General features: G+C 39.4%; 2 protein-coding genes and 2 non-coding genes across 7 annotated transcripts; 2 read left to right on the top strand and 2 right to left on the bottom strand.

Annotated features, from left to right (window-relative positions):
• The first annotated feature begins 27642 nt into the window (after nt 1-27642).
• LOC131681288 (potassium voltage-gated channel protein Shaw-like) lies at nt 27643-260418 on the top strand. 4 transcript variants are annotated; one of them, XM_058962016.1, is made up of 13 exons: nt 27643-28215; nt 159246-159888; nt 160378-160728; nt 179619-179768; nt 179984-180116; nt 190677-190856; nt 190954-191505; nt 213608-213904; nt 224496-224705; nt 244807-244978; nt 258572-258667; nt 258804-258911; nt 259022-260418. In XM_058962016.1, exons 3-13 carry the CDS (start codon nt 160685-160687, stop codon nt 259198-259200), a joined length of 2121 nt encoding a protein of 706 aa, XP_058817999.1. In that variant the 5' UTR covers nt 27643-28215; nt 159246-159888; nt 160378-160684; the 3' UTR covers nt 259201-260418. The 4 variants fall into 4 exon arrangements, with proteins under 4 accessions (XP_058817999.1, XP_058818000.1, XP_058818001.1 ...); XM_058962017.1 differs by having other exon boundaries at nt 159246-159911; XM_058962018.1 differs by having other exon boundaries at nt 159246-160130; nt 160453-160728.
• Trnar-ccu (transfer RNA arginine (anticodon CCU)) lies at nt 50313-50387 on the bottom strand. Its single transcript has one exon. It is a non-coding gene; the product is annotated as a tRNA-Arg (tRNA).
• LOC131679331 (uncharacterized) lies at nt 90489-95870 on the bottom strand. The gene has a single exon (XM_058960040.1). The coding sequence runs from the start codon at nt 95868-95870 to the stop codon at nt 90489-90491; it is 5382 nt and encodes a 1793-aa protein (XP_058816023.1).
• LOC131686442 (U4 spliceosomal RNA) lies at nt 168500-168636 on the top strand. Its single transcript, XR_009305110.1, has one exon. It is a non-coding gene; the product is annotated as a U4 spliceosomal RNA (small nuclear RNA).
• Nucleotides 260419-261650: the final 1232 nt, after the last annotated feature.

Here is a 261650-nt window from a genome sequence, read left to right as displayed (position 1 = left end):
TAAAACTGCTAAAATTGTTTTGTTTCAGTGTTTTATCAATGTACAAAAAGTTTCATCCATTTTAATACGTTGAAATAATTGCCAACTAGGTTCACAAAAAAATGTATTAAAAATAAACAAACTCTTAAAACTAAATTTAGCATATCCCAATCTAAAGGAAAATAAAAACCCGCTTGTAATTTTTTACTCTTGCTCAAATCTGAGATTTATTTGTTTTATAAAAAATAGACACTTTACAAAGCTTCGTAAAAATCAGCTAAAGTCAAATTTCGGTTTTTTGTAGTTTTTGTCCTCAAAAACCGAACAATTTACTCAAAAAGTATAACAAATCAGTATTTTATAAGTTTAGAGTAAAAATCAATTCAAACTAAAATGATTGGGTAGACTACTCTGGTTTAATAAGCAATCTATGAAAAAAGTTTCGAGTGATCAAAGTCACCCCGATGATCAAAGTCACCCCGGTTTACGGTATTGAATTCTCTACGGAGAACACAGAGACAGTCTTTTTTCACGGAAACTTCAGATGGTTGGTAGAACGAAAACCCAGGTTATGAGTGGCAAGTACTTCGGGCTTAAGTTTGTTTTTTATGATACGTGGAGAATTCACATAAGATATCAAATAACAAATTATCGACAAAGGATGAATTGTCGTTGAACAACAACTGGATCTTGGTCAGTTTATTTTCTGCTTCTGGCCCAGTTCTACCTACAATCGAGCCAAGTAAACGACACCTTGCAGTCTCTCGATCTAGTGTGCATTGTCCAGAGAAAAAAGAAAACATTGTATTTATACTTGCCATCATGAGTAAAGTTGACGAAACAGCTCTACTTCACCTCAACGCCGCGTTTACTTTAAAGTTTGTTCAATACAACCGAGCTTTGGTGAAGTACCTTCTGAAGATGAAAATGGAACTTTGGCATGCGGAGGCCATCTAACTTCAGTATTAGCATCTCCGCGATGCAGCATTGATACATGCAACATTGGATTTAAGATTCCCGTTTATATTGAAAATGACTGTATAGAGGCAAGGCTACATGACATATCACTGCTTATTCATCCTGAGTTAATTGCAAAATGCATGTCGCAATCTGGAGAAATACTTGTAGAAACTTCTTGCCGGGAATTCTTAACTGTGCTCTTATGATGAGGATGCGGGTTGAAAAACCGATTCCCTCCTACTTGACTATAAAACTCAACACTCACGGATTTAGTGTTAAATGAGCTTTGATATGCACCCATAAAGGAAAAACTCCTACGTACACCTATTATAATCAGACAGTACCTTACGCGAAAGTTGCAGAGGAGAATGTATCTCTGATTGCCGATTACCAAATTTGTACCACCTATTCAGACCATGATAATAACCGCAAAAGCAGCATCCAGCACCCCACAATGAACTAATTAAAGTTAATAACAATGACGACATATTTACACTGGTCACCCATAAGTGCAAGAAAGCAGGCAAGAACATCTGATCGCAGGCACCAAAACAGCTTCGACGATGATGACCTTGACGCGAAAGGTACACAGTAGGCGACAAACGTTTGTCCGCTGTGAAAGAAGGTCTCCGCGCGCAAGAGAATGTTTCGTACATGAGATCCACCAGATAATAAATAATATGGTGGTTTTTTTTTATTCAGTTCGTTTATTTAATAGGCACAAATGCGTTAGCTTGACGATGCCAAATTATTTTTTTTACATTTTGGATATCTTAAAACTAGAGGTTGGTAAAGTATGTTTTTCATGCAAAGAGGAAAATTTTTACAGCTATCTTATAAATAGAAATACAATTCAATATACAAGAGTGGGAACAATAGTCTTTTGTAGGCAAATTTTCAACAATCTTAACACTAGGAATTCAGTTTGATATGTGAGAGTGAGAATATAAGTTTTTTTTATGAAAAATTTTGCAGCTATCTTAGAACTAAGAATACAATTTGATATGAGTAAAACCATGTCAAGTGATCCTCGAATTTTTCGCAAAATCACTGATCTTCGTGAGGAATATTTTATTGTATAGGGATTATGGTGAATAGCTTTTGGTATAAATATTTCGTTAAAATTCCTTTTTTTCTTTAAGATATTAACCCTTAAACTTTATTGCATCATAGAATTGTAAATTTTATATCTCAAAAACTACTGAAGATATCTCAATGAATTTTTGCACACTTATGGAATGATACTTGCACTATCTTATAAAAATGTTTTTACTTTATAATTGTGTGAATAACGGTACTTTGCATCTATTTAAAATTTTCAATTGTATTTTTTCTTGTGTTCTTCACGCTAAAAATTTTCAAAACGTCTGTCAAACCTTTAATAATCTGTATTTATAATTTTTCATTTTTGTTTCTATCGAGAGTTATGGATGATTTTGTAACAGGGCACTCTTTCAACGCACGGTCCACCTTGATACAGCCCGCGAGAACGTTCATATTGGCAACGTCGCACGTCGCTACGTCAGAATGCGCATCGCGTGGGAAGTGCGCATCGCATGTCTAAAAGAAATCACATCTCTCTATTAGCGCAAAAGGGCAAATTTTTCTATACGGATTATCGAAGGTGATTTTTTCCGGATATTTTGAGATGCGTTAATTTTTTTTGACCGAAGTGCACAACAAAAATTATAGTTTTGTAATATATTTTTTATTATTATAATTTAACGTTACTAACAATTAATATCTTTAAAAAACACTTTTGTTAGTCAAAACACATCTACGTTATATCCAAATTCATTTTCAGTCTGCAACATTTATATATGAAAATGGAAAATCTTATGTCAATAGCATTTTATTTCACTTTTTTTTCACCGAGTGATATTACCTTTAAACAACGATGTGTCTTTTGAAAAAAGTTTACATAAAATCTGTTGTTCAATCGCATCGATGTTGGGGTTTTTTTATCACTATTGCTTCTGTTAATTCTGTTAATTGGTGGTTCTCTAAGTTCTGGTAAGATATTATTTACTTTATCGAATTTCAATTAATCATCTACGATCTTTATTTCAAAATCACCGTTACAGTTTTCCGCATGTACCTGTTGATTCATCGAATATTCCAGTTCCATTACTTTGGCAAACACTATAAGAAGGAAAATTAAACGTGTAAATTTTACTATATTTTAAACGCGTTATAGAGGCACCCATTACTATAGACATGGGATGTAAAATTGAAAATTTAACGAACATTGTGTTTTTTTCATGTACATATTTATTTTCGTTGTATTTTTTGCGCCCATTGCGACATATGCTACACATGTGTTGACCAATATAATTTTAAATTTATCACTCCACATGGATGCCACAAAAACAAGATACGACAAACATACTGATGAATTTTTGTAACGGAATTCATCATTCGTCTGATCGACCCATATTTATAACATAAAACAATCGAATGTTTTTTTGAGCAAATATTGTCTATCTTGAGATAATATAGCATTTTGTCGAGTTGTCTCTATATGGGAAACACTCAAGTGCGATCGAAACAAAACCAAACGTCAAAACGTTTTCTCACTCGCACTGATATAAATCAAATGAGCGCGTAATTTAACGCACGACCCGAAGGCGCATGGTTGAAAAGTCGCAATGTGGATTTAAGAAAAGATTCGCAATATACCGTGCTACCTCTCAGACGAACCAACTGAAAATAAAACGTGGTGAAGTATGTCAATTTGCGAAAAATATGTCAACGCAGGTTAAAACATGCCCGCTGCTCAGCTTTGCTCATCGGCTGGCAACATCCGAGCGCGCTTGTCCGAGGTATTGAGTGACAGAAAATTAAATAACTCCTGAACAATATAATAACGCTAAAGAGCATGCAAATTACTCAGAAAACATTCACTTTCAATTATCCATAGAGAAAAGCTTGTCTTTTTGCTTTAATCTCAGAGATGCCAATTTTGAACATGAGATACGCTCCTTTAAAGCGATGCGCATTAGGACGTTGCGACGTGCGGCGTTGCCAATATGAACGTTCTCGCGGGTTGCATCAAAGTGGGCCATGCGTTGAAAGATCGCACTGTTACAAAATCCTCTATAACTCTGGATAGGAACAAAAATGAAAAATTATAAATACAGATTATTAAAGGTGAAAGATTGCCGCATAATTTGACATACGTTTTGCAAATTTTTGGCGTGAAGAACATAAGAAAAAATACAATTGAAAATTTTAAATAGATGCAAAGTACCGTTTTTCACACAATTATAAAGTAAAAACATTTTTATAAGATAGTGCAAGTATCATTCCATAAGTGTGCAAAAATTCATTGAATTATCTTCAGTAGTTTTTGAGATATAAAATTTTCAATTTAGTCATACAACAAAGTTTAAGGGTTAATATCTTAAAGAAAAAAAAGGAATTGTAACGAAATATTTATACCAAAATCTAATCACCATAATCCCTATGCAATAAAACATACCTCATGCAGATCGGTGATTTTGCGAAAAATTCAAGGATCACTTGATATGGCTTTACTCATATACAAGGGGAACAAGTGTGTATGAGAAATTTTACAACTATGTTAAAACTAGGAATACAGAATACAAGTTTATGTGACTGCGGTCACATAATGGCACTCTGGTGCTGGTCGGCTTCACAAGGCAGGACAGGGAACTTCTAAAAATGAGAAATAAAAGAGAGGGGCTCAATAACCTTGGTGGGTTGCTCTTCTAGGTGGCCAGTTATGTAATACGAGTGCTTCTGTTGTCGTTGCAGTCGCATTAATAAATTGGAACAAATACAGTATCGTCGCTAAATTCCTTAGATTGTATATCTTTGACTCATACTAGTCTTGAAATTCTAGCGGGGATGGTTACCTTAAAACATTTATTCTGAGCTTTTCTCGTTTACTTATTCAAAGTAAAGTTATGAATCCATTAGTAATTAAGAATTTTGAAGGACTTGTCAAGCTTCAATCCCGAACCAGGTTCATAGCCTAGCCGCCAAAAATACGCCTGTTCGTTTCGCGTAACGCCATCTGAAAATGCAAATGCAGTTGATGCAACGATTGCACTGATTGATTATGGATGAGAGAATAATTCAGAGCAAAACGCTGATGAGATCGTTTTTTGTTATTTTTCTTATTTTAAATACATGCCAGAATCAAAAAAATATTTTTCCGGTAGTAATAATTGTCCGATTTGCTTCAAATTTGGTGCAAGTACTCCTGGTGAAATTAGGAATCGACTCAGGGGTGGGCCGATTGAGCTTTCAAAAATTGATTTTTTAACTGGGCAGTCTAATACACAATCTTTCTTGAATTGAGAAACTCAGTCTATCTTCTCATCTCGCCTTGAGTAGAAGCTTGAAATAGTTGCGCCAGTAAATCAATAAATTCTATCTACCGATCTGTTAGAGCCCCTACAGTGTGAAATAGTGGTGATTGTTAAAACACAGCCAAAAGAAGCCCCACGGAGGGCCAATTGTTTTGCTATTGACTTTTACCAACAATTCGGAAAGTGGAACAGAACTAACAGCTGGAAGAGGTTGAACCCACATATGGAGTAATAGAGTAAGGGTCAAAGGATTGAAGAGTGATCGCAGGGGGAAAGAGGAGTTTCAGTGGAAAATGGAAAATCAGGAAAGTCACCTCTTACACATAAATAGAGATTAAATGTACTTTTTTACAAAGCAAGACTCGCAGTCCTTTGGAAGTTTACATAAGAAAACTTTAAAGTAACAGGTAAGTGAGGTCCCACCTGTGGCCAAGCGGTACTAGTAACCTTAGCCAAGACCGGATATCCACCCCTGTGGGATCTTCGGCCGTATGATGACAGAGAAGGTGGGATGGCTTACCACCACAACCCAAGAATGAAGCTATGAAGATAAAGAATTGTGCGATAGCCCAAAGTATTGCTGGGCTTAGTGTGTCGTAGATTAAGTCACAAAGTGCGAGATCGACATGAACGGACAACCTCAGATGCTGAAGATGTTTAATTCTACGTTACCAGAGATTGTGGGACATGTGAATTAGAACTCGATGCATGCAAGGCATACAACGTTCCTTCGCAACAATTAGCTCACTAGAGTGGGACATGGTTATATGAAAAAAATGAAATTTGGCTTCGAGTAACTTTTTGGGTCCCATTTAGCTCCCAGAACAACTTTGCAAATTTTTCGCTCGATTGGTGAAACTATATTTTTGCGTCCGCATTTTAAAGTTTACATGGAATTTCCTATGGGAATATTGTCTTTTGCAAATTAATTCTTTCAAGAGTCGCCCGTTACCTCCTAAAAATAAATAGATGTCTGATTTTTATAGGAAATTTGTCAAGGAAACAAAGTCTTGAAGACTGCAAAACGATCTGATGCTTGTGGAAAAAGTTATTAAGCAAAAACCGATTTATGCCCTGAAGATTGATGAAAATTTCACTTTTCATAGCATCACTGCTTCTAACGGTCTTATTATATACAAATTTTTTAACTTTCTCTTATTATGTACAAAAGAAGCCTCAATTTATCCTTCAAAACCTTGCGAAGTGGCCAAATAGTGTAGATAAACGATTTGGACACATTAAGAGAGGATTTAAATGAAATTGCGTATAATTGGACAACTAACAGCAGTGGTGCTAGAAAAAATAAATATTTTGTCAATCGTCAGAGCATCAATCGGTTTCTGCCTAATAACTTTTTCTCAAGCGTCAGATCGTTTTGTGGTTTTCGAGACTTTGTTTCTTTGTTAAATTTCCTATGAAAGTCACATAACGATTTATTTTTGGGAAGTAATGGGCGACTCCTGGAGGAATTATTTTGTAAAAGTTAATTTTTCCATGCAAAATCCCATGTAAACTTTAAACAGTGGGCGCAAAAATATAGTTTCACCAATCGAGTTAAGAATTTGCACAGTTATTCTAGGACCCAAATGGTACCTAAAAAGTTGCTCGGAGCTGGAATCTAATTTTTGTCCCGCCCTAATGCTTACACAAGCAGTAATCAGGCATACTAGGTAACGCAGCCTACACAGAGTGTTAAACCGCAATGTTGCTAACTTTTTGCGCTGCAATGTGGTCTTAAAAGGAGATTGTTGTGAGCTATAGTTACCTGCCTCATCCGAGAAAATATCTTTTTCAAGCTGTATAAAGATCGCGCAGCTCTATCGGACCAATTTCTGAACCACAGTGGTCAAAATATACTGGACGTCGCTGCTCTACTGGACCACAATTTAATAGATACGTATGGTGGCAAATAAGTCGGCTGTAGAGTTCATGGACATGGTGAGGTTGAAGTAGGCTCCAAAATTTATTGCCTGTGGTGCTTTATACTTATTCCGAGGAAGCTGTAGGCGTTGCAGAAGCTGGAATCGAAGACAGAGTCGGAAATTATAAGGACTGCGATCGTCCAAAAGGTTTTGGAACAGGATGTTATGCCGGTTCCAGAAGGGTAGTTGAAGTGAATGTTGATATGTAAACCTTCGCTGACTCTGATAATTACCTATTAATATTCAGACAACGACACTATAGAGGTAGGTTTACAAGATTTATGTCCGCTCATCCCTGATATACAGATTAACAAAAGCTTGTCAACTTCTTTCTGGATGTTTCTAACGGTTCCTTGTGGTGGAAATGCGTCCGATCAATCCAATCTCTTCGTATGTAACCATTGCTTGTGGACCAACAGAAAATGGCACGTGTGGTCAGACACACGGCAAATTCATATGCACCAATTCCACAATGACACTACACAGTAAACCTTGCACCGGAGCGGCTAGGAAAAGTCGGTTTACTACAACATAAAACAGCACACAATCACCTTAAGCTAAATCACAAACGGATGACAAAAACAAATATTTCACAATAATTGCGCCCAGCGCAAGCCAACAGCCAGTATCACCAACAAAGAAGTCAACGCCGAAAAGGACGGATACACAATAGCGACTAATTAAAACAAGAAACAAACAAGCACATTCGACCGTGAATAGCAGAAAAGCCAAAGTACCAAAGACGAAATGATGTGAGTTATTATGCGAGAGAAGGCAGATTGATTGATCCTCTAGTGCAGTGTGAAATTCAGGTTTCAAAATTCATAGAATGATGACTGTGTATGGCAGAGTCCTACGCACAGTGGGACGAGCCCTGACTTAAGTCCATATATGTATGTTATGCGATAATCTCGCTAGTATTTTTCTTCTATCCGCTGAGCCTTCAGAGACATTTTCGCGAGATTTTAAGGGGATTTGAACGTAAAATGAATTTTTGGCAGCTTTTTTAAGGGCATAATTCTAGTGTTTTTTTTTCATAATTTGACCATAGGAACTACATCCGGTTATTTTCGTTTTTCAAAGAAACGGTTGATTTTATGCATTGCATTGCTTCACCAAAATTATCCGTGTGATAAAATTACATCGTAAAATCGCCAAAAATAAGTCACTAGTTGGTTTAGTTAGTGTTTAGATAACTGTTTGTCATGAATTTTTATGGAATTAGAATTTCTAATGCGATTACAACAACGACGCCCGTGAATGCCCGCGATCACACTATACTCATTCGAAAGCTTTTAATTTTCTCTTTAAAATGAGTATATGCTATTTTTGCGAATACTTGCGATAAGCCGTCAAAATTTTAAAAAACTGTGAATGGAGACGCATGGTTATTACTGATATTAAAATTAAATAATCACTTTATAACTAGAATAATGACACGAATACATGCACAGCTTTCAAATAGCATAGAGAGCATGATCTACAAGGGATTTACTAGTGATCAAGAGCAACGAGCCGAGTGGGAAGTATGTTTTTTAGATGGTAGAGGTATTGATAATGTTTGGAAATCAGTAAATATTTTCAACCATCTAAAATAGATTATAAAATATTTCTGGTACTATATCTTGTTAACTTGCGCAATAACTGTCATTTGGTGAAACTATTTTGATCCGAATTTGCATAGCACTGATACGCAATATTATCCAAATAACATAACACCATTTTTAAAAGAACCATATACAAGAAAAAAAGGTTTTGGATTTATTTGCATTTAAGATATGATATAAGCAATCTACATACCTTAAAACACACCTACGAAAAAAAATCGTTAACCATCTTGTTGATTAGTGAATATAATTAAACATTCCACTAAGACGCTCAAAATGTTTGTTTTGAAAATGATAGAAAATGTAACCCACTAATGAATTAAATGTTCCAAAATTAGTCGAACACATCTTATTTGATCCGTAAAAACAAAATTTCTGAAGCCCCATAATGAGATGTCAACATTATAAAAGACAAAATACTTACTTTTGAGTCAATCTTATAAGTAGATAATTAATTAATTCTATTTTTATAATCAAAATGGAAATTCAGCGCATAAAAACTTCTTTAAAAAAATGTTTGAACCTTCACAAACCTTTTTTTTTGGGCGACCCTAACGTATAATGAAAAAAATGTTTACATGTGTTAATATCAAAAACGATTTAGCACACGAAAATTAATATAGACAAATTTTAAGAGCAATTTCGAAAAAAAAAATATTTTTGAGACTAATGGATAGTAAACGCTTATTTTTGAATTGTTTTAATATCAAAAACGAATTCAGCGTACCAAAATTACATAAAATCGTCCTTTTTGAACGGACACGGCAAAGTTTGGACTTTAGTCCACCTTTTGTTCTAAGTCGTGCCACTGTGCTACATGACGCCGCCTTTTCCTACAGGAAATCGCTCCACCGTTTATGGTCTGCACCCAGATATATGCTTTGATACTCCACTTACGCGTCGCTGGTGCGAGATATTGCGGCGTACGAATTAGCTCGACGCTGAATTCGTAGAGGAGCTTTTTATATTTATGACTTTGAAACTGGGTCCCGCTATTTGATACTATACGTCAAGGTGTACTGGAGACTAGAAAGGTTTTCAACCTATCAAACATATCGGTTTCCCGGCATTTGTCTTTTAAATTTTCGATCGATCTTAATGTCTCAAATGTGACAAATCGAAAGTTCTTATTATTCGTCTTATTAGATGAAGCAATACCGTCCTTACGCATAAACACACTGGGCCTCGGAATTTTAGTGCATTGTTAAAAATGGCAGAGTTTTGAATTGAAAGTCGTTTGAAGTTCAAAGTTTATATAGGAATGTTTCATCAATATCCCAATGTTTTATATCAATGAATCGGTAGTAGAGCAGTTCGGAATTGTTTAACATTTAACCAATTCAATCGTCGCTAAAACATTTGAATTCAAGCTCCAATTTAATTGGAGGTAAAACAAAGATAGATTTTGGATAGCAAGTATAAAAGATTGGAAAGGATCGAGCCGTAACGATAAATAGAACACGATGGTCAACAAATCTGTGTCTGGCAAGCGTTCTGCGGATGTGGGCAAATGAACTTTAGGTCTACAAACAAAACTCCTCCCTAACCCTGCTTTGTGAGGGCTCGCGATCAACATTTAATCGATTTATTGGCAAGATTCAACGAAGTGGAATATTCATTGGAAGACAATACGTGGCTTTTACCGAAGTTGGACTGCGGCTCTGTTCAGTTTCATAGCAGCAGAAATGTAGCACTGCTTATTATATACAAATCTAAACGATTTATGTATCTAAACAATGTAACGGCCTACTATTGTAACTCCCGTTGTCTAAAAACTGGTGAACTATGATTGCTGTTAAAATTTGTTTGAACGGCAAACCCATCCTACTTTATCCACCTCCTTGGCAAAGGTACTCTTCATACTCAAAGAAAGTCGTGCAACTACGAAGGTCCGATTGCTACATGGTTATTATAGCAGAGTAATGCTACGTTATACGAATGCTATTAAGAAAACTCCACGCAAAATATTGTACTTATAAACTTCAAATGGCTTTTCATCTAACTTATAATATGTATCTTTTTTGAAAAATTGGATTGAAACACGATATGATACTATGTTTTATCACTCGGATATTGTATCAGCAGCATCCAAGCTTAAAGCATCGTCATCTCCTGGGCCAGATGGTGTCTCTGCTGTGTTTTTGAAAAAGTGTATATCTGGTTTGGTGGAACCACTCTGTCAACTATTCAAAATGTCACTGACAACCGCGATTTTTCCTCAAATGCGGAAAGCAGCTTTCATCTTTCCTGTCCACAAAAAAGGTGATAAGAAAAACATTGACAATTATCGAGGAATTTCTGCGCTCTGTGCCATTTCCAAGCTCTTTGAGTTAGTCGTGGTGGAGTCAGTGTTTTTTCACTGTAAGGAATATATTTCTAAAGACCAACACGGATTCATGCCGAATCGATCTATGTCGACGAATCTACTATCTTTAACCTCCTTTGTGTCCGAAGGGTTCGATGCGAATCAACAAACTGATGTTATATATACTGACTTATCTGCAGCTTTCGACAAAATCAATCACGATATCGTAGTCGCTAAATTGGAAAAACTTGGCTTCAGTGGATCACTCCTGCGATGGTTTCAATCCTATCTCGTTGGCCGTCAACTCAGTGTGAACATAGGTGATGCATACTCCAAACTGTTCTCCGCAACGTCTGGTATTCCGCAAGGAAGTCATCTCGGACCATTTATATTCACTCTCTATTTCAACGATGTAAACTATCAACTGAAAGGACCACGGTTGTCGTATGCAGATGATCTAAAAATTTTCAACAGAATTAGGAGCCGAACGGACGCACAATATTTGCAGCAGCAATTCGACACTTTCAGCAGATGGTGTGAAAACAACCGAATGATTCTGAATCCGGCGAAATGTTCTGTGATATCGTTCTCCAGAAAAAAAGATCCCATTGAGTTTGAATATAACTTGTCTGGACTCTTGTTTCCCGGATGAGCTGCGTTAAGGATCTTGGAGTGCTGTTAGATTCGAAACTTACATTTAAGAATCACATTTCGCATGTTGTTGGTAAAGCATCGCGAATCCTGGGCTTCATTTTCCGTGCTGCTAAATCCTTTACAGACATTTACTGTCTCAAAAGCCTATACTGCTCTTTAGTGCGCTCCACGCTGGAGCATTGTTCGGCGGTCTGGAACCCGAATTACATGAACAGCAGCGATCGAATAGAAGGCGTTCAACGAAAATTTATACTGTATGCTCTTCGACGCCTGCCTTGGCGCGATCCTGTTCGTCTACCAAGCTACGAGAGTCGGTGTCAACTCATCCAGCTCGGTACTCTCCAGCGTCGTAGAGAAATTGCAAGAGCCTTATTCATCTCTGATCTTCTGTCAGGACGCATCGATTCTTCAGATTTACTAGAGCGAGTTAACATCCAAGCAAGGCCCAGAACGTTACGCGGAAACGTTCTTCTGAGAATGCCGTTTCGACGAACTATTCAAACAGCTAATGCCGCTATCACGGGACTACAGCGCCTCTTCAATCGTGTGTCGCACCTGTTCGACTTTCATTTGTCTCGGATATCATTAAGAAATCGATTCTTGCAGTTTTTTAGATGTAATTAGTTTAAGTTTCCATCATTGGGGCCGAGTACGGCCTGTTGATGTGCGTGATAAATAAATAAATAAATAAATATCAAGAGTAAGTGGCTTGACGAACCATCCTACTATTCATCTGTTTAACTTTGGGTAAGACGGTGATTACGTAATCTAAGGTTAGTTTCGACAGTTCTGTCAAAGTTCATGATTTGGCTAGCAACTTGCTCGTGTGGAACGGTCAATGGGCAGGAGTACTTGAAAGAATGCCTCCAAAAGTGTCTGCTTGAAAGAATGCCTCCAAGAATGCCTCCAAAAGTGTCTGCTGAGATCTTACGATGGTCCTACGCTTTTATGGTCGGATTTAGTCTAGTACCATTACTGGAAAGATGTTCTGGAGTAGTACAAGGCGAAGGAGATCAATACCGCGCCAAAACATCTTAAAGCACGGAACGCGCCGAAATTGCGATCACTGTGAAACAGGTACTCCGGAAGTATCTCAAGGAAGTGAAATTGGAAGCATAAATCAGGAAAAAATGGATTTCCACACAAAAATTTTTGGCCCATACGTTGTACAAGGCCTTATTAGCAGTCTTATATTCTATTCACTGAAAACTTGAAAACGATCGATTGAATGGGTTAATTTTAACGAACCTTTTCTTTGTTGTTTGTTTTATTTACGTGACTTTAAATGGATATTTATTCGTCACTTTCTTGTGATTCAATTTAATTCCGTACACCCTTTAACATCCTCCTCGGAGTAGCAATGAATTTTTGTTAATTGAATTTGAAATTGTAATAAAATGTAGATGTACATTTCTATTCTAATGACTGAACCATGTTGTTTAGACAAACATGTAACTGTGCTGTTAATTATCACAAATAAATGAAGAGTGTCATCAGATATACGTTTCAACTCGTATCTGGCGTACACGTTCAAAGCAATTATAAGATAAAACCGGGTTAGACACTCGTAGTACGAACTGCTTTCTAACTAACAGAAGCAATCTCATACCGTCCATGATTATCCCGATCCCTACCGGGCGCATAACGCGTGAGACCATCACCGCCGGATGTAGCAATAAGTACCAAGCCACGTTTCCGTCGGAAAGGTGTCACTTAGCTTAGGATGCAATTATTTTACCCTTTGTGCTCTATTAAAGATTGCGAAAAGGTTCAACAGCCGGATGATATTAGCGGGAAGTTAGCAACTACCATTCGCTGTCAGTCCTCATGTCGGCACAGAAAATGGTCCAACGAGTTTGAGTCGTTCGTATTCTAAAACCTGTTGACCGTGGTTGGGATGTCGCCGGCAAGCTTGAAAAGCTTCTTATCGTCAGAGGAGCACATTTTTACGTCTGTTCTTTTTTCCATCTTTTATTTCGATAGAAAGAATCAGTAGAAAGCATATTCCTGGTACTCAATGAACGATGCTATTTTTAAAAGACGAATTGAGAGCTCGGTGAACAGAGTCCCTTTCATCCGGAATTCCTTTTCCGAATGCAGTTTCTCTTTCACTTCAATTCATCACAGGTTGTATTCAGTTCTTTTCACTTCATGTCTCACTTTTTTAAATGCACCTGGTACCAAATCTTCACAGGTGGCGATTTAATTAATGGTTCATGAAAAGCACGATGCTTTTTCAGCAGAACTATTTCATTTTGGTCAAAACAGAAAATTTCCATCAAAGTTTCTTACAATGTTTACCAGACTTGCTTTCTCCTTTTTCAAATGCTGTTGGTAGTCATTCCACTTCGCTAGCGACGGATAAATGTCTGGATGTCAACCACGTTCGTTCTACTTCTTCCGGCGTTCTTCATAGCTCGGCCGACCTATTTTTATTCTACCGTATCAAGCGGGAAGCCGTGAATGGGAAACACGTTTCATCCCGGATTACAGCAATTGAAGCATTTGCAAACAACAGACGACCGGCTTCACGTGCTTGTCCCATCTCTCGTCCGGCCAGGCTGATCTTGCGGAGCTATAAAAAGAAATGAAAGGAAATTTTGCTTTGAAATGTGAGCAAGTGTGGTATGTGCAGTAAAGGAATTTTTCCTTTCTTTTTTTTTTGTTCGTTCACAATCACCCTCGCGCGGTGGCGCTATTCTGTGAATTGGGATTTTCCTTATGATTTATTTCTTTTGCGATTCGTGTCACAGTGTTTGCATGAATAGCTTTATCATTCGTGTCGTTATGAAGGCGACCCGCGAAGCGAGCACACTAGAGACTTTCGCCATAGCACTTAGCGATTACTGTTGCTTCAATTTTTCCTTTGATTATTATTGGTTCATTTCTTTTCTCTTATGCGATTATCATTTCCCAATTAGCCTGAATTATTTCTATGCTTGAAAGTATCTATAAATTGGAAGATGAATTTCAGGTTTTAGTGGATTTTTTCCGTCGGCCTCTGTACGCATGGAGTGCCTATCACCGACGCCAGAGAGGTGACTCTACTGTATGGACCCTAGATATCGACCCATCAACACATGGACATGGTCCAGCGGCTTCACTTTCCTTCCGAGGAAAGACATGACCACAGATTTTTCACGTCAAAATCTCATCTACTCCGGCTGGGATTGAAACCACATTCGGCTCTCATGTTTCATTCATTGCTCAAACTATATTGATTAATGGACCAATTCACTGTTTATTATAATTTTGATGGAACTCTAAAACAAAAGAAACAGATAAACTATGTTGGTTTTACTAATTTTATTTTGTAGAATTTCTTATACATTGGATATCGGGGATGTTTATTGAACCGGCAAGAGTACCTAAATTAACCGAAACAGTTCTCCAATTGTCGAAACTTTTCTAAGATTTTTATTAATTACCATATTTAATATTTCAATAATTACCAATAATGTTCCACAGAGAGCAATCATGTAAAAAATGGAATCTGCAACACTTGTGGCCTAATGCGCTCACTTCTATGCTGTCCCTAGGTTATGCCGTCCCTGGAAGAACACGTATCTCACGCACGAGTTTTATTATCATGTGGTGTGTCGTTGTTTAGTTCAGTACCTATCGGATTCCGGTGAAACGAAGCATTACTCAAAGTTTCGATGTCATCCGAGAAGACCAGAATCCCGTAAGATATATTCATAATTCCGTTTCTTTGCTCAATATATTTTCGAATAGCACCTCCGAGCGCAATGTTGAATAGCGAGTTTGAAAGTACATCACTCTGCTTCAATCCATCTAACTTCAAAACGAGTTAGATGTCTCTCCAGCTATTTTAAAGTTAGATTTTAAGAAACACGGCGTCATACAAATAAACTTAATCAGTCTTATCGGAAAGCTGAACATTATTATCTGTCACATTTCGTTTCTCTTCACTGAACCGAAGCATTAAAAAATCGATAAAAATTCAGACGGAATTTTTACTCACTAAATCATATTGCATCATGATGGACGACGCCACTTACGTGAAGACCGACTTACGGTAACTCTCGTAAACGCAATATTTAGCTATTATAGTAGATGAAATGTGTCTTTTCAGGATCAGCTATATACGAAAGAGTGCCATCAGGAGCGACTCTTAACGTATTTTTTCGACTGAAATAGTATCATGCCACTACATTCGACGCGTGTTGGAATATCATAAGGCCAACAACTTGAACTTTGTAATAAAAGAAAGCAATCATGGAGAGTGACTAAAATGTTGCTACTAGTTGCAACTTTATTTTTCGCGTGAGAGCACAGCCTGCGCATGAGAAATGGGCTTAAAAATTACTCACGTAATGCTTTGGCTAATATGGAATATAGCAGCAATCGTCATCTGACCGAAAGAACCTATTAGGGTGGCAGTCCGGAAGACCACGTGAGTTTTCAACCTACTGATCAAGTCGGTCATACAACGGCTTCTTAACTACCTTAGCTCGAGCTGGAGACTCTTGGTTCAAGGTAGGCTTTGCTCAATGGAAATTATGTTAATCAGGGACTCAAGTCTGTGAAGAGTGTTTAGAAGCAAAACAAGCTGATTAGAATATCCTAGTTTATTATATAATTTAATTATACCTGTGTGGTAATGTGCTAGGGCGTCTACTAGACTGGTTCAATTTTTGACTTTTAGCTCTACCAGGCTCTACTGATTCATTTTATGGCCCTTAATAATTGTGCAAATTTTGATACCGATCGGTTGTGTCTACGGACCCTCCAAAAATTTCAAAGTTTATATGGAAATTAGTATGGAAAATCGGTTAAAATTGAAAATAAATTATTGAAAAATCACCTCATCAATCAATTCATGAGAACTCTATATATTTCTAAAAGTATTCTTCTACTGAACACATTCGTGGAACATTGTAAGTTTGTGAAAATTCTCTGAAAAAAGTTATTAACTAAAGAAGCAGCATGACTTCAAAACAAGTGGATTTTATTATTAATCATAGCAACCCTGTTTGAATAACTCCATCATTATACAACTGTAAACTAGGCTTACCACCCACCGCTCGCGTATGGTAGATGCAGCTATTCAAACACGGTTGCTATGATTAATAATAAAATCCACTTGTTTTGAAGTCATGCTGCTTCTTTAGTTAATAACTTTTTTCAGAGAATTTTCACAAACTTACAATGTTCCACGAATGTGTTCAGTAGAAGAATACTTTTAGAAATATATAGAGTTCTCATGAATTGATTGATGAGGTGATTTTTCAATAATTTATTTTCAATTTTAACCGATTTTCCATACTAATTTCCATATAAACTTTGAAATTTTTGGAGGGTCCGTAGACACAACCGATCGGTACCAAAATTTGCACAATTATTAAGGGCCATAAAAAGAATCAGTAGAGCCTGGTAGAGCTAAAAGTCAAAAATTGAACCAGTCTAGCGTCTACGCTCTGTTCGTCATGACTGTTCTAGAATCTCACAGGGGATTTGGGAACCGCTTGGCGGGAAAATGTTCAACTGCTACCACTGTTGCTGATGGTTGTACTGGTCGGCGGTTTTCTGTTCCCGCTGGATGAATGGTGGTCGTTTGCTGTTTAATCATCCTGTCCGCTATGGCTCTGGGGCGTCGGAGACCTTTTTTGTTGGTTTAAGACCCAATGGTGTTCACCACATGTATCAGAGGTGGTGCTTGTCTAAGCCCGTTTCTGGGCAAGTGGTACGAGCCGGATTGGACAGATTAGTGGTCTATTTAGTATACAAACTAAGGGTCCTGATGGAAAGGACGAATGGGAGGAACGAGGTTTTTAGATTAGCGATCGTACCTAACCACATGGATTTAGATATAAGTACTGTATTTATGTCATACCTAATTCACTGATTTCAGTTATCACAGATTGATAACTATTTTTATTTTTTGCGTTTGTAAGTAGGTACCTTAAATATTTTATTATAAACAACTTTGTGCTTTCCAACTTCAATCGAATGTACTCCTCGAGTTTAAACTGGTAGTACTAGGCTACCTTTACTCATTTTCGTTTGTCCATATTGTTTGACTTTTCATCCACTGAACTTTCTCAGGTGGTACTTTTTATCTGGACTAGTTTTTTATTGTAGTATAGTGTGTACTATACCTTACTTAGTACCTAAGCTGTGTAGCGTGTTCGTATTGGCCGTATTCCTTTTAATTCGTCGGAGATTTTTAACGACAGCTTCTTCATAATTTTAAATATTTATCTACCATTTAGTTTTTATTTTCGAGAACTTTAATTTAACAAAAGCATTTAAATTGAATCTTACGAACGGTTACGAACCTGGACAGTTTTTATAGGTTTTTATGGGAATGTGTCATTAGACCGAATGATGTATTAGACCGAAACGGGCTTTAGGCCGTATCAGTCATTTGGCGAAATAGGTATTAGGTCGAATGTCATGAGATTTAAAACATTATTACCTGGAAACCATTTCGTATCACTATTCGCTCTCCTGTATTATGATGCTTTTTACTTGCTTCATGTGTTTAATGAGAGACCTCAAAAATAAATTGGGATTTTTTCCTTCTTTAAGCCATGAGCTGTTCTCTTCAATTTTTACAAAACTGTAATTGTTGCATTTGCCAGCTAGAATCCAGAAGCGGTAGCGACGTCAGAAAAGTGCGCAAAGGTGTGTGAATTTGACACAACAACTCGGCGAATTTTGCTTTTCTGTCCAATAGTGACAGTAGCATTGACGGCGTCGGTGGTTGAGTAGTAAGCGTGACCGTAACTCATTCCAGTTGGTCTGTGTTCAATACCAACCGAGGTCGTTGAGATTTTTCTCAGGTGAAAAATCTGTGGTCACGTCTTCCTTCGGAAGGTAAGTAAAGCCGTTAGTCCCCGGTCCATGAGTTGATGAATCAATATCTAGTCCAGATAGTGTAGTCACCTCTCTGGCATCAGTAAAGAAGATGTAAAATCCAACTTCTATATTTATTAACAAATATCTTCTCCTCCCGTGATACTTGTGGAGTGCGCAGTAGTATATACGGCCTCTAATAAAAGCAAGTACCGGACTAAGATTCCTTCTCTTTCTTTCCATGATCTACGTTCGGGCCTGGCCGGCGCCGGTATTGATCAAATAGAACAGCTTGGGATTACCAGGAGTTGCACATTGAAAGATGTTTCACGATTCTCAAGTATAATTATCTACTGATTCCCTGTGCAACTTCAGCTAGTCCAGATCGATAACGGAGTAGCAGCCAGGGGTGGTCGCACAAGCTCAAGCTCCTGTCCAATAGTAACAGTGGCATTGTACCACACAAAGTATATTTTTTATTCTGCTTCTTTGGGCTACTTCACACAGCAACTGTATTATTATGAGGTTCAAGTTTCACCAAAGTCCGGGCAGAGAGTACTGTCAAAATATACTTGAAGTGCCCATATCCCCTTTCAAGTAGAACTGGAATGATTTCATCTGTTCCCGGAGACTTAGACGGAGCAAAATTTTTAATCATCCACTCGATCGATGTTGTTTTATCAATTCTACGAGCAACTCTAAGAATCAGAACTACCTGAAAAGAACTCATTGACAGTCTGGAGAAGACAACCCGTGTATTACTCGTGTATTATCAAAAAGCTGAGCGACGGCAACCAGGCGAATATGAGTATGTATAAACGCTGAATGAAGGTAACGCTGTTAAAGAATATGCGCCTTGTAGCAGTTGAGTATTATATCTGCGTCACCATCAGCAGTTCTAATTGATCTGATATGAAAGCCTTTCGATTTCGAAAGTAACGAAACTAGTAGCCTCCTTAAGACTTGAGATATTTGGGCAGAGGCTTTTCCAACCACTTCGCTCAGAGGAACGAAGGGCATTTCTGTATTCGTTGCGATCCAGATTAAATGCCTCCGATCTGTCACTGCGACTGCGATTCCAAGCTCTTCTACATAACTTTACGAGTCAAACAAGTATGATATTTCGCCAAGGTTTTTCCCTAGAACCACGCATAACTCGAAGTGGGCAAGCCTCTTGGTATGCTGCTTCTATGAGTAAGTTTGTTTTATCCACGACGTCACCCAAGTCACTTGAGGATATTTGGATGATATACATGAAACCAAGTTGCCAACCCCTCTTTATAAAGGTTCTATTTCGTAGATTTGGGATAACGACATGTGACGATATCTGGCGAGACGTTCAAATGATCAAAGGCGATGTACATATGATCAGATAACGACGATTCGAGCTCGTTTGGTACGAGCCAGTTTGCCAACTAGTGCGTATTTAGTACTGTCAAAGCAGAGAGTTACATCTAACACATCTTCTCTAGCAGCTCATGCAAATGTTGGGTTATTTCCTACATTACGTATGTGCAGATTTGTACTACTAAAGTGTTCCATCAATTCGGTGCCTTTCAAAATAATATCTGAGCTTCCCCAAAATATGTGATGGGATTTTGCATCACTGCCGAGTATGAGGGGAAACCGATTTTTGCCACAGTATGATACAACTCTTTTGAATTCATCAGAAGGTGATGGTTTATTATGAAGCTAATATGCCGTACAATAGACGTACAAAAGTTTTCTTTATTGAAATACTGTTCTTGGGAAATGTCCACGCGGACTTTACATTATATTTTTGATTTTAAAAGAAAATGAAAACCTTTAAATTTTTTTAAGATCTTGAAATAGCCTTATCACAGCATAGTGTGTGAGAAATTGAAAACATCGATGGCGACTATCATCAAAAAATGTCACAGGAAATCGCACGAAGCAAAATCCGAGAAAAAAAAATTCTGTCTGAATCATTTGATTCAATCTACTGTAACTTGGACAAATAACATAAATTTTAGATTTGTACTCTTGTCATTGAAATTATGAGACAATTCAAGAGTTCATAGGTCAATTTTATGTTATTCTGATGAATCTTTAAAAGGTTAATAGAAAAGATCATAATATCGTTCAGAGATATTTCGATGGAAATTGCACGAAAGCTGAAAAAATGTATGGAATTCTGTAGTTGAAGTTAGAACGATTTTCTTTAGACCCTCATAGTTGGAAATTTTTTAGAAAACTAATATTAATGAATTTATGCAAAATTTGTTTTTAAAGTCCCTATTGAATATTTACGTTTGTCAGATATTGGTCAATTTTTGTTCAAATGAGAGTCATGAGCTGCATTATACTAGCAGTTGACAAGGGTACCGTTTCAATAATAACTAATTGGTTCACGTTCTCTACGTTACTCGGAGATAAGTTACTGCGGTGTTTTAGAATAAGCATATTGGAAAATAGGCGGTGCTTTCCGCGATGCCTAGCCATGCCTGACACCCCGAGCAGATTTTGGTCGTTTTAATGGTTAAGGGATCAAAATGGAGAGAAGCCCTTTACGAAAGAGTACAGAGTATATGTACCAATACATCGGATTGAAATCTGTGGGGTTGTCTCCGATTCGAATTTGAATTGCGAGGACCTGCTGACTCATTGGGACCTCGTGCCAGTAAAGATACTGGAGTGCAAACGATTGCATTTGGCATCAGTCGCAGCTGACGGAAAGAAGATATAAGTCAACTCAGACTCTTGTCAGGTAACCTTCGGCGGGTCTGGTCTACCCAACTACCTCCTCTTTAAAAAGGTCCGGTTACCTATATTAATTTAAAACTACTGGGACACATAGCGTCCTATTGCAGAAACTTACAGCACGAGGAGAAATTTGGGCGCTCGCTTCAGGGACGTTCTAAGTGATCTTTTGCAGAAATGCTGAATATAGCTACGCCATCGAACCCCACGGACATCTATATTAACCTATCTACTGACGAAGGCGACTGTGATGAACCCCTGGAAGCAATAGAAAAAGGAGGAACATTTCCTTCGTTGTAAAAGCCAGAAGGTGTCTCTTCAAGATCCCCCAAAAGTAACTACTCGAGGAAGTACTGGTGCAAAACCTATCCTGTCGGTCTCTGAAACCTGAGCTCAGAAAAGGAGTTTCCAGCACTTCCAGGAACATCAAAAACCCTAATTGTTCCCATGTCTCCGCCAGAGAAAGAAACCAGTACTGGCTTAATAAGTTTCTTTGATATTGTGGACAGCATTAAATATTTCTGACACACCTAAAAGCATCTTGATAAGCTTTCTCACCGCAGAAAAAAAAACATTGTTGATGCAGTTCACTGCAAAATGGCCTCTCCTTTCAGCGATTGTATCATTCGATGGCTAATTCATCGGACTAGGTCACGGATCTGATCAGTGTTCATCAGTGGAATTGCAGAAGCATTATGCCGAAAATCGATTCTTTAAAAATGTTAATAAATGATTTGAAATGCGATGCATTTGCGTAATGCGAAACATGGGTTACTACAGAAAAAGATCTCAACTTCCATGACTCTAATATTATTCGCTTGGATCGAGAAGACTTTTACGGAGGAGTACTTTTGGGGATCAAAAAGTGCTATTCTTTCAAACAAATCGACCTCCTCTCGACACCAGGCGTTGAAGTTGTCGCTTGCCAAAGCAGAATTAAAGGCAAAGACCTTTGCATTGCTTCCGCCTCCCTAGAGCCTCAGTAGGCCACCGACGGCTTTGCGAACTGCTCCCTACACCGAGGCTAATTTTAAATGATTTTAACTGCTACGGTTGCCTTCATGACAATAATTGATTAATCTCGCTCGACGAGTTTTATGAAAACTTCAATATGACCATTTTAAACATAAGTGGAATTACACAGACTTCGGAGTTTTATGAAAACCAAGAAACGTAGTTACTGGCGCCGGTTCTTTGATGGGCTAGCAAGAAATACATCGATGAGCAGTCTTCGTGTCACGGCCCTCGTATGCAAATCCGAAACAGTACTAGCGAGATCGTGGAATATTCATTCCGTTAGATATTCGATTTCGCCAAAAAGATTTATCCGGATTCCGCCCGGCGCAGAAGATCTACCGTGTCGCGTTCCCTCACGATAACACAAACGAATCACCGTTTACAATGGAGTAGTTCTCACTTACTCTCTTATCATGCAACAATAAAGCCCCAGGGTCAGACAGAATCAAATTTAACTTGTTGAAGACTCTGCCAGACTCTGCCAAGAGACGCTTGTTGAATTTATTTAATAAGTTTCTTGAGAGTAACATAGTCACTCATCACTGGAGGCAAGTGAAGGCCACCGTCATCCAAAATCCAGAAAACCAGCCTCCGACCACAGCTCGCATCGACCGATTGCAATGCTGTCCTGCATCCGGAAGTTGTTCGAGAAAAAGATCCGATTCCGTCTCGACAATTGGGTCGAAGCAAATGGCTTACTGTCAAATTCCAGCGAAGATGGCGTAAATCGTACGAACTTGCGCTAAACGGACTCGATTCGGCTGATGCTGATTTGATAAAATGGTGCCCAGATCACTGATTGCTTATATTGAGCGTACTGGAGAAACTTTAAACAGTGTACAGTCTACGAAAGATAAAGTCGAGTGGTCTGGAAGCTTTTGATGAAATGTATGAAACATGGTTTCTAAATGTTAACTTTGAGTCAAGAACTACGCCTAGATCCTTAACAGGAGTGTCTCTTCGAAGATTCTTGCCATTAAGTTCATAATTGAAAATAATTTATGAATGCTTACGAGTAAAGAATATTCCCAGCACTGCATTCAAAAACATCTAATTGTTGCTAAACCAATTGGCATTTTAGATCGCATTTGTTTTATTTGTTTTATTTGTTTTATTTGGGAGCAGGGAAAAGCCCGCTGGAGCTGAAATCCTTTCAATCTCGCTCTCCAGCAGGCATAAAACCTCCTCATCTTTTGTACCAACAGATTACAAACATCCAAATGATACATATAAACGATTCACTATAACTAATACTACGAGTACAATATTTACGCTTACAAACTAACACTGAGATTATTATCGATATGACAGTGTATTATGGAACAATCGCTTTACAACATCTCGGGACAAGGGAAAATCAAAGACATTAGAACAACGATTGAATAGACGACACATACTAGCAAATGGCTCATTATACCCGTAATTGGTCCTGGCATAAGGTATTCTTAAAAAGGGATGAAATCGAAGACTACAAGGTTGAATATTGAAATCCACATATTGTAGGAGATTAGAGCAATCAATTCGTGATTGTAGCAGATCAGCAATGAAAACAGCTTTAGAGACATCTCGTCGAACGGACAGCAGGTCGAGATTAATAAGTTGACAGCGGTCCTGGTAACTCAGGAGGTTTAGTGGATCTCTTCATGGAAGTCGACGAAGAGCGAAACGAATAAATTTGCGTTGAATAGCTTCTATGCGCTGGATATCGATTTGGTAATATGGTGCCCAAATAACAGCACCATATTCAAGCGTTGAACGAACCTGAGCACAGTAAAGTGCCTTTAAGCAGTATATATCGTCGAAGTTCTTCGAAACACGAAAAATAAACCCCAGTAACTTAGAGCCCTTGGAAATTGTATATTCTATGTGATCCTTAAAATTCATTTTAGAATCTAGTAGAATCCCCAAGCCTTTTACGGATGACTCTCGCTTGAGAATGGTTTGCGAAATCTTGTAGTCATATTTAATTATCGTGCGTTTGCGGGAGAAAGAGATAACGGAACATTTTGAAGGATTCAATACCTATTTACGTTGCATCAATTTGAAAAAAATATACAACTGTGTCTGCAAAAAACCGGTATCTTCAGAATCCTTATTTAGATGAAATAGTTTGAAGTCGTCGGCGAATGACAACTTAAAGCATTCCAATGAAAAGTTTAAATCATTTAGATAGAGTAAAAATATGAAGGGTCCAAGATGACTTCCCTGTGGGACTCCAGAGGTCACTTCGAATGGCATGGTTGTGCAGTCTCCAATTTTCACAGTCATGTCACGACCAGTCAGATATGACTGGATCCAAGCCAGAAGGGAACCATTGAACCCAAGCCTATCGAACTTGACAATGGCTATCTGGTGATTTATCTTATCGAAAGCAGCAGAGAAATCGGTATATATGCTGTCAACCTGAAGTTGTGCTTGTAAGGACTTGATGATGAAAGATGTATAGCAAACAAGGTTTGTTGAAGTTGACCGTTTGGGCATAAAACCATGCTGGGTATCAGATATGTATCTAGAGCAGTTGTGAGTGATGAATTGGAGCACACTAATTTCAAATAGCTTAGATACTGAACATGCCTTATGTCTATCCCGCGATAGTTTGATATAAGGCATTTGATCCCTTTTTTAAACACGGGAAAAATGTAAGAATGTTTCCATGAATCAGGGAAAATTTCCGAACGCAAAGAGGTATTGAATAGTATTGATAATGGTACGAGGAGACTGCTTAGACTGCTCAGCACTATAGATGAAATTCCATCGGGTCCGGCGCTCGACGATGACTTCAATTCAGAACATACCGTGTTGACAATGGCAGTTGTGATTAGGGGGTGGGGCCCAATGGGAGAATGGGGAGGAACATTTCTGGTTGCAGCCAAAATTTGATGGCTAGTTAAAGTTTCTTTGGTAAACACACTACTGAAATGTTCATGGAATAAGCTGCATATTCCAGACAAGGTTGATGCATATGAACCGTCAAGTGACATCTGAGCGGGTAATCCGGATTCTTTCCTCTGCTCGTTAACGTGGTTCCAAAACAATTTTGGATTTTATTTTAAGTTAACGTGGTTCCAAAACAATTTTGGATTTTTTTGTAACGATTGTTGAGCTGTATATAATATGATCTCAGATGAAGGGTGGGATGCTTCGACAATTTTCTGAGTGCTGTCCGTTTGGTGCATTTATATCGTTTTAAAGTTGGGTTGGACCAAGGTGGATGCATGGGTTCACGGCGTGTCTTTTTAGGAATTAACTGATCAATTGCATAAGATACAATATGCGTCCATAGCGTGGCAGCATAATTACAATTGCCATTGGATAGAAGAGAGTGCCAGTCCAACTCTAACAGAAACCTGTTCATTGCTTCGAAATTTCCATTTTTATAATCGTAGTAAGTAGATTCACAGACTTCATTGCAGATAACAGGCGAGCAATTCTGAATAGTGATATAGAGAGGGGGTGATGGCGACAAGTTTTAACAAGCGGTGAAGGTGCAGCGGTGATTGCACAAGTACCGGCGAACTCCTGACTGACAAAGCAGAGATCAAGCAGGCGATTGTTTCTGTTGTAACAATTATTCAATTGAATCACACCAGCGGTATTGTAGTCGTCCAAAAGCCTCCGAGAAGAAACAGTTTAAAGATGTCTTGCGTCATCAAAACATTTTACGATGATGAAAAGCATTAAGTCATCGGCATAAGAAAGCTTGAGACATTTGAGTAAAGAGTGAACATCGTTCATTTATAACAGGAAGATTATGGTTCATAGGTGGCTACTCTGTGGAACTCCGGAAGTAGCAGCAATTGGTTGAGTAATAGTATCTCCAATTTTAGTGCTCATTTGACGGCCAAATAGGTGAAAACGTAATCAACTAAGCAAAGGTCGATTAAAGCCTAACTGGTCGAGTTTGGCAAAGGTGTCTATGTGGTGGTTGATCTTGTGAAAAGTTGCAGTAAGGTCTAGCTAAATCACTTCTTTAAAGATTATATGTGACCGAAATGCTCGATCCATATCTTCGGAACCGGAATTCCAATGCAATCAATGGTCACAAACCGATTTTCCAAAATCAAAAGCACAGAATCAACTATCATTAAGGAACTGTTTTAATTCAAAGCGCATAATATAAACGTTGGTCTTTTTCCCAGAACTTTGCTGTCACCCAATAATTTAATTTTTAATTTAAAAGCGGAAACAAAAGAATTCCATCCAGATAGTGAAAATAGCAGCTTTCAACAACTGCCCCTTTTCATCTCATTTTACAGCGAGCCGATTTAATTTACGATTACGCCTAACAAAGCCCACGTACCGAGTGGGCGAGTATGCCTGAGCTGGAGCCCAAAAAGAAAAACAAACTTGATTCCCTCTTCCTATAAATGAAGCACATTTTCTCGACGTTCCCATCTGAACGATTCGTCTAAATGGCTCAATCCCTTTAGTCGAGCGATTACAGGTTAATTTAATAATTTTGAATAAGACAACTGCTATAGGTAAGTACCATTTGACCAAAGCTCGTTAAAATTGATCTACCCTCGAGAGCAGTACGCGAGTATAGCCTTTCCTGGTTTCGAGGTTAAAAGTATCCCAATGTAAATTTTTTTAGCGCACCGACCACCACCAATCCCGGAGCACCGGAGCGAGATTATGATTAGGAATCATCCACTCCGCAGCTTGTTTCTTCTTCTACTACCTTCCGGCGGTGTCTGATGGAAAGATAAACAGCACCCGAAGCACCGAGTGAATCGCAAATACGTATCGGTACGGTAGCTCGCTAGCAGCAGTGGCAGTGCAAGTGGTTTGTAATCCCTCTTCCGTTCATCCCGCCTCGGCTCATCGTTTTTAGTTTTCATATTTTTTTTCTCATTTCCCATTCTATCATGCATCCCCGAAAGCAAGCGCCAAGTGCACGTTTGATCTTGGGCTTTTTCCGGTGCGGTGCGATTTCCTACCACGGGATCCAACCTCGCGCTGATTTTGATGTGGTGGGATGGTTTTGTTTACACTGGAGTGTTTTGGGAGCTCTCCTCCGATTGAAGCAGTTGTAACAAAGGAGGGGGGGCGGAAGATAAACACAAACACGCGAGCTGTGGGACGATATCAACAGTTTTCCCGGAAACATAGCCAGAACTCGGTGGCAGTGTGGGAAAACACGTGTAGGATTTTTGTTCAGTGCGCAGCTGCCACAGAGCGAGGGGTAACGTTTCGCGAAATCTGAATGAACTGGAGCCGATTCATCGGTTCATTATCGTGCGAATCTTATTTCGAAGTTGGTTGGATGGATGCTGTGTGGATCGAGATGGAAGGATCAGTTCTATTATTTACTCACGTGGAGTCGGTCGTGGAATACGGAACAGTTCGGTGGGAAAGTGGAAATTAATTAAAAACTGGTCAGTTAGAATGAATGCAGTGAATTGATTTAATTGTCAAGTGTGAACAGAGTTGTGTCATTAAATATTGACCGCAGATCATTAATCTCGAATAACAAGTGTTAAACTGCCATTAGTGAGGGTGATGAATGAGGCCGCCAGCCAGTGCTTGAGATTGAATGGTAATACTCCGGCGAGGTTATCTGAGTGGAAACCGCCAAGTTCAAACATTGTTCAGTGAGGAAAATTTGTAGCACCTGATTGCGCTGTTTCCGTGGCAAGTGAAACAACGCAGAAAATTGTGGAAACTCCTGTTAATGGATTACTGCCGACAGACGGGAAACAAAGGAAACAAATGTGTATTAAAATACGAGGATATTCGCGGCTTTAGTTGAAGAGTTTGCTGACTCCCTGGTAAACGACCATCCAACGAAGTAAGCGGATAATCCTGGACTCTGATGAAGTGGGAGCCTTGCATTACGTGTGACAGATTATGTTGTAATGTAGTCCTGTTAAGTGTGTTTAATGGAATAGGTGAGTGAAACAAAACATAATTTATCTGGTGGAAATACAAAACCTTCTGAGATTATTCCCCTTTTCCAAACTTCCCATGATTGTATCCAGTAGCGTGGCCAAAAATTTTGCTTAGACGTGGATTTTGATAAAAAATGCCAATTTTTCATAAAACGGTTTATTTTTATGTCTGATTTTTGCATAGCATAGTTGTTTGCTATCGAATTCAAACAGTCATTACTTAAATCTACTACCCCTGAGTCGATTACTAGTGCCACCAGGAGTACTTGCACCAAATTTGAAGCAAATCGGACAAGTCTAGCTACCGGACCAACGCTCCTGAAGTTTGTATGGGATTTTTCGACAATTTACATGGAGAAAACCCACTAATTCGCGTTTTTGTCGCTAGATGGCATTGTATGCATCGTACTATCACTGTAAGTGAAAATAAGAAAGATAATTTAATTGTCTACAACTTTGTCGAAGACTGCTTGTCAATCCGGCTTTGTTAAAAAAAGTTATTAAACTTTTAACGAAGCGATTTCTGAGTCAGTTTTCTATGGGGCCTAGTTGTGCTTGGTTTTGTATCAGTACTCGATTCCCACGAAATATACATTTTTGTGAAATAACCGTTAGATTTAGCTCATTAGTATGTTCACAAGAATTGTAGTCAATAATACGAGTCATGTCTTGGTTGAAAAATTTTAGTTCCAACTGTGACCGCATAGAGGGCGCCACATTGTCTATGGATGGGATGCCTGGATACTAGTAGTAGGGAATGATGCCGATAATAAGATTAGCTCATAAGGCGGTAATGGCATCAAAACTTGGATGGAAGCCAAAGAACGAAAATATTATTTGTGAGCAGCAAGAATAATCATTCTAATAGACGCAAATACTAATGCACGAATATTTTGAAAAACAGCAAATAAAAAAATAAAAAAATAAACTCATGCCAGTTTCCTGCCTATTAGCAAACAATTCCGCCTAAAATCCAAAGATAACAGACCCGAAATAATTTTAATAAATTAGCCCTCTGTGGGCAGACCGTTGTGTACGTAGGTAAGTGCCACGTTTCAATCTTCCTTCCAGGAAAACCTCACGGTTGCTGGGTTAGTCGAAAAGTCAAAAATAATAGGCCTACCTAAAAATCCCTAATCATTGCAAAAGTGTTTTCCGCTCGTCTGTACGGTGGAATCCTTTTTATTTTTTTCACTCTTAATTTGGGGGAGTTTGTTTTATTATTCTTCTAAACGGGTAGATGCATGTGGGAATGTTAAGTAAACAAAAATGAAACCCAACATAAAATTTGCTTAATAAATAGGTTTGTTTGATTAGGCACTTGTTAGTGAAGTGAAACTCAACTGAGAACTCCATCATTGATAAAAATTAGCTAAAAGTGTTGCTTCCTGCCAAACCATTACGTCTTCTTGATACAAACCTTTTAAATTTGTCGGCCAAACCCAGAGTTAATAAGGTAATTCATTTGTAAACACAATCAAAACTAATCAGAAATATTTGAATAGAAAAACTTCTTCATATTCCGAATTACAAAGAACCTAAATATTCGGCAACTACACACTGCTATTAATTGAATTGTGGTATTAGATTACGATTAAACTAATATCTCAGTCTGCTTAGAACCACCGAGGCCAACGGTCAGGAAAGCTCGAAAGTAAACAAAATATTCAACTGGGCCCGGTGAGTTCATGCCATAGACATCAAACACAAAGCACTGATATGCTCATTCCGACCATGAGTATTGTGTCGATCAAGCTGATCTGGGCTGATAATTAAAAGATTATGGCGGCATTACTTCCAAGGTCGTCCTAAGATCACTATTGAACTAAGGGCCCCTATCACTGAACAGGCGCAAACAGATGTGTAGTAGTATGGTTCTCCATTCCACTCTAAAAAACATGGAGAAAAAAATCGATTTTCAGAGTGATTGCATATCCTTACAATACGAGAATGGCAAAACCATGGTTAATAATTCCGTTACTAGGTGGAATTATACACGCAAGATGATCTGAGTTGATCCAAAAACTGTATGGCAAGTGACTCTGTCATGCGCAGGCCTCTAAGGTACAGTTACCAGCGATTAAAATGGCCATCACAAAGAAAATTCTTATTTTAATCCAGGGATGTTCAAATGAAGACATGTAATAATGGCAATTGGAATGATAACAGGACATTTGAAGGCTAGGAATAAAATATATTGTGTGGCATTTCCTTTAATAACATTTGCAAAATGCAGCAGTAACCTGACAGAATTAACATGTGGTAATCTGACATTCATAGTTCAATGGCGTTGTTTGAGGTTCAATAGTGTCACGGACATGAATGATTGATGAAGTAGAGCTGGTTTAACTTTCTCCATTTGAACGTTGTGTAGGCCAGCAAAAAAAATTTCGAATTCAGTGATGTGGGTGGTTTTCGTAAACTAAGCGTGAAGTTCTTACATACATTGATGGCCAGAGAATTAGCACTTTTATACATATTTTCATTTAAACATGTGTGGAGCGGATTATAGTTACTTCACAGTTTCAAATATCTTGTATGCGTGCAATCTATCTATCCTATATTCTGGTTGTAGCTGTCATTCTGAGGAAACACGTGTTTTGTAGTTGGAATAGTGTGGACACAGAATTAGCACACTTGAAGTTTTCTGTGTCTATTTCCCGAATAAACGAAAAATGCAAAACAAACCTTGTGTATTCACAAAAAGTAATCTTTAAAATACTATATTTTCGAACATTATCCGAATAATATCTTTTATCGGTGGGTTAAAGCACGTCATGCACCGACAAGCCCAGAAAATTAATTTTCCAAGTGAAAAATAATTAAAATAGCATGAAATAAATATCGGTATATGAAAGATGTTACAGGAAGCGGTTATATAATGCAATAAAACATTTTGAGCCACAGATTACAAGCAATTCTCTGAAATATATTCCCTCTCCACGATAAACTACATTTTCTGAAGGTCATCTTATCACCATGGAACCAAAAAATACATCAGTTTCGTCGACTAAAATCAAAAATATCGTTGAACGAGATCATGATGTCAGTGAGTAACAAATACATACGAATATGACGTCTGAAGAGCGTTTGATCTACCTTATTGCATAACATAAACCACTTATTTCTAAAAACAATTTGACAGCTAGAATAAACCTTACTTACTATATCGATTTTGTTGGTTATTTTCGGCAATTTTGGGACTAAGAGAAACGAAAGCAATGAAATTGAAAGACGGATAGGTATTCTAGAGCGAATCAGTTATAAACTTAGAACGGAAGGCTAGGCTCATATGGACATGATCGAAAGGAAATGTGAATGTGAAGAATTCTTTGTCTTCTGATAAGTAGGAGTTGGGCGTTGCACCCAAGTCTACCGCATGGTCTATGGTAGAACATAACTCATCATCATGTTTTTCGGCCGACGCATTTATGTATTGGCTTATTTCTCCGCGGACGATTGAATCTTATGCTATGATAATACACGCGCGTGGATATGCAATCTAAGGCACCTTTTAAGCGGTTTAAAATAAGCCCTACCGAAATACCTGAAACTAATCTTGTATGTTGGATATACAACCGATGACACATGCGCGTTCTTTACACTAATAACTAGGACAAATTTGTCACCTTTTATGTCAATATTCAAGCTGCAATATTTTAATACTCATAAAGAAATAGGGTTAACGTGACAGAAACAGGGCCGCCGAGAGGGAAGGCTGGACGGGGTGTTTCCCCCCGGGCCCGGAGCTATGGAGGGGGCCCGGACTTTGAGCAGATGGAATGATTCTGTTAAATATTATTTCAATAACAATTAATTTTAAAATTCAATTAGAGTTTTAATATTGGTATTAGTTTCCTCCAATTTATATCATAAAGGTAATCGTAAATTATATCATAAAGTTTTTATTGCACGAAACACTAATCAAAAGAAAACTTTGAACATTGGAACTCAAAAACGATTTTAACGCGCAGAAGGCAAATGGACAAGACCTTTTTTGTAACTTATTTATTAAAAGACTAACATTTATTTTCAATTTCATACTGCAATATTTTAACCGACTACGAGTTCTCGAAATCGATTTTGATTCGTGTTTTACTAAATAATTCGAAACTTTGAAATCTACGGATAGGTTTAAAAAATCATCGTTTTTTATTAGGCTATACGGTTAAAATAAAATAATTAGTCCAATTTCCAGATTTCCTATGTTTTCGGGACTATATATGACTTCTATTTCTATTTACTGCAATCCGTCGTAACTGTTAAATGAATCACAAAATAATCGATTAATTAGAAGTAAGATGGAAACTCAGAATTTCTCTTTAAAAGCGCTCAATTGGTCAAATAGGACTTGAGAAACGAATCCTAAGTAACACCATAAAACAAGAAAAAAACATGAAAATTCACGATTAAAACAATTCATAGTAATTTTTCGTGTTCACTTGGAAAATATTATTTAAATACGAGAACCCGAAAGTTTCTTTTCATCTTTAACTTTCTAAATTCAAATGAATTTTTCCATTCTTTTTGGCATTTCGTCAGAGAAATTCTTTATTCTTCATATAATCTAGAATTTCTAATGTTTCGAGCGCTTTCTCTTTCCTTTGTTTCATATTTGCTTTTGCTTCTTTAATTCGTCCAGGTTTTTCATTCTTTCTATTTTCTACATTTAATTATTTTTACCATTTTTGCTTCTTTTTAAAATTTATGTTTGATCCATTTTCTCAATTATTTTCATCTTTTCATGTTTTTTATATCTTTCATTTTATGTTGAGTTTTATTTGCTTCTTTTTCATGCGTTTGTTTAATTGATTCCTTTAAATTTATTTAGTTTATTTAATTAATATTTTGTTTCCTATTATTTCACCTTTTCTATATATTTTTTTAGTATTTCTCTTTACGCCCTTTTTCCATATTTTTATTTTAAGTCTCTCTCATTAACTTAAAATAACCATTTTGCTATTTTTCGCTATACTTTTTTCACGTTGTGAATTTTTCTGTTCTCCATTTATCAGTTTTGAAATTTATGCTTTTCTTGTTTATGGATTTTTTCAATATTTTCCTATTTTTCAATTACATTTAACATTTTGCTCATTTAAACAACATTGGATTCCTTATTTTCTATTTTGGTAATATTTTCATTTTAACATTTTTTCCATTATTTTATTTTGATCTTTTTGCGTTTTTTAAATGTCTTCTGTTTTCCATTTCATCAAATTTTATATTTTTTCTACTTTTACTTTATATAGATTTATTTATTAATTGACCCATTTATTTTTTAATTTTTCTCTCATTTTTCTGTGCGGTAATATTCTTATTTTTTCATTTCTTCTAGCATTTTCTTTTTTACCCATTTTAACTATTTTGATTTTACATGTTTTCTAAGACTTCACTTTTGTATGTTATTGGATTATTTCCACTTGTTTCTGTTTTCTAAGTTTTCTTTACGCTATTCCATCCAATTGCACAGTGGTCCAGATCGCTAATTTAGGAGGAATTTTTACTTTCTGACAAACCTGTATAATTTAGCCGTATCATGTCTTAGGATGAATTTGTGTACATCAGAAGATGCTTCTTTTTATTGGAATAGTTATTAGGGTGGTGCTAATTTATCTAAACTACGAAAATAATCTTTTTACTGATGAAAGATAGAGCTCCATAGTCTTGTAAACTTGAAAAGTAACTTATTTTGAATAAATTTGTTGAATATATTAAAGCTCTATTTCTTTTAGTTTTTGTTATACAAGAAATTAAAAAAAAAGATTAGGGTGTTCCTGAAAAAAACGTTTTACATTTCTTACAAAAGAAATGTATAGGATTCGCTCAAACTTTGACAACTTTTTCCGAGGCCCGGAGGGCCGAGTCTCATATACCAATCGACTCAGCTCGACAAATTGAGACAATGTCTGTATGTGTGTGTGTATGTGTGTATGTATGTATGTACAAAATGTCATGTAATTATCTCAGCAATGGCTGAACCGATCTTAATGAAATTAGTTTCAAATGAAAGGTCTAATGTTGCCATTTGACACTATTATTTTTGATTTTCGATATGTTGTTTACTTTCTGAGATATGGACGATTTTGTCAAAACACAGCAGGTTTTTCGCAAATAACTTTCGAACTATACAGTATCCCACAAACTGCACATAAATAGAAAGCTTGTAAAAATACCTTTCTAACAAGCTATAGATTGTCTAAATCCGTGCACGAGCGGCGGAGATATTAGACATTTTGTATTTTTAGTCCTCGCTTACCAATTTCCACTAATTAAAAATGAGATTGTTTCATACAGAGTATTGCTTTACTGGTGTTTTAGGGGTAAAACTAAACCGATTTTGAATATCGGGGTATGAAAACACATCTACGTGATTCAAGGAATTCGATGTTGAGAACATTTTGTGAATTACCTTTATAATAAATTAACTATTTCTCAAAAATCAATATATAAGATCACTTCAAAGACAAAATAATGCGTTGATAAAGAAACAGTGAGTTCAAGTATTTATTCCTTGGATTAGACATTGCGTTCAATCATGAGGTAAATGTTGGATGGTATATCAATACACAGATCAACAAGTAATTCACCTAGTAGTGAGATAAAAGAGTTCTAATATAATTATACTTGTGGCGTCACCGAAAGCAACTGTATGTTTGAAGCCCAAAAATCTAGCGAAAATTTAGCTCTTTTGCAAGATTTAGGCTATACGGGTTATTGAGCAAAAATTACTACTTACATTATTTATGATAAGAATGTAAGAATCAATATATCATAATAATATACCTATAAAAATAATGTCACTGCATTAACCATCATTTGCCATTCCTCACACGCCCCCCCCCCCCCATCTCTCTCTCTCTCTTTCTCTCTCTGTCTCTCTTCTATCGCATCTATCTAGCTATTTCTGTATGCATTTCTAAGTTGTGTGATAAGATCTTCTGCCAATCTGAAATATTTATTAATTGTAATTGCGAAGGTTTGAGAAAACAAAACTATTTTTTGTCTGCTGCTACATCAACTCAACTTTAATTCAATTGTATTCAAAGCCTGTATCTACACTATAATTAAGGAAATTCATGGCTATATCAGAAAAATATTTGGCTTAACTGGGTAATATGAAAGTTTGACGATGGAAATTTTCTAAAGAGACATTCCACGTGCGATATTTAAACTATTCGTATCTCTATTGAATTTTGAATGAAATATATGCTCAAAGACTGAAAGCTGAAGCCAGGATTTCGAAGACAAAATACATGAGAGGAAGAGGTTCTAGAGACGACAATGTGAACCTCCCACCCGAGTTCGGATTGACGGTGACGAAATCGAGATGGTCGACGAATTCATGTATTTGGGTTCACTGGTAACCGACGACAATGATAACAGCAGATAAATTCAGAGACGGATCATAGCGGGAAATCGTGCCTACTTTGGACTCCAGAGGATGCTCCGGTCGAACAAAATTCGCCGTCGCACGAAGTTGATTATCTTCAAGACGCTGATTAGATCGGTGGTCCTCTACGGCCACGAGACCTGGACTATGCTCGTGGAGGACCAACGCGCCCTTGGAGTTTTCGAACGAAAAGTGTTGCGTACCATCTATGGTGGCGTGCAGATGGAAGACGGAACATGGCGCAGGCGAATAAACCATGAGTTGTATCAGCTGCACATTCGTTGTATTGGTACGAACTTTCATGAAAAATAACGGATCAAAGACCAAAAATATCCACAAATTAGATCCAGGAAAAGAAGTCCCAAAAGTACACACTCTCGATGGGGGATGCAACTACAATGTGTCTTCTAACTTATCGTCGTCCATATTTGGATATACTGAGTAGTTTGAACCATTTCTTTTTCACAATATTGGTCTGTATAGGACTTAGGGGAGAGAGGGTAACGGTGGATCAGCAGGAACTATGAAACAATCGCAATAAAATCATAATGCATGAACATAATCGTCTCATTCCCTCATATTTCATGGTTTCTAATTCTTTACACGTGTTACTATATTTTGGAAGACTTCTGATAACTCTACCTCTTTTAATGGATATTTGTTTGTTTTATAACAGTCAGAGTAAATTTGCAATAAAAACTATTATTGCATTTTTATGAGTTACCATTCACCAGATAAATGTTTATTCTACTGTTATTTGTAGCATATTTTATGCTCAACATTTGCCGCGAACAAAGCTTTTTGGTAACTTGTCATGGTTCTGTGTAATTTGACAATCTTCATATATAGACCCATTGGGTAACTGTGAAGCGATGATATATGGGGAACAGTGAAAATTTCTTGTTTTTGTGATCCATATTAAAATGTGAATGGGTTCCGATTTTCCACAATAAATACAACTCATTAAATGGAAAGTTTGTCAATTTGGGCAAGTTTTGCAGAAATTATCGCTTTTTTCAGGATTGCATCTTATATGCATATATGGTGGTCCGATATTACGCGATGATATAGTGATATCTCGCGTAAACAAACGATTCGTGTCTCAACATAACTTTAATAGGAAGCTTTAGGATCTTTATTCGTCAAAACAAAAGAATGAAATTTGCAAGTAGAATATTTCACTGTAGACGATGTCGTGTTTCATAGTTCCTACCCATGGGGCTCACTGGTACATTTTACCACCGACTGTTTATTACCCAAAAAAAGTTATTTCCCGTGAATTTTACCAGCTGGAAAAAATATATGTATTAGTTAACAACAAAGTGAAACTATGTATCACTTTTGGCTACACAAATAACATGTATTATCATCAAAATAAAATCGCATAAAAAATGTGTTTCATTGTTACCCCCTCTCCCCTATTTATCCATATTTCCTGCACGAGAATTCCGAACGAAACAATACAAACACGGCTTTTATGCAATCGACATAGCCTAGACATTTCACACTATTTACTTCAATGCAAATAAAAACTTTGAAATATCTACCTGTCTCATTCACGAATCGCATTCTCCCTCTGTCGTTCTCTGTTCAAGGGGCTTGAAAGCACATGTGACCTTGTCTCACTTTACTATATTCAATTGCGCGTTAAAATACTGGACCAGTAAATTCTGTTCTGCACATAAATCTTTTTTCGGGAATATGTGACCAAAAAGTAAACGTTGAATTCGTCAAGTAAAGAAGCATGAAAACAAAAAGAATAAAACCAAAAAAAGATGGAAGCCCTAGAAAGTCCATTGCATATTTATTAGCCTTTTCTCAGAAGATGGGATTTTCAAAAACATTTCAAAACTTTCTGATGCAATGGCTTTCAAATTCGTACAATCCGGTTTATTCATTTTCTATATTCAAAAATGTGCTTGGCGTCAAATATATGACCATTTCATTTTAATTAATTATTTCATTCCGCATCTTTTTATTCGTTTTGTTCATCTGCGTTCATTTTACTTATTTTATTCGTTTCATTCTTTGGATTCACTCTGATCAGTTTATTCTTTTTGTGCATTATACTCATATCATTCATTGTTTTCATTGTATGTATTTTATTAATTTTTTCCAGTTTATTCATTTTGTTCAGTTTCTTCATTTTAATATTCTGACTACTTTTTCAGTTTTAATCATTTCATCCAAATAATTTATTTGATTCAATTTATTTCTTTATATTAATTTATAAACTTTTACTGTTGTTCAATTTTTCATTTTAATCAATGCATTTAATTCTGCTCATTTTCTTCTTTTTATTTATTTTATCACTTCAGCTCATTTTGTTTATTTGATTCGTTTGTTTTATTTATGCATTTCATTTATTTTTTACTTTATTCATTTTGTTCATCCATTCTTTTTATTCATTTGATCCATTTCATTAATTTGATTCATTGTATTCACTGGATGAATTTAATCAATTTGATTCATTTAATTCATTTGATTCATGTGATTCATTTGATTCATTTGATTTATTTGATTTATTTGATTCATTTAATTCATTTGATTCATTTGAATCATTTGATTCATTTGATTCATTTGATTCATTTGATTCATTTGATTCATTTGATTCATTTGATTTATTTGATTGATTTAATTCATTTGATTCATTTGATTCATTTGATTCATTTGATTCATTTGATTCATTTGATTCATTTGATTCATTTGATTCATTTGATTTATCTAATTTATCTGATTCATTTTATTCATACCTAATTTTCATTAATTTTTCTACTCATTTTGTGAATTTAAAAACCTATTGTTTCATTTTTTGCCTTACATTTTTATTTCGGTCGTTTTGTTGATTTCTATAATTCATTCAGTTTATTCGAGATTTTATTCGTGCAAGACTAGAAACTGTTTTCATCCCACCTCTAATTGGGTGCCTACTTCTCGTGAGTTCTGCAAACTAATCCAATAGTGAAATGTGTAAGAAATGTCTCATCTCACTGCTAGGTGGATTAAATCGGTTTTTTAGTATAACTTTCGTATCTTTTACTTTTTGCTAACACAACCTTTGAACAGCTTATTGAAAACTTCAAGCCGAGTATTTTTCTCCAAGACACCGAAGGTCTAACTTTTTTCGTTAAAAAGTTATGGACACTTTTCGTTAAAAAATAGCCTATTTCAAGGCTCATTATCGCTGATGCGGGCACCTAAAATTGAATACTGTGTTAACCACATGAAAGACCAAACTTTTAGTATATGTGAGAAAAAATTGGCGAATTCGATATTTTTTTAAAATTTGCAATTTAGATTTAAAGTTTGTAGTTTTGCAGGTTCAACGCATTAACGCATTTACACACATATCGTTGTATTATGAAAAAAGCCACTTTCAAATGTCATTCTCTCATCGCAGCAAGCTTTTTATAAGTGGAACGACTGTCAAAAAATGTTTTCTGATTTTATTCGTTTTAAATAAAACTAGTAAATATGAATATTAGTCGAAGAGAGTTGGCGAATTGGCTTATCACTGGTAAAAAGACAGATGAACAGCTTAAGTTCATTACAAGTAGTAATCCAAATGCAAAATTGAGACTTGTTAATGTTCGAAAGAAATTTTAAATTTTGTTAAAACAACCTTTGAACAGCTTTTAGAAAACTTCAATCCACGTTTTTTTCATAACTCTGAAAGTCTAACTTTATTCTTTCGAAAGTTATGGAAACTTTTCGCTCATAAATAGCCCTTTTTCAAATGTCATTATCTCTGATTGGGGCAAATAAAAGTAAGTTCGGATTGAACCATAGAAAATACTATTAAGTATATTTGAGCAAAAATTGGAAAATATTATTTTTTAAACATGTAATTTTAAATTTATTAACCAAAGTTTTAAATTTTGTCGCATAGCGACATAAAAGATTCTGGACCACTGTGAATTGTTCTCATTTATTTCTATTTCTATTATTCTCTTACACTTATTCAATTCTAAATAGGTTCATTTAAAAATTATAACTTGGACACTTTTTGATTTTTCATAGCTATTTTATTTTTATATATTTATTCCATCTTTGTAATTTATCATTTCGCCTATTTTGTTTTTCCTGCGTTCATGCTTTTTATTTCGTTACTAATTTTCATAATTTAAACATGTTCGACATTATTGTTATTTTTACGTCTTGCTCATCCATTTCGTTCATTTCTATATTCGTTTACTTTTTTGCAGTCTCGTTTTCATAAATTTAGTTTTTCATTTTTCTTCTTTTTGCCGTTTTTCCTGTTGTCAATGCTCATGATATTTATTTATCTTTTCATTTTGTTGTTCACCCGTTTTTCGCTATTTTAACCATTTTGCAATATTTTTCTATTTATTCAATTTTTATCTAATTTCCTTTTTCATTTCCTTCGCTTGATTTGATTGTTTCAATTGTTCAATCTGTTTTATTTTGTCATTTTTTTCAAATTGTTTACATACTTTCAAATTTTGACTTTTCCATTGATTTATTTTTGTCCATTTTCTGTTCTTTCTCATGTTTGAATTTTTTTCATTTTGGATATTGATTTGGGACTATTTACATATTATTAATCTTTTTCCATTATTTTGCATGTCATTTTTTAGCCTTTTCATTTTGTATAATTTTATCTATTTATTTGTTTTTCCTGGTTTGTTCCTTTGTTTGTTTTTCTCTCTTCAAATTCTACCTCCATTGAATGCTTCTTTTGTTTCTTTAGATTTATAACACTTCAATTTGGCTACTATTTTCAGAATCTGTTTAAGGTTTTAATTAGTAGTTTTACAATAATATTGTACTAAATATATAAATGAACGACTCGCAAAAGTCACTTGAATCAGATTTTCCATAAACCAAAAAAAAGTCAGCTACACTATCGAACAAATGAGATGTTGTATTTTTATAAGTTGGTGATGTTGTAGCGCACCGACTTGGCAGAATGTGTTGGTTTTTTAACGGAACGTAGGTTAAATCTGGCAAAGATCCGACCAATACCGACATATGTATAAATAGGAAAATATTGATAAATCGGCTAGTTTCAATGCCACTCAAAATTTCGATATTTAGGAGGTTTTACGATCAAAATTTGGTCGACTAAAACATGACGCATTTCTTTGCAGGATACTCAACAAATTTGAAAAGCCCTCATTTGCAGAAAGATGTCAATTTTTATTTTATCATTTGCTCTTCATTGATAAAAGTGTTTTCCAAGAGAGAGCAGCAACACAGAGAAATTTTGCTCGCATATAGCCTGAATCCGAACTACTTGCACGCCAAGTTAAGAACATCATTAAAAATGACCAAATCAACTGTCACCAGCGTAATGGTAAACGGAAGTAATAGTGGCGGATATTTTCAAGCATTTGAAGCTATCGAAGTTCACAATTATCTGGTTTAGCAGGCTTTCTGCACCTGTGGTTTTAAAAACGACATTTTCGTTGCGATCGAGCCCGTCAGCAAGCAAAATTACTTGAAAGAGTGTATGAAGAAACGTCTGCTACCTTTCTTGAAGCAACACGACCGTTCCACGCTATTTTGGGCGGATTTTGAATTCTGCCATTACTGAAAAAGAAGATGTAGTGATATGACGCCTACAAGGTTCAGGTGGCGCCCAAGGACAAGAACACACAGTAAATCTCGTGGAATATTGGTCCATTTTCAAGTGGAACCTGAAAACGACCCGAAACTGTATAAGTAAACTGGCGCTGGCGAACAAAGTGGACGAGGTTACTGTACATAATTTGATGGCAAAAGACAACTTGAGTGGTAAGCATGACCGCCCCTTAGCCCAGTGGGTCTGGGTTCAATACCAGCCGAAGTCGTTTTGAATTTCTGAGGTGAAAACTCAGTATCACGTCTTCCTTCGCAAGGGAAGTTGAGTCGTTGATTCCGGTCCATGTGTTGATGAACCGATATCTGGTTGTGGAGTCACCTCTCTGGCGTCGATGATAGACACTGAGTGCGGACAGAGACTGATGGAACTTAAACGAAAAAAAATGACCGCAACACCCTTTGAAATAAAAAAAATTTAAATTAACGGCACTAGGAGTATTCTCACAGAGTTCTCCACAAAAGTTTCTATCCACTATACATAACTAGGTCTTCCAATAAATTTCGAGCTTAACAGGCTCTGAGTTAAAAAAAAACTATAATGATGAAGGGGGCCCTTATGCTGAGTCCCCCGGGCTTCTTTCTACAGCCCTGGACAGGAATATAGTGCATGCACTACTCCAAAGCATATGCAAGTACTCAATACAATAAGAACAATTGATATAATTTATTGATGATTTAATCGACTAAAAGTAAACCAATAAATATGACAACAAAGCATTTGTTCTTCGTGCTGATATGACTGCCGAAGATAGGTAACTGGTTCTGAGTTCTTCTTGCGAATTGTAAATTCTCAACCCTCGTACATAAGTCAAAAGTTATCATTCACTCAGACAAGACCATGCGTATTCCCTACGCGCATAAATTCCCAGTGAATTAGTTTCCTAGTTGGTCAAATAGACACTAAACAAACTAAGAAATTCTTTTGTTCAGTCCAAAGAAATGTCAGCTCGATTTGCATCAACCGGCGGATACTTAAGTTCTCTTACAATGCCATCAAACCAAAGAACTTTTAAAATGACATACAACTAAATATGTGCAATTCAGAATATAACGAAATGAAGACAGTTCAATTATTTGCGTTTAGACATCCCTTCAGTAAAAGTTTAGTAACTTCTCCTAAGAAAGTTGGATTGATTTGCAGTCTTCGAAAAGTTGCATACAAGTGGCAAACTGATGCACACAATGCCACCTATCGATGAAAATACAAGTTCGTAGCCTTTATGCAAATCCTATACAAACTTCGAACACTTTGGTCTAGTAGCTTCACTTGTCCAGCAAATGCTCAAATTTGGAGCAGACACTCTTGGTGGGACTAGGAATCGACTCAGGTGTGGTCTGATGGGGCTCGTTTTTTTCCTGTCACTTTTCTGAACACTGACATCGATACCCCGTCGAAGCCCCAATGTTGTCAATTCGAAATATTGCGAAAAATTCGAAGATTACTGTTACCGTGGGTGATGATCAACAGTAATTTCTAAAGAATTTTTTTTAAATGTTTTCCTTTACCGAAATCTGTATTGATGCATTATATTTATAGAAATATCTAAATACAACTCATTTCAATGCAATCCTCAAGAAATTAATAAAAATCACTGCATTTCGGTTAACAGCCCAAAGTACATTCTATTTCACTCCGATTATATCACTGACATTACGCAATACATCTTTTGATTATCATTACCAAATATAAACTTGTTTATTAGTCAACAAAAATCAAGTATTTCAACAAATAGTCAAATTATATATACATTTCTACGGCTGATTTTATGAGAAGATATAAATAGCTGAACGTTTCTTGTAATTAATGCATAGCATGCCCTAAAATGCCAAACCCATTTCAACACGTTGTTTGCTATAGTTTTTCAAACTTGTTTACGTTTCTCTCTATATTAATCTAGCGATACTACCCAAGCAACACGTTACGTTGCTAAGCTGTTTTTACAACAACAATGTCGAACATTTATTTGTGTAAATATCCGTGCTGCAAGCGTTATTAAACTGTTATGCGATTAAAAAAGGCAAGCGGCGGAGCTTATACGCAACATGTTCATTTGTTGCGAATGATGTACCAGGAATCATACTAACAACAGAGATTGTTGTAATCATGCTAGCGATTGCTTTGAAAACAACTTTGTCTAAATGAAATGAAACTAGATGTGTCTCATGAAGCTGTTATAATATTATGTCCACATTCGAATATGATAATATAAATAAAGTGGTTGAAAATGTATAACCAATAAACTTGAATCGAGTGATTTTAGAATATACTCTGATATTTTCAAAGGGCCTTTTCGGGGTCATAAAATCTAAACATATTAACAGTTTGTCAGCAACTTTTATCGAGAAATAATTTATTCTATTAATAAATATGGCGGTTGTTTTTATTTCTTCAATGTTACAAACTCAAGTTGAGTAAAAGTTTTATGAGTATGAGGAATAAAGTTTGTTGACAAGTTGAATAATAATGCCATCTTCAATTTTCGCGATAAAGCTTGCAACAAAATTGTTTTAGCTTTGCAGTAGGGTCACAACGAAGTTGCAAAAAACACCCATACTATGTGTCAAATTTGATTGTTTCAGGAAACATTAGCAATACAAATAAATAACTAAGATGTAACGTGCAGCAGCTGTGTTTCACACATGCAACTAGAGGTGTGCGCCGCGCCGCGCCGACGATTACAGGTGAACATAGTAAGCACGTCGGCGTGGCGCCGGTGCGCCGTCGATTTTTACCTGAAATCGGTGGCGCGGAGCACACCTCTACATGCAAGAGTGTTTTTTGCTATTCTGTTGTCATAGTAATGCAATAAATACCTTTTATTGTTTGTATAGAACATGTTGCAAGTGCTACTTAGGTAGCTATAGACTGTCATCTCATAAGTTGACGAAATGCTACTACGCATAGACGCTTGTGCAGTATAGTGAGAGTGCGACATAAGCTGCAACAGCCACGTTGATCCATGCGGGTTCACGACAGCGAAAGCTGTTTACTCGTTCAATTCACTGCGTGACGAATGAAAAAAATACTTTTAAAGTCACGTAAATAAAAATAAAGTAAAAAAGTTCAATTCACTGTTCGAAATCCGTGCATGGCGACGTTCAGCGTGTAATAACATAGTTATAAATCGCGGGCCGTTCTCTTCTAAGCGGCATGTTGTTAAGTACTAACAGTAGTTTGGGAAATTTTGACTCAATAAGTATTGGGATTGATATGAATCACGAAATAAAATCAGTACTAAAATAAATCCGACCGGAAAGCAGCAATGAAAAGATTTTTTCCTAAACGTTTCCCCTTAATTTTACCAGAACGGAGAGATGTTAATCCGCCAGAAGCGACCCAGTGACATTCCTACACCATACAATCAACGGGTTAAATGTAGAAAAGCCAAACAAAAAAACAACGAGATCTGGTGCACATTTGCGAAGGGAAAAACTTTTTCCCGTCCATTAGACGGTTGATAACGGAAATTCCCAGAAGTTTGGATCGCACGGAGTCCCACTGAAGGAACAGTTACCGCAGCAAAAAAAATATGTCAGCATAATCGAACCCAACTAAAGGGAGTGAAGCGGACACGAAATCAGCGAGGAAACTTGCCCGAAAGAGCAGCACGATATGTTCTACAGGACAAGTTGATCGCCGGTGGCTATTTCTGGGATAAAGTTTCGCATTGTGGCTGCCATCGTCGACATAGGGTATGGTGAAACTCGGAAACGGTCACCATTGCTGCCCGCATTGGCAAGGTTTGCTTTATATTACGAATTAATTAGAAAATGATGATGACATTGTTTGCTGAGCATAAAGGAAAGTAATTTGGCCATCGGCTAGGTTGACCAACAAAGGATAACTGAATACAATTTATTCATGCGGGTAAAGTTCGGTTAGGGAAATCTTGCAAACTAGCCTGTCCGGTGCAACCGAGTAAATATTAATTCGCAAAGAGCAGTATAATATTGGAATCACATTACAGCAGTTTATGTGTTGACATCTGAACTGACGCGTAGTCGGAAATCTGAAATTCTGGAAATTGTTCTAGCCGGAAAACAAAGGAAAGCTTTATGATGATTACCAATTGGATAACAAGAAAGTGCAAAATTATGGTTTCTCTGCGAGACATAAAAACACACTGAACAAAAAAGGACCGGGTGCCATGCGGCCTACCAAAGAATGAAACGCACTTAGGTGGTAACATTTTCCCAGCAGGCAACAAATTTCCCAACGAATGTATATATTTCTCAAACCGTAGGGGGTTCGAATTCTTTTATACCGGGATAAATTGTGTAACAACGTAACGACGCATTGGCCACTCACCAACGACCCTGATGAAGGTAACGACGGAAAAGGGGCAATCTTTTATGGAAGTTAAATAATTGAATTTGGGAAATCAATTTGGTGAGGTGTAATATTGGAGCGTGATTTTACGGACATTCGGTGGGCCATTGATAGGAGCCTAAAAGAGAAATTGGTAACGGGTAAGAGTGATTGGGTCTTTCGAGTGGAACGCGGAGGTTTGCGAATCGGCACAAAGAAAAGCACCAATTATGTTAATGGAAAATGCTACCCAATTAGGTAGTAAAGTGCAATATCAAATATGCAGACCTGTGTCAACAGAATGGGAAGGAATAAAGCTGGTAGAGAAGCGCCGTGTCCTACTGCAGCACAAAGACGTAATTCAGATTCAAAATAACTGCTTTAACTGAAGAGAGAAACATTTCCTTTTCAATTATAATCAATTGGACAATTACTTTGTTCACGATTGCTGAATATGGTGTATTTAATCACTCTTATTTCCGTATTAAAAAGTTCATGGAAATAAGAAGTTCGATGACTCACACTAGGCTATATCGTTGACGGCGTCTGATAGAATGCTAAAAAATTGTTTGCTGTTGTCTTTGAGAAGGTAAAGGCTAGCAGACAACCTTATTGGCAAAGTGACATAGGATCTAATTAGGATCTGTTTTTTTTTATTTCGACTATAACAGCGTGCCTCCTTTTCGGGTTAGAAAAATCGCTTTAGAAACATTTCTTGCGCAATGATTAGGATTGAGAATTGAACCCAGGTTAGGTGCGCACAAGGAAATGGATTTACCAACTAAACTGTGGTCTCCATCAGATTCAAATATATGAACTCTGTGGAAAAAGTGTTGGGTTCTGAAATGCCTAAATGTCCTAAAAGTAACGAAATAGATTATAGTATTATCACATGTCAATACATACGATTCAAACTTGCTGTTTTCGTAACGTTTAGCGCACTATTGTGTGGTGCGATACGGTACAAAATGGGGGGGGGGGGTAATATCATGGGTAATCAACCTATTTTCACCCTATTAGATTCACAAGAGATAGGTATAAATTAAGGAAGCATAAATCAAATTAAGTTGTTTAAATGCTGTTGAGGAAAGGTGCAGAAATTTTAATTGACCATGCTCATGCTCTGATATCAATTTATCACAAATAAATTTGTTGCTACTTATCAGTCCACAAAAAAGGTTAAGTTGACTGAAAAGATTATCTTCCATTTTAGAAAACACTGAAGTTTTTTTTATGCGAGGGATACGTACCGCATAAAAACGCCTAACTTTGAAAATCCGCATAAAAAATCGCATAATTTTGAAAATCCGTATAAAAAACATATGAGGTGGGAAATATTTTTCAATATTAAGAGCCATAGTACACAAGGAACAGCAAGGATTTGAAGTAAGAAAGTTTAAAAAGCGTGGAGTAGGGTCATATGAGCAAGCTTAGACTTTCCCGGCTACTTAACTCTTTGTCTTCTGCAACGCAGAAGTCAGGATCTTTTGGCATTAAATGCGAATCACCTAAAGTCACACTCGTGACTCCCCGGAATCGCAGGACTGACCTCGGCACCTAACCGACCAGCATCGAAATAACGATTTCGAGAGAAATTTCCACGTCTGGAAATATCTCCGTCGGAGTAGACTAGGCCCACCGCCGGGAACTAGTTCGAGTAGATCGGGAAGTAGCTCCGACAAATGGTTGTCGGGGCGCCTGTCAACTGGAAGTCACTTTCCACCCAGAATCGCAGGACCGACCTTGGCATCTGCTCGGGTAGTATCGGTTTCGGAAGATCTTTCACTGCCGGGGAACTCTTCGTCGTAGTAGGAAAGATCCACCGTCGGGGACTATTCCGAGTAGTCCGTAGCGAATCGCCGGCTTGAATCGTCGGGGCACCAGGGAACCAAACTCTATCCTCTACCCGGAATCGCTGGACTGACCTCGGCATTCTGCCGGATTGCATCGAAGGAAGAATATCGCGTCCGTTACCGATTGCGGGAGACATTTTTTCGTCGGGGAACTCTCCGCCGAGGTAGGCTAGCTCCACCGTCGGGGACTACGCCGAGTAGCACCGAACGCGACAAACCACCAGTATAGGGTCGTCGCGGTACCAGTCAACCGGAATCCACCCTCCAATCGGAATCGCTGGATCGACCACGGCATCCAACTGGTCAACGTAGAGAGGAGGACATGTAGAATATCATGCCGTGCAGGACTGAAGTAATGCAGGAATGCAGGAATCAAGTGAAGTGCATTAGCACTCCCCCCGAAGTAGTCATTTCAAATGGAATCCGGGGGATCAGGTAAATGTTGGATTTCTTGGTGGAGTTTAGAGGAGTAGGGTTCAGAGTTATCTTCTCTGTTCAGAGTCCCTCACTCTGGCACGAAATCGGTAGTATGGTCTAACTACTGAACGTGTGCTGGGTCGGCGTTCTACCACCAAGTAATAAAATACACACACATAGAGACTTTTATCCGATCTCGCAGAACTGAGTCGAATGGTAAAAAATATAGGGCCCTGCGGGCCTAGGGCTAAAAAGTCAAAATTCCTACCGATTACATAACCTTTATTATGAGAAAGGTGAAAAGGTTTCTGTTTTTATTTTCACTGACATCATGAATGCTCCCCATATCCTTAACCCAAAGACTAGTAATTAATAATCTAAAATAAAAAAATATGACCATTTTATGTCTTTTGTTGGCGCATGTGCATTCACGAAGATCTATCTTTCGATAAAGTTCGCCTCAGGTGATGCCCTAAAAACTAAAAGGGGGCTGCATTACAAAAATCGAATAACTTTTAAAAATCCATATAAAAAAAACCGCACAACTTTGAAAATCCGCACAAAAAACCGCATAACTTTGAAAATCCGCATAAAAAAGTCACATAAAAAACCGCATAAATAAAAACCGCATAAAAAAGACTTCAGTGAACTGACTCTGATTCCAAATACAATGTGTTCAGTGTATATGTGTTTGGAAACGGTTAGTTCAAAGTTCCTTAATACCAAAGTGGATAGGAGCTGTGTAGTAGTAAAATAACTCCCATGTTACTTTTCCATATCATTCCATATCGAGCACATGGTTAACATATACTAAGTCAAATCTAAAGTAGTTTATTTCTTCATTTCAGTATTTTCTATTTGCCGCACTGTCTCAGATTTTATGACACGATTTATGACTCAAGCTGCGATCTCACAGCCTGTAGTTGATCTTTTCCGGTGTCCAGATTATGAAACCTTCGTAATTATTTCCACATGAAAGTCAACATAAAAAATCTGTTTTACAAACATACAGTGATCATTTTTGCCGACATACGTTCGGCACAACAAGGACGAGTTCTCTATCCTCCAAAATAGCCGATCAAACAAAAACTAGCATTTCTGGTTTGGATTATTAGAATGGACGATGATACCATTAAAGAAGATTGGTATACTGATATAAAACAAAACTGGTGTAGGGCAACCATATATTGTGTACGCAAATTACCTAAAAATGAAACCGCAAGCTATACAACATACTATACACTGAAGTATTTTTATGCGATTTTTTATGCAGCTTTTTAGGAGGATTTTCCAAGTTATGCGTTTTTATGTAGATTTCGCATTTTAACCCACTTCTTTTCAATTTTTAGGGCATCACCTGAAGCGAACTTTATCGAAAGATAAATCCTCGTGAAACATTAGAGTGAAAAAAATGACGCCTATGCTGAGTCGATTCCTATTTCCACCAGAAGTATGTGCTCCAAATTTTAAGAAAATTGGACAAGTCTATGCCGCATATTCGCGGCTAGATGGCACTGTATACATCGTATTTTCACTGTAAGTGAAAATAAGAAAGATATTTTAATTGTGTACAACTTTGTTGAAGACTGATATTCAATCCGGCTTTGTTATAAGAATAGCTCAATAGCCTGTTCAGAAGAATTATAGTAAATAGTACGAGTTATGTTTTGGTTAGAATCTTTTTGCTCCTCGCGAGGAATGGCTCACTAACTGGATGGAGCGATAATTTGAAGAATACGTAGTTGTTTATACTGAGGGTTCTTTGTTGGAGGGCCGAGCCGGTGCTAGTGTTTATTGTCGTGAAATGAGAATACACCATCGTATCTTTTGTTCTTCAGACAATGGCGCTTTGCATTGGCTCAGATAGAAGCAGGAGCACACTAAGTATCGTGAGCGATGTCTTTGAAAATTGAAAATAGACTGATGCGACTAGCTTCAATGGTCCAGAGCCAGTTCTACCACTGTCGATAAGTTGGATAAAGCACAAGATTCGCTCTTGGGATACATCCGAACATGCCAAACATTGGTGAAGCTTGCAAACTTGCATTCATACAAAAATATTTCTGCCGGGTCCGAAAATGTCAAAGAATTAGTTAAAACTGCAACTGCAAGCACAATTACAGTATTCTATTCATGGCACTGTCTGGATATTGCAAACTCAATTGTCACATGGCTACTCTTCAGTGTGGCAAGTATTATTCATGTGATCTTTGTGAATCCGATTACGGAACTTCAAATCATTTGATATGTAACTCTTCCTAAAGCGTCTTGATATATCCGCTCATCGAGAAGATTCTTTAATTCAATTGGGAGTGAAGAATTGTAGCGGGCCAAATGGCCGTTTACGATTTCCGTCTTCCAAAACGTTCCTCAGGACGTTATAAACGAGTAGCTTGAGCGCCACCCCCGAAGAGGACCACTCATCAGTTTAGAATTGCCCAGCATGAAACCTAACCTCAGGGCAGGTTATAGAATTTGATCCCGAAATGGCACAAAGGAACGGTAGGTTTTGGCTACATTTTGGCGCCCAACGTGGGACTAGAACCCACGAATCCACGAGATTAGGAGTCTCATGCTCTACCGACTGAGCTAGCCGGGCAAATTCCATATTATCTATGTTCCCTGTGTTGTTATTTTCCTTCCCTAACCTTTGGTTAGGCCATTAGAAGCCGGACGGAAAGGAAAGACTCATGCACGGGACGAGAACGAGCGAGAAAGCGATAGTAGTGCATATTAGCGCGATTATATAAATATCTGTCGGTCGGTTTTTCTCATCATTCGTATTCGTTCAAGCACTAGCAAGCAGCCAGTCCACCGAAGGAAAGCAGTTGGCGATGACGACGGTCGGAAAAAGTGCCCCAGCTACTGGTGACTCATCGCAACCCGATCAGGAACTGTTGCCCTGCAAGAATTTCGCCCCAACTAAAGGGCAATAGAGCAACTAATCTGTAGGCTATCGTTCCAGCGTCTGGGTCGTGAAATTGTGCAGGACTGCAAAGTCGAGCTACGCTTACAAAGCTCAGTCGTAATGATGCCCCGAGAAGACAACGATGCCTACTTGGTCGGTTTGTTCGAGGATGCAAAATAGTGTGCCAAGCGCATAATTTTCACGCCAAATATATTAAACTGGCTCACCGTGTCCGCGGGGAGTGCGTCTGAATTATGCTCCCGCAATAAAACAATAAACGGTTCCTTACAGGACCAATTAATTGTGTTCTAATAAGAGTTAAACTGAAATTTACATTTTATGGTATATAACAAATAATTTTCAGAAAGCTATATAAGAAATACGATATGTGGAAAGAAAGAAAGAGAATTTAAATTATCCTCTCTCGCTCGTTTTCGTGCACTGCTTTTCCATTCTTTTCTGCTGCTGATACCATCATAACTAAAACGAATGCACGTGTTCCCCCACCATCCCATGGCCAGCATCAGCGCTAACAAATAAGACAAAAGAATTTAAATTTGTGAAAATCTTTTCCATCCTTCTTTTCAAATCTGCAACATTCTTTGAAAATATTGTTGGAATTTTGTTATTGAAAAACTGAACATGCAAGTTTGATTGCATTGGCCACTAGATTAAAGGCGACGGAAAGACAGACTATTCGTTTTGGTTATGCTAGTATTGGTAGCCGAACGGAAAGGAAAGGCACAGGAATGGCACGAAAACGAGCGAGAGAGCGATAGTAGTGCTTTCTCGTGTGTTCATATATGAATATTGGTCGGTCGGCAATGATGACGGCCCGAAAAAGTGCCCCAGCTACTGGTGGCCGCATCGCAACCAACTACCGATCAGGAACTGTCGCCATGCCAGTATTTCGCCCCAACTAAAGGGCAACGGAGCAACTATCCGCTGGCTAACATTCCAGCGTCTGGTTCGTAAGGTTGTGTATTACTTCAAAATCGAGCTACGCTTACAAAACTCAGCCGTAATGAAGCCAGTGATGCCTACTTGGTCGGTTTGTTTGAGGATAAAAAATAGTGCGCCAAGTACGTAACTTTCTCGCAAAAGAAATCAAACTGGCTCACAGTGTCCGCTGGGAGTGGGCGTAAATTACAATAAAAGCAACGGTTCTTTTCAGGACCAATCAATTGTGTTCTAGTGAGAGTTAAACTGAAACTTCAATTTTAAGATGTGTAACAAATTTTCAACAAGCAACATAATACGTTGTGTGGAAAGAAGTAGCTTGCACACGGAACAAAAATTTAAATTATCCTCTCGCTCGTTTCGTGCACTGCTTTTCCATTCCTTTCCTGCATTAAATGAATGATTGCTATTATCAGTATAACCAAAACGAATGTGCGTGTTCCCTCACCATCTTTCTAGTGATCAGTGTTTAAGAGAAACGTTGAAGTCGCATGCTTCTATTCGAGCTTTTTGGCAGCCTCCGTGAACTAACTGCATTAAATGATTTTTTTGTGCAGCTCCGTGCTAGTAGCAAACAAAATGGCCCTACCAGCGTCTGATTCGTGAGATTGTGCAGGATTTCAAAGTCGAGCTAAGCTTATAAACTTCAGCCGTAATTAAACGTCTCGAATTGAAGTCACGACGCTCCGGTTATGTCACAGACATTACCCACCCATCTTTTTTATTGTGACCACGACTAACGGTTTAATATAGACACCCCATTTCAATATTTCGGAAGGAACAGAAGGTCGAGTTTGGAAAATTTGTAACTTTCATTGTACTTAACCAAATTACACAATGTTCGCACCAATGATTCAGAAATATGACCAGGAATCTTCTATTAGATTTGTAAGTATGTATAATTTACATGAATAAAGAAAAATTGATTTTCAGGAATCAATTATTATCTGTTCTGCCATTGGCCAGTACTATGCGACTTCCTCATGCTAACAATTCATTTCATCGTTAGCCATCTCCCTCACCAAGGCCAACAACGCCAACAAAAACGGTCCTTTTTAGGACCACCATCATTTTTGTAAAGAATAATTTGAAATATTCCTCGCCCAAATCACCTTTTGTCCGAAAATTCGAATGAGTATCAACATCTATTCTACATCTCTTCGGTTATGTCGCAGACATTACCCACCCATCTTTTTACATTTTAACAACTTTCAATTAGCTAGGGATTACTGGGTAGGGAAAGTTATGAAAATTATAGTCATAGTACTCAAGTGAGAGCAAGGATATGAAGTATACAGATCGGAAAACTAAGAGGGGCAGGCTCATTAGAACAGGCTTAATATCTTACGGGCTCAACTTTTGTCTTTTGCTGATGAGGGTCGACCTTAGGCAGTATAACTACGAATCACCCGAGTTCACCAGCATGTATCTTGGCATAAACAGACTTGTGCATCTTTACCGTGACAACCGACAATGTGACACAACACACATCTCAGTCTTCGGCACGAAGAGCTACCTCAACTCAGGAACGCATCCTGTTGTTAGTCGCCTCTTACGACATGGTAGCAGGTACTCAGTGGGTCTATTCTTTGCTCAAATACTTCGAGAGATTCCAACTCGTCAGATATCACACGGCTTTTTGCGATACTCACGATTGTATAAACCATTTAGTATATTTAAAACCGGATCTCGTGGGTTTCTTTATTATAACTAAGCTAGCGTCCCATCCCCTTATCCTGGCATTTTCTCATGCCTTTCGCGCTCGCTTCTGTTTTTGATGAGCAGCTAATTACGCTTGTTTACCGGATAGATTATAATGACTGGCACCAGTAGGAAGGCAAAACAAATCTCTGCTCCAGCGAAATTATTAGTGACCTTAAATTTAATGGTTAAATGGGTGTGAATTTGCTAATATTTGGATAAAGTTTATTGATAGGATTCAGTGGCGTTTCTCGGAAGTACTAAACGGTGTTACCCTGGGATTTCAATTAGTTCTAGTGCAATTGAAACGAGGTGGGGTTAAATCGCTCTAAAATAATTCATTAAAATTAATTATTTCAAAACAAAGCGCTTTCATTTTGTAAGTAGGGGTTTGCCCACTACTCGGGTTCTTGTTTGCCCGGCGAACCCTTCTTTTCAGGGCGGCCTAGGTGCCTCTACAGAATTTCGGATTTTCGTAACAACAAAAAACAAAAGTAAACAAACAAGTAATTTACTAAATTTACCGACTTTTATTTCTCCGCTTCTCTACTTCACTGCTGCTGCTGCTGCTTTTGATGACTGCGGAAGGCGGGGGTTTATCCGACCGGCCGGGACTCCGACGGCCGAGTTCTCCTGCTGGTATCGTTGGCTGCTATCGCAGCGGTCCTTTACAATTAGCTAGGGAGGTGAGCTTTGCTCTTTTGTTGGAACCTCCCTAGCGACGTTGGTGACTAATCACCGGATTCACTTGCTCCCCGCAAGGAATCCCAGAAGACACCGCAGTGTTCTTCCCAGGTGGAGCCGTTGTCCTACCTGCTTCCCTCTCCTTGACTGTTAGCTGCAGAGGAGAGCAAGGCTCGTTCGACTTATCCTCTGCAGCGAGAGGGGCGGGTGCGTCGGATCCTTAACTGTTAGCCGGGGAAGCGAAAACTCCTTTACAATTAGCTTCCCCCGACGGCGATCCTGCACCACTAAATTCACTTGTGCCCGAACCACGGGCCGGCACTTTTGACGGATTTAATTTGCCGTCAAACACGCGCACTGGAACGTTTTCTAGTGGCGGAAAACTCCCGAGAAAAAAAACTTCTAAACGGACGTCTGTCTATCGCCGTGGTTCGTCACTTTCTGGTTTTTTCACGATGGCCGCCTTTTCCACTCCGCCAAAACAAACACCATCACCACAAAACCGCACCGCCGCATAACTGTCATCTCCTTTGCAGCATAAACAGCAACCAATATAACAGCAAGAGGAGCGCGGTAACCTACCTAAGCCCTATGTTAGTTATTGACAAATGTTTAACAAAATTTTCTACACCTATCTGTACGCACAAAACCGTTCACAAACGCGAAACTATACAAAAATTTACAAGAAAAAGTGAACGGTATCGAAACAGCGGTGAGCATAAATTTTCGTAAACAATACACTCTACGGAGAGAGTACGCACGAAAGGGTATATTTCCACCCAGTGCTAAATTGTTACCTTGACGGGTTACAATCTCGCCCACACCGGGTGGAAAAAAAATTGACAACAATTTTTTTTCTAAACTAACACCTAACACCGATACAATAATTATGAACGAAATTAATAAATAAACAAAGAAAAACTAACTACACCTAATTATTTCTTCCGCAATTTATCAATAATTCATGTCAAAAAAAACTAATCGACCGGCGGTCCTCATTGGTGAAAAGTTTGCCTGTGTTTGGCCTGATAATACTGACAGCATACGCGAAGCGAGAGGCTATCAGCCATCGTCATTACTCGGCTATGGGTTGAACCCTAAATCCAACCTGAAAACAAGACTGGTAACAACTCGAAATTCCCAAAATTCTGCAAGTGGCATTGACAATTTTCAATGTTCCAACTTGCAGGGGAACGGTTGTCGGCATTACATTGTTCGTTTTATCATCGACTGTCCAGAAATGCCTCGTGTTCTTACGGTACCAGTACTACACGCTTGTGTTGGGGTTTCTATCCAAATACATTCATACAATTATCCCATTCATTCATCCTCAATCACTGGCCTACTCGATCATTCACATTCCGATGAGCACTTCGAATTAACCCCAAAACAATTTTATCTTATCATTCACACATGCATTCATTCCTTCAATATGATTCTGCACTCAAACATTCACACATACCATACCGCTTAACACGTCATCGTTTCTCCCACTCACAGACATTCCGGACAAAATGTTTGTATATTCGTCCCTTTTCGCCTCAAAACGCTTCGTACATGGCAAAAGAAACGTTTGAGAGGGACCAAAGAATGTCTTTCGCATAATTTAAACAGATCAAAATGATTCCCGCTGGAATCAAACGAACCACCCCAGGTTTAACCACAAACCCAAAATTATGCGAAATAAAATTTTATTATTTGATTCGAAATCGAAGACGCAAGGCGCTTTTTAACCCACATCTCCCCCTAACACCCATACCATCCTGATCCGAATCGGGCTACACCTGTATGATGCAGAGCATTGGTGCGAACATCAAGGAAAGTGTCAAAAATGATGATATCATCCACCTGAATGGATGAATGAATCATCATCAAAACAATACGCACATAACTCTCCGAGCTCTCGATCGAAGCAGTTCGTTTTCTGGTGCTGTGCATAAAGTGAACAAAAATATATATTGTCAGTGAAGGTCAACTATTGTTTGAGGCAGTCTTTGTTCGCCGGTGCCCAGGCTGGTGAAGTGAATACGAGAATTGCCGGACACGCCGCTATATAAGCTAAGTATTATTTTTCTTTCTTTCGTTTCCCTTTCCCCGATCGGTCTACTTTTCCCTTTCCCCTGAATACAAGTTTCATCTCTCGTTTACACCACGTGCTATCCTCGTGCCTAAATGGCCGAGGGCGAAGGAACATTGGATGGGAATGATATTCCCATGGATTTACCGGATAAACCCGATATTACTCCCTCCCCTGATTCCCCCAGTCCTCCCCGTATTAAAACATACCCAGCCAATTCAAATGGACCCTGGGTGGTGTATTTCCGGCCCAACACGAAATCGCCCAATATTCTAGAAATATCACGGGAGCTGACTGCTAACTACCCGGCCGTAGCTCAGATAACACGTGTTCGAGCTAATAAGATACGCGTTATAGTAAATGACCTCGATCAGGCGAACCAGATTGCTCGCAGCGAGCGTTTTACGAAGCAATTCAAAGTGTATGTGCCTTGTAGGGCAGTGGAGATCGATGGAATAGTCGCCGAACCGGGTCTAAAATGCGAAGACCTGTTGAAGTACGGGGTTGGCTGCTTTAAGGACCCTTCACTTCAAAAGGTGAAGATTCTGGAATGCAAGCAATTGTATTCCGCAAAAACAGAAAATGATAAGACAACTTATTCTCCGTCAGACTCGATTCGGGTGACTTTCTCCGGGTCTGCTCTTCCCAACTATGTCCTCCTGGATAGGGTTCGCTTACCCGTTCGCCTGTTTGTACCGCGGGTAATGAACTGCAGCAATTGCAAGCAACTGGGCCACACAGCCACTTATTGTGGCAATAAAAAACGGTGCGGCAAATGCGAGGGAGAGCATGAGGATGACGCTTGCGGTGGAGAAACTGAGAAGTGTATTTACTGCGGGGGCCCTCCGCATGCTCTTAAGTCATGCCCGGTGTACAAGCAGCGCGGGGATAAAATTAAGCGCTCCCTTAAGGATCGCTCGAGGCACTCTTATGCAGAAATGCTAAAGAATGCTTCGCCATCTGTCCCTTCCGAAAATTCCTTTGCTCTTTTGGCTGGCGTTGAGCAAGAATCTGACGACCCACAAGAGGGAACATCATTGGTTAACCCAGGGGAATCCAGGAAGAGGAGAAATCTAGCCTCCCCTACATTGCCTCGTAAGGGTGCCAAGGTGTCGTCCACTCAGAGTGCGCCATCTACAACCAATAAATCCAACGGAAGTGATGCACAAAAGCCGAAGCAATTTGCTCCAGGACTTGGAAATATTAATTCTAACAAGGAGTACCCACCACTTCCAGGGACACCAAAAACCCCAAGTGTCCCCGTTTTTCAAACAGATACTCAGTCCAGTAACGGACTAATGAAATTTTCTGACATAGTGGACTTAATTTTCACAGCTTTCAATGTTACTGATCCTCTTAAAAGTCTTCTGATACGTTTTCTCCCTATAGTGCAAACATTTTTGAAGCAGTTGACTACTAAATGGCCCCTCCTTGCAGCGATCGTATCCTTCGATGGCTAAGTCATCGAACGAGGTCACCGATTCGATCACTGTTCTACAGTGGAATTGCAGAAGTATCCTCCCGAAAATCGATTCCTTCAAATTCTTACTAAACAGTTTAAAATGTGATGCTTTCGCATTATGTGAAACCTGGTTAACTTCTGATATAAATCTCAACTTCCACGACTTTAATATAATCCGTCTGGATCGAGAAAACCCTTATGGAGGAGTACTTTTGGGGATCAAAAAGTGCTATTCTTTCAACCGAATTAACCTCCCTTCGACACCAGGCATTGAAATTGTCGCTTGTCAAGTTTTAATCAAAGGTAAAGACCTTTGCATTGCTTCCATCTACATTCCTCCTAGAGCCTCGGTAGGGCACCGAACGCTTTGTAATATCACGGAATCCTTACCGGCACCGCGGCTAGTTCTGGGAGACTTTAACTCGCACGGTACGGTATGGGGTTGTCTTCATGATGATAATAGATCAACATTAATCCAAGATCTTTGCGACAATTTCAACATGACCATCTTAAACACGGGAGAAATGACGCGGATTCCTACACCACCAGCACGCGCAAGCGCGTTGGATTTATCGCTTTGCTCGACATCGCTACAGTTAGATTGCATGTGGAAGGTGATCCCTGATCCCCACGGTAGCGATCATTTGCCTATCGTGATTTCAATTGCTAACGGTTCAAGACCATCGAAAACAATTAATGCCTCGTATGACCTCACACGGAACATTGATTGGAAGAGTTACGCGACCGCGATATCCGTTAAAATCGAATCCACTCAAGAACTTCCTCCGGAGGAAGAGTACAGGTTTTTGGCTGGCTTGATTCTCGACAGTGCGAATCAAGCTCAGACTAAACCAGTACCCAGCGCGAATACCCATGGACGGTCTCCCACCCTGTGGTGGGATAAAGAGTGCTCAGAGCTGTACGCGGAGAAGTCCACTGCATATAAGGCCTTCCGGGAAGACGGGTTACCCGCTAGCTATCAACAGTACGCGTCGTTAGAAAAGCGAATGAAGAGTCTAATGAAAGCCAAAAAACGCAGTTATTGGCGCCGGTTCGTCGACGGGTTAACGAGAGAAACAGCGATGAGCACTCTTTGGGGTACGGCTCGACGTATGCGTAACCGTAATAGTACCAACGAGAGCGTGGAATATTCAAACCGTTGGATATTCGCTTTCGCCAAGAAGATCTGTCCGGACTCTGTCCCGGTACAGAAAACGTGCCGCGCCGCGTCTCCTCCCGATACCGCGAACGAAACACCGTTTTCGATGGTGGAGTTTTCACTTGCTCTCTTATCATGCAACAATAACGCCCCAGGGTTAGACAGAATCAAATTCAACTTGCTCAAGAATCTGCCTGACACTGCAAAAAGGCGCTTGCTGAACTTATTTAACAAGTTTCTTGAGGGTAACATTGTCCCTCATGACTGGAGGCAAGTGAAGGTCATCGCCATTCAAAAACCAGGAAAACCAGCCTCCGACCACAACTCGTATCGGCCGATTGCAATGCTGTCCTGTATTCGGAAGTTGTTCGAAAAAATGATCTTGTTTCGCCTCGACAATTGGGTTGAAGCAAATGGCTTACTGTCAGATACACAATTTGGCTTCCGCAAAGGCAAAGGGACGAACGATTGCCTTGCGTTGCTTTCTACAGAAATCCAAATGGCCTATGCTAACAAAGAGCAGATGGCATCAGTCTTCTTGGATATTAAGGGGGCTTTTGACTCAGTTTCTATCAACATTCTGTCAGAGAAGCTGCACCAGCATGGTCTTTCACCAATTTTAAATAACTTTTTGCTAAACCTGTTGTGTGAAAAGCACATGCACTTTTCGCATGGCAATTTGACAACATCGCGATTTAGCTACATGGGTCTTCCCCAGGGCTCATGTCTAAGTCCCCTGCTCTACAATTTTTACGTGAATGACATTGACGATTGTCTTGCCAATTCATGCACGCTAAGGCAACTTGCAGACGACGGGGTGGTCTCTGTTACAGGGCCCAAAGCTGCCGACTTGCAAGGACCATTACAAAATACCTTGGACAATTTGTCTGCTTGGGCTCTTCAGCTGGGTATTGAGTTCTCCACGGAGAAAACTGAGTTGGTTGTTTTTTCTAGGAAGCGTGAGCCGGCGCAACTCCAGCTTCTATTAATGGGTGTAACGATCAACCAGGTTTTCACATTTAAATATCTCGGGGTCTGGTTCGACTCTAAAGGTACCTGGGGATGTCACATTAGGTATCTGAAACAGAAATGCCAACAAAGGATCAATTTTCTCCGAACAATAACTGGAACATGGTGGGGTGCTCACCCAGGAGACCTGATCAGGTTGTACAAAACAACGATATTGTCGGTGATGGAGTACGGGTGTTTCTGTTTCCGCTCCGCTGCGAACATACACTTCATCAAACTGGAGAGAATCCAGTATCGTTGCTTGCGCATTGCCTTGGGTTGCATGCATTCGACCCATACGATGAGTCTCGAAGTGCTGGCGGGCGTTCTTCCGCTAAAAAATCGATTTTGGGAACTCTCATATCGATTGCTCATCCGATGCGATATTCTGAACCCGTTGGTGATTGATAACTTCGAGAGGCTCGTCGAGCTTAATTCTCAAACCCGATTTATGTCCTTGTACTTCGACTACATGGCACAGAGCATTAATCCTTCTACGTATACTCCCAACCGTGTTCGTTTCCTAGATACTTCTGATTCTACTGTATTCTTCGACACATCCATGAAGGAAGAGATTCGTGGAATCCCGGACCATATACGCCCTCAAGTGATCCCCAATATATTTTATAATAAATTCCGAGAAGTCGACTGTGACAAAATGTTCTACACTGACGGATCAAATCTCGATGGGTCCACTGGCTTCGGTATCTTCAACAATACTATCACCGCTTCATTCAAGCTCAATGATCCCGCTTCAGTTTACGTCGCAGAGTTAGCTGCAATTCAGTACACCCTTGGGATCATCGACACTCTGCCCACAGATCACTACTTCATCATTTCGGACAGCCTCAGCTCTATCGAGGCTCTTCGTGCGGTGAAGCCTAAAAAGCAATTCCCGTATTTTCTGGGGAAGATACAGGAGTCCTTGTGTACGTTATCTGAAAAATCTTATCAGATTACCTTTGTTTGGGTCCCCTCTCATTGTTCTATCCCGGGCAATGAAAAGGCCGACTCATTAGCAAAGGTGGGCGCATTAAATGGTGACATATACGAAAGACCAATCTGCTTCAACGAATTTTTTAGTATTTGTCGTCAGAGGACACTCAACAGTTGGCAAACCTCGTGGAGCAATGGTGAACTTGGACGATGGCTACATTCCATTATCCCAAAGGTATCAACGAAGCCTTGGTTCAGGGGGATGGATGTGGGTCGGGATTTTATTCGTGTAATGTCCCGACTTATGTCCAACCACTACACCTTAGATGCACATTTGCGGCGTATTGGGCTTGCGGAGAGTAGTCTGTGCGCTTGTGACGAGGGCTATCATGACATCGAGCACGTTGTCTGGGTATGCGCCGGGTATTTGGACGCCAGGTCTCAGTTAAAGGATTCCCTTCGGGCCCGAGGTAGACCACCCAATGTCCCAGTCCGAGATATGCTGGCAAAGCGTGATTTCCCCTATATGTCCCTTATTTATACTTTCATAAAAACGATAAATATCCCAATTTAGCCCCTCTCTTTTTATTTCTCGTTTTTAGAAGTTTCCTCTTGCCGTGTGGAACCGATAAGCTTCAGACTGCCACTATGTAACCGCCGTCGCCCTTATCACTACGGAATCTGAAGCGAGAGCGACTCGAGGTCCGAAGGATTCCCTTTGAAGGATTCCCCGCGGGTCCGAAGAATACCATCCGCCAATCCGACCTACTAGACTGAGGCGCAAATTTGTTTCGCTGATCTCCCGTTTGCCCAAAAGTTGCAAGTTTTGCTCTTCTCTACCGGTCACCATCTACGCCTTCTCTCCCCTGTCCTTGATACAACTACTTCTACACCGATTTTGGAAATGACCAAGCATAAGTATCCGATAAAAAATCAAATTTGTATTCCGTATTCCTAGTTTTAAGATAGTTGTAATTTCTATTCTTTGTTAAAACTATTGTCCCCCATCTTGTAAATAGAATTGTATCCCTAGTTTTAAAACATCTGTGAAATTTTTCATAAATATTTGTTCCCCCTTTTGTGTACCAAACTATATTGTTAGTTTTAAGATAACTGTAAATATTTCCTAAAAAACTATTACTATTGAATTCCTTGTTTTATAATTTTTCATAAAAAAAAATCTTTTGCCCCCTCTCTTATATATAGAATTTTTTTTTTTTTCTAGTCTTAAGATAGCTGTAAATTTTTTCTCTTTTATAAAAAAAATATTTCAACATTGTAACCTCCTAGTTTTAAGATATTCAAAATGTAAAAACAAAAGAATTCGGCACCGCCAAGCTAACGCATTTGTGCCTATCAAATAAACGAAATGAATAAAAAAAAAAAACAATACGCGAAATTGGCGTCGCAAATTGTTTTTATTCGCGATTTTTTTTTGTTTCCGCGCGATTTCGAGTATTATTTCGGTCGGGAATTAGCCGTGCTAATGTTTGTGTCCCTATTGGAAAAGGGAATAGTGATTTTGTGCTCCCAACAAGGAGATTTTTTTTACATTTTCTGCACCCGTAGGTGCTGGTGTCCCCCTAGTGAAAGGGGTTTTGAATAAATTTGTTTTGCCGGACACGGCGGAAAGTGATGTATTTGATGCGGCCGGATGCCACGGTGTGTTTATTGAAGTGGATAATTCTATCCTTCCGTGGCCAAGACGGGTCCCCGACCATACATTAAGTGAGATAATTTGATTACCTCACTGCGTGAGTGGGGCGCAAAAGAATTTTGCTTCTCTTTGCCGAACACGGCAGGTAGTGTATTTAGATGCGTCCGGTGCCCGGGAGAACGGCACGGTATAAGATCAGTGGTTTTAGTAGAGTATTCCACCATACCGTAGTCGTCACCGGGGCCGGAGCATATATTTCGTGCGATAATTTGATTACGCCGCTGCTCGAGCGGCGCGCCGAAAAAGGTATAGAAAGTGTGTTTTAAAAACCTTTCATACGGCAGTTTCGGTCTTCTAGAATGAAGATAGAGAAGACGGAGAAACTTATTTTGGTTTTATTCGGACCAAAGTCCGTGGTGTTGCCGTCGGGAACTGACGGCAGCTTTTGAAAAACTCCCAAGTGAGTAATCCATATAAAAGCATACCGTCAATCCACAGACGGCACGGAAAAGATTGTTTTTATTCTGGTTTAAGGAGATTTGCTGGCCAAACTCCGAGATTTTTACCTGCTAAATCTTCCAGCTCGTAGGAGGATACACCTTTTTTTGAGACAATTTTTGCCGGTAAGTATTGTGGTCCAATTTTTGCATTGTAAGACTCGAGTGCATTCGATAACTTCATGTTTCGACGGTATACCATTTGTCCCGTTTCAAAAGGTTTGGAGAACTTTCGATGACGCAAGTTGTACTGATGTCGAATGCCCTCGCTTGCCTTTGCCAAATTTTTGACCACAATCTCCCGGATTTTGTCTATCTGTTGGTGTCTTGTTTCTAGGTCACCCTCACCGGAAATCCTGCTGAAGTCATCGGCAGATGCCATTTCACACCCGTGTATAATGAAATGAGGACTAAACCCAGTGGAGGAATGAACGGTAGTATTTAGGATGCGCTCCACATCGGTGATGTGGACATCCCAGTTGCGCTGCTCGGTTCGAGCATATGCCCGGATTGCGGTGTTTATCGAGCGATTTGTTCGCTCCACTGGGTTAGCCTGCGAATGATAGCGGGAATTTAGCCAATGTTTGACGTTGGTTTCTTTTATGAATTGACTGAACTCCTTCGAGGTGAAAGTGGAGGCATTGTCGCTTAGCAGAATTTCCGGGCTACCATGGCGATTGAACCACTGTTCGCGTAGTATCGTACAGAGTGATGTACTAGCGATTTTTCGAACGGGGTTTAACATGACGTACTTGCTGAAGACGTCGAGGACGACAAGCAAGTGTTGATTGCCACGTTTGCTTTTTGGAAGAGGACCAATATAGTCCACAGAAACCATTCGCCATGGTGCATTAGTCGCACGCGACTGACCCATTTCGGGCTGGACTGGGACGAAAGGAGCTTTGATTTCCTTGCACGTCCCGCATTCTCGAATAAACTTTCGTACTTCCGATCCCATACGAGGCCAGTAATATCGCAACTGCACTTCGTGGATCGTTTTATCGTATCCCACGTGAAGCAAATTTTCGTGGGTACGTTGGATCAAATCTTGACGGAACTCGGGTGCTGGGACGAGTTTCCAACTGAACCGCGAGTCGCACGGAACAACTTTTGAGTTGACATACTTGAAAAGTTGATCATTTTCTACTTTGAAGTCGGCATAGTCGTCAGGATTTTGGATAACTTTTGACTTCATGGAACAGTACCAGTCTGAGGTGGACAAAGCTGAAACGGCTGCTACGGCCCGGGATAACGCATCAGGAACGACATTGTCCTTGCCTTTCCGGTGCTCAATAGACATGTCGTAGAGTTGTAATTCTAAACTCCAACGACTCAAACGTGAACTGGTTTTCCATTTAGTCTTCAGTATCCATGTAATCGCTGACGAATCAGTGACCAGTCGAAAATGATAACCTTCCAAGTAACCTCGAAAGTGTTCAACCGCCATTATCACCGCCAGACCTTCCTTCTCAGTTGCATGGTAGTTCCTTTGGGGAGTGGTCAGTTTGTGCGAAAAGTAAGCAACTACTTTCTCGCCCTCGGGATACTCCTGCACCAGAACAGCAGCGACTGCTACGTCACTAGCGTCTGTCTGAAGGATGAACTCTTTGGAGAAGTCTGGTGGGACTAAAACTGGAGGAGTGACTAGAAGTTCCTTAATTTTAAGGAACGCGAGTTCTGCCTCGGAGTTCCAAACTAAGCTCTTGGTTTTTGTTTTGAGCAGATCGCTCAAGGGAGCAGTGACCTCACTGAACCGATCAATGAAGCGGCGGTAATAACCGCACATACCGAGGAAACGACGAAGTTTCGTCACGGTAACCGGTCTCTCGTAGTCGAGAATCGGCTGAATTTTGTCGGGATTGACCTTGAGTCCGTCCCGATTCAACAAATAACCAAGAAACTTTAGTTCGGGTACTCCAAAACGGGATTTTTCCAAATTGATGGTTAGGTTGGCTCTTGCTAGACAATCGGCCACTGCTTTGAGCAACTGTATGTGATGCTCAAACGTTTCGCTTACGACGATGATGTCATCTAGGTAGACGAAAACGTAAGGTTCTCATTTACCGCGTCCTAGAACCTGGTCCATCAGTCGCGCCAGAGTAGCGGGGCTGTTGACGAGACCAAATGGTAGACGAGTAAATTGGAACATACCCCTGCCGGGAACACTGAAAGCGGTATATTTGCGACTATCCTTAGCCAGGGGTACCTGGAGAAAGGCCTCCTTCAAGTCTATGGTAGACAGGTACTTCGCCTTGGGTAAGCCGCCCAATATTCGCCCAGGGTGGGGCAGAGGGTATGCATCCCGTACAGTACGCTCATTGAGAGGCCTAGCGTCTAGACAAAGGCGGATTGAGTCGTCTGGTTTCGTGACCGCCACAATATTAAGCGACCAATCCGAATCAGACTCCTCGATAATTCCCATAGACCGCCATCGGTCAACCTCTTCCCAGACCTTTGACAGTTTCTTTGGGCTCATGTGATAAGGATATCGGCAAACGGGTGCCGCACCTTGGAATTCATCTTTGATGACAATCCTGTGCTCTGTGAATGAGGTTGGGCTTAGCTTTCCGGGCTTTACTGCCTGGAAACACTTCTTTACTTCTTCTACGCGCGCTAACTGTTCCGAAGTGAGTATCGACTCACGCGGTACTTCATCTTCTTCATCGTCTTCTGATTCCTGACCTGAGTTCAACAGAGCACAGTTTTGTATCTCAGGAGAAATCCCAAAGGCGCGCCAAAAGTCCATACCTAGAATGGAGTTGACGGTCAGATGCTCTACTACAAGAGTGCATAGGACCTTTGTCAAATTTTGAAAAGTATACGGGAGATACGCTTGTCCAATGATTGGTAAGGATTGACCATTTGCAGAACGTAGTTCGAATGGTCGTTCCAACCTTTTCAAGGGACTTTTCGAAAACTTTCGGTATAGCTTTTTAGTTATAATTGTGGCGTTACTACCACTGTCGAGCAAGGCTTTGAAGGATTTGCCGTACACAGCGACTATTGCAAATGGACGGTTATCGAACGGGTCGTCAAGGACGATGGTTTCGACAGACAACGAATTATCATAGTCCTCATCACGAGCCGGTCGAAAACTGTCGTAAATCTGGGGATGGATTGTTAGTTGTTCTTTGGAGCGCTGCTTTACTGCCAACTGCGACTTCAGTTGGTTCTGATCCCGTTTTTTAGGCAGTAAGGGCAACGAGAAACATCAAATCCTTTAAAACCACACACGATGCAGAAGACCCGATTTGGTTTCCGGCATTCCTCAAATTCATGTCCTTTGTCTCCACAATTGTAGCAGACGCCGAGCACGGGAGGACGATGCTTTTCCACCAAATACTCCAGACACATTATAGGTTTCTGCGGTGGTTCGATCGGTTTTTGATTGTTTCCTTCGAGATTCTTGCCGTCCTGATTCCCTTGCTGTTTCTTTTTCTGGTTGTCAGGAGGCTTGCTTGAATCAAGACCTGCCGGTTTGGCATTCTTGTTCCAAAACGTTTTGGATTTTGCGTTGCCGTTATTCTGTCCACCTCCCTTTTGGTTTTGATTATTTTGTTTTTGTTTGTTTTGTGGTGGATTATCAGAATAAGCAGCAACTTCCCGAGAAGAACCGAAAACTTTCTGATAAATCGGCGTCTTGGAGGCGTCGATCGATTTACCAAGACTCATCAATTCTGAAAGCGTGTTCACTGGCCTGAGAATCAGCATTTGTTTATAATCGGCTTTCAGGTTCCGCTTGAGCACGTCGAGTTTTTCGCTCGGTGCCATTGGAACCGTCATAGCACGAAATATTTTTTCCATTTCCAGGAAGTATTCCTGGAAAGATTCGTTACGCATCTGCCGGCGCTGGAGAGCCTTCATCTTGAGCGTAGCATCAAGTTCAGGATGTACAAAATTTACCTTGAGCTCGCATACAAGATGGTTCCAGTTAAACAACCGGTTTTGCGCACGCATAGCCTGATACCAGGTCAAAGCATTGCCAGTGAACAAATGCATCGCAGAATTGAAAAGTTCGTCTTCGCACATTTGCTCACACGCAGCGTAACTCGCTACGGTGTCCAAGAATTCATTTAGTCCCGTTCCTTCATCAGTTCCAGCATACTTCCGAATTTTCCAATCAGCGACGCGCTGCGGGTTACGCGAGTAATTCCTGGGGGCCACCATCGATCCGTTTCCCGCATTGGTGGATATCGAAAAGTTCGGATATGATGGTCCCGCCAGCTGTTCGGTCAATTCAGGAACGTAAGGCTGGTTCTGAGTTTGGTACGGGGCTGTGAATCCAGTATTCTGTTTCGGTTTCTCGATAGGAAGTGATGGACATAGATTTTGTTGACCCGAGAATCCTCGCTTCAACACAAATTGATCGGGACTGGGCGCCAGTGTTGGGCGAGGAATCTCTGGTGTATCAATTGAATCGGGTACGTCCATCAAACGCAAATCTTCCAGATCGGTCTGCAGATCCTTCTCGGAAGCACTTTCCTTCTGATGTACTAGTGCCCGAAGTTCATTGACGGATTCACGAAGTGAGACAACTTCTTGAACCGTCTTTCTCAAAACTGACGAAATTGTTGTCAGTGAAGCAATCCCGCCCATTAGCGTTTCGGTAGCTTTTGAAAAAGCGTCAGACCCCTGAGACGCTAGGGCTCTATTATCGTCGGATTGCTGTCGCAATTGTCGAATCTCGTCCCTCATCTCGCACAAGACACGCAACAGATCGTCTCCTACGAGCTGTTTGGAAAGAGATCCTTCGTTATCGGAAGGATTGGATCCCTGTGGAATTGCAGGTACGTCTGTACTCAGCAAATCTCCCAAAATTTCTCCATCCTCCCCTTCTTGGTTGTCGGGAGGAAGTGCTGCCTGTTCGTCGCTGAAATGACTGGCATAAACTGCTAGAACTTCCTCCAGCAACCCCGAAATTTCCTGGTTGACCTCCCCTGCCGCATAATTTCGGATAACCTGGAGCCTAGACCCCAAATGAAGCAACCGTGTTCGGTAAATCTCCTTGTTTGGGCACCGGTACTGGAGATCTTCCTTGATTGTTAGTAATTTACCAAGGCAGATCTCCTTTTCTTCACCCACGTCACCCCGGAAATTGCGTACTAATTCCCTCCGAGACGACCGCTCATGCGACAAAATTCCCCGAAGACGCCGCTGCCGCTGGACACCCGAAAGATCCGAATCAGGAGAGATAAAAATGCTTCGAGATAGCAACTCAAAATCCAGCTCATCGAAATGTAAATGATCGACGCGCATGAACACACACGCTTGGTTGAATTTCTCCAACGCCATCATAACTTGCGCTATATTGGAAGAAATCACCAAGACACAAAGCATGTAAGTACTGACACGGTATTATTTCTGATTTTTCGCCCACTAACGATTCCCTTAAAATTTCAGGAAATCAAGCTGCTCCAAAAATGTCTCAAACCGGATTGAGAATACAAGGCGATTGGCCACCGCAACCGAATAAATGACAACAACCTTCAAACTACTCGTCCGGCAGACCAAACACAAACAACGCAATCCACAAATTCGGACAAAAAAAGAAAATGCAAAAATCAAAAAACAATACCAAAAATGTAAATAAATAAATAATACGACCGCGGAACAATATTGCGGAAGAAACCTCACCACTGTTCTACGAAAATCCTCTATTTAGTAGAAGCACCCCACACTCCGGAAGAAAAAAATATTTTCCAAAATTGGAAAATATTTTTTTCAGTGTGTTTTGCGCTGTGCGCCAAATGTAAGTAGGGGTTTGCCCACTACTCGGGTTCTTGTTTGCCCGGCGAACCCTTCTTTTCAGGGCGGCCTAGGTGCCTCTACAGAATTTCGGATTTTCGTAACAACAAAAAACAAAAGTAAACAAACAAGTAATTTACTAAATTTACCGACTTTTATTTCTCCGCTTCTCTACTTCACTGCTGCTGCTGCTGCTTTTGATGACTGCGGAAGGCGGGGGTTTATCCGACCGGCCGGGACTCCGACGGCCGAGTTCTCCTGCTGGTATCGTTGGCTGCTATCGCAGCGGTCCTTTACAATTAGCTAGGGAGGTGAGCTTTGCTCTTTTGTTGGAACCTCCCTAGCGACGTTGGTGACTAATCACCGGATTCACTTGCTCCCCGCAAGGAATCCCAGAAGACACCGCAGTGTTCTTCCCAGGTGGAGCCGTTGTCCTACCTGCTTCCCTCTCCTTGACTGTTAGCTGCAGAGGAGAGCAAGGCTCGTTCGACTTATCCTCTGCAGCGAGAGGGGCGGGTGCGTCGGATCCTTAACTGTTAGCCGGGGAAGCGTAAACTCCTTTACAATTAGCTTCCCCCGACGGCGATCCTGCACCACTAAATTCACTTGTGCCCGAACCACGGGCCGGCACTTTTGACGGATTTAATTTGCCGTCAAACACGCGCACTGGAACGTTTTCTAGTGGCGGAAAACTCCCGAGAAAAAAAACTTCTAAACGGACGTCTGTCTATCGCCGTGGTTCGTCACTTTCTGGTTTTTTCACGATGGCCGCCTTTTCCACTCCACCAAAACAAACACCATCACCACAAAACCGCACCGCCGCATAACTGTCATCTCCTTTGCAGCATAAACAGCAACCAATATAACAGCAAGAGGAGCGCGGTAACCTACCTAAGCCCTATGTTAGTTATTGACAAATGTTTAACAAAATTTTCTACACCTATCTGTACGCACAAAACCGTTCACAAACGCGAAACTATACAAAAATTTACAAGAAAAAGTGAACGGTATCGAAACAGCGGTGAGCATAAATTTTCGTAAACAATACACTCTACGGAGAGAGTACGCACGAAAGGGTATATTTCCACCCAGTGCTAAATTGTTACCTTGACGGGTTACAATTTGATGTTGAACGCTCTATAATTACACAGCCAAACCGCGCGAAAGCCATTATTCGCCGATTGGTTTCATCGAATGGCCCACGCAATGAACCAAGTAATGATTTGTGTAAACCTGACACCATTGAAAAGGTTACTGAATTGACGATGGGAGGAGTGTTGTGACAGCGATAACCAACTACATTCAATTAGTTCGGGATGTGTCCTGTAAATAAAGTGTGCTTCTAATGAGCAATGTTTTTCTTCTTGAAAAGTTGATTTTATCACAATGACCTGCTATACACAGGTAAACAATTTTCGGTTTTCAAATAATGATCGTTTGTCTATTGCAAATAGCTCATTAGTGTTGCAATCGATTTCTATAAATGCAATCAAGCTTTCCCATTGATCCTGATTGTAAACTGAATCCAAACACTGTATGCCACCCTTCCTTTGCAGCTAGGTCATAGCCCAATGACCACTCTTGACCTATACAATTTGTATTTTAGAAGCGTTCATTAGCCCAGTCCATGAGTTCAATAAAATCAATAATAATTTAACCAATGAATCAAAAGTAGATAATCCGGATAAGGATGGGAGTAGAGAATGCAAACGGACCGAAATGACCATACAGCACAGCGCTCTGGCCAGATAATAATTCTTCCTCCCGCTCACTTTCAAATTCAATTCTCCATTCAGAACGTGCACCAGTAATGGACTGTCCATTCAGATTGTAGGTACCATGGATATATCAATCAGCAACAGATCGGATCTCGGCTGCTCTCGCATTTCGTGCGGCGATGCTCCAACGAAGTCAGTCAGCAGGACGGTCGGTCTAGCAGGCAGAATGAGAGAATGGATTGTTTGACTGTGGCATCTATTCACCTTTACAAAATAACTCATAAATAAATTAAATTCCAACCAACCAACCAACCAACCAAAGGCTTCACGGCTGGCGGTTGCGGCGCGGCTGGTGTTCTGTTTCAAACAGCAAACACAATCCGAATTGGCCGGTGCCTGCCTGGTTTGCGTTTGGTTATGGTTGCGGAAATGCTCTCACAAGGGAGATACGCGTCTGTTCCCACTGGCATTGGGTACAATAATCATTTTACGAACGATAATCACCTGCTATTGTGGTAGTGCAAGCAGTGAAAAATCGTTAAAATAATTATTTCCGCAGTTTGGTTGGGCGCAGATTAAAGCTCCGGAATGATCGGATTACAACTTTCTTTAATGGCGTACATCGTGTGCCCATTTGCGGAAGACAATAATCGTGAAGCGGGTAGTTATGAGGGTCAGTACCATAAAATGTTTAAAATGCTTTGTAATCTACAATTATTACAATGTGCTGTTTCCCTCGCCGTGGAAAGAAATGGTTGAAATCATTTGTGTAGAAGGGTTCAATACCTGATCTCATTGGAATGTGAATTTCGCTCTAACTGAACATATTTATCGTGGCCAGTCGTTTCCATGGTAACACAAGTAGTTTTCCTTATAAGATTCATCACCAAGTAGACTGGTTAATACTGAAGAGTGTAAGGCGAAAAGTTAAGCGTGTATTCTCGAAATCTTACAGGATATACGATTTGAGCGGTTTATAAAATTAAAAATATTATAATAACAAATAAACTAATCCGATTGAGTTTTATTTTAGTATGTACCATGTTTTTGGTATTCTGAAAACATTTTCATATCTCCATTTTCAAAATCTTCACAGTCTGTAAATTAGTGTCGGATTCTGATGAGACGTATACGAAATGCAAATTCCATATCTAATTTAAAATCTTTATATTAACAAGGATCCAGTTTTTGTTGAAAATTGAAAACCTTGTTAAGCACTCTTTAAATGCTGTTTGGTGAAATATTTGATGAGCATTATTCTGATGATAATTGAATACATATTATTTCACCGTAACCACTGATACAGGTCATCATGAAATCGTATTGAACATTAATGTAGTGTTTCTATGATTACATTTTCCCTGTATACGATTGCGACAAACTTCACTGTTAGCGGTTGAGATCATAAAACGTGACCAACAACATTTACCGTTTTGTTCCGGTCCGTGGGTGGCATGGCATAGCATAGCATGGCAAATAAATAGCAATTTCTCCGTTCGTTCCGACATCAAAAGATGCACGTCAGTGGAAGTCCATAGTTTGAACTGCGACTTTTGTATGTGTCTAAGACTGTAGTTTATAAGCGAAATTCGTATCGGCAATTTAGAAATACCACCCAGTTTTTTGTTGAGCCGGTTTTAATTTCCAACAGAATCTGAAAATCCTGCCTTATCACTTTGTCATAATGATCATTTTGCTGTAATATTTCTGCTCTGCGAAACAAAGGAAAGTAAAAACGAACATAATTCAAGTGCCTCAACGGCCAGACACAGTTACATTATTTACAGAACGTATTTTTTCTTCTGTCGTCAAAGAATGATGGAAACATGAAACATCGCGAAGATGATGGAACTTTGAACCCGGGGGCAGAATTCCATTAGTCGAAAGTATGATCCCTGATTGATTGAATCGAAAGAATCGCAGAAGCGGTCGGTCTGGTAGCGTGGGAAGACCGACCTGCCGATCTGTAAATCGCTTTATTCTTTCGGATTTAATACTTGCGTGTACGACGATACAGCTTCCGATGCCGAAATCCGCAAGCTTTTATACAAAATCAATTTAGTATCGGTTGGTGCCGCCAGGTACAAAGCTACGGTGCTGAGCAACGGATGGATTTAGATGATGCCTGATGGCAATTGGGTGTAACACGACATTGAAACGCAAACAAACTCCACCATGACACTTTGAATTTAATATATCAATGCTGTCAGTTCGATAGAGACGGATATTGACTACCGACCAGCTGATGTTTTAAACTCATAGTCACAGATAGCAGACTGGTGCCGCCGTTCCAATTCCCATTCAAAACTAGAGTGTAGCATAAGCGATGGAAACGAATATCTGTTCTCTGTGTCATGACAATCGCGTTTACTGGTGTTGATTTGACAGCCATTCAAAGCTGATTTGTGGCATTTTTCGTAGATAGTTAAAGACCTGTTGTAAAGAACCTATGTACCATATTTTTTGTGATTACATTCCGCGTAACAAGCCAACTCATAAAAAACAGACTCGCGATGCGTGTTTTTTTAATCACAGTATTAACGTTTCACTACTAGTGAATGACAGAATAGTTGCCAATTACATCGACTCGCAAGGTGCAATACTTGTGGTAACAAAATAACAGCCAGCATTGAAATGCTTATTTGATAAAAAAAATGTTAGTTCATCACGACGGGATATAGTCATAAGCGATTTCAGCCAGTGGGCAAAAGGAGATACACTTAACTGATAAAATATATTTTGCTTACGAGTTAGAAAATTTAATTTTGAATGTTGGACTCTTTTCGTGATAGGGTTAAAACGGAGAGAGTGGTAAATAGCTGAGTAGTCCAGTTAACTGGCGTCCAAGTCATTCCGTCAGATACTGCTGAGACGAAGTTTGTTTTAATACAATTTTTTCACTAGGTAATATAGCAAAATCTAACATTCGCGGTTTATTTATTTATTTATTTATAATTAAAATCAACAGACACAGTGTGGTCCTAATGATAATTTCTTAATCTATTTAAAAATTCAAATTGTAATCTGCTACGTGGAATGTGAAAATCCAACTCGGATGACACTCTGTTGAAGGTCCGCTGCAAACCAATGATGGCACCGTTTACTCCGGCGAAGAGGTAATCGGAGGAATAAATTATTGCGAAGTGCGCGAGGGCGAACGTTCATGTTTATCGCACTGAGAAGCTCGGGGCAGTCAATTCGATCTTGCAAAATATCCGAAATCGTCATGGCACGGAATAGATCCCGTCGCACTTGCAATGTATCGAGTCCAATAAGCAAACCCCGGCTTTCATAACTTGGCAGCTGGTGAGGGTTGCTCCAAGGCAATCGACGAAGGGCAAACCGAACAAATCTGCACTGTACTGCCTCAATTCGATGGACACCGTTGAGATAATGAGGGTTCCACACAACTGAACAATATTCCAGAGTTGATCGAACGAGTGAGCAGTAAAGAGATTTCAAGCAGTAAATATCTGAAAAGTGCTTAGATATTCGCATTATGAACCCCAAACAGCGTGATGCCTTTGCGACAATATAGCTGATATGCTGTTTAAACGTCAGTTGTTCATCGAGAAAAACTCCGAGATGTTTGACGCAATTCGCTCTGTCAATCGTGGATTCAGCTAGACAGTAATCGAATCGAATTGGCGTTTTTTTTCCTCGAGAACGTAATGACCGTACATTTCTTGGGGTTTCGGGTCATTCGGTTGATCTGGCACCATTCCGCAAAGGTTTCCAGTTGGCGTTGAAGGAAAGCTGCATCATCAGTATTCCGGATTCTATGGTATAACTTGAGGTCGTCGGCGAAAGACAACCGTGGTCCTTCTAAACAAAAGTTGACGTCGTTGAAATACAGAAGAAAAATCAATGGACCGAGATGGCTGCCTTGCGGAATACCAGATGAAGCAAAGAACTCTTCGGATACACAATCACCTATCTTGACTGCTAGACAACGATCACTGAGATACGATTGCATCCAACGGAGAATATTAGTACCAAAGCCAAGTCTATCCAATTTTGCCACTGCAATAGCGTGATTTATCTTGTCAAAAGCAGCTGAAAGGTCCGTGTAGATAACGTCAGTTTGAAGGCCGTCCGACATGGTATCTGTAACATATGTTGTGAACGACAGAAGATTCGTAGATGTTGAACGTTTCGGCATAAATCCATGCTGAGTCTCGGAGATATACTGTTTGCAGTGGCTGGAGATGGGTTCCAACACAGCCATTTAAAACAGCTTAGGAACTGCGCTTAGCGTTGTAATACCACGGTAGTTGTCAACTACCTTTTTATCACCTTTTTTTGTGAACTGGAAACATGAAGGAGGATTTCCAGAGTTCGAGAAATACTCCGGTTGTTAGCGACAATTGAAACAGATGACAAAGAGGTTCAATTAGACCGGCAAAGCATTTTTTTTAGAATAATAGTTGGTATACCATCTGGGCCTGCTGAGGTTGAAGCCTTCATTTTGCTAATCGCCAGTTGTACCATATTATTGTCGATATTGATAGAGTTCAAAGACTGGTATGATTGAGGTACATTGAGAGCCGCGCGTGACGCCTGGGTCGGTGTCAGTTTCTCGTTGGAGAAAACACTCGCGAACTTTTCAGAGAATAGTTGGCAAATCTCCTGTAAACTAGAGCTCATACGTCCTCCATAGCTCATCGTTGAAGGCAACTCGGATTCCTTTCTTTGCTCGTTTACATGCTTCCAGAATGTTTTAGGTTCGGACTTCAACTTACGTTGCACGTTTCGCAAGTAATCGGCATGGCAACGCTTCGATGTCTTTTTATAGACTTGGTTAACATGAACGTAGTGTTGTCGCAGCGCATAGCCCCCAAACTTGGAGTACTTCTTCAGAGAGGCTCTTTTAGTCGCTTTTAACCGTCTCAGCTCGCCAGTGTGCCACGCTGGGTGCTTAGATTGAAGGCCACTTCTTTTGGGTACATAGCGATCGATAGCATAGCTCATAACATTGGAGAAGGTCTGCACTGCAACGTTGACATCATCATTGTCGAGAATTTCAGTCCAGTGGATATTCAACAGGAAGTCAATAATGCTATTATAGTCGGCTTTTCTAAAATTATAGCTGACGGTGTCAGAAGCATTGCAGTCATGCTTCACTCGAATCGCTTCAAGCAATATATGCAGGTGAGGGTGGTGTCTAACAGTCTTTACCAGGGGGAACGGTGCTGCGGTAACTTTTGGCGCGTAGTCAGATTTGCTCGAAAAACAGAGATCAAGGATTCTGTTGTTCTCGTTCACCACATTATTCGTCTGGCGTAGCAGATTTAGACTGTAGCAGTCAAGCAAACTGGTGATACCAGCATGAAAAGATGACAGTTCGGGATCAGCGAACATAAATCCATTTTAATCCGGAGAAATTTCATAGAAGAGAGATAGAATATCGAGATGTTCGGAAGAATTATTGCAAAATATCTGTTCTACAACTTTGTGAAAGACACCTAATTTCTATCTCTCTCCGTTGAAAAGTTAGTGTTAGCGCCCTCTATGTTGTGACAAGTGGAACTAAATTAATCTAACCAAAACTTGACCCGTATTATTTACTATAATTCTTCTGAACATGCTATTAAGCTAAACCTAACCATTAATTCACAAAAATGTTAAGTTCATGCGAATAGAGTACTGATACAAAACCATGCACCGCTAAGCCCCATGCAAAACTGACTCAGACTCCATTAAAAGTTTAATAACTTCTTTTAGGAAAGCCGGATTGACTACCACTCTTCGACAAAGTTGTAGACAATTAAATTATCTTTCTTCGTTTCACTTACAGTGATAATACGATGCATTCAGTACCACCTAGCGGCGAAAATGCGAGATAGTGGGGTTTCTCCATGTAAATTATCAAAAATCCCATACAAACTTTAAGCTAGACTTGTCCGATTTGCTTCAAATTTGGAGCAAGTACTCCTGGTGGGACTATGAATCGACTCGGGGTGGGCCGATAGGGGTATTTTGTCGTGACTAACGACTTACCTTTCAATATAAGGGTCCCTTTTCAAAATTTCAGAAGAAAATGATGTAAGATTTTGAACGCTTATATCTTTTGTTGTACTGAATGGATTTAATCAATTTCTTCGGCATTTTATCGAAAATATTTGTACCAATGGTGTATTAAATTTTTGAATACGTAGGATATTAATTATCGACGAAAAAATTGTGGTTTGAAAAATCTTTCGAAAACGACTCGGAAAAGTGAAAATTTTCAGCCCATCCCGCACAGAGCCGTCAATATGGTGCACCAACCGAACAATAAAATGATGAAAAGTTTTAAATATAGGTCCACAACATGTTTGTTCCTATGATTATTCGTATTAGGTTGCTTGACGAGAGTAGTTGGTGGGAGAAAGCCGGTATATTCGTTTTGGTTATGCCATTAGAAACTGTACGGAAAGGAAAGACTCATGCACGGCACGAGAACGAGCGATAGTAGTGCATATTAGCGAAAGCATTAGGAATCATCGATAAATGACGTAGCATTATATGGGGGAGGGCGGAGTTTTGTATTTTGTGATGATGTGTGACAAATGTATTTGTGTACGCAGTAAAAACAATCGTCGGCAAGGTTTGAATTGTTCCAAAAGATTCTCGTCTTGTATCAACATAGTTATCTACAAACCGTCCTTATTAGGACGAATGCAAAATGGAAAAAGATGAGTTGGTAATGTATAGGACATAACAGGGGTGTCGTGACCACACTTCGAAGTTGCTTCAAATCTGACAAAGCATAAATTGACAATTTTAATGATTGTTCCTATATGAATGAAATGACAAATTTTCAGGTTAACACGGCACTTTACAATTTGTAGAACAATTTTATATTTTAGTTATCATATAATAACTGTCATTTCTTCCAAACAACTTAACCCTCTGCTGCCAACCCCGTGGTTTTGCGGGGTTAAGGAGAATCATTGTAAAATGTCCAATACACGATTTTATGTTGTTACATCCACTAAAACCACTTCAAAATACTCCCACCTGTCATACAAGTACATTGTCTGCTTGTTGAAATCATATGAAATTATTAACCTGTATTCAATGCAGAGAACTCGGTAATAAAATTGTTTTACTGAATAGACTAACGAACGGGATCCCCAGGAAAATTTCGCTGAGCCCGGTGAATCGAACTTAATGCGTAAAATTTAGCCATTTGAAAGAGATACAAGCAGAATTTTAAGAATATGATCATCGCGGTTAGTTTTTCACTAAGCGTGATTCATTTCTGTACGCTAGGGAAAAGATTCCGATGGTTGTTTCGAGAGATTTTAACATTGATATTTCAAAGCAAGAAAAAATGAAATTTGTTAATTTCATGAATGAATGTCTCAACGAGCTTAGAATCCAGTGCATCCCCTATCAACGCAGACTCCAACAACAAAAGTTCTTTTCAGAACCACCATAATTATTATAAAGAATAACTTGAAACATTCCCACATATTTAATTGAGTATCATTCGATTTGAATTACAAGTCAAACGAGTAGTCACGACACTCCGGTTATGTCCTAGACATTACCCACCCATCTTTTTTTTCTTGTTACTCTAATGTACATGTTTGCTATCTTCGCCTCTCAGAACCGTTGACTATAAAAGAAAGCACAAAACTTCTGTCAGAATATTTCACAAAAATGAACCTCACCAACAATTTGTGCATGAAGAGACACTATTCCAAAAACCGTTATGTTCTTGCAGCGAAAAATGAGAAGGTCCAAAATGAATGAACCTCGAATCGCGCACTTAGATTCAACATAACATCGATTCATTTCAATGGCTGCAATGTAATTGAATTATGATGGAGAAAATGGCTTTTTTTAGGCTAGCAGCTGCGTCATATCAGTAACAGTAAGAAATTGAGAACGACTTAGTACGAATCAATGTAACTTTTGTAAATCATATAGTCGTAATCTATTAACAAGTTGAATTGTGTTGGCATATTGCTAAATATTTTTCCTATCTATTAGCAATTTGCTAAATACTATTTGCCTTACTTCATCATTCCTCATTATTGACGGAGGCACTCTTCTGCTTCAAACAACGTCTTACAACTATGAAGGTCAGATTATATCATATGGGGAGCGAATAGCGCAGCTGGTAAGTTCATTACCAATTTGCAAACGTGGGTGCTCTCATCATACAACTTGAAGCCAACGAAGTGAGGCTGTCCAGCGCAGATTCAAACGATATGCGTTATGTCAATTGCCTTGGAACGATCCGCTGAACCTGCACCATACGAAGATCGTTGTCGATTATTAGGACTACACACTTTAGAAGATCGTAGACCCACGTCGTAAGCTACCTTCGTGTCTAAGCTTCTTATGGCTGAATATGATGTTCCCGATCTTCTATCACAAATTAACCTCTACGCACAAACCCGTGTCCTTTGTTCTCGAACACTGCTGCAATCCGAAATGCACAACACTAACTACGCTGCCAACAACCGATATTAGAAATAAGCCGTCACTTCAACGATTAGAACGACATCTTCGACTTCGTCATTAGTTCCGCGCATGCCACTTTATATCATTTCTTTTTAGCATAGTTCATTAAGACTTAATTATTTAAATACAAATACTAGAGAATGTCGAAATTCGCTCCAAATTTTCTGATTAGGCAGGCGATTTGTAGATGCGCAGAAACGGTTCAACTCCTATTCAACTCAAATTTATAATAATTTGTAGCTGTATTTACCTAGATTAAGCAAATATTACATTTGAGCATACGAAGCTTACAGGTTTCTTTTCTGAATTCATGGATTTTTGGACAATACAAAAGAGATGTTTCAATGAATTAATTTACTAAACTAGCCGGAATTTTATCTACTATAGGAGTGTTCACTAATCGAAAGGAAATCCCCTGATTACTGTTATCTTACAATTTACGTAAATTTTGTTAAATGTAACCTGAGCTTAAAAAAAATTACATCCCAGCGTGAACTTGAAAGAGAACCGAAATTCAATTCCTGCCCGCAGCAATGAATGAAATGTTTGGTTCGTTTCCTTCGTCATTTCGGTTTCAGAAGCAAACTGAATTTTGTTTCTATGCTAGCTCTGAGAGGGATTATTGAACGAAAATGCACTAGACAAAGATTTCGCAGCTCACTAATGCTCGAACTGTCCACACTGCAATCAAACATTCGATTCTGCATGAAATTTCAGTCAGTTGGAAAGTTGAATGACCGAGGCGTTGAATCTGAGTGTCAGTTTCGATAAGCAGAAATAGTTAACTGATTTTGAAATTTCGAAGCACTGAATGTAACATTGATGACACCACTAGAATTACTCGAAACTATAAATATGGGTGAGCTAAATTATTTTTACCTTCACACTTGCTTCCGACAAATCAAAGAAAACACATCGCACTAGCTTCTCTTGTGAAGATTTCTATGTTTTTAAATTATTGTAATTTAATATTGTAATTTCTGTGAATCTTTTGCAAAAAAAATTATCAGCGGCAGTTTTCGTGATGCGAAGATGCCTGCAGTTACACTTTCTAAGTCATTCAAACAATCTGCTCAGTAATTGGTTCGTTTTTAATTAGCTCAAGTTTTTTTTACAATCATCATCAAGATTGGAAGAGATGCATGACTTCTTGAAGAAAGCTGTAATGCTTTTTGATTACATGTTTCTTTTACCAAAATTTAGAAAACAATTTCAACCAACGTTGTTACGTTGATTGTTGTGCGGATAACGAAGACTTAATGTGTTTTCGAAAATGCCGTTTTATTCAAACCGAATTGAGAGGATCAGAGCGAAATTCGAAAACCTCTTGAGGCTTCCTAGATTAGCTGATTCTTTTTTCCTCCTTCGTGATTTCTGATCATCTCTCATTTTAGTCCAAAACGAATAAAAAACAGATCGGGAGACTGCTATATACTAAATTGAAATTATTGGACTAATAGATTCCACCAGTCACAACATTTTAGTCGCAGCAGTGTTGCGAACTCGCATGAACGGAACGAATTCCTCGCATGAATATAAAATTAAGTGCTAATGAAAATGATGATGCGTTAAAATGACGCGAAAGCAAAAACTGTTACCTCAGCTATATCGTTCTCAGTAAATTGAAATATTTTTTTGCCTAGTAGCTTGTATGTGATGTCTAGTATTTATACTGAGATTACATAGTGCACAGACCTAATACAGTAATTCAAATTGGATACAATTCAAAAACCTGTCATTTCAATTTGAAATAGAGTTGCCAATATCGAGTATTACATCTGAGTTTTGTTAAACGGGACAATCACTTGCGATGATGCGTTCACTTTTGGAGTGTTTTAGTACTCAGTCGCCCATTAAACTTCTTCTACTATTTTTTAAATAATTCATAAGTGAACTCGGTTCAATGCTTTAGCCAATTGAAACAGTGGTTCTGTTATCTAGTTATATCTATTTCAATAAAAATAAAAATAATAAAATGAGTTTTACTGGTTGTCCAACAGATTTCAGGCAAGCTCTTAACCATTGCACGTAGATACCTGTTTAGGAAGCAGGTCCTCACCAACTGCGTATAGGGGGTCGTTCATATCTATCTCGCTATTGAACACTTCCGTGTCATAATCGTGGTTGCTGCCTTTATGTTCGCAAACATGCTTGCTTATTGCCTTTATGATTGTGAATTTCCTCAATGCTTGTGCTGGCTGTAGATTTTGAGATATTGACGCAGCTTTTGCTGTTGTCAATATTTCCTGAACATATGTCAGAACTGGAACGTACTAGTTTGCCTTTGATATGTGCAAAGAATACTATGTGTAATTGTACTATCGTATTATGTTCTGTACTGCATTTCTCCAAGTAAGTGGTATCCGTTCTGGTAACCGAACATTGATTCTCTCACCGTCCATTTATATGAAGATCTTAATTACAGCATTGTCACACACAACCATTAAAATTTAATGGCTTTAAATCATTCAAAATCAATGATTTCGCCTGATCCAATTTGTTGAACGTTATGAGCGCAGAATACCTGAGGTGTTAGAACTCAATTAAGGTGGCTATCGCAAGTGTAGCCTCCATTTTCACCTTCGGGAAAATGTTCCTCACAATATAAAAGTAACTTTATTTGTCGTTCGCTTCACGCCGGCTGGGACAGAAGCATAAACCACACTGAATTTCGTGACCATTGATTTTGGTTGTTGGAAACAGCAATCTTCTAACTTTATCTCAAACCAAAAGAGCTACAAGCTAAAGGAGCTGATGATAATGTTTTTGAAATTTATTTTCAAAACATTTCGGGGGGTGCCCCACCCCTCCCTCTAGCTACGTGCCCGTCATGTTTCTAGGATAATTGGTCGCCAAGCTGACAAATATCCGTGGCACACTGCAGAGCTTCGTCGGCTAAAACAGGCTAAACAAGCAGCGCTTCGAACATTTAGCAAACATCGTACTTTGTCATCAAGAGATCAATACATCGGATCCTTAGCGCGATCCTTTTCGGCTACCTAGCTACGAGAGCCGCTGCCAACTTATTCAACTAGACACTCTCCAACAACGCAGAAATACAGCAAGAGCCCTAGTCGCTGCCGATTTGGTATCAGCATGCATCAATTCTCCAGCCCTTATTGTATAAGTTAATATCCAAGCGAGAATTAGGACGTTGCGCAGTAACATTTTATGAGACATTCGACATTCGACGGCTCAATCATACAGCGAATGCGGTCTTCACGTGATTACAACGCTTTTTTAATCATATGACACATTTGTTCGACTTCCATTTGCCCCGTAATATGATGAGGTCTAGGTTTTTGAATCTGTTAAAAATATTTAGATTAAGTTATTATTATTGGGGTCGATTACGGCCTGTTAATGATGTTCGTTCGGTTGAAAAATAAATAAATAAATGGCAAACTCGACTCGGCGACCACACCAACTATTTCAACATTGTGGACGGGCATGTAGACGCGGTAGTGCTTCATTGAATACTTGTCGCAAGTAATATAATTTGCTTAGTTTGGATAGCATATCATAATTCTGAACTTATCTGGGTGATCTTTCGGTATATCTGTTACGGCTGAATATATCTACGTCAGTTATTTCGAAATCTTTAGAATACTTATTGGATTATCTGTGATCAGAATGAAGAGCACATATGGCCCGTGATTCCATAACATGTCTGCTAGTTGCAATATCTACATGAATTTCTGCCTAAATTTTGTAACAAGATTGCTCTATTGAAAAATTAAATGATTCTAGATCAGAAATGCCCATGGGCCCATATTCTGCCTTTTGGTACGCTACTGATATGCCACTACAGGAAGCTGCATATTTCTCCGGATTTGAAAATTTCTCATATGTTCGTGGAATGAATATTCCGTTGCTCGCTGGAAAGCCTCGTGGAAACAGCAGGAAATTGAGTACATATTGAGATTTCATCTAACTTAAACGTGTGAACAGCTGAGCACATTCGCATCTACCCGAACAGGCTCGAAGTACACATAGAATCGTTCCCGTCCAACCAAGCATATGCTTATGAATCTTTCAAATGTATTTACAGTGCAAACTCCAGTTTTCTTCACATTAGAACCTAATAAATTGCAATCTGTTCTTTCTACGGCGGCAAAGCAAGCTAACGCGAAATACGCTTGACTCTGTTGCAAATCCGCCTCAGCCCAAACTGGCGCTGGGTACATACTTCCATGTGGCAGAGGAGCGGAAATGTTTACGCTTTTTCACCGCCCGCCAATCTGACGTTGGCGTCGTTGTTTTTAGTCGTAGTTATACCTACCACCTACATTTGAAACTGAACCCGAGCTGATGGCATTTTTCGTGCATTAAAAAACCGTGCTTGACTTGACATTCGACCTGATTTACTGCGAAAGTTTCTACCGTCGGAGAAAACGAGCTAAATTGAAATCCAATATTTGAGGAAATTTAGACTCAATCAATAGGCGGGAAAAGAAACCGTTGATTTTTGAATGGGGTTGACTTTGTTCCAAATGACGTTTTTCGTCCTACCCTAAAAAGTATCTTGGAATTGATGAGGCGAGAGTAATATTATTACTGAATCAAATTAGACTTGAAGAAAGTTCTTGGAAAATTTCAATATGGTTTTATATTTACCGAGGAATGAAATTTTACGCAAGTACTTTCCTAAAATTGGGGAGGCGTACATTTCTCTCGTACATTACTCATAGCCGGCATTCGTAAAATCGTACCACGTTGTACGGGCGCATTAGAAATGAATGGGATCTCTAAAATTACAAGAAATGAACTTTATTTGAAAGAACCGTCAATCAAAAGTTGTTCGGTTTAATAGAATGTAAGTCCGACACGGTTCAATCCTAAAACTGAACGGGAAGCGGTCAATCGGAAGAGTGGTTATCCAATCTGCCGAAGGTTGATTATTTTGGGAACCGAACGATGATGAACAACGAGGAAAAGGTAGCAAAAATGATTTGCACATCGGTAATCCAAACGTGCGTGTTTACTCGTAATGTCGGTTAGATGAGATTGAACCCACGATGATGATAAATGAGCTTTCACCACAGTCAGGTGCGGGTTTGAAGGAAAAGTTTTAATAATTAATTATATTATACCTGTGTCTTGACTTAACGAAATGAAAATAAATTATAATTTCGAGTTTCAGACGACACACGCTGTACTGGCTGCCGCAAAAAAAAAAATTATTTCTGAAGGAAACATTTTGACATTTTCATACCGGCATTAGGTTGGCTTCAGAATCACGATGTCACTTTGTCACCGTAGGATGATACATCACCGTCGCTTTGACGAAAATTGTAACAGATCATTTTTACTCCCGCCGAATCGTAGAAATGTGCAACACGTACGTTCAACAACTGCTCACGTAGCGCGAATCTATGATTTAGGAGAGAATGAAAAGTTAATCAACCGCACAATCTCCTCAATTATTGTCAATCTTACCAACATTCAAGTAAGCCAGTCTCCCCTACAGCACCGATTCGCACAGCATAATGGAGACGGATGGTCGATTGAAGTCATGAATCATTCATCATCCTCTCGCTGCGACGCTCTGTGATACCCCTTGCGGGTGGTCGTTGTCGTTGAGCTTTGCCTGGGTTGAAGTTGGTTCGGTGTCCTGCGGGAATATCTTGCTCGTTGGATGAGTTCTGTTCGTTTCAGTTTCTCATAAATTACCGCCGGGTGTAGTAGCTCTTCTCTATTCCACCACTGTCTGCCACCGGCAAGTGGAAGTAAACTCGGCAAATTGAAAAAGTTGAGCACGTCGAGTGTGTGCTGGCTGAAAATCTGGCTGGCAGGTGGTGTTCATCCTACACACCCACACAACCCCGGTCGGTAGAACGATGGATGGCAGGTGGGTCCAGAGTAAGGTAAAACAATCCCGACAGAAGCAGACAGCCATGTAATGGTTCCTCGGCGCATATGGTGAATGTTGGGGGTAATTTTACACTTTCCGAATTGGAGCTTTCCGGGCTGACGTGATGTATGGGTAAGAGTTTGTCATTGCTCTTTATCTCTGGGAACTTTTTTCACCTTTGTTAATTGCAGGTGCAAAATTTCAGCACAAAACCAAGATGAGTGTGGAATGAACAGATTAGTACTCCTCAAACTTACAAATTCGAGCAGTTGTGTCGTTAGGTTTTGGTGCTGAGAGAAAAGCGACAAGTGTAACACGATTATTGCCGTTTTTGCTTCGCCCAAAAACTGAGTCAGGTTTCCAGCACTGTCAGTTTAGTATAGTTGTGGTTAGAACCAGAGTCATTTAGCCTCAAGCAAAAACCACATAAGAATGGCAAGTCTTCTTTTGTCAAATATCAAATTTAAAAGAGACGTATAAAGAAATAGAGCAACCAGAGTTGGAAAAAATCGCTTGATTACCGGCACTGTTCACTAAATCTCGTTTAGTGTTTTCGTTTTCTTTACAGTGTGTGCGGTTTGGCAGCTAATTAGGTTTCAACAGTGGGACGATAATCAAACCGAGTTTCATCTTTCGTCGTCTTTAGCTTGTGCACTTCAGATGTGTTATATTCTTGCAGCTGTATCTTCTCGTTCGTTCGTTCTGCCCACATCGTCGATGAAGTACCGCTATTTTCTGGTGCGCTAGAAAAACGTGGGACGCGATCGTCCCAGCAAAAAAAAAATTGGAGGCACGAAAATGAAGCGCCGAAAGAAGCCGGATACATCTTTAGATTATGCACAATGCCGGATTTTGAGCAACAGTCGAACAACACCATTTTAGGTTGCCTATTTTGTCTGAAAATCACAAATTAACCCCGAGCTGGCAGAGAAGAGGTGTTAGATTGACGGTATTACGCATGAGTTAGCAAGCTGGCTCGTACCAAACGAGCTCAAACCGTCGTTTTCTGATCATAAGTACATCGTCTTTGATCATATAAAGGTCTCGCTAGATATCGTTGCATATCGAAATGGCCGGCGCTTCGATCGTCCAGCAATCGCTATACGGGACTTGTGTGAAAACTTTGATACAAAGATGACTCACGCATGCAAACCTGTAAGTTTACATTGGTTTTTCGGGAAAGTTTATTCTTGCTTATTAGTGTGGGGCATTGTTATATGGAAAAACGTAATCATAACCACATCAACCGAGCACAGCACTTTTTTGGTACTTTTTGGGGTCCCAAATAACTGTGCAAAATTTGGGATCGATTGGTTTTGACCCGGCGTAGCGCATTGCGTTTGAAATTTGTATAGAAATTAGTATGGGAAAACCTACTTTTTTGTATTTTTAATTCTACAGACTACAACTCTTTCTGCAGTATGCCAACAAATAGATAGAAGTGTACTCCAGGATATGCTGAACAACTTTGCCGAAGGATGTATGATATTAGAATGTCTCTAAACCAAGTTATAGCTGTTCAAAATTCGATACATCGAATTAAATGCCAAAAATCATTTTTATTGCCAACACTGCGGGTGTACCAATGATATTTCATATAGCATTCCAAAATAACATCATATATTTTATATTTACCACATTGGTATGTTTGGATGAATTATTCAAAAGTCTTAGCTCAATTTCATTAGCGTAGGTAGTTGAGCAAGAGGGCGTAGTGAGGGGTGGGGGGGGGGCTTTAATATGTAGAAATTCGAACCTAAATATTGCTATGTTCAGATGAATTATTTCAAAACATTTACACAATGTCCTACGCATAATAGTAACGATGAAATAAGACATAATATATCCCTTTTCCTTGACTATTATCAATAGAAGTTAAAGTTACAGACTGAATCAACTGAGGTCGAGTTGATATGTCAGAGGATTACATTAATTTTATTTTGTTTTAATACTCATTATGATATAATTGCATTCTCATTTCGATGCTATTCGATCACGAGGCGTGAAGCTAATTTCTGGATTTCAACATGAAACCCACCAGATCCGTAGTTCAACAGCAATTTTTGCTTCAGGTGATCGAACGGCATCGAAATGAGCATGCTATCAAATCATAATGAGTATTAAACCAAAATAAAATTAATGCAATCCTCTCACATATAAACTCGACCTCAGTTGGTTGTCTGTAACGTTAACTTCTATTGATAAAAGTCAAGGAAAAGAGATACATTAGGTCTTATTTAATCATTACTATTATGCGTTGGACACTGTGTAAACGTTTTGAAATAATTCATCTGAACATTCCAATATTTCAGTTCGAATTTGTACATATTAAAGTCCCCCCCCCCTCACCCCTCACTACGCCCTCTTGCTCAACTACCTACGCTCATGAAATTGAGCTAAGAGTTTTGAATAATTCATCCAAACATACCAATGTGGTAAATATAAAATATATGATGTTATTTTGGAATGCTATATGAAATATCATTGGTACACCCGCAGTGTTGGCAATAAAAATGATTTTTGGCATTTAATTCGATGTATCGAATTTTGAACAGCTATAACTTGGTTTAGAGACATTCTAATATCATACATCCTTCGGCAAAGTTGTTCAGCATTTCCTGGAGTACACTTCTATCTATTTGTTGGCATACTGCAGAAAGAGTTGTAGTCTGTAGAATTAAAAATACAAAAAAGTACGTTTTCCCATACTAATTTCCATACAAATTTCAAACGCAATGCGCTACGCGGGGTCAAAACCAATCGACCCCAAATTTTGCACAGTTATTTGGGACCCTAAATGGAACCAAAAAAGTACTGTGCTGAAAAAACGATGATTTTGCCCCACCCTAGCTTATATGTCTGTTCTCTGCGGGGGAAGTCTACTACTACCGTTTTACACAATGTTAGCTAGAACATTGAAAAAAGCTTTTTTGCATAAGTAATCAAGTTTAGGATTTTTTCTTAATATTGAAAACAGGGATGCCAGGTGAAATTTGTAAAATCTGTGCGCGGCCCATTTAAAAATCTGTGAAAATCTATGCTAAGGAAAACGTACAAATGTCTCAATACAAAATGTGGCTGCCGGAAAAAGTCTGTATGTGTGTGTATTAGAGTGACTCGAACATGACATTTTTCAGCACAGCACTTTGTGAGTTCCTTTTATGATCCCAAACGCCTGTGCAAAGTTTGGGTTGCTTCCCGGGTTTGCGCATTGCGCTCAAAGTTTGTATGGGATTTTATATGGAGAAATCGATTATTTTGCATTTATGTTAATAAAGATCCGTATTTCATTCACTATGAAAAACCAGCTTTATAAAACTACAGTTCAAACCTTGGTTAACAACTTTGTCAAAGACGGTAACTAGCTACATGTTTCAAAAAATAGTTATAACGATTTTAAAACTTCCTAATGCAGAAATTCATTATTTCTTCGAACACTATCAGTACACCACGACACCGATACTTTAAACTTAAAGACTTGGTACCTTTAAATGAAATGTTTAGAATGAATTGCTGAATAACATAGACGTAGTCAGAAAATGAAGATAAGAGGAGGGGGTGGCTTGTGTACTCCCCAGTTCCCTTTTTGGATAGTTTAGTATAACATAAGGAGCACATCTTCAACGCAGGTTTATACCACCGAATTAAAAAGTAAATTTACGTGTTTGAGTGCTACTATTTAAGGGCTCTACTGTTATCTCATTTAAAATGGTAAAACGGTTTATAAGTTTTACATATTTTAAAACCCTATTTCTTAGCCGTTTAGAGTCAGAAAAAAAATGCATATGCTTAGATTCATTGAAGTCTCGGAATCATTTCTATTGAAGTTTTCATTCGAGAATCTAGGAACGAAACCAGGATAGTTACTTCAAACAAGCCTTTTTGTGATGAAATTGAGTTAGGTTCACGCAAAACATAAATGATCCTGGTGAACCAGAAATATACTTCAGGTTAGAACCCAACGCGATTTCCAGACCTGAGTTAGTTTTGCCTCAAGCAAAAACAACACATAAATTTGTAGGTGTAAATCCTAAATATTGTAAATGTTATTTTCCACAATAAAGTTTGTAGTATGATTCATATTTGGATCTATCAAAATATAAAGAAAGTTTAGTCGTTGACAGTTACAAGGACGTAATGATTCTTTGTCTTAAACAAAACATTCTAAAACAGGCATGGGGACTCCATTGGGGAGTGTTCGCGCGCGCAAGTCTGGATTCTTCGGACACTTCTAAACACTTTCAATTTTATAAACGAAAAAATACACTTTATTGCGCGAACTAAAAAACGTATTTTTTGGCGAACGAAAGACGTGTGTATCACGCGACGGTTTATTGGATCTGATTTGATCTTCTATGTACATGGTACAGCTGACCGGCTATCGTGAGAAGTACGAAGCAAAAGGCCTATTCGCACCTCTTCGAATTACTATCTGCTCTCGTGAAGCGAGACAGCCCAAGAATAACCGTGGTTAGGAATGAGATCGCACTGATCGCAGATTGTGGATCGTATTGGGGGTGTTCAAGATTCCCTGAGATTTTAATTCCTTTCTCGCTCGATCATATGCCGGCCGCCTTGGAATCTACTAGATTGCAATACTATAGCTATCCTATTCTGCCTACTTCTATATGAATTCAATATTATGGTTTGATAATTTTTGCTTACAACTAGTTCAAAGATAATATATAATGTGTTTGGTTCTGTTGATGTTTCTGGTACCGTCAACCTTGACCGAATTTCAACGTTCATTATATACTGCTGCTGCTGCTGAGGTCTGCATCTGACCTATATATGGTGATTTTGCTATTCTGCTTCCTGGATGACCTTGACACAGATAAACAGCTGATGTTGTGTCTGGCTGTCGATCGTGTGTTTTGACTGCTGGTCGCTAGTACTGGTTCGGCTGCTGCTACGTTGACAATGTGCATGTCTACTGGATTGGAACTGCTGCGTGTATTTGATCGCCGCTTGCTCGCGGGTAACAAACATCTTGGTGCATCATCGGTGGTGATTAACTGTGCTGGATTATCTCGTTGATCTGCTTTCAGGTATGATTGATGGACCGGTGGACTTGCAGGATGGACATCGGATTGAACAGCGGGTCTGAGCCGCCGACTGGCTGGTGGAATGATGTTGGTGGGCGTCTGATTCAGCAGGCCTGTGCCGCCGACTGGCTGACTGGTTGTCTTCGATGGTGGTGATATGCTGGAACATACATAGGGAACTTTTTAAGAGGAAAATGATTACAATAAAAAGACTTCCCTGGAACGGAGGCCCCTTGGCCTCCGCAATCGCCCTTTGGCGACGACGACCTGCATCTGTTTTTGTGATTTCTTCAGGTGACATTCCTTGGCATCTCTGAGATATACTAGGGTGCAGATCCATCTACGACGACTGCGACGAAGCCGCTACGTTGGTGAGACCGACTGGCGAGCTGGCCATGCCCGCTGACGATCGCGGCGTAGGGCGGGAAGGTTGAAGTGCGCACTTCCTCCTTCGAAAACGAATTTGATGATGTACCTCGAAATAGCCAAGCGTGTTTCTTGAATTAGAAGTTTGTTCGAACGAAGCGCGGCCGTGAGCACGCGCAGGCGCTGAGCGCCGATGTGGTTGACAGATCAACCGTACTGGAACTTTCTCGTACAAACAGATGCAGCATGCATGCAATATAAACCACCACCGAAACAACACAGTTACCTTAACTGATGATGAACAGCTTGAATAAGCGTTCGGAGCAACGGGAATACCGGAAGCTCAAGGATCAAGACGGAATGTGACTGGGAAAAAGACATTTCATTAGCTTTTTGAAATTCAAAGAAATACAAAACTTAACTGGTGTGCGGAGGCCTCCTGGCCTCCGCCGATGAAGGAGTCCTAGTCCTCCTCGGTTGGTAAAGAAATATTATCGCGGATGGGTAGCACGCATATCTTCGAGATTGCTCGTTGGTAGCTACCATCCTTTGTTCGTACTTTAACCACTCGTACATTCCCATCTGGACCAGTTTGAATCTCCGTCACACGCGCTAGGTGCCATTTCAACGGAGGTAAATTTTCTTCTTTGAGAACAACCATAGTGCCCACACGTATGTTGTCTCTTTGGCGTGTCCACTTCGTCCTATTGTGCAGATTCGACAAATACTGCGTCGACCATTTTTTCCACAGAACCTGTGTGAATCGCTGTGCCTTTTGCCAGGCGGACAGCCGATTTTCCGGGATCTCTCCAAGATCTGGTTCCGGAATTGCCATTAAGGGTCGCTGTATTAGAAAATGTCCTGGTGTCAGAGCTTCAAAATCGTCTGGGTCGTTGCTAACGGGGGTGAGCGGTCGTGAGTTCAGAATCGCCTCAATCTGACTCAAGACTGTCTGCATTTCGTCGTACACCAAGGTATGCAAGCCAATCGTACGTTTGAAGAGTGTCTTAAACGATTTGACAGCGGATTCCCATAGCCCGCCGAAGTTAGGAGAACGTGCTGGAATGAACCGAATCTCAATTCTGTCGTCTGCCGCCTCCTTTGCGACAGTGTTCTGGAACTGTTGGTTGTGAAACAGCTTGCGAAGTTCATCCAGCTCTCGTTTTGCACCAACAAAATTCTTTGCGTTGTCACACATTATCAGCTCGGGTTTTCCACGTCGAGCCGAGAAGCGCTTCAACGATGCTAGGAAGGCCTGCGTCGTAAGATCCGCGGCTATCTCTAAGTGTATCGCCTTGGTAGTAAGGCAAATGTAGACTGCGACGAAACATTTTACAGGCCGGCAACGACGATGTGGATAGACCACTGAAAATGGTCCGCAGTAATCAACTCCGACTCTTTGAAACGGCGAACAGGGAGTTACTCTTTCAGCCGGGAGATCAGCCATAATCTGGTCATGAACCTTTGGTCGAACTCGAAAACAAGCGACGCACTCGTGGATTACCTGTCGCACCAAGTTCCTGGTGTACACTGGCCAGAATCGCTCTCGCATTGCCGAAATTAACAGCTGCTGTCCCGCATGAAATAGTTTCCGATGGTAGTGAGTAACTACGATTTTCGTCAGCGGGTGATGTGGGTCGAGAATGTACGGATGCTTGCGATTCGGTGAAACTGATGCATGTCGTAACCGGCCGCCAACACACATCATGCCTTCATTGAGAATCGGCTTTAGTGATACAATGCGCGACGAGTCCCGCACGTGGGTTCGCTTGGACAAATCAGCAAGTTCTTGTGGAAAGCTTTCTTCTTGCGCAAGCCGAACCAATGCTCGCAGTGCATCGTCGAGCTCAGACGATGTGATCGGCCCATACCTTCTACAGTTGCGGTTGAAAGCTTGTGCGTTGAACCGGAAACGGCGAATAAAAGCCGTAATGCGAACTAACTCCGACAGTGACGATCGTAGGTTGAAGATCTCACTGGGAGTGCTTGACTGAAGGACTAACGTGATGGTTTTCTCCTCCAAGTCAGCTGATGCAATGTCTTCTTCTCTAATCTGGCGGGGCTGAGGGCGATAGGCTTCTTCCAATAGCAACCAGCGAGGTCCGTCAAACCAAACATATTGGTACTGAAGCTGTGCTGGGATCATCCCACGCGAGACTAAGTCTGCTGGATTTTCTACACCTGCGACGTGATTCCAGGTACCTTCCTTCGTGATATGCTGGATCTCGGAGACTCGATTAGCGACGAATTGCTTCCATCTTGATGGCGATGACGAAAGCCAGCACTTAACGATCATCGAGTCCGTCCAAAAGAATGATCTAACGGAGATGCGGAGACTTTGTACGACCTTTTCGTACAAGTGAGCGAGCAACAGTGCTGACGACAATTCCAAGCGAGGTATGGACTGCCTTTTCTTTTTCTTCTTCAGGTTTTCAAGTGGAGCAACCCGCGATTTGGATGTCAACAGCCGCACTGATACAGATCCAGTCTCTGTAACTGTCCTAATATAAATACAGGCTCCGTAAGCTGCTTCAGAGGCGTCACAAAACCCATGTAGCTCCTCTGCTACAATGTTGCTAGATATTCCAACCCACCGAGGAACAGAGAGGCTATCCAAACCAGCAAGGTTTCTCCGATACTCTTGCCAGTATTCCTGTAGCTCTGGCAGGAGAGGTTCATCCCAAGAACACTCTTGTTTCCATAAATCTTGGATGAATATTTTTGCTTGAATAATAACAGGCCCCACGATGCCTAATGGGTCAAACAGTCGGGAGACGTCTGAGAGCACTATTCGTTTGGTGATTACAGCCGCGGAGTTCCAGGTTGGAATAGTGAATCGAAAGCTGTCCGTACTGGGTTCCCACACAAGTCCTAGCGTTTTGATGGTTGAACTAGACGAATCTAACTCTAGGATCGACCGATCGTCCCTCAACTGCTCAGGCACGTTCTGTAGGAGCTCCTTACTGTTGGAATTCCACTTGCGAAGTGAAAATCCTGCTGACTGTAAAAGCTCGACCAGCTGTTGGATCAACTTCCTTCCATCCTTCACGTCGTCTACACCTGAGAGCATATCGTCCACGTAGAAGTCCTGCTTGAGCACCTTAGCAGCATCTGGATGCGTTTCTTCTCCTTCATCGGCTAAACTTTGCAGGCATTTTGTGGCCAGATAAGGCGCAGACGCGGTACCGTACGTAACGGTCGTCAATTCGAAAGTACGGATTGGCTCTTCGATAGAATCTCTCCACAAGATCCGTTGTAGCGGTTGATCCGTTTCCTGAACTCGAACCATTCGGTACATCTTGGCGATGTCGGCTGCTATTGCAAATCGGTGGATACGGAAGCGTAACGTGATACTGAGGAGGTCTTCCTGAACAACGGGACCGACCATCAAGCCGTCGTTCAAAGAAATGCCCGTAGATGTTCGACAAGAGCCATCAAAAACTACTCGGAGTTTCGTGGTGGTACTGTCCGGCTTTAGAACAGCGTGGTGCGGTAAATAAAATGTCTTTCCTGCGGCGGTATCATCGATGACCTCTTTCATGTGGCCGAGAGTTTGGTATTCGTGTATAAACTGGGAATACAGCGTCTTCAGGTCTGGGTTAGCTGCAAATCGTCGTTCGAGTCCCATGAACCGTTTGAGAGCAGTTGCCCTTGAATCTCCCAATTTGCTGATAACGTATTCCTTCTTTGGCAGGGCCACAACAAATCTGCCATTCTCGTCTCTTACTGTAGTCTCCTTGAAAAACTGTTCGCAGGTGGTTTCTTCGACGGAATTGGTGCTGGCGGTTCGACAGGTCTCCAATTCCCAAAATCTGGTGAGCTGCTCTTCGAGTTCCGCCGTCGAGCACACGTGAACCAGTGAACATCGCTCGCTATTTGTACTGTTGGGAACTCTTCCCGAGACTATCCACCCAAACACCGTATTCTGCAGAGTCGGTCCTGATGGTGTAGCCTTTTGTCGTTCATCTTTCAGCAAGTCCATGTAATATTCAGCTCCGATAATCAAATCGACCGGACCAGGCTCGTGAAAACTGGGATCGGCTATCAACGTCGAATCCGGAAGATCCCACTCGGCCGGATTGCAACTCGTCGTCGGAAGTAACACAGTCAGCTTTGGCAGCACATGGAACTGCATCTCTTCAGTGAATGGCGAAATGATCCTAGACCTAGGACCGACCTCTGCACTAACTAATTTGGTGGAAACCGATCGAGCTGATCCAATCCCTTGAACCGACAAATACGTAGGAGTCTCACGGAACTGTAGCTTGCTCGCAAAACTGGCAGTCATTAGACAGTGCTGGGAACACGAGTCTAGCAGAGCTCGTGCCAGCGTCGCTCTACCAAAACGATCTTTGATTGTAACGAGAGCGGTAGACAGAAGTATGTTGTGTGTAGGTGTGATGGGGAGTGCGACATAATTTTGACTTGTGGTGGGCGTGTTGGTGGCTGGAGGTGTGTTGTTTGTGCGCTGCGAGCTGGCAGTGGTGGTGTGTGTGTGTTGGTTCGAATTGTGTTGCTTAGCCTTTGGCGGTCGCGATTGCTCGTCTTGTGTCGGAGGTTTCGGCTGCGAGTGTGGAACGGAGGATCTGGATAGTCCATGCAGCATGGAATGGTGCTTCTGTTGACAATGACGGCAGACCCCTCTTTCGCAGGAATTTGCGTAATGTCCTGGACGCAGACAGTTTCGACACAGTCTGTGTTTAGCGACAGCCTCGACACGATCTGGAACGTTCATTCGTTGAAATGCAGAACACTGGAAAGCAGGATGCCACGATTCACTGCAGAATGCGCATCTGTTTGACGTTTTCACCACTGTGTGACAGACAGCTGGTTTCGAGGAACGATGATCGACGAAGTTGGATTTAGCAGGAGCCACTGACTGGAGTACACCACAATGATTGCGCAAGAAACCGAGCATAGCAGTATACGTGGGTACATCCTTTGAATTGTGATGAGTTTCCCACTGCCGCAGCGTGGCGGAATCGAGCTTAGAACACAACATGTATGCGAGAATGGTGCTCCACTCGGAGGTGTTTTGCCCAATCTTGTCCAGCATCTGAAGGTTTTTCTCAAACTCGCTAATGAGACTGTTGAGTTTTTCATAGCTCTCTCTCTTGAGCCCTTCTGTAGCGAAAAGTGCGTCTAGATGAGCCTTCACAATCAACTTCTTGTTTTCATAACGATTCGCTAACATTTCCCACGCAACGTTGTAGTTTACGGCTGACAAGCCCACAGAACTAATCTCCTGCAATGCGTCTCCTGATAACGATGATCTCAAGTAGGTGAAACGGTCCATGTCGGTCAACTGAGGATTGTTGTGAATGAGGCTTTGAAAGGTGTCACGAACGGTTACCCACTCGAAGATCTTACCACTGAACGACGGTAAACGGATTTCAGGTAGCTTCACTTTTGAAAATGTCGGCGTTGGGTGCACACCGAAAACATCATCTCCTGCAATTGACGAATGGGGACCTCTTTGTGATGGTGGCGTTGGTGGGGGTAGGAAATGTGGTAGCAAAGTCACAAGCGCCGCCTTCAGTGCGTAGAATCGATCACGAAATTCCTGCATAATACGATCATTTTCATCGTCCATATGTTCCAACGCCTCCTGCTTCAAGTCTGGGTCAGATTTAGCATGTTTCTGGACCTCAACATCTTCCAGCAGCAACTCAAGCTTACTCCGAACCACAAGAAAATCCTTAAAATCTTCCTCAAGTCCATGCAGCCGAAGGTTCACTTGCCCGCTATCAGTCTCCTGGTCGTATTTCTGGAGAAAATGTTGCACGCTGTCGAAAGCCTTCACTATCTGGTGCTCCCGCTTACGAAGAGATCTAAGTTCTGCCATTTTGAATCACTGCACTTGGCCTGCACTCACCACCCGTTCACAAAATTCAAACCGTTTAATTGAAACAGCCACTGCACTCTTTAAAAATAAATTGACTGATCGACTCGACGTTCCACACTATTAATTCGCGAAACCGAAAATTGACAGAAAAGCCAAACTGCAACAGAGGGAAACCAGACGGGAGGAAAGCAACAGGCGAAAAATCCAGCGGAACTTTCGAGACCAACTTTTATCAGGGACACACTTGCCAAAAACAAAATGCTCGCATAATCTTAATTATTTATTTTCCAGCCAACACAACATAACATGCGCCACATGCAAATGCGCCACCACACAAATATCATGCGCTATACTCCCTTTAATTCCGCTCGGAATCCCCGTCCGGGATAAATCTGCCGTTGCACGATGACCGCCTAATTGTTGTCGCCGCTGAATAGCTGCTGCAGAAACACGCGCTCCGATCCGCGATGGCGCCGAAGTCTTCTCACGATGGCATCAACTAGCGTCGAAAATGGTGATGCTCTTCTTCGCGCACTATCACCAGCCGCTTACCATGTCACTTGGCGGTCTTCGCATAGGGGTCAATGCCCGCTTGTAAAGTTCACTGACCGCACTTCAATCACGGAGATTGTCCACCGTTTCTAAACTGTCTTTTAGAAAGTGTCCGAGAACCACTTCACTGGATCGAAATCCGGCTCGAAGGACCAATGTTCGCGCGCGCAAGTCTGGATTCTTCGGACACTTCTAAACACTTTCAATTTTATAAACGAAAAAATACACTTTATTGCGCGAACTAAAAAACGTATTTTTTGGCGAACGAAAGACGTGTGTATCACGCGACGGTTTATTGGATCTGATTTGATCTTCTATGTACATGGTACAGCTGACCGGCTATCGTGAGAAGTACGAAGCAAAAGGCCTATTCGCACCTCTTCGAATTACTATCTGCTCTCGTGAAGCGAGACAGCCCAAGAATAACCGTGGTTAGGAATGAGATCGCACTGATCGCAGATTGTGGATCGTATTGGGGGTGTTCAAGATTCCCTGAGATTTTAATTCCTTTCTCGCTCGATCAGGGAGTACACAAGCCCTTCCCCTCTTCTTTTCATTTTCTGACTACGTCTATGTTTTTTAGCAATTCATTCTGAACATTTCATTCAAAGGTACCAAGTCTCCGCGATGAATATATTCTCATTTATCTAAGTTTTTAATGTCGATGTCGGTGGTGCACCGGCAGTGTTGGAAAAAGTAATCAATTTCTGCATTTGGATTAAGCCATAAGTTTTCAAATCATTATAACTATTTTTTGAAAACTCGTAGCTAGTTACGGTCTTCGACAAAGTTGTCATATTCAGTGAAATAGGAATCTTTATTAACGTAAATGCAAAATAATTGATTTCCCCATATAAAATCCCATGCAAACTTTGAACGCAATGCGCAAACCCGGGGAGCAACCAACCGCTACCAAATTTTGCACAAGCATTTGGGACCACAAAAGGATCTCAAAAAGTGCTGTTTCCGCTAGTTTAAATCATTTTGAAGTTTTCCCATATAACCACGTGCCACTCGAGTGTGTAATAATGTCACTCATTTTTCTCAGTGATGGCTGGACTGATTTGCCCAAATGAAAGGTGCAACCTTCCCATAGGCTGCTATTGAATTTTGGATCGATCGGAATTCTGGTTCCGGAATTATGGGTTTAAGAGTGCGGCCACACAGAAATTTCTCATATAAACTATAGGAAAAATTTAAAAAAAGAATTTTTATTTTTGATGCTAAATGTGTTGAAGGTGCATGAAACGTCGAGATTTGATGCAAAGTCGAAAAATTCACTTTTTTGTATTTTGGCACATTTTTGCCTTTCTCATATAGAAAGGTTATGCAATCACTCTGAAAAACGTCAACCTAATCCCGGCCAAATTTTTTTTTTCGACTCGCATAAGGTTTCTGGATTTTAACAGGGGCGTAGTTAATGGTTTACGGAGAGGGGTTACACCCCCCCCCTCTACTCTTCAATCTCCTCCCTTTAAAATCCACTTAAATCACCCCTCAGACCATCACCCCATCCAGCCCTAGCACCCCTCCCTCTCAACCCCATCATCTTTAAACCACATCTATATCATAAAGTATACCAAATTAAGCTGGGGAGTCGTTCGTTCGTGGGACTTTCGCCCTCCTCACATACCCACATACGCATGACAAAATGAGTTAGCAAGCAGATAACATTGATATAATGCTGAGAAGGGCACAATGGCACCGCCAGGTGGATTAAGACAGGTTTTTTTTATTTTTTGCGCGAGGAAAAAATTGAGAAATCTGTGCTAATCTGTGCATTGTAGAAGAAAACTGTGGAAATTTGTGCAGTTTTAGAAATCTTTGCAGCATTCTGAAAATCTGTGAAATACAGACTAATCTGTGCACCTGGCATCCCTGCCTACAATCTACTGACATCTCCACTAGCTGGAAAGAAGCACTACGCCTCCAAGCGCTCATATTGTGAACTATTCGAAAAGTTTTCGACTAGCCATCTACATGTGGACAGCCCAAACTAGAATTGCCACAGTAAAAAAAAGTAGCAATTCTAATTGGGTAATAGATCCGAATGATATAGTTTTAACTATAAAGCGTCGAATGAATTGTTATACCAAATCATTGAATTCGTTAGAAACCAGAAACCCTTAGTTAGAAACCAGAACGTCTGTCCTTCAATGGTGTAGTAAGTAGCTATTGGGAGGATACAGCAACAGTTACACTAGTAGCAATAGTTGAACTATTTATGCACCTATTCCCAATTTAGACTGTTATGAAATTTGGCAATTAAAGAATTCCCTCGAAAAGATTTCATTTTCCCGGAATAAATAAGACCCTATCAATACAAATTGTTAATAACTAGTACTGTCACAGAAATTATATTTCTAATTTCAGATAATTCAGTAAATTTTTAACTACAATTTTGATTCATTATCTGTTATGTGTTTCAACTTTCCACTGCACTGTACTTCCAATTGAGCTTACCATATGGATTTCAAATAATGACCGAAATGCGTGCATATCTAGCCAAACATGTCAAATGGTCCTAAGTGTAAATGACAGTTTTTTGTTTACTTTCTCTCTCCCTAATAACTCAGCCGTTTATACGTTTGTTCCCTAATTCTTAGCATAATATGCACGTCGAAATCAAAGTTTTTCAATAAATCCTGAAACAATATTGAAAAGTTTTATGATGACTCCGTAATAATCGAAAGAGACCATTTGACATGCCTTATGTTGAGAGTAAAATGCAAATCTTGATGCAAGTGCATTTTGAAACACAGTGCAGTGCCCAGTAGAATTAATATAGAAAATATCCGAACATTTTTACTTTCGCTAAAACGTACAAAACAGTTAGTCCCGAATGCACAGGGCAATTACAGTACTAATTAGGGTTTATTTCTAGCTCTAAAATACAATTTGTTTAGTGAGACCAGTATCTGGCTAATGAACCACAAATTCAGTACTATTATCAAATCATGAACAGTACTGTACTGTAATAAATAATACAATTACAGGATGGCTTACCCGAGATTTTTTGCTTCGTAGCATCATCATGTTTCTCCAATAAATTCTCCATATTTTCCAAATCCTTGGCGAATTTTTTAAAACCAGAAAGAAGAAAATCATTATACGACAGGGCGTAGATCATATTTCTAGGAAGTTATCCCAGGTGTAAATAAATTAGGATTCCCTACAGGTATTCAATAAAATGTGTACGATTATTCCTGGTTTCGATTTTTTACGCTGTCTCACCACAAGAACCCGGGAATTGAGTCCGAAATTCGCAATGATTTCTGAGTAGTTTCCAGCTCAAATACACCAACCTATTGAGGTGCAATCGTTTGTTGTATTTGTGCTAAAATGAAAACAATAATACGTTGTCTTGATTCTTATATTTTACCTGGTATATGTATATAATCGCTCCAGGTTCTAGCGAAGAATATGTACAGAAATATACACAAAACAGCAGGTCGACTGTAAAGGAAGAATACAACGAATTAGGTTTGTCTCAAAACTTCAATAAAAAAGTTTTAATGTGTAAGATTTGCAAATAGTTTTACTAACAATTGCGAAATTTGGAAGTTTTGTAGAACTTTGATTTCTTCGCGCCATTGGAAAAGATGAACGAAAAGGATGGCAGCTATCAATGTAATATATACAGGTGTGGCTAAGATGACGCTTTGGTATTCGTAAGATTAATCTTACCTGAGTGGTGTGAGTGATCTCAGAATAAATCGACTTGTTTTCGTCATACTGGTCGTTCCGCTCCATTGAATCGTGTGAACGCTATGACGTCGCCCCGTTGTGCTTCTGGATTGTTTACATATTTTCGGTTCCCAACATTAGCAAACCGTGTGATCTGCTATACCTATATATACACATTGGGCTGTTATAATGCCCTTCTCATCTTACTCGACCGTAAAACTGTTTCATTTCATGGTTGGGTAGGGATGCCACGTGATATTTTGTAAGATCTGTGCGCGGCTCATTCAAAAATCTGTGCCAATCTGTGTTAAAGAAAATTTGTCACAAAACAAGATGTAGCGACCTTTTTTTTTTGATTTTTGCGCGAGGCAAAAATTAAGCGCTAGCTCAAAAATTGGTCTGTTCTAATCTGTGCATTCCAGAAGAAACTCGCAGAAAAAAATCAGTAAAGATAAACAAATTTTGGTTTTAAATAACAATTTTCCCGTTTGATATAGTGATAAACAAGATTCAGGTTTGATTCAATCAATGTTGTTGCTTTAAATTACCAACAAATTTGACAAATATTTCGTTTGAAACAACAAAATCATGATAAGTTTAACCGAACAAACAAGGTCGAAGAAACAAATAAAAATCTTTAGTATTAACCAAAGGAGAGAACAACTCAAATTTAGTTGAAATCAAACAAAGATTCTGTTGGTTTTTAACCAAGGGATCAGGTAGATCTAACCATATTATTTTGATTCAACATGTTTCTATTTAAAATGAATACAGAAGTATTTGTTGAACTAAACCAAATACATGCTTTTGAGAAACGACCAGTTTGAAACAGTCATTTGTCACCTTTTGATTCAACGAAACGTTTTGTTGATTCAAAAAGGCCTGATTCGTCTGCGTGAAACTAGAAATCTGTGCATTAAAACAGAAATCTGTGGAAATCTGTGCAATATTAGAAATCTGTGCAGCATATTAAAAATCTGTGAAACACGGACACCTGGCACCTGGCATCCCTAAGTGAAGGTGCTTTTGACAGCAAGAGGTTATGGTAATATATCACTGAATACACGCAATGCTTAGCAACCGACATTTGTGCTCATCGTTAAGACAAATAGAGATAAGGAAACTGAATGTCTGCGGATGTCATCAAGGTAGTGTGCTGTCACTACTTTTATTGAACCCTGTCGCTGATGGCTTGTTGTGGAAACGTAATGAGCTGGGGCTTCCAACATACGATTTCGCCAAGGATTATTACATAATGATCACCGATATTTGCATTAGCATACTTTTTGATTTAATGTAGCAAGCCTTATGTGTTGTTGCACAATGGTCTGTTCATGTTGGACTATCAGTTAATACAAATAAAACATCATTATTTGCACCCGTCGTACCGCATCCTCGTGGCAAACCGACACTTTTCGTAACGGTCGGTCAAACAAACCCTGTCGTTTTAAGAGTTTAAGAATTGCTCAATATTAAAATTTTAAAAATTGGTTATAGTAGATGAGTAATCTTTGAGACAATTTATGACATGGGGAAAGGGGAATCCATTTTGTGTAATTTACATAGATTCGCCGCAAAATTGCTTGTAGAAGAGTTCACTATAACTTCGTCTCTATTTACTTGGAAACAAATTTCACTTCTCAGACAAAGACATCAAAAGCTCAGTAAAATATGTTTATACAAATGACGATGGTTTGAAAAACAAAACAGAAACTGTACCGCACCCGTGTGAATGAGGATAAGCCACTACATCCAGAACATTATGTCGTCCAAAGAGTTGCGACACAACAATGGTTACGGATCTTTTGACGCATACTTGCTTTCTTATACATCAGAATATCCCGGATGTTATGACACGGATGCATAATTGAGAAGTTTCAAAATCATCATTACAACATCGCCTCGTCCGATACAGATTAAAATCCATATTTGCAATACCGGGCACTGATACTTCATCAGCAACAGAGCTATCCGTTTGAGTTTCGATTTGAATTCTCGTGTGCAACGTTCTGCAACAGTAATTTCATTCCAAATTACGGCTTTGTGTGGCACTTTTTTAATCCCTGCTATGAATCAAACAATCCCGTATAATGGAACTTTCCAACTTTACTACTAGCACTGCCGAACAATGTATCAGCTGCAGATTCATCGCAATCCAACAGCATTTGTGTGAATAGCAGTGCACAGCCACTCGCAAACACACATACACACTTACAAACCCCGGTCAACGCGGAACAGTAAATTTAATCCCGCCGAAAGCGGAACCCCTTTTCCCTCGTAAATAGTCAAATATTTTCAATTCACTTTGCCACACGCCTGACTTGTTTGGGATTATGCACTTCCGCGTCAACAGCAAACCGGACATGTGAGCTCCGAATTTATGCAACACTGTGGCTTTACCTAACGAAGCCTAACCGCCGCTGCCGTCGTCGTCGTCGGCCTTCAGTGCATTTGTTTGTTGATTTCTTTTTTTGTTGTGCTGAAGCGCCGCCGGTGGTCTCAGCCATTAGCGCAATTACAAATTGATGGTGCTAATGACCAGTGATGGGCCGAGCGAACTAATGGTTTTCGGCGTCAGAGTAAAACAGAGGATAGTGAGTTCTGCAATAGACAAATTGACGCGGTGTTCAGGACAATTGATATTAGTTTATTTTGTTTGCAAAGTTTGATATAGATAATTAAAAATAAGATTCAGTCCAGCATTAGGAAGCGGCCCAAATATTTTGCTTGAATTCCTACTATTCAATGATCATTTATCTCACTACAGTCCCTTCTTGTATGAGTTTCCAATACGTTACACAGTAGTAGCAAGTCATTCGTGCTCCATTTGTAAATAGATTTCAGTCTTTACTTCCACCTCCGTCCCTGAAGTAACATTTCCCAACGAGAAGAACATTTATCATACGATTTATGTACTTCCCGGGCTACTGTTTGATCGGGTATGTGCCTTTCACGACAAATCGGATCCCAGCCCCACTTCACTATCGTTGTTTGTGGTTTCAGTCATTCAGACGCCGTTCGATGCAGTGCCGGGACAGAAGATTTTATATGGTACCTAGCCGGGATATCTATTGGGTCGCAAATTTTCACACACCGTTTCCGTTGCAGCCGCCAGCGATATGATGCAATTTTAGTCTACTGTTATAATTATCGTGGAAGGTAGAAATATTTGAAACCGGAAAGCTAAACAACAGTTGATGAGGCATTTGTGGAAGTTTTTTACGCCGGATTGGCGTTTTGAAACACAGCTTAACGGAGCCGTAGATGGATTTGATATGTTTACAATATGTAAAACAAATATTATTGATTATCCGTTGGATCCCGTACGTGCAACTTTCAATTGCGCGCGGAGACGTTCTTTCGCGGCGGAGAAGCGTTTCTTTGCTCGCCTACTGCGCCATGGGGGTCCTTCAATTTTATCCTTATTCACTTCATCAGTCTTCCCATGAAAATAGACAAGTTTGCAAGTTTTGCCTTTGTGTACAGGTTTGCACAGTCTTGCCAAATGAACATTAAACACCGCGTTCGCACTAGTTTTGTGCTCATCTTATACCCACATTTCGTGTGCAAACATTAACGCGTTCATGCGTACCAAAACACGTGCATTAGCATCGAACACCGAACCCAAGCGAACAATGTACAAACTTAGGTTTAAACACTGTGTACGTACACCGTGTGCGTACACAAGTAAGGCAAGCACAAAACAGAATGATTCAACGCTAGTGATGAACAATGAGAGAAAGAGAAAGCTAGTATCAAGATCCTGTGTGTACGAACACCGCGTACGTGCGTGGGGTTCGGATGTGCAGACGAACGCGTGCATGTGTTTTGGTACGCATTAGCGCGTTCGAGTTTGCACACGAAATGTGGGTATAAGATGAGCACAGAAGTAGAGCGAACACGGTGTTTAATGTTCATTTGGGAAGACTGCACTTCATCGTCGCAGCTGTTTTGGTGCTCGCGATCATATGTTCTTGCCTGCTTCCTCCATTTGCGGCTGACCAGTGTAAATCCGTCGTCATTGTTATTGACCTCTTCACCGATGTTGCTATTCAGTTGATTTTGGGGTGCTGGGTGCTTCTTTTACGATATCTTCCGTATCTTCCGCGCAAGTTTGTTCATGGGGCGCTATCTGATTACAATACGCGCCCGTAGGATTTTGCCCTTCACAGGTGAACAACGTAGTTTGTTTAGCAGTAGTTCCGTGAGTTTTGAGTTTTATAGTTAAGTAGGTGAGAATAGGTATTTTGACCTGCATCCTCACCATATGATCACTGTTAGCAATAACTTGGAAAAACTTTCCCCAAGCATCAGGTATAACCGGTTATACTTCTCCGTATCGTATTTTGCAATTAGCTCAGAAGGGGTTGGCGGTGATAGGTCATACCTCTTTATAAACATTTTCTATGTAATCACAATTCCAACGTTGTCACTTTCATTTAGGTGTTTTAAATTGTTCTGCAAAACGAATCATTTGGCTTGCGCTAACGTGTTGAATGATATTAGTACTGCATTTCAGAGATGATGGTACTGAAGGTAGGCGGTTTTCGTAAGCCCAAGCTGCATTTTCGCGTTTAGAAGTCAACGACCGCAGCGTTAGGTCAGTGTAGAGCTTTTTCGTCAACGTTATTCATGATGGCAAGAAGAAATACAATGTTTCTTTTGTTCTCGAGACAATGCACACTACATCGAAAGGCTGCTAATTATTATCTACTTGGTTCGATTGTAGGTCAGACTTCGGCAGCAGTGGAAAATAGACTAAACCGTCTGAATTGTTTGGGACCTAGAGTCTGTATCATCACACCAATCACAGCACATTAGAGTAGAACTTAACCACATTCGCAGCTTCATCCAGCCTGGATTGTTAATTGTTGTGCAGAATTCAGTTGATTTGTTCCATTCCATGCAGATAGTAGACGGTGTTTGGAGGGTCTAATTCTGTCGTAGAATCAATTCCTTCCGTGACAACAAAATCTTTTTATATGACTAGTAGACTAGTAGAAATTTACAAAATATGTGTGAATTTTTTTCATTGCCGAAAATTATATTAAAATCCGATAATTCGACGTCAACATTTCATAAGGCATTATATACAATATGCTCATGTTGAGAAAATGGCGTCTGAAAAATTACCTCGTACTTTATATTCCCATTTATGAACAGGAGCTTGATTTAAGGACCAAACAACTCAATGACGTGTTAAATTAACCATTTTTTCCGAATAATATAACAGATTTATTAAAAAAAATTGTATTTTGATCGTTTTTTGTAGATAAATGTTTTGGTCCCTTTTGAAACATCGCACTGTTTTTGTGCCCTCTCCCATAATCCCTTTTCGGCGAGACGTTAGCTTATAGTGCGTGCGGGTGAGCCCTTTCGTTTACAGCAAATGATTATGTGACGTTTATTTTGATCCCTTTCTTGGTGTTGCGATGTTTTTGTTCCCTTTTCAAGTATAGTCTTTTTCATTAAGAAAAGGGCCCATAAACAAATTTTTCAGTTTTGTTTGTTTGGTGTTTATGAGCCGTTAATTTTTGAGGGGAAGTGAAAGGGAACATAAGCAAAACAAGTTATTTTGCTTATGTGCCTTTTCGATAATCCAACATCCAGGCTTCAGAATCGGCTTATTTAAGGTATGTATAAAGCTTTGTTAGTGTCCAGTTGAAGTAAATATTAACCGGAATTGTTTACGTTTTGTTTATCGGCCCATTTGAAATGTTCTCGTCGAATTTTAGGCTTGCATGAATACAGAAAAAACTGTCTCTAATAGTACCAATCAACAGTGCAGAAAATGTTGAGTTGACAGCCAAAAGTGTATTCCACTTCACTCTGATTGTGTATTTGATATTACCCACCCATATTTTTTCGTGAAAAAGTAACCGGATCAAACCTTTTTCGTACGTTCCCTAACGCCGCCAGCGCTGGTATTTGTTATGATTTTGTATTTATCCTAATTGTGACCCCCCCCCCAAATCACGGAAGTGCTGACACATCCCTAAAGACGGTGCTGAAAATTACAAACCCTTATTGGCATTAATATGCCAGGTGCATCTCATACCTATATCATCATCCTTTTTCGGATATTACAACTAAAAATTTCGAGAGATGTAATTGAATGATCTCCAACCGTTGAAGAGGGAATCAGCGTTTTCATCATGCTCAAGGAAACCGATTGTTTTTTCCTTCCCTTTTTCCTAGCCACTATCAGAAACAAGAATCAGAAGGCGAGGCTGTTGCTGCCAATCGGAGCCGAATTTTGCATGTTTATGTATTTTGGTCAGGGCGAGCTTTCCTCCGGTTAGCGGCATCGATTCGGCAGTCTTTCGAATATGTTCTTATGCAAATTAGAGTCCCAGCGACTCGAAGCTGGCGTAGTTGAACAGGGTAACCGCCCAACCCGATCCTCGCATGTGGCATGCATTCGATTGTCGATATGCAAATTGGTCAGCTCGGGTGCGGGAGGTTGCAATGCGATTTTGATGAAGCCATTTCTGCTGAGTCGGTTATGTAAATAATCGGGAGATGTCTGATTTTTTTGTCGTCTGGTTCTACTATTTTGGGAGGAAATCAAAGCAACTTTAAGACGCCTTTTAAGTCTTGCAAGGTTTTTTTTTCTTCTGTTCGATAAATGATACCTTAGCTGTTCGAACGGATAACAGAAATAGCACCGTTTCCACAAACTATTTCATGTCTGATTTTTCCTGGGTACGAAGGATCCCAAAACTACTTTTTCGTTTAAACTGGAAGGATTGGAACTTGATTTGATTTAAATCGCAGTTATCCTCGCAGTGCTAAAAGATTAATTTCTGATTCTCCTAGCCTCTGATTAAAAGTATATTGCATGAAAAAAGTATCAGTGTTCATCAGAACTTCCAGACAATAATATAGTTACTCGCTGCTATTTGAAACAGTTCGTGGCAGCATTACTTCTACGGGAACCAATCGGACTAAACGCAATAACTTCAGATCTATAGATAATACTAATATGTGATAGTAGTTTAAATTAAATAATTTATGATAAATTAATTATTAATAACTTTTGAAATTGAACCTTGAACCTGTCAATAGTTATAGTTGTCTATAAACATCGTGAACTTGATGGGGTTAAGTCATCAAAAATAATAAACTCAAGCTTTTTCCCAAAAAAGCTATTCAATATAAACAGGGCTTCCACCAAAACCCCATTTCCATCAATCTCTCCGAATGACCGGCAAACTTTCATCTAGAGCTTCACTAGAATATGTAATAACATCAATTTAGGCAGTAAAGTAGCATCCATTTAGGCACCTTCTACAATAACACGGTCATAAATATTCAAACAACGCAAACAGCATTTGAACCCAGTCGCTGCGGGTTGCCGGAGAAATCCAATGGATTATCCATTAGAAGAAAATCCTACACAAAGACGTTGTTGCCACTCTGACTGCTAGTATCTTTTGTCAGCTAGGATCTAAAAAACAGGAACCGCAATAATTAATCAATTATGCCTTTCGTCCGATTGTCTGCAGGCAATGAAACGTTTCAACAAGCTTGGCCGGTCTGACATTTTCAGCCGAACGATTGCCAAAGGAGATTCGTACCGGATTCATGGTGCTGAATCGATGGTACATTCCCCACGTATGATTACAAAGAAGGATCAAAAGAGATGGGGGGAAATGTGGGATTGTATTTCCGGACGGAACTAATATACATCAACAAGTTTATCGCTTTCCGGCATCGGATGTTCACGGGTGTATGGCGATATTTTTCCATCGACCCGTTTCGAAATAAAGTATAACTAGCGGAAACAGATTTTTCTCCTGTCTGGTAAAAAAGAAATGTGTTCGCAAAAAAGGCAAATCGGCTGCAAACGAAATAGATATAAATTCATGGCATTTTGTCGAACCCGAATCAACCGGTGCCAGTTATCCCGAGGGCGATCCATCAAAACGTGGGATCATGTGGCACTTTGCTTAAGTAAAGCTTTTCTCGGAGACAGTTTGACCAACGAGGATAAATTGTAATCCTTTTTTTGTCCTTCGCTTTTGGTAGTTACTTGAAAAGATGTTCGTGCGGTAGCACTCAGTGTGAATGAAACGAACTCATCTGCTTAGAAGTGGAAGGGATTTAACTTTCTTATCACGCCGGTTGTTTAAATTGCTGGCTCAAGGTAATTACCACAACCGCAACGAACCCTACCCGCAGTTATGTCTAGCACGACGACATTTTTCTTTAACTGTACAGATTACGGTGCACGTGATCCGAATGCTTTCTATAAGGTTCCAACTATTCAACTTCCGTGGTACTGGAAATTTCTTGGATTCTGTGATGAAACAGGACGCACAATCATAAACAATATTATTGTAGGTTAATAATTTGAAACATTTTGCTCTTTTCAGTGTGGTAACTCCTTGGACGTCCAAGTCGAAATACCCAGAGCCGTAGCGTGATCTTCTGGCGCCATTGGCGGAATCTCAGTTTTGCGCCCTTGTTGCAATATGCGGCTTTTGTCAACACTGTCAGAATTATCAGTGAATATACCGTCGTAAATATGGATTCATGTGTTTGTTAGCCAATTTAGTGTCACTTAAGAAAGTTTTCTGGTTCAACGAATGAGCAATTTCACATATGCATACAATAAACTGTTGAAGTTGTTTGACCAGGCAGTTTCAGTTGGGAAGAACGTTCCTTGGAGACTACCAGAAAATTTAAGAAAAGTTTTCAAAAGTAACGCGAACAACCGAAATTTTCCAGCCTATTTCACGCAGAGCCATCAATATAGAACACCAACAGATCACTAGTGATCTTTTGTGAAATTTTAGGTATACGTTAAATACAGTCTGTAATATCATTCGAAACCAAGTGTTTGAAAGTGACGGACAACGCATTTTTGTGAATTCAATTGACACTAGGTATTTCGAGGCGGCGGATGGAGGATTGGTCCGAGGGACGGTACGTGCAGGTTGGTTTACCGAGCAGAATATTTCTTAGGGAATTTAATTCGATTTTATCATACAACAGTCACAAGCATTTATTTGAATATGTGTTCCTTCATCAGCCGTTATACTCTTTTTCAATGGATGGGAACTTGTAAAATTGCGTAGAAACACGATTTTGAGAAGATTAGAATAAAGTTCGTTCGTGATTGATTGTCGTTCATTTCACGCACATTCCAGCCGCATATCTTGAACTGTATATTCGTGAAATCAGTTGACGCTTGGTGCTTGAAGGGAACGGAGGGATCATCTATTTAGGAAACTGTATATCAAGAGCTATATACTGAGGAAATAATGTTTAGGAACTGTGACTTAGTTGGTGGATTGTTAATTATGGTGAATATCATTTGATTGACAACATTCCGGCTATGTCCCAGAAATAACCCACCCATCTTTTTGCACATGCGAGCGAAAAAAAGAAACGAAGTGCTTTTATGACCTACACTGCCGTTCTATGCATAATTGTCCCATGTATATAGGGAATCCCATAGAACATGGGACAGATATGCTTATAACGGCAGTACAGCTGATAAAGGTTTTTACATTCTTCGTGCCAGTTGCTAAAAATTCGGTAGCATCCAGTCATACATCGAGTATCTTCACTTAGTGACACCATTTTTGCTTTAGTATTCTCTGCCTTGTCTTTCAATTTATGATATATCTCGTAACTTTTGTCTCTTCCGTCGTGATCTTAAAGTTTTCACTTTGCAGCGGGTTCTAGATCCGTGGCGGTACGTAAAAAATTCTCCCAGCTTATGATACTTTACTTTCAAATTAAAGAATTCGAAAGAACTGAAGTAGCAATATTCCACCGCACAGGTACCTCGGAAGTCTTATACACTGCGTCTACATACCCGCTCTCAAAGTGGAGATCGACGATGTGGTCATCGATTCCAGTTTGTCGTGCATGGGGATACTCAATCATGGGATTGTTCCATTGCACTATCCTCTTTTGCAGAAAGACTAAAAAGAGTTATACCGCTCACGACGACGAATCATTATGCTCTCTTGGTTTAGGAATAAATAGTGTGACTCTGACGATCCGCAGCTCTTAAAAACCATAGACAGATGAGATGTTTTGTAAAGGATTAAATTATTCTCTTGTGAGGGCACCAAATATAACAGCTCGAAGAAGCTCTAGCACAAAGCCGAAACAAAGAGCTCCTGGTCTTAGAAATTTGAGATCACACCAGTCTGCAATTGAACTTCTCGTTGCCGTTATTTATTCTCTTATCTCTCCAGGAGTTATGCAGTGCCGTGAGTACACATCGTTATGAAATTCATGCGAAATTCTCTCCAGCTTCAGATGGCCGCTTGAATATAGATAATAGCGCGACTGCCGGATGGCTGGCGTCCTTGGCGGTAGCCAACCCGGCCAACCGCCATACCATGTCTTCGTAGAAAAGTAGTAAAGCGCGGCATCTCTACAGTAACTACCCTACCTCTATCCGTGACGCTAGTATATCTCAACCATTTCTCAAGCACGTTAATGACCACCCTAGCAAGTGCCATTTTATATACAATCAACACCCAGGCCCGTAGCGCACGCTTGACGTAGTTGGCCTCCGCCAAGGACACCAGCCTTAGGGGGACGTAAAAATCTTGCTCCATTAAATTTCTAAGGATAAACTGTCCAGCAAAACCGGTTCCAGGCGAACAATGCCCAGGCACCAAATTTTCTGGCAGAGATCGTTCTACCAATCTTGGTTTAGCAGCCCTGCCAGATTTCTGCGCGTGTCCTGTCGGGCTAGCTGAACTAGGGCGAACTCGGTTTCGTTCGCGTTTTCTGGCAAATTCTGACAGGAACCTAGCAAAACCCTGGCGCAACTCGGAAATAAACTGTGCAAATATTCTCGCAATTCCTACCTGGTAGAATTTTTGGAACAAATCGAGCAAAACATCTGACAAAGTTGTGGCAAGAAGCGTACAGAAATCCTGGCTGGATTCAGTTCCGAGGTGGAGATCGATGAGGCACTGTACAAGGTAGTCGACAAATTCACATATCTTGTGACACTAGAGACATGTGATAACGATGTAACCGCGACGTAAAAAGGTTACAAGCGGACAAAGATAACAAGCAATCGCTCGATCTCGTGTGTATCGCCTCAAAATGAAAGGTGTGGTCGCTCTTTTTCTTGTCATTATAAGTAAAGTTCACGTAGAAGCACTGATCCGTCGCAATACGGCGATTGTAAACTTTAAGGTGAAGATATGTGGAAGCCACGAACCGACTCGCTTGTTTACATTGAGAAAAATTGAAATCTAATAGCGTTTTCGTTTTTTTCTTTGTGCTACATCGGTGTAGTGCAAAAAAGAGATAGATTGATTACACACAAGTTTGAATGAGTGTAGCACCGACTACACCGGTGTAGTGCACTGTCAAAGTCAAAGTGAAAATTCAAACGCACAAATGAGAGTTTTTGGACATTTTCCTTCTGTCATCTGCACAGTGGCAGAAAGTTTGAAGTTTTGTTAGTAAACGATTAAAGTTTCGCTTGTGTTTTTGCAGTGGTGTGTGAATAAAGTGCATTTGAAAAAGTGCAATAAAAATGAAAAGAATAAAAATAAGAGTGTTTCGAAAAGAAAATCCAAGTGAAGAGGGGTGATATTTTCGCACAAAATAAGAACTACAGACGGCATTCCGTCAAAACTTGCATTAATTGTATAGGAAAGTGTTCTAGCTTCTTCAAGTAGCAATTTCGTGGCACACCGGCAAGGCTAGTGTGTTGAAAAACGTATTTTTATATTTGCCCAATGGACTTAATCCAACGCTGCGCTGAATAGTATCTTTCTGTTTTTTGGACCGGTGTAGCACCAGGTAAAAACGAAAACATTGTAAGTTATTCTGTAATGATATCTTGCAACATATTAGGACAATCAACAAGTTTTCATTCACGGAACAATCTAATACACGTTGTTAAGTTTGAAAGCTCTGGAATCAAGATACCCATTTATATGGAAGAAGATAACATTGGCACCGAGTTTTACTTGTGAGACAATACATACCGTAGCACGAAGAAATGGAATTTGTCACGCCTGATACTTGGAGAAACTTCTTCTCAGACATTCCCAATGGTGTTTGTGATGGTGTTGCAAGTTGAAAGACTTTCTACCTGACTGTATAAGATGGATAACGAAATAACATGTCAAACCAGGGAATCACATTACTGTATAGTCGGAATTACGTTGAACCGTAAACTCGCTCTCATTCCACATTTTCTGAAACTGAGAGAGTGTGAAAATCTAAAAAGACTGTACACGATTTACTGACAACATCCCAGAAATAATTACCAATTTCTGTCCAAACATCACACTGAAACTTACCAAATGAACAACAAATGTTCTAGGTCTTGGTAGCGTTCTTATATCCACCGCTCGTATCCTTTGCTACTTGCTCGCAGTATTTTATGAATATTTCAAATTTTATGAAATAGCTCACGCGAAAATTTCATGACCATGTGCAGAGTTGCATGCAATTGAAAATTACATCTACCGACAGTCGGCTCTCACGGTAAAGAGGGACAAGTCTGTCTTTACCAGGAGGCATGTTGGTGGACTTAAGTGATTCGTACTTATGCTGCCTAAGCTCGACCCCCGCCAACAGAATACAAAAGTTAAGCCCATAAGGTAAAGCATGTTCTATTGACCCTGCCACTTCTAGTTTTCCGATCCCTATACTTCGCATCCTTGCTCTCACTTGAGTACTATGGTTCTATTTTTTCATAGCTTACCCTACCCAGTAATCTCTAGCTAATTGAATGTGGTTAAAATGTAAAAGAATTTTTTTTTGTGAAAAAATGATACAACATTATTTTCAGTGAATATTTTCTTCGTACAGAAGTATTCATCTCCTGTAACTTGTTCTCAGATAGTTTTGCTGTTTAAAATACAGTAATCGCACAAAAACATTTTAAAATTAATACACGTAGAAACGTCTACGCCCTTTTAAAAAATTGCTCTTGAGTCGAAATGATCTTATTGGCTGTGGAAAATGTTTATTCTTCTATGCCAGTGAAACCTGTAAAGTTTCATTGGAATCTAAGATGGTCGGTCACGATTTTAAAAATTTTCGGACGGATCTTCGTGGAATTCCTCAAAGCATAAATACATCCATAAATAACAAAGATATTAGCGTTCAAAAACGTGACATAATTTGATTTTAGATTTTAGAATGACACCCTAGATAGTGAAGTAAGACATTTTTAATGTCAAACAAACGGGGGTGGGCGTAGCGTAGTTGGTAAATCGATTATCTTGTACGCAGCGCACCTGGGTTCGAGTCCCGACCCCGCAAATAGTGTTAGAAATTTTTCATAAGATATTTTTCTAACCCGAAGAGGCGAATGACCTTAGTTAAAACCTCTGTAATCGAAATAAAAAAATGTCAAACAATGAGAAAATATTTTTTCGTTGTCATTCAAAATGCAGGCTTTCCATCAGCAGTGCAAAAGTGCAAAAAGGCCACGCTACATTTCATACGCACAAATCCCCGACTACATACGGGGAACGTGCCATTTAAGCCAATATATTCTGATTCCTGATTCATACGTTAGTCATTTCAAGTATACAACTGAAGAGGAAGGAAGTCGCTGACACCGTGCGTCTGGGCCAATGTTCATCATAAATTCTCGGCAGCCGACTGCCCAGAACAATTAACATATGGTAACACTTCTGAAAGTATCATAGATGGTATCCCTTATCAAGGTGAATCCAGAGTTGTGTAACTCTTTACCCTATCCTGCTAACAAAAACTCCTTCCCGTAGCAAACGTGGAGATGCAGAGGTGTACACGGTCTCTATCGTAACGTTTCCTTTTCTTCCTCGATGAATGTAAGGATGTGGCCGTCACATTTTATGATTTTTGTCATTTCAAACAATAAAATTCTCAAAACGTCCACCTTGAGCATGGATAACTACTCCCAGGCCCCATTCGTTAATTCTCTGTGCAGTTTTGGTTGTTCTGGTCAATCACGGAGTAGCAACTACGAATTGTACGGTCATCTTGCTCATGCTAATATTCGTAGAGTCCGGTGGCGTTGCTATCTTTAGCGTTTCTGCAAAAGATCACTGTCAGAGTGTCACTGAAAGGAAAGCTTCAGTTTCTCCTCACGCTGTTTGTGCGAAGAACATGTCGGGAGATCATGTGAGTTTCCCCCACAGTAGAGACACTTAACAATATCCCTTCCACAGGAATCATTCACATGATTTCCACCGCTTTTCCCATAACAAAACTTATTGCTACAATGGAAGGCTGTGTGTCACAGTTATTTGCAATTACTACAGATCATGACCCGCTGCACAAAAAGGCGCAATTGAAATTCGGAATCGGAGACGACCCCGCAGATTTCCACTCGGTTTGCTAGTACATGTACTCCTTCGTTAAGGACCCCGTAGCTTACCAGTATTTTCGATATTTCTGTCACAACCGTATATCGTTCCGTCAGAACTCGGGAAATCTTCAATAAATTCGAACGCTTCTGTCTTCGGCCCGGAAAAAGATCACGTAAGGTCCGGTAGTCGAGTATGAATATATCTTGAGTCGAGGAGTCGATTTTGTTTCGACAAACATCTCGCCTTGAAGCGAACCAATGTCAGGGAAAGTAATTTTTGCATAGGTTTATTGCCCAGTGCACGTTAATAGGGGAACGTAATATAATAACGTTACTTATTTTTTTCTTTATAACGGTATACAAGCAGCTCACAAGATGAGACACACTGCCACTGCTCAGCTGGTCAAATGACGGCTAACGCGCAAACACACAGAGCCGTAGTATAGTCTTCTGGCGCCCTTGGTGGAGTCTCAGTTTTGCGCAGTTTTTGGTGTGTACTTTGGCTTTCCTTTTCAGTTCGACCATCAAATGATAATTTGTGTTCATGGGAATGGCTCACCTACACCCTTCTTAATTCATATTTGATTGTCGCTCATTTCATGTAAATTCCAGCCACAACTCTTTTACTGTATATTTAGGAAATTAGTTGACGCTAGGTGTTTGAAGGCGACGGATGGAGCATCTATTCAGACGATTATATATTAAAGTGCCAATGGCATGTATGGAAAACAGGTGATCATCGAATTTAATAAGCGGATGCACCTCAACAAAAAGCTCAATCGGACGCGATTAAGGGATTGCGCAAAACGGGCAAAAATTTTCACCCATGGAAAACACAGGAGGTCCCTTAAAATATTCAAAATTTAATTCGACTTTTTATGCTAAATTGCTTACGATGTAGTGAAACGTCTAGATCTACTACCACCCTGAATTTTGTTTTAAGATAGCCTTTTTAAAACTTGGAAAATTCGGGATTAGAGTTGATACTCGAGTTTGAAAGGGCCGCTTTTAATTTATTTTCTATGCCAAATGTCTTAGAACTCATCAAACAACGGATCTTGTATCTTCTCATAAAAAAATAGTATTGACAAAAGTTGCCTCTCTGGTACTTTTTATTTTCAAACTTTAAATAAAAATCAAAAAGACTGCATTTCTAAACTCAAGTCCTATCTCAATTCAAAAATATTTCTTGGTGACACAAGACATTTTTTCAACAATACAACAGATCTCGACACTTCATGACATGGTTTTTCGTTGCATGCGGACTTCTTTCGGGATACCAATACTTTTGAGATGTATCCGATTTGAAATTCCAAAAGACCATAAATATAGGTACTCTACCGTATATTATGTGTACTCCTCAATTGACCCAAATGATCCTAAAATGGATGTCGAACAAGATCCATCGCCAGAGATCCGAGCGTTAATTGAAAATTAAACATATTGCACAGGGTTCGACCGTATTCGATCTTCTTTGGGATCAAAGATAGTCCGCGAAGCATTCTAATATTCCGCAAGACGCAGAAACATTCAGCTATACCAGATATCTCGAAATTTCGCCTAGATAAGCTCAGGATTGTGATATTTTATCTAAAGCAAACAAATGACGTTACTGGCGACAAGACTTTCATGACGAACTAAGGCGTTTACATGTCCGCTCACAAAGTTGAGATCGATGGTGTAGTTATCGATTCGAACTTTGCATTCGTGGATCTACTGAAGGACGGTATTATCTGGTCCAATGCTCCAGTGAGCGAAGATCGTACCGGACTTTCAAACTAGTGTCGGGAGACTTTTTGGCGAGACTGCTTTGCGTCTTATTCGACAAGGATCATCTGCATGATCGGTTGTTTATGCCGCGCGTCATGTATGCAGTATCGCACTAATTACAAGCAAATGAGTTTTCGTAGCAATATTTTTTTCTCTTTTGGAAGGCCGCTAAATATACCAGCAAGCAAAAGCTATGCCGAAAATCCGCAGCAAACAGAACCTGATAAATTCAGAAGAAACAAAGTGTATTCAACGCTTCAAGGAACATCAAAGACCATGTGACATTTCAACCAGAGATTCAACTTAGTGCAGGATTGGTTAGATCTAGGTTAGGAACCGGCCACTTTGTGATATTATGAAACTTCTCCCGGCATCGATGATACTTCAATTTTTATGGTACGACATAGGGTTATCTTCTCGATGATAATTGATCTAGCATACTCTACAATTTTTGCTGCAGCTTTATAAAGGCGGCCTGCTTTACTGGCCATGACCACATTTCCGTTCACACAGAGCAAAATTCTTGAGCTTTACTCTAACTCGCTCTGTTGCATTGCAGCAATCATTTCGCTTCGAATGAAGTCGGTACCAAGATTCCCAAACCACAGTTTGTTTATTGCGAAGCACTCTTCTGCTAATTATATTGTCAAAGCGGCAAATCAGTCTAATAAATTTTGAAACGAAAAAGACAAAACAATGTTCAACAATTCTCTCCACGCTATTCGTCGAATGAACGATTTATCACCACCAGCCCGGAACAAAACTCCAGTAGCTTTCTCGAATTGTCGAATATTTTAGAACGAATTGGCCTTGCTTCAAGGATCATTAATTAAACTTCCCAGTCAGACCTACAGCAATGATTATTTCCGCCCTCCTGTCCATCCCCAACAGCTGGCGGCCTCCATTATTGTACAAGTCCTACTACTGGTCTAACTGTGTTCGGCTATAGGGAGCATAAACTCACTCATAGGTTCATAAACATTGAGAACGAGAAGACCACTCTAAACGTGGCGAATACCCGCCCATTTTCTTCTCGCCAAATAAATATCGTTGGAACAGTTTCCCTCTTTGTATTCGATTTAGTACAGACGCCCAGTCTGATTCAATTGTTGCTAGGCCACAAGACAGACCCCGGCAGTTTCGAAAGTTGGTAAAATAGAATGAAACCGACTGAAAATTTATTATCGTTCTAAGATTGGAGGTTCGAGATTGCTGATTCTTTGTGATTTATTTCGCTTCTCGATATTTTGCTTTTGATTTTTCAGTAGGTGTGAGAAGCAGGGTCATTATGCTGAGCTTCCCACATGTTCGTATAGTCGACTATGTCGAATTTACGGGTTGGTTATTTTCCCAACTAATAACTACGCAAAGTACTATTCTAGGTGGGAGTAGAATTTTAATAACATTCAAATTTTACAGACTTTGTCAGTAAATACTAATTTGCATTTATGATTAAAGTTGTCAGTGCCATCGAAAAACACTATGGTGTAGTTCAAAGGCATCATCATCACCCATACTAATTAGGGAAAATTATTCGGTCACTCTTCATAATTTGTGTTTTTATATTATTATTTTAATGGTTGGGTTGCACAGCATATTATTCTAAGTATATTGGTATGGCGCAACAATCAAACTCAAAATCTACCAGATTCCATGTGTTGTTTCATTCATCTCACAGAATAACTTCACTACATTTTTCACATTTTGGCGCACTCTGTTCTAAACTGTTGGTTTAGGACTCCTGTTGTTTTAGGTTCCGCTTCCGTAGTACGGTTATTTTTATATTTATTTTTAGCTGGGATTTTCAGAATCATTTTTTACAGATCCCGCTGGCTAACACCAAACAACTTTTTAAATATTTGTGCCTCCTCATTTCACTTCGCGTCCAATTTACAACAAATTACAATGGCACTGTATAATTTGTTCATCCACCATTGTTCTCGAAGTTGAACTTCCTTCTCAGAACTGTCTAAGAAATCTACCTCAAACCCAAGATAACCGTAATCGTTATACCGCCAGCATCCCCATCATCATCGTCGTCATCATCTTCATCACTAACCAAGCCATCCCACAGTCATCGAGGCCAATTTTACAATCGAGCTGTTTTCTTTCGTAGCAACTTGTTCCGGGCCATTACGTGCTATCTGGAATTGCGTCCTCTCCAAGTTCAACGACTGTTGGCCTCTTTGTTTCCAGATTATGTTGTACTATGCGGGCGCTGGCTCGAGACGTCGACTTTGGGACATTATTGGGACGGGATATTCTAACGGTAAGCATTCAGCTTGGGCTAAAGCTATATCTGCAGCGTAATTGGGAACTAAGTGCAGTCTGGCTGACGTCTGTAGCAACCTTTTTGAGAATCGCGCGGACGGTATCAGACATTTCAGTTCGAAAATCTGGGTAGAGCTTCTTGGTGTGTGGGAGAAAGTGATACCATTCAAATGCGGAAATTGGATGCTTAGCTCGGGATGTTGAATGAGTAAGCCAATGGAATGGAATTAATTACGATCGGATACGATGGGTGGAATGTGGAATTCCTTTCGAGAAGTTTTAAGTTTAATTGTTAATTGATTATATCCTATCCTGAATTGAGGGTTGAAGATATTGGAACATGTACCGTTTTCCTCCAGTCAGTTACTCCGCACGTCTTCCCGACAGCAGTATACTTCATCGAATGAATCTCTCTCAATATGTTACCGACATTCGTTCCCTAATGTGAAACATATACTGATATTTATTAATCAGGTGAATCCCGAACACTATTATATTGCTTATAACTCTACAGAATAGTATCAAGTTATCAATACTATCGGTCGGTTCCGACAGCATAAGTCACTAAGTTATTTTGCGCTTGTACGGATATGCCACAGACTCAGGAGATTCGCATTTGAAAATATCAAAATATCCTGACTCCTGCGGTAGAAGACAAAAGGTTAAGTCGTCTCTAAGCTTGCTCATATGACTACTCCAAGCTTTCCTAAACTTTCTTCCTTCAACTCCTTGCGCTTCTTTGAGTATTATGGATCTTAATATTGAAAATATTTCACGCCTTCCAGACCCTTGCTAACTAAATGCATTTATAACATAAAAAATACTATCAAAGAGAAATACATGTATGTATAAAGTTGAATTCAAAGGTTGAAAGTCATATTTAAACACGATCAAATCTGGGCACACATAATGGAATATTGATTTTTTCAGAGTATCTACTGATACTAAAACGCTAATAATTGCCTGGTGCTCTTCAATCTCTTTGCACGGGCATAAAAAAAACTCATCTGGTCACTTTTCCATCACCAGAAAAGGATCAAGTTCAACACATTCTTATACTATGTAGAACTTTAAAAAAGAAAGTCAATATTGCCATCATCGCCATAACGCTCCCGGGGATAACGACAACAATATCGTCGTTTTTCGTATTCAGTGTCAAAATTTCCACATTTTGCTTCCTTTGCCGCCGTTTTTTGTGTCCCGTCGTACCGGCTATATTTTTACGCTACAATTCTCACAGGAGCAATACACAAACAGTAGAACGTACCAAGCCCGAAAGCTCTATACCGGATGATTTCCCTTGAAAGCAGACAACGCCGGTGGATGGTTCCACGAAATGTGCGTTTTCTCGAAATCGCTGTACGCTAGTTGAACCTTCGCCCGTTAGCTCACATTTTCACAATATGTGCTCCGGTGTTGAAAGTAATGTTATTCGAAGGTGATTGATTTCGTTTTTTGTGCAACTGAAAGCGTCCGACACAGCAAACGAAATCTGTTTGATTTTTAACATCTTTGAATCTGATGTTCTGGCAAAACCGAATATCATTGCAATGCAATTTGCATGGATAGAAAAAAATTTGCTTCCTACCGCAGAATGAAAATGCACAACGCACAAAAAGAGACGAGGACTACACTCATAATCATGAATATAAATCGCCGTACAAATTTGACAGCGCTTCCGTATTCCCGAATCAAGCGCATATCATTGCCGCCATCCGGCCGCCGGAATTCTCGTCCTCCTCGAGCGCACCTGCAAGGGTCATTCAAAACGTCAGCCAAATCAAATGAACCAAAAGACACGAGGAGCAAAAAAAATCGTAGCATCAGAATCAACATCACAAAAGCATTGCCCGCTCTCCGTTCAACCGGATGCTGGGGCACAACTCGGGGAGCGCACAAAAAAATCTTCATAAAGTGTGCTTTATCTCAGTTGGTTGTGGGATTTTTCCTCTGAAAACAGAAAAAAAATATTAGCCGGTAGCGAAATAGGCATGAATACTAAAACATCGAGAAGAATGAGACCAATTCAGATGGAATGACGTTTCCATAGAAATTGAAGCAATATTACTCGTAACTCGGTTTTACCATCAGTCGTGGATGGCACCGTGATTTTCTAGCGTGCTCGGTTGATTCGACACGGACGGCCAGTACCGTGCTTAAGTATGGGCCCACCGGGCGTGAGCCAGGGGTCCCAGGGTTTCAGGGTTACCGCATAAATCCATACTAAAGCCCTTATCCGAAAAAAGGTACACTCGATTATTTGTAACTTTGTAGTGCGTTTATTGGCATTGTTGCATTGATATCCCAATATTTGTAATCGATGGTTCGGTAGCAGAGCATCAGATAACCAAGCGGATAAATACTAGCGATATGCAGTGGCGGATCCAGGGGGAGGGTCTTGGGGGTCCGGACCCCCCCACCCGAAAACTTTTAACATCTTGAGAATTTTTAAAAAAGTTTCTTTTTTAAATTCATTATAAGTTCAAAATCATTACAAACCAGATTCGATTACCAAAACTGAGTTTAATTAAATGAGGGTATTACATATTACGTATTGTGCAATGAACTTTTTAAAGTCAAAATTTTGGACCCCCTCCGAAATTTTTTTCTGGATCCGCTCCTGGCGGTATGAAACGCGTCAAATCAGTGTCTGGCAAGCATTCTGTGCACACCAAAAAATAATGAAATTTAAACGACATGTAAATCAACACAAATGTAAACATACAACGATTAAATCAAAAATTTGATTGAAAATTACTTTAAAATCAATTGGAGCATCAAACAGCATACAATTTTACACTTTCATTCGTGTAATATTACATGTCATTCATTTTACAGCATTATTCGAGTAAAAATACATTAGAAGCGCATTGGTTTTCCGTTAAAAGAAACTGTAATTTTCAATCCACGTGTAAAATTATAATAAAATTCGTTGAAGAAAGTCGACAAGTCGTGTGTGTTTGTGGTGGAACTTAATTTTACATTTATATTCATGCTCCAAATATGTGCATGAAAATGAACTTAAAATTACAAAATATGTTTTTCTGTGTGGATGTGGGAAAATAATTCAGTTCTTCATTATTTTAGGACTGCCAACGGACAAATCTACACAAAAAAACCCTCCAAATTTTTCCCTTTTTGAGTTTTCACGAAGGGCATACGTTTCTAAATAAATAAAGGCTAGCTGACCCAGAATGTACCAGATGATACAAAATAGTGCATGAGGATAAAGGGACTTACCGGCGTCGTCAGTGGCCACTGACGGCGCCTGCATGCATCTTCGTCCGAGGGTTGGCAACCTCTGTGGATGTCACGTAAATCCCAGAGGATGAATAGCACCTTCGCTTCACCCCTCCGTCGTTCTCGCTTTCATAGTACTGCTGCAGAAGGTTCTATCTGTAGATGTCTTGTTCGCTTGGCGGCCCGTTGCAAAACCTTTGAATCGGCTACCATTACAGCAATGACATGTGCTTCCTTTCGTCACTGATTCTTAGCGTCTTCTTATTTTCTCCTCGCGACTTTCATTTCAATTGCTTGGGAATTTTCGTTCTTCTCTTCTCAATATGGTGTCCTGGTATCTCTTCAAAGAAAGATTCTTCACTCGTAACGAACGCCAGAACGAGCTGCCCTGGATTCGCGATCATAAAAACACCCGCCAAGTGGGGCAATGGTGCACCATGGCACCTCTCACAGTCCCCCCCAACCAGTCGCGTACTCGTCGTCGTCGCCGCGAAACTGCATTTTCTGCGTCTCCGCCCGCACCGCACCAAGTCAAACAATACGTTTGCACCGACCTGACCTGACCGCACTCAGCGACTGAATTTTTTCTCCCCATGCGGTGTTTTTCTGCTTGACAGCTCCAGTTCTGCCGTCATCACGCGACTGCGAAACCTGTCAAACCTATCGCTGGTGGGGTGCGTTCACACCCTCCCGCCTCCTTTCAACTGCGTGATATTCGTTCCCACTCTTCACCTCATTATAACTTATGTTTATTACCTTCACCAACAGGCTTCTTGGCCCCAATGGTGGTTTCTTAAACTAATCACATTTTAAAATTGACAACATTTTCACTTTTATCGCATTCCGCGTCCTGTTGAAGTCAAAGGCCGTCACCACACGGTTAAAAATTCGTTGGAGTCCGGTAACGGCGCTCTGGCAACCATAGTTGGTTCTCCTGAACGGAACTCGCAGAAGGGAGTTATTGCGTAGAGCTCCAACGCGGGCTTGAAGATCCAGACGTCCGAGGATTGTAGGGCAATCCACTCTGGCAGAGAGTAAGTCCGAGACGAACAGGGCTCGAGAGCAGTCCCTCCGAATGCTGAGTGTATCGAGGTGTATTAGCTGGCAACGGTTTTCATAGCTCGGCAGCTGAAATCTGTTTCGCCATGGGAGATGACGAAGGGCGAAGCGTATGAACCTGCGTTGGACAGCCTCGATTCTGTCAATCCCGTTCTGGTAGTACGGATTCCACACAGCTGAACAATATTCTAACGTTGAGCGGACCAACGCGCAGTAGAGCAATTTGAGACAATATACGTCCCTGAAGTTTTTCGCTATTCGGAAGATGAACCCAAGCTGTCGTGATGCCTTATCCACGATGTATGAGGCATGTGGTTTGAACGTTAATGCCGAATCCATGATGACTCCGAGATCTTTGATGTGAGAGTGTCTTGAAATGCTCGAGCCGAAGAAATGGTGGTTAAACTGAGTCGGTTGGCGTTTCCGCGTGAACGTAACGATTGAGCATTTGCTCGGGTTTAAAACCATTCTGTTTAGATCACACCACGTACTAAAGCTGTTCAGTTCCCTCTGAAGAAGCTCGGCATCGGTTTTATCCCGTATTTGTTGAAAAATTTTCATGTCGGCGAAAGAAAGGCGGGGTCCTTGTAATGTGAAATTGACGTCATTAAAGTAGAGGAGGAATATTACTGGACCGAGATGGCTTCCTTGTGGTATGCCGGATGTAGCGAAGAATGGTGCAGATAGACAGTCCTTAATGCTGATTTGGAGTTGCCTTCCATCGAGGTAGGAACGAAACCAGCGCAGAAGTTGTCCATGAAAGCCGAGTTTGTCCAACTGCGCTATTGCGATATCATGGTTGATTTTGTCGAAGGCCGCAGATAGATCCATATAAATAGCGTCTGTTTGCAATCCGTCAGCGAATCCATCCATTACATATGTTGTGAACGAGAGCAGGTTTGTCGTTTTCGATCGTTTAGGCATGAAACCGTGTTGGTCATCTGCAATGTAGTGTTTGCAGTGAAAGAAAATAGGATCTAACACAATCAACTCGAACAGTTTTGATACAGCACTTAAGCACGAGATTCCCCGATAATTGTCAATGTGCGATTTGTTTCCTTTTTTATGAACTGGAAACATGTGCGCTGCTTTCCAGCAGGAAAGGAATGTACCAGTACTGAGTGATAGCTCGAAGACTCGCCGAAGTGGTTCAAGAAGCCCGCTGATGCACTTTTTGACAAAAATCGAGGGAACACCACCCGGGGAACAAGATGCTTTCAGTTTGGCATTTGCTGCAAGAATGGCAGCATTATCGACACAAATCCGGTTGATGGTTCGTCCTAGAGAAGGAGTTAAATTAGCGGCGGCAGCGACTTTGTTGTGGTGACAGGCGCTCGTTGGAAAAAACGCTTGAAAATTTGTCGGAGAACAGTTGGCAAATTTCCTTAGTGTCGGTGCCTAAAACTCCATTAAACGACATACAAGATGGCAAACCGGATTCTTTTCGCTGCTCGTTAACATACTTCCAGAACGACTTGGGCTTGGATTTCAGTTGACGCTCGACGTTTCGCTGGTGTCTAAAAAAGGCGCGTCTGCTTTGTTGTTTGTATTCGTGGTTGAGTTGAAAGTAGTGATTTCGTAATGCAAGTGTCTTATGCTTCGAGAATTTTTTAAATGCAGCTCGTTTGGCAGATTTTAAACGTCTAAGGACGGTTGATTGCCAGGGAGGGTGTTCATCGGTACTAATTGTTCGTTTTGGTACATGGCGGTCGATAAGGTAGTTAAGAATACTAGAAAACGTCATCGCTGCTTCGTTCGCGTCGTCATTGTTAATATTTTCGTCCCAGTTTATATCTGACAGCGTGCTTACGATGCTGTCGTAGTCAGCGTTTTTAAAATCGTAGACGATAGAGCTTGAGACGTCTTCAAAATTCACTCCTAGGTTACCAGCGGATATAAGATGTAGTGGGGGATGATGACGCACTTGCTTGACTAAAGGAGTCGGTGCAGTGCAGCAGTACGGAGCGCAGTCCCGGGCACTTACAAAGCAGAGGTCCAATGTACGTCCATTCTCGTTGGTAACATTATTAATTTGCCGAAGAGTTGCGCTGCTGTAGTTGTCCAAAATACAACTGGCATTGTTAATAAGCGCAGATTTTTTGATATCCAATCGTAGAGAACCATTACTTGCTTGGCACCACGTCAAGCCAGGTAAGTAGAAGTCGCCCAGTATAACGATATCATCAGACGGGGCGGCGATAGAGGCGATAAAAGAAACGGAGGAAAGATGTACATCGATCAGGCTGGAATCACGAATTCTGTCAGGTGGAAAATACACAACACACAGGAACAAATTGCGATCGGCAAGTGTCACTGATATCCACACTTGCTCGGAGCTCGCCCACCGGTCATCGTTGATCACTCGGGCTTTTATACCACGGCAAACGGCGATAAGCACACCACCGCCTGATGTCTTGTGGCTGTTGAGGGCATTGCGGTCACAGCGGTAGACATCGAATGTTGAACCAAAGACCTGGCGAGACAGAGTACGGTTGTCGAGCCACGTCTCGTTCAAGGCGATAACGTCGTAACAGCAACCCGTGGTCGCGAGCAAATAGCTATCCGTTGATGAATTTAAGCCACCAACATTCTGGTAGTAAACCTCGATGATGGTGGAGGACGGATCAGGTACAGCAAAGAGCGAAGCCATGTTGCCGTGTAGGAAGATCCTTTCGTCAATCCCACGAACAGTATCGGAACGGTTCACGGTCGCCTGGTCGACTGTGGTAAGGGATTCGAGGCATCCCGAATCAACTGCGTCGCGCCCCAAAATACGACTATCGTCGTCGTCGAGAGAAATGGTTGGCATCTGATAACAAGATGTCGGAGCAAAAGGCAAAAAACTGGAAGCGAAGAATACATCAGCGCTTGAAGTGTTCGGAACAGATGTATACTTGCCATTTGCGGCAGGTTGGAAGACCCTTTCACCCATCTCACACACAGGACCGGGACGACTGATGATCGCTGGCTGCAAGTGCTCGACTGTGGCGGGGGGATCGAGGGCTTCCATAGTGCCAACTGCGGTACGTCCCTGTATGCGTTGGAACCCGATGGCGGAATGCGGAGAGCAGGAACAAGGTGGTAGCAGCTTGCGGCGAGAGTCGTACGATGAGCTAGAAGCGTGAATCGGTTCAACCGTTGTATCGTTACAATTTTTATAATACTTGCCGAGAAAGGCGGCTTGGAAGACCCTTTCCCCATCCACACATACAGAACCGGGACGACTGATGAACGCTGGCGGCAAGGGCTCGACTGTAGCGGGGGGATCGAGGGCTTCCATAGTACCAACTGCGTTGCATCCCAGTATGCGACCATTGCTGGGCCGGGTTGCATTAGAGTACATGCTTCTTCTGGAGGCGGTGGAAAATCAGTCGGCGGGTCCAAATGTTCTGGGTACGGCTGTCTTCAAATTCCCTGAACAGTATGCCTTGCGGCCATGTGTCAGGATTAAGAGCTGCATCACGGTACTTTGGGTGAACTCCAACTTTGAAGGATATGAAGTTCAAAGTACTGACGTCCATGCCTTTTTTAACAAGCGGAGTAACCTTAATCTCCTCGTTACAATTTAGTCCTTCTTTAGACATTTTTTCGACAGTCTCTTTGCTAACGCTAGGATGAAAACGGGAAAGATACATCCAGAGCAACGGCGCGGGAGGTGGAACCGTAACAATGTTGCTATTATCGTCTAGTTTTCGACCACCAACAAGAATATTGCTCGGATCAGGGCCATCCTCGCGACGACGTTTCTGAGGTGGTCGAGAGGTACCGGAGTTTGGCCGGACTGGAGTAGCTGTTGAAACCTTTCTAGCCAGGCGCGAAATTTGCTGGTTATTTTTGGATAACTCGGCCTTTAGTTCAGCACAGACGTCATCCGTTTTCCCAGCGATAGCAGCGATAACACATCCAAGTGAAGAAACGGTGTCGCGAAAGCGAGCAAACTTCATCAACTTGACACATTCATTGCACATTCAAAATAAATTTGGGTTTTCCGCAAGTTTTTTCAAAAACGGCTTGTTAAGTTGTTTCCCACATTGCATATGTACCACATTTTTGCAAAAACCCATACATTCAATAAAGTCGTCATCCGATTTGGCGGTTTTCGCGCAGTGATCGCATGCACTTGCTATAATGCGTGCCGATCTGAGAATGTGAACAATGAAATATAGATGGCGCTGCGTTCGGTGGAAAGTTTTGGTGGTTAAGTCACAGAAGTTCACTCAGTTACGTTATTCGCTGTTTTTTTCGCAACACAAAAGCAAACCGGAGACACTTTTACATTGCACAATAACAATGTTAAAAACAAAATACTGAGTCGATTTACACGACAAACAACGATAAAAACTTCACAAATCTCGTCAATAAGTTAAAAAATAGTTGGAGCGATTTATGTAAACAACTAATCGGTAGGAATACACTGAACCAAAAAAAATTATCTTTTACCCATCGTTTGCTACACTCAAAAAATAAACCACGTTGCTTTTACATGAAAACATATGTGAATCTCATCCACCACACTTTTCACATACATTATATAGGATAGACCGATATATCAGTATCTGGCTCATCAAATAATATTTATCTAGCTCACCAGGTCAAAGTTACGTGTTTTTCATATACCTGGGAAAGGGAATTCACGTATTAATTACATGAAGTCAAACATATTATGCATGTTTGTGTTTTAATAATTATTACGTGAATCTCCGTTGCGCAGTATACAGAAGACATGTAACTTCAATTTGATGAGCCAGATAAATTTTATCTTTTAAACAGATAGTTTAATTTGCATGGTACTAATATATAACAATAAAAGTATTATTTATTTTCAAACACTAAGATGTCTATATTTATTTCTTTGATTATTTTACAATGTATTATAACGCATGCATTTAAACTTGAACTTTAATATTAAACACTATGCTATATGGAACATACCGCACTAAAAAGTAGTTGATCCGTAACTTTTGACCGAGAATTTAGCCATTCGTTCAATGGATCCCTGAAATTAAAGTAAATGGAATATCAGATTTATCTATCATGCAAATAAATTCAACAATACAAACCTTTCGAAGACAACAACACCAACCCAGCAAGTTGTCGGTTCACGGTTGATTTTTTCGTACATTAAATTCATATAAGCTGGATTATCAAAGATTGACGTCATTTAAAACTTATATGCTATTCACATAGCCGCTACATAGTTGTTAGATGTGATTTATATGAATCACGTAATCAATGTCGAAATTGAAAACATTTGTATTTATGTGAATAATCACATGAGTGTGATTTATTTATTTTGAGTGTATGTTCGCCTGCATCTGTCACGGAATTCTATTTTTCAATAACTGAGTGAGACCCTAACCTTCAAATATTCCAAAACTTCGCCCTACAGAGAAAATCTGAACCGTCTTGTAACCAAACCCAAGACCAAACCTACGTAAAATCCCAAACGTATTTAAAAATGAGCTAGAGCTGATGTCACCTTCAATGTGGTAACATATCGTTATCCTAAATCTACAAACTGGGACCTCTTTTTGGAAAACTTGGCGACTAAATTTCATGGATATTTTCCAACAATTAGTCAACTAGACGACTTAGATGACGTCGTGGATACGACAAACTCATTCATATTAGCAGCCTACGAAGAAGCTTGTCCACTTCGTACTGTTAAATTGACTAGGGGAACCCCTTGGTGGAGGGCTGAGCTTGAAAGAATGAAGAAAGTTATGAGAAGAGCTTGAAACCGGCGTCAGCGTGATGACTCCAGGGCTTTCAGGTCAGCTCGTAGAGCGTATAAGAAATGGCTGAGATCTGCAGAACGGGCTGGCTGGCAAAACCTATGCACTAATGTCTCTAGTCTGAACGAGGCTAGCAGATTAAATAAAATTCTCTCCAAATCGAATGATTTTCAGATGAACTCCTTAAAAACCAGAGATGGTGTTTATGTGACGGATGTTCATAATTGTCTCTTCGACACACACTTTCCAGGTTGTATCCATCCGGAGTTGAGCAATGTTCACAGATCTCATTCTGGTGATTCGGACTCGTGGGCGTTAGCATGCACATTGGTTTCCACTGAATCGGTCAAGTGGGCAATTGACAGTTTTGCTCCATACAAATCATCCGGAAAAGATGGAATACTTCCCGTGCTACTGCAAAAGGGATTTGATATTCTTAAACATGTCTTGAAAAAGATTTTGCTTTCCGGTCTTGCTACCGGGCATATCCCGAAAGCATGGCGAGAAATAACTGTTAGAAAGGGGGCGCAAGCTATGAAGAAGCCAAGAGTTTTAGGCCTATCAGCTTAAGTTCTTTTCTTCTGAAAGCTTTGGAATGGATAATCGATCATCACATCAGGAACGTTAGTTTAGTTGAATATCCACTGCACAAAATGCAACATGCATATCAGTGTGGGAAATCCACGATCACTCTGCTTCACGATGTTGTTTACAACATTGAGAAAGCCTTCTCGCTCAAGCAATCTAGCTTGGGTGTATTCCTAGATATTGAGGGTGCTTTTGACAATGTGTCCTACCAGTCTATTCTGGAAGCGACGCGCGGTCATGGGATACCTGCATGTATCACGGGTTGGATAAACGCAATGCTTAGTAACCGCATACTTTGCTCGTCACTGCGACAGGCTGAGATACGGAAGTTGAGTATTTGCGGTTGTCCTCAGGGCGGCGTTCTGTCACCTTTGTTATGGAACTTAGTAGCTGACGGCTTGTTGAAGAAACTCAATGAGCTTGGATTTCCAACCTACGGGTTTGCTGACGATTACCAAATACTAATTACTGGATTTTGCATCGGAACAATCTTTGACTTAATGCAACAGGCATTAAGAGCTGTCGAACAGTGGTGTCGACACGTTAAACTATCAGTTAACCCAAGCAAAACTTCAATGGTTCTTTTCACGAAGAAGCGAATAACAACCGTGGTTCGTCCTTTGCAGTTCTTTGATTCTGAGCTACTGTGTGCAGATCAAGTCAAATACGTTGGAGTCATATTGGATTCCAAACTGAATTGGTCTGCTCACATTGAGTTCAGAGTCAAGAAAACGTGCATGGCCTTGGGGCAGTGCAGACGAACTTTGGGAAAGACCTGGGGTCTCAAACCTAAATACATCTATTGGATTTACACGACAATTGTACGTCCAATACTGTCATATGGATGCCTTGTGTGGTGGCAGAGGGGAGAGGTGGTGACAGTCTAGTCAAAGATAAACCATCTGCAAAGAATGGCGCTCATGGCGTTCTTTCGCTTTATAAAAATTTTCCATAGGAGTCGAGGTCTGCTGCTGCTTCGTCTGGGTTTAACCCATATTCCTGATAGACTTCGATGAAAATGCGCAGGAGATGGTCAGGAGTGGTCGGTAGTCCTTCGGATGCGAGCGTCATTTTGATGCTGGTCGGCGTCATTCCTTCCACGCAAGTAGATGGGTGTTGGTCCTTCATATATGCCAGGTATAGGCGTACAATGTTCATTATTATTGGTTCGCGAAGTCTGGCCTTTAAAAAGCGACCGTCGCCATTCGTTGATTGTGACGTGAGGCGTACGATTGGAGGGTGCAAGGGGTCCAGTTCAAATTGGCTGTCTGTGTTCGAATGTTGAGATGTGGTTGCCAATGTGTTTAAACTATTTTCGCCGCTGGTAGGTGTCACTTTCATATGTTTGGGTTGAATGTTTTCGTTAGCTGAACGGTACGGGTTGATGGTGTCACCTTTTTTAAAGTTTATGAAATTTGTTTTTACTTCTGGTATTGCAAGACCTGCAATCGGATGTTCGGTGGTTGTGGGAGGAACGGAAAATTGTTTTTTCGCCGTGGCAAGTAGTAATTTATCTGACGTCTTACCACTGTAGTTATGATGATTATTGTTAGCGCGATCGTTGTCACGTTGACTTGACTGCTTACGACGTTTTCGGTTGCGCCTTGCCTTATCAGCAGCTTTCTTCTGAAGTCGTCGAATGCGTTGTTTGGCGTCGTATTTTGTCCAATCCTGCTTCCATTGCCATTTATCGCCCAAAAATCGCCAGCCTGGAGACGTATGATCTATTTTCTGTTGGATTACTGTTGCTTGTGATTTTTCCGCTAATTCTTCAGCCAGGGATTTTGATTGATTCATGCCATTTTCTGGTATTGTCATGTTGGAGATTGCAATGGAAATAGCTTTCACTTCTTCCTTCAATTCCTCCAATAGGTCGGAATTGACGAGAGGGTACGGCTCTGAACATTTAGTGGAAATCAGTTCGTTCTCGAGGTGTGATAGCCGTTCGTCAATTTTATGATTCATATTGTCCGATATTGTTTTGGTCGATTTGCTGATGGTGTCGATCGAATTTTGCAACAAATTGTCACAAGAATGAAAATGCTGACCTAGTTTACTGCATATGTTTTCGTTTTTTTATGGACGACTTGCATTGACTGCTTTACGTCGTTAAGTAATTGTTCGATGCTACCGAACAATTCAAGACTGTGGCTCTTTAGGTCAGCTGTGGTTCGATGTTGTGTGTCCGTATGCGACTTCATCATTTTTAGCAGCTGATCTTGTAGATAGATCATTTTGCGTGTGTCGACCTCTGTCCTAATAATGTGCTGGCAGTCCGCACACACAGGCACCATAAATGCCCGGATAAAATTTTCCTGATTACGCTGCACACCTACACAGGCAGCATGGTACGATCTGCTGCAAAATTCACACTTCCAGAGGAAGCGGTCGTCGTTTATGTTGCAAGTTTTTACACCGCACTGCATTATTTTACTATTACTTGAAGTTCAATAGCACTGTAACTTACGAGGCACGCGCGCGATGTTTGGTTACGTAGGTAAAAAAATATACTAATTAATAAATTACTTGCGGAGCGCTTGAAGAGGCGTCCGCACTCGTTGACGGTTCGAGCGAAAAAAAAAAAATTTGATATTTATAACAACTGGAGTTATATTCAGATAACAGAATGGAAAATGGATTGCGGACAGTTTTCTATACTATCAATATTGTAACATAATCTATTATGAAACGATCAATTTATGAATTGATCGTTTGTTACTAGATCACTGTCATTAGATGATTATATCTAATTAAGTTCTCTTACAGAGGACGTTTCTACTTTTTGAAAAAAAATATATCTCATTTAGTTTTAACTTCGATAAAATCATATCAAATTTTGTTACAATTTTGTTATGAACAGCCAGTTTTTGTTTTATTTTATGTTATTTTAACAACTAACCAGCCGAATTTATAACAGGTTCTGTTTCAAAATATTTTTGAAATAAATAACTCCAGGTGTTATAAATCAGTTATGCTCTTCTGATCGGGCATACAGACTTCAGGGACTTTGGAACAGTGACATTTGATCTTGCTACCAGTCATACACGATTGTGGGCACAAATGGTTACATGGGGTGAAGATATTCTTGCTCCCAGCGATATTACACTCACATGTAGTTTTCCTTACAGGACGTTCCATGTGAAGATTCCCTCTCGAGAGGAGTGGTTGTCTGGCTATATGGAAAGACAACAACAAACGCAAGTGGTCTGTTACACTGACGGTTCTCTGATGGAGGGACATGCTGGTGCTGGTGTCTACTGTCGTAAAATGAGATTGGAACAATCTCACTCACTAGGTAGATACTGTACTGTATTCCAAGCAGAAATCTTTGCGATTATGTGCGGGGTGCAATCGGCCCTTCAACTGAGTTTGTCCGGCAGAGTTATAAACTTCTGCTCCGATAGTCAGGCTGCAATCAAGGGCCTTAGCTCAGACAAATCCCGGTCCAAGCTAGTGATCGCGTGCCGAACCCAAATCGAAGAACTAAGCATTGTCAACACTATCTACCTTGTCTGGGTGCCCGGACATTCTGGTATTACTGGAAATGAATGGGCTGACGAATTGGCCAGGGCAGGTTCAGCGATTGACTTCGTTGGTCCTGAGCCCGCGCTGCCAATTTCGACAAGTTGGATAAGGGAAAAAATACGGTCCTGGGCTTTGTCCGAGCACCGCAATTATTGGAGAAATCTACAAACGTGTTGTCAAACAAAGGCGTTTCTAGAACAACCGTGCCCAGTGATTTCGAAAAATCTTCTACATTTTTCGAAGCTCCACTGCGGTATGCTGACCAGGGCTTTAACCGGCCACTGCGAACTCAATTATCACATGGCAAATATTCAGCTGAGCTGAGTCATGATATTTTTCCGACTACGGAACCTCATATCATCTGATATGCAACTGTCCAGTGGTAGCGCAATTGCGATTTCGAGTCTTCGGCCGTCCTTATATAGACGAAACCATTTTTGGACGACTGAAACTCAGAGACATACTAAAGTTTCTTATCCAATGTCGTAAAGAGCTTTAGGCTTATTCGCAGGCAAGTTTAACTACTTGTGAGTTTAACTTACCTGTTGTTTATTTTTGTTTTTGTGCTGTTATTTATCCCATCCTTCCAATTCTACTTCCCCACCCCTCTTTGTCCTTTCCTTCCGCTCAGGAAATAATGAAAACACACGGCAAGGTACAAATCCCCGACTACATACGGAGAACATGCCATTTAAGCCAATATATTCTGATTCCTGATTCCTGAACCAAACCCAAGACCAAACCTACGTGAAATCCCAAACGTATTTAAAAATGAACTAGAGCACCGTTAAACTGCATAAAGGAGCGACCAAACTCCTTAATTATGGAGGAATCTTGTGATCTTGAAAAAAAAATGATTTAAATTTTAGAATGTAGTTTCTATTCCAAAAAGCCGTAATTTCTATTCCTACAACGAGGATGGAACATACGTGAACTTTAAGACAATATTCTCACTTGGAATTAACATTATATTTATTGCTTTCAAGGGTGGCAAGATTCGGCGACACGGTATGTACATTAGAAGAGAATGTGTAACTTTTTCCGAAGTTGAATGTGGACTCTGTACAATTTCATCACATAAGGAATATTGAGATGCTCACAAACAAGATGTTCTAAATAAATTAAAACGGGACTATATAACTGCGTACACACGGTGTCTAAAAACTGATGAAATACACTTGATGTTCAAATTTATTTTTTTGCATTTTTGAATTTTTTAGACGACATCTATATCGCGATCAAGATGGTTGTCATACGTTGATAAGAAGAATTAACCAAACTTTTAATGCACAGTCAAATGATGTACTTAAACGAAATCTCAGCAAATGCATATCCAATTTCAATTGGTTCAGTTTGAAGTAAAATATATCATTTCTGGCAGAAAAAGATATGAGATATGAACTCCAAAAATATAATAGTAATGCAATCAAACTACGGTCAAAATCAACAACAAGTAATAGTTTCTATATTTTGTCCGCATTGCAAGGCATTAAAAGGTGTGATATTTTACAGATAGCCCTTTAAAATATCAATGTTTGCCATTTATTAACAACGTTTGGCTACTATTAACGAGCCTAGAGTTGCCTAGATGTGAAAAGGCCAAATTGAGCATGTGAAAATCATATTAGTAAAATGTTTAAGTCATAAGAAACTTAGCCCTTAGTTTACGAAAACCACCTTAAACACGTAACGAAAAACGAAGAATTTTCCTCTGGTATGGACTCCGTTCAAATAGTGAACGGCAAAGTCGCTCTACCTAATTATTTCTCCTTGATCAAGTCACACTTCCTGTAGGTTCGGAACCCACCCCCCTCGGAAATTTTCAAAATGTTGAGATAATTTAAATTGGTTTCAGTTTTAAATAGTTTCAAACTCAAAATAATTGCAAACCTCGCTTTTCAAATTTTTATTAAATGAGTTTCGTAAGTATTACGAATTACACAATGTCCATCCAAAATCGAAATTTCAGACCCCCCCCCCCCCCCCCGAATTTTTTTCTGAACCTGCTTCAGACTTCAAATGTCCGTTATCTGTTCCAATTGCTATTACATTATGCCTCTTTTAGGAAATCTTGGATTGAAACACAAATTTTCTCTGTGGTATGATGCTTTATCATTTTCATTGACATGACGAATTCACTTGCAAACAACTTTTTTCAATTATTTCAGATCATCGTACGTGTCTGGCGGATTCTAATACCATGTTTTTCTCCATCAGTTTTGATCATGTTTCCCATACAAATTTAATTGTTGGTCTACTTGTCTCAAATTTGGAAGAGTTTTAGTGTGGCATGGAGAATCATGCAACTGTCCAGTTTTTTACATGCCTTAAGGCTCGAATTACCTTTTTTGAGCATTTGTTAGAATTGAAGGCTTGGTAGTGTGGGTAGGAAAAATTGTGTTCAGCTTTACCACCGGATTATCCATTTAAACCTTTTCAAAACTCTAAAAGAAGAATATCAGTCGATTTACTAGATCATCACGATTCATATCATACAAAATAGCTGCTGGAAAAACTATCGGCTTAGCTAAATAGTTGTTTTGAAAAAGTGGCTGTGATTTTTTGTCACACTACCACACCGTGCCGGGGTACGCAACACAACAGCGAAATGAAAAAAAACCACAGCAACTTTTTCACAAGCACTATTCAACTAAACCGATAGTTTTTCCAGCAGCTATGCTGTATTAGGGGCCATGCATAAATGACGTAGCATTTTGGGGGGTAGGGAGGGTTTACCAAATTTGTGACGAAGTGTGACGAGGGGGAGGGTAGGGTCAGAAGTTGTGCGACGTAGCATTAAGTTTAAAACCCATTGTTTTGAGAAAACAATTTAATGATCCTCCATTCCCAAAAAAAAATAATTTTAATTCAAACAAGTTACTTTTGGTGCGGTTTTTCATGAGGTAAATTTACGATTCGCGGAATTACAAGTTCGCAAAAATACGAAAAAAAATTGTATGTGGATTTAACTTGCTGCATTAGTTAGCTAATGTTGCTAACTAGTAGACTTAGTTTGGAAGCTGAATTAAATTTTCACTTCGGATTCAACCAAACAAAATTTAGTAATTTAGATGAACGTATGGTTCTTAGAATCATTGGCAGCTGCACGATTGTGAACTGAGAGAACTTGTCTTCATGCTCTCCTTGACATATAAAATTCAAAATCAAACTATCAACACTATATTTAACATGAAATGGGCTTATTTTGCACGCAATTTGCTGTTATAATGGAAATGTTGATAAAAGTCGTCAATCATTTTGAAAGGACATGTATTTAAAATAATTGAAAAACAAATTTAATTTTTTTTTCATCACATGGGCGCTGTGCATGGGACGAGGGGGAGGGGGTAGGTATATGCTACGTTATCTACGAGGGGGAGGTTAGAATTTTGTGACCAAATGCTACGAGGGGGGAGGGAGGGGTCAAAAATCGCCGAAAAAAGCTACGTCATTTGTGTACGGCCCCTTATTTGCTTCGTCACCGAGTCGCCTGTCGATATGTCGATATTTTTGCATGAAAAAATTACAAAACGTTATTGAAATGATACGTTATAATGCACCAAAGTTTTAGCCAATTCGGCTCATCTAAAGTTCAAAAAAAAATCGCAACAACCCCGTTGAAATCCCTACGCTCCCCTTAAAACTATACAATTTAAAATTTGGCGAGCGGGCTTCGACCCGTACTAGATCGTGAACTGGTTCACTTCCAACTCTGCTACTAATCCGAAATTGTCATCTGCAGAAAACCAATACAATTTTTTAGTGTTGCCTTTCTAAGTTTAATGCTCTTTAGTAAGTTTATGATACTGTCCTAAAATTAATGAGGTCTTGTTTTGGGTGTAGAAATTTGTTTCGACTATCCAAAGCTTGTTAAGCCGTAAAACTGTTTGCAAACGAAACAACTCGATGCGAAACTTTGACTTGTCTTCGCCAATCTCAGTATACACACTCCTCAGCATCGAACGTGCCAAAAAATAATAATGGAGAAACTTTCTGTCATCTGTCTCTATGGTGTATTTCGCGTTGCCAGGAAGTACACCATCGGCAACAAGACCCCCATCAGTCAGCGCGTCGATGGTGGATGTCTCTTTGTTCACTTTTGGTTGGAGTAGTGCCTAGTGAGCCGTTGTGTTTTGTGTATACATTTTTTTCAAGCCCTCTCTATTACTCTATCGATAGAATGAACAAAGACTACATGAACTCCTGTTTCCCTAGTATGGAAGCAGTAAATAGCAAAAGTTTTTCACGCGTAATTTTATGATTAATAAAGCGTGTTAAATGGCACTTGGTTGTTCCCTGATTGCCGGGTAGCTAGTTGGGATAGATCGTATCGATATAAAGTTCAACTGAGGATGCTTGGAGCGACCATTTTGGAAAACGAAAAAAGTAGTTTTTTCTCACAACGTTGGAGAAATTTTGATGAAAATAAATCAATAGTATCAATGCCCCGAGTACATTGATTTATTTTCAGGAAGATTTTTCCGACGGTGCGAGAAAAAAACTGCTTTTTTTTGTTTTCCAAGATGGTCGCTTTTCAAACCTTTCTCAGTTGAACCATAATGATGTCCGGTAGGAAAATTGGTATTGCGTTTTCAGAAGAACAGATGAGGATCCCGTCGATGAAGCGATAAGCTCGAACTTGAATTGAATTATTTCATCGAACACGATAGTAAAGTAATCGCACTTTTATTGATAGTTTTGTTTTCGAAATAGTCAATCAAAAGGTCTGCTTACAAAGCTACCTTACCTCATTCATCATCAAAACGCTCGTCTGACTGATAACAACGTGACATCAACTGAATCAACTTGAAAAAGTCCCAAATCAACATCATCCTTGCGCAGAACATGGTAGCAGTAGAATTTCTGATCTACTAGCACTATATCGTTTCCCACAAAATGCCACATTAATCAAAGTTATCCAATTCCTCATGGTCGCTTATCTGCCGGTAAGTAAGAACCGAAAAGAAAACAATACCGGCCCACATCAGCTGTCACTGGAGAACTTTGTCTTCATCATCCCCGGAACGGATTGTTTGTTTTGGATGGACATAAATGGCTTTGCCGTCCAGTAGCCCGAGTGAAAATCGACCTTGAAAATGGTGCTGCCTTGCTATATGTAAATCAGTGATGTAGTTGGAGGTTATAGCAAACGATAGAAAATTCATCGTTTTTGATTAGTTTTTTTTTTCATTTAACGACGAGTTACATTGCTGTGCCAAAATTCACTCAACATTTCTACTAACTAAGAGATACGAACGATATTAAAATTGAAGCTGGATAGGTATTCTAGACCGAATCAATTAAAAGCCGTGAAGTATTATGAATTCTGGAGCAATTGGTACACAAATCCAAAACATTCTAGAAATTTTCTCGTGAACTATTTCACGAAACATGGAATTTTTTAATGAATCCATTGCATCCTCGTGAACTTATTTACGAACTAAATTGAAATAGTTCACAAAATCATAAAAGAATGTATTCGTGATCTGGTTTATGGTTCCTAGCATAAGTCATGGCACACCATGCGTGTCCGTGAAATAGTTCACAAAATCTTAAAATATTAATTATGTATTCGTGAACGGGTACAGGATTCCGAGTATGTTCGTGCTCGTAAAATAGTTCATAAAATCATTAAACATTATTCATGTAATCTTTATTCCTACACACAAACATGAAAATTACATTTGATGTAACTAACATTGCGACCTATTTTTCATTTCGATTATAGAATTTTACATGATTTAACTTGTAAAATAAAATATTGTGTCTCGTTTGATGTAAAACTGGGCTAAACAAATTGGGGAATTGTTAACGATACTATTACATATTCCTAAATGTAAATTCAAATGAATCCTAACGCTCCTTTCTTGTGGATCTTGCGAAACGTAAATATTTTCAAGAGTGCTGTATAATAGTCACTACTTACCTGTTGTGCTTGTTATTATTTAAAGTTTCGTGAACTGGTTCATGATTCCCAGTACCTGATTTACGATCTATTTTGCGTGCTTGTGATATTTAATAGATATCCATAATCATTTTCAATTTTATGTAACATGGTGTTGGCATTTTCACGTGAACTATTTAACAAAATTTGGAGTACTATTCGTGCAATCTTATTTTTTCCATGGACTGTTTCATGAAATGTCCAGCTGATAGCGACCAGTAATATAGTTTCTCGAATACGAGGTTTATTGTTCATAATTACAGGAACTTGGTCACTGTTTTCACAAAATCTTTCAATACGCGAAATCGTGATCTTTTTTCATGAATTTATGAATGGATTTTTTCCCACGTGTAGGAAGATTCATGTAAGCATGATCGAAAATAACCTTCAAATTACAGCTAATATCTATTTTTTTGGTTTCGAACCTCCTTCTTATGGTCACTCCGTTGCACGTTTCACTTCTACTTCGTCTTTCCAGTATATCAGTATCTTCGTTTTAGAAACAATCAAAAGTTTGAAACCGAGTTTTTAAATGATACCGTAAAGATACAACCTAACGATTTCAAACGAATTCTTCTCAAAAAATGAACGAAATGTGGTGATATGAGCTGTCGTTTACAGTTTGCGTGCCATGTGTTAATTTTCAAAAGGGTTAACCTCTGTTTATGTAAACTGAGGAGCGCGTTTAATTTAAAAAAGAAAAAAAAAACAATTTTACCTATTCAATTGATCCATCACACAATCCCTGTCACCGAGTTAATGGCTTATCCCAGCGTGACACACTCCACTGCGTCCATGATAAAATAATTATCAATCGTCCTGTCACACTATAATACCAAATAGATGCAAAAAAATAATTGCATAACGCAAAGCCTTGGTTTGCACTACATTCCGTTGCGGAACTAGACTCTTTCTTCAACAGATTTCGCAGTCGACTTTTAGCTGTACAGGATAATTGCGTAGCTAGTCCTAGGATCTGCTTGCCGGTTACTAAGAATCATTCCTGGTTGGGACACTCGAACCCACGGAGAGTGGGTTTTGACACCCGCGCCTGCTCCTCTGAACCGTCAGATAATTTTCTACTTTCTGCATCAATCGGTGACAAACGCTGTAATTGATCAGCTGGTCGAAGTAATCGAACCGGATTTATGGGCATTAGTTCTCATTAATTAGTTGTCGTGTCACTGAAATTAAACCCGCATTAGTGATATGTAACTAGAAAAATTCGGAGTGAGAGATGGGTGAAGAGATAAACTGCATGTTTGCAAACGTTTGAGTCGTCATTATACACCAATACATTCCTAATAGTAAGGGTAGTTAGATAGGATTCCATAATGACAGTCCGTTAATCTCTTTCTGTTAATTTTAATAAAAATGGATCCATAACAGGTGTCACGTGCAAACAACAACTTTTGAAAAACGATGAAAAAATAACTCATAAATAGTCTGTGCCAGAGGAAAGTTTCAACTTTCGGTGGCCAAACCCGGCAACAACACTCTGATAGAGGTTTGGGTTGAGCAAAAGTTTCGCCCCTATTTGATCCCAAAGTATAGAAACACCAACGAAACTCGCTTCGGTTAGAATTTTGCTACACTTTATGGTTTGCTTTCGGTGATGGCGAGCTCACCATGAAGCGGTGGTGACAGGATGGGAAGGACGAAGATCAAAACGAGCCTTTTGGCCACAGTATGGGTGGGAAAGTGTACTGATCTGGGTTGGCCGGTTGATATTGGGATTGCAACTTTGAGCATTAAGTTTGTTTTAATGAGATTTGCTGGAGGCAGGAAAACGTAAAATGGCTCGAATAAGGGTTTGAATTGGGTTAGTTTACGAGCATGGCGGCACGAACCAAGTATTGATTTGTTCGCCGGAGTTGGGCCGGTGGTGTCTCTGTTAGATGAAATGTATTATTTAAATTATGTTAGTTTTTACATTTCTTACAAAAGAAATGTATAGGATTCGCTCAAACTTTGAAAACTTTTTCCGAGGCCCGGAGGGCCGAGTTCCATATACCAATCGACTCAGCTCGACAAATTGAGACAATGTCTGTATGTGTGTGTGTGTATGTGTGTATGTATGTATGTACAAAATGTCATGTAATTATCTCAGCAATGGCTGTACCGATCTGAATGAAACTAGTTTCAAATGAAAGGCCTAACGCTCCCATTTGACACTATTATTATGGTTTTTCGATATGTTGTTTACTTTCTGAGATATGGGTAATTTTGTCAAAACAGGGCAGGTTTGAAGCGAATAACTTTTGAACAAGGTAATTATGTCGTGTGAACTAAACAGAAATGAAAAGCTTATGAAAATACCTTTCCAACAAGCTATAGATTATCAAAATCCGTTCACAAGCGGCGGAGATATTAAACATATTGTGTTTTTATTCCTCGCTTACCAATTTTCACCAACTAAAAACGAGATCGATACGTACAGAATATTTCTTTACTGGTGTTTTGGGGGCAAAACTAAACCGATTTTGAATATCAGGGTATGAAAACACATCTACGTGAGTCAAGGAATACAATTCCGAGAATATTTTGTGAATTTACTCAACGATAAATTAACTGTTTCTGGAAAATTAATATGTAAGTTTACTACAACGACAAAGAGCGAACTTTTTCCAAAGTTAAGGTGTTTTTCATTTCCATTACGCATTTCGATGAATCGCGAGTTTGAATTTTGATGGTATATGAATACGCAGATCATCATATAACTCTCCTACAAATTGATAATAGCTTTTTCATACAAATACATATTTATATTACACTCATCACAGTGGTCGCAATGGTACCAAAACGTACGTTCAATTAATGGTGCTCTGGGAGTTGATTTTAGCGATTTGGTGTGTTAGGAACATTTTTTTCAGAATATAAGCCCGCTTCTTTTGATGTATATTGAATTGTGAATAATCCTCCTAAAAGTGAGATAGACAATTTATTTTCACTAACTTTCGATATAGAGTCAACAAAATTATAGAAAATTCTACTACGAGAAAACTTGCTAAACATGAAAACTCTCCAAAATGTAATGGTGTTGAGATAAAGCGCGTTGTTTGTGTGAGGCACACAAAAACCATATTTACATTTCTTACAAAAGAAATGTATAGAATTTGCTCAAACTTTGAAAACTTTTTCCGAGGACCGGAGGGTCGAGTCTTATATACCAATCGACTCAGCTCGACAAATTGGGACAATGCCTCTGTGCGTGTGTGTGTGTGCGCGCGTGTGTGTGTATGTGGGTATGTATGAATGTGCACTAATGTTATGTAATTATTTCAACAACCGCTGAACCGATCTTAACGAAATTAGTTTCAAATGAAAGGCCTAACGTTGCCATTTGAAACTATAATTTTTGTTTTTCGATATGTTGTTTACTTTCTGAGATATGAGAAATTTTATCAAAATGCAAAGCGTTTTAGGCAAATAACTTTCAAAAAAGCGATCGCATCGCACATACTTTATATAAGTAGAAAATACCTTTCTAACAAGCTATGGATTGTCAAAATCCGTTTACGAGCGGCGGAGATATTAAACCTTTTTTTTTTATTCCTCGCTTATCAATTTCCACTAACTAAAAATGAAACCTTTTCATACAGAGTATAGCTTTACTGGTGTTTTAGGGTCAAAACTAAACCGATTTTGAATATCCGGGTATGACAACACATCTACGTGCTTAATAATTAATTAACTATTTCTCAAAAATTAATACGCAAGTTCATTTCAAAGACAAAAAAATGTGTAAATTCACTTCAAAGTGCAAATTTGTCCAGAGTTGATGTTTTTACCCGTTGGATTGAGCAATTTATTCACTCGTGAAATAAGCGTTGGATGGTATATGAATACACAGATCACCAAGTAATTCTCTTAGTAGTGAGAAAATAGATTTTTAATATAATTTATATCCATATTATACTCGTAGCATCGCCGAGAGCAACTGTATTTTTGAATAACAAAATTCTAGTGAAAATTTATCTTCCTTTGCAAGATTTATGTTATACTAATTATGGCGTAAAAAATACCAGTTGCATTATTGATAATAAAGATGTTAAGAATCAAAATTTCGCGCTATATACAAAAATAATGTAACAGCTTTAACCATCATTTACCATTCCTCACTTATCGCCCTTCTCCTCCCCCTCCGGTGGTGACGACTCAAATCTAACCTGCTATTTCCAAATCCATTTCTAAGATGTGTAAAATATTTGTATTAAGAAAACTATAACTAATTTATGTACAAACCTTGCTTTGCTCTGAAGATTAAGGGCTATTTCTTTCGAAACGTTGCTCCAAGGAGAGTTATGTGACCAAAAACCGAAAACTACATCAACTCTAATTCAATTCAATTCTATACTGAGTATTTGTATATACTATAATTAAGAACATCATGGGGTATTTGAAACTGGGTAATATGGTTGTTTGAAAACGAAAATTTTGAAAGAGATATCCCACGTGCATTGTTTTAAACTTTTCGTTTCTCTACTGAATTTTGAATGAAACTAATGTTCAAATATGTCATTTGAAAATTAAGAATACCTGTTTTGGGTTGATATAATTTAAAATACATATTCATTGTATTTGAATGCACACTTAACCCTTCGGCATTGCGTGACTTCCCGAATGAGCAGCAGCTGGTGCTGAAAGAAAATTTCGCTAGAGTTTTTGAAGGTGTTGCACAAAATACAACGGCGCGAGCGCCGGTGGCTTAAGAAAAACTGATCAAATTCCAAAAATATGCACAAATTCGATCCGGGAAAAAATGGCGACTAAAGTGCAAGTAAACTAATGCTTTTAACTTATAGCGATGGTTTCAATTGCCCAAATTTGCCTTATGCTAAGAACGCTTCAATTGAAGCTTCAATGCCAGAATTAATAGAGGCATTGGATAATTCAATGGACGTTTCGTTTGAGTGTTGCGAACTCTACACGAAAAATAGCGAGGATTACAATCAGAGTTTATGCATTGGACAGATAGTTGATCTCACTGAATTAATGTTACCCATATTACTGTATAATTACAACTGACACTGAGTTGTATTGAAAACATATTTAATATTTGCGAAAAATACGACATGTGATTTCAAGCATGTTCGTGTCTCAATGGGTCACTTTCAATACTAACTGGTTTTTCGATGAATGTAAATACTTATTCTGGTAGTTTGAACCATTTCTTTGCAATGGTATTGGTATAGGACTCATTAATCTATATCTCCAGAACGAGAATTCCGAACGAAACAATTCGCAAGCAATAAGGATGGTTGGAAAGAGACTGCATTGTAAATGTAATTGAATGTACGGCTTTTGTGCCATCGACAATAATATAATTGCCAACATAGCCTGAACACTTGCCATTCTTTTCTAGATATTTCAATGCAAATGAATACTAATTCCAGGTAAATTAAGAAATCAAAATATATTGGCTTAAATGCCACGTTCCCCGTATGCAGTTGGGGATTTGAGTCTTTGTACCGCGTTAAAATACTGGCCCTGAAAATTCTATTCTGTACAAAAAGATATCTTTTAATTCCAAAACAAATTCCTGATTTCTAGATTTCCTTATGACTTATTAAGGCCCATCAATAAAGTAGAAACACCCGATAATCCTAAAAACGCCGTCCCGAAAAGAAGATCGAGAACGTGCTCTTTGCAATGGGATTTTCTCAAACATTTCAGAATATTCTGAAACAATGGTTTTGGATTTCGTGAAATTCGTTTTATTCATTTACATCATTTAAATAACCTTCTTTAATTTTTTTTATATACTCATTTTTCCAGTTCATTTGGATTAAATTCGTTTTGTTTATTTTTTGCATTTAAAATATTTGTCTAATTTTAACATTCCATTTTAATGATTTTTTCATTTAGCATTGTTTTTATTCATTTTTTTTATTTGACTCAATTTTATCTATTGTATTCATTTCATTCTTTGTATGCATTCCGATCAGTTTATTATCTCATGCATCTTATTCGAATCATTCATTTAACTTATTTTATTCACTTTTTTCGTGTTATGCAATTTTATAATATTTTTCCGGTTCACACTTTTATTCATTTTAATAATCTGACTAATTTTGTTCAGTCATTAACTTTATTAATTTCATCTAAAACATTAAATAGACACAATATAATTTATTCTGTAAATTCTATTACCTATTAATATTTTTAATAATTTAACTGCTTAAAACAAACAAAATGAAAAAAATGATAAAATGTATAGACAGAAAACATACAAATTCTTCATATTGTTTATTTTATTCATTGCATTCATTTTATTGATTTTATCAACCCTCTGTTTATCCTGTTATTTATGATCAACAACGTTTTCAAATTGCTTTAACTTTGAGGTTAGACAAGATTTCTTCACAAAAAAGTGAAACTAATAATTGTGACTATCACCGTTTATTTGAGCGCTAATAGTTACAAGAAATATTCATAGAACTGAAGTTATTGCAATGGCTCTGATTGGATACTACTAAAGCAGTGCTGCCAGAGACATGTTCAGTTATCGGTGAAAAATTATATTTTGATATATCTTCGTTTTCTTTAATTTATTCAGTTTATTCGAAGTGTTATCCGTGCAGGACTCGAAACTGTGCTTATCTCACATCTAGTTGCTTGTAAACTTAGCGTGGCAAACTAATGAGTAATACAACTGTGATACGTGTAAGAAATGTCTCATCTCACTGATAGGTGGATTAAATCGGTTTTTAACGATGCATTCTGCTTTCTGAACGCTGGATTCTGGATAGGATACTTACATCCAAAACCAAATCGGTAAGAACATTCAAACTATAGATCCTCTTGTTATCTGCAAACGACTCAAGTAGCTTCCTTGCGTGAAATGTGAGAATCTTTCCTGCAAGAAATACAGGAATATCAAGAGATGGTGAATAAAACAATTTAATGAATAAAATATCGAGGTATATGGAATCAATGTAAAAAAACCTGTTTTAATCCACCTAGTAATGTCATTCAGTCCAATAGATTATATTCATTGCATGTATTGCAACATGGTAACATCAACTAGTTTTTACTGGAGAGTTTTGATTATAAACTAACAAATATTGTCATGTCCATCAAAATTGTTGGTGTAGTAGAATAGGAAAAAAGCTTCAGAGAACTTCAGATGTAACCGAACTCTTTAACTCATAACACCGAAACGAAAACTCATATTCAATGGAAGTTCGACTACCGATAACATTGTTTACAGATTTAGGTTGATGTTTGTTGAAAAATTACAAAAAAAACTCTTTCTTTCGTTAACGTTTCTGCTTACTTATTCTTCAGCCATCCTCAGTTCGTTTCACACTCGCGGGACTGTTCAAATATCGCAGTGTTATCTGAACAGTCCGCGAGCGTGAAGCGAACGGGCTCGTCTGTCTGAGGATGGCTGAAGAATAAGTAAGCTGAAACGTTAACGACAGAAGGAGTTTTTGTTAGTTATGAAATTTGCGTTTCGACTTCGTCCCAGGGCCGGCGGAAGGCGTGGGTAGTATGGGTAATATTACCCACTTGTGAATATTCGAGTGAGTAAATACCCACTCTGAATTTTGAACAAATAATTTGAAAACTGAATGTATCTCGCGCACATAAAGGGTGTACAGCTTCAAATTGCAGTTTTTGTTGAAATTTTGGGTGAAATCAGTTCAATGTCGAATTCTGAGTGCGTCGTATCGTCTAATGCTGCTTCCTTACTCGCTATCGGAGAACATTCCTTCATCCAAGAATGTAGCGTCTTTACAAGTGGACACACTACGCTAAAGCCATAGGCTCCGGGTCTTAACCTCAGAATAGACAAAAAATCATCGAAAACAGATTACTTTGCAAGAGGCGAGCATAATACTATTAGTTTTCAAGTGATGCCAGATTTGGTCTTCTGTTAGCAAAGTGAAATGTTTATTGAGAAACAAAACGTCACCAGAAGCCATTTTTTCAGTCCCTTCACATCAGGAACACGAGGTTGTATGGCCCAGTTATTTGCTATTAATCTGGTTGGGACCCTTTGCACATAACGGCGAGCAGATAGGTGAACTTTGTGAACGAGAAGATAATTAGGTAAAGCAGATCCAGGGAAGATCACACGATATGAGTTTGAGTTGACATAGGTCTTTACTCCGTTAGCTGTGACTCGTGTTGAATACAATCGTTTACAGTATTCACTGGTTAAAGTTTGGGGTCCTTAAAACAGCCAACTCCATGCTTCAGCTGATTCGGACAAACTAAACTGGTCTTAGTGACCACGCAGCACTCCTTCGAAAAAGGATCGTTGCTAGTAATGTTACTTGTTTGTTTTAAACTGGTTACCAAGCAGGTTATATTGGGGTGAACCATTGATATTTCGGTCACTGTTGAATATGATTGTGTCAGCACTTTTGTTTTCATTATTTATTCATTGACGCGGAAGAAAAGGGCCCGAATGTGAAAGATAGAATTACAAGCCGAAGAATCGATATAACTATGCAGAGTCATTCTTGAACGGGCCTAGATAACAGAAACAATGAAATGAAAGAATCGGGAATAGGAGGGCGTTCAAAGCGAGTGAGCTGGATTGGATAAGAAACCGGTTAGACCTTCTACTATTGTCTATGCCTTCAAAATAATATTGATTTCTGTTTAAAATGCCCTCCTGCAGTGCACGTGTGTTTAATTTTATTTTATGTAAATAATCTTTTGATAGACCTGTTTTGACGGGTCAGAGGGTCAGGCGCGCTGGTATCATAAGTCAGTCATCCGGAATGATTTTCAGTGGTCGAAAGGATCGTAACAGCTCGCTCAGTACACTAAGAATCGCCTGCAAAGTCAATTGAAACAAAAGATCGAGTTCCGCAACGCAATGTAGTATCAAGGCATTGCTTAGACTATCGCTTTGTGGGTGTATTTTTTAAATTCCCTCTTTTGTAATCGATCTGTTTAAATATGTCTTGTACAAAGTAAATTAAACCCAATATTTTACCTGTGGTTAGTTGTCCATAATCCATTCGCACTGAGTGCCTATCACCGAAGCCACCAACTGTGCCCAAAAATCGGTCTATCAACAGCAAGGCCAAGACCAGCGGCTGACGTGAGCATACATTTTTCACCTCAGAAAATTGCGGCCCGAGATAAAACCCGACCAACAAGCAACGAAAGCTGAACAAGCCTCTATCACGAGGAAATAAGTTGAACCAGAGCTGCTAAAACCGTTATCCAACCTAATTACTTGTTGGGTGGACTCACTGAAACGAGAAGCAGTCACGTTTACCACGTTCAAAGCGTGTACTAGATTTCGAAGACGTTTTCGTGTATACAGAAGAGTTTCATGAAACTTGATAACTTAGGTTCCGTTACGGGAGAGCTCCTACTTTTGAAAAAAAAAATCATGCAACAATAAAATGTCGTTCTTTCTGCAACACATATTACAGTAAGGAAGTTAATTTTCCACAAAAGCTTTTTCCTGGAATAAGCTTGCAACGATAAGGCATGTTGAGAGTTACCAAAGGATGTACGGAATCAAATTGCATCAAAACTGCATTTTACTTTCACTTCTGAGATCTTACAACAGCTCTACGCTTTTCTGGCGGAATTTCACCTTGTGCCATTGCTCGAAAGATGTTCTTGAGTGGAGCAAGGCTAAGGAGGTCAATTTCGTGATAAAGGACCTTAATCCCTCGAATACACCGGATTTTTTGCTAATTGAAAAATACTGGACCATCATGATGCAGGCCTTCCAGAAGCATTCCAGGGAAAGCAGAAATCAGGAAAAATGGATTTTTACACAAAAACAAGTTATACAAGAAGGTATGGTATTGCTATAAAACTGAATGAACAAGCACGGTAAAATCAGCAATATGCTTTTTTATCCTTTGAAAGTTTCAAAGCGATGGTGAATTTTGACGTACGTTTTCTTGCGATGCCAATTGATTTCGTGCACCCTTTAACGCGCACGTTACAATTTTTTATGTACGAGGATTTCATTGTGCACGAGAACTGTGAAATCCTCGTAAATAGCGAATTGTTTTGCAAGCATATGAAAAGGCTGCAAATCTTTAGTAATAGACCTCCACCCTATGCTTATCTTACTACCCACTCTGGCTAAAAGCGTAACGCCGGCCCCGTTTCGTCCCATCAGAATCCGATACTAACTTAGTGATCAGACTAAGCTAGCGCCGGATTGACGCTTGCTCCAAAAATGGAGCGCAAATTTCTAGTCAAGCGTGATGTCCCTCAAGAAAAGCATCTCATTTTAAGCTAATGAGAACTAATGAAATCGAAACATTTGGTTTGGCATAGCAAACTAATGCAAGATAACATAGTGCATCTGTTGTGTTTCCAGCTTTGGTTACCGTTCGATGCTGGTTACAGATTTAAGTTGATGTTATTCAGTGCTATAACTATAGTTCTAATACTATGCTTTAATTCTCATTAGTGGAGAAAAATTATGGTAGAAACTATGTTTTCTCCAATAATGAGACAATTGTTCAAAAGCATCTTGCGCGTGAAGAGCACAAAACATATATTAAATTAGTTATGGAATTTTGGCGTTTCGACTTCGTTTCATCAGAATCTGACACTAAATTAGTGATCTTAGTTTCTTCTCTTACGGGATATCATGCTTGACTAGGGGTTTGCTCAAGAACATAAATGGTGTTTCCGTTTTTTGGAGCTAGCGTCAATCCGGCGCTAGCTTAGTCCGAACGCTAAGTTAGTGTCGGATACTGATGAGACGAAGTCGAAATCCAAATTCCATAATTAACTTAGTTAATGCTCAAAACCATCTTAGAGCGTGAAGAGCACACGCTCAAATATGGTTTTGAGCATTTTGTTTTCTTAATGGAGAGAACAGTTTTTACCAAAATTGTTCTCCACTAAAGAGAAATATAGCATAGTTTTTGCCTTTCTCATATAGAAAGGTTATGCAATCACTCTGAAAAACGTCAAAAACCAGTTCGTTGAGATCGGAAAGTCTGTATGTGTGTGTATGTGTGTATGTGTGTGTATGTGTGTGTGTCTGTGTGTGTATGTGTGTGTATGTATGTGCGTATGTGTCAAATTAATTCACCCATTTTTCTCAGAGATGGCTGGACCGATTTGCCCAAACTTAGTCTCAAATGAAAGGGGCAACCTTCCCATCGGCTGCTATTGAATTTTGGATCGATCGGAATTCTGGTTCCGAAATTACGGGTTTAAGAGTGCGGCCACACAGAAATTTCTCATATAAACTATAGGAAAAATTAAAAATAGAATTTTTATTTTTGATGCTAAATGTCTTCAAGGTGCATGAAACGTCGAGATTTGATGCAAACTCGAAAAAAAAATTGACGACTATTCACTTTTTTGGATTTTGGCACATTTTTGCCTTTCTCATATTGAAAGGTTATGCAATCACTCTGAAAAACGTCAACCTAATCCCGGAGGGCCAAATTTTTTTTTTTACTCGCATAAGGTTTCTGGGTTTTAACAGGGGCGTAGTTAATGGTTTAAGGAGAGGGGTTACACCCCCCCTCTACCGTTCACTCCCCTCCCTTAAAAATCTCCTTAAACCACCCCTCAGCCCTCATACCCCTCCCCTTCAACCCCATCTTCTTTAAACCACCACTATATTACAAAGCATACCAATTTAAGCTGGGGAGTCATTCGTTCATGGAACTTTCGCCCTCCTCACATACCCACCCCCGCATGATAAAAGTTAGCAAGCAGATAACATTGATCTAATACTGATTAGGCTAATGAAGTACGATATGTTTTTGTTGCAAGTGTTTCACCGTCGACACGTAGCTCATCAAGTTCGTGGCTGGCAAGCCATTGTGTATAAATGCAAAGTGTACTAAGAATGTAATGGACATTTCCACAACTATGTTGAACATAAAAAGCCTCCGTGCTATAGTTTAGAGAAATGAGAAAGGCACAATTGCACCGCTAGGTGGATTAAAACAGGTTTTTCTGTAATTTTTCACTGAACAACATCAACTTGAATCTGTAAACCGAATCGAACGGTGACCAAAGCTGAAAACACAACAGACAACAAGGGTTCTATGGCTTCTACTAGAGATTAAGTGGAAATCGAATCAGCCATCCCGGAGAAAGAGATGTGTATTTAATTTCGAGGATTTGTCACTTCCTCAAAGCTTCCCATTCCATCTTAGGTGGCCAAAATCGTTAAACTTATGGAAGTCGCGCTAGTGCACGGATTGCACGCTGCTCTGACAATCTAGCGAAATCTTCTTAGCACACCAGCTCGTGAGCCATTTTCGCGACTTCCCGAGGGTTAAAGAAGTTTTAGTTAGCAAGGTGCAAGGTGGTACCGGTTTCTAATGGAATTTAATGTGTGACTGCACTCTCCAACCCGTAATTCGGGAACCCGAGCTTCGATCCCAATAAATTTCAATAGGAGCTTCTGGCGATGTTACATATTTCATTTGAATATAATATTGTTTATACTGACCCTCTCTGAGAAAAAAGCGACACACAGGAATTCAAAGGGCAACAGGGACTGCAGGACAGAAGTTGTGGGGTTTAACGACCCCCCCCCCCCCCCAGACCTACTGAGAGTTGAAGAGTCTTGCTAGTATATGGTGGGGCAAGGCAATGTCGGGTTCTGCTAAACCTCTAGAAAAACCTATATAAATCCAAAAGCAGCTCCGTCGAAGCGAGTCGGCGCCGCTTCCGCTAAGAAACCATTAATAAATTATATAACGCAAAAATAGCCCAAAGTTGACTCTCCCATTCCCCCATGTAATAAATGGTCCCAATTTTTTTAACCCTTTCTCCCCTATTATGTAACAAATTCGTTAAAAAATTGTTTTCTTTAGTAAAACAAATTGCGTAACGTTCTAGCTTACTCCGCCTTCCCCACATTTTGTTATACCTCCTCCCCGTTAAAAGCGTTACGTAATTTATGAATGGTCCCTAAGGTTTTATTTGCATTTGTATTTGTATTTGTATAAAAAAAGTCCAACTGACAATTTGTCTTAATGAACTATACTAAACTAAGGTAAACTAAACATAATTAAAATAGTGACAATACACGACGACGAAACTGCGAAGAGTTCATGACGAAGTCAAAAATTTCAGCAAACTCATTGAAGAGACGACTCATTGCTAAAATTGGACTATTGGCAGCGTAGTTAGTGCTGCGCATTTCAGAATGCAGCAGGGCTCGAGGGCGAAGAGAACGGGTAGGCGTGTAGAGGTTGATTTGTGCTAGTAGCTCCGGATCATCATATTCAGCCAGCAGAATCTTTGACACGAAGGTAGCTTGCGCTGCATGTCTCCGGCGTGTTAAAGTTTTAAGTCCTAAAAGACGACAACGGTCCTCGTACGGTGGCAGGTTTAATGGATCGTTCCACGGCAATTCACGTAACGCATATCGTATGAATTTACGCTGGGCTGCTTCGATCCTAAGGCTCCACGTAGCTTGATACGGGCACCAAACGACGTTTGCAAATTCCAACTGCGGGCGCACCAATGAGCAATAAAGAGCCTTGAAGCATAGAGGATGCCGAAATTCGTTGGATATTTTGAAAATAAATCCCAGCAAACGATTGGCTCTGTCGATGGTCGCTGAGACATGATGAGTATACGTTAGCTTATCATCAAGAATGACTCCTAGATCCTTCACGTGGTCAACGCGTTGTAGTAGAGTTCCTGCGATGTTATAGTTGAAGGTAACCATATTTCTCGTTCGATAATAGCTGATGACAAAACATTTTGCAACGCTAAGGACCATCATGTTTCTTACACACCAGCTATAAAAGGTGTCAATAAGATGCTGTAGCTCACGGCAATCGGCTTCATTCCGTATAACAAGAAAAAAAATTTAAGTCGTCGGCAAAAAACAGCTTTCCTCCACGGCTTAGAACGAAAACCGCATCGTTCACGAACAGTGAAAAAAGTAGTGGACCTAGCGTACTACCTTGAGGAACTCCGGAAGTGTTGAAAAAAGATTCTGAAACAATATCGCCAATTTGAACAACGCATTCACGGTGCACAAGGTAGGATCGAAGCCAATGGCAGAATCTAGTAGAACACCCTAGCTTATCAAGCTTTGTTATCAGTATCTCATGATTAACTCTATCAAAAGCTGCCTTTAGATCGGTGTAAATAGTATCCACCTGCAATTTCTTACAGTTCGCTTTATACTGTTTACATAGACTTAGAAAAATTCTTTACGATTTTCTTCGAGCGAATCTAGTCGTCCACAATTTTTTCTATGTCCATGTAAACAGTACAAGCGAACCGTCAAGAAAAGTGAGGTTCTGTGCCAGTAAAGAACCTAATTCAATGCAGGTTTTCATTCGTCTCCGAATATTGCACAAAGCAAACATGCAAGAACGAATCAATCGCATCAAAGTAGGCCTTGACATAAAGAAAGTGATGATAAATATTGTTTTATATGATTTACCAACTTTTGATAACATTTACTCAGACATTTAGTGAAATGCATATTATTTCATGATATTCGATTGAATGAATAACATGGACTCTGAATATTTTTTTTATATTCATCACGAGTCGCAACAGGTTCATTTTCAGCTGCCAAAAAAGAGCTTCGATTATTTTTAACTCTGCCCGTTAGCCAATGGTGGACTAGCGAGGTCGCCGACCCAGCATAACGAACAAGTGCAACAGCAAGTGCAACCGCAGTAGCAGCAGAGAGCAGCCTAGAGAGGCCATACCGAGCACGAGAGGCGACAAAACAACTGGATGTCAAGGAAAGCTAGGATTTCAGGTGCGCATGCCTAAACCAAGCTATACCGAAGAAGTTCATCAGTCTGGGTTACCTAAACTGACGTAGTTGAGGCAAAAAATCGAAAAACTACGAATTCGTGACAAGGAGGGGCAACGTAAACGGACAAATCAAGGATCTAGTGATTAGCATCAAATCCACCGTAGCAGTAGCCGAATGCGAACAGATGATGTTACTAGAGCGAGCTGAAAACGCCGAAAAGACGCTGAAGACCACGGATATGGCGAAAGCAGAAGCCTATGAGACGCCGAAGGGTGACTGGTATTGTCGTTCTGTGAAAAGAGTAAGGGAAACACCGAAAGAGGAGGAGGAACTATAGGAGCCAAAATAGGTCGGTGAAGAACTGCGAAACAGCCGACAAACGCAGAGTGAACGGCGAGCCGCTGAAACTGCAGAAGAGAAAATGAAAAAAACAGAAAGAAATGGAGGAAAAGAAGAAAAATATGAAAGAAGACCTTCGGTTCTAGTCGTCAAAGCAAACAACGGCATGCCGTACGCTGTGATCCTCAAAAGGATGAGAGAGAATCCCAAGTTGAAGGAGCTAGGGAAGAACGTTATAAGAACCAGGCGTACTCAGAAAGGCGAAATGCTATTCGAGTTGAAGAAAGATCTATTGATCAAGACCTCGGCCTATCGGGAACTTGTGGCAGAAGCGGTGGAAAGAGAAGCGAATGTGAGAGCTCTAGTTCAGGAAGTAGTGATCAAGTGCAGGAATCTGGACGAGATCACAACCGAAACGGAAGTGAGAAGCGCGCTAATAGATCAATGCAACCTGAAGAAAGCGCAGATGTCTATTAGGTTGAAGAAGACGTACAGTGGCACACAGACAGCAGTGATACGCTTTTCGCCAACCGCAGCCATCAAGTTGATGTCGATCGGCAAGATCAAAATCGGATGGTTGGTGTGCTCGTTGCGATTGATCCCTAGAGCCACTAAAGAAATGGAGAGATGTTTCAGGTGCATGTGTTTCGGTCATCAGGCAACAAACTGCAGAGGCGCGGACAGATCTGATCTGTGCAGAAAAAGTGGGGAGAATGGACAGATTACTAGAGACTGCACAAAGCAACCGAAGCGCTTGCTCTGTACAGATGAGGGCGGAGAAGGCCACATGACGGGAGGCTTCTTATGCCCAGAGTACAAAAAGACGGGCCAATGATGATGGAGATAACCCAGCTTAATCTCAATCATTGTGACATTGCACAGCAACTGTTGTGGCAGTCAACAGCAGAAATGGAGTGCAACGTTGCAATTATTGCAGAGCCGTATCGTGTTCCTCCCGATAACGGTAACTGGGTGGTGGATAGTGCAAGGATGGCAGCAATCCAAGTGATGGGCGGTTTTCCTGTTCAAGAGGTGGTGGATAGTACACATGAAGGTTTCATGATCGCCAGGATCAATTACGAATTCGTGTGTAGCTGTTATGCTCCTCCATGGTGGACACCAGGGGCGACTTTAAGGAACCATTTCACATCGACTTTTTCATATAACCTTGCATACAATTAACCTTTTGTTTCGAGATGCGTAATGTCACCCCAGAGCAGTACAACCGGAAGCTGGACTCATTAACCGACTCGTTAGTCGGGTGATTATTATAGGAGGAGATTCTAACGCTTGGGCCGTGGAGTGAGGTAGCAGGCTGACCAGCGCAAGAGGATACAGCCTATTGGAAGCACTGGCGAAGCTGGACGTAAAGCTGTGCAACGAAGGTAGCGCTAGCATATTCCTTAAAGACGGCCAGGAATCTATCATCGACATAACATTCTGCAGCCCTTCGCTGATGGATAACATGAATTGGCGAGTTAGTGAGCAGTACACACATAGAGTCCACCAAGCGATCCACTACACCATTAGTCGGCGAAATTGTACGGTAACGCCGAGAGTGAGGACCGGCGAGCGGAAGTGGAAATAAAAGATTTCGACAAGAACCTTTTTGTGAAAGCACTTCGTGCTGACAACGTCACTCCAATTCCGAGTGCTGATGAGCTGTCGGTAACATTAGCGAGGGCGTGTGACGTAACAATGTCGAGGAAAATTAGGCCGAGGAACTACCGGCGTACTGGTGGAGCGATAGGCTCAGCATCCTCCGGGTTGTCTGCCTAAAGCCAGAAGACGCGTCCAGAGAGCAATATGTGAGGCAGTTAGAGAAGAGTGTAAGGTAACATTACGGGCGGACAGGGCTGCTTTTAAACGCGGGATAGCGCTAAGCAAGTTCATCTGCTACAAGGAGCTGTGCAGATAAGTAGACGCTAACCCCTGGGGCAATGCTTACCGTGTTGTAATGGCCAGGATCCAGGGTCCAATGACACCAGTCGAAATGTGTGCCGACAAACTCAAAATTATTGTCGAGGGTCTTTTCCTGAAGCACGACCCAACCGCATGGCCGCCTACACTGTACGTTGATGCAGATGGTGGAAATGCTGGTGACAATCGAGTTTCCAACAACGAGCTCCCTATAGTGACAAAAGGGCTGAAAGCGAAGAAAGCTACCGGACCGGATGGTATCCCCAACGTGGCACTGAAGACTGCGATCCTGGCGTTTCCGGACAAGTTCAGGATAGTCCTACTAAAATGCCCGGACGATGGCTACTTCCCGGATAGATGAGAGATCCGGAAGCTGGCGTTGTTGCCAAAACGTGGGAAATCGCCAGGAGATCCAGCATCGTATTGGCCTATATGCCTGCTGGATACTTTCGGTAGGCTCCTGGAAAGAGCCATCCTCAACAGGCTGACGACTTACGCTGAAAGCGATAAGCAGAGAAAGCATTGAAGTAAAAGAGAAGAGGTAATCCCTACTGTGCTCTCGTAATCATAGACGTGAAGAACGCGTTCAACAGTGCTAGCTGGGGAGCGATCGCCGTAGCGCTGCACAGAATGCGGGTTGGAGACTATCTGTGCAATGTTCTGAAAAGCTACTTCCAGAACAGAAACGAACGTGGTGAAGATGTCGATTAGGTTCACGGCGGAAGTACCTCGGGGCTCCAAACTCGGCCCAACGCTCTGAAATATAATGTACAACGAAGTCTTAACACTGGAACGGCCAAGTGGAGTTAAGATCGTCGGCTTTACAGATGATGTTGTCTTGACGATAACAGACGATAACTGGTGGTGAAGATGTTGACGGCAGAGACAATAGCCATCTTGGAAGCCTGAATAGCTGACGTCATGTTCCAGCTGGCTCGCCACAAGACCGAGATAGTTTCATCCTCAATACTGAGGTATGGCGTACCGGCCTGGGCTGCTGCACTGAACTCAAAGCGGAACCGGTCGAGGTTGACAAGCACGTTCCGCCTAATGGCTATTCGTGTCGCGAGTGCGCACAGAAAAATATCGTCGGAGGTGGTATACGTAATTGCCGGGATGATTCCCTTCTGAAACACTCTAGCTGAGGACGTGGAATTCTTCCAGCGGAGAAATGCACGTAATACAAGGAAACTGGTTCCAGCGGATTCGTTGGCTACGTGGCAGCAGGAGTGGGACAACGCGGAAAAAGGAAGATAGACCCTTCGATTCATCCAAAATGTGTTTGTTCGAGTGCATAGGAACCATGGAGAGATGAACTTCCATTTGACGCAGTTTTTGTCCGATCACGGATGCTTCGGGGGACTCCCCATCGGTGTAGACTTGGTCCAACGCTGGGGATCAGTGGAGTAATATACGACATAGCTCCGGAATACGAGTCGTCGGGTCGCCTGCGAACCGGACGTCAGTCTTCACCGGAGTCGCTGGACCGACTACGACACCCTACCGGGTAGTTCGTGGGTAGGCTAGATCCATCGCTGATGATTAGACCGAGTAGACCGTGTCGAATAGCTAGCAATGGGTTGTTGGGGCGCCAGGGAACCGGAAGCCACACTCCATCCAGAGGTACTGGATGAACCTGTGCACATACTGACTAGCCCGTACAGTAGACTATGTTCACAGCCGGGGACTAGATCGAATATATCGGGACGAAGCGGGGAGCTAAATGGTTCACAGAAATGAACATCGGTATCGGGATAAATCTACCGCTCGCACAGTTGCTCAAAACAGCGTTTTGAGGTACTTAATTCATTGGAGTCAAAACTGTTCATATTAGCGATTTCACATATTCTACAGTGTTTGTGTGTGTAAAAAGCGCCATCTTTTGGAAATATTATTTTTGAAAAAAGTTGATCATAGTAGGCTGTAAAAAATTTTACTTTTGAACCGAAAGAAATAGCACTTGGTAGTCTTCGACAAAGTTGTAGAGGACAGTATTTTTATAAATTTTGCAGAAGACATGTTGTCTCTGTCACTCGCAGTAATTGAGTTATGAGATGTTTTCTATGATGAACTCCTTCAATTCTTATTTTTGCAATGGGTTGTGGCTTTTTTGTTTATGATTTTTCCCATTAACCCAAATGTATGAAGGTATTTTTTATCATTACAAAACACACAACTTATTCGAAGATACTAAATAGCTGTGAATGCTGTGTAAAGACTTATGGCTGATTTTGATTTTATTTTATCCTGTTTTCGAACCCGTGTAACTTTGCTATCGGAAAAAAATGTAATTATACTATCAATTATTCTAATAGGAATGGGCTTCACCTGCAAAACGAAGTTAAAATGGGTTGTCCATAATCACCCGTTTAGAAATTATACCCTGTTGAAAGCTCTATGTCTGGCCGTTTTAAAGTCGCGCGTATGGCTCACTGAACGAGTAGGCGCTGGTGATCAAAGACGCTTTCGCTTGTTTATCTGAGTGGTGTTCACTCTGTGCACTAGCGTGTCTGCCGGAAGGTTAACACCGATATTGAATGATTTTCTACTGGGTGATGTATCGGGAGAACTTCTTTCGCCGGAGAACTCTACGTCGGCGTAAGCTATGTTCACCACCGGGAACTAGACCGAGTGGACTGCGACGAGACACCATCAGTCGCGGATCGTCGGGGTACCAGCGAACCGGATGCCCTGCTCTACCAGAATCGCCGAACTGACCTCGATACCTGGTTGGTTGGCTCGGTTTCGGTTCTTGCCGAAGAATTTTCCGTCGAAGTAGGCTAGGTCCATCAAGTGGGGATTTGAATGGCTCATCGAGGAAGTGGTGCTAAATGATATAAAGGAACCGAAGGGCTCAGTAAATTAGACAGTCTGAAGTTTGCCGCTGCAATTGAAGTAGGAAAGAGCACTAATGCTCTACTCAGTCTAGCCCAAATTTGTTCACTGAGTTGTTGGTTTTTGTATATTTTTTTCTGCTTAGGGTGTTTTGGAACATTTTTTCGGCACACCAAAACAATTCATGCAGACACAGACCAGGGTTGCCACATTCACAGATTTTTCTGTAATGTCACAGATAATTTGAACAATTTTTCGTCACAGTTTCTTTTTCACAGATGACAAATTTTGGGATTTTTATGAAAAGTTAAACAGATTTCCACAGATTTTTCGAAATATTCCGATTTTTCATAGATTTCATAGAATATCGCACAGATATTCAGAGAGTTTTCTTCTGTTTTAAGCACCATAGATTTTAAAAAGATTTTTATAATCAAAGCACAGATTTCAGTGTGGCATTCCTGATACAGACGCATTGACAATTTCGACGAACTGAGACGAGTAGTATGAGATGCGGCCATGCGGGCTTCGGTTAAACTTCCGAGTGATTGTATAAATTTTCTATACGAGAAAGGCAAAGTTCTCTAAATTTAATTCCCAGAAATTTCTTGTTTCCGTCAGGGACTGTCCGGATGAATGACAATTGCTGTTACAATTCAGTTTTCCCTTTTGCGGATCGTATAAAAATCATAAGGCAATCAGTTGATTTGTTTTTCGCCAACAAATCCACCAACCAATTTGGCATCATTAAACTAATCAAATTACATTACGATCATTTTCGCTACGAACAAACCGTTTCTATCCTCCAGTTGATTGATGTAAATCATTTCAAGTTGTTTCCATTCCCAACTGACATGACTTTTTTTCCAATTTCCATCTTTTCTATTTCTCGCAGATCGGCTGAAACCACTCGGAAAAAGCTTCACTTTGGCGGCAATCAGGACCACACACAGGAACACACACAAACGCCGCGTGGGAAACGTTGGCGAATTCATCGTTTCCACCTTGCAAATAAACCAGCATTTTCCGGCCAAACATTGTAAAACGATAAAAAATCATGAAAAATTCACTCGACAAAATGAATACATAAATAAATAAATAAATAAAGCAACAATCGCATAAACTACGGCTTTTGGTGCTCAGCAGCAGAAGGGTGGCCGGGAATTGTGTCTGTGCAGTGCACAATCCCCGATGCAAATACTCCCGATGACGGTAGAAACCAGAAGCCATTGTCAGCCAACACCAACGTCATCATCGCCTGCTATGCGAATGTTTGATTTGTAGCGCGCGGATGGAAATTTCTTCCCGATATTTTCATACCGAAGAAATCTACCGCAAAACGCAGAACGGTGGCGGCGGATTCCTCGAGCTAGAACGAAGTGCGGTTCGTTAGGCAGTAGAATAATGCAACGGGAAGTGATGCAAATTTGATTGCAATTTTCGACGAAGTGCATGAACTGTGGAATCAAGTTTGAATTCAGTAAATTTGTTGGCGGGAACAGTGATCAACTTCGACTGTGGATTGCGCGTCAATTATGGTCTGTTTGTATGATGGACCTTGGTAAAGTGCATTAAACAGTTTGTTCAATGTTTTCCTGCTTTGAAATAGAGATTCGAATTATAACAAGTGATCACTAATTGTCCAAATAACCCGTTTTGATTCATCGATTACTAAGATTTAGACTTCAATCCTGAACAACTAATATGTTAAAATTAGGTTTTAAATGCTTCAAATATTGATATTTAATCTTCCAGTGGTGGAGTTTTTTTTAAGCATACGGTAAACTAGATAAATCTAGCAAACCTATTCAAATGGTCCTATGCCCATATGAGAGCCTTTCTCTGTTTACCTTTTCTTAAGGTATTATCTTTTTTAATTTTTGCATAATATACTAGTCGATACCATACTTTTCCGCACTTAAGACCATTTTAATAAGTTTGCTAGAAGTAATTCTTTAACAATTCCACTTCATCTAATTATTTATATTCTTTCCTTGACGTAAAACATGAACTACCACTTTATCTAGTCCACTGACCGCTAAAAAAAAGTCTAAATTATTGATAATCCCTAACTGCCCGCAACAACCATCATTGCTGATTAGCTACGATAACAGTACGGGAAAAAACGAACAATGCAAAGGGAAATTACACATCTACCATCTGCGTTAAGCTAAAACCAGTGACCCAGTGTGAGTGAGTGTAATCTAGCTAAGAGAAAAGAGTCACCCTCTGCCGAGAAAACAAATGGACTGTCATGAATTATGAAAATGATTTAACGCTGGACCTAAGCAGGACAAGCATCATCATCAGCAGCAGAAGCAGCAGCAGACCGCGATGGACGGAGAAAACCGGATCATCCTCAACGTGGGTGGCATTAGGTGAGTTTGGTTATATTAAATTCCACCAGCAGGGTTTTCCCTTTGTTCGGCTAGTTCTGGGTCACTAAAATTTTACTCTGTTAATGGCTCATATTTTAAGCACAGCCCCTTCTTTTGTTACATAACTTCAAAAGCTTTCGTTGCCTAACTAGCTGATGAATTTTCGCTTGTTACATGTCAGTAAAATTTTGCTCGGTTAATGGCTCATATTTTACCTATATCAGTATAAAATTCATCCCTTTTATCGATACACATTTTCAATAGCTTTCGTTTATCACCAGCCACGAAACTATTCGAAACGTGCTCGTCGTAAAAATTTAGTATCCTCGCTTCAAAATCACCGGAGTATGTATCGTTATCTGTGAGATATACTGACTAAACATGTTGTCAAATCTAGAACCGGGGGGATAATAAAGTATTCATCATTTGTCCCGTGGTCCTTTTTCCCCCGGAGGATGAATGGAACAAGTTCATGTATTTTTCATTTGGAGACACCTGTTGTCAGAGAATGAGATAAACGGTGAGCATGCTACCGACTGGGAATCTACAGGAGGCTACGCTAGGTAAGAGACACAGTTTATTTGGGAGATGTGCCGACCTCAAAGAATGACAGTAATCCATTTGGTCGTATTTATCATGGAAAGTTTACTACTTTGCTCAGTGTTGGTTTGTTGTAGCGAGAAACGAAAGTACGATGAAATGTAAACAAAAGTAACTGTTATCTTTAGAAAACCGTTCCCTCCGGTCCGAATTCAAGGGTCACTCAAATTAGGAAAGCTCTTCTGTTCATGCATATTACATTATTACGAAAGTGCAACGTTCGGCAGATTCGCAAAAATACTCATTCAAGAGAATTGCGGGTGCGATGAGTACGTTTCAACATATCAATGAGAATATTCAATGGATTCATTGAGTATGAATAAATAGTGGTTTACTTTTATATAAATATGTGCGATGGGGTTTGTCGCGGTGCGGAAGCGGATGGTGAATGCATTCCTCATATCACAACCGCAAAAACAAATTGAATTCGTTCGCCTACAGTATCTGAACTGCATGGGGTAAATGCAGATGAATTCTGCGAATATCCCCACTCAAAATGCTAGGAGTTAGTAATAATACTTTAATCTTTTAAGCCTATCATTTCCCTGGATGAGGATCGCTTGACATCTGTCCAATACGCCGAGAATTAAGTCACTTATGCGAAAAGTGAAAGACGCTCAGTGGTATGAATTTCCATAGGATATCTTCATTGACACCGCAGTCAAAACTAAGTTTGCGGTTACCCTTGGTGGTTTACAATACAGAGGGTTCAATTCGTTCGCAGCTCCTTTGAAATTCGGGATAGTGTCCGAGTGTAGTTCGCGAACTTTATCACGCCGCGAAACAAAACGTCACGAAGATAATAAGTGGCTTCGGAAACTGGAAGCGATCGGGAGCTTAAGAGATCTGCGGTAGTTTGCTGGACGAGAACTAGCTTCCGACGAAAGCAGGTATGACATTGATGATACACATAACGAAGCAGGTCACTGGCGGTGCACTATGGGGAGATATGTGGCCAAAAATTGAAAATTGCATCAACCCCAATTTAATTAAATTCTATACTGAATGTCGTTTGAAAGCGCTAAAAATACCAGCTCTGTGATAATATTATAGAAAATGCACATATTTTATAACTAAATTGGAAAAATAGTTCACCTGATATTTTTGCCATACAACATTACTGTGTAGCAACAAATGATACTGAGTTGTACTGAAACCCCCAAAACACATTTTACATGATCAATGTGCCCAAATACTTGAAATTGTTATTCTACCAAAAAAGATGATTTGAAATTTCAAGAAATTTCATGCCTCTATTAATGAGTTCCAGAATCGACAAATGCAGTTTTTCCGATCAAGAACTTTTTGAATGGCCACTTGCATTACTAAAAATGTATTTTTACACTTTAGTTTTAGTTTTAACCATTTTGTCTGCGTGATACTGGTTTATATAGGATTAATTAAACTGTTTCTCCACAACGAGAATTCCGAACGAAACAGAATTTATTGCAAACTATAAATATGAAGAAGATACGTGAGGGGGTCTTCACAAGTCTCTTCTTAGGTGAATATTATGCCTTAAATGATAATCCGCTCCCTGAAACCTCTTGGTTTATAGCACACCGTTGTGTACAACACCTGATTTCCTGGCTGTTTATTACTAGAACGTTGAGAACAAAAACGCAGGCCTTCTTGGTTACCCTCACTTGTTGCGACTACGACATTATTGTTCTCACCGAAACCTGGCTACGTGGTGATATATACACCCAAAACTCGGCCGTAATACCTTTACGGTAAAAAGAAAAAATGCTCTAATAGCAAGACGTTTCATGCTAAAACGGTCCCAACCAAAAATTCCCCAAACGGCAATACCAACACATTCAAATCTTCTCTGCGTCGCACTCATGTTTCATCTATTCTTGTTCAATAAATATTAACGCCTTGGATTGTCTGGAAGTGTGTAGCACTTCGCTTGTCATTGTATTGCGCTTCAAGCGAAGTAAACACAATGCGGATAAAGACGAGGTTCGATTTTTCTACACGACACATTCCGTATTTGAAGATCGGCTCACACTCGGCTAGCTTCAAAGCACAGTCAGAAAAAAACGATTCGGAATAGAGTAGGGTGAAGTGCCTATTTTCACCATACTAAGCAGGGCGCCTCACTGATTCATTAATTACTCGGCCTACAAACAATGGAATGCGTACAAATTGGCATCAATAGCTTTGCTTCGTTGTTAAGTACCAAGATAATAACATACATGCGCTGAAAACAGTGAAATTATCGTGTTTGAGCGCAACGAAAACATGAATCGAGTGCCCCTATTGTTGCGCTACCATTTGACTCAATACGTTAAACAAAGATGGCAGACACTGCTCTAACCAATGGCTTCAAATGGGTAGCGTGATAATAGAAACATAGCGATAATGGGCTCATCACCCTACTTGACAATCTGTAACTGTATTAGTGTGTTCAACGATTTGTTTTCCTCAACCTGTCATAATTTCTGATAGGTGGAGGAAAACAAATCGAAAATAACTTTTCGGTCAGATTATTTGTATTGTAGATTCATACCAGCCGGTATTGTACGTCTCCGAAATAAGTTTCAACGTGATACAGAGCACTTAAACACTATCATAAATACTTTTGGCCAGCGATTTCAAACGTTTAAATTGACTGACAGTTTTACATATGACAGCTGGAGGAAAACAAACCCCCAAGTAGTGCGAGTGAAATCATTTGCACAGAACTCTATAGTGGTGGGGTACTTCGGCCGGTGTTAAATTGAAATTTTGTTTCTATCACGGACGTTAACAGCAAGATAGCGACTGCACAAAACATGAACAGTCCTTCCCGTCATTTACGGGAAGCAAGACCTATGGTTTGGATCCACGTGTCTGAACCGAGGGTCCGGATCCAGACACTTGTCTGGATCTAAGCACCAAGTCTGGGCCTAGTTCAGGTCCGGACTTGGAAAGGGGAAAAGGGGATGGGCTAGATCCGGGTACTGGTCCGGATCCCTTTACTGGTCCAGATCCGGGAACTGGTCTGGATCTAGGTACTGGTTCGGATCCGGGAGGTCCGAATTTGGGAACTGGTCTCGATCCGAGAACTGGTCCGGATCGGGAACTGTGTCGGATCTGGCAACTAGGCCGGATCCGGAAACTGTCAAAATTTGTTTTTTCGCTATCCAACCTACCCAGTAAAAAATCTGTAATTCGGGCTTGTTTCTGTCAATATTGGGGTAGATTCCAGCCTGAATTTGGTTGGATATCCGCCAGGATTCCGGTTGGTTTGACTCGGTAGTAATACTATCATAGAAATCGTCCGAATTATTCTACATGCGAACAGAGCCGAGGTTGACACACACTGAAAAAGTGTTTGATTGTGTGATGCACATTTATGAACAGCAACGTAAGTTCGTCATTCCACCGTTTACTATCTTTGCGGGAATATGAATTTAATACCGCAATGCGCAATTGCGTGGTCTGTTACCGAAAAGGCAATAGAATCTTACCCAAAAGTAATAGAAACATACTCGTCGGATTTTGGGTGTACAAACGCCGAGCTAATGATGAGCTACGCAATCTACCGATGCGATCGCAACGCTTCCACCAGTCATCTACGGCGCAGAGGTGGTTTTCTTATAGTAAGAAAGAAATATCCAACTGGGACTGTGCTAAAAATACCTGGATGTTTGGAGCAATTTGTCGTACGCGGTTTACAGCCAGGGAGTTCGTTATATATTTGCTGCATTTATCTGAGGCCGAATAGTGATTCTGACTTGTACTACGTTCACTCATCTGCAGTCCAAAGCATTCTGGAAAAAGCTAATAGGCGCGACAATGTACTTATATAAGATATTAGATTTTATGGTCACCGCAACATATTTATTTCATGGACTTGTTGACTTTTCTCGGTAAAAATAAAAAAACTCCAACTTTCGGCGTCCCTATGGGCTCTCCACTCTCACCAGTCATTGCGAATGTGGTGATGGAGCGATTGGAACAGAAGTGCATAGCATCATTAGAGAGAAAACAAATACCTCTAATGATGTACCGTCGGTACGTGAACGATTGCTTCTGTGTGGGCAAAAGGGAGCACATTCAAGAAATCTTAGACTCGTTCAATAATTTCCACAGTAAACTCCAGTTCACCATTGAAGAGGAGGACAACGGGAAATTGAGATTTCTTGACATGATGCTAACCAGAAACCATGATCGCATCGAAAGAGTTTGGCTACCCAAACAAGCGGATGGTAGATATCTGGATTTCAATTCAGAGAGTCCCTATTCGCATAAATGCAACACGGCAATTGCACTCGTAGATCGAGCAGTTAAGCTCTCCGACTGTAAAAACCGACCATCGGCAATCGAAACAGCCAAAAAGATATTGCGAATAAACCATTACCCCTACTGGTTTGTTCGCAAAATTCTGAAAGATCGGGTCCATAGACACTATAATGGACTACAGCAGAATAAAGATGCGACTGCTGATATGGCATATGTTGCTGTGCCATACGTCCCGGGACTCAGTGAAAAACTAGAGAAAATTCTGAGAATACACGACACAAAACTTGCTTTCAAGCCAAAAGATAAAATAAAAAAACAGAATTTTCTCCAAACTGAAAGACCCGATCCCACCAGGGAAACAGAAGAACGTGGTGTATTCGATTCCGTGTGGAACAGGCGATGGCAAAACGTATATAGGACAAACGGGGAGAAGGCTGGAAACGAGAGTAGCGGAGCACAAGAACGACGCAAAGAAAAAAGATGCGAGAACTGGTTTAGCCCAACACATATTGCAAGAAGGACACATCTTCGATTTCGACAACACCCGGATACTGGAAAGAATCGTAAACCAGGAGAGCAGACTAACTGCAGAGATGTTTCACATCAAAATTCTCGGCGAGGAAAAAACGGTGAACCTACAAAGAGAATGTGGAATGTTCTGCACAACATACGACGGTCTGGTCACCAAGCTTCGACAGTGTTGGAATAGCGAGGAACGCAGACAGTCGAAGAGTGATCGCCCGCCTAGCGGTGGAGAGTGAATGGAGATGCGTGATATAAGTTTATGTGAGTTAATTGTAATTGTTGTTTAATTTGTGAATGCTAACTTTGTAATTTTTTGTGAACAAATTGATGTTAACGTTAATGCTAAATAAATGTTTGTAGGCGTCCGACGATGGCTGAAGAGCAGTAAGCCGAAACGTTACGCGCGGTAATGGGAAAATTTGGAGTTTTCATTTTCACCGAGAAAAGTCAACAAGTCCATGAAATAGCGACAATGTACTTGTTGTAGGTGATTACAATCTCCCTCATCTCCAGTGGATTTTCGATTACGATTAAAAGTTCTACCTGCCTGAAAATTCAACATCGGAACAAGCGACGGCCATCACAGAAACGCTGGTTGCTTGTATCAGCGTGAATGGACGGACCCTCGATCTAGTTTTCATTAACGATACGGGCGTATTGGAACTGATTGAACCTTCGGCATCTATATTGAAGTTAGATCTTCACCATAAACCTTTCGTTTTAAGATTTGATATGCGTTCTGATGATGGTGAAGCTTTTGATACAATTAACGCCGACATCAACTTTGAATATACTCGATACAAAAGCGCTTAAGTCTCAATGGCCATTGGTGCACTCTATTGGCGTGAGATGCTGGTTGAAAATGATTTAGATCAGGCAATTGCGGCGTTCTATGATGTCATATATGAGATTCTTCGCCGTAATGTTCCTAAAAACGTGTCAGCAGAAAAGCAGGTTATAAGTATCCGTGGTGGAACGCCGAGCTTGGTCGTCTACACAACGTACTCCGAGAACAATGAAAGCGATACTTATATCATAGGACTGACGGCAACAAAACTATTCTTCGTCGAACTGAACTGCAATATGAAACAATGCATTTGGAGAATATCTGAACTAAGTTCAACGCAGCCTTCGAAACAATGCTTATCTTCGAGACAAAATTCACAGTCCGCAGCCGACTCGGGAGATCTTGTTGCAGATCACCTCCGAGATGTATTTACCAGTTCTCCTGTTTATCCATCTCAACAGTACCTTGAAACATTTTCAACATATAATATCAAGGAAGAACGAAGTCGGCTGTCTCAGTCTGGATAATTAAAACAAGGGTTAGTAAGAGCGATGTACGCTGCTTATTCCAACATAATTGACGAGCGTCAATAGCGAGATTTTAAAGATTAAGTTAGATCTTTTATTTAATTATGGATTGATCATTGTAATCAATGAGGTAAAAAACTACCAGTAATTGTACTCATCTAGTGGGTTATATACGCATTCAGCGAAGCATAGTTGTGTTTCAACGTGTTTTGTGTATGTTTTAATCGTTGCATTGTCACTAAACGGACCGCCAACTCGTTGTCATCGAACTAGTTGTATTTTATCGTGTTTGTTTAGATGTGATAAATACTCGATACAGAGTTCGCTCCGATATTTTAACGATTCTACTAACGCATCTCTTTAAGAGTCATGTCAAAAGTTTTCGTATTGCTCGTCAACAAGGTACTGTTCTCAGCTTATCGACTTTACATCAACACTTTTGGTAGTATGGTTTATTCCCCTTGCTTATTTCACGTTGTTTTATCTAGAGCTAATGTCCAACAAACCGTCATTCTAGATAAAAAACACTTATTACTTCTCAACGATCATTCACAAAGCAAATCGTCTACTGCGTTTAATGTTCAATATTCCCAACGAGTTTTCTTTTGTTTCAAAGCGTTATATTGTTATCTGGTACGCTCAGAGTTGGAATTTTCAAATATCATCTGATACCCCTACCATGCAACTTGGACCCAATGAGTTGTAACTGTCCAACGCAGGTTCATACGATATGCGTTACATCAACTTCCTTAGAATAATCTACTGAACCTGCCACCCTACGAAGACCGTTGCCGTTTATTAGGACTACACACAATGCGGACAAGCATTGCAAGCTGCCTTCGTGTCTAAGCTACTTCTGGCTGAATATAATGTTCCATATCTTCAATCACAAATCTACGCTCCAATGGACCATTTATAAATTACGTAACGCATTTAGGGGGTGGAGGGGTGTACGACTAATTGTGACATATTTTCATATATGGGGGAGGGGGAGTAAGCTGGAACATTACCTAACATATTTTTACTGAAGAAAAAAAAAGTTCAATGAATTTGTTACGTAAAAGAGGGGGTCGAGAAATTCGTGATAATTTGTTACATGAGCTTTGCGCAGTGGCGATATCGTAACCAATGAGGTTTAACCGAGGTGCGATTATTGCTAGTTGAAAACTAATACCAAATACATGAAGGGAGAGGGGTGTCAATTTTGGGTAATTTTTGCGTTACGTAATTTATAAACGGTCCCAACCCGATGTTACCGCAGATCGAAAAGCGCAACACTAACCACGCTGTCAATAGCTCGATTTTGGCAATGATCCGTCGCTTCAACGATTTTACCGAAACCTTCGGCTACGTCATTAGTTCTGCACTTTGAAACCTTTTATTGCTACTTAGTAGGAAAAATTTAGTTAAAAAATTCACGAAAAAAATCACGATTTCGTGAACTACATGGTTTACAAAAACCGTAACCAAGTTTCTGAAATTATGAATAATAAACCTCGTATTCATGAAAAACTAGTTTGCGCCAAAAATATACATGACGTTACATTCGAATGTTTAGTTGGGTTACTCTGGTTGTTTCCTGGATATATTTAGTTTTTATTACGATTCCTGTTCATTATTTGGGGATACACCGATTTACATAAACTATATCAACTGAAAGATCCGACATATGTTCATGATTTCAGAAGCGTACTCGTGTTATCGTGATATTTTATTCCTAAATTTACTATCAGATTTTTATAGTAGAGTAACATGATTTATGTGCATGATTTCGGGACAGTAGTCACGATTTTCATGATTTATGAGCACGTTATCGTGATACTGAATTCCTGTTTGACTAGTTTGATCATGTCTCATCGCCTAATCTTGATAAGTTATAAAGACAGTATGAACTGGATCATGAAAGTGTGACTGATTCGCGGTATGCTATTTCGTGAACTATATCACGAATACGATATGTGACTCTATAATGTATTATTGGTACTCCAGCGTATTTTTCGCACATCATGATGATTCCTATCAAATGAATAGTGATGTTAGAGTTCCTAATAGCTTTCTTATAACTAGTACTGGTACATGTTACTGGTCGCTAGCGGGAACTATATTGTATTTCATAAAAAATTTCATGGAACAAAAATAAATCCATGGTCAATAAACCATATTTTATTTGGGGGTGGGCGTAGCGTTGTTTGTATTTGTATTTGTATTTCTATTTAAAATTTGTGTTCATCTGACACTAAGTCTTAATGAACTAAACTAAAAATAATTAACCTAATGTAACAGCAAACGGTGACGAAATTGTGATGAATTATAATCGAGGTCAAAGTGCTCGGCAAGCTCGTTGAAGCGACGAACCATCGCTAAAATTGGACTATTAGCAGCGTAGTTGGTATTTCGCATTTCGATGTGTAGTAATGTCCGAGGGCGAAGAACACGGGTTGGGGCGTAGAGATTGATTTGTCCAAGGAGATCGGAAACATCATACTCAGCCAACAGAGGCTTTGATATGAAAATGGCCTGCGAAGTATGTCTATGTTCTTGCAAAGTTCATCTATTTATACACTGTCAAGCAACGATTATATTTGGTCATTTTTATCGCTTTGTGATTACGATCTAAAATCTATAATCCAACCTAAATATGGCACTCCAATGATACCTTCTATACCTGTCAAATCATAATCTACATTCTGTACTCAAACCATTTTTTATTGCTGGTATATTGAACTAGTCTGGCAGAGAATTTGCGAAGTGCTATAAGGAAGTGACTATTTACTTGAACGATTTTGCAGTTTAATCCAATTGCAAATTAATTTCTATACAATGTTTCAAAATTGTCTTTATTATTCCGCATGTACGATTTTGTTTTAAGTTGTAGTGGACTAATAAATAACTTCAAGTCAACATTGTATTTCGATCACAGATTTGCATTTTATGTGAACTTTTTACAACAAAACATAATTTTTGCTTGCACTATCTGTAATTTTGATTTAGTCTGTCATTATTTGTAATTTATTGTAAACTTTTATATACGATTGCTGGTTTGCTGGGACCAGACGATGTTTGCAAATTCCAAGTGCGAGCGCACCAGTGAGCAATATAAAGCCTTGAAACACAGAGGATGCCGGAATTCGTTAGAAATTTTGAACATAAAACCTAGAAGTCGATTTGCTTTGTCGATGGTCGCTGACAGGTGATTGGTATAACACGGTGTGTTTGGTAGAACAATTATATTCGAAAAAAAATCGGCATCGCTAAAACTTCAGCATGTGATAGAATGAGCTTTTCCCTTTCATTTCAAAGTAAAATTAAAATATTCTGTCGGGGACTCCAGAACAACATTTTATTTCAAAGTTTTTTTGTTTGAAAACCTAGGTTTTTCAATGAAATTGGTTCACATTTTTGCCCCTAGGTAGTACCTCAGACATTCAAATATTACCAAAAGTGAGAATCTGATGAACAATTTTATTGCGTACAACTTTGTAGAAAACTACATTGCGATCTAAAATCGCCAGAGAAAGCTATTAAATTTTTATCAAAGTTTTTAGATTCGCACAGGGCCTATTGGTTAAGAAGCTTTATTCCAAAAACATTTTTATTTGTTAAAAAATGGATTGCCTTATTTTAACAGTGTGCTCAGAAGAACTTGAATGCTAGCAAAGTCCCACCTTTAGGCGTAAAAAACATAATTCCAGATTCCACTGTTTTATGTGCACCAATGATATTTTAGGAGCATGGAGATATAGAGAAGAGTAGATAAAATTTGAACGAAATTAAGACTCTTTTGAAAGATGCTGGGTAATGCAGCAAAATGAAACAGTTTTTTCTGTCACAGATATATTTGTTTCTTTTTTTTTTTCTTCACTCATGCTGGAGTATGCTTGATGTAATCTTGAATCAACCTTTTTGCCCGTTAGCATCTTTTAGGATATATTTGGTCTAAATTTTAACTTTATATTTGATCAAACTCGATTAGATATTCAGTCATTTCATTTGATTTCGATTGAGAATCCTGACAGTTTCATGAAGGATATAAAAATAATTCGATGAGATTTATGTTCAAGTTTGTTAACTTTTGGGAATCGCTGTACATTGAACAGAAATCGCAATAGTAAATGAGAAATAAAGGTTCTGTCTATTGTACGAAGATAGTGATCTCAATATAAAAGTAGATACAGAAAGTATCACCTTTACCCAAAGACGAATTGCTGTTAATGTCTCCAGATTCAGAACTGAACTGGCAACTCTTTCTTCTTGATATGTTGTCTTTGTTCTTATCCCATATTATGAAGGAAATCTTCAATAAACAGACATGTATTACTTTAAGAATTTACTGAATGTATGGTCCAGCCTGATATTTTCATGTTCGTTTTCTGTTGTGATCCGTGTTCAACCAGTAACGACTCCGGAATTTCTTCTCAAAGGAAATTATGAAACATGGTTTTGTTCTTTTTTATGTGAAGTGTGTTGGATTTGGAAATATAATTTAAGGACAAGCAAAAATCTGCATCTATAAATTCTGATGAAATGAATCTACTACAAAAGATAACAAACATCCAAAACTCGAAGAGCATTTTTTCTTTTCCAATCATTTTTCATTTTATGTTGAAAAAGAAAAACAGGATTCTCAATCCAAAATTCCAATAAAATCCGTCGTTTATTACAATTACTCTAACTGTCTACTTTAGTTCATTCGAATATAAAGCTTTGAATTTAAACCAATTGTATTTTACCAGGCAGGATGGGATCAGGTGAAAAGGTTATTATAGTTTACATTAGCTATCCCCTGGAGCGAGACAAGAAATGGAAAAGGCATGATAAAATCCGTTACTACATTAATCAACATCTCAAAAAGGTATAAGATTATCGAAAATTTGGTCAACAGCTTTCCACACCTCCTTGTTCATAAAGTGTCATTTTCGCCCAAGACCCAGAGAAATCTGAAAATATATTTTATCTGCTGAGAATGGGACTTTGTATACATTGAAATTTATCTGAATTTACTGTTCGTTAAAACCCAACATTTTTTTGTAAGTCCTTGTTAATTCTTAATCCAAAGGGCCCGCGCACACCTAGAAACTGCTAAAATTTTAATAACTTTCTCGGGGTATTTTATATTGATTTATAGCATTCTACGAAGTTGTAGACAATGGGATTGTTCATCAGATTCTCACTTTTAGTATTTTTTGAATGTCTAGAGTACAAATTAGTAGTAAAAATGCGAATTAATTTCATTAAAAAACTTAAGTTTTCAATCAAAAAAATTTAAAATAAAAAGTTGTTCTAGAAATGAAAGGGAAAAGTTCATTCTTTCATATCCCGAAGTTTTACAGATGCCGAATTTTTTTGAATAAAATTGTTTGACAAAGACACCGTGATAAGTTAGTCTTTCATCGAGAATAACACCTAGATCTTTTACGTGGTCAACGCGTTGCAGCTGAGTTCCGGCAATGTTGTAGTTGAAATTAAGTATGTCTCTTGTACGATGAAAACTGATGACAAAACATTTCGTAACACAAAGGATCAACATGTTTCCTTGACACCAATTGTAAAATGTATCAATGAGACACTATAACTCACGGCAATCGGCTTCATTCCTTATCACAAGAAATATCTTCAAGTCATCGGCGAAAAACAGTTTCCCTCCACACATTAGAACAAAGACCGCATCATTCACGAACAATGAAAATAGTAATGGACCTAGTGTACTACCTTGGGGAACTCCGGAATTATTACAAAAAGATTCAGACACGTTGTCACCAATTTGCACGACGCACTCGCGGTGAACAAGGTAGGATCGAAGCCAGTGGCACAACCTCGAGGTACATCCTAGTTTAGCAAGCTTTGCAAGCAGTATCTCATGGTTGACTGCGTCGAAAGCGGCCTTAATATCTGTGTAGACCGTGCCCACCTGGAGTTTCCTGGATATGTTTTCAATGCAAAACGATGTGAAGCTAACTAAATTGGTCTCAACCGATCGACCAGGGAAGAAACCGTGCTGACAAGGGCTTATGTAATGTTTACTAGCAAAAAACAGCACCTCGTTGATAAGCGCTTCGAAGATTTTTGACTCAACTCTCAGCGAAGTGATTCCCCGGTAGTTCACGATGTTGTTATTTTTCTTGTGAACCGGAAACATAACTGAAAACTTCCAATCATCGGGTAATTTTTGCTGCTGAAGCGACACATTGAAAAGGTGCATCAGTGGGATCGCTAAGATATCGGAACAATTTTTCAGAACAGCAGACGGCATAGCACTTTGTCCTGGAGCATAAGATGATTTTGTTTTCCGTATTGCAGAGAGAACCGATTGTACTGAAATAGTGAATACATCGATATACACTGCACCAATGGGAACATCACGGGTCGCGTTTTCGAGCTCGATGGCAGATGGTACATCAGTCGTGAAGACACTTGAAAAGTAGCTGGAAAATAGGGAGCATTTTTCCGCCGTTGTAGTCGCTACTTCGCCATTGTAGACCATCCTAGACGGAAGAAGACCCATTTCCTTTCTCTTCGTTTTAACAAAAGCCCAGAATCCCTTCGGATTTCGTCGTAAGTTTTGTTGGATGCGGTTCACATATCCTTTGTACAGTAATTTATTGTAACAGCGGTACTCATTACTGGCGAGTGCAAAAAAGCGCTTGAGAATAGGGCATCGACGATTTGTATACGCACGTAGGGCTTTGGCACGGGTGCGTTTCAGATTCCGAAGCATGGCGTTAGACCATGGAGGCTTCTTGGGAGGTTGATATTCTGGCACGGATTTTTCAACACAGTCAATGAGTAATCGGTTATAGAGATCGACTGCAGCATTTACATCAACTTGACCAAGTAGTACACTCCAGTCAATCAGCGATAGGGTGCGACGTAGTGCTGCTAAATCAGTTTTGCGATAATTACGACGATTCACAGCTAAAGCTTCTTCATATTGTGGTGAACTAATGATGGAAATGGATATTTCTAATGCGGGATGATAGTTAACCAAAGGAACGATCAGCTTCACTCACAGAACACTCAGGCAAAGCATTCTCACTGACGAACACAAGGTCAAGAAAACGGGATTGATGGTTGGAAATCGTGCTTACTTGATTTAGTCCGTGAAAAGCCATCCCGTCCAGAAGTAAGCGGCTGGCAGGATGTGTTGTCGAGGATAACGGGTTAGGGTAAGAACAAACCCACATCAGTCCTGGTTGGTTGAAATCACCAAGAACTATTATCACATTGTTTGCATCTGCCTGAGAAGAAGCGTGTTCTATAGAGTCGAGATGGAGCTGCGTAATAGTGCAGTCAAGTCGCTTTTCTGGAGGAATGTAAACAGCTCCAATAATGTAGCTCTTCGACTGCGTAGTAATCTTCGTCCAAACAACTTCAATGCGTGATGAACTATCCACACCAAATTCACAGGAGGCTAGTGCGGAAGAAACAGTGATCAAAACTCCCCCGCCGCGACCATGAACACTGTTATGTGCGCTTCGATCCACACGATAAACCGCATAAGAATCCCCGAAGAGCTGCATCGATGTAATACGATCATCAAGCCAAGTTTCCGTCAGAACATAAATATCGTAGTCGCCGTCAAGAGCAGCCAAGTACAAGTCCTCGATTTTCGTCCTTAGCCCTCTGACGTTTTGGTAGTATAGCCGTAAATTGTCAGCGCCACGTGGCAATCGTGCCGACATGCTGAAGGGGCGTGATGTACCCGATTGCATGCTAGAAACCAAAAGGTTTTCAGGAAGCGGATCGTCATTTAAAGCAAAATACTCGCCTGAGAAGGCAGTTCGGAAGACCCCCTCACCACCTCCGAACGCAGGGCCGGGACGACTGAGCTGGTCGCTGGCTGGTAGCACGACTGCGTCGGAGCGCTCGGGGGTTTCCATAGTACGGTATAACAGGCGTCCCGGTGATGGCAGTGCAGCGTGAATTTGTTTGTGCATCGTCGGCGATGGCGGCGAAATTATTCTTCGGTCAAACAACGGCAATTTGTCGGAACGAGTTGTACCCATGCGTCCCGATGGTGGTTGAATTATTCCGTCATAGCTGATTGATTAGTTGGTAAATCGGTTGTCTTGTATGCAGCGCAGCTGGTTTCGGGTCCCGACCCCGCACATAGGGTTAGAAAATTTTCATAAGAGATTTTTCTAACTCGAAGAGGCGAATAACCTTGAAGTTAAAACCTCTATAATCGAAATAAAAAACATATTTTCTGTATATCGGGAATATCTTCTGTAAATCACAATGTTCCAAGATAGATCGTGAATAACAAACTATGAATCAAAAACCAATACACGAATCCATGAATAATAGCATGACTTTGTAAATTACTTCGCGAGCAAGAATGACGAGCCATGACTAATATACTAGGAATTATGGACAGGTGACGAATACATTAATAATATTTTATGATATTGTGAACTATTTCACGATCACGGATATTGAATATTAATTGTAATCATATATTAATTAAAATGATAATATTAAAATATTAGGAATCATGAATTAGTTCACTATGTTTGATTTGAATTCATGAATGAAATTCCGCGTTTCGTGAAATAGTTTACGCAGAAATATCTAGACTGTTTTGATTTTGTAACTGCTTCACATCCACGAAAACCAGATCACGATCCAAATGTAACGAATAATGAATCAGTTCACGTCGTATATTAGGAGTCTGAATAATGTTCCAAATTCTATGAACAAAATCTAGAATTAATCTTTTGCTTATGAATAATGTTCATCAAGTTCATAAAGGACTTGACAGCACGAAGTAACAAGTTACTTTACGCTCGTCCGGATATGCCGTAGACTCAGGTAATTCGCATTTCTAATGCAAAAAGATACTGACTCCTGCGGTAGCAGACAAAGGGTTAAGTCGCCGGGAAACTCTAAGCTTGCTCATATGACCCTTTTCACGCTTTTCTAAAACCTTCAACCCCTTGCTTTCCCTTGAGTACTATGGATCATAATATTAAAAAATATACTTCATTTTCCAGTCCCTTTCTAACTGAATGTCGTTAAAAACATAAAAAAAAGTTGTGATCTAGTTCACATACAGATAGTCGATTTAATAATGACATGGTGAATGCCGTGAGGCCGTGAACAAAGTTCACAAAACGAAAATAAATATCTCCACCAATGAAAGCGTTATGCAGGTGTTACTGAAGGGAACTTAGACATTATTGTAAAACATGTCTTAAAACATTGTTTATGATCCTACTTTCCTATCGTAAAGACGTTATTGTTCCAGAATTAATGGCTCTTTATTCACTATTTCGGGAACAATTTTTTTCCGTGCATGTTAATTATTTTTAGTATTGTTCATTAGGACTCAATGTCAGTTGATCTTAAATTGTTTAAATACAGACATACTAGGTCTATCTCCACGGTTATTGTTGCGAAAATGGAAGCGCTTATTTCACCACATCCTTCAATTGCAGATCAATTTTTTTCTTAACGCATTTCGATATTTCGTTTCTTTTAATATACCCTGGACCGATGATTAATCCAATGTGTCGTGTTTCAAGAATGCGCTGACCATGTGCGTGCAATAAATTTAATGAAATACTTGAAATAATACCCATTCAAAGCAAACAGACTTCCACGTGCGAACAAATAACAAATAAGTATAAAAATTTCAACAAATACCCGTCTGAACGCGATACAAAGAACAAATTTTCCATCCAATTAATACACCTATTATAATTTTCATCTAGTCTTCTCAGTTATCTATACAAACCCAAGTCAATCGACTGGGAACATTTTACCAGCAAGATGCTACTGCATTAATCAGAGCGCACTAATTGAACTCATTAGCCGCCGCGCCACCACCTTGAGGTATTCATCGAATCTTCTACAGTTCTGTATTCTAACTAAAGACGGTGTGAACGAACCGAGCAATCAGACAACTTCATTAAATGAACATCACGTCTCTATTTGCACGAGGACAGACATCCAGTCAGAGCATCACAACCTATTTGTAGGTAAAGTTGGAATGATGTTTTCCTGACGCGCGTCGCGCCGCTCGTTTCAACTGTCACGGCTCACGATCTGCACTGAAGAGCTCCCGTGATACACATTATCGAAGCGCACTTTTCCAGGCTGTAGTACATTCCTTCTAGCCACCCATCGAAGGAAATAGAAAGTTGATTAATTTATGTACGTGGTAGCACCCGGTTGCCACCATTAGTTAGTAAGCACTAGCTTGCTAATGCCGGTCGATGCCGTATAGTAACTCTATAACCCGACACCATGGTAAGGGTGGGAAGGCGAACGCTAGTCAAGTTAAAACCGTTTTACATCCTGTCACTGTGTAGCTTTTTAGGTGTCGACAACTTGATGTCGGTTAGAAGAGCAATTTGTCGTCCTTCTTGGTTCGCTTCGGTTGGAAAGTGAAAGTAGTTCTTACGAGTGGTATATTTTCTTCAGTTACGATTTGATAACGAGTTGGTAAACTTTTGATTGACGTATTCGGGCGAGTGATGCTCGGAAAAAAGTTTGCGTATATAAGAAAACACATGTTCGTCAGAATATTATTGTTTTTTTTATGTTCCACAAGAAAAAAATGTTACTGTCATACAAAGCAATAAAAATAAAAAAAGATCCAGGGTTAAAAAAATACTTCAACAGTAACAGCCTACCCTCGTCACCTTTCAACAGGAAAACGAAACTTTTCCGGCATCTTCTTCTAGGTTTTTTTTTGCACAGCGGTCCCCCTGTTCTATGAAGCATTGTTTGTTCTTACCAGAAATACAAGCTCTGTGTGCCCGGCAGCTCGCCTTTTTACACTGTGAAAGGGGTGTGACAACATCTCACACCGTAGAAGCCAACAACCTGATCTTACTTGAATATCTGATACAAAAAGTGTCAAGTAAGTTCACGCACGTCACTTACTCATACTGACGACGATGTTGTTGTTAATGATGATGGTGGGGATGATGATAATGACAACCCACCAGCATTGTCCCATGCGGGCGAGATGCCATTGCTCGCATTGCCGCTGATCACTAAGTTCTATTCATTAAACAAATTTTCCTCTCTGGTGCTCTCGGTTCCACCCTCATAATAGCTGTTAGTAGTACTATAGTTTGTGTCGGCGTATGATACACGCTATGTCAGAAGGGACGGATTATGCAACATTTTTTTAATTTGTTTTTCAGCGAAATGTTGGTAGAACCCGTGTTTTGATTTAAGTAGATTATTAAAAAAAATATATTTGAGGACATATGGATAAAAATTTTCATTAGAAGAACTTTATGAAGTTTAAGGTTTCTTGAACATATAAATTCTATTTCATGTTGTGTATACCTAAATGTCAAAACCAAGGCGATGAAACACTAGGTCAGCACGAAGTGCAGGGAATTATTGAAGGGAAAGACGATAAAAGTTTTGTTATTTGATGTGTTTTGAAAACAGACCCTTTGTTAGAGGGCGGCAGACACATTTGACTAGTGGCAAAATTCACTCACAACACCCATCATTTTCTAATCATTATTTAGAGCTTAACCTATGTTTCAATTTAGAAATCTTTGAAATTAGACAAATAATTTCTATGAATTAATTCAATTGCGTAATATGATTAATTATAGCCATGATATCGCAAAATGTGCTCCAGGTTATTAACACAGAGTTGAGAAATATTTTGTTATTAATTTAATATTATACAGTAAGATAATTAGATATTCAACGATAAATGATGATCAAAAATCCGTCACAAAATGCTGTAAGGTATTTTTAAAAGAGCTTTTTTTAATTAAATCAAATTTAAAGTACCGGAGCTTCATAATCGCAAATATCAGCATTACAATGCTGTTAAGAAAACTTCCAATTTACACGAACATCACAAAATACCGCCTTTCAGATGAAGCGCGCAGTACGAGTGCTGTAAACTTGCTAGCCTGGTGTATAAAATCATAAACTGAAATGGGAAAAAGGGAGGGACACTCCGGAAAAGAAAATAACTTTTCATCAACATTGGCTTGCACGCAGCACTAGATCAACCGCCCGGGCGGGATGCGAGCTAGCGAGGATGGACCCGGCACTACTGTTGAAAGTTTGAATACTTGATGATGTTTACCCTGCAGTGTCATTTGCCGGCTCTGTCGGTATTGACCTTACTCAAGCTGTGCTTGTTCCTTCGTCTTCTTAGTACACGGTCATGTTATTAATAGTTGTTTCGTTTTTCTACCCGACATGCTACCAATATTGGACCGCTACCCCACCAGATATGAGACCTACAAGGCGACACTCAAAAAAATCCCCGCCACTCGATTATCGCGGCTGACCGAGGCACTAGCGAACTACGATCCAATTTTGAATGAGTACTTCTTCGACCGACATCCCGGCGTGTTTGCCCAAGTGCTCAACTACTACCGGTGAGTATACTTAATGAAGAAGTATCATGACGTTACATAACCAAATTTTCGATGGAGACGCACGTTAGATAGTACAGAGAATGTAATTTCACGATTGATAAATTAGTACAAAAAACGTTCTGACCCACAGCCACCAGGTTGAAGTCCCTCATCAGTAGGACAAATTGTCGTAAATTGTCATTTTTTCTTCTTCCTTCAATTTATATTCCTGTCAGCACCGGAAAACTACACTACCCAACGGATGTCTGCGGGCCGCTGTTCGAGGAAGAGCTGGAGTTCTGGGGTCTGGACTCGAACCAGGTGGAACCGTGTTGCTGGTCAACCTATAGCGTACACCGAGACACTCAGGTAAGTGCCACACCTTCTTCCTTCTTCCTTCACCCTGCCTCTCGGTACTCGGTTGGCTAAAAATAAATTTCGAATAAAAGAAAAACTCATCTCACAATCCGAACCGGTTCAACAGTACCTACGGTGGCAATTCGCTTTGTCCGTGCTATAGTATCGGTAGGTTCCGCTGCCTGGGTGGTCTAGCACACGATCGGGTGCGGTTTTTGTGGTTGCCGCACCGTACCGGTCCTGACTGTGTTGTATGTGTATGTCGGAAAAACGCTGCAGGCGTGAATAATTCAATTTTGTACGTCCCGGTTGGCTGACGAATGGAAAGTAGCTGGTTTGAATGCAAGCCTGCGGGGAATTGTCAGAGTTAATTAAGTTATAATAAAGATCGCCGGATTGAATTACGCCGGTTAGGTATAGTGACGAGTGAGGATAATAGGAAGGAAAATTGCTGGGATTTCAGTTCAAGTACTTCAGCCTCGGTGGGATTGTTTAAACAAACCAAACACAGTGTGAGAATGAAATTGACTGGAATGCTTCCGCCGTCTTTTTCATAATCCAATGAATTCTATATTTAGAATGAGGTTCTATTGAAATGGAAAGAATGCCTGCTTTATCAGCACTCTTCCACTGATTGAAGTAAGACCGGCAAGCTTTGTATTACGTTGGAATCTGTTGTTCTGGTGGCTAATGTACTGTAAGAATTATTGAAGTGTATTTTCACCACAATACATTCTAAAGCGAAACTGAGAAGAAATATTTTTCTCAGGAACCAACATCGGAAGCAATGAGTGCGAGAACTTTGAAGACATATATTTTATGTAAGCACTTGAGGAGGATTTTTGGTATTTTTGTAATCGTTGTTCGTATTTTTATTTGAGTCAAGATTTCTCAAACGGTTACTCAAATTAAGTGAAATCATAATTTTAATGGAAGATCCAATTTTTTAGTAGTATTTTACATTGCTCAATCAAATCCATATTGGTTTTGCGTAAACAAATACTTTGACCGTAATAATGACATTTGAAGTTTTTAGCTCCTTTATTTTTAAAAATTTATTAACTTAGTTACAAGTGTCGGGCCTTTTTCTCAGTGGCGTAGTGCTAAAAGTAATACATGTGTTCTTTTTTGATCAAAGAACACCTTTTATTTTCATTTTGACATAAACAATTATTTAAAAGATATACAAAATAGTAACCTTTCGGTAATTACGAACAATCTGTAACAATTTTAGTTCGCTAAAATCGATCAATGAACCGAAAGAACGAAAGAACCGAAACCGTCAAACCAAAAAGTCACAGATTGTTCGTTAGTACCGAAAAATTACTATTTTGTATAACTCCATTTGCAAAGCGCAATAGTCAACCATTGTTTTTATTACACGATTTTGGGTCGACGACAATTCACTGCAGAGATCATTAATGAAGAGTACAAAAAGAAGAGGTCCAAGATGGCTTCCTTGAGGAACACCCAATGTAATGTGGAAGGGGTGTAGTTCTAAGTCGCACCGGGGCGCTACGGTTCGCAAGGTACGAGGAGATCCAATTAATCAGCCAATCCGGCAATCCAGTCCGCCTTAGCTTTTCCACATCAAGCTGACGAGGAACACGGTCGAAAGCTTTCGAGAAATCGATGTGCACCCGCATCGATTTCCGTTATTTCTCATCACGTAACAGTAATGTTTTATTCATGAGTCTACTATCGAATTTTTCTCGCAGAGTAGCAGATTTATGTTCATGATTTTGAGACCTTGTCACGGTTTTCGCAAATTATATTCAAGGTATCGTGATATTTTATTCACGAATTTCGTATCGGATTTTTCTGGCAGAGTTACCCCCCCTTTCCAAAAAGCAAAACACTTTCGTAACGGTCTTCAAACATTGTACGGCGCACAAAGTTTTTGTAAAAGTTTTTGTAAAACAAACACATTGACTAACATTCTGAACATTTTTGGTCGAATTGGCCACAACCCGGAGTATTCCAGAAACCTCGTTCCTCCGGCAAAGAGGACACTTTTCGACTGATTATAAAACCCGTCTTCCCGAGCAAATATTTATGGGTTCAAACACCACATAGCTCCTTGAAAAGACCTTAAACGTGGTCCGTGGCAAAATTCACAACCATCAAGACACCATAAAATGGTCTCAATAACCCATAAATACACCAAACTATAGTATTTTATATGGGATCTACCGGACCATGGTGATGGTGTTTTCATGGGTTGAGCCCATTTCACACACCCGTGTCAAACCCCATTAGCATGGGGGTATCGTGGGCTTTTCGTTTGCTCGGATTGCGGGGTGTCAAACTTTATGATTTTGCAAAGCAAGTGAACTGGAGACCATTTTGAGGGTTTTTGGTCAAATTGGTCACACCCCGGGATCTTCCGGGAACCTGCTTCCTCCGGTAAAAAGGGACGATTTTCAACTGATTTCAAAACCCGTCTTGCAGCACTTCAAACATCATGATTTTGCAAAACAAGCACACTGAAATACATTACGAGATGAAGTTGGTTTAGCAGTGGACCGAAAATACTTTTCTTTTCAGGAAGAACCAAATTTCGGGTGAAAATTCGGGTTGGGTGCAATTCGAACAAAATACCTTAAAATATAGTGAAATATGCTTGATTTGCAAAATCATGACGTTTGGTATGTCGCAAGGCGGGTTTAATAACCGGTCGTAAAGAATCATTTTTCTCTAAGGAACAAGATTCCATGTGGTCAATTCAACCAAAACCCTCAAAATATCCCCCAGTGCACATTATTTTTACAAAACCATGAACTTTGACATGTCGCAAAACAAGGTTTCAAAAGCGTCGAAAAGTGTCTTCTTTCCCGGAGGAACCAGGTTCTCTGAACACCCTGGGAATGTGGTCAAATAGACCAAAAACCATCAGAATATCTTTTCGTGTACTTGTTTTGCAAAATCATGATGTTTGACGTATCGCATAACAGGTTTGAAACTGGTCGAATATTGTCCCGTTTGCCGGAGGGACCAAATTTCCGGAATATACCGGGGTGTATCCAATTTGACCAAAAACCCTCCAGTTCACTGGTTGCCCAAAAATATGAAGTTTGACACCTCGCAAGACGAGTTTTATAATCGGTTTAAAAGTGTCCTCTTTGGCGGATAACCAGGTACCTGGAATACCCCGGGCTGTGGAGCATTCGCCCAAAATCTCAAAATGACCTCCAGTGTACTTGTTTCGCAAATTCATGCAGTTTGACATGCCGCAAGACAGCGTTTCAAAAAGGGTCCAAAGGTGTCCACTTTGCTCGTTTCCGAAATACCCCGGAGTGTGGCCATTTCGTCCAAATGCTCTCAGTGTGCTTGTTTTGTTTGGTGTTGAATCCATTCTAAAATCGTCCCTTTTTTACCGGGTTTTTTTAATCTGTCTAAAAATGTCCTCATTGCCGAAGGAATCAAGTTCCCGGAATACCCCCGGTTGTGGCCGAAAACCATTATTTTGAAATTTAACATTTTCAATGAAATGGGGGTTGGGGACGTAAGAGTTAATAATGATATGCGTAATTTATCTTCGCCTTATCGTGATATGCCAATCTTTGATCACTATCGGAATAACGTAACAATATGACCTGGATCATAAAAGTGTGACTAATTCTCACTTTGTGAACTACATCACGGACACGATTTGTGTGGCTCTATAATGTACTGTTGGTGCTCAGCGCAGTGTTTGTTGTCTGTTAGGATATTAAATTGAACTCTGTCAAATTAATACCGATGTTCGAGGTCTTAATATTTAACTGCTCGCACGTATTACAAGTTGCTTGCAGGTGGACATAACTATTTGATATTTGATGAACACAAGCCAAGTTTTGTGAAATAGTTCACGTGACAATGTTATAACCATACGCAGAGTTACATGAAATTGGATATGTTCTAAATATCACAAGCACTCAAGATAGATCGTAAATTACGTACTAGGAATAATGAACCAGTTCACAAATTCATGAGCAACATTTTATGATTTTGTGAACTATTTCACGGGCACGCATGGTCAGGCGTAATTATTATACTAGGAATCGTGGACCAGTTCACGTTTCGATGAACATTATTTTATGATTCTGCGACTTATTTCACGAGCACGAATGGTAAATCAGTTCTCGTATACATGAATAATATTTTATGATTTTGTGATCAATTTCACGAGAACGAAATATGAGTCGTAACTAATTGACTAGGAAATATGACTCAGTTCAAGCATACATGAATAATAGTTTTTGGTTTTGTGAACTATTTCGTGAGCGAGGGTAGTGATTCGTGACTAATATATTAGAAATCGTGAATTAGTTCATGATTGAAAAAAATTATGAATAATATTCCGTGTTTCGTGAAATAGATCACGAGAAAATATGTTACGAGTTTGTGAACTAATTCATTACCACGAAAACTAGATCATGTTCAAGATGTAATAAATTATTAATCAGTTCACGTCATACAGTCGGGCTTTGAGTAATGTTTGTAAATCTATGAATAAAATGACTATTCAATATTTGGTTTTATGAATATTTATATAGTTGTGAACTAGTTCACGTTAAGAAAATCGATTTGGTACTGACATGTCGGAAACCGTGACAGATGTTCACAAAAAAAAACAAATATCTCCACTAATAAAAGTATTATTTCGGCGTAACTGAAGGGAAATTGAACATAGTACAACAAAAATATAATTAAAATTTTCACTAAGTTTCTATCGGCAATGGAAAATATTTAAAAATATTCTTTACTTTAAGGAAAGCTGTGGCACATATGTTTATAAGTGGTTTTAGCATTTAAGTTGAAGCGCACTAAAATAGTTTTTGAACTTTTTAAACAAGTTTTACATAGCAAACATAGTATTGATAGCAAGGGATTAGCAATTGGTTTAGTAGGATGAAAGTTATTAAGGATCAAAGTGTACCTACGTAACGTGTCCGTTATAAATATATGGGAATGACGTTCAATATAGCAAACAAAGACGTAAGTCATACGACTAAAAAGGTGAACAAATATCGAAACGAAACGAAAACATTTAACTGCTTAAAACATATCTCGTGTGGGTCAAATAAAACGTTGATCGAGATTGGAGCAATATTGTCTTCTCCGGCAAAGATTCTTTCTTAGCATATCGAACTTTTCCGGGAATGCCGAACTACAAATTATACCAGGTACATAAACATGCTGACCTTGGAAGGCTAATACAATCCGGCAGATTGCAGTGAGCTGGACATGTAGCACAATATTCCCAAGAGACACCAGCCAATGTTATGTTCAGAAGATAACCTGATGAAGTCGTCCACATCAGACCGGACTACGCACTACGGACTACGCGACCGAGGCAGGCGTACAAGTAGATTGACGACTGAAGATCGATCAGTTTGGAAGTCTGAAATACATTCAGTGATGACACGGATTATTGAACAACGATGATGATGATGATGATGGTTACTGGCGACTCCAGAGTGGGTGCAGTACGTCATTTGGTTGGACATAATGAACGTTTTTCTTTCATCTAATTTATTTTACACGGCTCAATGCGTTACCACAACTGAGCCGTGCGGGGTGGGCGTAGTGTATTGGTAAATCGATTGCTTTGGACGCTGCGCACCTGGGTTCGAGTCCCGACCCCGCACATAGGGTTAGAAATTTTTCATAAGAGATTTTTCTAACCTGAAGAGGCGCATGACCTTAAGGTTAAAACCTCTATAATCGAAATAAAAAAAACTGAGCCGTGGATCTTTCGCGTTTATGCAACATGTAAAAATAAACAAATAACGAAGTTACTGCATGTCCGTCGGGTATTGTTGGCGCAGCTTGCTGCTACGTGTTGTGATCCTTTTTCTTGGCGGTGATGCATTAGCTGCGTTATGCTCTGCAGCTTGGGGGTCAGTCCGTCTGCCTTCTCTTGCGTTGTCGTTCGCGCCCATGTCATCATCAGAATTTCTTTCTTGCTGTTCATTGTTGAATGTTCTAGTTTGTTTCTTTTATTTTCGAGTGACTGAAGTTTGGTGTGAGAACATTATCTGCAAGCCATTTCTGCCTTTTCTTAGCTCCGTCCGTTGGTGATGAAATGACGGCCAGCAGAAACCTTCTGTTTTCATGGTGCAAAAACCTCCTGAAGAACCTTTAGCTATACGTCGACTGCTACATTCAGTTCTTGATAAAAGGAATTCGGGGTATTAGCCCCTCACTGGATACGACACCTAAAACATTACTTTAGTCAAAGATTTGGTTGACATGACGATATGAACATGACTACACTGTCTGCTACAAGCCACCAGTCTTGCTTTCAATTCACTTTTTGATTCTGGTCAAAGTTTGGTCAGAAGAGAAAAAGATTTTCAGCATACATGGATTGGCCTCTGCGAAACGCATAGGACTTATATCCGAGGTTTGTAGCCATTTCTCATCATATTGAACAGTCCTAATATTAGCTTTCTCGTGCCAGTGACCTCAATTAATCTTGCTGGATTATTTTTAATCATTTTTTTGTTCATTTCGTTTATTTGATAGGCACAAATGCGTTAGCTTGGCGGTGCCAAATTCTTTTGTTTTTACATTTTCGATATCTTAAAACTAGGAGGTTACATTGTTGAAATATTTTTTTTTACAAAGAAAAAAAAGTTTATATCTATATTATGACTAGAAATAAGATTCAATATACAAAAGAGGGCCAAAAAACTTTTTTTATGAAAAATTTTTAAACAGGGATTCAGCTTGATATACAAGAGGGGGTTTAATCATTTATTCTTCCCTTTTGATCCGGTTCCGTTCAACCGTATTGAAGCGGCACATATGTTTCTCACGAGTACGACCATCTATCTCTTCGACGAACGATGTGATACATTTTACTAAACAGTGGCGTAGCCAAGGGGGGGTTAAAACCCCCTCCAAACCAAAATATTTGAATTGAAGAAAAAAAAATGTTTTATGCTGACTAGTTTATTCAAATAATAATTTTGGAAGTTTATTATCTGTTATTCTGTGTTCTGTTTGAGAACCTAATGTTTTGAACGTTATGGGGACCTTTTGTAAATTGTGAGAATGGGATCTTGTAACTAATATTTTATTGAGGATCGTATAGTTAATAAATCATGTAAATATCAAGCAAAATAGCTCAACGAAAACGCCTACATAGAAACTGATGAAAAATGGAGTTTTACGCTTGTCTCTAACAGGTCAGAATCGGTTTTTATGTGCATTTGATTTTTTTGGGTTATCACTTATATAAAGTGCCACTAGCTAAGATTTTTAATACAAAAAATTGAAAATTCGTCACGTTTTTCGCTATTTATTTATTTATTTATTTATTTATTTATTTATTTATTTATTTATTTCCATTTTTCATCTGACCTATGTTGGTCTACATGAAATTTAATGTTGTTGTATGGGAAAAGCCCATTTCAAGGTTCACTTCAGACGCAGACCCCCAATGCGCGTAAAAACCCATAATCTTTTCGCACGTTTTTGCCTTTCTCATATAGAAAGGTTATGCAATCACTCTGAAAAACGTCAACCTAATCCCGGCCCGGAGGGCCGAGTGTTATATCCCATTCGACTCAGTTCGTCGAGATCGGAAAAAGTCTTTATGTGTGTATGTATGTGTGTATGTGTGTGTATGTGTGTGTATGTGTGTGTGTGTATGTATGTGCGTATGTGTCAAATAATGTCACTCATTTTTCTCAGAGATGGCTGGACCGATTTACCCAAACTTAGTCTCAAATGAAAGGTGCAACCTTCCCATGCTGTTGAATTTTGGATCGATCGGAATTCGGGTTCCGGAATTACGGGTTTCAGAGTGCGGCCACACAGAAATTTCTCAAAAAAACTATAGGAAAAATTAAAAATAGAATTTTTATTTTTGATGCTAAATGTGTTCAAGGTGCATGAAACGTCGAGATTTGATGCAAACTCGAAAAAAAAATTTGAGGACAATTCACTTTTTTGGATTTTGACACATTTTTGCCTTTCTCATATAGAAAGGTTATGCAATCACTCTGAAAAACGTCAACCTAATCCCGGAGGGCCAATTTTTTTTTCGACTCGCATAAGGTTTCTGGATTTTAACAGGGGCGTAGTTGATGGTTTACGGAGAGGGGTTACACCCCCCCCCCTCTACTGTTCACTCCGCTCCTTTAAAAATCTGCTTAAATCACCCCTCAGACCACCACCCCATCCAGCCCTCATACCCCTACCTTTCAACCCCATCATCTTTAAACCACCACTGTATCACAAAGCATACCAATTTAAGCTGGGGAGTCGTTCGTTCATGGGACTTTCGCCCTCATCACATACCCACCCCCGCATGACAAAATGAGTTAGCAAGCAGATAACATTGATCTAATGCTGATTAGGCTAATGGAGTATGATATTTTTTTTGTTTCAAGTGTTTCACCGTCGACACGTAGCTCATCAAGTTCGTGGCTGGCATGCCATTGTGTATAAGTGCAAAGTGTCCTAAGAATGTAATGGACATTTCCACAATTATGTTGAACATAAAAAGCCTCCGTGCCATAGTTTAGAGAAATGAGAAAGGCACAATTGCACCGCTAGGTGGATTAAAACAGGTTTTTTATGATGTACATTTGGGTATCGAATTGAATGGCGGCAAGATTCCATAATTTGGAAACCATCAGCTTTTGGAGGTTTAGTATTTAGCAGCATAATTTCGTTGATTAATTTTTCCAGTTGGATGCATTACTAATTCCAATCAAATCTAGTTCGAGACTTAGTGTCTTCAGCAAAGTTTTCAAGAATGTTATTGCAAATTGCTTGGTTGAAGATATGAATGCAACCCGTATTTGTACATTATTGGCCATATTGCACTACGAATTCCCCTACTAACGGTTATAGGCGGTAACAAAAAAATTCGGAGAACACCTTGTGGATGACGTTTATTATCCTAATATGCAAAAGTGACTTCAACGCCACTTTGGTCAAATTTAACTTTTTCGTATTTTTAAGTTCACTACGAAAATTCGCATCTTTCAGTGCAAACGACTTCGAATAAAAATTAAAAATAACCTGTTGAAATGCGAAAAACAAAGTGGCGAAAGCATACTTTTACCCGCACCATGCAAGATTTGAAAATCGATTTCCTGAAAAATATACGTCACCTTTGCATACAAGGGCAGTTCAGTAATGTGATTAATCGGTAATTAGTTGCAAAAATCCCGCTTAACACCATTTTTATAGATGGGACATACTACTCCCTACATCCTATACTTCGGTAAAATCTCTTCCTTCCAGATCTTCAAAAGCACCCAGTGGAGTGCTCTTGTCAATTCCTCTACTCTGTGTTTGAGTAGCTGACATGACAGTTGATCATTGCCAGCGGTTCAACCGTCCTATTTTTTCATGAACCTTAGGTAGATCCGGAATCTGTCGTCGACTGATTGCGTCTCCAAGCTGATTCTTGCAATACTCTTGTCGTCTACTGCTTCGCTATTTAGGTGTTCGTCATAATATACTTATCAATCGTGAGAATTTCTGCACATTATTTATAAGGTGTACAGACTATCCTGTGCGATAACCTTAATAATAATTCTTCACATAATTGCTTCCGTTTATCTCAAAATTTTGATCTGCTTTCAACTGGATAAAAATTAGAATAATTGTATCGTTATTAATTTCATGATCTTCTTTTATTTTATTACATGACTATTTGGTGTAATTTGGTGGCGATCGGTAATATTATCATAAAAATTGAAAACGGAGTCACAAATGCTACTTCGAAATTCCATAGGGAACCAACTCTAATTCAATACAAATTTCAATTTTATAGATGCCTCAAAACAAATGTTTTAAGATATTGGTGTTGAATGGTTAATAGGAAACATCCAAAAAGCTTGGCCACTTTACGCATTAATCTCATATTTAATCTATCTCGCACCTCGACGGCGAAATGATTCATAAACACCACCGAAGCTTTGTGATTTTTCCTAGAAAGAGCTTGAACTGTATTCCGCTATGATGAAATCTCTGAATTATTCACAAACTGTACACTTTAATTCAACCTTGACACTGGCGATGGCACGGATTTAGCACCCAACCGAACCCAGCAGACACGGTCTCGTAGTAAAATATCCACTCTCAACCACTCGTTTGAGTGTGTTTAGCGTTTCTAAACGAAAAGGATGCTCTTCCACCTAATATAATATGCTGTTGAATGTTTTTGCCATTTAATTAGAAATCAGCAGGAGGGAAAATCGCCCCAGACTTCTATGGAACGCGAGCGATAAGAGTCAGCCTTCATTTTGGAAAGTGAAAAGTGTAGAAAGAAAATCCAATTTTCGCCAAAAGCAGTAAAACATAGCGTCTTCAAAAATGTTGTGATATTATTTGGGAAAACTTTGCACTGGTACGAGTCAGCCCCAGTACCGTTTAAACGGTTTAGGTAATTGAGTCACGATGGCATAAATAGGATGGCAGATAAAAGCGCGCTTTTATATTTACGTTTTGTTTAAAAAGCATATTTCCACCGAAGTAATTAACCACACCTCCTACCCAGCATCGCTCTTCCCCAGTGTGAACCGGAGTAAACTTTTACTACACACTCTAATTTCATTACAGAGCACTTTGGCCATATTGGACAAACTGGAGCTGGACGACGAGCAGCCGTCGGAGGAAGCCATCGCCCGGCTTTTTGGCTTCGAGGAGGCACTGCTCAACGGGGAGCTGACCTGCTGGCAGCGGACGAAGCCTAAGATTTGGGCCCTGTTCGACGAACCGTCGAGTTCAACCGGGGCGAAGGTTATATTTTTTTTTACGAAATTAGTTCATATTTCGAAATGTGTGATATATTTGACATACGGTAAAATTTAAAACTATTTTTCAATATTTTTTCCAGATCGTCGCTGGAATATCGGTGTTCTTCATATGCATTTCTGTGATATCTTTCTGTCTGAAGACACATCCGGGACTTCGCGTCGAAATTCCGGCTATTATGAACGTCTCGAGCAACGGTAGCAGTACCCTGCTAGCGAATTTCACTAGCATCGGTGGTTTCCTACCAACGAACTCCCCGGGCAGTAGTGGTAGTAGCAGCGACAGCATCAACAGTAGTAGTAGCACCACTAGTAGCGGTGGCAGTAGTATTATTAGCACTAAAAGTAGTAGCACCATTGACGGTGCTGGCAGTGGTCCAGGTGCTCCTCGTCCACCTCCCCGAACAGCGGAACCATCAACCACCAACAGACTAGGGTCGGCCAGCTTCGGAGGAGGTCTGTTTACGCAACGTTCCGGTCGGTTAATTTCGTCCGCCTATCGGATGCAGTCCGGCAAGGGGTCCAACATTGTCGACAACTGGCAGGAGACGTACGGGCAACCACACGAGGCATTCTTCTACGTCGAGCTGGTGTGCAATGTTTGGTTTATCATCGAGCTGATGGTTCGACTTGTGGTAAGTGAACCGTTTTACTCTATGAGCGACAGATATGTGAACCTGCTGTATAATATGTACGGTGGGAAACCCCCGCGTGGTTTCTCGTTGCCAAGCTAATCTCGTAAATGTTTGGTTTTGGTTTTCTGCCTAAGCTAGGTTTGGTGACGGTTTCGTTGGTGGTTTCGATACTGGCAACTGATAGACGATTTTCATTACTCCGGTGGTATTCGTTAGGGTGGCATTTTTTTCACTATTTCTTCTATTTGAATTTTTGGCTGGCAGAACAGTAGCATGGTTGGTGCCCTACACTGATAATATAAATTCGTAAATATAATGAAATCGATCATGCAATGCACGAATTCATTCGTTGTTTTCTGCAACGAAGTATTTTCGTGCATTGTAAATAATAGGATTCGTTCATTTCATCAACAAGAATAGCCTTTCTGAACGAAAGTTTTCGTAACTTTTACTTATTTTGTGTACAGTGCACGAATGTTATCGTTGATAACAACATCATTTTTCGTGAATGAAACGAAATGTTTCGTTTATTTTAATGAACGTTTACGTATATTACGAACGATGTGGTTGGTCACACGAACTCTTTTCGTTCATCTTAGAAAAGTTTATTTATTTATTTATTATCCTCTTATTTTTTCATTCGATCTTTTGGGATCGATGTTTGCCAACACCGATTTTTTAATAAATGACGCAGATCGATTTTATTGTGGTATGAAGAAATGGCCGCTTGATGAACGAAAGCTATCGTAAATTTTACTAATTTAGTGTACATTGCACGAATGTCGTCGTTGAAAACGACATTATTTTTCGTGAATGAAACGAAATGTTTTGTTTATTTTAATAAACATTAGTGTATATTACGAACAATCTCCTTGGTCGCACGAATTTTTTCGTTCATCTAAGAGAATTTTTCGTATTTAATAGCATATTATTTTGACATTGCTCCCGCAGAGAAAAACTAACTTATTCAAAACCAACGAGCAGTTCGCAATGGCTCAACTTAATTCGTACTGCTCCGGATTTTGGATCAAATGGAAGCGAAAGAAGTTTAGAAAATCTTCCTGAAACCGGCGGACACGGATACGGTTACTAAATAGTCAGACCAAGGCCGTCGTGGTGATCATCAATTATCTGACGAATAGCAACAACGACTCCATATTCTATTGAAATTCTTTTGACGTTGACGGTTTGACGAATGCTGCTCGTAAATATCATAAAGACTTTTGTATATAGCAGCGAACAATTCGTTTGCCTAATAAATCCATTTCGTAATAAGCCAACGAAAGTCGTTTCGCGGTTTTCACTAAACAATCGTAATGAAAAATAAAAGTGTTTCAATAGAACTACGAACGATTCATTATATGTACGAAAAATTCGTATATTTTATGAAAATTTTCTATACGAATCTAATTCCTAGCAATCCTAGAATATATTTTATCAGTGTAAAAACAAAAAAATGAGAAAGACTAAAGCTTTTATCCACCCTAATATCGCATACCAGTGCATATATCTCTGCTCTATTGGTCTCACAATCCGGATGCATCATTCTGTTGGCAGCAACTGGCGTTGAGGACTCTTTGGGTTGGTACATTTATCTATTTTCATTCAACCACTCACTCCATAGTTGAACTTTGACGCTGCGCATATTGTCCGGTGCATTCAATCGTGGTATACAGTGTTCCGTGCCAAAAAACGGGGAACCGAAGCCGGCTGGAAATTTGCTATCTGCTGTGGATGGCATGGTGGGCGCTTCAATGAATGAGTTATACAATTTTCCATTTCGTTTGTTTTCTGAAAATGTGTCCGGCTGTAGACCGGTTGTTCCAATTAGATGTTGCGGAACTGTTCGAGCACTACAGGGATTATAACTATTGTTTCGAGTTCTAACTTTTTAACGTGGTATTTGAAGATCTCCTGTCAAGTGCTGTAGTTTCCCATAATGAAAAGAAAGATAACATTTCTCAATTAGAAGCCTAAACAATGCCTTAAAATGTGAGCTATGGCTCTTGATGATTGTAGCTCGGCGAATTCAAGCTTTTGAAAAACAAATTATTATTCAGTCTGTTTATTTGAGGAGGCACGGTATAATTGATACTTAAGTTTCATAAAACTAGAGGCATACTATTATACTATTATACTATTTTAAAATTAGGAGACACCATTAGACTAACTTAAACAAGGTTAACAGGACAAAATGAATTTAGTTTGTATTAAGCCTAGGATTGGTGTGAGTTTAATATAAAAGGTACAAATAAATGATTTCATGTAAATGCTACAAACAAATCTAAACAAATCCACTTTTACTGCCAACACTGTTTGTGAAAGTTTAGTTTGTTTTCCGCGCTCCTCAATTTTTGTAGATATCATTGTAATTATTGCCTCAATATCCTGCAAAACCGTTCAAACTTGTTATCCAGCCTCCGTGTTCACTTGCCGAATGACGGTGTTTTGCTCACACGCAAGGTAGGACCGCAATATCAAGGTATTCTGGATAAGCTGAAGCAGTTTGCTGATTTGCCACAACCGCCATACCACCGCCATCTCGCCACTCCACCATCATCACTTCCACTCGCAGTTTACAAAAGTGTCCCATCCTGAACAAAATATCAACATAACATACGACCAAATACCGCCCATCAATTTGATAGTTCGTCATCCAGCAGCAATAAACATCATCGCCGCTGCTGTGTTTTATTTCTGCCAACCGAAAGAACATATACATCCATCAGTTGTCGTCCACCTTCCTGAACTCCAGGTGCCAGAACGAGAAAAGTGAGAAGTAATTCGTAGTTGTTTTGGTTAGTTCTTTCTTGCGCTCCTTTGATCTTGTGCCTAAGTGAATTTCGTACCCAAAAACATACCTGTCATCATCTTGTAGAGTGTAACTGGCGCCATCAGTTACTGAGCATTTCAACTAGTAACCCTTACACTACCGCATATCGTAAAATGCCTGGATTTTGTGAGAGTTGTACTGATAAATTTTCCGATGGTCGTAATGCTGTAAAATGTGGCGGTTTTTGCTCTTCGTCATTTTGCGCATAATGTTGCGGACTAAACGACGAATTATTTGCCGCTGTTGTTAACAAGTCTAACTTATTTTGGATGTGTAACACCTGCAAAAATATCATGGAAAAAGCACGTTTTCGTAACGCATTAGTGTCCTTTGAGTCCGCAAACCAAATGGTGATCGAGGAGCTTAAAAATTCAATTCGCAACGACATACTGGAGGAATTAAAGGTAGAAATTCGGACCAACTTCAAAACGTTGATCGACGCTGTACCAAAAACGCCGATTCCTGGACCGCGACAATTTTCCTTTAATTCTGCTAAAAGAAAGAGAGACAACGACGATACAGGTTCCAATCCTTCTAAGCTGCTACGTGGCACTGATGCCGCTGGTTCATTGACACCATCCATCGCTGTGAATCGTGAAGATAAAAAGTTTTGGTTGTACCTGTCAGGAATTTCGCCCGATGTCCCTGATGAAAGCGTCACCAAGCTAGCTGCAGATAAACTCGGAAATTCGAACATCACTGTCGTCAAGTTGGTCCCTCGTGGCAGAGATCCTAGAACGCTGAATTTTTGTCTCCACAAAGTTGGCATGCCTACGGATCTCAAAAAAATGGCTATGATGGCGTCTACATGGCCAGTTGGCACTGCTTATCGTCAGTTTGAAGAGAAGTCGGATTCCAGAAAGGTTTTTTGGAAACCGAATGCGTCCGACTCAGCAACAATCACTGCTTCCATTGCTCTTCACCCTCCTCCCAACTAGTTACATCGCCTGTTCTACATCCTGTATTGCCTGTTCCCGAAGTTGCCGCACATTCCGAGCAGATTATTTCCGTTTACTACCAGAACGTGCGAGGAATGAGAACGAAAACACAAGAATTGCATCTAGCGCTTTCTTCTAGTGACTACGACGTCATTGTCCTTGCGGAAACCTGGCTGCGCGAAGACATATTAAACGCTGAGCTCTCGTCGAACTACGTAATATATCGCTGCGACCGCAACTCAACAACCAGTCATCTGCGTCGAGGCAGTGGCGTCCTAATAGCGGTAAAGAACAACCTCGTAGGCTCGCAGCTAAGCTTGTCTGAAATTGAACGCCTGGAGCAAATCGCCGTGCGTATCGCCCTCCCGAATCAATTTGTATATATTAGCTGTGTTTATCTCAGGCCAAATAGTGATCCGGATTTGTATCACGGGCACGCTAATGCCGTTCAAACAATTCTAGACAGTGCTGGCAGCACCGACACTGTTCTCGTCTTTGGAGACTACAATCTTCCACGCCTTCAGTGGTCGCTCGAAAATGATCTAAAATGTTACCTACCTATAAATGCCTCTTTGGAATAAGAAATAGCTGTAACGGAATCTATGGTTGCAGGCGGTCTTTACCAGATCTGCTCATTGACGAATGTGAACGGGAGGATCCTTAATCTTGCATTCGTTAACAACACGGATATCGTAGAGCTGCTTGAACCTCCGACTGCTATTCTCAAAGTCGATCCTCACCACAAACCGTTTGTCCTGCGGCTAGATGTACGTACCAACACTGGAGATGATTCATTTCATTCGATTGACGAGCTTGATTTTGACTTTAATCGTTGCAACTTTGACGAAATCTCCACACTGATTGCCACTATCGACTGGACCGACTTAATGTATTGTAATGAGCTTGACGAAGCAGTCGCGCTGTTTTATGGCAAAGTATATGACATACTCCGCCTAAAGGTTCCACTGAAACGAGTCAAAAGGGGGGGGGGATTTCAAATTTCCATGGTGGAACGCTGAGATTCGCCGTTTGCGTAATGCCCTGCGAAAACAACGCAAGCGTTATTTCCGCCATAAATCAGACGAAAACAAAAATACTCTTCGACGGATAGAACTGCAATACGAAACGGCCCGGAATTCCGCTTTTCGTGAGTATTTGAATCATGTGCAAAATAGCCTTCGCGATCACACCGCAACATTTTGGAAATTCGTTAGCAGCAGAAAACGATCTGGTAGTACTCCCACTGACGTTTTCCTTGGAAACGCAAGCGTGCAATCTCCTGCTGATACCGTAAATTTGTTTGCTGATTTCTTTCGTGGAGTGTTTAGAAGCGACCATACTGTCCCTTCGGAAGAGTATTTGGAAACATTACCATCGTACAACATAAAACTCCCCCGTGCCACTGTAAGCCGAGCTGATGTCTTGAAGGCTCTGACTGCTGTTGATTCGTCGAAAGGGCCTGGCCCCGATCATCTCTCGCCTCAATTTATAAAAAGCTGCGCCCACGTGCTGTCTCTTCCAGTGTGCATCATTTTCGATCGCTCTCTCGCTGAAGGCATTTTTCCTATCGCCTGGAAAGAAGCTGCTATTGTTCCCATTCACAAGGCTGGAAATATTCACAACGTCTAAAATTACAGAGGTATCTCATTACTAAACTGTCTCTCCAAAGTTCTCGAAAAGCTGGTCTACAACGTCACGTATGCAGCTGCATCCCACATTATCTCGGAGTATCAACACGGGTTTGTCACAAAACGATCAACAATGTCTAACCTGATAGCTTACACTTCTAAGTTGTTTCCTGCCGTCGAGAAGCGTCATGAGGTGGACGCAATTTACTTCGATTTCTCAAAAGCTTTCGACAAAGTACCGCACAACATCGCAATCTTGAAATTAAAGCATTTGGGATTTCCCAGCTGGTTGACTAACTAGTTGCAGTCGTATCTTTCCGATCGGCATTCGTGAGTATAAAAAACACGCGCTCAAGCACATTCAGAACACCCACAGGTGTCCCGCAAGGCAGTCATCTGGGCCCGCTTATTTTTATTCTGTTTATTAACGATATCTGTAGTCGGATCAAGTCTGGGAAATTGCTGTACGCGGACGATCTCAAAATCTTCCGAACCATCGCTTCTGCACTTGACGCCGTAGTGCTTCAAGAAGATATTTGTACTATTCAAGAATGGTGTACGCTTAACGGAATGGAAGTCAACGTTAATAAATGCAAAGTAATCAGTTTCGGACGCTTGCTTACTCCAGGACGTTATGAATACAGCCTAAAAGGAAGAACAATTGAAAGCGTCGACTCGATCCGTGACTTGGGAGTGCTCTTCGATAGGAAGTTGAGCTTTTCCGACCATATCACCGCGACAACTGCTAAGGCTTTCGGAATGCTGGGCTTCTTAAAGCGGAACACGGCGGACTTCGATGATTGCTACGCACTAAAAGAACTTTTCTGTGCCCAGATCAGAAGTGTTCTGGAGTATGCTGTGCAAGTGTGGGCACCATGCCATGCCGTTCAAATTGACCGACTAGAGCGTATACAAAGATGCCCTCAGGAAACTTCCATGGAATGATCCAGTTGTGTTGCCTCCTTATGCCGATAGATGTATGCTACTCGGTCTGGCGACTCGCCGTATCTTCCTGCAAAGAGTTTTTGTTTTCGACTTGCTGTCAGGAAATATCGACAGTCCCGATCTTCTCTCGGGCGTTAATTTGTATGCGCCTCGTACTTCATATGGACAAAATAATCCACTGGAAAGATGTTGCCGCAGATTTAACGAAGCTTCTTCAGTGCATGATTTTAACGTTTCCAAGCATAGATATAAGATATTAATAAGAAATATATAGCTTTAAAATGTGTCTGTACGGTGTATACCGAAGATAAGGAAAATAAATAAATTTTAAGAAGAGATAGATGAAGTACCTATAGGGGAGATCGCGGCTTGCCAGTACATCCAGGACTGCAACATTGGATGGTCTTTTTCGGGCCCGGAGGGAGTCCATTAGCCAAATCCTGGCAAAACAGTGTTCGGTACATGTCCAAACAATATGCCAGAGATTAACATCCAGCGTGTAATGGTTTGTCATGAGTCGGGACATCACACGAATGGAGTCACGACCCACATCCATCCCCTCGAATCAAGGTTTCATCAATACCCTGAGGACTATCGAATGTAGCCACCTTTTTAGTTCTCCATTGTTCCACGAGGTTTGCCAAGCTTCAAAATTCCTCAAGAACGTTGATAGAAACTGAATCAAATATATAATATATAAGAAAACTTCTGCCATCTGTTCTTTGCTAGCAAAGACCATTTGAATTTCAATTGAGAGCAACGCAAGGCAATCGTTCATCCCTTCGCCTGTGTGGAAACCAAATTGTTTATCTGACAGTAAGCCATTTGCATCGATCCAGTTGGCGAGGTGGAACAGAAACATTGTCTCGAACAACTTTCGAATACAGGACAGCATTGCAACCGGTCGATACGAGTTGTAGTCGGAGGCCGGTTTTCCTTGTTTTTGGATGGCGATGACCTTCACTTGCCTCCAATCACGAGGGACAATGTTACCCTCAAGAAACTTATCAAATTTAACAAACATTTCTTTGCAGAGCCTGGTATATTTTTCAACAAGTTGATTTCGATTCTCTCCGGTCATGGGGCTTTATTGTTACATGACAAGAGAGCAAGTGAGAACTCCACCATTTTGTCTTGAGAATATCCGTGTTTTCAAGATTTTTATTTTGAGGATGACAAAAAATGAAACACGTTGTATCTTCCTTCTAAAAAAACTAAAGAATGCGATTCAGCTGTCAATATTAACCCTATAACGGTTGTGTGGGGTATTTTGTACCCTAGAGCTATTTGCAATCCCTGTTATTCCATAACGGTTTATTTTAACTACAAGCAATCTTTATCATAAATCAATTTTATTATTAAACTTCCATTAAAGTAGTTGTAACCTATTTGTTTCACTTGACCAACTTAACAGAGTCAGTTTAAAGTTTACCTGGGTACAAATGTATCTCACAAAACCGTTTACGTTGGTGTTTTGTCATGTGCATATACTCCGGAAAATTTATTACATTTATTACATCTTTTTTTAAAAGCAAATATCAATACATAGTAAACGAGAAACTTGTGTAAAATTGAATGAGCTTCAACATTGCAGAAAATTAGAATCTGTTAATTTAATAAAGTTACAATAGCAATGTACCGTAAAACGGGGTAAGTGTGATCAAATGAAACTTTTTTCAGTAACGTGCTATAAGATGATTCCCTCTAACAATATCAAAAGACAAACCATCTTCTCAACATGTTCAGCATCTATCAGTAACGATTACTTCTTTTTTTCGTGTACTATTTTTGAGCACAAATTCAAATTGAAAATTATACAACTATCATTCATGATTTCAATCTGTTCGAACAATACCTTGTATATCAATGAAATCAGTCAACGTCAACTAAACTGACAATTTTTTTAGAAACCGTAAATATTTTTTGTCCAATTATTCATTTAAAAAGTCCGAGATTTTTGTTGTTAACTATTTGATTTCGACTATTTTCCTGAAAAAGTTCGATAAAAGCCAACTGCATCCTTCCAGGCAATTTTGTTCTCATTCGAGACGTCACAATATCGGGCCCTACATATATGCAATTTACACAACATTTCAAGCCTATATCTTTCATTTCGATGGACATATTTTATTGATCAAAGCAACGAATGAAAATTTACAACTAAGTAACTTTATTTTTATAGTAAAACACAATAAAATACCCAACATTTTCAGTCTATGATCACCAGTACTAGTTTTAAAAATGCAAACAGTTACGTCTACTTGAAGTGAAGATAATTATTCGAAAAACTTTGGAAAAAGTGATCAATGTTCCAATGTTGTTTTACAGTAACTAGAAAATGCGCTTGGATCGTTATCATAATTCGCAATTATCGGGGGTTTGAATCACCCCCGCGTTCTTAATAGCCTCGGGTTCCGTACTGCTCAATTCTACTTCCTGGAGACCATGGATTTGAAAAAGGATAAAAGGCGCCATCATGTCAATTTCTGCCAAGAAGCTGCTCGACCGCAGTAATAGTGGTTTTTGGTAAAATCTGTTAAAATATACCATATATTTTAACAGATTTTACCAAAAAATGCACTGTAAAATAAATGCAGTTAATTGAACTTCAAATATATTGTGTGAAATGTGAAGTGTAATACCTATATATCAGGTATCAGAATATATTGGCTCAAATGGCACGTTCCCCGTATATCGTCGGGGATTTCTGACTTGCCGAATTTTTTCATCATTACCTGAGCGGAAGGAAAGGAGAAGTAGCAGGGAGGAAGTAGAATTGGAAGGGAGGGAAAAAGGACAATGTTTTTTTGTTTGTAACAAACAGCAGGTAAGTTAAACTCACAAGCAGTTTAACTCGCCAGCGAGTAAGCCTAAAGCTCTTTACCACATTGGATAAGAGACTTTAGTATGTCCCTGAGTTTCAGTCGTCCAAACATGGTATCGTATATGTAAGGACGGCCGAAAACTCGAAATCGCAATTGCGCTGCTGCTGGACAGTTGCATATCAGATGATATGAGGTTCCGTAGTCGGATTCACAAAGATCACATAAAAACAACTCAGCGCGCTGAATAGTTACTATGTGATAATTGAGTTTGCAGTGGCCGGTTAAAGCCCTGGTCAGCATGCCGCAGTGGAGCTTCGAAAAATGTAGGCGATTTTTCGAAGTCACTGGGTACGGTTGTTTTAGAAACGCCTTTGTTTGGCGACACGTTTGTAGATTACTCCAATAATTGCGGTACTCGGACGAAGCCCAGGACCATATTTTTTCCATTATCCAACTTGTCGAAATTGGCAGGGCGGGCTCAGGACCAACGAAGTCAATCGCTGAACCTGCCCTGGCCAATTCATCAGCCCATTCATTTCCAGTTATACCGGGGTGTCCGGGCACCCAGACAAGGTAGATAGTGTTGACAATGCTTAGTTCTTCGATTTGGTTTCGGCACGCGATCACCACCTTGGACCGTGAGTTGTTTGAGCTAAGGGCTTTGATTGCAGCTTGACTATCGGAGCAGACATTTATAACTTTACCGGACAATCCCTGTTGAAGGGCCGATTGTACCCCGCACATAATCGCGAAGATTTCAGTTTGGAATACAGTACAGTATCTACCTAGCGAGTAAGATTGTTCCAATCTCATTTCGCGACAGTAGACACCAGCACGTACCTCCATCAGAGAACCGTCAGTGTAACAGGCCACTTGCGTTTGTTGTTGTCTCTCCAAATAGCCAGACAACCACTTATCTCTAGAGGAAAACTTCACATATAAGGAAAACTACATGTGAGTGTTATATCGCTGGGAGCAAGAATGTCTTCACCCCATGCAACTATTTGTGACCACTGTCGTCACTGGTAGAAAGATCAACATGGTTACTGTTCCAAAGCCCAGTAACCTGCAGCCTGTAAGCACATGATAGTGCTTCTTGTTTAAGGTGTATGTGTAATGGCTTGATGTTTAGCAGGGCCTCGAGGGCAGCAGTTGGAGTAGTCGTGAAAGTACCGGTCAACGCCATGAGCGCCGTTCTTTGCAGATGGTTTAGCTTCGACTGGACCATCACCACCTCTCCCCTCTGCCACCACACAAGACACCTGTATGACAGCATTGGACGTACAATTGTCGTGTAAATCCAATAGATGTATTTAGGTTTGAGACCCCAGGTCTTTCCAAAAGTTCGTTTGCATTGTCCAAAGGCCATGTACGCTTTCTTGGCAATGAAATCAATGTGAGCTGACCAGTTCAATTTGGAATCCAATATAACTCCAACGTACTTGACTTGATCCGCACGCAGCAGCTCAGAGTCAAAGAACTGTAAGGACGAATCCCGGTTGTTATTCGTTTCTTCGTGAAAAGAACCATTGAGGTTTTGTTTGGAATAACTGTTAATTTAACGTGTTAACACCACTGTTCGACAGCTCTTAATGTTTGTTGCATTAAGTCGAAGATTGTTCCGATGCACAGCCCTGTAATTAATATGTGATAATCGTCAGCAAACCCGTAGGTTAGAAAACCAAGCTGTTGCGAAAGTAAGACGGACGAACCCACTGAAAAGTGCGTATACACACTACACGGAGAGCTTTATTTGGTCATCGATGGTTTGTGTTTTGCCTGTCTCTCGTTGTTTCTGCTGAGGAATTTTTGAATTTTGGAAAATCAATTGAGCTAGCACCTACCTAAATCCTGGAATCAAGTTATTTGCATGCATGCGTGCATATAAATGCATGCAACCATCTATTTCTGTAAACCGCTGCCAGCCAGTGGGAGATAAGATAGGTTTTACACACACACGCTTGGCAAGTAGATTCGATAACACCAAATATATTGAAACGCGCTTGACAAGTTGATAATAAAAGGAAAATATGGAAGTTTTTTGATACCCTAGATGCATACTTCCGGTTAAGCACTATTCTCGATAGCCCTAACAATATGTAATACAACAAAAAATATGTAATATGTTTCATTTTGTAATCTTTGGCTTATCGGGTAGATTACTGAAATGGTAATTTAATGCCATTTTGAAATTCAGTTGAGATATAACCGTATAACCGTAGCCATAAGAGTATCTTCGAAATGTGTTTGATAAGTAGATGGCGGAAATCGATGAGTGACGTCATTTGGAAAGCCAAGATAGCAACTTCCAGTTGAGCAAATTTTTTTGTAATCATATCATCACTTAACACTATACCTATATCTACTCTATAATTGTCCCATTCCGAAAATGGCCATGTATTTTAGGTTACAGAGATTTAATCTAAACCGGAATTCGCCATCTTGGATTTCGAAATTGCTTCAGGCATCGATTTCTGTCAAGTACTCATCAACCCCGACAACGACATTAATATTTTAGAAAGTAGAAAAAAAATATTAATAATGACGTTTCCCATTTGTCTTTATCAGATCAGGACTGAAGTATATGGGCATTTTCGAACATTTATTCCACTATTAAAATGCATTAAAATGCGTATTTTCATATTTTGACTTAATTGACATATTATAAAGGAAATTATAGAAGGCATCTGTTAGACTAATTTTGATTCTGACTTTTAATAATTTATCAACATTACATGAAGTTTAAGCATTTTCGAATAATCTATTCCATCAATCCCCCTCCCCACAAAACCAAATTTCTGGCTTCTCATAGGGTAAGGTGGGGCAAATCCGACCTAGTAAATGGTTTTCGCTGTAAAATGCTCATTTTACATCGGGTCAAGTCGTTTTATATACCAAATTAAAGGTTAGACTTCTGGGAAAATTATTATGTACAGCATTTTATTCGTATCTTGGGAAAATGATTAGATACAAAAAAAGTTCATTTTTGGTGATTTTAAAAATTGTGGGGTTCACCCGACCGCCTATGTGTTTGGTTGATTTAGTACATATATTATCCAAATTTTATGGTTCTTCAATAATAAATCAATGAATGTTATGATATTTAATTGTAACATGAAGAAAATGGAATTCAATGTCAATCTTGGAATGTCAAAATTACGAGCGATATTCTCATTTTCATCGGAGCAATTGCTCGACGAATACTATATTCATTACGTTTTTGTGTCTTTCGTTTGTAATTATGAACCATAGTGCAAAAAAAATTATGATAACAATAAAAGTATTTTTCAATTTGATAAATAAACATTTTATTAGTAAAAAAAGCGGTCGGATTTACCCCACTATTTAGAGGTCGGATTTGTCCCCCGCGTCATTTTTCATAACGATGCAATTAAAAAAAAGTTGAACTAAATTCATCGTTGCACTTTGTAGGCCTTTAATGAAAGAATTTAAATCCACTTGCATTTTTTAAGCATACTTCAAAAATCAGAAATATTCTGTAGTCAATAATGCATAAAAATCAAATCTAAAGTTGTAAAAACACACGTCGTTTGAGCATCTCAATGTAGACTAATAAAATACTGTCAGGCCACCATTATGATTATTTTCGATGCTCTATACGACAACATTGATATTAGTTCGCGTAGTACTTCCGATTTTCGATAGCAGAGGAGGGTCGGGTTTACCCAACGGTCGGATTTTCCCCACCTTACCGTACTGTTGAGGTCACAGAAATTTGATCTAAACTGGGAATCGCCATCTTAGGTACCAAAGTGGCTTTAGACATAGATTTCCGTCATGCACTCGTCAAACCAGCTCCGAATAATACCCAACTTTTTTAGTAACAGCTAGCCAAGGATATGTATAATTGTATACAACTTCATGCTGTACTGTACGTACTCAAACTTTTTCACGAACTTGGTTCACAAAAAAAAGTTTGTTGTTTCGAATTTGGTTCGTCAAAAATGTTATGTAAATTTAATATAACGTAAAAACAGAATTTTTATATGGAGATTTCTGTGTATATAACATAAATAAAATGAATTATATTGATAATATCAAAAAAAAATAAATAGAATGAATAAAATAAACATAATAAATTGATATGATAAAATGAATAAAAAGATGAAAAAAGCGGACCAAAATGTATTAAATGATTAAACTGAAAAAGTAAGCGATAATAAGTTGAGCAATCGACAGAATTTATTAAATTTTCTCAAATTAACAATTTAGATTAAATGGTCGGTGTTAAGTCAGACAGGACCAAGTCGCTAAACATCAAAAAATGAGTTAATGACAGCACTGGATAAAGAATTTCTTCATCCACATTCCACTTTTACCAGATTTTAAATATGAAACAATAAACAAGAATTATGGTAAAAATTATTTTCCAATTATAATGTAAAGGATGCTGCGATACAAACTTTAAACGCGTTTTTCTCGAAATCAATGCATTGTCACTTAGTCCGGTCTGACCTAACACCGACCAAATGAAAACTAGAAAAGATGCACAATGTGTATGTAATGTAATGAGAACGGCGAAGAAGATAAGTTAAATGAAAATATGAATAAAATGCGTGCAATGAACAAATTGATCAGAATGAATCCAAAAAAAAAAAAAAAATTAGATAAAATGAACTATTCGGATCTACCTAAGAAAATCGCCTTTTTAGGTGTATAGGTGTGAAAGAATTTACAATTGAAGGTCCTAATTGTTAGTTTGAAACCTCAGCTACATGTTGGTGCCATAAAAGTTCCATGGCAGCGCTAGGCGACGATTTGCAAAACTACGTTTTTCCATCTATTTACAATGTAGGGGCATTTCGGACCTCCCTACGGGGCATTTAGATTTTTTAAATGGAATTATGTATACCTAAGAAATATTTATTGGAGAAGCTCCTTAACCTTCCGGCAGTTGCGCTAGTGCACTGAGTGCACGCTGCTCTGAAAATCTAGCGAAATCGTATTAAAGCAGCTGCGGCTGCTCGTTCGGTGAGCCATTTGCGCGACTTCCGGAGGGTTAAGAAACAATAAAACTGCGTTACAAAAATTTAATCTGGTCAGTCACAGCCGACGTACTATCATGTTCGTAACCGCAAGCCGCTGTAAGGTGGTTGATGGAATAAGGGATCCGAATAGCCCCATATGCTCACTTCGCACAAAAGTGGCGAGCGTCTTAAAAATATCTGTGTTTTCTCACAAAGAAAAATCATTCCACAAAATAGGAGCTTACCAAAACAATTATGTGTTTTTTGCAATTTTATTTGTTGCTTTAATCATGGTTTTACCATTATATTGATTTTGGTTTTGAGAATGGCCAAAAATAAAACACGTTGTATGTCCTTTCTAAAAAACTAGAAAATGAGATTCAGTTGTCAAGATTATTGATTTAGAATGATGCATCCACAAACATGTATGACAGTCAGAAAGTTATACGATTTCTTAAAAAAAAAACCGAGGGGTCTGAATCAATATCTTAATAGACTCGAGCCCCCTACTTGCCCTAATTCTACTTCCTGGAGACCATGGACTTGATAAAGTTAATTGAACTTCAAACATATTGTATTAAATGTGAAGTGTAATACCTATATATGGCTTGTGTGTAGTGTTTTAATTACGTTTGCGTAAATCCCTGCAACAACCCAGAAGGTAGCAATTGTCTACCTATCAAGATAGCTAGCAGTTTTGGAATGCCCAACGGAAACCCAGGATACAGTCTACTAACCCTGTCGCAGGAAGGTAAAGACCACATCCCAAAACCCATTCCACACTGAGAAAAGATCAACGAAATAATTTTGCATTCATCTTCCATCCACTCTATTCATGGTTATAACCCCAAAATTTGCTGACATCTTATTAGCCAAAAAGGCTATGAAAATTCTACCTTATGCTAAAAAAGTAATCTGCTCTCTGTCTGACGCAATTGGAACCCATCCAGCAACAATCGTCTGACGTCCGGTAACGAAACTATTCCACCAGAATCCCTTGAGAGCAGAGTCATCCCGAATCTACTGATGCTTATGAGTATCAATTTCACAAACACAAACACAAACAGGTAGAACCAAAATGCAAACGTGCTGATATTTCACCTCATTTCTCATTTGAGGCCGGCCCATTTCGGTCTCAGAAGACATATTACTTTCGTGTTGCTGAGGCCGACCGAGAAACTCCTAACGATGCAGTTCTGATGAATAATAATTTGAGAGCACACCACCGCTCCGGGAGACACGTTCGCTGCATTAATCCTCGAGTGCTGGCTGGCTGGCTGGTTCGGTTCGGTTCGAGAGCAAGCATTGCCGCCTTTGTGCCTTGTTGAATGGTGCACAGCCGGATTCACCAAAGTGCGTATAATAGCGTGGCTAGATAAAGTTTAACTGGTTTCAACATTTGATTGTGAGGAGTAGAGCGTTTTGATCTCGTTGGCTGCGTGATTATAGCTCATAGCCGAAGAATAATGAAAATACGTGGGCTTTGCTATAAATTATGCGTTGGTTAGCGGTTTTCTAAAATCAGTCAACGGGTCATATTTCTTGTTAATGTATCTGGTCCGCAGTCAGGATTTCGAGCAGTTTAAAAATTCAATGCATACTTTAATTAGGTCTGATGATTCAAGATGACCGGGCAAATTTCGGCAGCTTTTCTAGTAGCAAAATTGCCCAACAAAGGTAGTGGAACAGTTTGCTTCCAGCCATTAACGATGCCGATCTCGATTAGCGTTCAAAGCAGAAGGAGAAAAAAGTTTAACAATAAACGATTACCTGGTGCGTTTAATCCGTGTGCACTGAACTATAGAAATCCTATACAAAGTAGCGTTATTCTTATAGTGAACGCTGTGTGCATTATGTGGATCGCGATGCCGCTTACGGAATGAATTCGATTAGCTTACCTTATACAGAACCTTCAAAATCCACCCGCCCGTGAGAAAAGTGGAGTGCTTGTTGAAAGATAAAGTTTGTTTGGTTGATTAAAAAGTTCACATTATTCTGTATTGGGACTGAATATAGTGAACCTTGTAATCAGTCATACGCACGATATGTGGTACTACAATCAAGTTCAAGTACAACACTTAATTGGCATAAACAACGAGAAACAGTTTGTTGAACACACACAGAACAGACGTCAATTTCGAGTGCTGAAGTTGTTTAAAAGTTAGCGGTAAATGGTATATCACTAGGTGCACCAATACAGTCGTCATTTCATTTAGCTGGTGATTTTGATAGAGAGCCTCCGAAATGGTCCACAAAATCCTCCCTCTAACTGGAATATGCTAGGATGGTGGCGTTAATGTTTTAATTCAAGCATTTATTCGAACAGGGATGTCTGTTTTTTTGTGATGACAATGTTAAGTTCATGACCGCCGTGTACGTATATGAAGGACAAAAAAGTCGAGGTACGACTGCAGGACCTTTCTTCGAGGACGCCGGATAGCGCAATTCGCCGATTCGTGTCACGTCAAAGGGAAGTGGTCTTATTTAAAAACTTTATTTAGAAAGTGTCTTCGATTAATTTTCCTACGGGATCGAAAATTAGGTAATAAAATCAAATAGAACGGGAATCGACCAATAGTGGGCACTAGTAACGATGTCATTTGTTCAACATACTGTATCCCAGCTTCCTGATTTATTAGAAGGTCGTTGTTTTTTTCTTCCAAATATATTCGAAAATAGTGAATGTACGGAATGAATATATGAGTGCTATTAGGCTCACTAAATTGTTAAATCACGTTGTTTATCTGATTCAACTAAACTGCATACCAGTTTAGATTTAAATTCCGGAATCCCTCTGTTCAACAACGATAGCTATCAGTGAATAGGACTACTTACAACCCAACAAACATTTCGTGGTAAGCGTACATCCATTGAAATTTGAAAAGCAAATGCAAATAATGAGCCTTTGAATTCAAAAATAAGAATAACGCATTGAACCCAAACACTTACTCTTCGATGAAAATATAAAAAAAGATCGCTTTTCATGTACGACGGATATAAAATTGAATAAGACAATCGATAAGATCCTAAAAGAGAAACACAAATAAAACTGCCCCTTACCAGCTTGCAACTAAGAGCTGACACAGGAACCTGTTCTAGAAAGCACGTGACTCTCGATGAAGTGAGGACACGAACACGAGTGTGCTCTTCTTGCTTAAAACTCGTGTTCTTGGTAAGCCCTGAATCTAATAAGGTGACAAACACACGTTCTCGCTCGTTTTCTAAGAACAGACAAACGAATGGAGCAGCTCCCGAGGTAAATAAGAACAAACGCGCAGGCAGAACGTGTAATGTCCTAACTGTTTGCAACAAAGTTGTTTGAAATACCTATTCCGAAAACTTTACTGAAGACACTAAGTCTCGAATTAAATTGGCTTAAAGACTGAATTCATGACATCTACTTCTAAAGGGACTATTTCAACTAGAAAAAAATCATTAGAAAATGGGTTTTTCTTATGTTGTAAAATTCTTCAGAGGGTCTCTAATACCCTGGTTGTTTTCATGCAATTTTCTAATGATTTACAATACAGTGGAGACCCGATTTTATCAGCTTCATATGCAAATTGATAGTTGGTATTTTGATGGGCTCTAGCAGTCGAACCAAGTTGAATTCGAGTAAATCCTTTGTTGGACATCTTATCTTAGAGATCCGAAAAATGCAAAAATAAAAAAAAATTAAAAATTTTGCGCTTTTTTTTAAGGAGAACCAGGCTTGTTATTTGCTCATACAATGAGCCACAAAGAGCGAAATAAAAATAGAGCAGCACAAAAACACTGCGATGTGCAGAACGACCGCACAAAGAGAAACTTGAAAACGAAAAAGAGTAAGATCTGTGCACCAAGAGCTGCACAATTTCGTTCAAAGAGTCACCTTGAAGAGCCACTTTTTTGTGCCTCCCCTCACTGGCAAGCAGGTAGGAAAGTGAATTAAACTACAATTCAGATAAAGTTAGATCGGAAGAACGTTTTAAAAATGTTTTATGGTTGCCTTCTCTACTTACGTGCGCGTGGGACCAAGATACACACTAAAGAGCCTCTTTATTTCTACGTGAAGTGGAAATGAATCAATGAATTGATCAAACGTAAATAATAAATTTTCGTTGTGTTTTCCATCGATCCGCGTAAATTTGTTGCTAAGAAAGTTTTTGTCTTTGCGCAACGAAAGCACAGATTGATATCATGAAGGTTACACATGCAACCACTAACAAACAGGGATGCCACATTGAAATCTGTGTTTCGGTCAAAAACAACTTTTTACCATCTGTGATAACTGAAAAAGGAAAAATCTGTGATAAATTTCCGAAAAATCTTTGATAAATCACAATATTTCCAAAAATCTGTGAAATTTTCATCAAAATGCCAAAAATCTGGCATCTGTTAAAAAAAATCTGTGATCAAAAATTGTGAAAAAAAATCTGTGACATTACAGAAAAATCTGTGAATATGGTAACCCAGCTAACAAATTAGATATACCTACCTACACATTCGCCTCAAACATTGAACCCAAGCGCACAAAACAAAATGAGTCAACGCTGATGATGATGGGTAGAGCGAAAGAGACAACTAGTACCACGACACTATGTTAACCGTGTTTGCAAATGGAGCTCGAATGTACAAGCGATTTTATGTACCAATAATTATGTTCGAGATTGTACATAAAAGTGTACTGGAAACGAGCACAACACAACAGAAAGCATAGTGTTTGAAAGGACAAGCTCAGTCGTGTGTTGGACGCATATAATTCAGCCATCTCACGATAAATTTGAAAATTAAAATTGGACCACTTTTGGTTACATGCCATTAAAACAAAATGTGACATGTGGGGGAGGTGGAGTAAGCTTGGACGTTACGTAAAATGTTTTTACCAAAGAAAAAACAATTCTTAAACGAATTTGTTACGCAATTGGGTATGGGACCGTTCGCTACATGGGGGAGGGGGAGTCAATTTCGAGGTGAATTTTTGCGTTACGTAGTTTATGCATGGTCCTGTATCAGTATGGTTTTTGAGTGTTGGGAACACCCTAGTCCATTTTAATTAAATTCTTTGAGCCAGAAATGAATTCAGAGTACTAGAATAAGCTAGGTTCGTAATTTCGATTTTGGCCTCACTGCACAGTGGTCCGAATCCTGAATTCAGGATGACTACTGGTTCTAGAGAATTCATGTCTTCGGAACAAATAATCTGTGTCAATTAAGGCATCTTTTGAGATGGGTCACATTAGAGTGGTCCTAATTCTTTGTACGATCTGGAAATTATTTTCGAAATAAGAAGAGATAGAACAATCAAGTGTTCCGCAAAATCTTTTTTAAGTAACTTCGCTGAGGACGTCATATTTGTAACTTTAATGTGATAGGACAACCCTAAAAAATTCAGTTTTTTCGTTATAACTTTTCAAAATATTTTTTTCCTCCAATATGTCTTCACCAAAGTGTTAGAGCTTATCGAGACGAATATTATTTATATAGACAGATTTGAGAATTTGAGATAACTCATTTAGTTCAAAAGTTATGAGCATTTTTAGCAAAAAAAACACAACCTTTTCAAATGTTGATATCTCAAAATGGAGGAAGTGAAACTGATTTCTTCTTTTTGCATTCTAAAGACCATTATTAATAGTATGTTTAAAAAAAATCTCATAGGTCATTTTTGTTTTTCTCCTTTTATTTTAGTTTGAAGAATCAGAATATTACTACTATTTGTAGTATTAAAAGTTAAACGGTAACCTTGCAATCATTTTTAAAATAAGCTCAGATAGATAAACAACATCTCAAATAAAACTGCCCGAGTGTCGCGAAGGGCCCGCTGAGTTGTTGTATCCAATGTAGTCGTGTTCCAATCTATCTGAACAGCGGAAAACGTAGTTTGGTGTTTTATGGTGTTTAGCTAGCCAGCCTAGTTAGTCAGCTATTTTCGGAAAATTTATGACTAAGAGAAACGAAAGATGTGAAAATTGAAAAACAGATAGGTATTCTAGAGTGAATCATTCGTAAACTTAGAATGGAAAACTAGAGTTAGGCTAGGGTTTTAAAACCATTAAAGTTACAAATATGACGTCCTCAGCAAAGCTGCTTGGAAAAGGTTGTACTACAATTTTTCGGAACACTTCGGAACAATCTCTTTCTATTTCGAAAATAGTTTCCAGATCGTACAAATAATTAGGGCCACTCTAATGTGACCCATCTCAAAAGAAGCCTTAATTGACACAGATTATTTGTTCTGAAGACATGAAATCTCTTGAACCAGTAGTTTAGCCACAAATGTTTTTGTTATCCTAAATTCAGGATTCGGACCGCTGTGCACTGTGTGCTGAATGGTGGTCATATGATAATTGAGTTTGCAAGTCCAAACTGACATGCTTTAATCAATTTGAAACAAGACGTTACTCGATGATAATATTCCTACACACAAAAAATAATGAAAGTTAAACGACATGTAAATCAATACGAATGTAAACATACATACTTTAATTGAAAACTACGTTAAAATCAGTGCACTCAATTGGAGCATCAAAAAGCATACAATTTTACATTTTCATTCGTGTAATATCACATGTCATTCATTTTACAGCAATAAGCGTGTAAAAAAACATAGAAGTGGTTTTCCGTTTGAAGAAACTGTAATTTTCAATCCAGGTGTAGAATTATAATAAAATTCGTTGAAGAAAGCACGACAAGTCGTGTGGATTTTTGGTGGAACCTAATTTTACATTTATATTCATGCTCCAAATATGTGCTTGAAAATAAACTTAAAATTACAAAATATTTTTTTCTGTGTAGAGTGCTCATACAAAACATATGTACAATGCTTCAATCGTGCTTGAACAAATTCAACCAAATTTTCGTGCTCACATGTTTCATACACTAAATAAAGCGAAGCGGTTAATTTTGACGACTGCCTGATTGATTAAATTTTTCATACTCTCCATTTATGCCACGAAATGCATCTCCAATATTCGAAAATGCACTTCACAAATGTTACTTTCCCATTTTCCATTAAGCCAAGAATGTATTTGGATATTATTATACATAAAAGTGTAAGAAATTCTTTCGATTCAAAAATAAAACAGATATTCATGTTAGCTATACCAGTAACTCCGTTGGAGTCCAATCTCCGCATATCTCCAATCCTATTGGAATGATTAATTTCACCAACCGTAATAATTTTCAACGAATAAAAGACACTGGAGCTGGAACCTCATGAGCGTGGGAAGGAAGCCTGCAGACATTATACCCTTTCCCGGCTCGGTGGTAGATTGTCGAGTGGCTCCCAGAGCGTGGAGGCCAACGAACGAACGAACGAACGAGATGAAGATAGCACATCATTTCCATTAGCACACCGGCATAGATGGAAATGAGTATGGCCGTGTTTATCAAACCTGTAATAAATTGTGCAGAACGGAGTGTAATTAATGAAAGCAATTAATTATCGCTCGGTTGACACGGAATTCAAACACATGTTTTGAATCTGCTGCTGGTTTGAAGTTGGCATAACACAATGGGGGAATGTTTACCCACGTCAATCCCGCTCGGTAGAATGACGAAAATAATCCGTTCTTTTCTTTGAAAACATTTTTAAAGGCCCATTTTTCAATTTAAATTGTATGTAGGGTATTTTTCCATTGAAGCCTAAGTGTAGTTGTAATCAATCCGAAACCAAATATCAAATTCATGGTAATAATTCCAGTCCCAATTCAATCGATAAATAATACAAAATAATTGAGAGAAATTGACCGGAGTGAGACAAAAAATCACAGCTAATCAAACCATGCACGTCACAGTAAAAATGGGCGCGCTTTAATTTTTGTGGATTATTTTCTACCTCAATGTCAAACTAATTTTTCGAAGTCACTCAATCAGTACCTAATGAGAGTAAAATTGAAAGGAACCTGAAATTTGTTTATTCCTAACATTCTCTGACACCTATATTGATTTCTTCCTCTTCCAGGTCACCCCGAACATCTTCCAGTTCATCAAATCACCGGTGAACATCATCGATCTGGCGGCCACCCTAAGCTTCTACACCGACGTATGCCAACGGATGGGCGAACATACGGGTCTGCTGGAGGCATTTTCCATCGTCCGGATCCTGAGACTGTTCAAGCTGACGCGGCATTCGCCGGGATTGCGGATTTTGATACACACCTTCAAGGCATCGGCCCGGGAGTTGACGCTGCTGGTGTTTTTTCTAGTGCTCGGAATTGTTGTCTTCGCCAGTTTGGTTTACTACGCCGAAAAGCTGCAGGTAAGTTAGTATACACGTGTACCAAAGCTGCTCACATACGGACTGGCTGGAAAACGAAATACCACATCCCAGCGGAACATTAATCATGTGGGAAAAGACCACGTCAAGAAAGCGGCAAGATCAATCAATCACGATTACATGCCTGCTCGTGCCGTCGTCTGGTTCGGAGTTGAATCCAGGTTAAACGGAACGTGCAGCCAACGGTTTATTATTTTTAAGAGTGACGATCTCTGAAAATGGCGGAGATTACAGAAATTCAATTTGCTTCAAAACTGCAATAGAGTCTTTCTAAAAATTGAGTGTTTCAAGTTACTAACGAATGGTTCTGATTAATAGCTGTGGAAAAGAATCAAATCATTTCGCTAAAAGTTTGGACGCAGAATTCTAAGCAGAAAATAGTAACTGTAAGCATAATCTTCATGGGCGCTGTGTCAGCTTACCGAGAAAAGAACACATGTGTCTGCTTCATAATAGTTTCTGGAGTCTAGGATTCAACATAACTCCTCTGTCTTATAATCCCATGAATTTAATTTACCATAACTCATGTTCCTGACTCTCCATTGCAAATAAAAAAAACAGAATTCCACCAACTGTACGACGATAATTCAACATGTAAGGTCACTTGGCAGAAACATGCCTGCGTCATAATTCATATTATTCATAACCACCCTGCCAGACTCCATCGTTCATCCTACGGTGAGAAGCAGAAAAACGGCAGAAAATAATAGAAACAAAAGGTTCTTCATTATCGTGGACCATTCGAGATCCGGCTACTTTTGACCCGGACCAGCCAGCACACACCCGAGAAACAACGTGATACACCAGCAACAAGCTCAAAGTGAAAGCACTGAGATCATAATGATTAGGAAAATTAATTTAAATTTCATGCCAGTCTAGGAAGGGATGCTTTAGATGGAATTCGCCTACGAGGGTTTAGCTTGAGAGGGTGGAAACGGTTTCGTCGTCATAATCTTTTCACCACAAGCAAAAAAAAAAATTCGAATAATCTGGGGAAATCTGAGACCGGGTTAAAGGTTCAGATTTGTGGATCAATATCTAGATGGAAAAATCGGTTGGAGCATTTGAAATTATATCTTTTAGGTTAAATTATCTAGAATGAGTTTCTATAACTAATATTTAGAAATTTATTCAGATTGAGAATCAGTATGCTGAATTAGTGGCCATCATTGGGATACTGAATCAGAGCCTAAAATGAAAATCCAGAATCAAGAATTAGCGCCAAACTCAAAGAATCCAGAATAAACAAGAATCAAGATAGCATGAATGCAAAGAAGAAGAATCTAAGAATCCCCAAACTCAAAAATTTCAGAATGCAACAATCAAGGAATCCAAAAATAAAAAAAATTCAATAAGTATCCTAGCATCAATGAATTCAAGAATTCAAGAAACTAATAATCCAATAATCCGAGAATATTAGAATCCAGGAAACCAAGAATTCAAGAATCCAACAATCCAAGAATCCAAGAATATTTACTCGAGTGAACGAAGTTACTTTGAGATAGGATGGCACAGGACTTTTATAATGAAGGAAACTATACCGCTTTATGTGGATGAAGAAAAACGAGGTTATAAAAGAGATATTACGTACAACACGATAATTGATCGGGCGCGACATTGTACGGAATAAAAGTGAAAAAGACGAATACAGAACAGTTGGCGACAAACAACACAGATTAGATTAAATTCAATATCATATTGTTGGTTTGGAAAGGTGTAACGAGGAGGAAATGCGGCAAGGAGAAGGGGAACAAACAATTCTTTGATCAGGTGAACTTAAGACTGATTTCAGAGGATTTGTTTTCACTGGTAGTTCCGAACAAAATCAATGAATTGTTTCCGGACGGAACTTAGCAAAATGGCTTCCAAATCACCCGAAGCCGATGTGACCGTCAACTATTTGATCTATAGCGGGTCGTCAAGTGATGATTCCAACTTCGTGGATATGCTGTGAGCGAGCACATTATAGGTGTGCAGGAATTACTGAAGAAGAGAACCAACGTGGATTGGTACTCTCCGAAATGCACTCAGTAGTTAAGCGTGCCAAAGCTGAAGAAGATAGCGAAGAAACCGAAAAGCGACGGATGATCTTCTCCAGGCACTATGGCGTTGAATGAGATTCGGCAACAGCTGGAGGAAGAAAGTATGGTGAAGAAGAAAGCGCTAGCCGAGCAGATGCAACTACGGGCTATGCGAGTCGCGGTTGAGAAGGCGTAGAAATGAGAAGCAGAGAAACAAATACGTGAAAAGCGGCTCGTCAATGCATTGCAACGAAAGAGAAATTCAGCAGCGGAAATTCAAGCAGAGGCAGGAACTGTTGGAGCGTCAGCTGGCCGCCGAGCAAGAATATCTGGAGAAGCAGGAACGGATTTGTCGGCAGGTGAACGACAGCAATATAAGAATGACGGTCGACAATAGAAGCGATGTCGTGTCAACAGCCGAAGACCAGATGATGCAGGATTGGCTGCAAGGGCCCGTAAACCGATATCAGGGGATATGTGAGAAATCCGCTGACGAGGGAACTTAGGCCGGTCAAGATCGGTTTAATCTGCCGACTTTCAAGGGTAAGCCGGGAATATGGCCACTATTTATTAGTAGTTGTAGATCACATCAACCACTGGATTTGTTGTTAGCATCTGTCGATAGGCTTTGAGGCAGACATCAACATGCCCTCTCCATAGCTTCTATCCACTGTTAAAGTCTGGCAGCTACTGAGTTAGGTAGGGGGCAAACAGTGATAATAAATATCTCAAGCCTTGAGCGCAGCTCACTAGACCTAAAAATTGATAACGAGAGAGATTTGGCCCGATCGATGAGAGGGAGAGGTGACGATCTGCTTATAGGAGACATTGGGGGTCGATGTGTCAATTGGGAGGAATTGGAGGCTACCGCGGTAATCACGATACTATTGGGAATTTGTGATGACATCATCACAGTTCCTCAATAGCGGAGTGGTTAACGCACCCAACTAGAGACTGGGAGATCGCAGGTTCGATTCCTACTTGAGGACATATCTTTTCTCGGTGTTTCCAATAAAAAGGTGAATTTTCACCGTTTCTTCATTCTCACCGTTCCGGTCATTCTTTCTCTGTCTATTTTCCAGTGGACACGTTCATAAAAATCCTGAAGAGATTGCAGGATTGTCTGAAAGGTGATGCGCTCGTAGCGGTCCGCCTTGTGCTTCCGGATGCACTACCGGCCATATTGAAGGACTTTCGTAATTTATTTGAAAAACCTTTGAAGCTTCTTAGGACCCTGTTTCATAAGGTGCAAAACGTGCAGGCTCCAAGAGCAGACCGATTGGAGACCTTTATTTACTTCGGAGTCACCTTGAAACAGCTCTGTGATTACTTGGAAGCAGCAGGCATGAATGACCACATGAGAAGCCCAATGCTAGTGCAGGAGCTGGTCGAGAAATTGCCATCCAATTGCAAGCTTCATTGGGTCAGGCTCAAGTGTGGGACGATCGAGACTCTACTAAAAAAGTTTACCCATTCCATAACAGATATAGTATCTGACGTGTCAGAAGTAGAGGAATTTCAACTCTCTCGCTCCGGAACTTAGCACGACAAACCATAGGAAGGGCTAAGAAGAATGTTTGTCCATCTGCACGAATCATCGTCGAAACACGGAGGCGGGGATGGTAGCAAAGCTTGCTGGGTCTGCAAACTGACCAATCATTTGATCAAGAACTGCGATGAGTTCAGGATAATGAGAGTTCCGGAGCGATTGAAAGCGGTCGATCGGTTGAAGCTGTGTACGCTGTGTTCAAATATACACGGGAATAACCGGTGTAATTCCAAGGTACGCTGCTCGATGAAAGGAAACCATCACCCTCTGTTACATCACATTGAAAGATACGCGCAACTACAGAGAGCCCTTGTCTTGACGTGAGTCTTTGTTTTTTTCCTTTCTTAAGGATTTTTATAAACTGGGAGATCGCAGGTTCGATACCTGGTTGAGGACATATCTTTTCTCGGTGTTACCAATAAAAAGATAAATTTTCACTGTTTCTTCATTCTCACCGTCCCGGTCATTCTTTCACTGTCTGTTTTCCAGTGGACACGTTCATAAAAATCCTACAGCAAGCCGATTGCAACACACACAAAAGTGAAAGGCGTGCAGTTATATTTCGTATGGCTTCAATCACCTAGTACATTGGTAGTAAGGCCTGCAATACTGTAGCATTTCTTGACGAGGAGTCATCTATTACTCTCATAGCTGGAAGCTGTCGCAAATAAGTTGCGAGCCAAGGTCGAGTCGCAGCCATTGATCGTATCCTGGACGGGCGACATGAAACGGTGCGGGAATGGTTCGCACCGTGTCAATTTGATGCTGTCAACGTGGAACGTCCACGCAGTCCCTAAGTTGGTGCTACCGAAACAGGACGTACAATTTTCGGAAGTGGGAAAGCGATACTCGCATTTTGCAGGTATCAATGTAACTGATTATGCTGAAGAGCTGCCCACGATTATGATCGGTGTGGATAACCTTCATCTATATGCGCCGATGGAGTCACGGATTGATCGCCAAGGCAAACCAATTGCCGTGCGATCGAGACTGGGTTGGACGGTTTACGGGCCAGAGAAGCAGAAGGCAGCGGCCAAACCGTTCTCGAACGTGCATATCGTCAAATTAACAAGCAATGACATGATGAGGGAGCAGTACGCCCTCGATGAGACGGGAATTACCTCAGATGAAGTAACGAAACCAGTTGAAGAGTAGCGGGCTCGAAAGATATTGCAAAAGACAACGAAACGCGTTGGCCAACTATTGCAGACGGGCTTATTGTAGCATGAAGATGAACGAAACTTTCCTATCAGCTATCCAATGGCTATGCGTTGGTTTCTAGCACTCGAAAGGAAGTTTAGTAGAGATCTAGCTTTAGATCGAATCGTCCGAGAGCAGTTAGCAGACTACCAGATAAAGGGTTATGTTCATAAAGCAACGGCAGAATAGTTGGAGCAAACTCGTCGTTCTGCTGTCTGGTATTTACTGTTGAAGGTGGTATTGCATCCTTGTACACCCGGTAAGCTACGCAAGGTGTTGGATGCTGCGATAGTGAATCGTGTCTCTTTTAATTCAGAGTTACTAAAAGGACCCGATATGCTGGTGCCACTTCCAAGAGTGATCTGCCGCTTCCATAAAAAAAACCGATTTCACTCGGAGCTGATGTACCACAAATTTCGTCTACGAGAGGAGGACCAACAGGAGCAGAGGTTTCTGTTCAGAGAGATCTTAACCGACGCACAGCAGGTTTATGTTATTGACGTAGTTTCGCGCAGTTCGTAAAGGACATGAATGCTGAACAGTTTGAAGAGAGGTATCCAGAAGTAGCGGAAGTTCATTCATTCGCTATAAGGTTCCAGCATACGAAAGTGGGTTTCAAACTCAACAGATTTTCTGAAAGCACTGGATGAACGGAAACCGCGGTACATTTTAAACGTGATTAAGGAACGGATTAGGAACGCGTTCTGGGTATCATTGGGGATCCGGTAGAGGATGTCTTCTGCTTTGCCTTTGCTTCGAAAGCAGAAGTTTGTGGAGTTCATCAAGGAAAGAAACGTCCAACCAAAAGAATTGTACTAAGAATCGTGATGGCACAGTTCGACCCAGCGGGATTTCTCACTCCAGTCACCATGCTCAGGAAGAAGCTAGTCCAAGCCTTGTAGCAAACAGCGTGTCGCTGGGATGATTCAATCAATAATTTGTCTTCGACAAGGTTCAACTTAGCGGACCAGATCACGAAGTGGGGCAAGTGCCCAGATATACGTTCTGGAAGTCCTTGGATGCCGGGGCTTCAATTCATGCATCCAGACGAAGAAATGTGACCGAAAAGAGCTCTGCCGCCAGCGAATGCGATGGAAGATTGTTACGGTTGTCATCGTTAATACCGAACGGTTTTCGAAGTGGACCGTGCTCGTGAGAACAATGGCGTGTGTCTAGCGCTTCATTTCGAACTGCAGCAGGAGCGGATACAGAAAAAAATTTCGGAGGGGGTCCGAAATTTCGATTTTGAAATGTTCATTGTATAATACGTAATATGTAATACCCTCGTTTAATTAAAATCGATTTTGGTGGTCAAATCTGGTTTGGAATGTTTGTGAAATTAGAATAAATTTGAAATAGAAAATATTTTAAAATTTCGCAAAAAGTTAATAATTTCCGGATCCCCAAGACCCTCTCCCTGAATCATCCACTGAACTGCAGGAAGAAGACCATCTGCCGATTTAAGCGCAGAAGGCAACAAATCACGAGAAGAGCATTTTGTTGTTAGTTCAGATGAAGCACATTGTACCAACATCGGTGCGTATTCCTCATCAACAGCAGGAGTACAAGAAGGCGGAGAGAAGTCCGTGGATTAAAAATACTAGTTTGAACACGGGTATCGAGAAACGGTAAAAAATGAGCTGAAGCAGCATTTGTATATTCCGGGAATCCACGAGGTGGTTCGAAAGGTACCGTACTCGTGTACGGTACTGCAATGTGCACCGAAATCGTCCGCAATTTCCAAGGATGGTTTCACTTCCTGTACAACGGATCACTCCGAACCTTTACTCATTCAGTCACGTTGGGGTCGATTATCTGGGACCTCTTGAAGTGGCCCTCGGACGTCGTACGGAGAAGCGGTTAATTGCATTGTTTGCATGTCTTGTCGCGCGCGGTACATTTGGAGGTGGCACACGGGTTAACGACACAAGTCGAATAGCGATCCGATGATTTAACTACCGTCGAGGACAGCCAGCTGAATTTTTCTAGGACACTGGAATAAATCTGCGAGGAGCTAGCAGGGATATAGGAAACTAATCGAAGCATCGATGAAGACTGCACTGAGGAGAATACAATGACCCGGACCAAGTTGACATTCAACCTTCCCGCATCATCCCATACGAGAGGGTTTTGAGAACGATTGGTTCGCTCAGTGAAGGAAGCGTTGGTAGCACTCGATGATGGAAGGCGGTTGACGGATGAAGCCCCTCAGGATGTCTCGTTGAAGCTGAGAGTGTCACCTAACAATTCTTTGATCCGCGGAACATAAGGCTGATTTCAAAGGGTTACATGTAGTTCTGAACATCAAAAATCCAAGAATTGAAGAATACACAAGAATCCCACAAGAATCCACAAGAATTCACAAGAATTTACAAGAATTCACAAGAATCCAGAAGGATGTCTCGTTGAAGCTGAGAGTGTCACCTAACAATTCTTTGATCCGAATCATGAATCATGAATCATGAATCATGAATCATGAATCATGAATCATGAATCATGAATCATGAATCATGAATCATGAATCATGAATCATGAATCATGAATCATGAATCATGAATCATGAATCATGAATCATGAATCATGAATCATGAATCATGAATCATGAATCATGAATCATGAATCATGAATCATGAATCATGAATCATGAATCATGAATCATGAATCATGAATCATGAATCATGAATCATGAATCATGAATCATGAATCATGAATCATGAATCATGAATCATGAATCATGAATCATGAATCATGAATCATGAATCATGAATCATGAATCATGAATCATGAATCATGAATCATGAATCATGAATCATGAATCATGAATCATGAATCATGAATCATGAATCATGAATCATGAATCATGAATCATGAATCATGAATCATGAATCATGAATCATGAATCATGAATCATGAATCATGAATCATGAATCATGAATCATGAATCATGAATCATGAATCATGAATCATGAATCATGAATCATGAATCATGAATCATGAATCATGAATCATGAATCATGAATCATGAATCATGAATCATGAATCATGAATCATGAATCATGAATCATGAATCATGAATCATGAATCATGAATCATGAATCATGAATCATGAATCATGAATCATGAATCATGAATCATGAATCATGAATCATGAATCATGAATCATGAATCATGAATCATGAATCATGAATCATGAATCATGAATCATGAATCATGAATCATGAATCATGAATCATGAATCATGAATCATGAATCATGAATCATGAATCATGAATCATGAATCATGAATCATGAATCATGAATCATGAATCATGAATCATGAATCATGAATCATGAATCATGAATCATGAATCATGAATCATGAATCATGAATCATGAATCATGAATCATGAATCATGAATCATGAATCATGAATCATGAATCATGAATCATGAATCATGAATCATGAATCATGAATCATGAATCATGAATCATGAATCATGAATCATGAATCATGAATCATGAATCATGAATCATGAATCATGAATCATGAATCATGAATCATGAATCATGAATCATGAATCATGAATCATGAATCATGAATCATGAATCATGAATCATGAATCATGAATCATGAATCATGAATCATGAATCATGAATCATGAATCATGAATCATGAATCATGAATCATGAATCATGAATCATGAATCATGAATCATGAATCATGAATCATGAATCATGAATCATGAATCATGAATCATGAATCATGAATCATGAATCATGAATCATGAATCATGAATCATGAATCATGAATCATGAATCATGAATCATGAATCATGAATCATGAATCATGAATCATGAATCATGAATCATGAATCATGAATCATGAATCATGAATCATGAATCATGAATCATGAATCATGAATCATGAATCATGAATCATGAATCATGAATCATGAATCATGAATCATGAATCATGAATCATGAATCATGAATCATGAATCATGAATCATGAATCATGAATCATGAATCATGAATCATGAATCATGAATCATGAATCATGAATCATGAATCATGAATCATGAATCATGAATCATGAATCATGAATCATGAATCATGAATCATGAATCATGAATCATGAATCATGAATCATGAATCATGAATCATGAATCATGAATCATGAATCATGAATCATGAATCATGAATCATGAATCATGAATCATGAATCATGAATCATGAATCATGAATCATGAATCATGAATCATGAATCATGAATCATGAATCATGAATCATGAATCATGAATCATGAATCATGAATCATGAATCATGAATCATGAATCATGAATCATGAATCATGAATCATGAATCATGAATCATGAATCATGAATCATGAATCATGAATCATGAATCATGAATCATGAATCATGAATCATGAATCATGAATCATGAATCATGAATCATGAATCATGAATCATGAATCATGAATCATGAATCATGAATCATGAATCATGAATCATGAATCATGAATCATGAATCATGAATCATGAATCATGAATCATGAATCATGAATCATGAATCATGAATCATGAATCATGAATCATGAATCATGAATCATGAATCATGAATCATGAATCATGAATCATGAATCATGAATCATGAATCATGAATCATGAATCATGAATCATGAATCATGAATCATGAATCATGAATCATGAATCATGAATCATGAATCATGAATCATGAATCATGAATCATGAATCATGAATCATGAATCATGAATCATGAATCATGAATCATGAATCATGAATCATGAATCATGAATCATGAATCATGAATCATGAATCATGAATCATGAATCATGAATCATGAATCATGAATCATGAATCATGAATCATGAATCATGAATCATGAATCATGAATCATGAATCATGAATCATGAATCATGAATCATGAATCATGAATCATGAATCATGAATCATGAATCATGAATCATGAATCATGAATCATGAATCATGAATCATGAATCATGAATCATGAATCATGAATCATGAATCATGAATCATGAATCATGAATCATGAATCATGAATCATGAATCATGAATCATGAATCATGAATCATGAATCATGAATCATGAATCATGAATCATGAATCATGAATCATGAATCATGAATCATGAATCATGAATCATGAATCATGAATCATGAATCATGAATCATGAATCATGAATCATGAATCATGAATCATGAATCATGAATCATGAATCAGGTAAGGGATAGGAGTTCTGTATCAGAAATTAACGGCCACATAGGCAGCCTCATGTCGAAAAATGATTCAAATATTCCAACCTCAGAAACAAATTCAAGAAGTAGAACCAGAGGAATCACAATCAAGATTTCAATTAGTCTGCAGGGTCTGAATTCATAATCCATGAACCAGTATTAGAATCCTGATATGGATTTGCATTATAATTTTTGATTCTGTTTCTGGATTCCGATTCAAAACAAAATTATGATCCATGTGAATTGAAAATTTTACAAATCTAAAGTTTTATTCAAAAACACCGTTGTGCTTATTATTAAATGGATCCGACACTCTATACATCACCCTCGACTGCACTCTGTCAGATCCAAACAGTTGTACCATCAATCTTAGTCTTACACATATTGTTACATTGTAATACATTACAAGCAATCGCTCACCCGTCAGACAACCCCATAAAACGGGCAATGATTCACATGTCCATCTTGATTTACCTTTTGTTCTTCTTTTCCTTATTCACTCGCTCTCTCTCCCCTCTATCTCTTTTCACCTTTGCAAACCATACAGGATAATCCAGATAATCAGTTCAAGAGCATCCCGCTCGGGCTGTGGTGGGCCATCGTCACCATGACCACCGTCGGGTACGGCGATATGGCGCCGAAAACCTACGTGGGAATGTTTGTGGGGGCGCTTTGTGCCCTGGCCGGTGTGTTGACAATCGCACTGCCCGTTCCTGTCATCGTTAGCAACTTTTCCATGTTCTACTCGCATACGCAGGTGAGTACACATACGGTTTCTATTTTTTGTGTGTTTCTGGCAGTAAATGAATTTAACCGATCCATTGGAGTAAAGTTTTCTCAATTCAAACGAGCAATCTTCCGCAGAATGCAAAATGGCTTCAATTTTACATCATTGCTACATTTATTGCAGCCATTCGATGGAAAACTTTCATCTGAACAAAGTAGATTGTTTGCGTCGTTTCGTATATTGTTTCATTTCTTCCCAACATATACACAGCTAGTAATTTACAAAAGTAAGTTCTGCTTCAGTTATTCCGACTTTGGAAAGTAGCATCCAAGCAAGGACCGCAGCAGCGCCGTTTTCAATTCTTCTCCATACTTGTTGCGCGAAGTACATTACGGTGAGCAGAACAAGACAGTTAGAACAGTTGAGTGGAGTGAGTTTAAGATTGCAACTTGTTCATTTGAAATGCAGATGTCGAAAACCTCATCAGTGCATCGCCAGTCTCTAGGAATGCTTAAAAAATAAATTTGAATTTAAATTAATACAAACATCATTTGTCGAATCTCTTTGCTGTCCGTGTGCCTACGAACCTAAATACCACACCACAATTTGCTCTTGTTCGGCATTGTACCAACAATGAAGGAAATAATATTTTCTCAAAGGCAAAAAAGTACATTCCATTGCTTGTGGCGTTCGAGTCAAAGCGAACAGAAGAAAACAACGTCCAATCTACGTAGGGCCTGGTTGTTGGAATGGGGTGAATTTATAGACGAGCAGTGTCAGTTTCTTTGTCATTCGAACATGTTCTGAAGAATGCATAGAACATCTGCAAGGTCTGCAATACGATGTATATGTATAATGGAAAATATTTCTCCCTTTTTCTTCTTTTACTTACTTGCACAGTGTAATCATTTAAGTATTTCTCCCATGTTCTGAGACTACCAATATTACGCAAGTTTCGTATCGTTTCGTCTTATTTTTATTGCTGAATGAATTGCTACGGCTCAGCGACCCTTGAATTTTATTACCGACCAAATATTTAGGTCATAGCAGAAGCAATTTAATTCCATCAATTTACAGCCATGCCAGCTAAATTTTATTTGATCAGAAACGACCGAACTTGTTTTACAACATTGTAAAAATATACGCCGGTCGTCTCTTTGGAACACCAAGGAAGTGATTCCAGCAATCGAAAAGTAAATTTATGGCATTTTATCTGTGTACGTTTCAGAAAATTGAAGTACAGCGGCAACTCAAATACTGGAAGGTGAAGGTTTAAAACCCGTTCACCGGAGTAAGAGGCAATAAGTCCAAACAGAGCACCTTTTTTGAGCATATATTGTTGATCATGTAAAACCAATATTCCAAGGTTGGTTCAGAAATTGTCAATAATAACAGTTCTTTTAAAGATTTTTAGATTAGAAGTGCGTTTTTGAAAATAATCGTCGGTTTCCAGTCTAAATACTCGATTTATATCTTCACCTAGATGTATATCTTCACCATCGTTTCAAATTTATGTACCACAAATCAACGTCGAGATGTTGAGATAGTTGACTGGATAGTATCTTCGGAAGAATTTTAGGAAATAAAAGGCACTCTATATTGGCTAATTTTGGATTTTGCCGGAATGCGAGCGCCAATATTGACTACTGTGGAACGAAAAATCAATAAGCTAAATCGCAATAGGATCGTAATGACGCCGATAGCTTGGAGTATGCATACGCACACGGCTCTTAACAGTACGGGAATAATGTTTACGTGATCCCAAGCGAGGATTTTTAAAGAAACTTTTACCGGCGTCGGTAGCAAAACACGATGATTAGGTTTTTTCTCTCACCGACCATGCTAGTAGACTCGGATGAAACTCCCAACTTCTACCAGCAAAAGGCAAAAGTTTCATGCTCGCATGAGCCTGCTTAGCTCTATTTTCCGTTCTCAGTTTATAGCTGATTCGGATTAAAGATTTTTCTCAAGATATTTTTCAAACCCACTTTTCGATCCGCTCCCCTCTTTCCTCGTAGACTTGAGCAAGCTTTTACCTTCTCTATTTTTTTATATGTCAAAAATGCGGAATTAGCGGGAAGAACTTAATAGTGTTCAAACCAAAATAAAACTTGAAGTGTTCAGATTTATTTTCAGTTTTTATTTTAAGCATTAATTCCACTATATTATCAGTTGGACATATACGAATATCGTGTAATCTATAATTTTGCAATCAATATTAATACTCCTGAGAGTATTATCGCAAAGTTTCAAAGCTAAACTCGGAATATTTTTGGAGATAGGATATAGTAGAACTGGTTTGTACCCAGTTGCGCCGGGTCAAATCGTAAACTGTAACACGTTTAAAAATTTTGAAATCAGTTTAAATAATTACAAGTGAAATTTCAAACCGATTAATCCAAGTAAATTATTTGTTGTAAAAGTTTTACTACGTCTTGAATCACTGAAATTAATAAATGGTCCAGGATATCGATTATGACATATGCTCCGAAATCTAATGTGCGTCAAATCGTCCAGGAGGGGTGCGTCATAAGACCCGCAAATAAATGTGCATTTTAAGATCCGGGACATTATGACAAACATCCGTTTTTGGATGATTTGACGCAGAATGGTGCGTCGTAATGTCCCGGACGTTATGACGCACCACCCTTCCGACGCTATGACCTCGGACGGTGCATCTTTAATTTTTAAATAAATTAAAGTTTTGAGGAAATTTTTACACGCGATTTTCTCCGCTTGACGTTTATGATAGATATGGTGTATTGAAAAAAAGCTCTAGAGATATGTATCGCCTTGAATCGACAGCAGTAGATTAGTTTCAAGGCGATACATATTTCTAGAGCTTTTTTCAATACATTATATCTAACATAGATTCCAGTTTTTCGAACGTTGGCCAATATTTCGGCAATGGTCATTGGACCGGCAACAATTTTGACTCTTTTTTCAGAGCACTGTTTATTCGAATGGTAATTGCTAATGATAATCATATGCAAAATATGAGCATTTACCGATAGCTCTAGTTCACGCACAAGAGGTTTGAAGTTTCTATAGTAATCTTTATGGAAACTCGGAAATAACTAAGTAACTCTGCGTACCTTAAAGCTTCCGGTCGCGAAGCTTATTTTATAACGAATAGATTTGTTGAAGATCGCATTTTAATTGGAGGTTCCCGACAAAGTTATTTACCTTTGAAGACCAACCAGTTTTTTTTTTAAATTTCCTATTCTAAGCGTGTGCGAGAAAGAGAGGCAACACATAACTTTATATGAGAATATCTTTTTACTGCAAAATCGGATCAATTTGCAGTCATTGGCAATGTTGATCCTTACACCTTAATCTATATATCTACAGATTTTGGGATGCACAAGATGATACTAGCATTTTGTACTGAATCTATTGTTTCAAATTGCCTATTTTTCATATATTTTCACATACAAACACACATACAAAACTGTTGTGAGTGAATTAGAGTTTTCGAAAAAGCTCATATTTGACAAGTGGTATAAGAAGCCAATTACCGTTTGATTTAACAGTGTTCCGAAAAAAGTCAAAATTGTTGCCAGTCCAATGGTCATACTATTTACATATATGGCCGATCCAGCGAACATGATTCCAGAATTGACCAGCGAAGTGAGTATCTCCAGTTCCTGTGAAAGTGACCCACGTTCGTACGGTTATCATCTAATTATTTCGATTGAAACACGGTTCCCATGTGGTCAAAAAACGAACTATGGACACTGCATTTGATTGGATTCGACACGTAGGAACGTGGCTGCTTCACGCAATGTTTGGATTCTTCGTTTTATGCTGCAACGGCCAACCATAGTGGAAGACTTGCCTGCAGTTCGCTTCTGTACTCATGATTGGAATGGAACCTAGCATCAAAAGCGAAATTAAGTTCAGATAATTGAAATTTAAGCGATCTTACCATCTCTACGTTATTTACGAGGGGGAGGTTAAAATTTTGTGACCAAATGCTACGCAGGGGGAGGGAGGGGTCAAAAATCGCCGAAAAAAGCTACGTTATTTGTGTACGGCCCCCAAAAGTTCGTGAATTCATCCGAACTCTGACGGATTTATTTCGTCCACATTAACTTTCCCTTACATCAAACCCATCTCAAGAAACTAGGTAATGTTATGTGTCCGGATTATAAGTAAACATAGCTTGAAGAACGTACTATACCTTAAATAAATTTTATTTTCTCTGCCGCCATCACCCCTGACTGTTGTTAGCAAAAGTAAACAGGAAACACTTTTCACGTCTCGTGTGTAAATTATGCTCGTTTTACTATCCCTTAGGGATCTTCTTGACAAAAGCGTCACATTTTTTTTCTCTCTCTCCAGTAAATGGCGTGCGAGTGAGCGTAAGTAGAATACCTAATTGAAGCCAGGCCGCGGCCGGAGCAAGCGCCACGCCGAACTTCAACCGGAATGTTTTCATTTGCCGCACTTTATTCTGTTCTTGAATGGGGCATAAAAAGCGCCACGAAGGGGGGAAATTACTGCAGATGTTGCTTTGTGGCATAGTTGGTATTCGCATTTCTTATTTACGGAAGCAGATTCTTACGCTAGTAGAAGGAAAATAAGCAGAAAAATGTTTGAATCTAACTTTTTCACGACCATTAAAGGCGAAAAGGTTTACGTGAACAAATGCTGGATAAGATTTGGACTGTATTTACTTTCTGCGATGAATTGAGCAATTTCGATTGTAAAATCAAAATGCTTTCATTGGCAGATAAACGCAGTATTCAGCGAAAACAGCCAAATCCCAATCGATTCCGAAAACCATCGGAAAAGCTCATCCCGACAAACTTTTGCCTCAATCTAACTTGCGGTGTGATAAATCCTTCTTCGACGATTCTGTAAGACCAGCAGTAAATTGCATAGCTTCCCTAACTAACCTCAAAGAAACTTGTGCCTTCTTGGCACTGTTCAGTTTTCGGTTTTCCGGTTAAGAAAGCTCAAAACAGTTTCGAAAGAAAATGAAGTTTCATCGTTTAGCAGCAACATCCTTACGCAGCAACGATAGGTCAAGCCTCCAGGCGAATGCATTCTACTATATCACCATTCTGGGAGCTAGACACCGAACACTAGTTCACAATATGATTCACCCACCGATCTGCTTCCGGCAGATATCAACTTCTGAACTACATCTGAGTGCCTCCGAGAAGCGACAAAGTGCAATTTTGCGCTGTTTGTGCGGGAAAAGTTACTCTTCTCGCACGGGCTTTGGTACTTGACTTGTATCGAGCTGATTTCACGAGCTTCATAAGTATCTTGCTGGGTAGGACTTATTGCTCAAGTAGTAACTGAGTGTTAATGGAAAAAGTCTATGGGAAAAATTCTGCGCGATTTTTCTGTCACCTTTTGCGTTGACTGGAGGTGTTGACAGTATCAATCAAACCGGAGGGAAAACTTTTCTCCCCGAGCTGATGGATGGAGTATTGTAAAGTTGGACGGTAGGGTGGATTGTTAAAGATCTTTATCGTCGGCGAATGCTTTTAACGGCTTTAATCAGTTAATGTCGATAACTTGTTGCTGGCTGAAAGAGAGATTGCTTTAAATTTCAACTGATTCAAGGCATTAAAGCATTTTTGATTTTAAACCAAGCATAAATTGCCTTTGAATTAAAAACTAGTTTCTGAATCGTCGCAGCACTGGCGGACCTCGAAATTGTTAAACATTGTTGATTTTCAACTGCCAACAACTTACCTTTTAAGAAAACCCTTTCTTGGGTAGTTTCTCATGATCACACGGATTTTTTAGTATTGCTTTTAGATCCGGGAAAACCGTGTATATAAATATGTGCTTAATAATTGGCTTTCTAAGTCTTGTATATATAAAACAATCGACTTGGTTTTGAATTATCCGACGTTTCGGCCGTTTTGGCGGCCTTTTTCAAGGAAAATATCTTTCTGTCGCTTTTGTTAGGGTAGGTCGCCTTTTCCTTGAAAAAGGCCGCCAAAAACGGCCGAAACGTCGAATAATTCAAAACCAAGTCGTTTGATTTATATATACAAGACTTAGAAAGCCAATCATTAAGCAGAAATCAGTCGAACAACAAATTGGCTATAAAAATGTGTATTTAATACTTGAAAGTCGAATTATTGTGAAAAACCGTGCAAAAAATTTGTGCTATTATGAGAAAGTGTACAAAAATTGAATTCGGTGTATTAGAAGGTGGGCATAGTTGAGACATCGATTGTCTTGTATACAGCTATCCTGGGGTCGAAATCCTCTATAAAGGAAATCATATAGCAGTCGCTAAACGAAAAAACAACACCCTTGTTAACTGGGGGCAGTTAGAAGTCCTACTAACTCCACTGATGGTCTTTTCGTAAACCCAGTAAAACTTTAACTGATATGACTATAACTAATGAATATAATTTTGTAACGAGTGCGATTAATTGTAACATTTGTCGTATATACCATTGTTTCAAATAAATCTTTATATTTGATGCGATGGTAGGTTCTCAATGCACCAAAATCATCAGTATTAAGAAGCTTTGGAATATGACATTTTTTATATATCTTTGAATAACCCGGTTATTTGTAGAGTATTGCAAAAACATCCCCAAGAAAACACTAACTTATTGCTATCCAGATAAAGAACGTAGTGTATAGAGTGTTGAGCTTATTTTCACTCAATACCTCTTATAACCGTACCCAACAACGTCTGTCTTCAACGCAATAGTTTCAATGGTAGGATGAAATTTGGGGTGCTGGAACTGGAATAGAGTTTTAGTTTCACTGCAACACGCGTATACGACAATTATAAGACCGATGTTTCTTAGGAACGAAGCAATGATTGGTACCCACTTAGAAAGAATCCCTTAAATTGACGAAGTTAAACCGTGCTACAACATTTCTAATAGAGACAAAATAAACCCATTACCCATTCACCCAAACTAGAATCCATTTCCAAATGAAATCATAACAATGTCGTAAGCGAATATGTTTCCATTTCCGCAAGAACCGACGCTTCGTTTCCTACGATCGAGCATGTCTGTATGCGCAAAGTGCACAATCCAATATATATTGCTGCGGGGGACGAGGGGGGAACTGAAACCCGGAACAAGAGAATCTCTTTTTCTTGTAAAACTCACAGCTAGACGTCTGCTCAATCTTTTACTGGTTGTTATTGCATTGTGGAACGTTGTAAAGGATGGCATCTACACCGACGGCAATGCATGCACTTGAATACATTTAAAGTTTAATTCTAATTTATGGCGTCAGTGGTGTATCCGAATGTTTGGGATTTTGAGGAGGTGGGGATTAGTGCAATAAATAGTGAGTCGACAATTATGACGACTCTTTAGATTGATTAGTAAATCGGCTATGGCTATCGGAATGCAACCAATGTTTTACAGTAGTTCAGTATATGTATTTATTTCACCTTGCATACTTTGGATAAATTTTAAGATGAGCTTGAGTAAAAGGCATTTGCGATTAGAGTTTATGCAGTCGTTTCCGGTACGTTTTCTCGTTTTTCTCATTTCCTGATCATTTCTTTTTTGTCTTACGCATCTCTTTTGGTCCTCTAAAGTTCACACTCCATCATGGACCAATAGATTTTGATCGGACGTTCAACGCAGTTTACTGTGTTCATATCTTTCGGTACCAGATCCACCAAATTCGCTGCAAACCACATCTGCGGTTTTGAAGTAGTGACATGGAATCAATATGCAATTGGGTCAAAACAACAGTTTTTGATCACGCTGTCTCAAAAATGACAAAATCCGTTTTTAGAGGCGCTCAGTTTTGTAAATCTTACTTTCGTCAGGAGTGCTTCACTACGTTTGCCACGAGTGTATATGGCTTGCCAAACCAGACACTAGTTATCAATGATGCAGCACCGGTTTGTCGTCCTGTAGAATTTCCGGGCGCGTGTTTTGGCAACACCGCTGGCATTGATCCCGATTTGGTAGATTCAGCACCTGGTACGTTTTTAATCCGCATCGTTTCGTGGCCATTTGGACGATACTTTGCGAACCATTAAGTTTTCTGACCAAATACCGCGTCGAAATGTTCGGATTCCACTTGAAAGCGCTCTCTTGGTTCGTTTGCAGGTTGTTCCCGGTTTTCGTCTAGCTCCTGGACTGAGGTTCACTGCAATACATTCCTGGAACATTTGGAGGCCCTTTGACACGGTCGAATGATGTATGTTCATCAGTTTTCAAAAACACGATGCGACAATTCAGAATTTTGCATCTGAGTACACAAAATACTTGCCCGAACGATTTGTTGATTTTCCTCTATCTCGACCGAAATCTTACTTATGACTGCACTACTGGGCAAGATTTTATTAAATTTGGTTGAATATGAAAAAATTACGCGTAATTATCGATAGTATTCTCTAATTTAATAAATAGAATATTTATTTACTTTTTTGGATTTCGCATAACAGACATGGCTATATGCGTTAGCTGAACTCAGCCGTGGTTATTTATTATCTACTTCAAAAAGAAAAAAAAATAACGCAAATTGGACCGTGATTGTTAGATCGATCTGGTCTACGAAATTGTCGACAGGAGAATTATTTGCTGCAATGTGTATGTGGTAATTGAATCTATGTTGCCATTTGGTCTTTTCTTCTTTATCATATACGTCTACATTAGAGTGACAGGAAAAAATCTACCCCTATCGGCCCACCCCTGAGTCGATTCCTAGTCCCACCAGGAGTACTTGCTCCAAACTTGAAGCAAATCGGACAAGTCTAGCTACCGGATCAACGTGCCTGAAGTTTGTATAGGATTTTTCGGCAATTTACATGGAGAAACCCCACTAACTCGCATTTTCGCCGCTAGGTGGCACTATATGCATCGTATTATCACTGTAAGTAAAAAAAGAAAGATAATTTAATTGCTTACAGCATTGTCGAAGACTGCTAGTGAATCCGGCTTTGTTAAAAGAAGTTATTAAACTTTTACGAAGTTATGTCTAAGTCAGTTTTGCATGGGACGTAGCAGTGCTTGGTTATGTATCAGTACTTGATTCGCACGAACTAAACATTTTTGTGAAATAATGGTTAGGTTTAGGGCAATAGTATGTACAGAAGATTTATAGTAAATAATACGAGTCATGTTTTGGTTAGAAATTTTTAGTTCCATATTTTACCGCATAGAGGGTGCCAACACTAAATTTTTAACGGAAAAAGATAGAGATTAGGTGTCTTCCACAAAGTTGTAGAACAAGCATTTTTAAATAATTCTTCCGAACACCTCGATATTCTATCTTACTTCTATAAAAAGTTAGTGTTGGCGCCCTCTATGCAGTCACAGGTGGAACTAAAATTTTCCAACCAAAACATAGCTCGTATTATGCACTTCTTCTGAACATACTGTTCAGCTAAATCTAGCCATTATCTCACAAAAATGTATAGTTGGTGGGAATCGAGTACCGATACACAACCATGCACTGCTAGGCCCCATGCAAAACTGGCTCAGACATCACTTCGTTAAACGTTTAATAACTTCTTTTAACAAAGCCGGATTCACCAACAGTCTTCGACAAAGTTGTAGACAATTAAATTATCTTTCTTATTTTCACTTACAGTGATAGTACGATGCATACAGTGCCATCTAGCGGCTAAAATGCGAGTTAGTGGAGTTTCTCCATGTAAATTGTAGAAAAATCCCATACAAACTTCAGACACGTTGGTCCGGTAGCTAGACTTGTCCGATTTGCTTCAAATTTGGAGCAAGTACTCCTAGTGGGACTAGGAATCGACTTAGGGGTGGGCCGATAGAGTTTTCAAAAATTTATCATTTTTCTGGGCACTCTAGTCTACACCATGGCATGACCGAATGTTCTTGTTCACTTCTAGTGCTTACGTTCCATGATTGTGTATTCGTTTTTATAGTCTGTTTTTCTGCTGGTATTGGTTTGGAGGTACTAGGTGCAGTTCTCGCTCAATGTGAGAATTAGACGCAAAATCGTATCGAAATTCATTAACTTGGTTGGTTCGTTGAATAAATTGGTCGAAATAAAGTGATTTTAATGGAATAGTTTCAGGAAATATTAGGCTGTTTTAGTTACTAGTGTTTTTTTGCCAGGGATTTTTTTTTATTGAAAATTACATCATTTTCGGATTTTTCAAAACTATTTGATGTATTTAGATCCTTCGTTTCGTCGACTAATCAAATCGAAATAATTGATAAAGTGCACTTTAAAATGGCAACTTTCCCATATTTCATATAATTTATTTTTTTATTTTTATTTATTTTCGTCAAGCATATGTAGACTACATAGAATGGTTTTACAATATTACTTATATACTATACATTATTTCTACGGTTTAGTTCAGATTTAATTTGTTTTCTAGACATGGAAAGGTCAATTATTACACAATTTTCATTATAATGACGCATCATTCTATTGATGGGGCTATTTTTAGCATAGTTTGTCCTTAAAGATTGTTCTTGGAATAAATTACGAGTTCTTAGTTGTCGGCTAGGTACATAAAATTTTATTTGCGAAAGTAATGATGCGGATTGTACACGTTGAGAAATAATGTCGTTCATAAAGCAAAGCATGGCAAATTCGCGGCGTTCTTTGAGTGTTGGTATACTAATAAGCATGCAACGTGCTTTATACGATGGAAGAGGAAATGTCGTCCAGTTTAGTTTACGAAGTGCGTACAAAATAAATTGTTTGTGGCCTGATTCGATGCGTTCTTCGTACAGGACAGTGTATGGGTTCCATACAATGCTGCAATATTCCAAAATTGGCCTGACATTTGTGTTGTATAATGATATTATTGTGAAGGGTCTTCAAAATTGTAGGTGAAACGTTTAATAAAGCCCAGCATACTATTTGCTTTATTTATTATTGTATTGTAATGTTCAACACATGTGAGCTTGGAGTCTAAGATTACGCCTAAATCTAGTACAATTTTGCATTTTTCTAAAAGTTGGTTTCCTAAGTGTATGTCTATGGGAACATTTGAATTTTTTCTGCTTAAGGTTATTGAGTTGCATTTCTTTACATTAAGTTGGAGTAGACTTTTGCTACACCACGTGTGGAATATATTCATTTCGTTTTGGAATATTTCAGTGTCTTTGATATTTCTTATTTCCATGAAAAGTTTCATGTCATCTGCATATATAAGCACTTTAGGATATTTGAGTATAAAGGTAATGTAATTTACGTACAAAATAAAAAGAAGAGGGCCTAAGTGGGAACCCTGGGGTACGCCAGAGGTGACAGAAATTGGTTCCGAGAGTATATTCTAAAAGCGAACTATTTGTTGACATTTCGTTAAATATGATTCGAGCCATTTCAATAGTTTATTTTCTATGACACATTTTTGCAGTTTGAAGAGTAATAAAGGTATGTCAATACGGTCGAATGCTTTACCAAAGGCTGTGTAGAGTGTTTCCACATGGTTGCCATTGTCCATTGCATTTACAGTAAATGTTACAAATTCTAAAAGGTTTGATGTTGTTGAGCGGCCTTTATAAAAGCCATGCTGCTTGCTTGTGATTTGATTTTTGATTTGCTGAAATATTTTGTCACAGCTCTTCAGCGAGACTAGGATGGAATTCTGACATTAGGGTAAGAGAATTTTTCAAAAGAGATTTCTAACCCGAACCCGAAAAAAGGCGAATAACTATCCATAATCAAAATAAAAAAGGGGTAGGGTGTTATCTGTTTCTGGAATTGTTTATTAGCTCAGAGTAGCCATTCGAAAGAATTTTTAGACGAGATGAAGGCACTGTCAACCAAAACCTTCATTGAAAGATTGAATCGAATCCAGGCGAGTCGTGCACAAGGCAATTGCTTTACCAACTACGCTACACCCGTCCCCTACCCTGCTGTTTCCAAATATTTTCTCGCTGACTACCCAAAAGACAGCATGAAATGATTTTGCGGAAAATACAATATTCTGCTAAAATACTGGCCACTGCTCTTATGAGTTTTAAAAGGAAGTGTCAGTTAAATTGAGATAAAATTCTTCGAAGAATCCATAGAATAATGATAAAATTTAGAATGTAACCAGAGGCTACGCGTGGCTCCACAGTCAACCTGTTCAATATACCATACGTCACAATAATCTCGAATGAGACATTTTTAGATTAGCTGATTATATCTCGCTTATCTCTTCTGACGTTACTAGGGTGGGTTCGACGTCCGACACTTCCATTCAACATCTAACGAATAGGAATAGGATTTGTTTATTAACACCCACCAGTGAATTGTCAAACAAACGTCTGGTAGATTGCTTAAATGAGCAAAAAGTATTTATTATATCCGAGAAGCGAACAACTTAACAAGATTTCTGCACTGAAATGTAAGCAAAACAATAAATGTATAAAAGGATAAAAGGATCATTGAACAATGTTGAAAATAACCGAAGCTCTTTTTGGACATCTGAAAATGAATCTGATGCGACTCGTGATGAGTTAAAAAAATAGTCATTCAAAAATCCATGTTATTCTTTCAGTTGAATAGGTAGATGTTTTCAGATGTTGGTAAAACATGTAAAATAGGGGAACCCGGGGCTATTCGAACCTACTTAAGCAAATCGCTCTTTTAGGTAGATAGATGCGAAAACAATTACCAGTCAAAAGTTCTAATTGTTAGTTTGAAACCTCAGCTACATTTTGGTGCCATAAAAAGTTCATTTGCACCACTCAATGGCAGCGCTAGGCGACGATTTGCAAACCTCTACGTTTTTTCGGCCTTTTACAATGTAGGGGTAATTCGGACCTCCCTACGGGGCCATACAGACCGTCATTGTACTTTAATTTTTTTACGATGAAATTATGTTTACCTATGAAGTAGCTACAAGAGACACTCCTTAAGAAGCAAAAAAAAATAAATTACTTTACAAAAACTTAATCTGGTATGTCACAGCTGTCGATTGGCGGCCCATGTATTTTCTTTGCTGTGGCGTGTGCGCAGCCGCAAGCTGCTGAACGGTGGTTAACGGAATAGGGGGTCCGAATAGCCCCGTACGCTCATATAGCAGAAAAGTGGCGAGCGTCTCGAAAATATCTCTGTTTTCAACAAACAAAAATCATTCCATAAAATAGGAGCCTCAAGCTTTCCAAAACACTTACCTTTTATTTGTTGCTTTAATCACGGTTTTTCCATTATAATGATTTTTGTTTTGAGAATGGCAAAACAACGAAACACGTTGTATCTCCTTTCTACAAAGAACAAAGAATCAACTTCAGCTCTCAAAATTAATGTTTAAGATAGGCGGGGTCCACGAATATGTACGATAGTTAGAGAGTCCTGTTATTTTCTGAAAAATCGAGGGGGTCCGAAATACCCCCACTGTCTTAATAGCCCCGGGTTCCCCTAATAATTATCATCGCTTTCAAAAAAAATTTCAAAATCGAATTGGTATTTTGATGTTAAATGAGGGAGGGCCAAAAACTTTTTTATCTTAATATAGGCTTAGGTAGGAGTATGCAGTTGCAACTTTCAAATTAAAACAAGTTCAAAATTTCTTAAACCTCCGGTACTCGCGCAAATGCCCCCCGAATGAGCAGCCGCTGGTGCTGAAAAAAGAGATAGATTTTCTGAAGGTGTTGCACAAAATTTTTGGCAAGGTCCGGACCTCCCGAATCTTCCTCCTTGATCCGCCGCATGGTTTCAAGCGATGTTTCAGTGTCGACACATAGTATCTCAATACCGTGGATGTCGATCCATTGTATGTATGTGAAAATCATACTGAATATGCAATATACATTCCCACCATTGTATTGAACATAATCAGCTATGGAATCGTAGTTTGGACAAATGAGAAAAGCACAATTGCACCACTAGGTGGATTAAAACCGGGTTTTCTTTTTGTTTTAATCAATAGATATAAGCCTTGAGAATATTCTTCTAAAGTTTCAAAAGCGTGGAGCTGATTAACGTATCACTGTAGTAATTTTTTTTTCTTGACAGAAAACTTTAAACGGCGTTTTCTCAAAACCGTGTTTTTTTAATTGGCATAAGCGATTACGAAAAAACTAGTGAACCAAATTTCTGCGCATAGCATTTATTTTGAATGGCATGAAAAATTATTCTATGTTGTTTTGTTTGATTTTAGAGGTTTTGAGCTTAAGGCAATTCGCCCATTTTCGGGATAGAGAAATCTCTTTAGATGTGCGGGGTGGGAATCTAATTTCACCCAATGTGCGGGGTTGGGAATCGAGCCCGGGTGAGCTGCGTACAAGGCAATCGATTTTCCAACTACGCTATGCCGCCACTTGTTCTATGTGAACCGCAGAGATACAAAAAATTTTACCATTTTTGACCAAAAAATCATCAAGGTTTTTTCATTAAAAAACAATGTTTTATTTTTTTTGTTTTATTGTATCTGACCTTGTTGGTCCTAATGAAATATTAAATATTAATATTATTTTTGGTTTTAAAGACCCTGATTTTTGTGGTAAATGTTCAAAAATAATTTTTTTTAGATTCATCGACGATATACAACCCTTTCAAGTAAAAAAATGTGTGACATTATGATTTCAGATGAGAATTGAGGCCAGGATCACTTACGCCAATTTCGATGTCAGCGGCGAGGTGATTTACAATATCGACCAGAACATTAATAATTTTCAATTTCACATAACCTAGTAAATGTTTTTTTTTTTTTTTCATCCTCAAACATTGCCCTAAATATATATTGTACCAAATTGGTGTGTACTATCTTCATTTTTTAAAATAAAATGTTAAAAATGACCTTTTTTCTGCCAAAAGAGCCCACTTAATTTGATATTAATAATACGAAAATCGATCTAGTCGTTCTCTTGCAGTCCTGGACGCCAACTGAAAATAACATGTCTACTTTCCGCGTCAATACCCCTTAAACGAACGAGTATATTTCAACGAAAAAAGTTTTTCTATTTCATATTTATAATAAATCCATCATTAGCATGGAAACTTTTTTTAACCACGCCCAAAGGTTCTGACTGATTTTGACCGTTTAGGTTATTCCCTTCCTAATCGCTCCTAAATTTACATCCTATCATTCGAGTCAAAGTCAAAGATTAATGTCTAAGTGCGGAGGTAAATAAAGGATTATCTATCTTATTCGAAAATTATCGTGTTGTGATGCTTGGTTGGTATATTTTCAGACAGATCCAATAGCTGCGCAATGAATCGTCTACAGGTAAAGCATAAGAGATGGAATGGAGGACTGTGGCAAACGCTAACTATAATTTACTCACTGAGTGACGGCGTCTACTGACTGCATAACCACATTGATCGACACTGCTGTGTAGAACACCGAGAAATCGCTCCTGTTTTCACATATCTTCAACGCCCAAATGGTATATGGGATATCGCACCAATGTACGTTGGTTCAATATTTGACTTGAACAGGTGCAAAAGGAAATAGTTTTCTATTTCATTGCCCATGTCACTCACGCTGAGGGTTGTTAATGCGATGGATTCAACGTTATCGTTTCAACGCGATATCGTTGAATCGATAATTTTTCCGTTGAATTCATTGGCGTTAATTTCATCGTTCATCGTCAACGCACTTCGATGAATTTAACGTTAACGTAATCGAAAATTTTGCTTTGATTTCTGTTTTAAACACTTACAGACTGGTGCCTATACTATCTAATAGGTACAATGCATATTCATGATATATTTATTTTAATAACAGTACATAGAGGAAAAATTGTAAACATGATGGAATTTAGTAGCCCAAACTTCCAATGATGGTTTGGCGTAATATTAGTAACTACAGCGTTGAATTCCGTGTTCACAACTTTCTAAATTCCTGCGACATTTACTTAAGATTCGCAGACTTTTTAGTAAAGATCCGGTAAAGTTCTGCTTTACAATCGTGAATATTGATTGATGATAATACCCATGATCGCGCCAGTAGTTAGTCCTTACGTTGTGTTTTATACTCGGGAATTGGGTCATTGATTGTTCCGTTCCAATATTTTAATCAAAGACGCGCTTCATTATTCGATCAGTTTGCAGTCACAGCGTAACAATAATAAAACATGACTTGACAGTTAAAATACTAAAAGACGTACACTGAAATTCACATATTGGTAGATTATTAGCAATACATCCGTTACAAGTCAATCTCAATGTAGACCGTTTATCTATACTACGATACACATACAACTTTGTATCAGCTGGTGATGATATCTGCAGCAGAAGAAAATGGTGCATTCTATCATAACGTAACAACCCATATTGATTAGGTTTTGAAGAATTCCGCTTAAGTTAGAATTCAACATAGCGGAAAACATCGACCAGCGGCATTATATCATCACGTCCATTCCAATCTTAGTATACGCGTAGAAATTTTCTTGTACATCCATTAAAATATTATTCTCTAGTTAGCTTGCAAATGGATGAATGAGGGATGCGTTGAAAATGAATACTGATTGCAGCAAATTCATGCGAAAATATGCATCTCAATATGGGATTTCGCACACACTCACACTCAATTTTCAACACGAGATTTCGCACACATAAATCCGTTCATAAATTCATGAACAAAAAATCACAATTTCGCGAAATGAACGATTTACGAAAATCGTGACCAAGTTCCTGAAATTATGTATAATAAATCTTGTATTTAGTACAACTGAGGGGTTCTAAAGAAATCGAATTAACGACGCATTGTCAACAAACAGCTCGAATACGGGTGTGGCTTGCACGGCGAAATAATTTTATCAACTAGACCTAAACTCCTTTTCTTGGCACAATAAAGAGGTGAATCGAGTTTTGAAAATTGTGATTTATAATACTACTTATTAGGATAAAAAAAAATTCAAGTAATTTTGCTGTAAAAAGGGGGCTGATCAACTCCTGGTTGGTTCCGCTGGCACTTTTTTGGAAACCTTCAACGGTCGAAAATATATCTCCAGTAATTTTTGATCTACAGCTTAAAACTAAAATTTATTTGGTAATTTCTCGCGTGTTTTTTGGGAAGGGCCAATAAGTATGCTGTCAAAATTCACTTTGAGAGGAAATTCTGGACAAACCATTAATCGCCGATTATAAATCACAGCAACAGACGAAAGAAAACGTTTCTCTTTCATAAAATGTAAACATCCATTCTCGACCAGTTACGGTTTGTCCGGAATTTTCTCTCAAAGTGAATTTTGACAGTATTGGCCCTTCTAAAAAACACGCGAGATTTGTAGCAATAGCAAGCCAAAGGCGCTTTTTTGGTGGAAAACGCTGAAAGTGTAGTAAAAATAGACACAATATTGAAAAACAAAAAAAAAAAAAACATGGAGCGCGAAGGTTGCATGATCAATTTTCATTGCATGTAGACTTGTAAAAAGGATCCATCTATTGGACACCGAGACCGTGCGATTTGGATTTTTTCATTGGGTCTATGTTGACGTTAAAAATGCTCCAACAACTAATCTCAGAATCTGTACTTTAAATAAAACTTAAAATATATACCTTCTAACACAAATATTTCACTAAAAATAAAATAAAGCTGTACTATACAATTTCTCTGGTGGAAAAAGCCATTTAAACAGAATTCAACGCGAAATTTTCCGATAATGCTAACGTTGAATTCAACGAAGTGCGTTGACGATGACGATGAAATTAACGTGAAATTCAACGCCGGTAATGGCGATAAATTCATCGTTATCGGCGGTAAAGTTGAATTAAACGTTAACAACTCTGCTCACGCTGCTGTTCCAGCCATCGCTCATGCAGCTGCTCTATCCAGAGCATGCGGCGAGAGTACGAAATGCGCGCGTGCATGTTTGAGGCTGAATCGGCGATTGGGAAGACAGAAAATCTTTGAAATTTACTCGCTTGGTATGTTAGGTTGGTTTATCGTTCAAATCAAATCATCGAAGCAAGGTTTGGAGATTACTTTCATTAAAATTAATTTGCGTGCTGCTGCTATTAATGTTAACTGAAAATAGGTTCTGGGTTGTCAGATTTTGCATACCTGTTCAATGAACAGGTTGAACGTATTCGTCTAGCCGGACAAAAACGCAAAATTTTATTTTGGATTTTTCACGATTTAACATTTTTCTCTGTTTGTAAACAGGCTGAATAGAGTCTTCTCAAAATATTAAATAGAAAGAGATATTTTTACAGAACTTCAAAGGTGAAATAAATGATCAATTCTGAAAAAAGCGTATTCAAACTTATGTTGTTCAAATGAATATACCTTTTCAGTTAAGATTAGCGTCGAACTAGTTTCATTTGGAAGGTTTTTCGCTGGAGTTATACTAACCATTCGATTTAGTCGATACAAGCTTTTCTTCTCGCTTAGACATGAAGAAAAAATAATAATCCGTGCATTAAATTAGAATTATAATGTTCGAAGTTGCTGTACTTTTTTTTGTTGAAATAGTTCGGAAAGATCACTTGTAGTTCATGATACTTTAAAATTAGTCTACTTACTGAAAATTAATGTCTTGTTTTGTCCGTTTCTTCCCCGAGATATGAAAAAAGGTTATTTCTCATGATATGTCTGAAGGATGTAGGGTTTGATTACCCAGGGTTCGTAATATAATTTATAAATGTCGCTCAATAATATCAGCAATTGAAAAAATGTATATTCGGCTAAAAAATTCACCACACCTGATTTTTTGAAAATGACTGCATTCCAAATGTAGGATTTTCAAACCAGCCTAAGTGCCAAAATTTTGAGGCAAAACAAAATGAACATCAAATAAAAAATTAGCGTCACATTACCCTACTGTGAAGTTTTCATCACTTTTGAAGTTTTGTCCGACTTTTGTATGAAAGGTGATGACTGCGCGACGCGTCGCCTCTGAATGTAACCTTAGTTATATAGGAACCGCGAGCAACAATATATTTCGAAGAAAAATATATTGAAGGCAACGTTTTGTTTTGCGAAATTCAAGACACCTATGTACCAACGCGAAAGTGGCCAAATCGAAGGATTTAAATAACGCTACAAGTCCGTTCCTCTGACCATGTCACTAATTGAACCTCCTAAAAGTGAAATATCTGTTTTGTGCTACTTATTGAAAAATTACCTAAAAATTGATCATCAAAATGTTAAAAAAATATAAAAAAATGTTCTAGACAGCCCCCCCCGCCCCCAAATAGAACATTTCAAAGTTATGCTCAGATGAAAGAGGAGCATCTAAGCTTTCGATTAGTGATTTTTTTTGTTTTGTTTAGTGATACTGATTTTTTTTGTCTAAATATTTTCCACCAGACACCGTGACACTATTAGGACCCAGGTTAAAACACACCTCCCTTAAAAATTACTTCATATATAGCATTCCATCAAACACATTTTTTCCATTGCCACAGCCATTCCATTATAGTTAATTATAATATTTTGTACTGTATACCTTACCACCTTACCATGCATCTGACAGTAGTCGAGTTGGATTGATAGTTTTTTGGACTCGCATAAATTAGGTTGACTTCGAATCACTATACAAAATATATCCGGTTGTAATTTTTGGAGGAGTGTGTCCTAAGTTTTCCCAGGTGCAATATACATTTAAAATTATGATTACGACGTTCCTGAGAAAATTCTATGCCCTTGAATACAGTACAAAAATTAAAGAAACAAGGTGACAAGGAATTTCCATAAGATTTGCTTAAAACACATTTCTATTCATTTAATCACGCATCATTTCCGCCAACTTTTTCATCCTCGATTACGTGCGAACACTGAAAACCAATTGAAACGTGGAATTTGTAATAATTTCATCGTCAGACAAAAGCAATTTATGCGGCGTAGCTCACCCGAAGGGGCTAATTAGAACATTAGCGCGTACTTCAGCCTCCACGCATTTGCGTGCTTAAAATCATAAAGGCATCGTGTTCCGCTCATAGCATTATAATTTCTCACACACTACAAACTCAGCATTTCTTTCATCTTCTGCTGGTAGCAGGAAAGATTTGATATGAAAATAAATTAATTCATTTATCCTATTTAAATTCACAATGCTAAACAGTGTCTCTCTGCGTTCACTCAGAGCCTTTACCGGCCTGGTTTAATCAGATTGCTCGTTTTCATACAATCCAAATATATAGATACGCAACCAGTATAACGATAAAGCTCATTTGTTCTTTATCCAGCCATTTGCTGCCGTGCCGCCGCCAGCCGTTTATGCGCCAAATAATCGTTCTTGATGATTTTTTTCTCTACTTTTATTACTTTTCTTTTGCATGCTCACCGCCGCAGGCACGTTCCAAACTGCCGAAGAAACGCCGACGGGTGCTACCTGTGGAGCAGCCGCGAAGAAAACGGGAACCCTGTCCCGCCAACCGGAGGGTGAACGCCATGAAGCACCAGCACCATGGCCATGCGACACATCCCGCCATCTTTAAGGACGCTTTTGGTGGGGCGAAAATCGGTGAGTGACTTTGCTTAGCTTGGTTTGGCTCGGTTTGGTTTCGCCCGCTCAGTGGGTGGTGAACGGATAAAAGCTAGCTATCCGAATTGTAAGGAGAGGGAAAGTCTCTGTAGAGCTTTTGTGCTGAATTGGTTTTCGCGACATGGAAAGCTTTTTTCATCAGCAAAGTGTTTTCATTCAGACTTCGGAAAAGTCGAGCTTTTCATCCAATTGACTTGTGGCAATTTATGGCAGTCGACTTATGTGGCAGTTGTTTTTTATGCTTTTTCAATAAGTTTTTGGGGCTGTATTTATTTTCTCTTGAAGGTTTGTTTGACAAAAAATTGACAGTTTAACTGAGAAAGGATGATTGTAAGATGACTAAATGCGTGTTTGGTTACCATAATTTCTCGCACATTGGCTTTCGCAAGTTTCTGCTATCAGTCTAAAATATTTTGATAAAAGAAAAGATTTAACTAAAAGACTCTTTCTCATATTATGATTTAATTTTGGTTGAGTAAAAATTTCATTCTTTCCACCACAGTTATGGGTCATAAGCTGATTAGTTTAATAATAAGGATGACAATTATATTTTCGTTTTATTGTGTTATTTACTATATCGTTATTGTTGCTGCATTGACACCATAAATTTCATATCAACCCAAAAATGTTAAGAATAAATTTATTGTATTATTGATAACTTCATATGACTAAACCCGTTACTTTTTGCTATCATCAGTAAGATGTTGTTGCTTCCTATAAATCGATGTTTTTCAACCGGGGAGAATTCACTCACCAGGGGTACGTCAGATTATGAATTATTCCAGGTAAATTTCAACTTCTTATCCTAATATTTCTATCGAATTATTGACTCTATGATATAGAGACAATAATTCGATTGAAATAGTAGGATAATAAGTCGAAATTTACCCGTAAAAATTCATAATCTGACGTAGCCCTGGGGGTGAATTCACCCCCGGTTGAAAAACACTGCTATAAATGGCGAAGAAAGAAAATCAGATAGTTGTACACTGTACAAAGATAATTGCGAAGAAACACGCTGCAAACCAAACCAAATTTATTTACACAAACAATCCCCAATTGCTTTCTCCCCCGGGGGGAACTTTATATACATCTAGTAACCTGTGCTCACCTTTTACCAAACTAAAGCCGCAAACTAACATACATTTGCAGCACTCCGTAAACTTCCCATGTTGACATCGCTGGTTCCTTGTACTTTACCGGGAAAGATGTGCTTACTGTTCTCCACCGAAATCATTAGCAGTAAATTATCGTCGACAAACTATTAAAACACAACTTAAGTCGAGAGTTTTGCCTTCTGGTACCCCTGACCCTTTGCCACCCGACCGACGCGTCGGGGCTATCTCCGAACAGCGAGAAGTCAAGAAGTATAGTACCAAAAGTTGCATCAAAGCGGGAAGAGTACGACACGAAAAACGATGACGCTTTTTCTTGGCACGAACTTTGTTCACACCAGCGACGACGACGACGACGATGGCGACGACAACGAAGATGACGCCGCTTGTAGTGCTCTGCTTTGGTTGCCGATATAGTAGCTGGTCGTAGCCCGAGCAACACATGGTCGGAAGTCGGAAGTGGGTGTGTGTGTTCAAGTGGAAAATGGACTGTTTTCTTTTCCGAGGGGTGCTGCTACGAAAACTGGTAATGAGCTTGGGCATGCCAAGTGAACACTTGGCAGTAATGAAAGATCTTTTTCACCGTTGGGTAATATGCGAAATGTTTTGCTGGCTTTCGAAAGAGATTAAGCATTTGTCACTATTGCAGGGATAGAGAAAAACTGAAAGTTTTTATAGACAGGAAGGGTCAGTCAACAGTAATGTGCAATTTTATTTGAAATGAGAAATCCGAATTGAATAAAGGTCCGGGACTTTTTGAGGTTATAGTAAATTTCCGTGCGTCTAACGAAAGCATTATTTATTAATGCATTGGCGTATAGCGTGCATTTTAGAACAATAAACGCTGTCAATTAGTCCTTCTTTCTTTCATGAGCCTTATGTTGCTTGAGATTTTTTTCGGCAACGTGCGTCATAAAAATTGAATCATTTATACCAGTTTTATATATGTCCAGCGATCTGAAATATCCAATCCTCCCGCAACTTGACGTTTCGTCTAAGTTGCTTGAAACCACCGTGTTTCGAATGATGTCGCCACCATAGAATGCCGTCCACTAATTCTGATACTGTAAATTTCTATGCAAGAAAATAATTTCGTGGCGTCTTTTACGAACTTGTTTTCTTTATTTACATTCGGAAGAGATAATCAAGACGATCATTTCAAAACAGCGAATAAATTTAATATAAATACAAACAAGTTCATTCGTTATTTTGGAGTTTCATAAAATGATTACATTTTGTGAATGTAAAATGCGTGATTTGATTTGCGTACGCTTCTAGTGTGAACTTTTTGTTCTCCCGTCGCCCTTGAAACATGTTTCTCATTCGCATATGACAATTCTCGAAAGCTTTTCGTTAATCCTTTAGTTTTGTGATTACTATTTTTCATTTTACAAAGACGCACTTCGATTGTTTCTTTCTGACAGCATAGCATCTACCTAACTGATAGGTGCTGTGACATTTACAGTGCAAAGGTTTCCACGAATTTCAGAAGTGATAACAGCTCCTTTTTTATCGGAGAGGGGCAAAACAGTCCAGTATCGTTGTGTGCGTTGCAATACAATATTGCTAATAATATTACTAATAATATCTAATATCTAAGACTAAATGAAGGTGATCACTTACTAGTATGAGCGCCGCTTGTTTGTATGCCAATGATTCCAAAAAATCATGAATAATTTAAAAATAATACATCGGAATACATATGCATTATTCTTATAGCAAAACGACACCAAACCCCCAAAAAGTCTTCAAAAATGAATTATCGAAAGTAAAAAAATATCTGAACAAGAAAATTTTCACTGTGTACAAGTTTACGCTTTTTTTAGATATTGCTCTTGAATAAAGATTGATCGGCCATTTTAGGCCCACAAACCCAGAAAAAAAGTGATTTTAACGATTTGTATAGGAGCTGTCAAGTTGTCCCCCTCTGAAAATATCAGCATCATTTGTACACTTTGGATCGCACAGAATACTGCGGAACGGTGTGGTATGACATGGGTCACTAAATATAGGAAGAATTCCACTGGGAAGTGGCCGACCATAAAAATCCACCATCTCCGATTTTAACAAAAATTTGCAGCTATGTTTGGTTTATGAATCTCCATGACTTCCACAGGTTATTAGACCATTTTGACTCAAGAGTTTTTTTTAAAAGGGCGTATGTGTTTTTGCATGCACAATGAACAAACAATAATAATACGAAAACCATAATTTGTTCAGCAAAACTATTCGAGAATGAGTTGCAGAGCATTCATTAATCTTTATAAAAACAATATACACTGAACAAAAATTGTGCCGATTTTCAAAAAATTTATAATTTATATTAAAAATTGGAATTAAAAAACCCCATATTTTTAATTTTTTATTTTTTGCCAGCGAAAACCTAAATAAAAACCTGTTTTAATCCACCTAGAGGTGCAATTGTGCCTTTCTCATTTCTCCAAACTATGATTTAATAGCTGGTTCGTACAATATAACATTACGGAAATATCTTTCATTCTTATTACACTTGGTAAGTATATATAAGAGCACCTTTTTGCATTCATCGCGGTATCGGTTTGAATCGGAGTTTTCTATGTGATCGCACTTCACAACCCGTAACTCCGGAGCCGGAAGTCGGATGGAGATGGAATTTAATATCAGTTTCCGGGGACGCAACACCTTTAATTTGAGACTAAGTTGATCAAATCGGTCTAGCTATTTTCGAGAAACCAATATAACCGTTATTCTGAATTTGGATGCTTCCGGGTCCGTCGATGGTGGACAGTGTGGCCAAAGAGACTTTGAATGACTGTTGGTGACCTAGATCTACAAATTCAACAGTTCTGTTTACATTTTGGAAAAAACTTCACCTTTTTACATTCATCGCAGAATTCGTTAGAATCGGGATTTGCTGCGTGATCGTACGTATCACCCTGTAATTCAGGAACCAGAACTCGGATCCACATAAAATTCAACAGCAGCTGATCGACCTTTCATTTAAAATCAAGTTTGTCAAAATCGGTTCAGAAAATTCCGAGAAACCGATGTGGACAAATCAACAAATTTTGTTTTGTAACCATACTCTTCAACTCGTAATCCGGAACAAGATGTCGGTTGAAAATGAAATTCAATAGCAACCTATGGGAATATTATATCTTTTATTTTAATCTTAGTTTGAAAAAATCGGTTCAGCCATCTCCGAGAAACCGATGTGGACATTTTGTTAACAAATCCGCACATACACACACATACATACACACATACACACATACATACACACAGATATTTTGCGATCTCGGCAAACTCGACTAATGTTATATGAGACTCGGCCCTCCGGGCCTCGGTTAGAAAATCGGTTTTTGAAGCAATTGCATAACCTTTCTATATGAGAAAGGCAAAAGAATAATATTTAATTAGCTTAATAAGCATGAGTTCAATGTTATCTTCATGTGATTATAATTTGGAAAGGTTGGTGGAATGGGTTTGAACGTGTAGGGAATGGGGGGTTAGTAGAGTGGGAGTGGAGGATGCGTCAGAAATCCTTCATCTTATTTCGGTATACGGGATGGATGAAGAAAATGCGGGCGCGAGGGTGGTCAAAGAGGAGGGGAGTGATGAAGGAGGGAGGTGTAAGGGCAAGACGGGGGGGGGGGCAGCGACGCAATACTCAACTGCATATTTTGCCTTCCATTTGAGACTTGGTTTGAGAAAATCGGTTCAGTCATCACCGAAGAACCGATTTGACTTTAATTGTGGAATATGCCCGGAATTCCGGACTTCCGGAATCGTCGATAGTGGACAATATATTCAAAGAATGTTTGATTGGCAATCAGTGATCTAGATCTGCGATTAGAAGTTATTTGGTGACCATTTCAATAGTTTTTAGCCTCTGAGGTATTACGATTGTACCGATTTATATGGGAAATTCCAGTGCATCCTTACTAACACCCCTGTAACTCCGAAAGCAAGAGTCAGGACCGAATGAAATTCAGCAGCAGTCAATGGCATTACTGTATCTTTCATTTGAAATCAAGTTTGTAAAAATCGGTAGAGAATTCGTTGGGGAATGGGTGTGATATTAGCTTAGGAACCTGGCGGGTTCCCCGGGAGCGTCATGAACCGTCATAGGTGGCAAATGTGGTCAAAGCTACTTTGATTGATCATTAGTGATCCAGACCCGCAAACTAGAGTAATGTTACATCAATTTTAATATGTTTTACATCATTTGAACATCATGGTGGTACCAGTTTATATGGGAATTTGCTGTGTGACCGCACTCTTCAACCCGTAACTCCGGAACCAGAAGTCGGATCAACTAAAAATTCAATAGCAGCTTATGGGAGCGTTATACCTTTCAGATGAAACTAAGTTTGCGAAAATCGGTTCAGCCATCTCTGAGAAAATTGTGTGAGTTTAAATGACACACACACACACATACACACACACATACACACACATATACATACACACACACAGACATTTGCCGATCTCGACGAACTGAATCGAATGGTGTATGACACTCGGCCCTCCGGGCCTCGGTTAAAATGTCGATTTTTACAGTGATTGCATAGCCTTTCTTTATATGAGAAAGGCAAAAAGAAATATTTTAAGTCTAATTTTATGATGGAGAAGTTATCAATAAAAAAGTTTGTCTAACAACAAATTTGTACATGTTTTTCAATTCTATACTATGTTACAGACAAAAACATATTTTTTTATAGAATGTGATTTCCCAATGTCATTTCGAATCAAAATGCTCTTTACAAAAATCTTCGAAAATGTAGTCGTTTTCAAGATATTTTAAATTTTGTTTAGACAAAAAGTAATAATTCGTTAAATTACGCCCTTTTAATAAGTTATTCGCGTTTCTCCATCAACAATTGTACGATTTTCATAATGTAAACAGCATTTTCATTTGAAATGACATTTAGAATCACAATCGATAAAAAAAAATATATTTTTGTCTGTAAAATAGTACAGAATTGAAAAACATGTACAAAGTTATTGTTAGAAAAACTTTTTTATTGATAACTTCTCCAACATGAAAACTTAAAATGTTTCTTTTCTATTTAGGTTTTCACTGGCAAAAAATAAAAAATTAAAAAAAATGTTTTTTTTTTTAATTTCAATTTTTAATATAAATTATAAATTTTTTGAAAATCGGTACATTTTTTTCAGTGTATATGCAACGCATTCTCGAACAGTTTTGCTGTACAAATTATGGTTCTTGAACAATATTTTTTAGAAAGTAGTGCACGCAAAAACACATACGCCCTTTTAAAAAGTTGTTCTTGAGACAAAATGATTTGATTATCTCTTGAATGTACTTAATTTCCCACATAGGCGCAACGTAAAAACTTTCATCAAAATCGAAGATGGTCGGTCACGATTTTTTACAAAATTGGACGGCTCTTCGTGGAATTCCTCAGGTGAAAATGGCAAAGTGTACAACAATGATGCTTTCTTAAAAGGCTGTAAGAGCCTAGATTTTTATGATATTGTTGTAGTTATTAATCTCCCTTGAAGTGAGATATTTGCCATATTATTTTTGAGTATAAAAGTCCTCAAAAATAGTGTGTTTTTCAGAGTAGACCGAAAGTGTAATAATAATAGCTAAATTTTCAATGCTTATAACTTGTCAATGTCAAATAACAGGGAGCCAGTTCTAAAAAGATTTTGTTAGCATTTTGTTTTCAATTGTGAACTGAAATAACATCTGATCTTAATGTTTTCATCGTTCCACAAATATACGCTTGAAAAATGTCTTCAAATTTTGGAAATTACAATGAAAAATATCCGTTTGGTCAAGTAATGTCATTGTTGGTTAGAGGTAAAGGTAAACAAACAAAAATTCTTTCGTGTGATGAACAACCAGAGCAGATATTAGGGACCATATCACCATCATCATCGTTCCAAGTTCTCTACTTAGCTTCTGGTGTAGTGGGCAAAAAATTGACTTCTTTTTTATCCGTTTAATTGTTAGTATGGAACCTCTAGAATGGTTTGTCGCAATCTTGGTGACCACGCTAAATTTCTTTTGTTTTAAACAGCCATCCATGCATTCCTCGCACGTATTTGCTATAGCCCACGCTGATTTCAATCTATCGGCAACAATTTTCGAAAAACTGACAGCGATAAAAATACAGTGTAAACAATACACTCTAAACTACTTCTACCCAAATTTTCAGGAGAAAATATCCAATAGGTTATTTTATACAGCATTTTTTCGAGGTGAAATTTGACGTGGGACACCCTTTAATAGCTTTTTTCTCGAAACCGCGTTTTTCAAATTGATTTTAATGAGAATGTGTAGCCTGTCGATGAATCACAGAAAACTGAATAAAATTTTTTGTCCCTTTTATTTTGAAGCAGAATGATCGAATTTTACAGTAAAATACGAGATTTTTCGGTTTTCATGAAACCATTTTCCGAAACTCGAACGTTTTTATATTTTTTTTTTTTTGGTTCATCGAATAACTATAAGTCTAAACTTAACAAATTTTATTGAAGTTCATGTATCATACAATTTTATCAACAGTTATCGTGTCCGCCACGGCGCTTCTCGGCGTGGAAATGGTTGGACGTCTATATTTGGAATGATCGTAACCAAACATATTTTTTTCATTCACAATGAATGTACAAATAGATCTTAATGTTGCACAAAAGATCCATGGTTGCCTTGCCTTCAAAAACGTAAAACAAAATAACTTTCGGTTTGAGCACTTTACACCAGACGCCTCCTTAACATTAGCTGGTCTCTCTTCCAGCATGCGCTATATGTCCAGCCCGCTGTAGTCTATGTGTTTCATCAGTCATCCAATATCAGCATGTTTGAATAATTGGACTAACGGTTCGTGATTTGTGGGTTTGTGTTATTCTACATTTTCTACTGTGCCGCCGAGTATTGTATTCTCTCAAATACACCAAACACTCGATAGTTTTTTTTCATCAACGACCATTTCTCATGATCGTACAGAGCAGCAGGGAGAATTAGCAATTTGTATTGAGTAATTTTTGTGTGCGTCTTCAACTTCAACTGACTATCCAATCCATAGAAAGTCCAATTCGCAGCCGCAACAAAACTTTTACTTCGCGAATAAAATCGTAAATTTTTAACAGACGTATGGTTTAGCCGCTCACTTGAAAGTGAATGATAAAGGGAGGCTTTGATTTTGAATCATGGTTGGGTGGATTGAACTGAAAATTTGCAACACTGGTTCCAAGATATATCAATTCGCCGAGAACCTCGTACCGGATCTCATCGATTTCCGACACCGTTCGGACTGCCTCATACTCTACCAAGCTACCATGTACTTCGTCTTTCCAGAGTTTATAGTCAGTCCGATTCTGGTTTGAAAACTCTCCTACTGCTCCGCGATCAACTACAATGAATCATCTCCAAAGCCAAGAAACTACATATGTGATCTCGTGTTGTTCTTACATCGTCGCATTCTATCTTCGAGCGCTAAACTGAATAATAGATTAGAGAGTGCATCGCCCTACTTCGATCCATCGTACGTCACAAACGGTCCGCGTATCACACGGCTATTTTAACGCTTGATTTTGACCCATCCAGCGTCTTACGAAACAGCTTAGTCGGTTTTGTTCAAATGCCATGTTCAAGAATTATCTGCCACAGTTCCTTACATTTCACTGAATCATACGTCGCCTTGAAATCATACATATGATGAGTCTGCATGTTGTATTCCCGGAATTGATCCAGAATTTGGTACGTCGTTGATCATCCTTCCTCGAAACCCGCTTTGGTATTCGTCGAGAAAGCATTCAGTAAACGTGTCTCAGTTCTCTTCCAACCAGATCATCTCAATCAAGCAGGTAATTTCTTTGTACTGTCGGTCACTCCTGACTCTTAAAAGCTCGGCCGCGATTCCGTCCTTGCCAATGGGCTTAACAGCTTGTCCACCGTTCCAAATTCTCATACAGTTTGTGCCTCTCACGTCGATGAAGCTTTTTTTTGGCTGCCACTATACCGTTCCCTGTTCCGACGGCTACACGCTGCAATTATTGTTTTCCACATCATCAGGCATACAAAAACCCCAATGATATTGTTCTTAATATTTCTAGCAATCAGGTCGTACACAAAAATAATGGTCATAGTATAATTTTCAAAAAAACGATAAAAATGCTAGTTTTTTAACAGACTGAATAAAAGCCTGGAAAATCTTAAACGAAAAGTTAGTCGACACGTGTTGAATGCGAAAGCTAAAGCGACCTGGTTGAAAAGTCTGTGTAGACCGCCATTGCTGGTATGCCATCTATGTCTACTATAGTTAGTGCGTCGGAAAGGTAATCGATGCGACATTTTTGTTGATTTGTTCCAAAACGGCTGAGGCATATATACGAGCTTACAAAGTGTCGGCGATGAACAAAGCTCTTGCTGTATTCCTTTGAATATACAGAAGCTCCAGTTGTATCAGCTGACAGCAGTTTTCATAGCTGGGTAGTCAAGCAGAACCTCTCCACAGCAATCTACTAAGGTTACACTTTAAGGCCCTAAGGTTAAATTCGGTTGATTGTTCTACTGAAAATTGCAAGTAAGACTAGAATTTTCGGAAACAAATGAAATAATGAAAATATATTTCAGCCCCAACTGATAATACAAGCGAGGTGCATCCCGATATCCCTTGGCTGGTCGAATTTCAATTTACGAACGAGTGCTTCAGTCGGCCAAATAGACGCACTGAGAACATTGCCCTTTAGTTCATTCGGAAATTGAACTCGGAAAGGAAAGGCTTCTGCCCTGATGTTTCTTGTCCGTCGCTCTGTAGCACACAGTATTAAATCAACTGTTCCGCTGGTTTCCATGTGTAACTTTTGTACTGATGACCTTCTGGTCCTGCTGCCATGCCGCGTTCAGATTATCTCAAGTTTGCCGATCAGACCATCAGCCGATTATCGCTGTATGTTCAGTTGCATGGTTTCCTCACAGCTGAAATCGGTTATGCTAAACAGTTTTGAACGAATCCTACTCAATGCCAAAAAATAGACAGAGTCAATGTTCGTCCACGGAATGTGAAAGTGAATCTCTGCATGCCAATTACCGAATAAAAGTATTCGTGGCTCCCTACCTGCGCATTTGTGTCCCCGATGATGAATTTTGCGTCATGTTTCGGGCATTCTTCGAAAGTCTTGTCTCGAGGTCCAAATAATTCATATCATTTGTCGTTTGTAGGCTCGTAGGTATTGATCAAGCAATAGTTGAAGTGTTCTTTATCCACGCAAATACGGTCACACACCGGCATCCATCTAATGACTCGTTGCTGCTGCTCATGAAGCACAATAAACTCCACAGAATTTTCTGCCTTCCAGCCGCCACTGTAATAGGTAGAAGTGGTACTTGAATTAGGTACCCCCAGCTAGGTTTACTGAATAGAATCCTCGTTCTCCTGTGCCGCACCATCGAACTTACTTTGATTGTTTATCCGGCATCCCATCTTAAGAGGGCTGTGACACTTATCCTTGTGACACACACTTGTGACTTACACATTGGGGAAGAGTACTTGAATTATTCTCCGCTAAGCGAACTTCAATTTGCATATCAGAGCAACAAATCAACAATAGAAATAAAAAATAAATCACACTTGCAGTTTTTTTCTACATAGAAGGAACTTTTAAAAATGCATCCCATAGTTCAATGCGAAATGCTATGACAAAACATGGGTTTGATATTTACAGAAGGAATTGGATCAACTGAATACTTATAAACCGTGAAACAACGAGCACGCTTAGAAACACGACACTGACTATGAAAACATACAAGGAATGCCATAAAGGCGGAGTTCTATTGCTCTTATTGTGGCCAGTAGTTGTAGATCATTAACTTAAAGCAGGAAATGTGAAGTGATTGGATGTTCAGATGACGCTGTAATCTTCGTGAGGGGAAATGTGACTGTGTTATCTCAAATATAATGCAATCTACATTAAACTTTACTTCAAAGTAGTGTAAAAAGAAGGGTCTGAACCCCCTAAACAATCATAATCCTATTTACTCGAAAAAAGGAAGTATTCCATATCAACACATTCACTCAAAGAAACGGTAATTGAAATATCCTCTAGGGCAAAGTATGTGGGATATCACAGCTCTAAACACAATTGGAGTACCATAATTGAACTACGGCAAGCAGGGAAATTTATCTCATCCAACCAAAAAATAGTCTGTAGTTGCTTAGTCTAAATAAAAAAGAGCTATGTAAAGGGTGTCACACATCAAATTGCATCACGGAAATCTAGTGGACCGATCGTTTTCAAGCTTTCAGAAAATAATATATAACCCATTAGTAAGCTTTTGGCATATTTATTTCATTCAACTTCAGTACCATAACCGTACGTTCGCACCCTACGCTTAACGCCACTCATTGTGTTCTGTACAACATCTTCTGTACGGAAACCTACTTTTTCTTCATGATCGCCTAGTATTTTTCGATGGGCCTTAGTTCCGGTGCGTTGGGTGGGTTCATATCCTTGAGTACGAAAGTGACCCCGTTGGCTTCATATTATTCCAGGACAATATTTGAAGCTAAATCCGGCCAGAAGATCGTAGGGCTCTCGTGTTCCTTCAACAGAGGAAGCAGACGCTTCTGTAGACAGTCCTTGAGGTAGATCTCACCGTTTACAGTCCCGGTAGTTACGAACGTCGCACACCGTTTGCCACATGAGCAGATCGCTTACCAAATCATGTATTTATTGGCAAACTTTGAACATTCGTGCTTCCTTACTTCCTCCGGAAAGTTAAACTTGTGCTGGGCGGTGAAAAATAATAGCCCCAGAAGCTTGATGTGCAGCTGCCGGGACCGTCACTTTCCCACCTTATGTTGCAGTTTGTTGCGATTTGGAGCCTTCTGCACTTTGTGCGTATACAGTCCCTCCCGGTCCTTGGCTCTCTGAACGAAAAACTTGGACAGATTCAACTTATTGGCAGTTCGTTTTCGTATTCTCGGCAGCAAACCAGAGCTTCTGAATTTTCACTCGGGACAAGTCAGTTGCTTTAGACGTCATCCACAGTACAGATATGGACAATCTAAAAAGAAAAATGTTGCACATTTTTTCATAACCAAAATGTGCATGTCACCTGCTTCCTAAGTGAAATATTGTTAAACACATAAAACCTTATGCTATATTTCACCTAAAGGAGGAAAATTTGGTAAAAACCAAAATTTCTAGCTATGGTGAAAATTTGTTGGTAAAAACCAGTCTTTGTACAGGAGGGCACAAATCCTTATTTCATACTGTGTTGCGTTTCGGCTTCGCCTCATCAGAAACCAACACTAACTTATTGTCGGAATAGATTAGCGCCGGCTTGACGCAAATCCCTTAACCCTTAAATGCGCAATGTTGTTTTAAAACAACATCCTGAAAATCGTCTAAAAATTATTGTATTAATGTGATATAGCTGTTAGACGATTTTCACAAAATTCTAAAAAAAATGATTTGCGCCTTTAAGGGCTAAAACTAAAACTACAACAAACTAAAACTAAAACACACAAACAGAACTTCTGCTCGAACGGGACATCATGTTTGATCAGTCGTTCGATTGAAACACAAAGTGTGTTTCAGTTTTAAGGGATTTGCGTCAAGCCGGCGCTAATCTATTCCGACAATAAGTTAGTGTTGGTTTCTGATGAGGCGAAGCCGTAACGCAACACAGTATGACATAAAACCTTTTCTGCAAGATGTGGACTGCCACATATTTAGCTAAACTATACTACGAAGACTGTTCCACAAACAAGGACTATACCACGTACTTCTAAATCTAACACCCAGCTCCTCTAACCAAAAAAATCGAATTATAAATTGGAAGAAACTGCTGTTGCTCTCAAGAAATCAGAGCTCTCCAATCCAAGACATCAAATGCGATGATAACCTAGACTAAAACGGCACTTCTACAAAAGACGGATCAAAGGCCTTTTTGGACGATACACGAAGACTCACCCGCAAATGAATAGAACTTTCGAACATACTGGTGCATAAATTATGTGTAGGTATACGAAACAATGCAACCCAATAAATTTGTAAATATTTTTTGCTCTATTACCAACACGTTAAACCTCCGTTGAACATATCTATCGATCCGCGCAAAAAAAATCACCTAATCTCGTGACGCACGACGTTCATCATGCACTTAATCAGCCACCAGTTGCCATTATCACGTTGCCAATTCCATTACCCTCCCGGATGGTGCAGACGCAATCCAAATCGTTGTTTCACTCCATCTCTCAGCACCACTCAATTCTCGCATTACTTGGCAGAATACCCCATCCAAAAAGTACGCTCCTAATGAGAACAATGAAGCCTGAAACGCCGCTCTGTCCAACGAAGCAAAAAATTGACGATGTCGGATACGGAAGCCGGAAGCAAGACTCCACACCAATTGCTAGTCATTCTTCATGCGATTGATTATCATATCTTATTTCATTACGTTTCTCACCCCATTCTTTTTCTTTTCCTCTTCAAACAGGGCACGTGAATGGTGTGAACGTAATAGGTCTTACACTGCAGGGGCCATCGGTTCCGGGATTGGCCGTGATGAAACCACCCTCCATAATGCAGCAAGGTACGTTCCGAACAAACTCCCACTCCCTCCGCCATGTTCACGTCCAAACTGTGATTAACCGACCCTAATTAATCAAATAAATATTCGCTTTCATCTTATGCTGCTGGGTCTTCCTCGGTTCCATCCTGGACTTCAGGTGACTTTATTAATGTTCCCCAGCTCAGCTCTCTGCAACCCCGGCAGCCAACGACCGGAAACGTGGATTTATTGTTTCCATTACAACCGAAACTGCTGGTCCCGTTGGGTAAGAACAACTGTATATCATTCGCTTCCTTTTCTTTAGACCGACATCATAAAACCGTTCCAAGAGCACATATTAATGAGCGTTGTGTTTTTTTTCCCACCCACTTGCAGCCGATCGACGGGATTCCAATCGTCTCCAGCCACCACCGCCAATGACGACGGCATGCAGCGCAGCAACATCCACTACTGCATTCCAGCAGGAAATCCCACTGGAACCGAAAGTAACCCTGCAAAACGATTCGTGTTCATCGAACTGCGGCCATGATACTCCCAGCGGGGACGAGGTCTGAAAGGTTAAAGCTTTACTGTCGACGGTCTGTTGCGAGTACTTTGAATGTTCCTGGCTGCTAGCTGTTGCGGCTGCTGCTTCTTATGTCAAGGAATGGATTTATAGGAAGAAGAAAAAATAATGGAAAGGTGAAAAATTGAATCCTCGCACATTTCTTCGGAGCACATTCAACCGCTTATCGTGCATCTCCACCGAGAGGATGGAGTGGTGGAAACGCATGGTGCTTTATTGTTGGTATCTAATTGTTATCTTGGAAATCGAATTTGAAAAATATGTTTAAACGTGCTTAATTGTTTTAAGCGAAAAAAGCGCAGAATATTATTGTACAACCATTGTCGGTGGCGTTTAAAATAATATATCAATTATTAAGTGAGGTAAAGTGAAAAAATCTAATTCTCGTCGTAAAATGCCAAAAGCAACGCAGCTTACTAATTTAACGCAATTTTGCTGTACCGCTCAAAAACCTTCCAAATTATTGAGGAAATGATTATCACACTTAGCATAGTTGAACAAAGCCAACGTCAAGGTTCAATAGTGTACTTATTCATGATGATACGGAGGCGGGAAAACACCGTTAAACAGAAGACAAAAGTGCAAAAATATGTTACAAGAAGGAACGAGACTATACTTGTACAAGTACAAACACAATTTCGGAAGCGGAACGGGTCGACAGAAAACAAGAGAAAAAGGATTACAGGCCTGCAGTGGAGATGATACAATAGCGGCAGTTGCAACAACAGCAGTTAATATGAACGAATGAATGCGATGTAGGAAAGTACGCAGAAGTACAACTATTTTTTTATACCGGAATGTAGTCGGTTGTAAGGGAAAGTTTTAGCAGATAGAGATTATTGTACGTCCTCGTGTGAGACTTTTAGCGGAATCATTTAGGCTGCGAAGCCAGGATGCAGTTCGAAATTTATAGAAAGGTACATGTTGGGTTTTGAGCCAGTGCGACGGTTTTGTTTTAGAAAAGGAATTGTTCGTTTCGAGTCATACTTGCTGTTGGTAGTATTTGAAGACGAAAACAAATATACTCATATAGAGGATAGCAACTAAGGAAGTTGAAGATGAAATTCTAGATGTTTGATCAAAAATACGCGATTCATTGATATACGGATAAGTAAAGAGTTGTACATTATTTTACAGTTGTCAACTACATTTCTTATTAAGGAAAAAATATTAAGTTTAGTATTTAGTTATGATGTAATAGCTGAAATTTTATAATCGATCAATAAAACATTAAATTGAATACAAGAAACTATTTTGAAAACATTAGGGGAAGTTGTTCATTCATAGAGAACACTATCAGTGAAGACATGTTTTCATTTAATAATCAAATTTATTTACTAAGAATACTTCTTAAAAATTCTTACTTAAAATTTTTTTATTGTTGCAAAGCTGTCTTTCAAAAGCACGAAAAAAGGGGTTCAGAAGAGCCGCAGCATTGTTTAATTTTAAGCATGACCAATTATAATGGAATCAGTTCTGCATTCCGATTGGTTTGATGTAGAAAAATTGTTTGCGTAGTTGAATTGTACTTTCAGAAAAATATTGTTCCGATGTATGTTTGGTGAGAAATCAAATATTCTACGTAATTTAACGCTTTAAAGAAAATCCGTATGAACTGGCCAAACTCACGTGTATCAGAGACTGGACAGAGTACGCTACTTCTACTGCTAACAAACGCCGATCTTATGGCGTCTAATTTCCACACGAAAAAGTATTACTTCGTGGGAGACAGATTGTACATTTTCCCCAATTACCTCGGTGCCTTGCTTAAGTAATTATAAGCCATTTGGTTTTCTCTTTGTAAGCTATCATGAGCTCTTTAGCTCCTCTGTGCCATCAAGCTGATTTTCTCGTCACATCGATATTCCGTTTTCTCCGGATTTGTGTAACTCGTGTTTTTTTTCGAGCAGACAAAAACCACGTGCTTTAGTGTGTCCTCGACAATTACACACTCTGGATCAGTGATGCCACAAATACAGATTTATCTAGAAAGGTACAGATTTTTGAAACGTTTTTGGTACAGATTCTGTACGGTACAGATCACAGATTTTTGTATAAAAGTACAGATTGGTACAGATTTTGTACATGACAGCAGAGTAAAATAATTTAACCTTGCGATGCATCCCAGTATACAGCAGGTAAACGTTGAGTTAGGTCGCTGACAGAGTGATGGCGAGAATTTGAAGTGGAGTTGGTACTGACTGAGTTTGGACTGAAGCTGACATTAGAATGCGATATGCGAGAAACCTGCTTCCAGAAAATCAAAGGGATGATATCTGAGTGAAAGTCAAGCGAATCTTCTCTCAGTTTCTCGCCGCCACTCTGTAAGCGGCCTTAGGCTGCAATCAAAGTGGCGGCGGGAGTTCGAGCTGGAGCTGTTATTGACATTACCCAGTCAAACTCATCCGGAATTCTAACTGGTTTCATACGGAATTCCAG

The sequence above is a fragment of the Topomyia yanbarensis genome, chromosome 2 (genome assembly GCF_030247195.1).
Source record: "Topomyia yanbarensis strain Yona2022 chromosome 2, ASM3024719v1, whole genome shotgun sequence".
Lineage (NCBI taxonomy): Eukaryota > Metazoa > Arthropoda > Insecta > Diptera > Culicidae > Topomyia > Topomyia yanbarensis.
This window is presented reverse-complemented; position numbering and strand designations above follow the sequence as displayed.

Excerpts from the sequence above, each read along its gene's own strand:
- LOC131681288 (XM_058962016.1), top strand. The coding sequence starts at position 160,685 with ATGGACGGAGAAAACCGGATCATCCTCAACGTGGGTGGCATTAG. Across the intron at positions 191,506-213,607 it reads AGCTGATGGTTCGACTTGTG|GTCACCCCGAACATCTTCCA; the intron begins GTAAGTGAACCG and ends TTCCTCTTCCAG. Across the intron at positions 258,668-258,803 it reads ACCCTCCATAATGCAGCAAG|GTGACTTTATTAATGTTCCC; the intron begins GTACGTTCCGAA and ends CCTGGACTTCAG.
- LOC131679331 (XM_058960040.1), bottom strand. The coding sequence starts at position 95,870 with ATGGCAGAACTTAGATCTCTTCGTAAGCGGGAGCACCAGATAGTGAAG.